At 38.0% G+C, this 206,834-nt stretch overlaps 7 protein-coding genes across 11 annotated transcripts; 3 read left to right on the forward strand and 4 right to left on the reverse strand.

Annotated features, from left to right (window-relative positions):
- Positions 1–559: 559 nt before the first annotated feature.
- On the forward strand, positions 560–16,043 carry lipia (lipase, member Ia). Its single transcript, XM_079835348.1, has 11 exons — positions 560–640; positions 2,201–2,264; positions 5,728–6,098; positions 8,511–8,619; positions 9,596–9,697; positions 9,865–9,954; positions 12,198–12,365; positions 12,452–12,541; positions 14,168–14,276; positions 14,376–14,549; positions 15,275–16,043. The coding sequence occupies exons 1-11, from the start codon at positions 617–619 to the stop codon at positions 15,357–15,359; spliced, it is 1,386 nt and encodes a 461-aa protein (XP_079691474.1). The 5' UTR covers positions 560–616; the 3' UTR covers positions 15,360–16,043.
- Positions 14,717–23,007, reverse strand: LOC307137602 (SH3 domain-containing kinase-binding protein 1). 4 transcript variants are annotated; one of them, XM_079835365.1, is made up of 8 exons: positions 22,807–23,007; positions 22,646–22,677; positions 22,273–22,348; positions 21,923–22,027; positions 20,644–20,751; positions 17,879–18,093; positions 17,727–17,790; positions 14,717–16,590 (listed from the first exon to the last, which is right to left on the reverse strand). In XM_079835365.1, exons 4-8 carry the CDS (start codon positions 21,926–21,928, stop codon positions 16,552–16,554), a joined length of 432 nt encoding a protein of 143 aa, XP_079691491.1. In that variant the 5' UTR covers positions 21,929–22,027; positions 22,273–22,348; positions 22,646–22,677; positions 22,807–23,007; the 3' UTR covers positions 14,717–16,551. The 4 variants fall into 4 exon arrangements, with proteins under 4 accessions (XP_079691491.1, XP_079691489.1, XP_079691490.1 ...); XM_079835363.1 differs by having other exon boundaries at positions 21,927–22,027; positions 22,807–22,960; XM_079835364.1 differs by lacking the exons at positions 22,646–22,677; positions 22,807–23,007 and having other exon boundaries at positions 15,109–16,590; positions 21,927–22,027; positions 22,273–22,551.
- A 14,585-nt stretch (positions 23,008–37,592) lies between these two features.
- kif20a (kinesin family member 20A) lies at positions 37,593–67,684 on the forward strand. The gene is made up of 19 exons (XM_079835368.1): positions 37,593–37,783; positions 38,083–38,266; positions 40,285–40,407; positions 40,506–40,625; positions 40,796–40,934; positions 41,048–41,223; positions 42,849–42,957; positions 44,134–44,346; positions 44,443–44,554; positions 49,114–49,188; positions 49,371–49,514; positions 49,624–49,792; positions 49,888–50,037; positions 53,712–53,851; positions 53,967–54,069; positions 54,300–54,549; positions 60,098–60,189; positions 63,094–63,231; positions 66,674–67,684. Exons 2-19 carry the CDS (start codon positions 38,093–38,095, stop codon positions 67,019–67,021), a joined length of 2,775 nt encoding a protein of 924 aa, XP_079691494.1. The 5' UTR covers positions 37,593–37,783; positions 38,083–38,092; the 3' UTR covers positions 67,022–67,684.
- On the reverse strand, positions 67,166–82,051 carry cdc23 (CDC23 (cell division cycle 23, yeast, homolog)). The gene is made up of 16 exons (XM_079835369.1): positions 81,916–82,051; positions 80,361–80,433; positions 80,080–80,217; positions 79,943–79,985; positions 79,758–79,863; positions 77,658–77,790; positions 77,368–77,545; positions 74,433–74,530; positions 73,452–73,533; positions 72,900–73,053; positions 70,293–70,412; positions 70,132–70,207; positions 69,979–70,040; positions 69,816–69,894; positions 69,606–69,725; positions 67,166–67,952 (listed from the first exon to the last, which is right to left on the reverse strand). The coding sequence occupies exons 1-16, from the start codon at positions 82,023–82,025 to the stop codon at positions 67,785–67,787; spliced, it is 1,740 nt and encodes a 579-aa protein (XP_079691495.1). The 5' UTR covers positions 82,026–82,051; the 3' UTR covers positions 67,166–67,784.
- Positions 82,052–85,689: 3,638 nt separating this feature from the next.
- On the forward strand, positions 85,690–92,457 carry LOC307137607 (15-hydroxyprostaglandin dehydrogenase [NAD(+)]). 2 transcript variants are annotated; one of them, XM_079835372.1, is made up of 8 exons: positions 85,690–85,752; positions 85,916–86,025; positions 88,518–88,641; positions 88,807–88,913; positions 90,440–90,536; positions 91,710–91,786; positions 91,868–92,031; positions 92,128–92,457. In XM_079835372.1, exons 2-8 carry the CDS (start codon positions 85,927–85,929, stop codon positions 92,276–92,278), a joined length of 819 nt encoding a protein of 272 aa, XP_079691498.1. In that variant the 5' UTR covers positions 85,690–85,752; positions 85,916–85,926; the 3' UTR covers positions 92,279–92,457. The 2 variants fall into 2 exon arrangements, with proteins under 2 accessions (XP_079691498.1, XP_079691497.1); XM_079835371.1 differs by lacking the exon at positions 85,690–85,752 and having other exon boundaries at positions 85,903–86,025.
- Positions 92,458–92,853: 396 nt separating this feature from the next.
- Positions 92,854–103,687, reverse strand: wdr55 (WD repeat domain 55). Its single transcript, XM_079835370.1, has 8 exons — positions 103,620–103,687; positions 103,298–103,440; positions 99,384–99,484; positions 98,534–98,621; positions 98,230–98,409; positions 95,296–95,395; positions 94,646–94,815; positions 92,854–93,499 (listed from the first exon to the last, which is right to left on the reverse strand). The coding sequence occupies exons 1-8, from the start codon at positions 103,662–103,664 to the stop codon at positions 93,160–93,162; spliced, it is 1,167 nt and encodes a 388-aa protein (XP_079691496.1). The 5' UTR covers positions 103,665–103,687; the 3' UTR covers positions 92,854–93,159.
- Positions 103,688–110,712: 7,025 nt separating this feature from the next.
- Positions 110,713–203,078, reverse strand: chm (CHM Rab escort protein). The gene is made up of 15 exons (XM_079835373.1): positions 203,007–203,078; positions 179,079–179,145; positions 178,810–178,882; positions 175,351–175,481; positions 173,507–173,837; positions 173,081–173,197; positions 172,277–172,397; positions 170,353–170,575; positions 153,699–153,776; positions 144,628–144,732; positions 140,946–141,009; positions 132,875–132,971; positions 126,659–126,769; positions 111,547–111,704; positions 110,713–111,442 (listed from the first exon to the last, which is right to left on the reverse strand). Exons 1-15 carry the CDS (start codon positions 203,071–203,073, stop codon positions 111,173–111,175), a joined length of 2,013 nt encoding a protein of 670 aa, XP_079691499.1. The 5' UTR covers positions 203,074–203,078; the 3' UTR covers positions 110,713–111,172.
- Between the last annotated feature and the right edge of the window lie 3,756 nt (positions 203,079–206,834).

Consider the following 206,834-nt stretch of genomic DNA (forward strand, 5'->3'; position numbering starts at 1 on the left):
ACAAAAATCACCTTGATTGAGTCATTGGGAAATAAATTTAAAAAATGTAAAAACACTTTTCTTTGGACAATAAAATGCATACATTTGTGAGAAGAAAAACAACATTTAATTCCAAATACAGATTACAATAAAACTTGCTTTTATAAAATTTTAATGTTTTAAAATGGATTAAAATTAATTAATTAATGGAATTATAGAATGAATGGTATAAATGTATTACTTATAATGTATTGAATTATATTAATTAGGCTACATTATGAATGATTAACAATTTATATATTTAATTGTTTAGTTTTCCAAAGTTATGTTGGTCAACCAGCATGTGCATACAGTCTCTCTGTGCCTCAAAACTCGTTTAATTCAGTGAAAAGTCACAGCAGTCATCTATTGTGGCTTATTTCAAGCTTCTTGTTGAGTCCTGCATTTCTTCACAACAGGTAGGACAGACAACCAGGATCAGATTTCAGGAATGTGCCACCTGTAGGTGAATGTTTGTAGGATGGTGGGTGGAGCAGTTATAGTCAAGGAGGAGTTGCTCTGTCAGTATGTGTGTCACCTTACTATTTCCTGGTGTCTTCAAATGAAGTTTCAGCAACCCTGACGTTGTCAGACATAAATGTCTGGTTACTCCTCCAACATGGTAAGGTGTCTCCTCATTTCATGTAAAATATTCCTTGTTGCAGATAGTAACAACTGCTCTTTGTTTGAATATACTATGTTTTTGTCCACTGGTGATGAGTACATGGCTACTATACGTTTGTGTGACTGTTTACATTAGTGGTTTGTCAGACTCAGTGCATATTATTTAATGTACACTTGTTTTAACTGAGAGCGCAGGTGATGTTAATGTTAATGTGATTTGTTCTGTTTGTTTGGGAAGCACATTCCTATACTCTCCTCGTGACAACAGGTTAAAACCAGTTTGTCTTCTTTTCAGCTTTATTTGAAGAGTCTCTAAAATGTGCCCAAACTCACAATGACTTTCCAAAACACACATACTGTTTGCATGAGTTTATTGTTTCATGGTGGGGTTTTCCATTGACTTCTATGGTTTAAATGCTGAACGAATTATATTTTGTATCCCTTAACCATCTAAACTTGTTCCTCACACAAACCTTTAAATATAGTACACATATTTTTATACATATACATGTGTGTGTGTGTGTGTGTGTGTGTGTGTGTGTGTGTGTGTGTGTGTGTGTGTGTGTGTGTGTGTGTGTGTGTGTGTGTGTGTACTGTGTATGATGTTTATATGTATATATATAAATACACCCACATACATGTGTGTATATATATATTTAAGAAATATGTGCATGTATATACTGTATATATGTATTTATATCATTTATATTATATATAAATATAAAATTTGTTCTTAAATATATATACATGTATGTGAGTATTTATATATACATATTATAATAATTATACACAGAACACACACACACACATGTAAACAAACTTTTCTTTTATATGTGATTAATCGTGATTAATAATTTGACAGAACTATAATCTATATATATATATATATATATATATATATATATATATATATATATATATATATATATATATATATATATATATATATATATATATATATATATATATATATATATATATATATATATTAAATAAAATAAACATCTACTGAAATAAAATATAAAAAAGTATTTTATTTCAGCTTTTATCAAGGCAACATTTCTCATTTTCATTTTAAGCTGAAGTACTAAAATAACAAAAAAAAACTTAAACTAAAACCTAATAAAACTATAGACATACTTTTTTAAATGAAAAAATGCACAAAAACATAATTGCTAAAACTTTAAAATTAAAATGGAAAAATAAAATCTAATTCAAAATATTAACAAAAACTATAATAGTTTATCAGTAATACTAAAATAATAAAAAAGAAAATGATACACACCCCTATTGCGCAGTAATGAGTTTCATTGAAACTGAATGTGAATGTGTGCTGGGGTCACTCACTGGAAACTTATGGTTTCATCATGGGGAAAATACTTGATGCGTGGCACCAAAATAAATGTGAAATAGTTGTATATGGCTATAGCAAGTAATAAGAAAGCAAAGACGTTTGCAACACTTCTGCCACTTTAAAGTGTGAGAAAAAAGCTGCTAAGATGCGAAAGGTGTGAAATCCGCCCCTATGTTTTTGACAATGCCTTTTGTCTCTTTGCAGGTCTACAGGACGTTCTTTTGGGGACTCTTATATGTGACGCTGATGTTGTTTGACACGTACAAAGGTAATGTTGTAACAAACCACATGACATTCTTCCAAATGCTCACATCACCGTGGTTAACCATGATTGATCTAAAACACCATGAGACAGTCAGCTGTGAGAAAAAAAATACAGTTTCTATATTACTCACAGTGGATGCTGCCTCATTTATGATGGGAGTTACTTTATTAGTTCTCTTGAAATGTTAAAATAGTTCCATGCGTGGGCTCCACAGATGTACCAGTATTCCCACTTTTCCTAGAAATATTGTACCAAAACACATGTGCACACATTTTCCACTGATTTCCATCTGCTTTTAAGTGTAAATGTAAAAAGAACATATGTTAGGCCATTTGTAGACTACATTGTACTACTTTCGGGTGTCTCTCTTATAAAAAAGTAGGACTGTAGAACATTGATGGTATCAGATTCCAGTGTTAATTTAATATCCAGTGGCCCTCACAAGTTCTTGCACGCATACACCAATGTCATTGCTTTAGAAAAAAAAAAAACATATCAAAGCCTAATCTCCCAAAACATAAAGCTTTTCTAAGCCACTTTTTAAAATTACTTGTAAACATCTTGTCAAGTTTTAATGGATTAATGTGAGACAGTTCTCTTCAAAAAATCTTGTTTGAAAAGTGTGCTTGTGCTAAATATGCATGGTATGACTATTAAATGACATCAATACATTTTATTCATTTATTCAGCTTGTTTCTGCCCAAAAAAAAAAGTAATTGCAGTTTTTTTTCTCACAATTCTTTTTTCCCTCAGAATTGGACTTTATAACTCTCAATTGCGAGATGTAAACTCGCAATTGTGAGACAAAAAGTCGCAATTATCTCTTAAAATGTTTTTTTCTGTGGCGGATACAAACTTCCATAGTATGTGCATTAGTGTTAAGGATTTTTCAGTGACTCCTTTTTAGCCTAGAAATCTAGACGCACCCTAGCGGCAGCAAATCTAATTTGCAGCCAGGGTGTCTAGCAACTCTCCGTTGGCTTGCGAGCTGGAAAAACCAAACTCTGGTCAGGCCAATCACATTGTGTTTAGAGTCGGTGGGCAGACTTAACATAATGACGGCAGAGTTGCTGCAGTTCCGCATGCTACTCGTAAACAAAGAAGCTGACGATCAGCGGTCTTTCGAATCGGCTTTGGCCGCGACTCTGGAAGACTTGGAGTTCAGCTTTTCTTTGAGAAAAGAATAAAGAACGGCACTGAAGTCATTCTTAAGAAAGGAAGATGTGTTCGAAGTTTTGCTGACCAGATACGGCGAAAGTTTAATCTATCAACTAGCTCCGCTTCACCTTCTTCGTTGCTCTGGTTGGCTGTAGCGCTATCCTATCGCGTGCAGAGGGAATTTGAAAGACAACCGTTTATCTCGCCCCTCGGATTGAGCCCTGCCAATGATGTGTTCCCAAACCCAACATCTTGATGTGGGTCGGTTTGTCAGGCTAATTCCTTTTAGAAGTTACATCAATATACCAAAAAGTGGCAACAAGTGATTGTTTTTATGAGTGATTATTTTTATTGTTTTATGCTTAATTACTTACCCTCATGTTGTTCGACACCGTAAGACCTCCGTTCATCTTCGGAACACAAATGAAGATATTTTAGTTTAAATCCGATGGCTCAGAAAGGCCTCCATTGGCACAATGGCACTTTACACTCTCAAGACCCATAAAAGGTACTAAAGACGTCGTTACAAAGTCCATCTCACTACAGTGGTTCTACAATAACTTTATGAAGCGACGAGAATAGTTTTTGTGCGCAAAAAAACCCTAAATAACGACTTATATAGTGATGACCGATTTCAAAACAATGCATCATGAAGCTTCAAAGCGTTATGAATCAGGTCTGGCATTGGAAAGAGCATTTTCTTGTGGTGCCCCCCTGAGCACTCGGCGCCCTACGTGCAGCACGTGATGCGCGTGGTGGGAGCGGCAGCACTGACTAAGACCGACAGAAAATGAAAAGTTGCGAAAATAGTCCCCAGCACGCTCCTTGTGCAAGCAGGTTGTCACGTTGGTTATGTTGACGGAAGTTAGCCTATTTTCAGGCGCTGCGTCATATAATTGCGCCTGCTGCACCCATGGGACGGCAGCAAAGTTCCTTGATTATTATGCAGGAATGAGAGTATATAGTTCCTAGCCATATCGATCTAGAAAATCGCAACTTTTAATTTTCTGTTGGTCTTAGTAAACGATGTAACTACAGAAGAGTCAAGTTTTAAATAGGATAAATATCGAAACTCTTTGGTAATTTTTTAAGCGAGATGCTAACGGTTTATTCAGATTCAATGATCTATGCCAAGCTATGCTAAAAGTGCTACCGCCAGACCAGGAGATCGGCTGAATGGATTCGAAAACGGTAAAACTCAAATGTTTAACTCTAGGGGAGTTGGAAAATGAGCCTATTTTCAAAATAAGTGGCATGTTCCTTTAAGAGACAAACAAGACTTATTTAACCAATCCGAGACTTTCGCCATTGCAGATGTCAGCAAGTTCTTTAGTTCTTGCATGAGTAAAAAGCACAGTATCATCTGCGTAAATTAGAACGTTAACACCTGGACATACTTGAGGGAGATCATTAATATAAATACTAAATAAAATAGGTCCTAAAATAGACCCTTGAGGGGCCCCTATAGTACAGCTGGCAAAAGAAAAACACTTATCAACCACTCTTGTACATTGTTTCCTATTAGTCCGGTATGATTTCATCCAAGTCAAGGTAGTAGCAGATAAATTAAAAATTCTGAAGGTTGGAAATTAAACAGTTATGATTAACTGTGTCAAATGCCTTTGCAAGATCTAAAAACACAGCTCCAACAACACCACTTTTGTCAAGTTGACTTCTAAATTGACTTTCCAGCATAACCAAATGTATGTTGTATTATATCTCCTGAATCAAACATGATAACACAGAAAATGTGATGTCTATCTCCATGGTCAAATATTACAATGATACCATATAAAACATAAACTGTTCAGGTAAATGGTTAATGGTGAATTCGGTGACGTGAGAAGGAAATCACAGGCTCTGTGAACCTAGGCTAAACTTTATAATAGCATGTCTGTTGAATGCATGTTGTGTAGAGTTTAAAATGCTTAATCCTTTTGTTCATTAACCATTGACAATATAGTTTCATGCTTTTATGAAAAAGTGAACATATCACCTGGACTATTAAATGAGAAACGAATTGATCACAAACTACCCTTTCTGCAATTTTCGATTCTTTTGGAAGAATACTTATCAAAATGTGTCAAAGTGTTCGGTTTATATGTAGAAATGTAAAGGTCAGCAATGGATCTTGGTCTCCTATTAAATATTTTGAATAATCAAATGATTTTAATCAAATGCATTGATTGCCATCCAAGTTGTATCTTGTATGAAATTGAATAAGACTAAAGTGGTTGTTTTTTTAAAAACAAAGCCTTGCTTTACCTAAGAAGCCAGCCTTGAAACATTATTTACTTTCTCCCTAAAGCTCAGCAATGTGAGGAAATGACAGACCTTAACTTTAAAGACTCCCTTGCTGGGACGTCTTTGGATGTTAGATTGCTGCTTTACACACGGGCCAACATCTCCTGCGGTCAGCTGCTGTCCCACCAAGAGCCCTTCAGCAATCCTCACTTCAACATCAGCTCTCCCACCACCTTCCTCATCCACGGCTACCGGCCCACCGGCTCGCCCCCAGTGTGGCTGTCAGAGTTTGTGGAGTTTCTTCTGAACCGCCGTGACATGAACGCTATTGTGGTGGATTGGAACCGTGGTGCAACCAATATGAACTACTGGAAAGTCGTGAAAAACACGCGCAAGGTGGCTTCAAATCTTACTGCGCTCATCCAGAAAATGAAGGTAAAAGAAAACATCCATAGTGCAATCTGAGATGCATAATATTTCAAATAAAAATACTATCATAGGCTTTGCATGCTCTCTGAGTAGGTACTTCTATATAGTATGAATGTGTGTAGAATGTCATGTTGTCATTATCATGTTGACCAACCAGCATCAGTTGCGTCACTGCAATTCACAAATCCTCTCCCGTGGCCTCATAGGATAGTAAATGTCCACTGGATGCGCACTTCATAATCTCAGTGGAAGTAGTAGGTCATCCTGGAACTTTTTGCCTACTCTTTTATGAGTATTGTGAATTCAGACATACTACTCTTCACTCTCAGAAATAAAGGTACAAAAGCTGTCACTGGGGCGGTACCTTTTCAGAAGGTACACTTTTGTGGTGCATATTGGTACCTTAAATGTACATATTAGTACCTAAAAGGAACAAAAGTCCGCCCCAGTGACATTACCTTTATTTTTGAGAGTGAATACTGTTTTTCGCCTACTATACAGTATGGAAATGTATGATTTCAGATGGCGACAAATTCTGAGTGGGCTTACAGGAAATTAATAAGTGGGTGAGCCTACATTGTTGATGTGCATTGTTGATGTCAACAATTATGGTATATTTTTAATTGATGGACAATGTACATATATACATTCCTGGACTCAGCTATGGATGTTATGGATGTTTTTTTTCACTCTACAAAAAAATTGCACTTCAGAGGCTCACAATAGCTACTAATGTCTAATTTATAATACTAATTATTATTAAAAAATAATACTAGTTAAATCTTCATGGATACCCCATGAAATAAAAATGGATTTTGTAGATTTTAGTTTGCGTGTTAGTTCAATATGGAAATGTACTCCTAAATGTATTGAGTGTAACAGATAATTGGGTGGGGTGGATGAGTTGGACTTGGTTCAATCCACCAGTTGTTGATTGGATCTTGAGATGTGGGTGTTGCATTCACAAATGAGCTTGCAGAGGGGATTGTGGAGGGGTGGCTTTTAAAGGGATAGTTCACCCAAAAAATTATCCCATGATTTACCCACCCTCAAGCTATCCTAAGTATATATATATCTTCTTTCAGACAAACACAATCAGAGTTATATTAAAAAATATCATTGCTTTCAAGCTTTATAATGATAGTGAATGGGGGTCCTGATTTTGAAGTCCAAAAAAGTGCATCCATCAATCATAAAAGTACTCCAGACGGCCTATGCAAGTCGACTTGCACCAAAAGAGTAATTGACCGTTTGCTAAGACCCGCCCCCTTTAGTTACTGTTGCTATGTCCGACAAGCCATGGCACTCTCACGCCACACACACGTTCTCACGTAATATCTCACCAATTGTATTCCTCTGAAAGAAGAAAGTTGTATACACCTAGGATGGCTTGTCACCAGGTCGTTTTCACCGGAAGATCGAGTTTTGATCAACATTTTGATTAAACAATACAAGGTGAAAAAAAAATGAAACCTAGACATTGTTCAAAATAAAATCTATAACATGCATTTACCAAATAGATAAGGTGAATTTTCATTTCATGGCAACTTTACAAATTTACAACTATATTGAACACAGATTTTTCAGTGACAGTGTTGGAACTGATTAGCAAGTAGCAAACGGCTGTGCTGTTCAGCTAATAAAAAAGAGACTAGCCTTTCACAATTTCAATAAATAATACATAAACACAGGACAGAAAATTCATCAAGTAATTTCATGAGGACTTTATAGGCAAAGCAAGGTTCAGGGAGAGGGTGACTGGTGGAAGGAAAAAAAAACATCCTCTGGAAAAAAAATCCCACCTGAGCCCTTTTAAGGTTCTGTGGTCATGTAGAGTCTTGCACATAGGAAGTAGGTTTGTATGTGCACAGGTGAAGCATTCAGACATTTTATAGTTGTGCGTTAATCATTAACTTGCTCAAGTTGTTATTTTAATGCAATCCTTATGTTGACATATTCATGCTGGGTAGATTACTCACAAACTGGAATCCATTACTGATCACAGTATAAAAATGTTAGTTTGTAATGTAATCTATTAAATTGCACATTATAATCTGATTACTTTTAGATTAATTTTGACCCAATTTATTCAACAGATTGATTTGAATAGAATAATCTTAGCATAATCGTAGCATAATGATAAAAAAATGCAAAGAGAGAGAAAGATTTTCATCTCAACACTTTCATCTCAAAACGCCTACCTGCCCGTCAACATATGTATTTCCATAACTTCACTTCATCTCAACACTTTTCACAACAAAGTGATGTGCATTAAACATATGTCAGCCTTTCTCAACAAAAACAAAACGCTTACTAACAATATTTTACTTGTTTTTGCAGTGTGGTCTCTCAATTTTCCATGTAACTATAGCTGCCTAACTAGTGTCTGCTCTTGTGTTTGCACGCGTGACATTACAGGACAATGGGGCCAGTCTGAGCTCCATTCACATGATTGGCGTCAGTCTAGGTGCCCACATTTCAGGTTTTACTGGGGCACACTTTAATGGAGAAATTGACAGAATAACAGGTGAGATTCATTCATTCACCTACTAAACCATTAAGCCAGGGATTCTCAGCTCTGGCCCTCAAGGTCCACTTTCCTGCAGATTTCCATGCAAACACACCTGAACAAGATAATCAAGGTCTTCGGGCCCAATGTCCATACTGTCCATCCTAAATAGTATGTGAGATTAGAACAAGTGAGCCCCGAAAGTCCCCAGATGGTCTTCTATTCCTGGTAGATTTTCAAAGTGTGGATCCGTGCACACACTCTAACGGCTAATATTGCCCACAACGCAATGCGCTTTGGAGGAGGATTCAGTTCAGAACTACAAACACAAATAAAAATCGTTAAACCAAATCAAACATGGCGGATGTGCGATTCCATTGGTTCCGTAGGGTTTGAGTGACTAATAATCAACATTTAATCTGATAATAAATATTTATTGTTATCTGTGTTATATTTCATCTGCAACAACAATGTGGACTTTTATAAAGATCTGTTTGGCTGTTAACTTTTAAATGCATCATTATGCAAAACATATGAGGAGATTTCTCCGCATGAAAGACCAACAACTGACACTATGACACAATATGGTAGAAAATTAAAGTAAATTAAATGTGGAGGATGTTAACTGTGACAAGATGATTGACAGACCAGTTTATGGTGACAGGATGAACGTAACTATGCGACAGAGCGTCCGTTAAAGACACAATTTGATTACGTGATAGTATATCCCAAAGCTTGTGTACTCTTCTGCTACACAAACAAAAGTATGTGTTTTTTCTTAACAAAAAGAGTTCATACTTTTAGGGTGTCGTATAATAAGCAGGTGAATTGGGAAGCAGCGCTACAAAGTTTTAGGAAGGTGAGTTTGATCAAGGTTGGATCTGCAGGAAAGTGGACATCAGGGGTCAGAATGGAGAACCCCTGCTTTAAACCATCATCAATTTCAGTATTATATTATCAGCTAAATAAATGAAGCATCTTCTGTTTTAATCAGCGCTGGATCCAGCAGGACCAGAGTTTAACGGTCAGCCTCCCGAAAACCGTCTAGACCCCACTGATGCCCAGCTTGTGGAAGCTCTGCACACAGACATGGATGGTGCGTTTTTCTCACACATTGAGTGTTATCTCGAAGTGGGGCTCTTGATTCGGTTCAGGAAGTGACACCTTAGCAACCACTCACAGCAGTCTTGCATTGGTGACATTTGCAAGACTGCTGCAAACATCTAGGCCTATAGTGAATTAATTGTTGCCATTGTCTTGTAGCATTGGGCTATCGCAATCTCCTGGGTCACATCGACTACTATGCAAACGGTGGAGCAGACCAGCCAGGATGCCCCAGAAGTATCTTTTCAGGTCAGCTTTTATATCATTTTAATAATGAAATGGAAAATAGTCATTAAAATTTTTTTTTTTTTTTTTTAAAGATAGGGCATAGGCAATTTCTTATAAACACTGTTATACTGGTTGAAACTCTTCACATCCTGATAGCAATAAGTAATAGAAGTGGTCTAAATATTAAAACATATAGGCCTACATGTATCTTCTGTGGAAGTCTCAGGACCAAAAAATGTTCGGTCCGAATGCAATGATACAATGTCCTACCTGCCTGTCAACATATGTATTTCCATGCACCTGCTGGCACAGACATCACACATTAACAGCGCATTCTGTAAGGCTATGCAGAGTTGTAATAGAGTAGTACAGGTAGGATGTCACTTTGTAGGCCAACCGGCAGTTAGCATCACACTGGTTCTCTCAACAAAAACCCAATAGGATTTTTCCATAGGCTTTTTGGATTTTGGCAAAAAAAAAAAAAACAAGCTCTATGATCAACAGAAGTGTATGATACTTACACATTACGTTTTGTCCATCAAAACAATTCGCCTAAATGCAGTTGCCAGAAGTAAAAAGCTAAAGGTAGGCTATAAATAAACTGCACCAGTCGCTGGTCCTCAACGTCAGCACCACTAAGCGTCTTTCAGTTTTTATCTACAAATATTTTCCCAGAATGTTTGAACTAGTTTATAACAGCTCAATTATCAGCATAATGAGGCTGTAAAAGAGGTTTTACCTGTTGACGTGATGACGTTTAATCTTCCCGACAGCTTCTGTAGTCCCGTTTAGCCACTTGTTAGCAACCGCCTTTTTCAAAACACGTAACAGCTTAAAAAAATCACGAGTGGGGTAATGCTAATGTATTTTAATGTCGTAGAATAAAACGTGAAAAGTGTCTTGAGCTTGTGTTCACCACAGACCTTATTTCAGCCATTTAACCAAAATCCCATTTAAAAAAAACATTGACTTCAGGGCAATGGAACCGTAAGTGCTAAAATGCTAACTCGCTTCCGCATATTGGCCTACAAAGTGATTTCACCACTCTATAGGCTGTTTACACGACACCATTTTCAACTAAAAACAAACTCATTTATACAACAACAGTGTTTTGGGTGCCTGGAAACACAAACTTTTGAAAACGGGTTTCAAAGTGCACGTTTTTGAAAACGGTCTCCGTGTTAAATAGCAAAAATCCGAATCTGCACATACATATTACATGTTCAGGCTATAGTGTTTCATCGCCATCTAATGGCCTAGTAGCAGAATACAATGTGTTTAGTTTTTTTTTTTGCGGATCCTAGTGAATGGGGATTGTTTTGACAATGGTGTCATCATCCGTAAGCGGAAAACTCAAAGAAAAAACTTCTCAGTTTTAAGCATAGGCTATCGTTGTCGTGTAAATGTAGCCTACTCTTAGACCCTGTCCACATGAACACGGGTATTTTCAAAACCGCAGCTATCTGAGCTATCTGTTCAACTTCGTTAAGTGGACAAGGGAAGTTTATTTGGAAAGATCCTCGACCCCTCGATTTGGACGAGGGAGCGAGTTTACTCAACATGTGCACTTCAGGCAACTCCATAGACCACACTGCATCATGATAGTGATGTCTCAGCAGATCGTGCTTAATTTACCCCCACCCAACACAAGTTATTTTGATATTTAACCACATTTAATACTTGTTGTAGCTACTTTAAGCCTACTGTTTTTAACACCGTTATAGTTTATTGTATTATCATTTTCGTTTGTGTATTTTTTTTTTTATATTTAATATAAATACATTAATATTTAATATTTGTTTATACAAAATTTTTAACAGCCCAAGCATACATACAGGCCGGCCAATAGAATTTTGCATTGCAAATTCATAAGGGGGGAAACGGCTTTGAGGGTGGGATCTTATGCTCAGAAATTGCCTATCCTACCTTTTAAAAAGCTTGTCAAAATAAAGGTAAAATAAACATCAATCACCAGTCTTATGCTTTACATTACAAAATGTTGTACAATTCATTATAAAAATAATATTCTAAATATTATAATATTTAAAAATATATATTATTGTTAACAATATAAAAATAATATCTTAATCCATCAGGCTTATATACTCAGTGTTCTCCTGTTATATATTTATTGTGTATTTTACTGGATAAGTTGCTCTATACATCCTATATTGTAATGTGTATTTATACACTGCAGAAGTATGTTGTTTTATATGTTTTATACACACACTTTTTAAAAAAAAATCGTCTATTATCTTCCTCAGGATCACAGTATTTCAAGTGTGACCATCAGAGGTCAGTGTTTCTCTACATGAGTTCTCTGAACGGCTCCTGTCCCATTACTGCCTACCCCTGTGAATCCTACGCAGACTTCCTAGATGGGAAGTGCATGGATTGTGGGAAGTTTAAGTCAGCTGGATGTCCTATTTTTGGTAAACTTCAAACACTGAGTAAACTCAGAGTTTAATTTGATTAATTGCTTATTCTGAGACATGCATAATTTCATTACATGGCCTAGGTTACGATGTTGTACACTGGAGGAAGACACTGGTCGAGCTTGGACAAACAAGGACATATTTCCAAACAAATAAAGCTGCTCCCTTCTGCAGTAAGTACATTTCAATTACATTCATTATTACTGTCAATTGTGACCAGATTTGTTAAGCAGTTCGTTTGATATGGTCATGCAATGTGACATTTTTAAAAGTATCATATAGTATATTCCATATAGTCTTACATGGTCCATGTTAATATTATTTACTGTTAATATGGTCATACAGTATGATATACACTACCAGTCAAAATGTGGAATAATTGTTTTTTTTATGTTTTGAAAAGTCTCACCAAGACTGCATTAATTTGATCCAAAATCGCGTAAAAATTTAATATTTTTAAAATAATATTACAAATAATTAAAATATTACAAATAAATAAAATAATCATTACAATAAAATAACTTTCAATTTGAATATATTTTAAAATGTATTTTTTTCCTGTGACACAAAGCTGAATTTTCAGCATCATTACTCGAGTGAAGATTTCTTATTACTATCAATTTTGAAAACAGTTGTGCTGCTTAATATTTTGACTACTTTGGAAACAGTGATACATTACCATTCAAAAGTTTAGGTAAGTAAGATTAAAAACAATAACAACAAAAATAAATTAATACTTTTATTCAGCATTAATCTGAGCAAAAGTGACAATAAAGACATTCATAATGTAACAATAAATACAGTTATAATGTCCAATTAAATACTGTTTATTTGAACTTTATATTTATTAAATAATCACAAAAAAATCAGCATAAAAAGAATGATTTCTGAAGGATCTTGTAATCCATTCTTTTAAATTGTAATAATATTAACAATATTAGTGTTTTTCTGTATTTTGATCAAATAAATGCAGCCTTGGTGAGCATAATAGACTTCTCAAAAAAAAAAAAAAAAAAAACATTAATATGTAGCAAATTAGCTCAAAAGGGATATATTATTAATTATAACTTGTTATAATTTATTATAAATATTTGTATCAGTTAATAGAATTAACTTGATTATAATATGATATAATAAATTGTCACAGTGTGCTTGCAGGCAGACAGATGAAACGTAGTTTAATCTCAGGTACTCTAAAACAAGCAGACAGGCAAAAGCACAGCACAACGAAACGTAACGTAACGTGATCGGACAGAGAATGACTGTGAGGGACCAACTGGTCCAAAAGGGTTGCACCTAGTCTCTTAATGAGCCATGGGTGTGTTTTGGGCGTAACGTGCAATAAACCAATCAGAGTCTCATCTCCCATTCCCTTTAAAAGCCCTTTAAGAGGAATTTGCGAGCGGAAAGACCGAACACTTCTCCCGAGAGGAATCCTTTTATTTTTAATACTTAAAAATGTTTGCGTGCTGCTGCGCATCCCTGTGTGTGCAGTGTACGAGCGTTGTGGACCACATTTAAATAACACAAAAAATACTATTGACTTTAGACCAGGTTTTTGTTGGTCAATGGTGCAGTCGTTTTTAGTTGCCTCAAAATAGCAATGTGCCAACAATTCGCCTGAACACTGGATTATTCAATGAATATACTGAATAATTGTGTGTCTGATTGTGTGTCTAAATGGTGATTATTTGTAGCCTTTGACTGGTAGTGTAGTATTTGTAAAAGAATTACAAAAATGCAATTTCAGTTGTTCTGTAAAAAAAAGACACTCATTATTTAATCTTTGACTCCATCAGAGTTCGGTTACAAGGTTGATATTGTCACATGGAACCAGAAATTGCACTGGGGATATTTAACAATTAAATTACACAACGGAAAGGAAGAGACACAAGTTGAGCTCAACCAGTAAGTCCATGAAAGTCTTGTATCTGACATTTATCTTTATATGCCAATATCTATATATATTTAAATGCTTATACTAATGTTTCCCGTCCTTTTTTCCAGTAAATCCTTAATGTTTGAGAAGTATGTGGAGACCAGCATTCTTGCTCAGTTTGACAGAGACATCCAGCCTGTTAAAGAGATCACACTGAAGTTCTGTCCAGAAAGAGGACTCCGGCCTCGCAAGAAACTACGGCTGCTGAGCATACGCCTCACTCCTATACAGAACAACCTCAGGTGTGTTCTCAAAGTTTGCTTTGCATTTTGTACACTCTTAAAAATGAAGGTTCTTTCCCCCGCTATATTGATGACTTTATTGCTTTTATCACATTGCCAGACGACAAATTTTGGTTAACTGTAAAAACTTCAGTGTATTTGACAGTTTAAGCGCAATAAGACGTGAATTGTGTGTTGTTGCCATGGTGGAGCTCCATTGATCGTGGCTTTTCATAGTTTGGGTGCATGTGCTTAACTCAGAGTCAGACTACTCAGAGTTGATTGAACCAACTCAATTCAGCCGTTCTGAAAACCAAAACTCAGAGTTTCCCATCTCAGGGTAAGTTAACTGAGAGTTCAAGTTCAGAGTTGGTTGAACCTCCTTATTGAAATGGGCCCCTGGGGAGACTAATCAACATGAAAAACTACAAAGAACTACAAAACCCCAAACTTTTGAATAGTAGTGTAAATGGTTCTTGCATCCCAAAATGTTCATCATTGAAGTCAAACATGGGATTGAGAAATGTCACAGGCTAAATTCAAACTTTCGTTGCCAATAAGAATGAAAACAGCAGTAGCTACTCTCAAAATAGAGCATTTTATTCACATGAATTCTTCAGACGTGAAGATTACATTCATACTTGTCAATACACGTCTCGTACAATTGACAGCCACAAAGCAAAGGATAGTCTTATGGTTTAATTCCAATAAATGTCACATTAAATTGTTGCTTTGCTTTTCAACAGGCCTCTGTGTCGCTATGATCTTCTGCTGGAGAAAAATAAAGATGTGACGTTCAGACCGATTCCTTGTGACGACTCAAACTTTTGATCCAGATTCTGCCAAACAAGGACATTCCACTGTCTCTCTTAGTCAGTTACTGACATAGCTGTCATTTGTAGAGTTAAACTTAACATCTGAAGTTGTTTTTCTTGCGCCAACATGTTGTATTTCAGGGTTTGTCCCTTCAGAATTATAATTTGCTGATTGTTGTTCATGAAGGAACAGATACACTGTTTTTCATGCGATGTAAATAAATATTTTTGTAAAAAAAAAAAATGTTTTTGTTTTTGCCTCTGTGTATCAGTCACAGTATTTATGGTATTACTTTAGTTGTCTATGTTTTAACTTAAAATCTAGTGCTGTGGTTCTTTTTTTCTTGCAGGGCCCTTTTTTACATCACATGCTACAGTTGACTTTATATAACAAATGTATCTGCACTGAGCATAATTTTATACCAATTTTTATTTAAAAAAAATAATAATTTAATTGATCAAATCAATTTTTATTTTCATTGTTACTAAAATAACTGTTTTACTGTGTAGTCATCAAAGAATCCAAAAAAAAAAAGTATGTTTCCACAAAAATATTTTTCAACGTTGATAATATGTTTCTTGAGCAGCAATCAGCATATTAGAATGATTTCTGAAGGATGATTTGACGCTGAAGACTGGAGTAATGATGCTGAATATACAGCTTTGCCATCACAGGAATAAATTACATTTGAAAATATATTACAAAATTGAGTTTTACATTATAATAATATTTCATGATAATTATTTTCCTGTATTTTTGATAAATGCAGCCTTGGTGAGCATAAGAAACTTCTTTCAAAAACATTTAAAAAATCTTACTGACTTAAAACTAATGCGCAGTATTCATAAAGCGTTAGAATCCCCTGCAAAAATTGGGAAGACTTTGTTAGATATAAAGATCATAAAGAATGAAATGAAATATCTTACATTAATCTGACATCCCAGCAAGATTAAAACTATATAGATTGATGACTTTTTTCAGTCATCTTCCAAGGTTTAAAACCCAAAACATTCTTTTATATTACCCATGTATAGTAACAGTGTAAGGCACTAACACAACATGGTTTCCCAATACAAATTCTCAAGAGTCCCTCCTCAGTTTCTGAAAGTTTTTCATTTCCATTCTTGAGTTAGCCAAGTGAGACCCACGGTGGCGTATCTGTGTAGTTTGACCGCTTTGATCAGGTGATGGATACCTCAGAGTTGGCTCACTTGGACATGTGTTTCTTAAGGCGTTCTACTTCAATCTAAAGTGAAATGGAGCACAAGTGAGAGGCTCAGTGATATATATTGTTCAATTATCACCAACCTTCATGTTAGAGGACCTATTATGCCCTTTTTCAAAGTCTTGATTTTGTTTTTGGGTACTATTAGAATAGGTTTTTTCACATATATTACTTTATTGCTAGCCTGGATGCCAGCCACAATATTTGAGGTCAGAAAGTTCGGTCTGGACCTGATCCGGCGGGCTTTATACGATGATGGACTATGATCAACAGTCACGTAACCATCCACGTTACCGAAGAACGCTTGGGCTGAATTTGTTTACTAAACGGAGAGCTTGTTCATATATGCATTCACCTTCACTTTTTCTCTCAAAAATGATGATCGTCTTGGTAAGTACTCTGTGTATCCTTAAATTCTTTTTACAACACCGGCAAAGATTGTTTACACTCATCTTCTTCTACTTCTTCCAGCGTGCGTGCAGTTGAGTTCTGTTGACAACTATGCGCCGCAACGTACGTCACTTACACCGTTGCTCTGATTAGTTGTAGGTCTATCCAATTGAGTGCAGAGGCATTTTCTTTCCTGGTTCGGTTGAAACCACGGCCCATTTTCACAGCCCAAAAAAGCAGTATCAGACTCATATTCTGACTAGAATCTGAGTATGACTACGTCAGGCTACATTATTGCAGCTCCTCTCTTCTCTTCCCAGTCTGTCCGTAACGCTCAGGTTAGTTCTCTATGAAGATCCTCCTTCCGAAAAAGCACATTGTGCTTTGGTCGGCTAGACCAGTGTGTTCCAGAAATGCCCCCCCCCCCCCCCCCCTTAACATAACCGCGAGTTTCATCAGGCCTCACCCCTTTATTTTGCATATGCCTTGGGCGGGAATTATTTAAATGAGGATTATTGTGAAATATTCGTTCCTGGAAGAAAACTCAAGACTACAATGGAAGCGTTCCAGGGAGTTCAGAAACTGCGCACTGATAACACGCTTTGGAGTGACTTTATAACTCTGCAGACTTTTTTCATTGCTCAAACAGCAACATTACACACTAAAGATTGTTGAAAATGTAAAAAAGCATAATAGGTCCACTTTAAGGCAATTAAACAAGGTAATGAATGAAATTGGGAATATAGAGTTGACATCTTCATGCTTACTTGCAGTGACAACCGCATCTTCTTTTCTTCATCCAGTTCGTTCATGAGCAGTTTGATCTCTTTTCTGAAATGCAATGCCGTTACATTTACTGAAATATAAGGATTAGAATCTCAATGTTTTTATTTAGTTTACATGCATCCATTGCACTAACTTCTGCTGAGTCTTCAGCGTATCCAGTTCATCTCGAAGATCTCGGAGGTCTGCTCTCATCTGCTCCAAGGTGGCGGGGCTCTGAAGGGCCAGTCGGGGTTTAGCTGCTAATAATGCCGAGAGATACGCAGGGAGCTGGGTCGTGCTTGTTGTGCCAGAAGATGAAGAAGAGGAAACTGACGGTGCAGGAGCAGAGGTACAGTTGCTGACAGGCTCCTAGAAAAAAATTGAAAGGGACAATCCTAATCATTTAATTTCAAGAGCAGTTTGCCCTCTAGGGGTCTCACACTGCCAGGGGCCCCAATGCTTTGAATGCTTTAGATACTGAGCCGGCGTTCTGACGTATAGGACCCAGAAGCGCAGCACTGTGTTTACAACGTGAACAGCGTAAGATACTGACATGGGAGAGAAGAAATTGTTGAATAAAAAGTATTCTCAAAAAGTATTCTCGTCACTTCATAACATTAAGGTTGAACTACTGTAGTCACATGGACTATTTTAACAATGTCTTTACTACCTTTTTGTGCCTTGAAAGTGGTAATAACGTTGCAGTCTATGGAGAGCTGATTTCTTCAAAAATATCTTAGTTTGTGTTCTGAAGATGAACGAAGGTCTTACGGGTTACAGGTTTCTTACGGATGAGTAATTAATGACATAATTTTCATTTTTGGGTGCACTAACCCTCTAACAAATCAAAGGCTGCGATTTAAAGAAGTATATAGTCAGTATGGTTGAACTACATGTTTCAGAGGGAAGAGCGGCACTGTTCATTTATATGCATGTGACTTATAATATCATGTTTTCAGAGCGGATCGGTTCACAGTAAATGCTGCTTCTCACAAACTCTGCATCTCTGCAAGCGCCCTGAGTTTAACACACATTTGAAACTAAATAAAAGCTTTAGAGATAACGCAATCTAAGATAACGTAGGTAAATTATGGAGTGCCGCAAGGATCTGTGTTAGGCCCTCTGTTATTCTCAATATTTATGCTGCCACTTGGAAATATTATAAGAAAACATGGAATTAGTTTCCACTGTTATGCCGATGATACTCCGTTATATATTTCAGCACGACCAGATGAATTCTCTAAATTATCCAAGCTAACAGAGTGTGTTAAAGATATAAAATATTGGATGACCTGTAATTTTCTCCTACTAAATTCAGATAAGACTGAGGTATTACTTATTGGACCAAAAACTGGCACACAGAATCTCTTAAATTATAACTTACAGTAGGAAGTATGTACTGTTACTTCATCTACAGTAAAAGACCTGGGTGTTATATTAGACAGCAACTTCATTTTTCAAAATCATATTTCAAATACTACAAAAACAGCCTTCTTCCACCTCAGAAACATCGCTAAACTACGAAACATGCTATCTGTCTCTGATGCAGAAAAGTTAGTTCATGCATTTATGACCTCTAGACTAGATTACTGTAATGAACTACTAGCTGGCTGTGCTGCCTCCTCAATAAACAAGCTACAATTAGTCCAAAATGCAGCTGCTAGAGTTCTTACTAGGTCAAGAAACGTATCAATTATAAAGTATTGCTACTGACCTATAAGGCCCTAAATGGTTTAGCTCCTGTGTATTTAACTGATCTTCTATCGCCTTATAACCCATCACGATCTTTAAGATTATTAAACTCTGGGCTTCTGGTAATACCGAGGATATCTAAGTCCACTAAAGGAGGTAGAACGTTTTCATATTTGGCACCTAAACTATGGAATAGCCTTCCTAATAATGTTTGGGGCTCAGACTCACTCGCAGACTCAGACGCATCTCTTTAGCCAGGCATTCAAATTATACATCTCCTAACCTTGTACTCTATAGTTATATCAATGCACATGATCGTCTTTGCCTAATGACATTTTTGACAACATAAATGACAACTTTGCTGTGACACCGGAGGTTTGTGTCAGTTGGTTCTTATAAAGAGTGAACCAAGTGTGAACACACTTAAAGGTACAGTAACTATTTCCATTAGCAATCGAGTCTTTGTTTGTGTCTGGATGTTTCAGCAGTAGCAATATGAGACATTTTCATATGAAATGAGATGTCATATCGCAGTCATGCAGCCATTGTTTACAGAACAGGGCAAATTAGCGTGAGAGCACAATTCCAAAAAAGTGCCAATATGAGTGGGTAGTTCTGTGCGTGATCTACGGACGACATGGAAATTGAAGAACACAGACGCAGCCGGATCATTTCCATAATGACCAACGCAATCTACCAGTTAGCGTCTGGTTTAAGACGTGCTTTTTTGGTGCGTTAAATAATGGTGCAAATACCAGTAAATTGGCGAGCACAAACCTTAGTAAATCACCTTGTGTGATTCATTTAAATCTCCTATCATAAATTTTGCGTCTGAAGGGAAACTCCTATGAATGCATATGCAATAAGGTCAGACGCAAAAATAACTCTGTCCACACCTTTTCAGCGCTAATTTTTCACTGTGTGTCTTTAGTAAATCCTGACAGTAGTTTTTTAATGCCAAAAAGAGGGTTTGCATTGGCGCAAGCTGTGAGTAAATCTGGCCCCATATATTTTATTTGTTTACTTGCATATCATGTGACCATTAACCAACATCAGAGGATCGTGAACATGCCAATGTGTTGCTAAATTATTGAAATATTAACTTAAATCTCAGGCCTCCTTCAAGTCGATATTGTACTTACAAGGCATTTGATTGACAGAAAACTTTGGCAGCCCCTGAGAAAAAAACAGCTGATTTTTCAGACAGATTTTTTGTAACAAACTTACTTTGGTGTCTTTGGGTTCATCTGTGTAACTATAAAGAAACTTGAGGGCCAGCAAGTCTGGTTCCTGATTCACCTCATTCATTTCCTGTCCTGCTTGTTCCTCAACAGCCTGCAAAAGGGAACACTAATAAATACAAAACACTCAATATCTTCATTACGGATGAGATTTTATTCTCTAAACTTCAGCTTTATGTTCTAAAATGTATCTTATCACATATCGATTCATTCCACAAACACAACAACACAATTTTATTACAGAAACACTGTCATTAAATGAATTACGGAATTCGTTCACACTTATTTGTACACACGTGGTTCCCAAACTGGGGCATACTCCTGGGTTGACACTAAGTCAATCTCTGAATATTAAATTCATTTCAAATCATTTTAAATGACCAGCTTATATTCATTAAGAATATAGACAAACTTTATATTACTGTAGTTGTCTAGATTAGCAATATTTTTTTTTATATACACTGAACAAAATTATAATTATATATCTATGACCCGGCCGCTATTTTGACCTTATTTGCAGGAAGTTATGGCGGTCTGGAGAGCTGATGACATTCGTCTGATAATAGGTGAAATAATAGCATAAATACTGCTTGGTTTCTCGCAGAAACCGATTGTTTTGTGTCTTAAGACATCAATGTGTCGCCACCCGGATGGCGGGTTTAATTTGAAGTTGTCTGTGCATGTTTTTTTTACTCTAATAGAATTGGACCCCATTCACATGCATTATACGACTGACAGACGGCAACGGTTGGAGTTAAAAATCTTCATTTGTGTTCTACTTAAGAAACAAAGACACCTACATCTTGGATGCATTGGGGTAAGCAGAAAAACATCAGCTTTTCGTTTTTGGGTGAACTATCCCTTTAGGGGACAAATATGGTCCCTTAAAGGAAAAGGCATGACTGCAGTGGAAGAGACGGGGGTACGCAGAAAAATGTTAAATGGGGTACGCCAAAACAGTTTGGGAACCACTGTTGTACACTGTTAGTCAATGCAATGTACTGAGCTGTACATTGCAAAGTTAAATATAACTCAAGGACATCCTGAAACAGACTCTCTGTCAAAACGTGACAAACATTCTGTCTACACATTCCCAGCTGGAGTAACAGTGTGTGAAATGATCTTATGTGGAACTCATTGGTAAATACACGCCTTTATGTAAAGGTTTCTTAATACTGATTATTTTCCCTATAATCGAAAATGTATGACAACTCAAATGCCATGGCTTGTTCATGCAATAATTTAATATCTAATAATTCACTTACTGACATGGTTAACTGAGAGTGTGTTCTCCAGTCTGTTGCGTTCAGTCAGAATACGCTGTCGCTGGTTCTCTAGAGTTGACACAATGGACTTGAAATCTTCAACATCTGCGATGACGAGATGCAAAATGTGGGAAATAACGGACACATAGTTCCGAGGGAAAGTAAAGTACCGCAGGAAAAAAATATACTAAATATCTTATGCTATAATTAATAATAAAATGAGAAACATAACATATGCAATATGAGAAATAAAATAAATGCACAATTTGGTGAAATACATGAAAGATAATCTTTTTTTAAAAGTTTGAAATGTATTTAAGGTAGATGAATGAAGATGTCTTATGTCTTACCAGCAGTAAGCGCGGCGTTGTAGTTGCCCATGGCAACATGAAAAGAAGAGGCTCATGGATCTGAGACGAAAACAAACTCCAAAAGCACAAACGAATACTAATTTAGATGTACAATATAAGACAATAAATCATTTTAGTACCCATGATAGGGGTGTCAGTAAATATCAGCATAGATCCTTAGCAAAATCTTGCTTTTGCAATTGCGATTCTTTTCAAGTTTGTTTTTGTTTATTAACCTTCTTGTCAGCACTGTGGTCACTACATGAATCTATATATAGTACTTCTCACACCAACTGTGTTGTAATTGTACACCACCCATGACAGAGACAATTGTCGAGACTAAGTTTAGCCGAGGACAGAATATCTCACTCACCAGCCTGATACAGCCCAAGAAATACAGACAATCTGGGAAAGAGAAATAAAATAAGACTTTCACATTATATTACAGTAACCAATGCATCTTCTACAGCTTATTGTAGTTCCAAAGTCCAACTCCAACACTGTGAGGTTAGAGGCTTGGCCCAACAAACTCACCTGTCTATGAATTGAAACAATGACTTTCCAGTGATCTAGAGCAATACCTCCAAAACTGTCATTTCTTCACACTCATCCTCTGTCTTTCACGATGATGTTGTTGTTCAGCTCTTCTGTATTGACACTGTGGCGTTTCTTTTCTTCCCAGGAGCCTGTTTGACTCCTAATACTCTCTCCTTTTATGGAGCCCCCCAAGACACCAATCAGACTTAGGACTGGAGTCATACACATGTCCCAAACACTTGTCTCTTGCATTTGTCCCACAGATTCTTTCTCCATGCTGTAGAGTAATAATCATTTGAATCATCATTTTAGATCAAAAAGGGCGGATTATAATTAACTTTAAGATAAAGTTATAATTAACTTTTAACTGTCTCTGATATTATCATTCACTTGCAATGCAGCAAGCATATCAAAGAAAATAAAAATCCTCACAGTCCATTGTCTCTCTTCGAATGAAGATGGGGGATTTTGGGTGTAGCTTATCATTTAATTTAGCCTATTTATTTATTAATCAGCCTATGTAACCCCTTCTGTTCAAACCGCCCGCTCCAAGCGGGACTCAAACCCGTGTCTGCCAGCATGAGAGTCGGACGCTCTAACAAGGAGGCTAAAGGCTGCAACCTTGAGCATCAGTCGCTAGAACGTCTCTTGAGATCAGAGGAGTGAGGTTTACTAGCACAACGACTACTAGCTAGCCTCCGTTACACTCACCCCCCTAAACCTCACTCCCATCCGGGTCACGGCACCAATGTTACCCCTTCTGTTTGAACCACCCGCTCCAAGCGAGACTCGAACCCGGGTCCTCCAGCATCAGAGACGGACACTCTAACAAGGAGTGAGGTTTACTCGCACAGCGACTACTAGCTAGCCTCCATTACACCTAAAGAACTGTTGATCAAACTGGACATTGACAGATTTTGTCTGATTTTGTCTCAATCAGCTCCCTAGCTTTCAAGGTCACGAATTCAGGCACTGATACGGACGGTAAGAACCCTGGCCATCTCTGTTTGAAACCTGCAATTGCAGTTATTTGTGGCATCCTCATCTTTACGTGGGTTGTGTACTGTACGCGTGCGTCCTCATCACAGATTAAAGGTGAACTATGTAAGATTTTTGCAGTAAAATATCCAAAAACCACTAGGTCAGTGTTAGATATTTTGTTCAGTTTAATACTTAGAATATCCCAAATGTTTCCAACTATTTGTAAATCATGAGAAATTGCCATTTTAACCAAGGAACCGGGACGTGTGAGCTATGCGTTTGAGGGAGTCGCCTGTCGATTGTGTCATATCTGCGTTACCCTCGGTTTCCGGTTTTATTTAGCAGAAACGCTGTACTCTCACTGCAGTGTGAACAAGTGTCATAGCAGCCGCCGAGCGAACGTCATAACTTCCTTTTCAACACACTCGGATATATCTAATACAATAAACAGAGTTGCGTTACCTCATACTCATGACTGGAAAAGAGGAAGTGCCGCCAGTGACCGTGTCATAATAAAAGTCCCGCCGGCGACTATGCCATAATAACAGTCCCGCTCTTCAATCGCTCCTGCTGCCTTGCTCAGCTCCACAACACTCGGTCCTGCTCTGCTTCATACTACAGTAATGTTAAAGGTCCCGTTTTTCCTGTTTTTTTGAAGCTTTGATTGTGTTTACAGTGTGCAATATAACATGTGTTCATGTTTCGCTTGTAAAAAAACACAGTATTTTTCACACAATTTACTTATCTGTATACTGCTGTTTTCACTGTCCTAAAAACGGCTTGAGGATTTCCCTGTTCTATGAAGTCCCTCCTACAGAAATACGTAACGAGTTCTGATTGTGCCAGCTGTTCCCGTGTTGTGATTCGACAGCAGCTTAGCGCACGTTGCCCGGAAAGGTCACGCCTCTTACCATAACGGGGAGATGCATGCGCTCAATGATCTCTAAGTACAGCGTCCCTGAAGGCCAAACAAAGGTGATTTGACTCCGGGATGAAAATAACAGCATCTCGACGACATGGCGACAAACACACTCTACGTATGCAACACTTCCTCTTCTCCATGTGGGAGAGCAACAAGACCACGCCCCCTTTTTTGCGTATTCTTGTGGGCGGAGGTTAGTCAACAAACTGTTCTACTGACGTCAGTAAAGCAGGATGTACAGGGTTGTAGTCCAAACCGGCTGTTTGCTGTAGGCTTTGAAAGGGAACTTCTGTTAAATAAAATATCTCGCTTGGCATTGAACTTTGAACTTTATAATTTTACAGGTATTATTTATGCTCTAACAGCAAAATTACACACTAACTAAAGTTTGAAAAATGGGATCACGAAGAACAGGACCTTTAATAATCGCATCTATGAACATGATTTCTGCCCGAGTCCTATCCTGACTCTTTTCCACCGGCTGTGAGGTGAAAACCACATGTCCCAAGATTCTGCGCTCAAACGTGGCATCATCAAACTACGCCTTTGTTTTGAACAGGCGACCTCTAGTGGACGGAAAAGTTACATAGTATAGCTTTAATCTAATGTTTTGAGGAGTATGTGTGGCTGTCATTCATTCACCGCACCGGTGTGGATACTTCGGAATCACAGATTCTACGTCTTGGTAGTATGACCAATAATAAGAATTTCACCCACAAAATGTCATCTGAACAAGTAAGTAACATGTCTGCCACTTTTGTTCTGACCAACTGAGAATAAAAACATTACAATAAATCATGCTACCAACGGTGATTAAATCGAACAATCGCTTAGCTCACATCAACCCATGCAAATGATTATTATTGTTATAATTTGTTCTTAAATTGTTATTGTTAACAGCCTTAGCATTGCGTGTATTTAGTGTGTATAAGCGTAACCTGTAGACTTCTGTACAGTCTAATCTTTTGCTTTTGACTACGGGTCAATCTCCAGTTCTCACTGATGATTGTCGTTTGGACCTTTCTGGAATACAATCCGCCATCAAAATGAAATGTGATGGCGAAAATGTGATCAGACACGAATTCGCTTCAAACGCGTGAATGCACAAAAGCACCACTCGCGTGTAATGCGCGTATATCATGCAAGACGCTCAATTTGCGTCCAATTCGCGTCATTCGCGCGAACTGGACGCACGAATGAGGCGGATTCACGTCCTTCGCGCCGCGTGAAACGCGTGTCAACGCGCCTTTCCATTGACTTAACATTGAAATCACTCACGCCAGACGCTCTATTCGCGTTTGGTGTGAACGCAGCATTAAAGTCCTGCGTAATGAAGAGCGTGGCCACTTTGAGTGACAGGTGGATTGTCGTTTGTCTGCTGTCTGTTAGTCATCACGTCACCTCAGCTCCACCCACGTCCCGCCTTTTTGCCCATTTTCTGTTATCCGTGAGTGACGCGCTGCCAAGATGGCAACGGCCAGCTCGACCCTACTTTACGCTTCAAAACTGCTCTTCATAATCCTATGGGTGACGTCACGGACACTACGTCCATATTTTTTTACAGTCCAATGGGGTCCTTCAGAAGCTTCTAAGGGATCCCCAGGAAATTTCAGAGAATAAAAAGACAAAGCAAACATGGATATAGTCTTCTGAATGCTTCTCTCCTTTCTTGCCGTACTTTCCAGAAGTGTGCATGTTTGCTTTGTATCTGTCTAGTGTGTTGCGTCGACACGTTGTGTTTATAATGTCACACTTACTATTGCTGGGGAAATGGGGACAACAAGTTTAATTAAGTAAGTAAGTAAGTAAGCCTTTATTTGTCCCGCAGTGGGGAAATTGCATTTAGCAACAGCAGGGGTACAATGGTAAAATAGTATCACAAACACTAAAATAAAAACAAAGAACCTAAAATAAACTAAAATAGACTCTACATAAAATAAAAAAAGAAAAGAAAAGAAAAATATGCTAACAGATATTGCATGTTTCAAGAATTGCACAGAGAAATGGCCCATTACTAAAATATTATAAAAATATTGCAACAGTAAAAAGAGTTTCATGCTAGCAGTGTTCATTGTGCAGTCTGACTGCAGCAGGAAGAAAAGACCTGCGGAATCTCTCCTTCACACACCGAGGGTGGAGCAGTCTGTGACTGAAGCTGCGGTTTAGGACCCGAGATCAGATGAGAGGAATGAAGACCAAGAGTCAGTAAGGTCCGCCCAATCGGCTTTCCGATAAGCGGGTGAAGGTTTCTGAGCGTTCGGTCTTTTCAGCGGGGGCAATAAGCAAAATATTTCTTAACTCTTCAAACCTTTGTTACCTTTGGCTTTAATTCAGTGGGGATCAGACCTTTGTACCAGTCGCACTGAGACGTTTCAAATGATTCCAAACATGTATAATACTGTACAGTACTTGTTCACAATAACCCATATAGATTTTGGGTGAATGTCAGCACGAGGAGATGAGGCTGGGGGGGATGACATGTAAATTAAAGGGATTGACTTTATGTGGCTGAGCCTCGGGTGGGGATGCCACTTTCACTTTCATCGTACCTTTTTTTTTTTTTTTTCAACCCTTATGTTTAGTTTTCGTCCACTTTGGGCTGCTGTAGAGTCTTGATTTGGCCGCAACTTTCTCTGTGTTTCTGCAAATGGAATGACTTTTAGGACACATATTTTGGGAAAATGCTTTGAAAAAATTCAAAAACTCAAAGCACTGTGGGCAAATTCACTTCCCTTTCGTTATGTTCGGGATGCAAACATCCAGTAAATTAAACTGCTGTAAAAATGTATCAGATTAAAAAAAAAAAATCCCAATTTTTTTTGCATAAATCTAATAATTAACCTCAGTCCTGATCAAAACTACTAAACGTGTTTTTTTTTCCCCCTTTAAATCCAGGATTTGTACTCTTTAATTGCCAGTGATTTGGGAAAGAAGAAAAACCCACACAAAATCACTTATTTTCAATATAAAAAGTGATTGTGGACTGGATTTTTTTTTTTTCTTTAATCACAGCCTTGGGTATGTCAAAGATTAGTAACAACATTGGCTTTGATGCATTATTAGGTTTTGTGCAGCATCAGATTTAAATTTTTTCTCCCTCATTTACTGTTTGTGGCTGTTTTTGCCCTATTGACTTCCGTTATAACGACATTTTTTGATTGCAAAGCCACGACACCATATAATCATGCATTCTGGTTGTTGGTGGTTTTCCCTATTGGGCAGAGGTCAAATTTGTCATTTTTACTGTTGATCACCAGGTGGCACCATTAACCCTTTAGATAGGTGCAACAAAAAAGAAGCTTAGTTTCTGGCTTTTACATGCCAGAATAGAACGGGGTAAATAACTGAGTTATTCAGTTACTCCAACAATACACTGACTTAACCTACTGTAAGAGAGAACTGATGATACTGAGCATGCGTGCAGCAGCGTACACGAACGAACATAGCCTACACGGCCTGTCACAGTTCTCGTTCTCGAGTCAAGGATCCGTTGCAAGCGGTTGCAGCAGTTTTCGAATCACAGTACACTAACCGAGAACGTACGCAGACCGGTCTATCACAGTTCTCGTTCTCGAGTCAAGAAATGGTTGCAGCGGTTTTCGGATCACCAGTACAGTAACCGAGAACTGTTTATTTCGGACATGTCCGATTTGAGAACCGATGAGCTGATATCTCTGGACGTGAAATAATCCATTATATGATCATTGAGGGCACTGACATCACCAGGATTAAGCAGATTGAGGCGAGCGAGATCACAAAAGCAATCAGCGATGTTCTCTTGTGCTCTGCCATCTCACGATACGTTGTATTAAATAAAAACTTTGCGTGCCGTAGTTTACATAGGACTGGAGAGAAATGTGCTTTGATACACCTTTAATCTACATGTAATGGGTTTATTTTGATGGGTGAACTGTCTTTGTGGTGTTAAGAGCGAAAACTGGCTGTTTTTTTTTTCCACCTCCGCTAGGCATGATCTAAATAAACATTAGAGAAAAACACAGTCTTTTCAGCTTGCCGCTATAAATCGCTATTTTTCTCCACTACACTAGTGATTTTTGCCAAGATATTTAAGATGTTATAGAATGATAATTTAACGAAAACCCAATTTTGACAAAAAAATGGACATTCAACATATTCTTCGACTTTGCTGAAACCGTTCCAGCGCGACATCCGACGGGTTTTCCCAGATCGCATCACAAATGTTTAATTATTCCAGCTGCTGTGAGAAAAACCTATAAATGATCTACCACCTGCAGCATCCTCGCATGCGATACTACTACTAGCCGGACTCTTTATGTATACAGACGTGACGTAATGACACAAAGACCAACAGACAACAGTTCTTTTTTATGTTATTTAAAGTACTGCGATAAATACTTTGCTTGTTATGTACACGTGCAACATTTCAGCCGTATATAAATTATAAATGTCAGCTAGATTATGTCCATTACCTGTCTAGCGATGTATGTTATAGTTAAATAATGGTTTGTATTTTAAAAAAACATGTATTTTGTGTCATTGTGTGTAGTCAATTTGCTCACGTGATTTATGTTTCACGCATCAGAACTTCCATTAAGGGAACAGAGGCTGCATCCGAAATCACATTCTTAGAACTATATAGTAGACGAAAAACAAGTAGGCCTATGTTACAGAAGTCCGAATTCATAGTACTCATAAAAGAGTAAGCAAAAAGTCCCTTCTTCTTTCGACGAGATTCTGAAGTGTGCATACGATGGACACTTTACTATCCCATGAGGCCAAGGGAGAGGATGACAGTAAAGCGATGTAACTAATGCTGGTAGGTCACATGATAATGACAACATGGTGAATGTAGTATGCTCAGATTACATTCATACTACACACACTCATTAGCCTGGATGCCAGCCGAATTTAGCCCCGCCCACAAAATGTTTTGCTCGGGCAATTCGGTCTGGACTCGCTCCATAGAGGAGGAATTATGCCCGAACAGAAACTGTTCGGACCAATGAAATCATCAGGGCGGGCTTTAGACGATGATGGACAGATGATCAACAGTAACGTAATCATCCACGTCATCGAAGGCTCTTGGGTTGAATTTGCTCTTATCCTAAACGGAGAACTTGTTCGTATATGCATTCACCTTCACTATTTCTCTCAGAAACGATGATCGTGTTGGTAAGTACTCTGTGTATCCTTAAATTATTTTATTACTGGCAAAGATCGTTTACACTCATCTTTTTCTTGTAACGTTACATAATCCAGTGTGCGTGCAGACAGGGTTGCCAAGTGTTTTTGCAATGTCGCACACAATTGCTACTCAATACTATAGCCCAAAACAATAACTTTCCGGGGGGTTCTCCGGAAAAAAATGGCGTTTGGTTGGCAAAATATGTTATTTTGGCAAGGTTGCCTGCTAAAATTCGCATTCCTGGGTTTATATAATCACATAATTGGGGTCGCTACAACCCGCGGACATGGAGAAAAACACGGGCTTGGTAACACAGTGCAGTTGAGTTCTGTTGACATTTGACAACTAACGTTACGCGTCGCTCCGTTGCTCTGATTGGTTGTGGGTCTATCCAATTGAGGTCTTTCCTGGCTCGGTTGAAACACGCCCCATAATCAAAGCTCAATGGAGCGGTACCAGACTCATATTCTGACTAGAATTGAGTATGGCCACGCCAGGCTACACACTCATACTATATGAACATACTTTTTTAGCGGTCGTGAAGTTTTTCAAAATAAGTACCTACTAAAGAGAGTATACGATTTCGCACGCAGCCATAGTGAGCATTAATGACCCCTGGTTTTCACGGTGCATTGTGGGACTTTTTAGGGAGCAAACATTTCAGTGCACTGCAGGATTTTGTGATTGAGACATCCCTTAAAATGGCCGACAACCTGATCAATGACCCTAGCTGACCGAAACGCACCCAGTAAGCAAACAACTGCTCAGTCTAAACTTTTTTTGTCTTGAGGTTTCTTGTTTTTATCTCTGACATCTGCAATCTATCTAATATTCTTTTTTCACTGGCTGAACATCTGTCTGGACCCTGCCTTTCACATCAGGGTTGGAGCTAAACTCTGCAGGATGCGTAGTGTATAGTGCAGAGGTGTCCAAAGTCAGTCCTGGAGGGTAGTGATGGCCAAATGAAGCGTTTCGAAGCATTATTGCTTTCTGATACAATTGTGTCCAAAATGGTTCATTACTCGAAGCTTCATTCACATTGAAATTGCAGCACCATCTCCTGGTGAAGTAAATGTAATGCAACAAAGCTGACAACCATAAAATGCAGGCTTGTGTGTTAATGCCCTGTTTATTACCTGTTTACCGAGGCGATCAAAGCTGAAACAGTGTTAGTGCTGTGAAACTCATTTATGTAGGTGAATTTAACAGATACTGATGAATTGCATGTGTTCACCTTGATAATAAAACATTAAAGGGATAGTTCACCCAAAAATGAAAAATTCTGTCATCATTTACTCTCCCTCAAGTTGTCCCAAACCTGTATGAGTCTTATTGTTCTGCTGAACACAAAAGAAGATATTTTGAAGAATGTTTGTAACCAAGCAGATAGGGCAACCATTGACTAACAAAGTAGGGAAAAAATACTATGGTAGTCAATGGTTGCTCTATCTGATTTGTTACAAACATTCTTCAAAATATATGTTTTTGTGTTCAGCAGAACAAAGAAACTCATACAGTTTGGGACAACTTGAGGGTGAGTAAAGGATGACAGAATTTTCATTTTTGGGTGAACTATCCCTTTAAGCATGGTGTGTGTGTAATTATTTCTTTAGACAAGGACAGAAGATCAGACCAGCTTAAAAAAGTTGGAAACATCACAGAAATTCTAATGGTTTCTATTAAAATACCAATAGGAACCATTGGCTTTCACCATTTAAACCACTACAGAATTCTTTTTTGTAGTGTGTTTGGGACATATTCCATTAGGATTTAATGCCCCCACCAATAGAACCCAACATATATCAGTAGAGATACATAGAGACCACTATAATTCCCATTACAAGCAAAAAAATTCCCATGAAAACCATTAAATCCAATAGAATTTCTGTAATGGTTTATATAGGTTTTATTTTTTAGCAGGGCAGTATCATGTGTGAAAGCTTTATCTTGTTTAGCTGTGGGAAGCAGAACTTGTTAACTGGTGGGACTGATATTTTTGTATGTTGAAAAGGATGTGCTTGTGTAACTGCTTGTACTCGTATAATGTAGCAGAGAGTTTTTGAAGTTTCTGTCTTTGATGCATGTTTTATGTAACTATGTTCATATGTTCTCTAATTAATAATAAAAATAAATAAATAAAAAAACAAATGTGGCAGAGGGTGTGCTTTGGGTACATGCAGAAGGCTTAGACAAAGTGTTCATTAAATGGTATGGTTTTTATTCAGAAATATTATTTTCTCCACAGTCTTTGGTGAAAGGCGATTTCTTTTTTTTTTTTAAACAATTTCTCCAGCTTTAGAGAATATCCTCTCGCATCCTCCTCAAACCTGTCAACACTGTCAAAGCAGTCAGGTGGTTCACTACAGGAGTGAACCAGTGTTTTCTAGACCCTATATTAGCTGGTACAGGTGTGTTTAATTGGGGTGCAATGGGGTTGGAGCTAAACTCTGCAGGACAGTGGCCCTCCAGGAGTAAGATTGGACACCCTTGGTATAGTGCATCATTAGGAGAATATGGACACAACTTGTGTCTCATCTTTTTTATATGCTTAATTCCGAACCGCACACTAGCATGCTACTCTGATTATTTCTGCCGTAGAAAAATGTGGTCAAAGTAGTATGAGTAGTAGATACTATTATGGTTCTGAATTCTTCAACAGTAGGCTATACGACAAGATTGGAGGACTTTTAAGCCTTGAACTCTCTGTAAACATGAGAACCAATGATAGATGAAAGAAATACACACTTTTGTGATGTATACCTTTAAAATGTGCTTGAAAACAACATAATTAATTTTTGCTAAAAGAGCTATGGTCAATTTTGAGCCTTTTTAAAAATTAGGCCTATTTTATTTGAAATATAGGCTATATATATTTTTTAATATAAAGCGCTTCAGGTTTCAGTGAGTTCATTCGGAGTTATGAAACAAATCATTTTAAAACCCTCATTTGTGCTTTAGGGTCTATATGACCCCAATCGACTTTTCTTTAGTTAAAAATAATGGTTCCCTTTATCTCAGTGGAATAAAATCTTGTGACTTTTTCTAAGTTATCTGTCCATACACACACACAAAAACTGGGCTTGATTCGGTTGTTCTAAAAGTTAAAAAAAGGTCACACACATGACCTTTGGGGTCAATATGACCCCACATTGAAATGAATGGAAAAATCGCAAAACATTTTTATTTTATTCTTCATTTGTCAAAAAAAAATCTATAAATCCCGAATAAATTGCTTGATTCAAGTGAAACTTTAGGTGTTTCTTTTGTGCCGATTTCTGTGGTATTTTGTAAAAACAGACATTTCAAAACGCATCAAAAACTACCAAAATTCTACTATTTGAAAGAATATTTATTTTTAATGTCTTGTATAATGTTTATACATGTATAAATTCACAAAATGTATCACAAAAAGTTATGATATGAGCAGTTGGCCACATCCAGTAAAATGAATGGATCTCTATTGCCCTCTGCTGGGTCTCTATGGACAAAACAATTTCTTTCTTAAATTGTAATTCCTTCAGGTTTGTCTTTGACCAACAGATGGCAGAATTGTACAGCTAACACCTAGATCAATATCCAGAAACAAATTATATTTAATTTAGATCATCATTTAAGTATTATTTTTTTCATAAAAAATTTATATTTCACACGCAAGCTAATGGTATTTGAGGAATTTTGTGGTAAATAGGTACAAAAGTACTTTGTATATCCAAAAACACAGCATTACTGTATAGATGAGAAGTAAACAAAAATAAAAATACATTATTTATATTATTAAAAATTTACATTTTTTTTACAATCATTGTTTAAATTTTGGGGTCATATAGACCCCAAATGCACTGAGTGTAAACAGGAAACTAAGGACATATGAGGGTTTTAATGGAGTCTTTGTGTTCTGCAGCACAACAGTGTTGTGTTTTAAACGCTTTGTTTACTTTTAAGATTTAGATTTTGGATTGTGTCAGTCTGAGATTTTAACGGAAGTGGCTGGCTAGCATTTGCGCTCCTCACGGGCTTATCTCTCGTGATTAACGATGCCAACGGTGAAAGAAAAAAACACTTCTCGCCCACCGAAATTGTCGGACTTCAACAAGAATTCCGATGATAGCAGGTACGCCATAACGGATGGGGTGGTTAAAACGGTTCAAGGGCAGCGATTGCATCGGGGGTCCTGCTGCAGAAAGAAGACGCCGGCGAAAAAAACGGCGAAAGAAATACATCCTCCGCGTCCACGGACCAAACAGCCGGACATAAAGCTGCCAAGCCGGCCGAAAATTAACTGGCCTATCGCTCCTGATGGCTTCATCCCCAACTCTGTTGTCAGGAGTTTGGCACCGTTTCCTTCACGTAGTGGCGCAGTGCCACGAGTGAAGACACAAGTAAAAGAGGAGAAAGAAGACTACTTGGCACAAAGTGTGATATATGTCGAAAGACTGATCAACAAGTACGAACATATAGCGAAGGAGGAGAAGAACCCCAGCTGGAGATGCGGAAAAAATGTGCCTCAGAGATAGAGGTTGCTGCAGAGGAAGACAGGGTGTCCCGGAAGAATATTCTTTAACGTTACATAAAAATATTATAAAGAATAAGCATAAATAGTAAAGACGTTTTTATTTTATTTTATATCCTCCTGGGACCCAGAAAAAGTTTTTTGAATTTGTATTTTTTCATGTCATTAAATTGTTTAGAGCATAAGAAAAAATTGGGAATTTTTTTTTTGTTGTTGAAAATTTATATTTTATTCATTTGTTATGATATGTCCAATGTAGTTGACACCAGGACTCAGTTGTTTAAAAAATAAAATGACATGAAATTGCATGTATATAGGCAAAAACAATGGGATTTATTTTTAATTCACCAATCAATTTTTAGGTTCCAGGGTTTTTTTAAACAAACTTTGTTTAAAGATGATTCTGAACTATGTTATGAAATATATAATGAAATGCATTGATATACCATTTTACTTTATGCAATATGGGTAAAATGGCCATACTTGGATTTTCCCATTCAATGCATCTATACACTGCATCTAATTTGCATATTAATGTGTTCTTGGTGCAACATTTAATGAAAATAGAAGCGTAATAATGGGAGTAATAATTGGCAACATTTTCATAATAATATCTAATATTTCATAGGAATATTGATATGCAATTTCTTTCCCTATTTACTTGTTATGTCTCCAAAATGCCTGATAAACATGATTTAAATCCTGGTGTCCACTACAGTGGACATGTATGAAATCAATGCCCTGTTTTGTAACAGAAAGTCATATTTTGATTAGAAACCCCATAACATTTTCCTGAGATGTTGTTTTTAACAAACAATTTGAAAAAGAATCCGATTAAAATTATAATAAAAAAATATTATCAAATTTCCATAAGAGTGCTAAACATTAATGTCAGCCGTTTTTAAAGACCAAGAAAAAGTTGTTGTCCTGGTGAAACCTCCAAACATTTGGTATCTCTGCAAAGCCCCGAATGTGCTCTTTACAGGACATCGAGACTGTGACATGTGACATATGATGTCAGAGAAATTCACTAAAATATAATGTCCACTACAGTGGACAAAAGTCTATTCCTTGGTCCCAGGAGGATATAATTTATCAATAGAAAAAATTTGGTAACATTTTACGTTACGGTTTCATTAGTTAACTCCTTTTAGTTAACATGAACTAAGAACTCCTACAGCATTTATTCATCTTAGAACTTTAATGTCAATTTCAGCATTTAGGCTACGGTACCGATACATTATTAAAATCAAAAGTTGTATTTGTTAACATTAGTTAATGCACTGTGAACTAACATGAACAAACAATGAACTGTAAAGAATAATACATTCTGTAACAAATGTATTGCTCATTGTAAGTTAATACATTAATTGATGTCAACGAATGAGACCTTATTGTAAAATGTAACCTTTTTTTATATATACCGGTAATCATTTTGTTTCACAACTTAAGTTTACTAGATTATCACAGTGTGCAAGGGTTGAAGTACACTGTAAAAAAAAAAAAAAAAGTTGAGAAAACTTAAAAGTTTAAGGCAGAACATTTTTGCGTTTTCTCAACTTAGGGTCAATTAGTTGTACAAACTGTTTTCATGTTAAATAGTTGGATAAACTTTAAAAGCTGAATTTGTCATACAAAACATAAGTAGGATTTTTTACAGTGTAGTTGAATAAACTTTAAAAGCTGAATTTGTCATACAAAACATAAGTTGGATTTTTTTTACAGTGTATAGGCTGCTTGTCCAAAGTAGTAGGCCTAGCCTAAATACAAACATTTAGTAGTAATGAAAAATGCAACAATGGAAAAAGCTATTATTTTTTTTAAAAGGCTTAATCTACCAATGGTCTCTCTCTCTCTCTCTCTCTCTCTCTCTCTCTCTCTCTCTCTCTCTCTCTCTCTCTCTCTCTCTCTCTCTCTCTATCTCTCTCTCTCTCTATATATATATATATATATATATATATATATATATATATATATATATATATATATTTTTTTTTTTTTTATTTTTTATTTTTTACGGTATATATATGGTCATGCTCAAAAGTTCACATAACTCCTGCAGAATCTGAATTGTCTCGACCTTTCACCTATGACCTATGACAGCCCTGCATGTGAGTGTTTTGAAAACATTATCCATATAAAACCATCATTTACTGACAACGCTTTATGAAATCATTTACTTAGTTGTCTGAATCATCTTTCAACAAGAGCTGTTTTTTTTAACTGATTGTTGGTATAAATAAATGTTGGTTGATTCAGCTATATTAAATCATATTTGTCATAATGTGTCCTGTGGAGATGAAGGGGAGGTGGTAGAAAGGCTCAGGACTCACAATAATGCCAGTGGAGTAGTGGGTATATTCACAGTAAAGTGCTAATAATTTAGCTTTTTTTATTACATATATTACAAATACATATATTACATTTATTACAATAACAAAACGATTAACTCAGTGCAAACTTATACAAATACTTTGTATAAGTTTGTATAAGTTTATAAGTTTTGTTAACACAAATACTTTGAGCAAAGATCTTTTCCTCCCAAAGGTCACACCACAGCAGGCTCATTACAAGACCATACCAACTGCAGGGGCCTCTAAAATGAATCTTTAAATACTTTAACACATGGGCATTTAAGATAAATTAAATGAACAGATAAATGTAATTCTCCAAATAAAACAAAATATAATCAACAACACCATACGACATCTCTTCATGTCCACATCACCAAGGGCTAGTTGCAAGTGCAACACCAGAAAAAGGGAAGCTGTTGTGCAACACACACACACACACACACACACACACACACACACACACACACACACACACACACACACACACACACACACACACACACACACACACACACACACACACACACACACACACACACACACACACACACACACACACACACCGAAGGGGTCAAGACATTCGCTAAATCTAGGGACAAAGTCGATAAATTGGCATTGGTATATTTGGCAATGGCTGGCAACACTGGACGAGAGACACCTCGCTCTAACATAAAGTCAAAAATGCACCACTGGAAGTGGCAACACCTCCACGGGTGTGGAAGCGCCGGCATGTTGACCAATCAAAAGCCAAGTATTTAATCCGGCGTGTCTGATTGGACGGCAGGAGTTGCTCTGGTGCGCTGTGATTGGTGGAGCGCACTGACCGCGGTGTTCGAAATATGTTGTTGTCTCACTAACCGTTGGTGAGCTATGCAGGTGGACAGATTCGTTTAGTTTGGTTAACGTATTAACTGTGTTCAGGATAACGTTAGATGTTCTGATTTTCTAAACTCTTATTTAGCTTAGCTTTAGGATTCAGTTATATAACTGTTAAATCACATTTGGATCGTAATTTCATCCACAGGGCATAACAAATCAAGGTAAGAATGTATACATTTTCAAATATGCGATGCTAACGTTAGCTGCAAACATATCTTCCGGTCAGTATAATAAGTGTTAATGTTACTTTCCTGTCGAAATGCTGTTTCCTACTTCTTTATTCCCGTCTTTTGTTAATCATGTCAGAATGTTTCATTGCTTAACAACCAGCACAAAACCGCGTCTTTGAACTGAAGTGCAGCTAACGTTAGCTGGCTAGCCAATTGACTAGGTTTATAAGTATTTGTCCATTCCTAAACGTGCTGACAGAGTGTAGAATTGTCCATGTTTTAATTTCAAGGTGTGTCACAATGGCTCTGGCGTCTCCATGCGGGGTTCTGTCTGATGAGGATGAGTGTGGGGCTGTCTTTGAGTCCACAGCTGCTGATATTGGAGCTCTCATGAGATCTCAGCGGTTTGTGTCTCCTCTGCCAGAGATCTCCGTCATAACCCCGGCTGCAGATTCTCAAACACCCATTAAAGAGGTAAGATAGGCAGTAGATGTATGCTCTGACTGGCAAATAGTCTTTATATTTACAGGCTCAGGTCTGGCATTGGTGATCACGTTTCTGTCGACGGTAACATTTTTGCTGAAAAATGTTCTTTTGATTGTCACATGCTGACTCTAGTGATATTTTTATCATACAAGAAATGTGGACTGTGTACATGCTTTGAAATCAGATGCACACAACATAATGATTCATGTCATGTGGCAAGCTATTTGAACACTAAGGCCTGGTTTCAAAGACAGGGTTTGGATTAATCCAGGATTAGGCATAAATTTAATTAGGGCATTTAAGTAGCTTTTATAAAGTGCATTAGAAAAAAACATTCCTAGTGTGCATCTGGAGACAAAACAATGGATTTGATTTTAAGATATGCCAGTGCAAGTTGCTTTCAGTTAAAATACCTCAAACATGCATTTTAGTCTGGGATTAGGTTTAAAGGTATATGCTTTTTTTTTTCGTAAATTGAATACGGAAAGCGGTCTGGAGGAAGCTAGATATTTTACTTAAAGTTTTAAATATGGATATTTTTCTTACACAAACCCATCGCTTCACAGAAGGCCTTTATTAACCTCCTGGAGCTGTGTGGATTACTTTTATAATGGATGCACTTTTTGGGGGCTTTAAATTTTGGGTTGCCATTGTAATGCTTGAATTGCCCGATACCAAGCTCATGTACTTGTACTCGTAAAAAATACCCCCGATACCAAAGACCGATACCTCACGTGACGTGACTGACAGAATTTTCCATGCACAGAGACACCGGCGGCGGCAGCAGCAGCAGACACAATGTCAGCTTCAGGGGTGTGGAAGTACTTCAAAATTAATGACAACAACCCACACATTGTGAACTGCATTCTTTTTTTTTCTGACAATGGTAATTCATTATGCCCTTTGAAGGTTATTGCACACTGAAATTTGTGCTTTAGGTTTGTGATAAGCACATAAAAATAATACTTTTTTTCATTTGAGTATTAATAAAGAAGCTGTCCTACATTCATTAGTCTCACTGTGTTGTGCTTTGAAAACTACCACATCACCAAAAAATAAATATAATGTATAGGTATCGGCGAGTACCAAAAAAAATATCAGTTCTCGTACTCGGTCCTTAAAAAAAGGTATCGTTGCATCCCTAATTGTAATAAGTACTAAAAAAAACATGTAAGTTTAAAAATGGAATACTTACTAATCATAGGCGTAATTTGCTGATGAGACGGGTGGTACATGTCCTCACCAATTTTGCTTGGCTTGATATATTCCCCACCACTTTTTGAAACATCTCAACATGGATTTATCAAATACAAAGGAAGCATCTCCAGTTGACTAGCAGGGACCAAAGATTGGATTATGTGTCTTCCGCATCACAGAAATCATAGGGCATGATACTGTGTTAAATGTTAAATCTGCTTGCCATACTTGCCCTGGGCTTACGCTTACTGTTTGTTCAGTCAACTCCTATGTCTCAGATTGTCACATTGCCAGAAGCATTCCCTCACAATAATTCTTTTCATTAAAGACCGCTGTAAGTCATGTGTGTTTCCTCTGGTCAACACAAACTGTTTGCTTAATGGTTAGATCACCTCACCTCAGGCTTTGTTCAAATTCAGGCTACATCTACATTATTCCAGACACGTTTGAAAACAGTGTTTTAATTTGACTTATTTCCAAGTGAAACAATATTGAATAGAGGGCGGGGTTTTATTTTAGCGCATCTCCTCTCCATCTCTCGCTCATAGCAGACTGACGGTTGGAGGGGAGTGGTTAAGGATATTCAAACCAAGTCGTCAAAATGATGTCATCAGAGAAGGAACGCCATTCTAGAGCGGAAGCAAATTTTCAGATTTTAATTAGTTTACCACGACAAATACTATTTTAAAAAAAAATGTGTGTATTAACTTGCACCGATTAATTGTTCTCCCCAAGACTAGTAATGTGTGCTAGGGCCATTTTTGATTTCATGACAACTTTAATGGATCTTTCATCTTTGTGACTGGCAGACTGTCCAGATCAAGAGTGATGTCAGCCGAAGAGGCAGCGGCGATGATGGATCAGAGAAGCTGAAGGTTTTCCTACGGATCCGTCCTCTTACCGAGGCAGAGAAGGAGCGGGGAGAGGAGCAGGTAAAGGAATTTGGCACTTTTGTGAAACACTTTTTAAAGGAAGGAAAGACTTGGTTGGCAAACAATGACATCTTTATTCTACTGTTTGTGCTGTTCAGGGATGTGTAAATGTGCAGTCTGAGGACAGTCTGCTTCTCAGAGCACCAAAAGACTCCCGCAACATGAAGAATGCCGAGAGAGGGGTCTCTCAAAGCCTGCACAAGTTTACCTTTACCAAGGTAATGTGTCCACATTAAGGAAATCATCAAATATAGCATTTCGTTGAAAAACCTAAAAAAAAAAAGTAAATCCTTCCAGTTTCTCTGACCATTACAATAATGTTCTTAGACCTTATACTGACAAGTTTCACCCTGAATGCAGCATCATGTGAAATGTTTTCTTTGTGCAGATTTTTGGACCACAAACCCCTCAGCAGGAGGTTTACGATCACACCATAAGGGAGATGGTACGAGATGTTCTGCATGGAGAAAACCGCCTCCTCTATACTTATGGTGTGACTAACTCTGGCAAAACCTACACCGTACAGGGTAAGACGGCCATAACGCACTGCTCTGGATTTCAGCTTGTTATTTATGTAAAACTGGATAAGGTTGTTACGTCCTAAAGCAATAAGAGTACTGGTGTTGTTTTGATTCAACAGGGGCAGGTGGAGAGGCTGGTCTGCTGCCACGGGCGATAGTGTCTGTATTCCTGAAGCTGTCTGGGCGGCTGTACACCGCCATGGACCTCAAGCCTATACAGAGCCAGGAGGTCCGTAAGCTGGACGCTGGTGAGGTCCGTGCTGAGGAAATACGTCGGGATGCTTTGCTGAAAGAGGTAAACAGAGAGGTAACAAAGAATTAGAATGGTTGGTTGGTTGAATAAATAATTTGCTTCATGATAATTAGTTGCGCATTTAGTAAGGCTGTCGATTTAACACGTTAATTTAATTAATCATGGAAAAAAATAAGGCTAATAAAATTATTTAAAGCACCTGTCCCGCCCCAGACCTGTATAGGTCATTGGTGACAAACATGATGCAGGGCAACAGTGTGCGTGATGTAGCCTAGTATAGAATGGCCCTAATATTCAAGATATCATGGCAAAAATGCCCCTGTTATTTTTTGTCTCATAATTATATCATTCCCCCCATTTCACAGACAAGGCTTAAAGGGCTAGTTCACCCAAAAATGAAAATTACCCCATGATTTACTCCCCCCTCAAGCCATCCTAGGTGTATATGACATTCTTCTTTCAGATGAATTCAATCAGGGTTATTTTTGGGTGAACTATCCCTTTAAGTCTAGTCCCAGACTCAAATGCATGTTTGAGCTTTTTTATCTGAAATCAATTTGCACTGGCATCTCTTAAAATATGTAAGTGCCATTGTTTTGTCTCAAGATGTACATCAGTAATGTTTTTTTCTAAGGCATGTTTATAAAAGCTACTTAAATGTCATAATTGAACTAAGGCCTAATCCTGGCTTAATCTAAACCCTGTCTGTGAAACCGGGCCATGAAAACTTTAAGCAGTATCACGAGTGCTTTTTTTGTTTTGTTCCGAAGTGCAAATGTGATATAGATTTTTATACAACAGTTCAATAAATAAGTCAATATTGTATCATATTTTAGACACAATATTGTCTGTTTTTGCTTAAAATCCTCATGAAATCAAAATTGACCCTATTTACTTTGTTAGCACACATTAAAGGTCTTAGGGTGAACAATTAATCCGTGCAAGTTAATACACAGAAAAAAATTGTCTTTCTCTCCTTTGTGGAACATAGATGTTTTGAAGATAGTTGGTAACCAAACTGTTTTGCTCTGGAAGTATATCTAAATACCAATTCAGATGCAGCTTCCGGAAGAAGAAAAAAATCATGGCTGTTGTAACCTAAAAGTATGTGTGTAACAAATGATGTTGAATCAAATAAAATATTTATTTCTAAAGCTACTTTTTTTAATGTCTATTTGATGCCTTTCTCATTTAATACAATAATGACGCTAAATTATATTTTGGGGGTAATTTCAAAGCCAAATTTGATGTGCGATTTAGTTAATTATATATTTATATATATATATATATATATATATATTTGACAGCCCTAGTATTTAGACAATGCTCAACTCTGTACAAATTAGCAGTAAAATTGCCATTCGTTTTTTTTTTTGACGTGCACACAGAAGTATATTAAATATACTACATACCTTCCAAATCAACTCAGCATCTCTTCACTTATGATAGATTTTTACAAAGATATGTTTGTATGTGATGATATTTGAAAAGTATGGCACATTGAAAAATGTGGCAACCGTGCATGAAATGTGTGATGTCATATTGATCCTTGAGTTATTGGTAATCTGGTGATTCTGTAAAAAAACAAAGTAATGGATATAATAATCCTTTTTGTCCTTCAATAGTTTCAGATCTTGACAGTCTCTAATTGTCTTCCTTTTGTTCAGGAGGAAAGCACAGGTGGACATCAGTCTAGGCTGCGTGCAGGTTTGTCCTCCTGGGACAGTGGCATCGGTGGACTCTCAGCAACCAGTCACATAGCAACACAGCTGGAGGGTGAGGAACTATCTGACATTCCACCCTGAGCTACTTCATACTGAAAAGCATTACAGAAATAATGATACTTGTCAATATTGACAAGTCTGGCCACTCAAACAAGGAGATTGCAGTTCCGTTTGAGCTACATTGTTCTCACTAACATATCAGGTGCAGTCACATTAGTGAAATCTTTCACTAATTTACCCGCCCTCAAGCCATCCTAGGTGTATATGACATTCTTCAGACAAATGCAATCGGAGTTATATTAAAAAAAATGTCCTGTCTCTTCCAATCTTTATAATGGCAGCCCAAAAAAGTGTATCCATCCATTATAAATGTAATCCACACGATTCACTTCAGAAGGCTTTTATTAACACCCGGAGCTGTGTGGACTGTGGAGTATGTTTATAATGGATGGATACACTTTTATGGGGGGCTGCCATTATAAAGCTTGGAAGAGCCAGACATTTTTTTAAATATAACTCCGATTGTATTTGTCTGAAAGAAGAATGTCATGTACACCTAGGATGACTTGAGGGTGAGTAAATCATGGGCTAATTTTCATTTTTGGGTGAACTATCCCTTTAAAGGTGCTCTAAAGCAATCCTGGGTGGAGTAACTTCTTGTTGACATTCGAAGTGTTGTCAAACAAAACAGAGGCTAGCTAGACCCTCCTCCTCCTCCCCCAACCCCTTCATGCTTCCTGATTGGAAGCCCTTCTGCCGCTGGAGTTATCAACTGATGTCCGATGTAAATTCAGGACTTTGCGCGTTCCTTCTCCTTTTCACTTTTCGTTGCAAGTTGTTCATCAGAGTCTTTTTGGTCGTGTCGGCCATATCAAAATCACATAATTCGAACTTCCCTCTTTATGCTTCTCTCTTCTACACAACCCCCTTCATGTGCACACGCACTAACCCCAAACCTCCACCCCCAAATCATTCTTGTCAGTTATTGGCTGGAGCACTTTATGTTTCGTTGTCCAGACTGCCCAAGTTTGTTTTTGTTGCCGTTTGTGGAGCTTGTGCTGACTACAGAAGCCGTATTTTGTTTTTTTACAGTGTGTTCAGGGGACAGGCAGCTAGCGGATAGTGAGATGTTTGCTGTAAAAAACATGTGACATCGCTTATAGCACCTTGTAATCAAAATATACAATTCAAGAGATTTCTTCTGAGCAGGAGTGTTTTTGTATTCCAGATTCAGATGGCATTTGTTTGGAGACAAATGGCCTGTATCTCAGTGGTGGGGAAGACCTTGAGGAGGGGGTGCATTTCTCAGTGTGGGTCTCGTTTTATGAGATCTACAACGAATTTCTTTATGATCTCTTGGACACTTTGCCTTCACTTCAGTTCCGTAAGAGAGCCACGCTACGCCTCAGCGATGACAAACATGGAAACCCGTATGTAAAGGGTAAGAATCACAGAAGAGCACAGAAATGACCACTTCCAGTTACTGATTTAAATATACATTCATAATTATATTGAATCATTCATATCCTTCCATTAGATCTGACCTGGATTCAAGTACAAAGTGCAGAAGAGGCTTGGAAAGTGCTTAAAGTTGGACAACGCAACCAAAGTTTTGCCAGTACTCACCTGAACCACAACTCCAGCCGCAGGTACCTGCTTAATGTCATACCCATTATTATGCCATCATTAAAGCATGGGGGATGCTGTTAGAACTGTGTAGAAAGTGTACTCCACTTTTGAAATGCATGTTGATCTTATTGTGAACAATGGTTCATTTCAAAAGATGTTTTGACCTTCTAATGTTTAATTTAAATGTCATAACTGGATCTTTCAGTGAAAATGGCAGTTTCAACCCAAAGTTGCGTGCAAAATTGCAATATTGCATAAAGCATTTGTGAATAAAGCAGCGTTTCCATTAGGGCTGGGTATCGATTCAGATGTTTCGATTCTTGATTCAACTCAGTGAATATAGATTTAATACAAATACTATATTTATAAAAAAGAACAGTGAACATATAAGTTTACAAGTGGGTAATTAAAAAGAAATGAAGAGCCACAAAACTGTATATTAAACTCGTTATTTTAAGTACACTTGGGTACCTAAATCCATCTCTATATTTCATATGCATATAATTATGTTCAATACAATACAATTTTGATGCAACTTTATTCAAAAAAATGCATCTGAGAAGTATTTATACAATTTTGATATATGTATTCTAAAACATAAAAAGGATATTGGATGATTTTCAGCAATTTTCAGTACACGACAACTTGGCTTTTCTTGCGATTTTGCTGCCCGTCATGTGTGCAGTTACTTTTCATACATAAGAAGCGCACTCATTCCTGGACACAAGTAGTTGCCGTGGTAACGAACTGAGAAATTGGTTCAAAATATCTATTAAAAATGCGTTGCTGCAATCGCAGGGTTCCCACTCGTCCTGGAAAACCTTGAAAACCTGGAAAATTGACAAATTTTCCAGTCCTGGAAAACACATGGAAAATGTCAAATGTCCTGGAAAATTTTGTTGTTGTCTGGGAAAATTCTTAAAAAAAAAGTTATTTCTTTAGCCGAGTATAAAGAGTTTATCGCCGGCCCAAACAATTAGCGCTAGTTGCAGAAAGCACATGTTCAGGAATGCTGAGTTTGATGCATGTGAGTAGTATTTGAATAATGATGTTTAATAGCTAATGCTATTAACTGCTCAAATGTATGCAGTGAATGTTAACTCGTAAGCTGCTACCTAATCACATCATTTTGATAAAAAGTCACATTTGTGTGTTATAAAGTAAGAATTGCATGATATAAACTCGCAATTCTGACCTTTTCTTCACAATTGACTTTTTTGCGCAGTTGCGAGTTTATATCTTGCAATTCTGACTTCTTTTCTCAGAATTGTGAGATCTAAACTGCAATTGCAAGTTATAAAGTCAAATTCTGAGGGAAAAAGAATTGCGTTTATCACAAATATGTAAACTCGCAATTGCGAGAGTCAGAATAGCGAGATAAAAAGTCACAATTACCTTTTCTTTCTATTCTGTGGTGTAAACAAGCTTCCATAGTCATAATGTATGATTAAGAGCTCATATTGAAAAAGGCTGGATTGTTAAGTAATGGCAATAAACTGTACAGCTTTTAAAGACTTAGAAAGCAATATTTGACATGATCCTTGTCTTTTATTCCCACCGTAGTAAAATTGAAAATGTCCTGGAAAAGGACTGGAAAATGGTTGCTGAAAAAGAGTGGGAACCCTGAATCGGAGAAGCCACTGTGGCTCTTTTGTTCCTACGTCATGAGATTTTTTAAAGGTCCCCTTCTTCACGATTCCATTGTTCAAACTTTAGTTAGTGTGTAATGTTGCTGTTAGAGCATAAATAATACCTGTAAAATTATAAAGCTCAAAGTTCAATGCCAAGCGAGATATTTTATTTAACAGAAGTTCCCTTTCAAAGCCTACAGCGAACGGCTGGCTTGGACTACATCCTGGTACTTCCTGCTTTAATTACGTCAGTAGAGCAGTAGAACAGACTAACCTCCGCCCACAAAGAAATGCGAAAAAGGGGGCGCGGTCTTGTTGCTGTCCCACGTGGAGAAGCGGACGGTCGCGTGGAGAAAAGGAACTGTTGCGTTGAGTGTGTTTATCGCCATGTCATCGAGACGTTGTTATTTTCATCCAGGAGTCAAATCACCTTTGTTTGGCTTTCCCAGGGACGCTGTAGAGATTATTGAACGCATACATCTCTCTGTTAAGAGGCGTGACCTTTCCAACGTGCGCTAAACTGCTGTCAAATTACAACACAGGAACCGCTTTCACGTGCGCTATTCTGTGGTCGAATCACAGCACAGGAACCGCTAGCACAATCAGAACTCGTTACGTGTTTCTGAAGGAGGGACTTCATAGCACAAGGAAATCACCAGCCGTTTTTAGGACAGTGGAAACAGCGGTACACAGATAAGTAAATTGTGTGAAAAATACTGTGTTTTTTTACACGCGAAACATGAACACATGTTATATTGCACACTGTAAACACAATCAAAGCTTCAAAAAAACACGAAGAACGGGACCTTTAATAAAGAGGTTTTTATGCAATATCCCAAAATGCGTATAGAAATAGGTGGATAGAAACATAGCTACAGTGTTAATTTTGACAGCAAATTTTGATTTAGTTTTAGTCATAGTCTTTTGACTAAAATGCCATTTAGTTTTAGTCATATTTTAGTCACCTGAATTGTTTTTAGTTTTAGTTGACTAAATCTACAGTAGATTTGGTAGACAAAAATCAAATGAGTTTAGTTAAATTGTAATACATTAAGCATTACATAACCGACTGTTACTTGAACTGACATTTTGACATTTTGTTTTTGACATAAAAAATACACGAAAGAGCTCAATTCACATTTGTTTGTTTTTTAAAAACATCTATATAGTTTTTTATAACTTTGTGTTTCTGTTCTGGTAGGCAGACCATATCAGGATAAGCTAAAGCTTCAAATAAGTTTGTTTATTTATTTATTTAATTTCTAGTAATGAAGATTGTTTTAATGGTTTTAGTGAACTATTATAACCCTGATACTTTATTGAATATGTGTCAAACACTGGTCTTTCCTCCTGACTGAATTAAATGGGAATGAAATTAAATACAGTTTATTGTGTAAGCAAAAACAAATACATAATGCGCGACTTTTAATTATAAACAAGCTGGAAATGCACATTCACTCTTATTTTGAAATGTCTGCGCCTCTATTGCAGTTGCAGGAGCTCATTCAAGTTTAGATGAGGGAGATAAATATGCATTGTTACAACCGTCTAAAACATATTACTATTTAAACATCGTAAAGTAAACATTGTCATTATTCAGCATTAGTTCATAAACAATTTCCTGGCATAAGTGTTATCGATTGATTGTGAACCGCTTTGGAGCGCTGTATTGGGGATGCGTGAGCCTGTAGAAATCAAATGTGCGCATCTGTTACACAGGACATCAGTTCTGACTGGATCTCTCCCCTAATAGTCCCTCCCTAACATTTTCGTCTCGTTTTTATTTGTTGACGAAAATGACAGTAAGTCAAAATGACAGTAAGTCAATGACTAGTTTTTATTTCGTTATTGTCTCGTTTTCTTCAGTGAAAAAAGGTCGTTGACGGAAATTGACAAATTATTCGTCAACGAAATTAACACTGCAAAGCTAATGACAGGCTTCTCTTTGCTGTTGTACGCAGGACTTCTGCAAACATTTAGTCCTCTTAAACCCTGCTCCTGCAAGCTTGCGTTCATCTGCCTCCACTTTTGAGAGCCATGCCCACATCTCAAAATCCAATTAACAACCGATAAATAGAACTATTGTATGTTGCAATATGGAGGAAAAGATCATTCATAACTTATCATTGTGACTAAGGTGCGGTCACATTTACCGTTTTGAGAATTTTCTCAAGCAAAACCCAGGGTTTTTTTATAACCGGAATCTACACAATTTAATTTCCCATAAGGGTGAGATTTCCCCACACAGATTTCGCAACAGGTTCAAGTTGGTCATGTTGGATTCATCACATTAAACCGCAGAAAGCTTCTTGGTTTGAAAGTAACTTCTGTCAGCTGTGCTTCAAACATCTCCACACTATAGACAATCAACAACGTACCCTTTTGTCGTAGAATTGCAACCGCACCTTTAAGGGGCGGCCACACTACACTATTCGTTTTATTGACTTCCATTCATACGCATGCAAATGCATCAAACCGCAAACTCAGTTTTGTATTTCACCACATTCCAAAGTTCATGTTTGGTGCAAATTCGCATCAGGTGAAGACGTGTGACCAGTAGAAGATTGATGCGTCGCGGAGTGACCTCTTGACTGAATTAAATTAGAACAATATTTTTGCAGTGAAGTCAAGTAGACTGTATGTATTTATTTTTTTTACATTTTGAATGTATTACGGTTATATCTTTTAATTCATGTTTCTAAAAAAGGTGCAGAGCATGACGTCATATTGCGACTTGCAGTGTCCGAAGAAATTTGGCATGCTCAAAGTTTAGTGTTGACAGTGGCTTTACACTGATGTCCAAGTTCTGCCCAATCAGAATGTTTTTATGAAATGTATATTTAAAGTTTACGTGTATTTAGCTATTTATGTATGCAAAAATAAATGATACAAAACGGTTCTATTAAATTGTAAATTAATTGAATGTTGTGTTTTCTTTCAATTTTTAGCCATAGTATCTTTACTATCCGTGTTCTACATGTCAAGCCACAAGCAGAGCTGGGACAGGTGACCAGAATCAGCGAGTGAGTGTTTCCACATTGCTTTGTGCTTCTTAAGTGCTGAATGTTTTTTTTCTTTTTCTTTTTCTGCCATTTTATTTTGTGTATTGGACTGAACCCTTTAGAATTACTCTGTCGATTAAACGATGGTCAGCTGGTCAGACCTCAAAAGGATTTGATTTGGAATCTTCTATTTCTTCCGGCAGGCTGTCTGTGTGTGATTTGGCGGGATCTGAGCGTTGTAAAGCCCAGCAGAATGGCGAACGAATGAAAGAGGCAAACAACATCAACACCTCTCTGCTAACACTGGGGCGCTGCATCACTGCTCTGAGACACAATCAAACCAATAAGTGAGTGTGACACGCTTCACAATTTACACAGTGTGATGGGTCATGATGGTCCACTAGTTGTCCAACAACTGTCAAAACAATTAGTGACGTCTTGCTGTCATTGCCACAGGTCTCGTCCTCCGCTGGTCGTTCCATTCAGAGACAGCAAGCTAACCAGGGTCCTCCAGAGTTTCTTCTGTGGTCACGGGCGCTCTTGCATGGTGGTCAACATCAACACCTGTGCCTCCACCTATGACGAAACGCTCCAAGCGCTCAAATTCTCTGCCATTGCCACACAGGTGAAAAGATGCTTCTTTCTCTGAAAAAGTTTATCTTTCCTCAAACCAAACGACATGTAAACAATGTCCATTTACAAATATGTTTCATATTTCAGCTGGTACATGGGCCGTGCAGCAAGACACGTGTGGCGTACATCCTGTCCCTCCTTCGTGAGCAGCCAGCTCATCCCAACGACACCACTTTACTGGAGGAGGATGAGGAGGAGAGTGATGAGGAAGGAGACATCACCATGTTTGATCCTGAGGTAAATCAAGTTTAATTTGGTTAATCATAAGATAATTAGGGCTGTAATCAACCAAAGAAAAGTCGACTAAAAATGACGTTAGGGAAAAAAAACATTAATTAGCTGCGCACTGTGTGCAGTACTTGGTAGCCTTGTTGTCTGCCTAAATGAATTATAAATAAACATAAAAAACTAGTAGGCTATTTGCAGTATATTAAATAGTTTTTGAGCTGATTATTTTGCACTGAAATGAGTCTGACACACAAATCTGTCGGCTCTGACAGCGTTGCATCACGTGCACCTGTGCAATATCATAGCCTATGATTTCCAAAAATATAGTACTATGTTGTCAACTAGTGATATCAGCACAAGAACTTTTGAGGAATATGCAACATAATTTAGACAATTGTTTTTGTCATTTGAGGAATATGCAACATAATTTAGACAATTGTTTTTGTCATATGTTGGCCTATTATAATAACAGACAGACACTATCATTTCAGCTTCTGTGAACAGAGGAGCTCAGCTCAGCTTCACGGCTGAGACACGAAAAGACTATTAACTTGAAGCTTTTACTCTTAAATGCAAAAGGCACGTCCACTTTAATAAAAAAAAGAATATTTATTAAACAAGCCAGATCAAGAGCAGAAAAAAACCCTCTCACAATTAAATAAACACAGCAAACTTTTTTGGCACGCAGCATTTGTTCAAATGCTCTGGAATGGTTTACGGGCGCGTTAAAGTTGCTTTACGTCACCGATAGGAAAAAGTGGAGTGCGGCGCGCACGGACAAGTAGATCTGCATTCTGATTAAATGAACGCGGCAAAAAATCGACCAATCAGAATTTTGGTCGAGTCAGAACGTATCGACTGGGAGATTACAGCCCTAAAGAGAATAATCATTTGTGATAACTTATAGAATAGCTCACCCAGAAATGATATCCGTCATTTACTCACCCTCATGACTTTCCAAACTAGGGCTGTCACTAACGATTATTTTGGTAATCGTTCAATTATTCTGACGATTAATTGGATGTTTTTGTGGCAATAAAACCTAAGCAAACAATAGCCATTAAACTGTCTTAATACATATTATAATAAAAAATTAGACAATAATATTAGGTTCAAATAAAGTATCAAAAGCAAGTAATCATATGGTTTTATAGAACAACACAGTTAAAATGCATAATATATATTATAAACAATCATCTTATGTACATTATGTATTATAACAAATGCCTGCAGGGGGTGCCAACGGCCTGGTGATTGTTTTTGTCCCACTTTACTGCAGATCAAATCCATGTTCAATATTGGCCAAACAATTATTTCAAATGTTTACTTAATCTTTAATATTTGGCAACTTCTTTACAATAGAATTACTACAGCCATTGTAATTTCTTCAGTAAGAATATGTGGACATCAAAACATGCAAACTCAGAGCAAGGGTTTAAACTTTCATTTTGAAATCTCTATGAACAGTTCGCATATTTAGAAACGCATTGATGTATCCTCCTGTGTAGGTGTAGTTTTATAAATATTTGACCTTACAAATGATGAAATCGTGTACGTTGCGTTCCCAGATAAAGCAACCCAAACTCTCAGCATATAATGCAGAGATAGAGTTTAAGACGCTCCACACAGGTAAATGCTGACTGTTTATATGGAGCAGAACTGAGAACGACAAGCATGTCAATAAATATTTAACCCGTTGGGTATATTTTTATTTAATTGAATCGCAGCCATTGTGAATTCACAATAGCACTATATTATAGTATGGTTTTTTAAATGTTTTTAAAGTCCCTGTAAAGTCAAAACTAAACATGTGTTCTGAGTTCCTCACACCACAGATAAATTTGTTATTAACCACCCAGCCAAATTTGAATCATAAAAAAATCCGGGAAGTACATAAAATAGCTTATCAAAAACCTGAAAAAATGAGCAGCATTCTCTGCTCTCAAACGCTGGGGGTGTGTCCGCTGTCGGCGCCGAAACCACGCCCACTCGCGGGAAAGCGGCAGTAGCACACAAGACAACACTCACTGATCACGAGCGTCTATGATCACGACGCACCAGATGTCGGCGGGACGGGAGGATGAAGGCCTGGGCGGGGTATAGTCGGTTCTGCAGCGGATTATCAGTGAATCCCAGTTGTCTCCGGTGAAAGTTTGTAAATCGATCCGGTGTAAAGTCACTGCAGAGGTAGGTGTCGGTGATGATCCTCAGCTCTCCATCAAGGTTGCTGTTCACAAAATTAATCCACCTCTTCATCGTTTTTGTTTTGTAAGCTGTTATGTAAGTTGTTGACTATAGTAACTAACAGTACTATCAGTAACTCGCGATCGAACTGATGCGAATGTGCTCTAGTTATGATCGTGTTAGGGGAGGAGCCAGGCTCAGTGGCTCCAGTGCGTCATCGAGCCACCGTTTTAGCCCCGCCCAGAAAATCCTGAACACAGCAACGGTGAAAAACTGTTTAACGGTCTAACTTCTGAATTCAGTACTTCATAGTTCACAGTCTTTGTAATGTGTTTCAGCAATACATTTCTAACATTTATAATGTGTTTAGAAACAAATCTCAGAATTGCCTTTACAGGGACTTTAATATATTGTGCGGCCTTAGAAAACGGTCTAATAATGCGGTTCAGGTATTCTTATCCATGGAATGTGCCACTTCCAGTATTTTCCGGTTACTCGACACGGTAAATTGCAGTCAAGGATTTTTTTTTTCCCGAGGAATCCTGACAGCCCTATTCCAAATTAGCCTGACGTCGTCATACTCAGATTCTAGTCAGAACATGAGTCTGATACTGCTCCATTGGGGTGTGTTTCAACCGAACCAGGAAAGAAAATGCCTCTGCACTCCATTGGATAGACCTACAACCAATCAGAGAAACGGTGTAAGTGACGTATGTTGAGTGACGCATAGTTGTCAACAGAACGCACGCTGGAAGAAGTAGATGATGATGAGTGTAAATGATCTTTGCTGGTGTTGTAAAAGAATTTAAGGATACATGGAGTACTTACCAACACGATCATCATTTTTGAGAGAAATAGTGAAGGTGAATGCATATCCAAACAAGTTCTCCGTTTAGGAAACAAACTCACGCCAAGCGCTCTTTGATGATTTGCATGATTACGTTACTGTTTATCATCTGTCCATCATCATCTAAAGCCCACCCTGACAATTTGATTGGTCCGAACAGCTCTGGTTCATGCATAGTTGCTCCACAACGGATCAAGTCCAGACCGAACTTCCCGACCTCAAATGTTGTGGGCGGGGCTAAATTCGGCTGGTATCCAGGCTAATTCCAAACCGGTATGACTTGGAAACACAAATTAAGATATTTTTATTTAAAACGGAGGTTTCTGTCCCTCCATTGAAAGTCCAGATATCAAAAATGTAAAATACTCAAAGGTTTTAAAGGCATTATAAAACGAATCCATATGAATAGAGTGGTTTAATCCAACTCCAGTGAAGAGGTACAGATTAATTTCACACACGGTAAACATGAAAGCTGGTGCATGAGGGTGAGTATGAGTAAATGATGAGAGTATTTTAATTTCTGGGCGAACTATCTCTGACTGTTGACTTGCATGACTGTTGACATAACAAGTCTTGAAATGACCAGAAAGCACAACTTTCTTAAACCCTAGAAATGTTTCATAACTCAGCTGGATTTCGTTATGTTGGGCAGGCGCTCCTAAAAGCCATCGATGTTCTGAAGCGTGAGGTGCTGCGTCAACGGCAGGAGAAAGAGGAACTCGAGGCCATGGTTCGAGAGGAGGTCTGCACTGAGATGATGGAGGTCATCAACCGCATGCAGGATGACTTCAGGTACCTAGTGCTTCTATGGATAAGGGAACGAATCTATATCGCTAGTGCATATGTACAGTAACGCAATATAAAGTTGTTGTTACAATTAGATGTTTTAAGTTCCTCCCTTGTGCAGCGAGACACTGGAGAGCGAGAGGGATCTGATGGAGAAGAGATGTGAGAACAAAATTAACAATCTGAAGAGCAGCCTGAGGAAATACTACAGCCAAGAGCTAGAGGTCAGTGATGTGAAGGGGAGTCTGACAATTCAACCAAAACCCTGTTTGCACATTTTATCGGAATAATTATTAATATTAATGACACAATTTATGAAATAAGTATTTTAAGGATTAGGGTTGTGTCAATAGACGATAGTATCGTAAAATATTTTATCAACGGTGATGTTATTACTGTATTGACACATTAAAAGATGTGATTTTGATAGTACTGATTTGATCATTTCTTGAAGGAGCGAGATGATGAGATCCGAGAGCTTTCTGCTGCTCTTAAGGAAAAGGAAGAGGGTGATATTGCCCCAGGTGCTATTTTCCCACCTCTGGATGACATCAACGGTCCCCGGCGCTCACGGCGCTTGGCTTCGACACACAAGCGAGACACGGAACATGAGAGCATGGAGCTCCTGCAGTGTAAAACCGAGCTGGAGCAGTGCAAAGCTGAGCTGGACCTGAAACAAACAGAACTGCGCCTCAAAACTCTGGGTAAGTTTTGCATGTGACATTGAAAAAGTTTAAACGGGGTATCTGTGGGGCATTAAAAGTCATTAAATAGATTTTGCGAAAATTAAGGCCTTCAATGGCATTAAAAAGCATTACATTTTATTCTTACAGGCATTACATTTTTTTTTAGATAGCCAGTTTATATTGAAAATAGCCTTCATAAGAAAGCGCAATGTGATGAATATACTTAATTACCTGATCTAGCTTCCGAAACCCCCGCTACTGCCGCACGAGCGCAAGATCTTGCTTTCCTGCCACTGCGCAGGCGCACCTCTCTCTGCGTCTGCTGTTCAGTGAGTGGCTGAGAGGAGCAGCGCATTCAGTTGAGGCTGTGCGCTCTGCCAGAGAACAAACAAAAACTAGAGCTGCGTCCGAAATCGAATAGTTCTCTACCATATAGTGTGCAAAAAACAGTACGCCAACAGAGTAGTATGTCTGAATTCATAGTATTCGAAAAACAGTCGGATTGACCTACTACTTCCGGCAAGATTCTGAAGTGCGCATACGATGGACGCTTTACTATCCCATGAGGCCATGGAAGATGATTTATGAATGGAGGTGAAGGGACGCAACTGACGCTGGTAGGTCACATGATCATGACAACATGGCGGATGTAGTACGTCCGGATTACAATCATTCATACTATACAGAACATTTTAACGGTCGCGAAGTTGGATGGATGATGGATCCATGTTCTCATTCTGTTTATGCCAAATTCTGACTCTACCATCTGAATGTCTCAACAGAAATCGAGACTCATCAGACCAGTTCAACATTTTTCCAGTCTTCAACTGTCCAATTTTGGTGAGCTCGTGCAAATTGTAGCCTCTTTTTCCTACTTGTAGTGGAGATGAGTGGTACCCGGTGGGGTCTTCTGCTGTTGTAGCCCATCCCAGGGTTCCCGCGGGGTCTTAAAAAGTCTTAAAATGTCTAAAATTAATTTTTTTAAATTTAAGGCCTTAAAACGTCTTAAAAACGGCCAGATTTTCACCCGAGGTCTTAAATTTAATTTAGTTAGGTCTTAAAAAAAGTGTTATCCTCGTTCATTTCCAGAAATGCTGGCTGCAGAAAGTTATTAACGTTACACTGTAGTAGGGATGGGCGATATCTTATCGTTTGCGATATACCGGTAAAAATTCTCCCCACGATAAGAATTTGTCTTCCCGCGATAATAACGATAAAGCCTAGTTGATAGCGCGACCCATCCGCACCGTGCCACCGCTGGCCGTCTCTTGATGCTTAAAGCGTTATTACTTTATGATGGCCGCGGTGGCTGCGTTCGTCACTTTGTAAAGCTGAACGGGGGTTGGAGAGAGAATTTTCTTGTGGTGCCTCCGCAGCACTCGGTGTCCTACGCGCAGCGCGTGATGGGACGGCACTGAATCCGCATCTCACGTGCAGAGCGAGTACAGCGAAAGCTGCGGAAGAGTTCATAGCTAAACGAGGGGCACCTGAGGGTAATCTGAACCTGTACATACAGATGTATTTTCACTCGCTGAGCACTTGGACTGCGCGCTTAAGAGATTTGCTCTGTCTCAATCGATCGGTAAAGCATTTCAGTTCATCTCAATGAATGCGCAGTGTATTTGACGCACATTAAACACTAGTGTGAGGCGCGCGACTGAGAGCGCTCAGTGTTTCACACACACTCAAAGAGAGAGCGAGAGAGTCTTATACCACACAGAATTGTCGTGCTACATGTAAACAATATCCTTTGTTGTATTTTCCTGTAAAATAATGGCGTTTATTTGGAATTATTCAGCCTTTCATGAACAGGAAGAAACAAAATGCACAAACGGGAATCTCATTGGCATCGGGAATCTATTAAGGTGCCTGTTTTGATTTCAGCAAATCAGTTAGAATGAGCGCTGACAACGTGATTAATATTCATGAACCCAGAAGCTCATTATTCCTAAGTGCAGTTTATTTTTATTAGTTGAAGAATTCGTGGTATTATCTTATCAACTCAAATTACTGAAGTTCTATCATTAAATCATTATTTTCAACTTTTTTGTAATCTGAACACATTTTTGGGATAATTACTTTTGCTGTTTCTGCTATTTTTACCACTGTTTGCACCATGAGTGTATGAATAAATACAGAATCAGTTTACATGTAAAACTTGTCATTGATTTGAATTATTATTGTTTGTATTGTGTGATGTTTTTTAGCACAGTTGCACTATTTAAACATTACCTGCACTTTTGCAGAAGACAATTATATCTGCAACTTTTCCATTTCTGAAAAGGCTGGTGTGGAATTTTACATAAAAAATAATAATTAATTATATATATATATAATATATATATATTTAATTTTTTTATTTATTCATTTTATTATGTATTATAGGAGCCTATTTGATGACATGTACGTTTTACTGTAGATCATTGTTTGTTTTTCTGAGTCTCTCAAGAATGCATACAGCTCTCACTTGTATCCAAAAACATGGGGAATGATACTACATTTATCGTCATTGATATCGTTATCGCAATAAATACTAGAAAATATCGGGATACATTTTTGGACTAAAAAAAAGTCCATATCGCCCATCCCTACACTGTAGCAAAAAAGTATCGAATCGCGAAAGCGGAGCTCAAAGCGGCGCTCTATAGTCTTTGCTGCGCCGCCCTCAGTGCGTTCGTTCTCAGTTGTGTTGTAGTTCTTTCTGGGGGTGTTGGTACACGTACTCGGTGATAAAACTACAAATCCCGTGATAAATGCAATTACCTGCCCGCAAAATACGTCTAAATTAAATAACGTTGTATTTTTTTGGACAGAATGAGGCAGACATGCATTGTTTTATATTATTCTAAACAGTGATAAAGTCTGCACTCAATCAGCACTGCATACCTTATTATTATGACAATAGTGAAGGCTTGAAGAACTCAAATACACCATAGCTTCATGCAGTCGTGTTTATTGTCTTCGTTTCATCAGTCAAAGCGTTTCTATCTTCAGTTTATCCTACATCGCTAGCTTCACCCAGAGCCCGTCTACGGAGAGCCTGCCCACTCCCTATTAAGCCCTGTTGTACAGAATTTTGGTTGTAGTACCACCAGAGTTCCACTGGGGGCGATCGCCATGAGTGCAAAATGAATGGAAGTCAATGGGGCTTGACGGCTAAATTTGTCTCTTTCACCCGATTGCCGTTGAGAAATCTCAGAAATGATTGTAGATTTTGCAAGTTCAACATGGGTTTTAGGTCGAAAGTTGAATGAACGAGTACTTATGTCCTTTTGATTTCTTACAGGTTGAGTTGTTGTTGTCCATAACACGCTAGCATTCTGCTAATGAACGCTGATTGGTCAGTGAAGGACTGATTACGACCAGAGATCCCGCTTGATGGCATCGTGTCATCTGAAGCGGGATTAGAAACAAACAAAACAAAAACTCTTCTAGCACGTGTATTTACCTGTGTCAGCTGTGTTGTCGATGCCTCGAGAGAAAAGAAAGTGCAGAGCGCGAAAGCACCAGAGCGACTGAAGGATTGCCGTTAAGCAGTATCTCTGGTCGTACATGCGTATGACGTCATTGACACTTTAAAAGACTTTTTAAAGCAAATAAGTGACTCTAAAAAATCTAACACCCAGCAATGTGTAATTTATTTGCATTTCCTTTCGAATACAACATTCAAATTACTAGATAAAAAATTATATCCTGAGAAAAGTGGATTTTTATTGGTATAGCGCCATAGACCTCCATTCATTCTGCACTCGTCCTGTGAGCGCCCTCATATGGAATCAGAGAGGAACTGCAACCAGTTCAGAAGCCGGAAGTTCAGTGAGAGTGAAACTTCTCGCCATATTAGACATTCTCTGCTTCACCTTAGGGCTAAGGATTACTTCTCTGAGGGAAATGTGGAGTTTCTGCTCGAGGGCGCCCTCTGGCTTCCATTATGAATGAAAGTTTGGGTAACAAATATGAAAAATAACTTCTTTCTAAATAAATTTATATGACAACCCATATGTTTTTCTCCAATGTACAGTTTTCCCCCCACAGTGGATGCATAAGAGGCTCATATTTCATATTAAATACATAGACTTTTTATTTTATTTTTATTTTATTTATTTTTTTATTTTATTTTTTACAATAAATCTTTAGACCTTTCTAATGATTTTTAGTCATAGGCTGTCTGCATATTAACAGGTAACCCAGCAGGTTTTTTTTGTAAAATAAGTTTTCTGTAAAATATAAATGTTATTTTATTAGTATTATTATTATATTGTTATATTTATTCTTAAATACTCTATTTTAAATTTTTTAATAATTAAAATGTTATTGTAATAGTAATATTTCAAATTTTGTTATATATTTGTATTTATTGAATATAATCATTATTATTAGTCTCGTTAATATATAAACATTCATATATAAAATGTTATATGCATACACTTTTCATTTGTTAAAAAAAAAAAAAAAAACATTGCATTTTCACCAGAATAATCGCACTTAGATATCTTCCCCAAATCGTGCATCCCTAGTTTATCCTATCTCCCTAGTGCATCCCCTGTTCAATCTCTATTAGGCTATTAAAATGCTGTTTTGTAATCTATTCTATTTGAGGGCAAGTTTGTTTTAGCCTATTTTCATTTTGGGCCTAAGGTTTTGGGCATTTGGCACGTTGTTGGCTGTGGAGGGTTACTAAGGTCATTGGTTTTTTTATTATTTCTTTGATTTAAATAATTTTGGTAATGCGTCGTATAGGTCATAAATTTCAATCTTTATGGTCTTAAAATGTCTTAAAAAGGTCTTTAAATTTGACTTTCTGAAACCTGCAAGAACCCTGCCATCCGCCTCAAGTTTGTGCGTGTTGTGGCTTCACAAATGCTTTGACTGAAATAACCACGCGTTACAACCGAGGTATGCAGCAAAGTTGCTTGAATATCAGCTTGAATCAGTCGGCCCATTCTCCTCTGACCTCTAGCATCAGCAAGGCATTTGCGCCCACAGGACTGCCACATTCTGGATGTTTTTCCCTTTTCACACCATTCTTTGTAAACCCTAGAAATGTTTGTGCGTGAAAATCCCAGTAACTGAGCAGATTGTGAAATACTCAGACCGGCCCGTCTGGCACCAACAACCATGCCACGCTCAAAATTGCTTAAATCATCTTTCTTTCCCATTCTGACATTCAGTTTGGAGTCCAGGAGATTGTCTTGACCAGGACCACACCCCTAAATGCATTGAAGCAACTGCCATGTGATTGGTTGATTAGATAATTGCATTAATGAGAAATTGAACAGGTGTTCCTAATAATCCTTTAGGTGAGTGTATAATGGGAGCATAAAGGGTAGCAGCAGAGAAGCAAACAAATCTAAAGGGCTGACATTTGGCAGAATGTAAATGCAAATATTCGAACTGCCATATGACGTCATCTATCGACATTTAGCGACATATATATGGCATTAAAAAGCATTAAATTAGATTTAATGAAACCTGCAGAAACCCTGTTAAAGACTAAATTTTAAGTTCAATAAATCTATTTACCTGACTGCACTTCTACAACAACTAAATCCACACTCTTCTATAGAACTGAAACGCTTCCAGGAGAACCTCCCACTGACGGGCATCACCAGCACCATGACAACTACAGCTGAGCGGAAACTGGAGGAGGGTCAGAGGGTCAGTGCTTTGGTTTCTTTTTGAATGTGATTGGTTCAATAGTAGTTTGTGTTTGCATGTCAAAAAGATTTAAATTCCGTTTTTCAATTGTTTTAAGTCTTTTTAATAGGAATTCGATGTGTTGACCAACAGAAAGCTGCTTGGTTGTGCACCGCTACAGTCCTTGCAAAAGTTTGCTAATGTGCCTCTCAGAATTTGCCAAATTCTTTGAGGCGCAATCAACAGCAGCTAATAAAATCATGAAATTAACTTGTTGGTACTACACCTGCTATTAAGATATGACTTGGTCGATTGGATGATAAGTGGACGACGCTAAAATACGGGTGTAAACGGGGTCTAAAACGTTTGGAGTCCATTTTCGACCACTTCAAGAGATGGCCGAAAACACATTAGACCTGATTGCTTTTGTGTGAGATGATCATGTGGTCGAATGTGTTGACCACAACTGACCTAATCCGTAAATATTATGGGAAGAGTGCTAGACAGACCGGTTTTAAACTTTGGCTGAAGACGGAAGTTTTGTTTGAAGATGCATGTTGAAGATGACCAAGTAAATGTTCTCTCACCATTCCTGATTTCTAACACACTCTTCTTCCCAAAAATGAGTTCACCCAAAAATGAAAATTCTGTCATTAATTGCTTACCCTCATGTCGTTCGACACCCGTAAGACTTCATCTTCGGAACAGAAATTAAGATATTTTAGTTGAAATCTGATGGCTCTGAAAGGCCTCCATTGGCACAATGCACGGTTCACTCTCAAGACCCTTAAAAGGTACTAAAGACGTCGTTACAAAGTCCATCTCACTACAGTGGTTCTACAATAACTTTATGAATCGGCGAGAATAGTTTTTGTGCGCAAAAAAAACCTAAATAACGACTTATATAGTGATGACAATTTCAAAACACGGCATCATGAAGCTTCGAAGCGTTATGAATCAGTGAGTCGAATCATGATTCGGATCGCGTGTCAAACTGCTGAAATTTGGCGATCCAAACTGCTGATTCGACTCACTGTTCCGAAGATGAACGGAGGTCTTACGGGTGTCGAACGACATGAGGGTAAGTAATTAATGACAGAATTTTCATTTTTGGGTGAACTAACCCTTTAATCTTTTTTTACTTCGCTCAAATAGCGCGCTTAGCCAGCTACAGAGAAACTGGTAGCCAGGCTACAGATAAGTGACAGATCCTGAGTGGCAACGTCACTACCGGCACGGTTGGCTAATTCCGGGCTGAGAACGGTTTGTAATCGTGCCGTGCCAAGTGGAAACATAACTGCAACGTTCCTTACTTTAAGAACCGTTCGGCCCAACGGTGGAAAAGCAGCTAATGAGTGGCACAGTTTTGCCTTCTGCACATATTCAAGCATGCTTGTGGGGTTTCTGCGAATACCGTGTCGCTGTCTGAGGACAGTCCACGCGAACTTCATCTCCAAATCTTGTCTTCACCAGCATATCACCATTTCATTTGATACTATTGTCAAATCCAGCACAGAAACTCAAATTTCTTCACTAAAACATGACTGAAATATATCAGCCTACTACTGTAAAGTACTTATCAAATTAATGAGTTTTAATACATTGTTTTCATTCAACGTTCCCAGCTGGTGGAACGATCTTCCCACCGCCATCCGAAACGCTGATTCGTTGACAACATTCTAAAGTCAACTAAAAACTCTTCTCTTCCATGAGCACTTAACCTCTTTAAAAAAAAAAAAACTCTTTCTTCCCTTTCCCCTCCCTACTCTAGCCTGTGCTACACTGAGAAATGTACATGGACGAAGTATTTCAGGCACTTGTTGCGCTCACTCGACTCTTCATGACCAATCGCTTATTGTACCCCCAAGTTGTAAGTCGCTTTGGATAAAAGCATCTGCTAAATGTAAATGTAATACATTTCTTTTCTGTTAAATATAGATTAATCGAAAGCAAACCACAATCGCGATTTGGCTTGAAGGCAGCAATTTTATGAAAGTGTAAAAGCGGCGATTTTAATGAAATATACATTTATTCTTAGAAGGATAAATAAGGATCATGTGCATATATGACAATCCATATGTTTTTCTCCAATGTACCAAAGTTGTTTTTTTTATTTCCACAGCGGATGCATAAGAGGCTCATATTTCATAATAAAGACATAGACTCGTTCTTGATTTTGCATACCTCCTGACAAAAATTTTAAAATCGATATTACAGATTTTTGTTATAATATAATATTTTATAATAAATCCTTAGACATTTCTAGTGATTTTTTTAACCAGAACATGTTGTACCTGCATGTTAACGGGTAACCCTGATGTTTTTTAAAAATAAGTTTTCTGTAAAATATTATTTATTATTAGCAATAATAAATCATTATTATTATTAGTCATGATATAAGCACAATGTTTTTTATACACACACTTTTCATTTGTAAAAAGTAAAAAAAAAAAAAAAAAAAAGTATTAAATATAAATATAATTATATAAAAAAATAAATTAAATACAATTATAGTGACAGATTTCATTGGCCCCTAACCATGTTAACTTTATAGGAAATGTTCACAATTGTTTAATCATGCACAGTATTCTAAAAAGATTCAGTTTGTTAACTTTAATGCATTGGGTATCATGAACTAACAACAATGAGAATTTTTACAGCATTTATTAATCTTGGCTGATGTTAATTTATAAATATAATGTAGTTGATTTTATTTCATGTTCATTCATAATACATTGGAAATGTTACCAGCTAATAAGTGTTCCTGTTGTAGACAAAGCCCCTCCAGGAGGCGCTTGATGTCCTTGATGAGGCGCACAGTCCAATCCTCTACTGATGACTTTCCTTTGCTATACATTTGAAGGGAGAAATGGAGTATCCCATATATGGCACTGTGTTAAGAGTGTGTTCGTGTTTTGTGTGTAGAACCTGAAGCAGCTGCGGATGGAGCTTCAGATGTTGGGCATCAAGCTGCAGTCGGGAGAAAGGGCATGCTGCCGCAACACAGACGGAGAGAAACTCCGCCACGCGCTCTCCTCAGCAGACAGCAAACTCGCCAAACAGGTAATGAACACCCACTTTGTTCAGTCACATCATGTTAACATAAATTCACCAAGCATTTGGTTTGAATATTACATTTAAAGGGGACCTATAATGTATAGCTGTTTGTGCTCTGTAACACTGCAGATGGTTTTAATTCACAAAGTCATCGCCATAGGGAGTTCAACTCCTGCCTGAACCGCCTCGTTTGCAGTGCCTAGCTTATGTCACCATAGCCGCGTTTCCACCGCAGGAACTAGGAACTTTGGGCTGTTACTCTGTGTGTTTCGACCGCAGGAACCAGGGTCTAAAGTCCCTGCCGGGGTTCGGGAATCCATGAAATGCACACTTGCTCCGATTTTGAGCACTACGCGGAGACCTAAAGCACGATCAATGTAGAATTCAACAGCTTAGACACGCGCGTCTTCCTCTGCTTGTAAACAAATCGATTGTGGGTCATGAGTCCGAACGCCGGATCTGCGTAATATTCTTGCGCATGCGTCGTGGAGGCACATACGAAAGACAAGAACAAGTTGGATAAAGTTGTTGGTGTTATTTTGATTTTTTTTTTTTGCGCACAAAGACTATTGTCGTCGCATCATAAAATTATTGTAGAGTCACTGTGGACTTTGTAACGACGTTTTAAGAGCCTTTTATGGGTCTTGGGAGTGTAAATGTACTGAATGCCAATGGAGGCCCATCTGAAGCCTTTCTCAGCCATCAGCTTTCAACAAAAATATCTTCATTTGTGTTCCGAAGATGAACAGAGGTCTTACTGGTGTCGAACGACATGAGAATGAGTAATTAATTACATAATTTTCATTTTTGGGTGAACTAACCCTTTAAGAAACGCTTTATAAGTGCAGTTCATTATTAGTTAATGTTAACTAATGTAGTTAACTAATATTAACTAATGACCATTATTCTAAAGTGTTACCAAATAAAAATTATCATCCTATAGGCTACAGAACTGATTGCATTTCATTTCAAAAGTGCATGCATGTTCTTCTTTAGGCTACAAAAAGAAGCTTGTGCAGGGCGCGGAGAGGTAAGCTCGCGCAACATCAACTCGCGCAGGAAAGCGGCTCTTCATTCCCTTCAGCGTATCTCGTCTCTTCCCTCCGTTCTCCAGTTTCCGTTTATAACACACAAGTGACATGTTCGCGAATGATTTGCAATATAGCCGTATGTGCGCGGGCGCACTTCCGGATAAATCGGCAGAAAAATACAAAGAAAACCGTCCGGTTGCCGATTGCGCGATAGAAGCAAAAACCGTCCGGTTCCGTTTTTTGGCCGGTCAACCGGTGCATCCCTAGTTTGAGGGTGGGACTTGGGCACTGAACATAATGATTGGTTGAGCTCACGCAGCATTTTATTTCAACCGGCATTTTTAAAAGTCTTGCGAGGTTCGTTCTGCGTTCAGTAAATATCAGTCTTGCTCTTTCTGTCTGATGGCGCACGTTGTCTGGGCCATCTCACAATCAATGTCTGTAATGGCTGATTATAACACAAGTTTTCTTATTTTAAATCTAGCTTTCAGAATACGCTTTAGTATCAGTGCTCGTCTCTTTTCTGCCGTTTTGTTAATGACCTCTTTAGTAAACCAATACATAACTAGCAAAAGCAGCACTGCTTGAATCTCCTCCATACTTGTTATTGTTGCAGACAGTATTGCACAAAAATGATTACTGTCCGTCGCTGACTGGGAGGAACGCAGTCGCGCAGTCCTACATCACCGGACTAATTTGCCTAATCTTCACGGTACTTTAGACCGCAGTGGAAACGCAGACAGTAGCCGGTCTGGGGGGAAAAAAGTTCCTGGTACAAATTGTTCCCGGTAATTTCGGTGGAAACGAGGCTCATGTGACATTTTCATAATGCCCGCCTACTGGCTATACGACAGAACTGATGCTATAGTTACAGGAGTATTTTCAGCGCCTCAGGAGCTGATACTCCCCTGACATGTGCTCCTAAGCAATAAACCAATCACAGCCTGAGGCCGGCTGACCAATCAGAGCAAAATGTTATTTTCGGAAGGCAGGTATTAATGAAACGAAACACCGTTCAGACAGAGGATGGAAACAGGAGCTACAACAATGTAAATTTATGAGTTTTTTTTTAACATTTAAATCAAGTAAACTGATTCTAGTAGACCCAATGAACAGCTGTAAATTGTAAATGAGCATAATAAGGGCCCTTTAATCTGAGCTGTGATTTGAGTTCTTACATTAGTTGTAATAAGGAAACATTGTTTTTTTTTTTTAGCTATTAATGAGGGTATTCAATAGGGCTGGGTATTGACAAAAACGTCATGTTTTGATTTAGATTCAGAAGTTTGCAACTTGATTCTGTTTTCGATTCTACTCGATTCATTATTGATTAATTTGGATATGTATCAGATGCAGTACATGGCAAAAAACTTTATAATTACATAATGTTTCTACTCCAATTTGTTTTTTGGAAATTGAAATATTTAAATGGTGGCTGTCATAACTTGGCTGATCTATTCAAACATGCATTAATATATTATATTAATTTAAAAAAAATTATATATAATATAATGAATATTTACTGCATATATTTAGCAAAAGTAATTCTAAAGTAATTTCCTAGCTAACAAGTTTATATATGGCTTCCCTGAGGTAAATGTTACATTACATGACATTGTTTACAAGCTGTTTTATTAATCCCTTTCCTAGTGATTTACATGTGCCATGATTTCAGTAAGTTATCCCGTATCTTTCAACATACCTTCTGATGTTCATTAATGTTTATTTGGTGCTGGAACTGATGATTAGTTCACGTGCGCTGCTGCTTCTCTTAAACTGAGGAACTACAGCAATCTGTCACGCCACATTAAAGAGCGGCAAAAAAAAGTATTTGTTTGAATTTCATAATAAAATGGACAATTTAAAATCTGAGACAGTTTCATATCAAAATAAACGGCACAAAGCGCCTTTCCCAAAGGCACGCTACAATGTTCTGTTCATTCATCAAATGAAGACCGCATTGACTAAAAGATTTGGGATTTAAGAGTCAATATCGGTTTATAAAAATGCATTGTTTTTTAATGCCCAGCCCTAGTATTCAACACAAATTGAAAAGTTAGTCTGTACCACATCAACACTTTCCCTCTTTGTTTCTTCCTATATTCTCTCTTTAACCCCTTTCACTCTAATTCAGGTCCTATTTACTAAGAACAAAATTCAAACAATGACATGAGAATGATGCAAAAGATTTACACGCATCCCTTGCTCATAACTAGTTCCTCTTAATTCCTTTCCTAACCTGCTGTTTCTTCTCTAAACCCTCTTTTGAATGTTCCTGACTTTAATTCTTTTCAAATCAGACCAATTCGATAAACTCTGGTTAATCACAAATAATTCCAGTTTCCACCCCACCTTCTGCCCTCTGGCCTCTCTAACCCTGTCCGCTGCCCTCTCCTCCCTGTGTTCTTCGTCTGTAGGACCAAATGCTGGTGGAGCTGCACACCAGCCTGCAGCTGGTCAAAGCAGACCTGCGTAAGAAAGACGAGATGCTTGCACAGTATCAGAGCACGCAGCCGCCTCAGCCCCACACGCAACCCGGCTCCTGCAAGAAGAGGGGCTGCGGGGTAGCGGTGGCTTATGTGGAAAACCAGCCTCCTGAAAAACGACCCTTCTTCCGCTCGCTGTTCCCCTCCCGCACACCCTCGAAGACCCCCTCGCGGCAGACCCGGCAGCGACCCGACGTCAACACGCCCTACGCCCGCGTGCTGCGCTCACGGCAGCCCTCTCCTCCGTCCACTCCCATCCAGCTCAGAGTCAAATATTAAGAGCTGTACACTGCAAGATATAAAAGCTTCTTGGTTTTTCATTTTTAAATGTTTTTAGATAAGCTTTTTAATATAATCAGGTGGCCTTGTTGACACGTTAATGGGCCTTATTTTGATGACAATGATTCTTTTCTCTTTTTTCTTACTCTGAATACATTTTATAGGTATTCAGGCATTTAATGTGCTCAAGGTTTTTTCCATTGTAAAAGCAGAAAAACATGGCCCTTGACTACTGTCATTTACTGTTTCTACATGTTTTTATTTTAACATATGTACAAGTATTATGCAAACCAAATCAAACTGTAAATACAAGATACAAAGATAAAAGTAGTGCTACCAAATTATAACCTGCATTCCATGTGTTTTCCAAATGTATTATATACATAAATCTGAGCATGACTCCAGTCCATTCTGTGCTCTTCAGTTCATTTTAAAATACTTCATTGTTGCTGCTGCATCTTTTTCAAAGTTTGAGTGTTTTTTTCCCCCCCTTTGTAAGTGGTCAAATGCACAAGCACTACATTCTTGCATTGGCTGCTCTTTTGCACATTTTGCATGCGTTTAAGAAGGTTGGTTGTGTTTGTCACTTTTGAATGTCTTTTCTCTCTCCACTGTATAATTAAAACCAAATGGGTGAGTTTTGTAATAAAACATTCAACCATCAATGTTTTAGCATTTTATTTCACACAATGGCCATCTTTGTCTGTACAGGCAGTTATTTACATCTCTGCATGGATATTTAATGTTCTAAGTGAAGGGTGTGTTAGGGCGTGACGGATGACAGATCGAGTGGAGATACTCTCCTAACTGGAGTGGTGTTGTTGGACAAAGGGTTGAAGACGCAGGGTAAAGACAAGTCTGTAGATGAAGGCTCTCCCTGCTCCCGCACCGCAGAGATTTGTCTTAACAAAGCCTTGCCTTCCTCTCGAGCCTGAAAGGCAACAATTAGCAAACAAGTTTGACTAGAAGTGCAAGTTGATGCAGTGATGAGTGAGAAAGCAAGCTCCAGAAATTATATAATGCCTATATTGAGCAGCTACGAAGAGGAAATAATGACCAGAAATTGACATTTATTAGACTAAAGTGAATTTTCCCTGAAAAGTGAAGCCAAAACATTGATCGCCCCCTGGTGGCTGGCTTAATATAGGTCATAAAACACACCCTTTCTATGTAACTGGACAGGATGTGAGCCAAGCGAAAAATCCAATTGCACTCCTAATTTTTCTTAATATATTTTTCAAGTGTTCGTTTTTCAGACTCGGGCTCCGAATGATGTACTGTATTGTTCCGAATAGAAGACGACCCCCCTTGTTCCAAGATGTATCTTTTGGAAAAAGGCTTTTTGAAGACCAAATCTTTTTTTATATTGCATATTTTTCATCTTTAAATTTTTGAAATTGAAAGTATGGTAGATACTGGTAAAAATGTACCAACGCTCACATTTAAAAACAACCACTTCTTGGCACACCATAAAAATAACCTGTAGCCAATCTGAATTATATAACAATTAGGCTATCCATCTTCTTATTGAAAACCATGTAACCTACCAAAATTTCATAACAGTAGAAGTGAAATCTGGGTGCCGTCTTGCATTTTAAAATCACATACAGGGGGAAGTTTGGCCCCGTCAGCGAGGTACGCAAACATGACAGTCATGCGGCTCTTAGTCTGTAAGCTTTTCTTTGACTGTTAGTGTTCTTTAATAAGACTGTTTTTGCACCCGCAATCTTCTAACATTACGCTCTGACACACTGTAGTTCTTGGCACACTCGTTTTACGCGTACTTGGCGCCACCTGTATTATTGACATGTAAATGTCTAGACCCTGAATATGAGACAAACCCGTTTTTTGTCTAGTATTCGGAACAATCTGGTAATCGTCACACAATGTCAACCCCCATTTCTGGGATATTTTGGCTTCATTTTTCTAGAGTGGAAGGAAGTGGAGACACACTAAAGCATCGTTCAGACTGTCAGTCCAAATCCGATTTTTGTGTATATCCAAATGAAATCCAATGACGTTTACATTTTACGTGGCGTGAGAAAGTGACAAACCACACAAAATCATTTAGAGACTGAAACAGATTTCATGTGATTTTTTTTGCTGTTCACACTATGATCAGACTCCAATCGGATTTGGACAGTCTGAACGTGACTTTAGTGGGCTGTATCTTTTCTAACTGATCAGACTTAAGGTGTTTCTAGCAAAGCCTAACAACTAGCCAAAGACATGCCAGCAAAATGTTAAAACATGCTAACATTGTGCTAAAACATTCAAACCAATTGAAGAACATGACAGAAATGGCAAACCATGTTAGCAACTAACAACATGCTAGTAACACTGCTACCTGCAAGAACATGCAATGAATGTCCATCTGTCTGTCTTACAGATTGCATGGCTTTAAGATCTTCAAACTCCAAGCTTTTAAAACTACTTCAAAGCTTTTTAAATGACTTTCTGGCTAGGCTTTCTCGAGTCAACATCAAAGTCTGCAAACTTTATTATCTAGAGTTAATTCATCTGAAATGTTATAATGAACTGTGATGACCGGAAATTCTGAGTGGATTGGTCAAAAGAAACTCACGTCATTGTAGTCGCAGCAGCGCTGAGCGCAGAGAGACGCCTCATCGTACAGTTTGTTCTTGAAGTAGTACTGGCCTAGATAACGCAGAGCAGTGCTCACCTCAGCATGCTCCAGCTGCTCCTGAGATCACAGAAACACACATCTGATCAGTCTAAAAGCTGTAAACATCCGTGCCACTTTAACATCAAATCAGATCCAGTTACAACTTACACCACACGAGAAAATATCCTGGATGTAGATAATGTAGCACTGTGCAGCATCGTCAGATTCGTTCAGCTGCTCGTGAAGCCTAGAAGCAAACACAGTTTCACCAAAACACGATGACCATTATCAGCACTCGCACAAACACAATCCTGAACAAAACCTCACTCACTTTGCCAGCTTTAGAAGAGCCATTCTCTCCACATCCCCAACCGAATAAGCCCTCCAGTAACACTGAACCCACAAAAACAAAGATAACAGATCATTTTCTCTCAGAATGTGTCCAATGATTCTATTCCAGTGCTGAATAATCATAACCGTTCACCTTTTTGGCCTCAACTTGCTGAGACAGTTTCTCGTAGCATTCACCAAGAGCTACAAGCATGCGCGAGTCATTAGGCCTGATACAAACACAGCATTAGTGCTCTTTCTCGGGTCAGTATTGCATTAAACAGACTAAATGATTCATGTACGTGATGCACTCACCTGAGTTGATGGGCCTTCCTGTAGTAGTAGAGCGAGTAGAAAGGCATTTTGAGGATCTCGTAGGTCTGTCCGAGTCCGTACCAGGCCCGGTAGTCCCTTTTGTTCACTTCAATTGCATGTCTAAGCAACAAGAGAGGCAAAAAAATGTAGCACTTATTTTACTTCTTAACATGAATACAACACTTCAGTATGACTTCCTGGTCCAAAATAAAATAAAAAATATAATGCTGCCTTCACGTGCTATCGGAATTATCGTAAATACGAGTTTCCTAGGTAAAAATTGCACATGAACGCCCTCTGATGTCGTGTTTACCACTGGGAAGTTCGGAAAAAATTTTGATACCCCAATTCCCGAGATGGGCGTGTCATAAGCTTTAAACATGGTGGCGGGGAGAAGACTGCTGTGTCCAGTGCAGGACCAAAACAGCTTGGTCGTCTTGTCTTGACATTAACGTAGTACATATTTACATGTGTAATCATATGAAGTGTATTGTATGTTTGGTACACAGCGAAAATAGCCTGCATTTGACTGAAATTACAGAATCAGCAGAAAGCGGACTATGTGGAATGTTTATGGTTGTCGGTGCATGGAGACTACAAATGATGATGGTTTTAATAAGATTTTCCCAATAAATAGGCAAGAATAACCTGGTGTCCACCATGATTCCTGTTCACTCCGACAACAAAGCACTTGAATGCAACAAGCTCGTAATCACGACTTCTAAAGTGGGAATTAGGAAACTTCCGATAGCACGTGAAGGCAGCATCAGACTTGACAAATAAGGTCAAGTCATGGGGTGAATGTCACAAAGAATTTTTTTTAAAATAATTAAATAATTATATATATATATCATTACTCCAGTCTTCAGAGTCACATGATCCTTCAGAAATCATTCTAATATGATTTGCTGCTCAAGAAACATTTCTTATTATTATCAATGTTGAAAACAGTTGTGCTGCTTAATATTTAAAACCATGACAAGATTATTAAATGAATATGAGAATATATATATATATATATATTTAAAATATATATACACGTGTATATATATATTTTATTTTAAATGTAATCATATCAGGTGATTTGTATTTGTGTAATGAGGGAGGGTGTGGCCTAAGGAAATCAACACCCTACATTCAAGGTTAAGGTTAGAGTCAGTTAAATCTCTTTTTTTGCCTGAGGAAAAGAAGCTGCCTAATAATTATGCATAAATTATTAGGCAGCTTCTTTTCCTCAGGCAAAATGGGCAAAAAAAAAAGATTTAACTGACTCTGAAAAGTAAAACATTGTAACAAAGTCTTTCAGAGGGATGCTGCACTTTTAAAAATTGCTAAGATATTGGGGCGTGATCACAGAACCATCAAACGTTTTGTTGCAAATAGTCAACAGGGTCGCAAGAAACGTGTTAAGAGAAAAAAACACACAAATTAACTGTCAGAGATTTGAGAAGAATCAAACGTGAAGCTACCAGGAACCCATTATCCTCCAGTGCTGTCTTATTCCACAACTGCAATCTACCTGGAGTGCCCAGAAGTACAAGGTGTTCAGTGCCCAGAGACATGGCCAGGGCAAGGAAGGCTGTAACACAACCACCACTGAACAAGACACATAAGTTGAAACGTCAAGACTGGGCCAAGAAATATCTGAAGGCACATTTTTTAAAGGTTTTATGGACTGATGAGACGAGAGTGACTCTTGTCGGACCAGATGGATGGGCCCGTGGCTGGATCAGTAACGGCCACAGAGCTTCACTTCGACTCAGATGCCAGCAAGGTGGAGGTGGGGTACTGGTATGGGCTGGTATTATTAAAGATGAGCTAGTTGGACCTTTTTGGGTTGAAGATGGACTCAAAATCAGTTTTTAGAAGACACTTTCTCCAAGCAATGGTACAGGAAAAAGTCTGCATCTTTCAAGAAGACCATGATTTTTATGCAGGACAATGCTCCATCGCATGCATCGAAGTACTCTGCATGGCTAGCCAGTAAAGGCCTTAAAGGATTAGTTCACTTTTAAATAAACTTTTGCTGATAATTTACTCAGCCCCATGTCATCCAAGATGTCCATGTCTTTCTTTCTGCAGTCGAAAAGAAATTAAGGTTTTGGATGAAAACATTCCAGGGGTTTTCTCCATATAATGGACTTCAGTGGCAAACGGTTCAAGGTCCAAATGACAGTTTCAGTGCAGCTTCAAAGGGCTTTAAACAATACCAGACGATGAATAAGGGTCTTATCTAGCGAAACGATCAGTTTCTGCGAGAAACCGAGCAGTATTTATGCTATTATTTTACCTCTTAACAGAGGAACACGATCGTCTCTGAGCTCCGTCATCACTTCCGGGGAGTGAGGTCAAATTCGATCCCAAACTTTTGCAGACACCATTTTTTTGTTTTCTGTTATTTTTAAAGTGTAAATGATGGAAATTAAATCTAACTTTTTTGACATATTATAAATGTCTAATCTGTAATTTGACGCCTTTTCTTGGCTTCTTTATGCACATTAATACAAATTTTTACCTGGGGTGCAAAAACTTTCGATCCCCGCTGTACATTTCAGGTTGGAAAATATGGAAATCCATATAAATATGGAAAAATCACATCCCTGGTACCTGTAGGCCTGAATGGCAGCTGATGTGTTTTTCATCTCCATGTACTCATGACCCATGAGGGTCCAGGCCCCCAGACAGCGTGGATTCAGCTTCAGAGCACGCTGAAAATACAGGGCGGCTTTCTCATGCTGAGACCGCAGACTGTAGTAGTTTCCTGTGAGCGGACAACAAAACAAACAGTTTCAGAAGTGACTTTATGGCAAATGTTGCAATTTCAAGGATATATTATTGCAGGCTACTTCCTCCACAGACGGTTTTGCCTTGTTTTGCAAGCTTGTTTGTTTATTTCTTACATCCCTGTTCAAGAAATTCAAAACTTGCTTAACTGGAAGGCACTGTTTGATTATACACACACACACACCCTTGGAAAATTAAATTCAATAGTATCTTCTTATCACCTGTCCAGATAACTGATACTGATAATAGTGTCACTTACACATCCCCCCTAAGAATCACACACTTTGAGTCTAAGTGACATGTACAGTGACTATCAATACTTCATTTATAAATCCCATATATATAACTCCATACCCTGTTCTTTCTCATCCTCACCTATGACGCAGCATGTCTCCACTCTGTACTTATCTATCTCCACCAGATTATGGGCCAGGTAACTGAGCTCCGGCTTCATGCTCTGAAAATTAAGGCAAACAAACAGAGGATCTTAACACAATATTATCCATCTACTAAAACTGGCATTCATTTCTGTTTGCATTTTCGTTTTATCCTAGATCTTCCATAGTTTAATATAATATCAGCAGATAATCCATCATTAATATTTTACTGGAATATTGTAATCGGACCCAAAAACCCATATGGTTCTGATATCCTGCAAAATCCCCCAGCACAGTCCAGTCCCCCTTGGACCCAAAAGCAATTCCATTGGCTGAGACAACTGTATGGGCACTCTATCCTTGGCCTGATTAGAAATGATAGAAAATCACTTTATGGTGTATTTAGTGTTAAAGTCGGCATAAAATAGAAGTTGTAATCGTCTTTTCTTCCCTATTGTGATGTATATTAGAGTGAAACAAAATGTAGGGCGGGACTTAATTTTGTCCATGGGGAATTGATCGGATAGTTGTGGTTTCCTATTGCTGTGATGTCATGTGAGTGACAGGTTGTCCCGCCCTCGCGCCAGTGAACACATCATCAGAGAGATGTCGTTGCAAGAGGGATGGGGCGTTATTTTGATTCAAGATTTAAAGGGCACATGAATAAAAATAAAAGAACTGCACATTTTGATTTCATGGTGACTTTAATCACTCAATGAAATATGACAATAATATCTTTTAAATTATGCATCACATGACCAAAGCTAATAATTGTCAAATCAAACATTTCATAAGAAAGGGGTGGGGTTTAAGATGATTAAATAATTGGAGAAGACTAAGTCTGTTGTTTTCACTGGAAGATCAAGCTATTGTGGCCATTTAAAAAAATTAATTCACAATAAGATCTATAACATACATTTAGAAAGGGATAAATTCTAATATCAGGCTGACTTTAAACCCCTGATCAGCAGCTTCTTACCCGGACATAAAGCAGGTTGGAGAAGGTGTCCATGTTTTCGATGCGAAAAGGATCCTGTTCCCGGAGTTCATTAAACAGATATAAGGCTTGATCAATATCTGGGGAAAGAAAATGTGGCAACACTTTACAATAAGGTCCCATTAGTTATTATTGTAAAGTGTTATCATTATAGAACAAATATTAAGACAATCCCCATTTCTTCATCTTTTTTTTTTAAACACTTAAATTCATTTTAAAAGGTACACCATATCACTTTCTTTTTTTTTCTTCAAAATTTACAAAATTTGCATAGTCCAGGATGACAAATATCAAGATTCATCAGGCTAAAATTGTGGAAGAATGATTGGGAGGGAGCATGAAGAATCATTTTCTCATGAATCTTGAAAATTGATGCACCCCTTGATGGAAATAACATCACAACATTTATTTCCACCAAGAGGTGCATTCATTTTTGGTCGAGATCTTGTATTGACAATGCAAGAGTCAAGCACTCTGTAAAGACTACTCCAGCACATCCCAAAGACTTCCAATGAATTTAACGTCTGAAATGATTCTTCATGCTCCTCCCAATCATTCTATCACAATTTGAGCCTGATGAATTTTGACATTGTCATCCTGGAATATGGCCATGATGTGTCTCCACACTCCATCAAATAGGGTCAGAAGAACTGTTGCCAAACACATAACATGCTTGCCTGGATGCCAGCCGAACTTAGCCCCGCCCACAACATTTTACTCAGGCAGTTCGGTCTGGACTTGATCCGTAGAGGAGTAATTATGCCCGAACAGAAACTGTTCGGACCAATGAAATTGTCAGGGCGGGCTTTAGACGATGATCAACAGTAACGTAATCATCCACGTCATCAAAGGTGCTTAGGTTGAATTTGTTCTAATCCTAAACGGAGAACTTGTTCATATGCATTCACCTTTACTATTTCTCTCAGAAATGATGATCGTGTTTGTAAGTACTCTGTGTATCCTTAAAATCTTTTTTTACAACACCGACAAAGATCGTTTACACTAGGGGTGTAACGATTCATCTACTACATCGATGTATCGATTTATTTTCCTATGATCTAACTACATCGATCTGTGCTCGGCAAGTTGGCCTTCCGGACGACAAATATCGATCTAACATCATTTTAAAAGGTAATCAATCGATTGTATCGATCATAGGAAATAACGCATTGGATTTAAGCACGTCAGACTTTATATGGATGTTTTTTCTTAGCACTTTTAATGATAAAGGCGTTAAACGTTACTCGATTCAGTCTGCCTATCTGTGACATCATCGCAACGCACCAGCAGCAGCGCTCATTGAAATGAATGGGATTGTGTCGCTTTGTCGCTGCGTGTCGCTGCGGTGTGAACGGGGCTTGAGAAAACAAAACATAGCATGGCGCATGGCAGAGGAGAAGCCAACGAGCGAGAAATTATCAAGCCACCAAGAGAAAGAGCTACCTGTACTTTCAACCCTTGCTTGTTACCTGTGCATACCTGACACCAGTGTGCCAGCAGAGCGAGTTTTTAGTACAGCTGGCGACATAGTGAACGCACAGAGAAGTGTTCTGCGGTCAGATCATGTTGATATTTTTGAAAAAGAAATCTGTAGAGTCATTGAAGAGTAGTTGGTTACATTTTATCTTTGTTAAATATTGTTTGTTTATTAAACTGAGAGTAGTAGCAGGTTCAGCCAGTTTATTCAACCTGAAGAAATGTTGGTTGCACTTTATTTTTGATATTAATATTGTATTTGTATTATTTTAATGTTGAAAAACAACAGCAAAAGTAGCAGGTAAACCTACTATTAATTAAACCTGAAGAGAAGTTAGTTGCACTTTATTTTTGATATTAATATTGTAATATTATTATGTTGGATAACAAAAGCAGAAGTAGCAGGTTAACCTACTGTTGAAATGGTGGTTGCACTTACTGTGCTTTTATTGAAAATGTATTGAATATTGAAAATGAGAGCAGAAAAGGTCAACTTCCTGTTAATTCAACCTAAACTGTTGGTTGCACTTTATTCAAATAAAATTTGAATGCATTTGCCATTAATTGTTGTTTACTTGTTTGTTTATATCCATAATTAATTGATATACCGGATTCCCTTACAAGAAACAACAGGAATCTTGGAAACTTCACCTGCACTGACCAGTATCCAGATATTTATTTCAGTCACACAATTTTTGGCTAAAAAGTTACTGAATCGATTTCAAGTCACTGAATCGTTTCGGATCGTATCGTTCTAAATGAACCAATATCGTCCTTGAATCGTATCGACAACCTCAAATCGTGATATGAATCGTATCGTTGTTAAAACGAATCGTTACACCCCTAGTTTACACTCATCTTTTTCTTCTAACGTAAGGCTACTTATTCCAGCGTGCGTGCAGACAGGGTTGCCGAGTTTTTACAACAAAACCCGCCCAATTGCTAACGTTATTTAAAACTAGCCAAAAACAAGCCCAAAATCTTTCCGCCGGGGTTCTCCGGGGGGAAAAAGGCATTTGGGGGGTAAAATGTTATTTTGGCAGGGCTGCCTGCTAAAATTCGCATTTCTGGGTCTGTATATCACATAATTGGGTCGCTTCAACCCGCGGACTTGGCAACACTGTGTGCAGTTGAGTTCTCTTGACATTTGATAACTAACGTTATGCGTCGCTCGGTCGCTCTGATTGGTTGTAGGTCTATCCAATTGAGGTCTTTCCTGGTTCGGTTGAAACACGCCCCATAATCACAGCCCAACGGAGCAGTATCAGACTCATATTCTGACTAGAATTGAGTATGACGACGTCAGGCTAATAACATGCTAGAAACATCATAATCACTGCAATAATGATCCAGTCATAGACTCTTAAGCATTTGCAAATCCATGCCGATTTTTTTTGGCCGGACAGTGTATAATTTGCTGTTTGCTGCAAATAACGGTCACCTCGTATGTTATGGTAAGCCACTGCGATCTGGGAGATGATGTAGGTGCTCTTGGCAAACCCTGCTTCCATTAGGCTCTGATATTTCTGCAGCGCCTCTTTGATCATCTGCAGTTCAGTGTACATGTGCGCCATGAAGAAATCCCTTACCCAGCAGTCTGGCAGAGACAAGGACTTCAGCTGAGAAAGACAAAACAGAGAAGCTATTATCAGTATGTCTGAGTGTCTACTTCAATGTTCCTGCAATGAGCTAAAGCATGACAGAGCACAGCTGGTTGGGAAAAAGATGTACCATTTCAATGTTGGTGATGAGATTGCAGAGCTCCAGCCATGATCCCCAGTGCAGAGGGAGAGCATGTGTCGCAGCGACAAAGATCTCTACCGCCTCCTTCAGCAAATCCAGTTTCCGAAGAACCACCCCATAACTGGTGAAAAACAAGATTATATTAACAAAAAAATAACAAGCAGTTCCAGAAGATCACTGTTTTTTAAACTAGTGGTTCTCAAAAATGTTCCTACTATATACAAATCAGACCTTCGACCCATTTTTTGGGTCACAACTCCGTGTTGGGGAAAGTTACTTTTACAAGTAATGCGTTACACATTAAACAAAGTAACTAATTGTGTTACTTTATTGAAGGAAATACAAATTCACGCCTACAGTAGAGCGCGCAGCTCAAACAAACCTTTCAGCTGCCGTTCTGAATTACAGAAGAATACGACGCAGGAGAAGGAAGTTCAACAGGCTTACTTCAGCAATAAAAACTAAAAAATTAAGCACAAATGTGCTGTTTATCTAAAGTAATTTTTGCTTAGTATGGTAAATTGGATCAAAGGTCAGCAGCAAAAGCATTGCTTAATAAAGTCAGATTAAATACATTACGTATATTTGTGTATTTTATATGCAGGTTTGCATAATAAAAAGGTTACAAAGTTTTTATTCATTTTGAGGAATACTGAATTTGTGAAAAGTGAGATAGAACTACAATAACCATCATGTACACACACAACGCCTCAGCTTCATACTCCTGATTTCTCTCAACATGGGGACAGGAGAGCGGTCAGTCAATAAATGGGAAAAATAAGCAACTTGAGTTACTTATTTGAAAAAGTAACTACAATGTTTTGTTGTAAATTTAAAAGTAATGCGATACTTTACTAGTTTTTATTTTATTTGATTACATAACTCAAATTACTTGTAATGCTTTTACACCCAACCAGTTTTGGCAGTAACCAGCTACTAGTTACAGTAATAATATTAGTTATCCTGGTAACTAGTTGTGTAACTAATTACTAATCAAATGTAAGTAATAATATTACAGTTACCATCCCAAAAAAATGGCTAGTTACTAGTTACTTTTTTTGTCACAACCACTAATGATTTGAAATTCAAAAATTCAATCATCCCTATAAGTTTTCATATTCGTTTTTGTGCGTGTACGCACGTGACGTCACCAACAGACTGTCCGATAAAGGGTTTGAAAAGCTAGGTAAAATAGTGGTGAGCAAGCGGCTAAAAAAAACAAGTTTAAAATTAAACATGAATGCAAATAGTATATTACTTATTGTAAATGAATGTATCTTAAAAGTGGAGTGTGTAATATTTATGAGGATCTATTGACAGAAATGCAATATAATACACATAACTATGTTTTCAGTGGAGTATAAAGCCCTTACATAATGAACCGTTATGTTTTTATTCCCTTAGAATGAGGCATTTCTATCTACATACACCGCGGGTCCCCTTACAGTGAAGTCGCCATTTTGCTTTTCTACAGTAGCCCTAAACGGACAAACTGCTCTACAGAGCACTAGCTACTCTCTACTGTCTCAGACTGTGTTGTGTCTGTGTTGGCCACCGTAGCTTCTCTATGTGCTCCGAAAGGGAGGGGTGAGCAGTGGACGGTTGCAATTCGAAACCTCACCACTAGATGCCGCTAAAATTTACACAGTGCACCTTTAATTGTTGTTGTGTGCCTACTGTTTTATTTGTCTACTGTAATATTTTAGGTCATTATTTAAGTGAAACATTCAAAGACCACATTCCATTAGTTGTTTTTACCAGATATATACATATCATCCTACTGTATAAACTTATTTCATCATCAGATTAAATGTGCTGATGCTTGTTGGTGTCCTTTTGTTCTGCCAACATGTTTTGGTTGTAGATTTTACTATGTTGCTGCTTTATTAAATAACAGAAAAAAGTAGTTTGGCTTGTCATTAGTTTGAGCCGGTACTCTTCATTTATCTGTAACATGATTCACACGCTGCAAAAATGATACAATTACCAATTTTTTGGGGTGCAATGGAAAAGTAATGTAACTATTTACTGTTGGTCGGGAGTTATGAGTAACTTTGAAAAGGATATAATATTACTTTTGATACATACAGATAGAGCGCAAATCCATCCAGCTCTCCTGTGCTATGCTTTTTGCTCAATTCCACCCGAAGTTCTCGCAGGGCTTCGTTTCGGACCTGACCCTTTTCCAATGGACCTGCAACCAAATACATGCTTATGATGGGAGCAGTGGAGACGTCTGTGCTGGAGACGCTGTTTAAAACCCTTTCTCTTACCAAGGCTGTCGACTGTCTCGTCATCTTTCTTCTTTTCCCCTGACTGAGAGAATGAAAAACAAAATATGTTCTGGCACATTTCGTCTCCAAAGAGAAGGGATAGAAAACATTTACAAAACAATAGTGAAACATCTTACTAGGTAGCGTGAATACATATACAGGAAATATGCTTTCGGACTCCTGCAGCCACGGAGAAAATATGCAGCTCGATCATATTCCTTTAAGTCAAAATATGATTTGGCAAGACAAAGAGCATCCAAATCTTGGGCGTCCTCCTGGAAGAAAGGGCAAGACTGTCAATGTTTACACCTGCATGTCTTCAGGCAAAACAGATTATCTACACCTGTTATTAACATCTGAAAATATCCTATAGCCAGCTCTCAACTGTTGTATACCGGAATTAAGACTCCAGACTGACCTCAGTTAGCTCCGGTGGTGGAGGGATCTCTTTCAGAGGAAGGGGATCCAAAGAAAAAGCCAGTTCAGAGGCCCTAAAACACATGACAGGTATATAGTCAACTTTTTAAACACTGCAGAGCAATACAAAAAAACTCATTTATATATAAGGGAGTTTATTTACAAAAAGACTACCAGTCAAAAGTTTTTGGACGGTAAGATTTTTTAATGTTTTTAAAAGAAGTCTCTTCTGCTCACCAAGGCTTCGTTTATTTTATTAAAAAATACAACAAAAAACTAATATTGTGAAATATTATTAAAATGTACAATTACTTTTCTATTTGAATATATTTTAAAATTTAATTTATTCCTGTGATGCAAAGCTGTGTTTTCAGCATCATTACTCCAGTCTTCAGTGTCACATGATCCTTCAGAAATCATTCTAATAGTATGCTTTGCTGCTCAAGAATCGTTTATGATTATTATCAATGTTGAAAACAGTTGTGTAATTTTGTTTTATGTATTTTTTATGATGAATAGAAAGCTCAAAAGAACAGCATTTATTTGAAATAGAAAGCTTTTGCAACAATGTACTACCGTTCAAAAGTTTGGGTCAGAATTATTATTTTTTTTGGGGGGGGGGCTTGGCTTAAAGAAATGAATACATTTATTCAGCAAGGATACATTCAATTGATCAAGTGACAGTATAGACATTTATAATGTTGCAAAAGCTTTATATTTCAGATCAATTCTGTTCTTTTGAACTTTCTATTTATCAAATAATCCTGAAAAAAATATGTACACAACTGTTTTCAACATTGATAATAGTAAATCTTTCTTGAGCAGCAAATCATCATATTAGATTTCTGAAGGATCATGTGACACTGAAGACTGCAGCAATGATACTGAATATTCAGCTTTGCATCAAAGGAATAAATTACATTTTAAAATATATTCAAATGGAAAACAGTCATTTTAAATTGTAAAAATATTTCACAATATTACTGTATTTTGGATCAAATAATTAAGCTGTGGTGAGCAGAAGATACTTCTTATAAAAACATTTTAAAAATCTTACCGTCCAAAAACTTGTGTATGTATATATACACACACACACACACACACACACACACACAATATAAAACATACAGCACAGTGTTAAACGGAGCAGAACAATATGTTCAGTCAATTTTGTTATCTTCTTGTCCTGGACCACAGTAATACTACAGTATGTATTTACTATGGTGCTGAATGATTGTCATATTTATTCTATAAGTTATATGGCACAACAAGTTCTTTTAAATAATATAATTGTAAATAGGTAACGTTACCACTGAGTTACAACGGTACGTCAAACATCATAGTATTACCATGAAATCCTATGTTACAGACGCCCCTAAACCACGTGCATAAACGCTGTCTATGTAAGCAGATCACTAGGTATTGAGATACAGCCATATTTTCATACAATTTCATTGTGTTAGCTGTCATGCTAACTGTCACACATTATTACAGTGAAATTTAATTACTGGCTGCATTTTTTATATGTGTTACGTTATAAATATAACTGCATTTACCATTTCACGCTGTGGACGAGTCCTCTTTCCTTACACTGCGCTATAATAGAAATAAGTTGCTTTTTAATTTGAACCAAGTCACCAAACTCACTGCTGCGGGTAGCCGCCATTTTTCATAAATACGTCATGCCGACGCAACCATCGCAGCGCAAGAGCTGATTGGTCAAACCGACGGATCAAAGAAGACCGTAACAGAAATAAATTCACCCGCGTACACATTTTTCGTACTTTTAGTTTAAAATCTAAAGGAAATGTTTTCTTGTTGACTGGCATGTAATGAAACCTCTGTGAGACTTCATTAAGGATAATTTCTCTTATGCCTCTTATTCAGATGTTTACACGATGGAATTTCATGTGAGAATCGGTAAAATGAAAATGAATTATGTCTGACGTAACTTATTTTAAATGACTTATTGCAATTATATTTTAAATAAGTGATGTAATACTTAATGTGACACGTTTCTTCAGTGAATATTTATCAGGGTAGGTAGGTTGATGATTTAGGCCTATGGCTACATCAAAATATAGGCCACGGTTTTATTATAAACCATAAAAAATTAAGAGACCACTGCAAAATTAGCCGTTTCTCTGGATTTATTATTTATATTTATATGTTTGAGTAGCCTAATATGAGCATTTTTTATTTATTTATTTATTTTATTTATCTACTGGCAACATTTCTTCCCAATTTCGAATAAAAATGTTGTCATTTAGAGCATTTATTTGCAGAAAATTACAACTGGTCCAAAAAAAAAAAAAAAATACAACAAAATACTATTAAACAACACAATACTAACTTAGGAAGAGCTCAGAAATCAATATTTGGTGGAATAACCCTGATTTCCAATCACAGCTTTCATGTGTCTTTGCATGCTCCTATCAGTCGCTCACATTGCTGTTGGGCGACTTTATGCCACTCCTGGTGAAAAAAAGCTTTATTTTACAGCTTGGCTTTATTTAATGGCTGGTGACCCTCTTGCTTACATTCCAGAGGTTTTCAGTGGGGTTCAGGTCTGGAGATTGACATAAATTACAATATTTTTATTTGAAATTTGGCAGAAACGTTGCCAGTAGTTTGTAGAACAAATCAAAAATGTTAAATAATAAATAATAAATCCAGATAAATTTTTCCAGAGCTGTATATAAAATACATTTATAGATGTATATATATGCTAATGTCACATTTAGATGTTGACGTGTGAACAAATATTTAAGCATTTATTTCCATAAAACATTAGACAGATGGTTTACCCAAAGCAGCCTCTCCTCTTTAATTTACCAAAATGAATGTACTCTGCCTTTGAAGTTCTGTCTGGTGTTCATTATGTTTACCAAGCCCCTTGTTTGCCCCTTCCAGGAATTGGAACATAATCACGCACAGCTGCGGTTGGTCAGGTTCTGTGGTTGCAGTTCACATAAAGGTATAGTTCACCCCAAAATAAAACTTCTGTCATAATTCACTCACCCTCGAGTTGTTCCAAATCTGTATGAGTTTCTTTGTTCTGTTGAACACAAAAGAAGATATTTTGAAGAATATGGGTCACCAAACAATTGATGGGCTCCAGTGACTTCCATAGTATGAAAAAAAAATACTATGGAAGTCAACAGGGACCAGTAACTGTTTGGTTACCCACAATCTTTGAAATATCTTCTTTTGTGTTCAACAGAAGAACAAAACTGGAACAACATGAGGGTGAGTAAATGATGAAAGAATTTTTATTTTGGGGTGAACTATCCCTTTAAATGATTACATTTCTCTGTCATCATAACCCTTGGATCTATTGGTTTGTAAATATAGACAGTGTGTATTTACATACAGGACACATCCCTGAACTCCAATATTTAAAGTCGACTTTAAAAAAACAACAACCTGTTAGTCATCAAACAGCTTCCTCCTCAATAGCTTGAATCAGATGTTGGAGCTTACGGGCTGAATTGAATGCAACCATGTGTCATCGTTGGATGAGGATTAAGTCATGGAAAACATGATTTCGTCAAGGATATGATTATATAACACGTGGTTCACCAGATTGTGAAAGCACCATTACAGGCGGTGTATAAGAAAAGAAAAATGTATGTTTATAATCACTATGATTGATCTTTTCATGGTTATTTCTTTGATTAATCCTTTCAAACTTATTCTTGTATGAATGCATTTATGAATGATCTTTTTGTCTATTGTATCTTTTAATATCATATACTCATATTCATATGTTCTATTCAAACCAGACCTTTGGTTCATCTCTCCTTTGAAAATATACGTCTTAATTCTGCTGTCACTTCTCTGAAAAAAAGTGAGACATGTTCTCACGCAGAGTATCCGGCTTAATATTAAATGGCACGTGAGTTTAGCATAAAAGTCCAGATGGTGAAAATACTTGTTTGGCTCTTGCTGCTTTAGTGTTAAAACCTCAATGTTTTGCTACACTTAATGTAACACAAAGTGGCCAGAGTTGATTCATATTGGCGCTTATACCTCACACAATATCTCACACCATTGCTCGGCTCTTGCATCTCGCTCAGGGCCCTTCTTCTGCTCCTTTATTGGCAATATTATTTTACACAGAGATATTTGGTTAAGGCCTTGTTTATTGTTACTTTACTTTTTAAAAAACCTTGACTATTAATTACAAATTAAATGTACTGTTTTTATTATCCATTTTATTCTTTACTTTTAAATAAAATCATTTTTGATTCATCACTTCAGGTTGACTGGATCTCGCTGCATCAACAGGACAAATGCATTACACATGGGCAAAACAAAAATCTGGTGGGCAGTGTGTGTGTTTTGGGGTGGGTGGCCTTGTAAACCTTACATTATGGGGAAAAATGTCCCCACAAAGATGGCAATATCCAAAATCTTTGTCCTTGTGGGGACATTTTGGTCCCTCAATGAGGAAAACAGCTTATAAATGTGATGTTTTCTGAACATGTAAAAATACTGAAAGTTTCAAACTTTCAAAAAGAGGGGGAAATAGAGTGAGATTGATAACGGCAGTGAAGAAGGAGTGAGAGAAAGATGTCAATTATTACCATCACTCCCATAGACACTGTATTAGAAACAACCTCACAGCAGCGGTACCTTGTTTTTTTGTAATTTTATGCAAAAGTAGTAACACTTTAGAATAATGGTCATTAGTTAACATTAGTTAACAACATTTGTTAACATTAACTAATAATGATCTACACTTATAACGCGTTTATTAATCTTTGTTAATGTTAATTTCAACGTTTACTAATGCATTATTAAAATCTTATTAACATTAGTTAATGCACTGTGAACTAACATGAACAAACCATGAACAGCTGGATTTATATTAACTAATGTTAACAAAGATGAACAAATACAGTAACAAATGTACTGCTCATGGTTGGTTCATGTTAGTTAATACATTAACTAATGTTAACTAATGACCATTATTCTAAAGTGTTACCGCAAAAGTAATAAAATACAAAGTAGCCTATTAGTGTTATAAATGTACATACATTTAAAAAAGAAAATGAAAATACAAGACTTTGCTGGATTTACGCATCCAGTTAAAACGCATCATCACAGTGAAAAGGCCCATTGTGTTGCTTCAACTCATTAATTAAGCAATTTGAAAAAAAAAAAGGTTTCTTTATTCAGAGTGTTTTCATAAGAACATCTGATAGTTGAACAAGACACCTCATTTTACATTTAGCCTATACCACCAAAAACAATGCGTAGTTCACAGGCACGATGAACACCCGCTATGTTTGAGTTTTTGTGGTTAACTCCACCCATTCACCCTTGCCTCTCGTTAAATCGTAGTTAGTCACACTAGTCATTATTGATAGACGCTGCCGGACGCACAGGTAAAAAAAACAATGCAATTTTTTTCTGGTTTCCTGAGTCTAGAAAAAAGTGTAGCAGCATATTTCATGGAAAACATCAAAGGAACTGACGGTCGCGTGTCGGAGGCGTTCTGTCGCTTCACTCATTTACCCCATTCAGTTGAACGCTTTGTTTCTTTCTCAGGTGTGTGGGTGATGATGATGGATTTAAAGGATAAAGTTGCTGTTGTGACCGGAGCAGCTCAGGGTTTGGGCAGAAGCTTTGTCGAAATACTCCTGAAAAATGGGTCAAAGGTAAAATCTTTTTTTTGTTTTAATGATCAAAAACGTTTTTTTTTGTTTGTATTTGTATCAAACGCAATCACCCGAAATCAACCATCTTAAAAAACAATCCAGTGCTGTAAAGACTCACCGTCGAAGGTCTATGAGTTCCGCGTAAAAGCGTTCCAGATACGAATGCGCGTCACAGAATGACAAATATACGAGAAACAAATCGGAATGTCTTCTGAGGAGATATTAAAAACACTGGACCTTAAAAAAGAAAAACGTTTTTTTTAATACATCGCAGAAAAAAGCCAACACCAGCCTCATCCTGGATAGCAGGCAGGCTGTATAAGTTGAAGAAGTGATAATTAAAATAGGCTAAATTATTGAAAATAAATAAATATGATTCGATATGTCCATTCGTAACGTTTGACCTTTTAAAAATCTCTTTGCTTTTGTAATATAGCTATAGGCTAGGCCTATATTAACAAATAGAGAAACCGACAAAATCTAAAAAACGTTGGACCTAACATTGCTAACACAGATATTGCACAATCCTTGCTTATTGTCTGGCAATAACTGTAGTGTGTGTGATAAGATTGGCTTCAAATGGGACAAAGTTGAAAAACCATGGTGACAGGTGCTACAAGGTTCTTATCTTATTTCTTCAGAATTTCCTGTTTTTAAAAGTAAGGTTGAACCATACATAGCCGATACTGGGGACACAATTTTTAAATCTTTAAAAAAAAAAAAATTATATCCATTAAAATCTAAAAATATACATTTTAAGAATAAATACAAAACATTAGCTTTTATTTTAACAAAAAAATCCGATCAGGCATAACATTATGACAGGTGAAGTGAATAACACGGCACCTGTTAGTAGGTTAGAAGCAGGAAAAATGGGCAAGCGTAAGGATTTGAGTGAGTTTGACAAGGGACAAATTGTGATGGCTAGACGACTGGGTCAGAGCATCTCCAAAACTGCAGCTCTTGTGGGGTGTTCCCGGTCTGCAGTGGTCAGTATCTATCAAAAGTGCTCTAAGGAAGGAACAGTGGTGAACCAGTGACAGGGTCATGACTCCAAGGCTCATTGATACACGTGGGGAGCGAAGGCTGGCCCGTGTGGTCCAATCAAACAGACGAGCTACTGTAGCTCAAATTTCTCTAGAAGTTAATGCTGGTTCTGATAGAAAGGTGTCAGAATACACAGTGCATCGCAGTTTATGGGGCTGCATAGCCGCAGACCAGTCAGGGTGCCCATGCTGACCCCTGTCCACCACCGAAAGCGCCAACAGTGGGCATCAGAACTGGACCACAAAGCAATGGAAGAAGGTGGCCTGGTCTGATGAATCACGTTTTCTTTTACATCACGTGGATGGCCAGGTGCGTGTGCGTCTCTTACCTGGGGAACACATGGCACCAGGATGCACTATGGGAAGAAGCTGAGGCTTTGGGTATTGTTCTGCCGGAAAACCTTGAGTCCTGCCATCCATGTGGATGTTATTTTGCCATGTACCACCAACCTAAGCATTGTTGCAGACCATGTACACCCTTTCATGGAAACGGTATTCCCTGGTGGCTGTGTCCTCTTTCAGCAGATAATGTTCAACGAGTTTGAGGTGTTGACTTGGCCTCCAAATTCCCCAGATCTCAATCCAATCCAGCATCTGTGGGATGTGCTGAACAAACAAGTCCGAGGAACTCAATCTCATTCATGATAATAATCAAGGAACGTTGCTGCCATACCATGGGTGCAGCAGGCGCAATGATATTACACAGCGCTTGAATATAGGCTAACTTCCGCCAAACAACATGACAACCTGCTTGCACAGGGAGCGTGCTGGGGACTATTTTCAGGCACTGTGTAATATCATTGCGCCGCTGCACCCATGGGACGGCAGGAATTACGCAGGAATGAGAGTATAGTTCCTAGCCATATCGGCCTAGAAAATTGCAACTTTTCATTTTCCGTTGGTCTTCGTACACGATGTAACTACAGAAGAGTCAAGCTTTAAATAGGAAAAATATAGAAACTCTTCTGTCATTTATGAGCGAGATGCTAATGGTCTAATCAGATTCAATGATCTATGCTAAGCTATGCTAAAAATGCTACCGCCAGACCCGGAGATCGGCTAAATGGATTCGAAAACGGTAAAACTCAACTGTTTAACTCTCGGGGAGTTGGAAAATGAGCCAAAAATAATGACAAAATAGTGGAGGGTTCCTTTAAAGGATCTGCTGCTAACATCTGCCATAACATGCACACCTTCAGCTGGGTCTAGTGGAGTCCATGCCTCAACAGGTCAGGGCTGTTTTGGCAGCAAAAGGGGGACGAACACAATATTAGGTCATAATGTTATGCCTGATTAGTGTATATTAGTAGGCTATATTATACGGCCAACAACAAGTCATCCTCATTAAGAAAAAAGATGACATTAAAATGGCACCTACTTGACTCTAGGCTACTCTTCTGTGTTGTACTGTACTATAATAGCTAACACTGACTCATTTGATTCCAGGTGGCTTTAATTGATGTGAATAAATCAGTGGGAAATGAACTGAAGACCAAACTTGATGAGGAGTATGGACGTGACAGAGCTGAATTTTATGCTGCTGATGTCTCATCAGAGGAAGATTTTAAAGGTCTTTCAAGATGTTTTATTATCTGGAAATTATTACACGACCCTGTGACTGATATGACTTACAATATCAGTTGTCAGTTACAGGACAAACAACTTCACAGCAGATAATAAGAACAGTGATAGAAAGTGAGGATATCTTATGAATGCTACACATTTTTCTTTACAGGAGTTTTGGAAAAAATTGTAGAAAAGTTTGGCCGCATAGACATTATGGTCAACAACGCAGGGATCATCAATGAAAAACACTGGGAAAAAACTATTGCAATAAACCTGGTAGGAGTCTGTCTGTCTGTCTCTCTCTGTCTGTCTGTCTGTCTGTCTGTCGTCTGTCTGTTATCTATCTTTTGTCTGTCTGTCTGTCTGTCTGTCTCTGTCTGTCTGTCTGCCGTCTGTCTGTTATCTATCTTTTGTCTATCTATCTATCTATCTATCTATCTATCTATCTATCTATCTATCTATCTATCTATCTATCTATCTATCTATCTATCTATCTATCTATCTATCTATCTATCTATCTATCTATCTATCTATCTATCTATCTATCTATCTGTCTATCTGTCTGTCTGTCTGTCTGTCTGTCTGTCTGTCTGTCTGTCATCTATCTATCTATCTATCTATCTATCTATCTATCTATCTATCTATCTATCTATCTATCTATCTATCTATCTATCTATCTATCTATCTATCTATCTATCTATCTATCTATCTATCTATCTATCTATCTGTCTGTCTGTCTGTCTGTCTGTCTGTCTGTCTATCTATCGTCTGTCTGTTATCTATCTATCTGTCTGTCTATCTATCTGTCTGTCTGTCTGTCTGTCTGTCTGTCTGTCTGTCTGTCTGTCTATCTATCTATCTATCTGTCTGTCTGTCTCTCTCTCTGTCTGTCTGTTATCTATCTATCTATCTGTCTGTCTATCTATCTATCTATCTATCTATCTATCTATCTATCTATCTATCTATCTATCTATCTATCTATCTATCTATCTATCTATCTATCTATCTATCTATCTATCTATCTATCTATCTATCTATCTATCTATCTATCTATCTATCTATCTATCTATCTATCTATCTATCTATCTGTCTGTCTGTCTGTCTGTCTGTCATCTATATATCTGTCTGTCTGTCTCTCTCTCTGTCTGTCTGTTATCTATCTATCTGTCTGTCTGTCTGTCATCTATCTATCTGTCTGTCTGTCTCTCTCTCTGTCTGTCTGTTATCTATCTGTCTGTCTGTCTGTCTATCTATCGTCTGTTTGTTATCTATCTATCTATCTATCTATCTATCTATCTATCTATCTATCTATCTATCTATCTATCTATCTATCTATCTATCTATCTATCTATCTATCTATCTATCTATCTATCTATCTATCTATCTATCTATCTATGTATCTATCTATCTATGTATCTATCTATCTATCTATCTATCTATCTATCTATCTATCAATCTATCTATCTATCTATCTATCTATCTATCTATCTATCTATCTATCTATCTATCTATCTATCTATCTATCTATCTATCTATCTATCTATCTATCTATCTATCTATCTATCTATCTATCTATCTATCTATCTGTCTGTCTGTCTGTCTGTCTGTCTGTCTGTCTGTCTGTCTGTCTGTCTGTCTGTCTGTCTGTCTGTCTGTGTCATCTCTGTTTATCTATCTGTCTGTCTATCTGTCTGTCTGTATCATCTGTCTGTCTCTGTCTGTATAATGTGTCTGTCTGTCGTCTGTAGTTTGATCTATATTTGCTTCGGCTCATCATTTTGTTGTTCATGTTGTCATTTCAGGGTGGAGTGGTCAGGGGTACTTATCTTGCTCTAGAGCATATGAAGAAGGAAAATGGTGGTAATGGAGGAGTCATTGTCAACATTGCATCTATGGCAGGTTTGATACTGTCTCTATAAATACATAGACATGATGAAGTTCCAAACAAAGGTTCGGGAAGAGCCTGATCATTCAGTCCTGCAAATCATCATTACAAGAGTGTATAAGCAGCAGTCATAGCACCATCCCAGCAACAATTCTTCTGGCATATGGCCCCGTCCTGTCCCGGGAACCACGTCCCAACCCATTGAACTCCAGATCTCAGACTAAACCCTATCTCTCACTGGCACAGCAGTGATTTTTTCCTCCGCTCCAAAGGGAGACCTCTCGTTTGTCAGCCGACCTGCATTATATTTCCCCAACGACGCAACAGTGAAACGTATTCTGCATGGGGGGAGGGAATAAATCCATTAAAGTCTTCTCTCCTTATATCACCCAAGTATTCACAGTTGATCGCCCAGCTTGCTGTCTTTGGTAAACACTTTTTGGGTGGTTGAGCTCAGAGCTCGAGCCGAGCCTCGGGTTCGACCCTCCGTTGAGGACAGCAAGCCATGTTTGTTTACCATTAACTATTCAGACTGGATGGGAAGGTGACCTTGTCAAATAAAAATTAAAACATAGAAAGCGTTTTAATGAATTTATTCTAAGACCTAAAAACACGTTATGTAAAGTTAAATGAATAGTTCTAAAAATGGAAATTGTGTCATCATTTACTCTTTTGAACAAGTGATGTTTATTCACGATGACTTTCAAAGTCGCTCTTCAAAACCTTTACCCTCTCCGGTGGAATGAGCTGCAGTGCAAACCTCCACTCGAAGTGTTGAGAACCGCACATCTTTCACAAGAGGCAGCTCAAACACACCTCTTCCTCAAGCACTTAACCACTTCACACCCTTAAACCACACACACACACACACGTCTCCTCTCTAGCTTGCTTCATGATCTTGACTGCGAATATTGTTGGCTATTTGACAAATTGCTTTTGTTCTTCTGTTGTATGTCACTTTGTTTAAAAGTTTAAATGTAAAATTACCTCATGTTATTTGAACCTGTATGACTTTTTTCTTCTTCTGTGGAACACAAATCAAGATACTTTGAAGAATGTTTCCACTGTTTTTGTTCATACAACGAAAGTCCGTGGGGTCCAATGTTGCTTCAGACCCCAATGGACCTCAAAAATACACTGTCGCTTTAAGGACATGCCTTGACTGAATCTTTGCATATCGGCTGCAGGTCTGGGCCCTTTACCAATGACGCCCATCTACACGGCAACTAAACATGGCGTGGTGGGATTTAGCCGTGCCATGGCAGTATGTATTTCGAAAAATAACGCATAAATCATTCAAATCTTTTTGTGGAAGAGAAAGTCTTTGATTGCATGCGTCAAACAGGCCGCTTCCCAGATGGTTGACTATGGGGTGAGAATCAACATCCTCTGTCCGTGGTTTGTGAAGACCAGTCTTCTGTCCTTCTTGAATTCAGAAGAGCATACTGGAAGTTTCTTTCCACTGAAAGGCTTTACAGAGAAGATGATAGAGAACCACGGCTGTCTGGAGTGAGTTTACACATTTATCCTTCCTCCCAGGAGAGAGATGCATAACACATTTAAATTTGAGTGCTGTACAGTCATGTGATTGTAATTTCATTACAGGGTTGATGCTGTTGCCAAGGCCTTCCTTATTCTGGTGAAAGATGAGAGCAAGAATGGAGAAGTTCTGATGATTGAGCCTGAGGGTGCAGCTTTTATTTCCTTTCCTCAACGGGGCAAAGACTTTCCATGTACTCCAGTCAGCCTAGAGTAGCCAATCAGCTTCTTCCTCTGACCCTGGTGTACCTGTCCCAAGCCCCTGCGCAAATGGATGGACTTTAATTTGGGATTAAATCTTTTGGCAGAGCTTGTATACTTTAATCTGGCTTGCCAATCAAGGCATTTGAAGAAAACACACCCAATTCAAGTCGAGACAAAATGTAAACCTGAAAACCTTCTGCCAAGAATGGCCTTATAAAAAACATTTTGACGAAATCAGCCAGTGTAAAGATTAGCTGAGACTAGCTAAAAATTAAAAGATTTCTGAATTATTCTTTGGTACTTCTTTTTGATTGTTACAATCACAAATTTCTTAATTTCCTTTGGTGTATATTTGCTTTTATGGCAGCATACACTTAAGCTAGCATGAATTGATGGTCATATCTATAATCACACACTTTGTTAAAATATACCTCAATCCCCAAATTTGTAGTTCTTTAAAAATGTGCATATGTTCAATAAATAAGCTACTTCATTTAATATCATGGTTGTGTTGAATGTTCATTGGGTTTCCTCAGGTGAAAGTTAGAGTCCTCAGTCACTTACTAAAGTTAATAACATACACCCTTAACTGTTCAGTTAAATGCTGTTTAATAATTAAATGACCAGTTAAGGAAACCATAATCAGTATTAAATAAAATTAAATACTGAAGTAAACTTGTCTTTTGCTACACTCTTTGGCCAATAAATGTTTTTGTGTTGATTTATTAAGGAGCCGTAACTCAAACAAGAACATGACAGCATTGCATATATTTGGAAATTGAGGCTCCCCTAATATTATACAAATATAAATGTGAAACAGATTCAGATGTAAATCTGAAAATATACATTAATTATACAACAAATTGCAACACAATACTACAAAATAAATTATATTCAGTCACTTCCACTGTCACTGTCATCGTCGTCATCCTCCTCCTCTTCTTCTTGTTTACCGTTTTCCTCAGTTGTGTCTAAAAGGCCGGAGAAGAAATTCTGTCCCGTATCAAAAGCTTTATTGCTCAGAGCTTTGAGGCGTCTGTCTTTTTTCTTTCTACGTCGATAATCGTTTACTTTCATATCGGGTATGCTGGAGATGTCCCAGAATTTGATCAGCTCATCATGAGCGCAGCTCGCCAGGAAACGTGCGTCTCTAGATCGTGCAATCTCCTCTATGGCTTCACCGACATGCTGTCCGATACTGCCCACCACACGGTTGGGCAAGATACTGATGGCTCTGCAAAATGTAATCATTAGTTTTACTCATTTTATTGGATGTTATACACACACATGCATATGCACTGATCAGGCGTAACATTATATCCTAATATCACACCTGCAAACTTGTCGCTTTTCGGCGACAATCGCCGTTTTCTTGGTCAATTGAGTCATTTACGGGAGTTTAAAAAAACGGCGGAAAGACGTCAATATAACTGCTTGTAAACTAAACAATGTCATGTAACATTAGCATCACATTTACCTCAGGTAGTCATTCAGTGTCCACAGAATTTTATTCACTAGAGAAATCAACTCTTTCACTAAATATATGCTCTATATTAGCCTATATATTCATTATATTCTACTTAACTTGTTAGTGATGTCTTGATTATTCAATGCATGTTAAATAAACCTGTCATGAAAATGACAGACACTGTGTATAAATTATTATATTTCAACAACGAATTGGAGAAAAAAAACTATTTTATAATTAGATTTAGAAGTTAATGCAAAAACGCCTTATGTGAAAGTTTACATGTTTGCATACAATGTGTTATTTGAGTGTTGATTATTAGACCTAAAAATAAATAGCAACTGAATTTAGGCTAATAGTTTGGGCTCTGTTGTTAACATTTAATATTAATGTGCAAGTAAGGGCTCCCTATATAATTTACAGAAATATCTTCAATAAACTTTTATATATAATTTAATTAATTCAAGGACAGACACTTTTTTTCTTCAATTTTGTAAAACTGCTGTACCGAACTCGTACCGAACCGTGATTTCAAAACCGAGGTACGTACCGAACCGTCAGTTTTGTGTACCGTTACACCCCTACTGTCAGTCTTTTATTTTTTTTGTGTCATGCTTCACAACACTTCCTTGAGTTCCAGGCGTTTCCATGTTGTAAATAAAATCATTTTTAAGATATTAAATGTGTCATTCTCTTTAAGTCACGCTCAGAAATGTGTCATTTGCATATTAAATGCTTCCAACATATCAACTTTGAGGACAATGTTAATTTGCTGCCTAATATATCCCACCCACTAACAGGTGCCGTAATGAAGAGATAATCAGTGTTATTCACTTTACCTGTCATAATGTTATGCCTGATCATGAACAAAGAATGTAATGTCACAAGATATCTGTTCCAAACGTGCCTCACCTGATCACTCCATCAGTAGAGGCAGCACACAGTATGCTGTCTGTAATGGGGACGATACAGTCCAAAGACTCGGCCTGAACGGCGAAACGGTCACTGGTGGCACCAAAACCATTCCAGTTGAAAATGTATATTGTGCCCTCACTGGATCCACAAACAACTTTACGGCCTCTCTGCGGGAAAAAAAAAAGAAGTTATATCGTGATTAAAACTACATTACCCACCTTATTTGTAACCTAACCGTGGCCACATCCATTTTTACCTTGAATGTGCGAGACTTCCAGTGTCAGCTGCTTCCAGTTATTTTTACAGTACAAAAACAGTCTATTATGTAAACTGGTATATAAAAGTGCAAATAGCTTTAGTGTTTACTGCATTTCATTATTCTTTTAGTTATATACTAATAGCAGCTAATGAATCGATAGCCTCACACATTCAGGGGAAACGGTTTACTCAGCGATGAAAATCAAGGTGGATACAATAGTTAATTCAATTCGACAAGCAACACTCCAAGTGCTGATATTAGTTTCTTATGACCGTGTTTGTTCAATTCTGTAGATCACAACACTGTAAACAAGGCAAAAACAAAGAAAAAAGCAGAAGACATGGCGTCTAAAATGTTAATTAGCAATACTGATATTGTTTAGACTTACTTTCATAATAGAAACAGAGGTAAGATCTCCATTTTGGAATTCAGAAAGAAGTTCAAATCTTCGTCTTTTGATATTGAATACACCCATAGTACCATCGCCACTGGAAGAAAAAGAGTTATAGATATACAGCCATGAAAAAACATCAGATTTGATCAAATTTATACATCAGATGATTAAGCAATTGCACATCTATTGTAGAAAGAACACTGCAATACATAAAATATGTTTAAGCAAAGAGAGCATAAACGCATCTTTCAAGCCAAAAAAGCAGTAAGACGGGTTGGAGATATGGATGAGCCCGAAGCCTAATTCTGAATTCAGAAAGGCACAGGACTCAGGAGCTCCTAAAGGGACATGGTAAGGCTTGCTGCGCTAGTCAGTTATATTACAGTACATACGATTTCTGACAGGACGATGGCGGAACGCCATTGACAAATATCTTATTTAGTAAAATCAGTACCGCTGCTCCCTATACACAGAGTATGTGTGATTGCGTATTGGAAAGCGAGAGAAAATAGGGAGTGTGCATTCAAAAGTGATTTCAATACTCTGCATATTGATAGCGGCTCTCTTATGCCCGCAAATTTTATACTATATAACTACTATATAATTGCGAGAGAACGCAAAAGCATCAACATTTTTCCTCCCATCTCACAATTTTTTCAATCATGTCCCTTCATGGGTGCCGTAGAATGTGTTATTTCCTTTACAAGCACAGGCACATCACATTCCACCTTTAGGCACATCACTAGTTGGAGACATTTTAAAGAGGAAATACTATGCTTTTTTACATTTTACATTAAGGTTTAGTGTGTAATGTTGCTGTTTGAGCATAAAAAATGTCTGCATAGTTATAAAGCACAAAGGAAGTTATTCTCTATAATCAGTAAGCACTGTTTCTGAAAGTTCTGAAGTTTCACCTCCATTGCAGCCTTGAGTAACAATATCCCTCATTTAAATAAGGCCGTATGGCTTTCCTACATAGAGACAGAGCGACACGCGTCATAATCTGAAGGCCACGCCCACCGGGGGGGGGGAAACAATCGAACGCTCTCCATTGACTTGCATTGCGTGAAGCGGCCTCCTTGTCATTTCGGACTTATAACAAAAAGCAGAACAATGTCTAAAAGTGGATATGTGACAAAGTGTACAGCAAACAAGCTAAACAAAACCCACAACCAAAAACCCAGAAGTTTTTATAAGCTGTTGACCCAAAAAACGAGCGTTTAAGGACAAAAAAGTTGATACAGGCCATTGAGACCGAGCTCGACACGTTATATTACACTGAGAACTACACCCACTACAGGGGAACGTAATCAGCGACAGGAAATATTATATATAAACCTGACATTTGGATATTTGACTTAACAGTGACAAAATGTTTACTGCACACATAGGCATACTGAGTGTCAGGATCCCAAAATTTACCCATTCTTCCTCCTGAAGCGTCCTGTTTTACTGCCTTTACCCGCTTTTGTCTCCTTAAAATCTCGTTTTTTGGGTCGACACCTTATAAAAACTTATTTCTGTGTTTTTAAGCTTGTTTGCTGTACACTTTGTCACATATCAGCTTTTAGACATTGTTCTGTTTTTTGTTATAAGTCCAAAATGACAAGGATGCAGCCTCACGCAATGCAAAGTCAATGGAGAGCGTTGGATTGTTTTCCCCCCCGGTGTGGGCGTGGCCTAAATATGCTCTGTCTCTATGGTTGTTTATGAAATGAAAAGCTACACACTCCATCAATTAGGGTTAGAAGAACTGTTGACAAACAAATAACATGCTAGAAACATAATCACTGTAATAATGATTCAATCAGACTATTTAAATCCAAAGCACATCAGCTGACCACAGGGGTTCCTCAGGGCTCAGTGCTTGGACCTCTCCTCTTCTCCATTTACACTACATCATTGGGACCCATCACACAGGCACATGGCTTCTCATACCACTGCATTGCTGATGACACTCAGCTCTACCTTTCATTCCAACCAGACGACCCCACAGTAGCTGCAAGAATCTCCAGCTGTCTGGCGGACATCTCGGCATGGATGAAAAAACATCACCTGCAGCTCAACCTGGCAAAGACTGAACTGCTTGTCTTCCCTGCCAATCCGACAATACAACATGACTTCACCATCCAGCTAGGTTCATCTCGGATCACTTCCTCAGGGTCGGTCAGAAACCTTGGCGTAATCTTTGACGACCAGTTGTCCTTCAAAGACCACTCGGTCATGCAGGTTTGCGCTCCACAACATCAGGAAGATCAGACCTTTCCTAACAGAGCATGCAATCCAGCTTCCATCGTCCAGGCCCTGGTCATTTCTAGGCTTGACTACTGCAATGCGCTTCTGGCTGGACTTCAATCATGTGCGATCAAAACGCTCCAAACTATCCAGAATGCAGCAGCACATCTGATCTCCAACAAACCCCAAAGGGCCCACATCACACCACTCTTCATCTCTCTGCACTGGCTACCACTCGCTGCTCGCATCAAGTTCAATGCGCTTACGCCCGCTTACAGATCATACTTTGACTCGCTCCTACAAGTCTACTCCCCCAACAGAAGCCTTTGCTCAGCTAAGGAGCAATGGCTTGTGGTACCATCACAGAGAGGCAGAAAATCCCACTCTAGAACATTTACATTCACCCTTCCCTGCTGGTGGAATGATCTTCCCACCTCCATCCAAATTGCAGAATCACTGACAACATTCAAACGACAGCTGAAAACTCACCTCTTCCGCGAGCACAAAAAAAACAACTTTTCCTTATTTTCCTTCTATTTTCCTCTACTTCTTCCCTGCCCTAGTGTGTGATGCTTCCTGTACTCCTCAGTTGTAAGTCGCTTTGGATAAAAAGCGTCTGCTAAATGGATAAATGTAAATCTAAACAGCAACTTTATTTTTGGCTTGGTATGTGTAGATCCCCTTTAACAGTACCTGGAAGTAAGTAGTGTCCTTTTAGCCTGGTCAATGGCGATATCACTAATATAATCCTCATGGTGCTTCAGATCCATAAATGATGTTCCTTTCCTCATGTCCCAAACCTTTAGCGTTCCCTCATCATCTCCTGTCGCAAATATATTCTCATCAACCAGGAGCATGGCATTGATGGGGACACTTAAAAACACATCAAAAACAGACATTAATTTGCTGTTCAAACTCCTAACATTTCAACAGTTTTACAACCAGAATATTTTTTTTTAAGAATGGCTTTATAAAAATAAAGAGGAATATCAGATACTTGTGAGCTTTCGGGATGCGGGTCACTAGTTTTCCAGCCTCCACATCCATGATGTGAACAGCCTTGTCTTTAGACACGCTGAACAATTCTGAAGAACAGAGAGGAGAGAAATCACTGGTAATTGCTGTATAGATGCTGCAGGGATAACATTTTTCCAGGAAACGAGTTAGCATTTCCGGTTTCAATTGTCTCAAAGTCAAACGTTTTTTTTAATGGGTTTTTGGTTAAACGGCTGAAATAACGTCTGTGGTTAACAAGCTCAAGATATTTTTACATTTTATTTTACGGCATAAAATGCATCAGTAATACCCCATATGCTTATTTTTTTTTTAAGCTTTTACATGCCATTAAGCGGTTTCTAACAAGTGGCTAAATGGGACTACAGAGGTTGTGTGGGACATTTAACATCAGCCGAACAGATAAAATCATCTACTCACGAGGCAGCTTTCAGGGTAAAACAGCTCAAACATGCATTTTAGTCTGGGACTAAACTTGAGCCATGTCTGTGAAACCAACCATTAGTGTTTAAAATCACACTCTTAAACTCTTCTAACTCAAACTTTCAAGAAAAATGTTTTTTTTTTGTGTGTGTTTCTTTTTAAGAATGGAAGCTTAACTGGTGACATTGAAGTCATGTGACCGTAATGTAGTTCGTTTATAGCCTTTTTTTACATCCATCAACTAACAATAATCTAAAAGCCAATGAAAATTGTCGAGGGATCAGGGTGATTCTGACTTCCAGGTTGGCCTGTAAAACAAAAAAAGCATCATCCCCGTAACACTCTATTGTCAGTGCTGGGGAAACACTGTAATAAACATTGTAATGAATGTAGAAGAAATAGATGCTCACTCTGTCCATCACTGGAGAAGAGCACTTTCCTGCAGGACTTGAGATGATGCCCTGATGACCACAGCTCTTTGTTTGCTCCTTCCGTGCAGGAGTATGAATATCTGCCAACCAGAGAGAGATGAATTTACACTGAACTGCACCAGTAATTGTCAATTTAGATTTGATCTACTGTATTTCAACAACATATTAGCTAGAATTTTGCTCATTTTGATCAGTGAATTTCCATTTGTTGACAGGCAACTTTATTTTCCTTTTCTTTTTACAGAGGGGATTTTGGAAATCTCTTTTTATCACTCAATAAATCAGAAAATACTGTCAACAGCCAGACAAAAAATAACATAAAATACACCATGTTTTAGGAATAAAATGTTATGTAAATCAGTTAAAGGATTTATCGGAGAGTTTAGTTAACACGGAGTACAAATAGCCCCACCTTGTTGGCAGAGGCTATTTACACTAACTCCGCCCACTGATGTCTGGTTGAGCCAAACAAAACTTACCAAAGACGCTGCATTGCCATCAATAGGGTAGGGGTAAGGCACATGGCAGAAAATTGACGCAAATCGACTGGTGTTCGAATCTGGCTTTTGCCGACCTCGCACTACTCCACTTTCCCATCACATATCAGATCAAAAAATGCATTTATTTTTTGTCTGGCTATCACCAGACCAAGCTCAATCTTTTAAGATTCAACATTAGTCTGGGGAGTCTGCTCTGAATTTTCTACTGCACAAGAGGCATGATAAACATGCATAGTTCAAATGACTCTGTACGCAATTGGATAGTCCTTCAACCAATCAGACCGACGATCCGTCGCTTCTCTATCCGTCATCGTGTTAAACCCGCCAATAGCGCGCAAGGTGGATAAGCCGGTTTGTGATTGGTCCCTGCAGATTTGTAACGGAAGTAGGATAGAAAAATTTAAAGGTTTCCAGCCTGAGATGCAGGGCGAAATCAAATCAGTGGCAGATCAGGCTGGGTTTACCCAGTCTAATTTATTTTCAATAAAAATGAAGAAAATATTCGCAAATTGGAAATATAGTGTCTAATGTGTGCTCAATAATAAAGTGTTTAGGGTTAGATGGGGGTTAGGGTTAGCATCCATTTAATAATTTTAATTAAACTAATGTAATGTACAACAACACTGAGGTGCAAATAGTATTCGTCCCTATTTAGAAGTATAAACAGCACAACTTTTTTTTTTAGTTTTCTATTTAACTTCAGTTATTTATTGCCTTTTGTCTGTACTGTTAGTACTTGAATGTTACACTGCCACTTTCCATCTCACACCGGTTGTATTGCACTACAGGAGCAACTTTTTTTTTTAGTTTTCCATTTAGCTTCCGTTATTTATTGCCTTTTGTCTGTACTGTTAGTACTTGAATGTTACACTGTCACTTTCCATCTCACACCTGATGTATTTGCACTACAGGAACACTGAACTTTTAAGTCAAACAGGTTTTTGTTTTTTTGACTTGTTAATTATTTACCTTTTTATGCATCGTCAGTATTTAAAGGCGAAACTGGCATTTTATCTCTTTTTTTAACATGTTGTATCCGTTACTTTGAACTGTACACATTTACCTAATCATGTTATGATAAATAAAGAGATACAGAATTTAAAGAGTTAGTTCACCCAAAAACGCCGGCGCTACGTCATATTCTCGCGCATGCGTCGTGGAGGCACACACGGAAGACAAGAAGAGGTTGAATAAAGTTGTTATTTTGATTTTTTTGCGCACAAAAACTATTGTCATCGCTTCGTAAAATTATTGTAGAGTCACTGTGGTGAGATAGACTTTGTAACGACGTTATAAGTGCCTTTTATGGGTCTTGGGAGTGTAAATGTACTGAATGCCAATGGAGGCCTTTCTGAAGCCTTTCTCAGCCATCAGCTTTCAACAAAAATATCTTCATTTGTGTTCCGAAGATGAACGGAGGTCTTACGGGTGTCGAACGACATGATGGTGAGTAATTAATGACAGAATTTTAATTTCTGGGTGAACTAACCCTTTAAGTACTTTTTGTCATTTATTATGGTAACAGGTGGTATGCAACACGAATAACGCTGATTGATCAAATCTTACATAGTTAACGTTTATGCCATGGTTTGCGGTTTCATAACAACGCTGGGGCACATATTAGTCAAGGCACAGCAATCTTGTCCAGGAATGTCTTGACCTCGCCTTGACATGGGAGTACCATGCCCACAGGTACCATTCCATTTAGTATGATGTACTTTGTGCGTACGCATCCAATCAGCCTCTTCACGTGGACTCTGAGATGTGCTATCTGGCGTGTCTCCTCCACATCTTCTGCATCCAACCTGGTAGGTCCTCTTGCTCTAACCTCTGCACACATTAGTCCACCGACACCGTCCCTGATGTCAAATTCATGGTCTGCCAACACCAAGTCCCCAGGCAACAGTTTGTTAAGAAGGCCACTATTCTCAGTCACATGCTTGTCACTGACAGGACCTCCCCCAGCCTTGAGAAATGAAAGAGATGGCTCCCCGTGGTGTAATGCCAATGAGGTACTTGAGGGTGTGCTTGTTTGTGTCGTGGGAAAATGTCTGTGCTCTAGCTTTGAGATTTGATGCTCTTCCAATGTTCATTTCAAAGCAGTCCGCAATAACCGCTACACGATTGCCAAAAGCCTCTACAAACTGATGTGACATGGTGGCTTGCAAGCAATGTCTCTCTGGCCAGTGCACCAAAGGGTTGAGATGCTTAAACATTACATATATGGTATCTCCGAACGTGCCGGACACGGTCTTTTGATCTACGGAGAAGAGGTATGCAATGTGCTGGATTGGAAGATTCAGCCTCAGGCGCATCAGAGTTAAGAGGAGCATCTGAAACGGTGAGAGTTTTCGGCTGGTCTGTGGCAGGCAGGGAAGAAGTTGTGTCAGCACACCCATCAGAACAGCAAAACATGGAATTCCAGTGTAGTACGTGACCTTCACGTCGTCGTCTTTCAAAAATCCTCCTCCATCTTCTTTTGAGAGAGCTCTTCCTTCAGTTTCCTTTTCTCCTCCAACAGGCGGTTCATTTCGGCACGCCTACAGCTACAAAAACTACATTCCTGCTGTTCTACAGTGTTGTCTTTTGGGCCAGCTTCATCTATCTGTGAAGCGTCATCGGGTGGTTCAGCCTTAACCATCTCTGATCTCTGATCTGCAGGTTCTTTGTTTTTGCACCCAAAAAGTGTTCTCGCTGCTTCATAACATTAAGGTTGAACCACTGTGGTCATATGGACTATTTTAATGATGTCTTTACTACCTTTCTAGGCCTTGAAAGTGGTCATTAAATTGCTGTCTATTGAGAGGTCAGAAAGCTCTCAGATTTCATCAAAAAGATCTTCATTTGAGTTCCGAAGATGAACGAAGGCCTTACGGGTTCGGAACGACATGAGGATGAGTAATTAATGACAGAATTTTCATTTTTGGGTGAACTAACCCTTTAAGCCCACTCAATACAGCTGAGGGGGCGTGTTCCGGTGGGAAAGTGACATCCATGCATATCCTCCTAAAGTCTTAACATGCACTGCGCATCTGACATTTCATCCAATGCAAACCTGCTGAATTTGGAACTGCACACTAGTGTACTTCTCTTACTACTTCCACCATACATGCGGTTCAGAATTCAGGTTTTGCCTGTACGGTTTTGAACTACTACTAACCTAACCCTAACTAGAAAAGTTTCATAACTGTGGTAACACTGTAGAATGAATACCAGTCACATTACATGGGTTCTTTTTGTTATTAGACGCCTTAAAGTTTCAATGATATCTGTAAAATAAGTTTTGATCAGATTAATATCGTCCAATTTAAAGGGCTTCAGTTTGTAATTGCAACATTAGCATTTGTGGAACCCCATATATAAACACATGCCTGAGAAAAAAAACAAACGTACAGGTATATATCTCCATCAATGTCTCCAGCCGCGAGGATGTCTTGGTTGGGATGGAATGCGATTGTGTTGCCAATCGCCTCTAGTTTGATGTCCTCTGGTGTCTCGCGGATCTTTGGTGCTTTGGGCTCTTCTGCGGTCTCCTCCTGTAAACACAGCGACACAGACAGCAGGCAGGACTGCGTTTAGCGCAGTTTATTGGTTTAAAGTGCCTTTTACGACTTAATTATTAGGCAAGTCGGTTGATTTTAATTGTATATTCAAATATATTCCGATAAATGACGGCACTGAAACGCTTTATATTGTACAACACAGAAAAACGTACTTCATCAAATGAATCCTCGTGCTCTATGGGAGTCGCCATCTTCATTATATGCTAAATATGTCACTTCCGCCCCCTGCTGCACTGGAGTGGCCAGCAGTTTACATATTCCTGCCTCACGTGCTGACATGTACAATTGTTTTGCACACTACAGTGTGTACAACTTCAGTGTTTTGTATATTTTGCATCAAACCCTCTACTTTATTCTAGTTTCACTACTACTACTGTATTTACATAATATATTGTATTTTGTTGAAATCACATCGCATTTATTGATAGTCTATATAATATTTTTATAATGTTTGTGTCCTTACTTGTTTTGTTTTTTTTTGCACTGTCGGACAAGGGAAATCATTTGACTACATTACATCACATGTGTGATATGTATGTGACAAATAAAAGATTTTCAACCTGAAAATGTAGGGTAACACTTTGTTTTACAGTGTCATTGTTACATTGTTACATGTACTTACTATAGTAATAACTATAAATTATACATAATTACATCCACATGATGAACCAAACTAAACCCTAATCTTAGTGTAGTTAATATTACTCATGTATAATTACAGTGTAACCAAATCCAACAATACATGATAAATTGATAATAAATACATTTTGTAATACATTTTAAATAGACATTTAATAGTTACAATAGACATACCGTATTATTGTTATTTCATTTATTTATTTTCCTTTCAACATGTTTGTGTATGGACAGGAGCACAGCTAAAGAAAGCCTCTTTTATGAATAATAATCAAGGGTTTGTGATAAATGCATGCAAAAAACGAATTCCGTTGAGCTCATGTAAGGACATAATGTAGCCACTAGATGTCAGTACAAACACATTAAAGCTTCAAATCAGAAGTGGCGCACATTATTAAGACATAAATTGGTGTTTGTTCAGCGGTTTGACCCTTTAGACTGAATTTTTTTTTTTAACTTTTAAATAAATAAATGATCGATGAATTATGTTTAACAGTGTTCTGTGATGAAAATAAAGATGGTGTAAATGTAATTTTCGAAAATTCTGGAATAAAATCTCCTTTGTATGCTAATTTCATGACTAGCATTTTATGTAGGCTATCCTAAATGTTTACAATTAAATAGTATTTCCTCTTTTTTGGATAACCTGACAAAATTAGAGCTTGACTGGAAATATTTATACAAAAAACTCTGTTCAGAAGTGAATTTAGGCCTGCCTTGATTTAAACGTGGCATCAGCTGTCATACCGCCAATGTTTTCCAATACACCATTGAACTTGATTGAAAATGATTAAACATCTTCATTATGCTTGCATTATTTGCTCTTTGTGTATTTGTATAGAGCATATGGGTCATGTCTAAGCATCCTTTTTGGTGTCCTAGATGCATTCCTTCTCTTCCACCTTTAGACAGCACCTTTCTTGAAGATAAAATCAGACGTAGCCAGAGGCATCTGCTCGGTAGAAAAAAAATGTTTGTGTCTCAATCCTTAATTTGTTGAGAAACATTTTACAACTCCTCAGAGTAAGTCCCTAAAGATTCCTCACTGAATGCACCCCATAGTGCCGGAGAAGCACGGCCCCCGCTAGGTGTCTTGCCTGTGGCACATTCTACCCTTTTGCGTTTGAATGTCAAGACTCTCCAAGCAGAAAATTGATTCCCAATGATGCTATTGAGCAGGCAGGTCACTCAAGAGAGAAGAAAATAATCTCATGCCCCCAAAACAATGAGATGAAACCAAAATGCTGGAGATAAAGGATTGTCATGAAATTACGAAAATTGAGGAAATCGATCACAGAGCATGAAGCAGATATATGGACACTCATAGGTTCAAACCTAAATAAGGGCATGTTTGAGATCTCAGGTTCTCATGTCTCAGCTGGGGGAAATTATCAGTAGGTCACTCTCAGGAAATGATGAATTAACAGTAGCCTATATTGAACTTACATTATTTGAGAGATTCGAGCAAAGGCAAAACAAATAATGAAATCATGTTTTTTAATCGGAAGAAATTCCCTTTATTAGAGTTATATAGATTTTGTAAAATTTTAGTTAATTTTTTTTTTTTTTTTTTCATATTTTAGGGAAAATGCGGCACTCATCTTGTCCCCATGCATGTTCTGTTCAACTCCGTTAAAATGGTTTGATCCGAAGGAATGGCAATATTTTTTTTTGGCTCTGTGGTTCAAACAGAAGTACGTTTCTTTTAAAAAAAATTTTTTTTTTATAATTTCATTATGTTTACATTCACATTGGCTTCATAAAGCTTAATAGTTCAACTCTGTTATGGGATAAACACCACTTTTTAATCTCCAGAACACAGCCTGTGAATAATACGGTGTGGTGCAATGATACCTGCTGTGAGGCCATTATTGGACATTCAATTTTGAATTCTAAAATGACAGTAACGGGGTTGAAATAAAGCAGTGCTTTATCACAGGACAGTGATAAAGTAGTGCATCATCACAAGGACTCGCAGTGGAGCTTCAAAATAATGCTGTAAGGCCATTATTGGACCCTTTTGCTAGCCTAGAAATCTAGACGCACCCTAGCGGCAGCAAATCGAATTCGCAGCCAGGATAGTCTAGCAACTCTCCGTTGGTTTGCGAGCTGGAAAATCAATCACATCGTGTATAGAGTCGGTGGGCGGGCTTAACATAATGACGGCCAGTGTAGGGGGTAACGTATTACAAGTAACTTCAGCTACGTAATCAGATTACTTTTTCAAGTAACTAGTAAAGTAATGGATTACTTTTCAAATTTACAACAAAATATCTGAGTTACCTTTTCACATTTATTTGACAAACAGCTCTCCTGTCCCCATGTTGAGGAAAATCGAGAGAGGTGATTGTAGTTCTCGACTAAATGTGAGCATTTACTAATCTCACTTGTACAAAAAAGATTCAGTATTCCTCAAAATTAGTCAAAGGCAAAATCAGAATACTATGCAAACCTCCAATAATTAAATATTAATAAAACAAATATTTGTATGCATTTAATTTCACTTTATTGAGCAATGTCTTGCTGCTGACCTTCGATGATTCAATTAAACCATTAGCAAAAATGACTTTAGATTTTTTGTAAGTAAATGTTCGACTTTTTTTCTCCTGCGTCCTATTCTTCGATCTTTTATCCTATAATGTGTCCTATTCTTATTATTTTATCCAGAATGGCAGCACAGCTGAAAAGTTTGTTTGAGCTGCGCCCTCTACTGTACACGTGTGAATTAGCATTTTTACCTCAGCCTGAGGCTTATTATTTAAATTTTGGTGTGAAAGGGTCTTTACATTTGCACAAAAATAGAATTTTTTTCTTATAAAAAACAGAAAAAGTAACGCAAAAGTAATGTAATGTAACAGATTACTTTTCTTAAAAAGTAACTAAGTGACGCTTTTTAAGGGAGTAACGCAATATTGTAATGCATTACTTTTCAAAGTAACTTTCCCCCAACATTGATGTGGTCTATCGAATCAGCTTTGGCCGCGCGACTCTGGAAGACTTGGAGTTCAGCTTTTCTTTGAGAAAGAACAAAGAACGGCACTGAAGTCATTCTTAAGAAAGGAAGATGTGTTCGGAGTTTTAAAAGTTGAATCTATCAACTAGCTCGGCTTCACCTTCTTCGTTGCTCTGGTTGGCTGTAGCGCTGTCCTATTGCGTGCAGAGGGAATTTGAAAGACAACCGTTTATCCCGCCCCTGGGATTGAGCCCTGCCAATGGTGTGTTCCCAGACCCAACATCTTGATGTGGGTCTGGCTTGTCAGGCTACGTTTTTGCGCTAATCTTCAACCCTAGAACATTTGGATTGAAACAGGGTTGACACAAAGCACATTTTTAAAAGAGAAATGGCATGAGTTATTTATATTTATTTAAATAAATAATAATGTGTGATTTATTACAAGGGCACAAAAAACTCAAGTTACCTTTTCAAATGACATGAATTTCAAACTTACAGTAACAGGGTTGAAAGGAAGTAATGCTAATACAGTGTGGCGCAATAACCGCTGAGGCCATTATTAAACATTTTTGCACTGATCTTTAACTCTGAAACATTTAGTAAAACAAATATTTATTTACATATAATGTATGCTTTATTACCAGGCACAAATATCAAATTTACGTATGAATTCCAAAATAAAGTAGTGCTTTAGTATCAGGGCTTTGGGTTCCTAATGATAAATAAATTCATCAAGATTGATAGTTCAGCTCTGTTATGATAGAAACACCATTATTAATCAGCAGCAGAACAGCCTGAATCATACTGTGGTGCAATGGCCATTATTAGACATTTTTGCACTGATCTTCAAACCTTGAATATTTTGTATGTAACAGGGTTGACACAAAACATATTTTTCAAAGAAAAATTGCATGAGTTATTAATAATTATTTCAATTTGATGTATGATTTATTACCAGCCACGATAAACTCAGTCATCTATTCAAATTTATGTATATGAATTCCAAAATTACAGTCAGAGGGTTGAAATACATGATAGTGATAAAGTAGCAGCTGCAGCTTGAAAATACGTAGCGTTTTGCATTCCAAGCCTACACGACTTGTGCAACCATGCATCCTACAAAATGAGTAAATTAAACCTAAGACTGGTTTATATGTGACACACATCACTCTTGACTCGACTCTAAACACTCGTCAGTGCTGTCAGGGGTGTGCTTACTCCCAGCCGCCTAAAAGAATCAGCACACTTCCTCTGGTCTGGGACTAACCTGGGCCATGTGTTCAGCAGTAATTCTTCCCCTCCAGAATGGGTAAATACCCTCAGCAGAGCTCATATCAAATTCCACGGAAACAAAGACAGCAAGCGCTGAGAGGGACGACTGCGCACTCGCAGCCATAATGAGCCATCTGTTCAGCCATGGCAGTGCAAACCAAATGTCATCAAACTGTGCTCCTTCTCTCCCGCCCTCACCTCGCCTTCATAGCAGGTGAACCCACCGCACTCAGAGAGCATCACTAATGCTCGGCGTCACAGTTAACAGTGGAGTTTCGCAGTGAAATCTGTTTGTATCGGTGACAGACGAAGTCAAGTTCAATACTGATCACTTTAAATGCATCTCAGGGAAAATCTATGGGAGTTAAATGTATACTATACTCAATGAAAATAACCAATTAACATGCAAATGCGTAGAATTTGTATATAACATTATGACCTAATATTGTGTTGGTCCCTCTTTTGCTGCCAAAACAGCCCTGACCCGTCGAGGCATGGACTCCACTAGACCCCTGAAGGTGTGCTGTGGTTTCTGGCACCAAGATGTTAGCAACATATCCTTTAAGTTCTGTAAGTTGCGAGGTGGGGCCTCCATGGATCGGACTTGTTTGTTCAGCACATCCCACAGATGCTCGATTGGATTGAGATCTGGGGAATTTGGAAGCCAAGTCAACACCTCAAACTCTTTGTGCTCCTCAAAACCATTCCTGAACCATTTTTGCTTTGTGGCAGGGCGCATTATCTGCTGAAAGAGGACCAGGGAATACCGTTTCCATGAAAGGGTGTACATGGTCTGCAACATTGCTTAAGTAGGTGGTACATGTCAAAATAACATCCACATGGATGGCAGGACCCAAGGTTTCCCAGCAGAACATTGCACAAAGCATCACACTGCCTCCGCCGGCTTGCCTTCTTCCCATAGTGCATCCTGGTGCATGTGTTCCTCAGGTAAAATGACGTAAAAGAGAACGTGATTCATCAGGCCACCTTCTTCCATTGCTCCGTGGTCCAGTTCGCGCTTTCAGCGGTGGACAGGGGTCAGCATGGGCACCCTGACTGATATTTGGCTATGCCGCCCCATACACAACAAACTGCGATGCACTGTGTATCCTGACCAGTGTTGGGGAAAGTTACTTTGAAAAGTAATGCATCACAATATTGCATTACTCCCTTAAAAAGTAACTAATTGAGTAAGAAAAGTAATGCGTTACGTTACTTTTGCGTTACTTTTTCTCACCTGGGCTGGGCTTGTTTTTGGGGGTTTTTTATAACAAAAAAGTTATATTTTTGTAAAGACCTCTTCATACCAAAATTGAAATAAGCCCCAGGCTGAGGTAAAAATGCGAATTCACGCATGAACAGTAAAAGGCGCAGCTCTGCTGTGCTGCCATTCTGGATAATGTTTTAAGTTTTAAGATAAAGTTTTACCAATCTCAACAAAAAATCTAGTAATTTTCAGCAGCAAGACATTGGTAAATTAAATATAAAGGTAGATTAAATGCATAAAAATAGTTGTTTTATTTAACATTTAATTATTGGAGGTTTGCATAGTATTCTGATTTTGCATTTGACTGATTTTATTCATTTTGAGGAGTACAGAATCTTTATTGTGCAAGTGAGATAAATAAATGCTCACATTTAGTCTAGAACTACAATAACCATCATGTTTACACACAACGCCTCTGCACTTATTTTTCTCAACATGGGGACAGGAGAGCTGTCAGTCAAATTAATGTGAAAAAGTAACTTGCGTTACTTTTTTGGAAAAAGTAACTCCGATATTTTGTTGTAAATTTGAAAAGTAATGCGTTACTTTACTAGTTACTTGGGAAAAGTAATATTATTACGTAACTCAAGTTACTTGTAATGCGTTACCCCCAACACTGATCCTGACACCTTTCTATCAGAACCAGCATTAACTTCTATGAGCAATTTGAGCTACAGTAGCACGTCTGTTTGATCGGACCACACAGCCCAGCCTTCGCTCCCCATGTGTATCAATGAGCCTTCAACTTGTCGCCAGTTCACCACTGTTCCTTCCTTGGATCACTACAAGAGCTGCAGTTTTGGAGATGTTCTGACCCAGTCGTCTAGCCATCACAATTTGGCCCTTGTCAAACTCGCTCAAATCCTTACGCTTGCCCACTTTTCCTGCTTCTAAAACATCAACTTTGTGGACAAAATGTTCACTTGCTGCCAAATATATCCCACACACTAACAGGTGCCGTAATGAAGAGATAATCAGTGTTATTCACTTCACCTGTCATAATGTTATGCCTGATCGGTGTGAGATATATATATAATATATCTCACACCGATCAGGCATAACATAATGACAGGTGAAGCGAATATATATATATAAATAATGCAGACATACTAAAATACATCTTCAATTAAATATTTAATGCCAACAACCATTTCTGCAACATACATTTATAGCCATTAGAAATACATATGGATGCGATGACGCAAAACAGTAACAATACAAGTTCTTGGCAAATGAGTCTTGACGCAGCAGTTCCTCACCAAAATCAGCGTTTTTGTCCTCCATTCAAATAACCATAGAATATATAATAGGCACCTTGCTTTAATCCATGCAAAATAGTGAATACTTATGAATACATTCTGAAGAGAATTTTGGTTTTTAAAAAGTAAGTTCATAAACCGCTTACAGTAACCGGTCAGAACCAAATATTGTAAAGGGTATTGAGTGTGAAAATGCAAAAGAAAGGCACATAAAATATATAAAAAAGGGTCGATGAGAACTTGAGACACATTGGTGCAGAACATGATGGATTTCGGATATGCTCAGTGAAATGGTGATTGTAGAGGAAATGAACGGCGTTATTCTTCAGAGGGTGGGGTTGTGTCCAGCGGTGTCTCCTGGGTAACACTGTCCATCTCTGCAGGTTCAGAGCTCTCAGTCGATGGACTCTTCTCATGGGCGGCACCTTCTTCCTCGGCCTGGCTTTTATCCGCTTCTGTCTTACTACTCTCGTCAAACCCTGGCCCTTCGGCCTGCGGGCCGTCGCCATCGTAGATGATGTCCTCTGGGTTGGGTGCAGGCGGACAGAAGTCTTCATCAGGGAGGAGATGATGAAACACTGATTCAGCCTGGAAATAAACACAGAAACAATCACATTTTTGTCTAAATCGACAGCCTGCAGGGAATATCTGATCCGTAGAACGTAGTGTCTGCCTCCCTCTGCTGGACTCACCAGTTTAATGGAGTAGTCGCTGCCCAGGCTGCTATCGGGACCAGTGCACACGTGGGCGTTGCTCGGCAGGCTGTAGCTGCTGCTGTCCAGGGCTGACGTGTCCCTCATGTTGAAGTACACGACCCACAGCACTGCAGGCTTGCTTCTCTCCTCGGCACCTGCACATGATTTTAAGCAATCATTTTGTCTGTCTTGTAAGACATTGACTTTGCATTTTAGATGTCTTGCCCTTGACGATGCCAACAAATTTTAAGCCAGACCTGGGTCAGTCTACATTAGGGGTGATGACAAGGCCTAGATCAGGGGTGTCCAAACTCTGTCCTGGAGGGCCACTGTCTGCACAATTTAGCTCCAACTTGCAACACACCTGCCAGCAAGTTCTAGTAATGCTGTGCTCTTGAAATTTGGATTTTTCCCACCTCGTTCTTGGAAATAACGTCTGGAACACCACTCAAAGTCTGACATTCGACATGTGAACTCGTGGTACATCGATCAACCCCAACCTCAGCAAGACTCACTTCCAAGAAGTTCTGCTTCCAATGAGCATAAGCGTAAAACAAACTTAAACATTAGACATTACGTTTATGTAATAATCCCTTCGTTTTTGCTTTTCGTCAGCGATTTTGTTGTTTTTATTAGCCAAAAAAACCGCAATATGCTCTCATTGTGTCATGGCGACATTATGTGGTCAACATGTGAACGTGGCTCTGATTGCCTGGAACTCACTGAGGTCTGAAGCGGGACATTTCATTTGGGACATTCCCACATCCAACCTCGTCTGGAACGCAGCATCAGACCTTGATTAGCTGGTTCAGGTGTGTTTAATAAGGGTTGGAGCTGGACTTTGCAGGACGGTGGCCCTCCAGGAGCAGGATTGGACACCCCTGACCTAGATGGAATCTTTGCACTTTTCCCAAATGTTCTGCACTGGTTTTGAGGGGAAATCTATTGGAATTTTATATCCGGAATGGATTTAAATGTGGTCAAATGTTTAGGAGCCCGAAAGTACTACACTCAATAATCAAATTAGCAAAATTGTTTAATAAATTGACATGTAAATGCAAGATATTGTAGAAATGTATTAATTTTGGGCGTTAGGATTATATTGGTGCAGATTCTGTTCTTAGTTTGAATGGCGTTATTGTGTCATTTATGTGAGAGAAATCAAATGCTGTTGTGGTGATAAAGGAAATCAACACCAATTAATTTAAAAGAAAGATCATTAATATCATATATTGATATTAAATATTATAAAATAATATAATATATTAATGGACTATTAATAACTATCATTATATAATAATAATTTGTTTATATATATATATTTAACCCTCTGGTGCTCTTCGGTAATTTCTGACCGGAAAATTTTCTGTTTTGAAATTTTAAAAATCACTGCTTCATCGGAATGATATGAAACTTGGTGACTTTTCTAGCATTAGGTATGTAAACACCAAAAAATTGGAGTCATGATTCGAGCATGCTAATTGGTCGTTAAAAAAAGTAGCGTTCATGGTCTTTGGTCATAAATGACCGACCATAGGAAATGAATGGGAAATCGGCAAAAACACAAAAATTCTCAGAATATTTGTGTGTACAATCTACAAATCGGCCACAATGCTGAAAAAAAGTACACAGCAGTAAAGGGTTGACACTCTAAAACATCAAGAGTGTGATATTGACACATCCACTCACACACACACACACACACCTATGAAAATTTGAACCTATGAACCACATTTTGAATTTTTTAAAATCACAGCTTCATCAGAATGATATGAAACTTGGTGGCTTTTCTAGGATTAGGTATGTAAACACACACAAAAATTGAGGGCATGATTCGAGCATGCTAAGTGGTTGTAAAAAAAAAAAAATACTCCCACTTGTGCTCTTCGGTCAAAAATGACCACCATAGGAAATGAATGGGAAATCTGCAAAAACACAAATTCACAGAAAAAAAATCTATATTTCGAACAAAAAAAAATATCTAAAACTTTAAAATAAATAGTCTTTGAGATTTTTTAAATATATATTCAAATCCATCAAAAGAAAAATCATTAAATGTGTTCAAAACAGAACTAGGGAATTCTCAAGCCTCTCCATAGAGACCTCTAGTGATTACACCCATGGTTGCATGATTTCTTAAATAATTCCAAAAGAGGGCGCTAATCTGCCTTCAAAAAAACAATCTATTTTGAAGGCCTAGTCTCCATTTTAACCTGAAATACTGCAATAATATAATTTTCAAATGACAAAAATAGACCATAATTATTGCATAAATGTAAAAAAATACCATCAAATCATCTCAAAATACAAAATTAAAAAGAAAAAATATTATTGAAGAAAAATAAATTGCATTGTTTTACTGGGGTGGAGGAAGTTTTTAGGTGTGCGGTCACTTATGACCGGGAAGACAACCAATGCAACCCCTAAACGAAGAGCACCAGAGGGTTAAACATAACTAACTATAAAGAATGTATTATTTATTGATTGAATATAAATATATTAAAAATTATAACAAAATAAAATAAAGTGAAACAATAAAAAACAAGGCTGTGGAAAGATTTTGAAAGTGCTACAGAGGGAGTTTGCGTCCTTGCATAAATGTGAGGTGCTTCCATACACAATATGTATGAACACAGTATGTTTGTAACAAAACAAATGACGTAAGATTGTAAGTAAGTAAGATGACATGTCGGTGCTGTTTTTTTTTAAGGAACAGTGAGAACTTCAGCACCAAGGACAGCGGGATTCATTTGATGAGTTGATGGAAAGACTGCAGACAGACTTTTGACACAAGCACTGCGAAGGTACTACATTTGAATTTGAATTTACTTTGCGACCATTAAACACCTATGCTCTATATAGAATGAACATAGTTAGTATGAATGAAATGCAGATGTACTAACCAGAGATTGCCTTGCCATTCTAGGGAGATGAGAGGGTCTGTGGCTCTTACCATTGGAACTTAGATCACGTGCGGCACCTCAGCCTATCATATAATGGCAGTCGCATCAATGGCCAGCATTCAGTTTTATGACCGTCAGTTACAGTTTATGTCACAGTTTCTTGTGGATTAGCACGTTTGTCTTGTGAATAATGTTCTATATTTGGGGTTATATAAACATACAGTAGGAATGCAATGGAATGTGCTTTACATAGTGGAAAAGAGTGTGAATATAATACAATTCATAATTGAATTATTCATTTCCTTTTTATTCATTAAAATGCATTATATCAGCATCACAGTGCATGGCAGTCATAGTCATTCTAGTCTTATTATAACTGGTAAAACCTGAAAGTTAAAGAAAGAAAAAAACACCAAGTACACAACGCCTATTATTAAATACTACTACACATTTGTTGGTGGTGGTAACATTCCCTGCTCTGCCTTCCCTTTAAAATAATGACATTTTATCAAGGTAAAATCTACATAAAGTTCCCAACGAAACTATTGTTTAGTGTAAAACATGTTGAAGATTAGCGAACAGGCTGTCGCTTTATTAAACGATAAACTGTTTCCTCACAAAAGCGGTTTATTTAGCGTAGTGAAGCCTCTCCTCCATTGATATCCATTGACAAAAACAGCCTCTGGTCTCATTCCCTGCGTACCACCACAGAGTTAGCATTAGCCGTTACGCCTTTTTGGTTAAAGGTTGCAGGCTTGCCTTCCAGTGGCTTTGGTACTACATCCGCCATGTTGTTACCGTCACGTGACCTATGACGTCAGTTGCGTCGCTTCACTTCCATTCATAAATCTTCTCTAGTGGCCTCATGAGATGTCCATCAAATGTGCACTTCAGAATCTCAGCAGAAGTAGTAGGTCATCCGGGTACTTTTCGCCTACTGTTTTTCGAATACTATGTATTCGGACATACTACTCTTTGCATACTATATAGTAGAGAAATATTCAATTTCAGACGCAGCTACAGTAGTGTCTACTTTTCAGATTCTTCTGGTCAAGAAACACAGACAGGAATAGATCAACACTTGTAAAGCAACAAATCCAACTGTGTTTTGTTTCACATGGCTCTCTAGACTGGTGTAAGACCACAGACTGCTTTAGTTAGGCCACTGAGACAAAAGTGGGAATAATATTGACAAAAAACTGCGCTTTTCTCATATACACCACTGCCAGTTTTAAAAGACTTGACGTTGATTTATCACGAGATGAGTCATTGTTAATATTTCGCTAGCGGCTGCATGGCGTAGGTCATCTAATCTCTTTTTCTCCTTCTCCTTTGATGACATCTTAGGCGAGACGGGCTCTATGGTCCAACAGAAGAGCAGAGAATCTCAAGAGTGTGTGTGCGTGTGTGTCGCTGGTCCGTTTAAAGCGTAAAGCTGTCAGTCTGTATCATTACCCTTTAAATACACGAGCCTCTGCCGCAAAAAGGTGGGAAAAGAAAGGCTAGAAAAAGCGAGAGGGAGAAGGTGTCAGTCTGAAATGTCAGAACGGTCATTACCCAAATGTCACACAATTATGACGCGTGTTCCTTTTCCTGCCCGGAGTGGCCCGGTGATTTGCTTAATTTGGCGAGGGGGAGAGGTGTGGCGGCATCAATGTTTAACGCCGCTTCAAATACACCACCCATCCTTCCCTCTGAAAGCTGCCGGGTCACTGATTCACAAAACGCTGAAGCCTTTAACTGAACACACACAGCCAAACAATCTCTTCCATTATTGAGTCCATGAACATACAACTAGATATTACAGTATATGGACACAGAGAAACAGAGTTTGGGAGGGAAAAAGAATAACCAAGTGTTGAACAAATACTGTTATTATTAATAATATAATACAATACCAATGTTTGATTTTGATTGCTTGACCAACATTCCAAGGTGTGCCATTATTTTCAGGGAAACACGTGGCTAAAGGGGTTCCAGGCAGGTGTTGACCGCATTACAGTTCCATATCACTTCACTAAATGATTTCAATTATTAAGTTCCTTACAGCCTATAACAAACGTCTTTAAATACAACATCTGAACAATGTCTTGAGGTCTGGTAACTAGTATAAGTGGAAAAATTGACTACAGGCCATTGAATTATTAGAAAATTCTTCACGCTTTGCATCATGGCTGCAGAACCACCTGGGGTGTGCATTATTTTCTAATAATTCAACGGCCCGTCATCAATTATTCCTTACATATACACTCCTTTTGATTTTTTTTTTTTGAAAGATAAGTTCAAAGTGACAGTAAAGACACTTCTGAAGGATCATGTGACACTAAAAACTAGAGTAATGATGCTGATAATTTACAAATAAATTTCATTTTTAAAATAATATAGATAATTAAAAAAAATTAAATCATATTAAATTTCACAATTTATTTTTTTAAATAAATATAATACATATAAACTATGAATAAAAATGATATAATAATCATATAAATAAATAATACATATTAATTAGTGCTGCCAAATTGAATTGCGATTAATCACATCTAAATGCATCTAACATAAAAGTTTGTCAATATATATATATATACACACACACACACTGTGCATGCGTGTGTTTGTGTGTGTGTGTGTGTGTGTGTATGTATATGTGTGTGTGTATGTGTATGTGTATATGTATATATATATGCATATCAACTCGGGCTGCACTTCAACATCACCGACCGCCAGTACTGCATCTGGCCCACAGCGGAGGCCCAAACGAACCAAATCAGTTCACCAAATCAGACTGAACCGTTCTAAACGGTTTGCGTCTCCAGTCAGCGCTGATCCAGAATTTACTAGAGTTACTAACTTTCTGACATGAGTGACAACCCCTCCGACTAGAAATAAACGAATAACCTTTAGTATATGCTAGTAACGACAACAGTTCACTGAACTGAGACGTGCTGAGAACTGATGAGAAGTGAACTCTGGTCCATCCGTCTCTCTGGCAGGCTCGTGCCTGGTAGACCTCGTTAAACCACGCCCCCTCCGCTACAAGATGCAAAGATGTCAGCCAATCACAACAGTGGGCGTTTTTACTGAAGTCTCACAGCAGACACGCCTCTTGAAACAGGGCATTCAGCCACAGGGCAAACATCAGTATAGAAAAAAATGCCTTTTATTTCTAAATTACGACATTTTATGATGTAAAAATCATACTAACAATATAAGTACACCTCAGGAAACATTATAAAATAATAGAGAAATGCCATGCCATGGGACCTTTAAGCGCTAAATTTCCACGCTGCACAAACCATACGCCGAAACCTGGCAAGTCTGGTATCGTTAGACTCGGCAAGGATTCAGGAGACAAAAAAAATTACTCCCATGAAAATAAGTCAACCACACCCAAAGTTATAAGCATTTGAAAAAAAATGTCCACTAGGTGGCGCCGTTTCGAAACTTCTTGGGCTCCTTCAGGGCATCGTGCTGACGACCCATACAAGTTTCGTAACAATCCGTTCATGTGTTCATAAAATACCGCATTATAGCACATAATTCAAAATGGCCAACAGCCAAAATGGCCGATATGGTAATATTCGATATCAGTCGACTCTGCATGATGTCCTGAATCTAAGGAGACTTTTATGATTTTTGGACAAACGATTCAGAAGTTATAAGCAAAAATAGCAATTTTTCATATCTCCGGACCAGAAGGTGGTGCTGTACCGAAACGCTGCATGTTGCCTCAGGTCATGCTTGTGATGACATGGACCAAGTTTGGTTTGAATACGATAAAACATTGCACAGATATAACCTTAAGTGTATTTTCGCAACCGCTACGTAAAATTTGTTTGCGGGTTTATCGAAAACAATTTGAGAAATCAACTTGAATTCCATAACTTTTTGTCAGCATGGTCTGAAGATGATCTGGTTAATTTTTCGCAAAAGGTTCGCAAAAGTAGGTTTTTCATCATAGGGTTTTTCGTCAAAAATGCAATCGAATCGGCTTGAGCCAAGGAATCATAATTTTGTTTCTAGCACGTATGGTTCAAAAGGTATAAGCATAAACATGAGTGCAAATTTGGACAGGTGGTGGCGCTAGAGGGATTGCGTTAGAGACTCCAAATTTGCTATAGTGACAGTTGGGACAATCCTCTATCAGTGTGCCAAATTTCATAACTTTCCCGCAAACGGTTCTATGGGCTGCCAAAGACTCCAATGGCGGAATAATAATAATAATAAGAAGAAGAAGAACGCTAACGATTTCAATAGGTGCCTTCGTACCTTCAGTGCTTGGCCCCTAATGAGGTGAAAGCAGAAGCAAGGGTTGCGCGTCTCTGAGCAACACACACTGCAGTGGGGTTTCATTCCTCGCTTGAACCAATGATTCAATGTCTCACTCGAAGGAAGTGAGTGAAGTTCGAAGATTAACTTTTGTATAAAACATACCATTTTATATAAATGTATATTTGTTTAGAATGTATCATCTTATATCTTGAGTGTAAAAAGTATACTGAAGTATCTGTAAGTATGCAAGTGTTTGGGCCGACAGCCAGACGACGCAGTGGCTCTCTTTCGGTCATACACACGCACACATGTTCCCAGATGTGACAAATGTCAGATTAGCATACAGCAGCACTCCTGATGGCGGCTAACACATGCCTACAGCTGCAAACCTCCCAAACCACTGCCACCTTCTTACACACACTGGCACACTGCCTCAGAACACACACACACACACAAAACCTAAACCAACACTGGCCTCTACAACCCTTTAAAATAAACGATCTGCTCACAACATCTTAGATTAAGAAAATACATTTGTAGCAAAATGTGTGTGTTTGCCCATGCAAATCTCACCATCATAGGCCCTGTTTACAGCTGGTATTAAGATGCGTTTTGGTGGATCGGATCACAAGTGGACGACGCTAAATACAGGTGTAAACGGGGTCTTAAACATATTGAGCTTGCCCACTTTCAACCATTTCCAGAGGTAGTCGAAAACGCATGCGACCGGATTGCTTTCCTAGTGTAAACGCTCATGTGGACAAATGTGTTCAAACTGCCACAAACCCAAGTTTGGTTTGAAGATGAAAAACCAAGCACAATGTTCACTCACCATTACTGATTTCTAACACACACTCAACTGTGTTCGGCGTGAACTTGCGGCTGTCAGAGCAGAAATAAAAGCTGCTGCTATCAGTATGTTTTTCCGTCGTCTCCGATCTTGTTCGTATGTAAATTGCATGAGCTTATTTCGTCCATTAGATCGAAAGATCAGAAAAAGCCCATACATTTACCCACCCATAGACCCTCCCCTCAAAGTAATCAGGACAGAAATGGATGAAATTGGACAAAAGAGACAGATTAAAATACCGGGTGTAAACAGGAATTTGTCTCCCTCGTCTACTTGTGATCCAATCGACCAAAACGCATCTTAATACCAGGTGTAAACAGGGCCATGATGAAAGGGTGTTGTAGGTGGTTACCAGGGCGTTGCTATGCAGTTGATAATGTGTTTGGAGTGGTTTTTATCTAGTCTACTTGTGGACATATATTAGCCCTGGTCTTTCCGATGGGTTCAAAACCTCCAAGGAAATCTGTTGATTTGTTCCATTTGGCTCCATCATGATCTAAACAGACTCTCTTTCTCTCTCTCTCACACACACACACACACACACACACACACACACACACACATACACACAGCACTTTGACCATGGGGATGAATGAAGATCTACCCAGGTGACTTTGTCTCTCTGACCTGTTCTGGCCCACTGCTCTTCTTATCTAGCGATTCATCCTCAAGACCTCTGCCAGTATTTGTTCTGACATTTTAATTAAAATAGTACTAGCTCATTCCTGTGATAAAAAGGCTGTGTGTCGCCCAGCGGGGCCCCGCGTCTCGCACCCTCCGCTGTGCTGGCCACGCACCTGAGCACACATGCTTACACACACACAAAGAAACAATTATAACAGTTCTATTTTGTCGAGCCACAGAAGTACTTAAATCCACAACAAGAATCAATATAAAAAGGCAATGCGTGAAAGCAGAGTATGTGCATGATGGCAGAGTGATAAAGATTAAAGGTGTGGTGAGATGATGGCTGATAAAGAGAGATTGAGTTTGTTAGATGGAGTGAGGAAGGTTGAAGATGCTGTGGACTCGACCTTGATCTTACGGCCATCTTACTGTCACACTTATTCTGGAGTCAAGACACTGTTATTACACAAATTTGGATAAATTGGCACATTTTAGGAATTGTCAACTATGACATGAAGCTATAGGAAAGGATCAGTGTCAAGAAATTATATCAAGTCCAGCTACAAACCAGTCTAGTAGCTAAACTAAATTGTAATATGGCTTAGTGGGATTATCAAATTGCAAAGGCTGCGATATAATGAAATTAATTTATGCACTGCGTGTTTCAGAGTGAAGGGCTGCACTGTGTTCTTTTACACACAAGCAGCTCATGATCTGGTGTTTTCAGCTTCTCAGATGCTGCGCCACACAAACTCATTTCTGCATGTGCTCTAAGTATGGATCGCTTATAAATTGCATTTGGGAATGCAAAGTACGAAAAAAAGTAATGGAAGTTTAAATTTACTGTAAATCAAATATACATTTCACAAAATAATTTTCACTCTAAAATTATTATAAAATACAAATCCATATGTCTTACCAAGTTGTGTTTCAAATTTGAAGTTGATATCACAAAAATGGAAGTTCCTGAGATTTTGTTCAGGTGCTGTACCAAAAATAGCCAACAGATGTCACCCACATTCCATTGATTTAAAAAAAAAAAAAAAAAACATTTCTGTCCAAATATCACTTCTATCACAAAATATGGAACCTTGAGACTTCACGTGCTATCGGAAATGTCCTACTTCCCACTTCATTTAAGTGCTTTGTTGTCGGAATGAACAGTAATCATGGAGGACACCAGGTTTATTCTTGCCTATTTATTGGGAAAATCTTATTAAAACCAAAATTATACAGGGAGTGCAGAATTATTAGGCACGTTGATTTTCTGATCATATTTTTTTTCCAGGCACATTTGACCAATTCCAAACCACAGTAATCCTAATAACTATTATTGATTTAGTATTTAATAATGTATAAGTGATATATAATTGTTCATGAAGGCTGGAAATGAAAATCACCTTATATTCAGGTGTGCAGAATTATTAGGCATGTTTTCTTTTACAGATAAATTGAGCCAAAAAAGAGATTTAACTCAGACTGAAAAGTCAAAAAGTATTAAATGCCCATGAGAAGGATGCAATACTAATGCAATACTAGACATTGCAGTTAAGGCATGACCATTGGACAGTGAAATGCTCGTTGGGTCAGCAGGGTCAGACAAAAACATGTGGCGGAGAAAAGACACCTGTTAACTGCAAAAGAATTAAGAATTAAGGTGAAGAATTAAGGGTGAAACCATCAGGAACCCTTTAGTCTCCAGCGCCACCATTTTCCAAAGCTGCAATCTACCTGGAGTCTCCAGAAGTGCAAGGTGTCAGGATCTCAGAGACTTCAGTTAGGTAAAGAATCCTAAAATATGACCCCCACTAGATAAGAATCATAAGCTGAAGTGTTGTAAAATACATGAAGGTTTTTTTATAGGCTTTATGGACAGATAGGTTGAGAGTGACTCTTGAAGGACCAGCACCACATCCTCTAGTACCACTGTTTGAAGAATTCATCTTCCAGAATCTGGCAGTACGTTTTGGGAGTTTTTTAGTCCATCTCTGCAAAACGGACTTCAGGATGGACTAAAATGAACTTAGTGTTCTTCTTGATTTGTTATCAAGAGAGAAACTCGTAACTTAAAGCGTAAATGGAAACAAACTAATTTAGAGGTCTTTAGAATCGCGTGGAAAGATAGTATGTCACGTTATAAAAAGGCCCTAAAAGCAGCCAGGGCTGAGCATCTCCGCAAACTAATAGAAAATAACCAAAATAATCCAAGGTTTTTATTTAACACTGTGGCTAGACTAACAAATAAACAAGCATCGCCTGAACAAAATATTCCGTTACAGTTTAGTAGTAATGATTTTATGAATTTCTTCACTGAGAAAATAGAGAGCATCAGAAACAAAATTGTAAATGTACAATCTTTAATGATGTCTTATGATTCAACCGCAATTATCGCCCCTCAAGAACTACTACACCACTTTACAACTATAGGACAGGAAGAGCTAAATAAACTTATCATTGCATCTAAACCAACAACATGTTTATTAGATCCAATACCCACTAAACTACTGAAAGAGTTGTTACCTGTAGTGGAAGAGCCTCTTCTCAATATCATTAACTCGTCTTTATCTTTAGGTCATGTTCCAAGAATATTCAAGTTGGCAGTCATAAAACCTCTCATTAAGAAGCCACAATTAGATCATAATAACCTAGCAAATTACAGACCAATTTAAAATCTTCCATTCATGTCTAAAATACTAGAAAAAGTTGTGTCCGCTCAATTGTGCTCTTTCATGCAAGAAAATTATATCTATGAAAAATTTCAATCAGGATTCAGGCCGCATCATAGCACAGAAACCACGCTCGTTAAAATCACAAATGATTTACTTCTAGCTTCTGACCAAGGCTGTATCTCAATACTAGTTCTACTCGATCTTAGTGCTGCGTTCGATACTATAGATCATAAAATACTATTAGATCGACTTCAAAATTACACTGGTGTTCAGGGACAGGCATTAAACTGGTTTAGATCGTACTTATCAGACCGCTAACATTTTGTCTGTCTAAATGGGGAAAAATCTAAGATAACGTCAGTAGACTATGGGGTGCTGCAAGGATCCGTGTTAGGCCCTCTGCTATTCTCAATATATATGCTGCCACTTGGTAATATTATAAGAAAACATGGAATTAATTTCCACTATTATGCTGATGACACTCAATTATATATTTCATCACGACCAGATGAAAACGCTAAATTATCTAAACTGACAGCGTGTGTTGAAGATATTAAATACTGGATGACGTGTAATTTTCTGCTATTAAATTCAGATAAAACGGAGGTATTACTTATTGGTCCAAAAAACTGCCCACAAAACCTCTCACAATACAACTTTAACTTGGAAGGATGTCCTGTCACTTTATCCACTACAGTAAAAGACCTGGGTGTTATATTAGACCGCAACTTGTCTTTCGAAAATCATATTTCATATGTTACAAGAATGGCATTTTTCCACCTTAGAAACATTGCTAAGCTACGTAACATGCTATCTATTTCTGATGCAGAAAAGTTAGTTCATGCATTCATGACCTCGAGACTAGATTACTGTAATGCTTTATTAGCTGGTTGTCCTGCATCATCAATAAACAAGCTACAGTTAGTCCAAAACGCAGCTGCTAGAGTTCTTACTAGGTCAAGAAAATACGATCATATAACATCAATTTTATCATCTCTACACTGGTTACCTATTAAGTTCCGAATCAATTACAAAGTATTGCTACTGACCTATAAAGCCCTAAATGGTTTAGCTCCAGTGTATTTAACGGATCTTCTATCGCCCTACAATCCATCGCGCTCTTTAAGATCACTAAACTCGAGGCTTCTGGTCATTCCTAGGATATCTAAGTCCACTAAAGGAGGAAGGAGGGCATTTTCGCATTTAGCTCCTAAACTCTGGAAGTCTTCCTGATATTGTTCGAGGTTCAGACTTGCTGTCCCAGTTTAAAACTAGATTAAAGACGCATCTCTTTAGCCAAGCATTCATTATAATTACCTTTTATACTACAGTTAAATCGGATCAAAAGCATTACTATTCTGAACAGCAGCTATGCTAATTATTTCCCATCTGCTTATCTGTTGTTATCTTGGGACACTAGTCCCGAGGTAACTAGTTTGTCAGCTCCAGTTTGTATCCAGCCTCTCATGGAGAATTCAGATGCCCCAACACCTGTGATGAGACGACTCGACGCCTGTGAAGAGACGACTCAACGCCAGCGTTGTTATGGCCTAAATTAATACATGATTGATTAACTTATTCTAAAATTTTTCTTTAACATTCTCTTTCTAACATTTTTCAATGTACATTTATGAAATGCACTTTCTGTAAAGCTGCTTTGAAACAATGTGTATTGTGAAAAGCGCTATACAAATAAATTTGAATTGAATTGAATTGAATTTTCTTAAATAATATTTTTTTTATTTTACAGTGAAATATTACAATAGTAATACTTCCTAATTGGTTTAATATTTTGATTTAGTCATAATAATTAACATTAAAAAATATATATATGATATAGAATCACAACATTTATTTTTATAAGAAAAATCGTGATTCGCTTTTCCCCCCCAAATCATGCAACCCTTTGCGGAAGATAAATTAGTTCTGCTTCTCCGTTTGAACACTTTTCCATTCCAAAGTTCTTTTCTTAGATGCGATTAATTGAACACATTTTATTTAAAGGGCTGATGAATTGAGAAATCAACTTTCCTTTGAGCCTTTTGATATATAAAAGTTCATCGTGATATAAGAACACTCTGTAAGATTCAGAGCTGAAAACATCCTTGTTAGTCAAAGAAAAGCTTTTATAGACACCAGGCCCAGAAAACAAGAGACCTCAGAATATGTCTCCCACTGACGTAATAGAATGCAGAAGCACCGCCTCAAGCCCGCCCACCGACTCGTGGTGCTAAACGGGTCGCGCTACAGAGCAATAAACATGCTGATTCCAGCTCACATGGGTAAGACATTGCATGTTCGTTCACTTCATTTCACCACAGAATCGATTGTAAACAAGATAGAGGTCGAGACTGGATTTGCAGACATACTGAGATTAAAACACAATGCTGTGCCTTCTATATTGGATCCGACAGGAACGGTGCAACACACAAAACATGTTTTTTTATATGTGTTAGTATTGCATTGTTACAGATCGTTTGATATCTATTCATTACACACCTTAGCACGCTGTCACAGGCTGGAGAAGGTGTTATTGGTTCATTCGTGATCAGACTCGGACTTGTAACGCCAGCTCGCAAAGGCCAACGTCCCGGGGCTATGTGCTTTTCAGACGGGCTACCAAAATGTATCGGGCTATCTAAAATAGTGAAATAACTATTTGTGTGCGTGTACAGTTCGCGGATATATTCACTGATCGGGCCGGCCAATTAATACAAAAATAACATTCCAATCAATCGCGGGTGGATGAGAGATCATTGTGTTTGTTTGATAAAGACATTTTTCGATCCCTGTGAGCGTTTCTCCAGATGCTTTCAAAACAATTTCCACATGTACTGAGGGGAGCTGAAGCTCATTAAATATGCAAATCGTATCCAATCCTAGCCGTGGGCGTTTACTTCCAAGTCTTCAGTGCGGCACGCCCATCAAAACCGAGCGTTTTTCAGAGAGCCTCAAAACCATGGCAGAAAATAGCCTATTACTTATTCATTATGATGTTTTTGAATGTAAAAACCACACAAATGTCATAAGTTGACCTCAAACAACAGTATAAAAATGTTTAAAAAGCCAGTTCATGACCCCTTTAAACGTGCCTGATGTGCATCTTGAGACAAAACAATGGCACTGACATATTTTAAGATATGCCAGTGCAAGTTGCTTTCAGTTAAAACAGCTCAAACATACATTTTAGTCTGGGACTACCTTAAGCCTCGTCTGTGAAACCGGGGGTGAATGTGCAATGTAATGGATTATGTTACTAACTAAAATTTTTGCCATGTAACGGACTACAATTTATATGTAATCTACCCAGCACTGTGTACAACCAACATAAACTAATCTTTTTATTTTTATCGAATCTTTCCAAACTCACAATGTGATTCCACCCTTATGATCTGAAGGTAGATTGTGAGGTCGTATGTGACAGGTCGTGCTCAGATTCACTCTGAAGGAGCCAAGCAGACCCTGACAGAGCATAATGGGAATCAATGGGAGCAGCGCCTGGACCCTGCCTGCCACACCACCATCAATATCAATCACTGTTATCGCCAATAACGTCTCCATGTAAGCCCTTCGCTGAATGTCACAGCAATACCAGATCTTTCTTCTTTAAAGAGAGAGGAAGAGATGATCTCTCTTTGACACGGGCGGCAAGGTTAGTTAAATACTGTTAGCAGGACGTATAGCGGATCTGTGTGCAATCGGAGGTCGATGCGCAAAAGGACTGAAGATGTTAATGGGTTTAAATGATGGGGAGTTTTAATTGGAAGTGAAAGAGCTGGGTCAGGTCTTACCTCCTGAAGGTTCCTCTCCAGGAATGGCGGGAACGTGAAACAATTGAGATACAACTGGAGCAAGATCTTCTTGGGCCGTACCAGAGGATGAACAGGTCAAGTGGACCAAATCTGTTAAAAGAGATCATAACAGACCGTTTAGGACAATTAAGGTGGGCATATTCTGGACATTTGGTTCCACATTGTTCAGAAAAACGTTTCTTGGAAAAAGCCATTGCCATTTCTAGACATGAAACACATACATTGGTACGCCCATCATTATGAGGACATTCCATAGCCCCTAACCCTAAACCTACCCATCACAGAAGTTTATTTAGCTTTTTGAATTACAAGGACATTTTCATGTCCTCATATAAGCTGCATTAGGCAAAATGTCAGAGCATGCTTACTTTAATGGCAAAAACTTAAAATTGTTCAAAGCGCCCCTATTATGCCATTTTTAAGGTTCCTACTTTCGTTTAGGAGGTCTCCTACAAAAGGTTTACATGCATCCAAGGTCAAAAACACTTTAATTTTCTCATAATATCACCTAATTTCTCAAAGATTCTCAAATGAATCGTTCGAAGCAGTTCGAAGATTCAGTCTCTCTAAACTCCTCCTTTCCATTAGCCTACTGTGCTCTGATTGGTCTGTTGTGATTAGTCTACGGTTTACAAGTGTTAGACTGACGGCAGAAGGCCTGGACTCCATAGCAGCTTTCATTTGGTCAAGAGGCCATCTGACTGACATGTAAAGCAACCAATCACAGTTTGTTTTGTTCCGTGTCATGTTTAGGGGCGTGAAAATGTAACGTCGATGTCCCTACAATAACAGTCCGGTGTGTAAAACTCTTGGACGTATTTTAAAGAGTCTATGCCATAAACTTTACATACTTTTGAAAATCCAGTGTTTAGTTGATGCTGATAAGCGGTTATCCTCACAGTTGTAAACACGACAGTGTTCTTCTTCCTAAAGGGAGTTTGGCGTCGCGGCATTTGTTTCCAGGCTGACCGTTAAAGAACGCGACACACACGTCTCGCGGACATCCTGTACAATTCAACCAATCAGATGACGACTTTGAAAATCCTGAAGTGTTTCCAGTTAAGCATGCCATATGCAGCCAGCGGTCTGTGGGCGTGACGTCTGAGGCTGAGACTAGCTGATAAAACATTACAGTTTGTAAACCAAATTCTTGCGCCATCCTTTATCATTGCTCCAAGTAATAAGAACTGCCGGATTATACTACCGTGGTATCATTGTAAAAATGAATGTAACCACTGATTCTTAACACAAATCTGCTGTCACAGCGCAGAACACCGCGTCTTCTAGACATGATTTAAACCACACAAACCAACTACAGTGTTTGAGGGCGGCTAAAAGTAGGCTTTGTTCGCGGGCAGCCAATGAAGACCATTGGCAGGCATTATGCAAATTTGTTACCACGTTACGTATAGGGATGCACCGAAATGAAAATTCTAGGCCGAAGCCGAATAATAATAAAACACTTGGCCGAGGGCCGAAGCCGAATACAGAATGCGTTTTTTTTTCTCTTTTTTTTCACCATTGCATAAATTTGCTTTTTTACTTTTTGTCTTGCTTTTAAAATAAATAAATAATTTTTTTTTTACTAAACTACAATTAAAAAATATTTATTTAACACTGAACATTTTTAGCATTCCAGCAGACATACAAATAAAGCACAATATAACTTAGAAAAATATTTTTATTTGGCCATCTTATCTTATCTTTGGCCTTTCTCGGACACTTTAAAGCCTTCTTTAAGCCTTGTTTATACTCGACGCGTCCGCAAGAGCGCAAGGGTGTACGCGGTAAAAATGACGTCATCACAGAGTGCCAAGCAGACAAGGCGCGCGCAGTCAGCGGAGGCTCACGCTGCGGAGCCAGACGAAAGTATAAACAAGGCTTAAAAGCCCAATTTATACTTCTGCGTCGAGTGTTCGACGTACCCTACGACATACCCTGACGTGCAATGTAACAACGCATCAATTCTACGCGAACCGCAAGCGCTGTGATTGGTCTACCAGAACTCCTCCCTCAGGTCAATAAATATATAAAAAAATCTGCGATAGGAGTGTGTGTGTGTCCGGAAATGGGATGATAGTTTTATCCATACATCTGCTATTTAACACAATATTTTGTAGTCCAGAGATTCTTTATGTTAGTGAATAAATACATAGATCCGCTATGAGTGTGTGAGCTCTTGATGGTCTAGTAGTGGAAGAATATTTTATTTATTTTCTCTTATTAAAACCAAAGATGTTAACTGACAATGGAAGGCGACAAGCCTTACACTATAAGCTGATCAGCTAATGGATCAGCTAATGTATGAGTTTTAAAATGCTCCCGTTCATAGAGATTTTTAGATTGGGTAGAATCTGTGATCTCTGACCCAGTTCATTTGCTGGCTTCAATGGCTGCACTACGCTGTGTTTTCCACCAACTTGCGACCCGGGGTGCCGAAATACTATTGGGTAAATTGGTAGAGGGTGGGATTACACAGACCAAAACAAAAACAGACATTCCGACACGGAACGCACATTTCAAAGTAGAATAACTGACTGTAGCTTTTTCTTTCGGAGAAACAAGTATGTGAACTTAGTCTCCTAAATCTCTGCAAACATATGGTATTTTTATGCTTTACTACAGTACATACAGCACCTTTAAATAAGTGTGACAAACTGGGCTAACATCTTAATCTTAGAACTACAGTAAGACTCCATGAAAGTAGCCCTGAAAGTGATCCAGAGGGGAAAAGAGGAAACAGGCACCAAAATTCAAAACAACTAAATCTCAATCCTCATAAAGGTCTGAGAAGTTATACTAGTGGGATGTGTGGAAATGTCCTGGGTAATCCCAAGAGTTCAGACACACCACTTCCAGGCTTATCATTACTTTTCCGTAGTTACGGTACTTCCTGTGGTCTGTGGTGCGTGGGAGTTTGTGTGCGTGAGGATCAAAGAGAACAATTCCAGTGCAGGCAGCTCAGGGCGGCTCCGTGTCACACAGTGGAGAAGTGCACAGATGTAGGCATCTCCAGTGGGACAGGAGGAGCAGCTTCACTCAAGGCTCTAAAAACACACGGGACATTGCTGAGTTTTGAAAAAGATTCTCGCCACAGCTAAAGACATTCCGGGGGCTGATTTGAAAAGTCTTGGATAGTTTAAAGTGAACACTTGAATTCATAATGTATCCAGTAATAGAGCTGCACGATTAATCGTTAAAAGATCCCAATCTCGATTCAATCCCACATGCAACCTTATTCCTAAATGACAATGATCCTCCTGTGTCTATTAAACCTTTGACAAAATCACATTTAGATCTGTGTTAGCGTTGCCGCAGAGCCAGAGAGAGCAGATGTCATGTTAAGGTATTAAACGGCTTCACAAACGCAAAACGCTGTGAGTGTCGATTATAAATCAGAAATGGTGAGAGAACATTGTGCTTGGTATGTTTTTCCTCTTCCAACCAAATTTTTCTCCATATAATGGACTTCAATGGGCTCCAAACGGTTAAAGGTCCAAATGACAATTTCAGTACAGCTTCAAAGGGCTTTAAACGATACCAGATGATGAATAAGTGTCTTATCTAGCGATACGATCAGTTTCTGCGAGAAACCGAGCAGTATTTATGCTATTATTTTACCTCTTATCAGACGAACGTGATCATCTCTGAGCTCCGCCATAACTTCCGCTAAGTGAGGTCAAAATATGAGCGTGGTCATAGACGTATACGTAGATGCCTCATTTGCGCCTGCACGGATCATTAGAATGAGGTATCTACGATCGATATATCTATGACCACGCTCATATTTTGACCTCACTTAGCGGAAGTTATGGCAGAGCTCAGAGATGATCACGTTCGACTGATAAGAGGTAAAATAATAGCATAAATACTGCTCGGTTTCTCGCAGAAACTGATCGTTTCGCTAGATAAGACCCTTATTTATCGTCTGGTATTGTTTAGTATCGTTTTAAAGCCCTTTGAAACTGTACTGAAACTGTCATTTGGATCTTGAACCGTTTGGAGCCCATTGAAGTCCATTATATGGAGAAAAATCCTGGAATGTTTTCCTCAAAAACCTTAATTTCTTTTTGATTGCAGAAAGAAAGACATGGACATCTTGGATTACATGGGGGTGAGTAAATTATCAGCAAAAGTTTATTTAAAAGTGAACTAATCCTTTAACTCCTCTATTCACTAATATCCTCTGATTTAAACTTACATGGCCTTAGTAACTTCAGGCAAAATGTTGTATGAAGAATGTACAAAGAAAGCAAATGGGGCCTAATCTGATTTTAAAGGTAAAGTATGTCATTTTTTTATGTTAAAATACAAATACGTTAAATACTTAAAGGAGTCCTATTATGCTTTTTTTTTTTACATTTGATTTTTCTTTATTGTGTAATGTTGCTGTTTGAGCATGAAAAAGGTCTGCAAAGTTATAAAGCACAAAGTCACTCCAAAGGAAGCTATTCTCTAAATCAGTGCACAAAGTTTCTGAACATCCTGAAATGCCTCTATTGTAGTCCTGAGTTTTCTTCTGGGAACAAACATGTCACAATATTCCTCATTTAAATAATTCCCGCCCAAGGCACATGCAAAATAAAGAGATGAGGTCTGGTTGAAACTTGCGGTTAAGGTAAGGGGGGGGGGGGGGGGGGGGGTGACATTTCTGAAACACGCTTGAAGTGGTTGACCAATCACAACACACTGGTCCAGCCGACCAATCAGAGCACATTGCAGAAGGAGGATATTCATAGAGAAAGGAACTAAACTGAGCGTTACAGACAGACTGGGAAGAGAGGTGCTGCAACATGTACTTCCGCTTATGTCTAGTGTGACCTTTCCGACGTGATTGCGCAATCCTTGGTACGTCGCAGATCAGCGCAAGATGAGCAATTTAGGTTAAAAAGGATATTCAAATTTTAATACGATTTCTATTTTAAGACCCTATTCCTCGTCTGGGATCGCGTAGATCCTCTGAAGCCCTTCGAAGCACAAACATCCTGGAATGTTTTCCTCAAAAAACCTAATTTCTTTTCGACTGAAGAAAGAAAGACATGAACATCTTGGATGAGATAGGGGTGAGTAAAATATCAGGAAATTTTCATTTTGAAGTGAACTAATCCTTTAACATTCAAGCATGAAAACCTATTCTAGTAGATCTCAAAAACAAAATCAAGACTTTGAAAGAGGTCCCCTTTAAAACATACCCCCAATGTAATGTGAAGAGGCTGAATCTGGGGTCGAGTTTGGAACAGGACTATCAGGAAAATATCTGCTTGTTCAACCATATTTTTTTTGCATCTGGGTTTGGTGCCGCAAATGGCTTAAAATTACACACTTCACCTTCAAAGTCTACAATCAGTGGTCTTGGTGTTGCTTGGAGCCCTTGAAAGCACATCCAACATACCCAGCAGCGTAAGTAAAACAGTCTTGTCATAAGTGGTTAACGATAAATAAAGACCACCTTCTCCTGTGAACGCATGTCTGTCACGGTCATCATCATCCGCTGATTGCGAAGGATGCTTTCGGGTAGAAGTGCATTACTTAAAGAGGAACGACTATGATCCATCTCCCGGTGGGATCGGGCTATAGCAAAGCAAACGATAGCTCTGATCCAGCTTCCTATCATTTCCCCTGAACTCAATTCCCAGAGAGAGGAAGTGGAGTTCCGCTGATTAAGCTTTTCATTCCCCCATGAGGACGGAGTCAGTCACTGAGGCCTGCGCCAAGACCGCTCCACCATCTCCACCTGATCTACCCCTTCACGATGATTGATAGCAAAATGGGGGCCAGTGTAACAAACACAATAACTTTCATAAATAACAATGGAGTTAATGATGGAGTCATCGCTGAGGTGGGCGGTGAACTGAGTGTTTTGAAGGACAGTTTTGACATTTGGCTGTTTTCAAAGACCATCAATGTGCATCACTGTGAAGATCTTGGAAGATCACTGATACCGGTTTTGTAAAACAATGCAAAACAGAAGCATTTATTTACAGTGCCAGTCAAAAGAAGAATTTATCTATTTTATTTTTTTGAATAAATCAAAATAAAATTGAATACATTTTTTAAATAGATCTTATGCTCACCAAGGGTGCATTTAATTGATCAAATTTATTTATTATTATTATTATTATCAATGCTGTTTTTTTGGGAAACCATGAAAATATTTTAAGAGTGTTGTATGATTGTGGTGGATGTTTAACTCACAGGTTCCAAGCATGCAGGTCATGGAGGAGGAACAGAGCTCCACCATCCTCACAGCTGGTGCAGAAGACTCCAGAGGAGGAATCGTCACCAATGAGATCTGCCATTAAAACAGGAAACACATACTTACATTAGGGGTGTCCAATTCTGCTCCTGGAGGGTTTAGATCCAACCCCAATTAAACACACCTGAACCAGCTAATCAAAGTCTTAAAGAGCCCCTATTATGGATTTTTTTTAAATTACCATTCGTGTAGTAGTGTGTAACAGTTCTAAGTGAAGTAAAACATTCTGCAAAGTTTTAAATTTGAAAGTGCACCGTATATAAAGTTATTGTCTCTCAAAAGTAAGAGTCGACTCGGAGTCAATTAAACAAATCGTTTTTCAAACGAATCGCAAGCCTTTTCGTTGTGACGTCAAGACGAAACATTAGCATATTGCCCGTCCACTTATTGTGCGCGCAGACATCAGGGAAAACTTGAACCACCTCAAACACTCTACAATGTGTTTATTGGGTTTTATATTGTGTAAGTATCTGTCTAACCAGCTAACACACGTTATTACAGTCTTACTGCTGTAAATCAGCTGTGGGCTGCACTATTACCTAAAACTGTGTCTAGTAATCATTTGTAATTATAATTTGCTACATTTATATAGCGCTTTTCTAGGCACTCAAAGCGCTTTACATATAGAAGGGGGAATCTCCTCAACCACCACCAATGTGCAGCATCCACCTGGATGATGCGACGGCAGCCATATTGCGCCAGAACGCCCACCACACACCAGCTGATTGGTGGAGAGGAGACAGAGTGATGAAGCCAATCTGTATATGGGGATGATGCCTGATTGTAATGCAGATTGCCTGTAATTCTTACTACTTTGAGTAAAGATAAAGGAGCAAGATTTGTGTAATTACAAACTTTAATGTTACATCAGTCATTCATGTAGTGCTCGGCTAGCATATGTGCTGTTATTGATACTAGTTCTTCCAATGTTTCATCATCGATTTGGACTCTGGGATTGATGTAAAATCGATATCATCGATACTGTCTTTACAGCGTATACTAATCGCTGAGCATTAGGAAGCCTCTGGACAGAGATGGAGTTCAGTTATGGTAATGGGCGCGTTTGTTTCTTCTACGTGGTAGACCAATCACAATAGACTGGGCCATCTGACCAATCAGAGCAGAGTAGGCTTGGGGAACGGAGGGATTTTGAGAGACTGATTCATCTATCAAGTCGATTAAGAAAAATCATCGAACATCGCGGTGATGTGCAATGTATATTATGAGAAAATTAAATCGTTTCTTGACCTTTGATGCATGTAAACCTGTTGTTGGAGACCTCCAAAACTAATAAATAAGGAAACTTTAAAATAGCATAATAGGGGCACTTTAATAGGCTTACTAGAAACTTGCAGGCAGTTGTGTTGAGGCAAGTTGGAGCTAAACTCTACAGGACAGTGGCCCTCCAGGACCAAGTTCAGACACTGCTCACTTACATCTTACAGTTTACATAAAATATACTCTATATTGCCAAAGGTATTTGGACACCCCTCCAAATAATTGAATTCAGGTGTTCCAATGCCTCCCATGGCCACAGGTGTATAAAATCAAGCACCTAGGCATGCAGACTGCTTCTACAAACATTTGTAAAATAATAGGTCGCTCAGTGGATTCAAGTGTGGTACCGTGATAAGTCTCTGTCTGGCAATCCGATGGACAAGTCTGGGTTTGGCGGTTGTCAGGAGAATGGTACTTGCCTGACTCCATTGTGCCAAGTGTAAAGTTTGGTGGAGGGGGGGATTACTGTGTGAGCTTGTTTTTCAGGGGTTGGGCTTGGCCTCTTAGCTCGAGTGAAAGGAACTCTTTCGAAAGGAACATTTTGGACAATTTCATGCTTCCAACTTTGTGTGAACTTTCCTGTTCCAACATGACTGCACACCAGTGCACAAAGCAAGGTTCATAAAGACATTGGTGAGCGAGTTTGGTGTGGAGGAACTTGACTGGCCTGCACAGAGTCCTGACCTCAACCCGATAAAACACCTTTGGGATGAATTAAAAAGGAGACTGCTAGACAGGACTTCTCGCCTAACATCAGTACCTGATCTCACAAATACGCTTCTAGAAGAATGGTAAAGGACACACTTTGTGGAAAGCATTCCCAGAAGAGCTGAAGCTGTTATAGCTGCAATGGGTGGGCCAACTCCATATTAAACCCTACGGATTAAGAATGGGATGTCATTAAAGTTCATGTGTATGTAAAGGCAGCCGTCCAAAAACGTTTGGCAATACAATGTATATGACTGACATATTGTTTACCAATTCACCCTTGCACTACAATCATGGTGCATAATCAACAGCAAATGAAATGAAGAAATGTCAGCAGAAATAAAAATAAATTGGTATCTTACCCAAGTTGTGAGCTTGTCATGTAAATAATGGCAAAGTATGTAAACTTAGAGGATAATGCAGACAAAAACCTATTAGCTATCCTGTGTAACAGGATCTAAATAATCCTGTTATTTCAATCCAGACAATATTTTCATACAGTCCTTGGGTTAAACTATCTTAAAACTGCTTTTTAGTCTAAGTGCAACAAGACAACTGTGCCGACAAAAAAAATTGTTAAAGAGGAAGACAATGCTCGTTTGGCGACTGTCATTCCAAAGGACGAGCGGCTAATTAAAACCAGCCTGAATATTTAATTACGTTTTGTCACACACAGTCATGTAATATTCCATTTCCACACCGTGTCAAGACGCTGATATTAATTTCTGTTCGCCGAGGCTAATGAGCATAAATTACACCCACTTTTCCTTCCTCTCCTGATCTGCTTTGAATATTCAAGCATGAATTCCTGATGGAGAGCAAATTGGGCCGAGATTCAGAAGGTATGCTGACCACTCTGTTTCCTTTACCTGTACTCTGGTGGACAGCACTCAAATTAGCCTAAGAGGGACGCTTGCACGTCACCGTCCACTCTCGCATCGGAAAAATTTATTTATCCAATTCTAAACCAGGAACAGCAAACAGAATTACTGTCCTTTCATTGAACTGGTTATTTTTTCCTCTCATAATTCACTTTAGAATGTTACGCTCAAGAACGGGATGTCAAAACTATTGTAACGATCCCACAAATCGGCTCTGATGTTTTGTTGCTTCTATGCCTGCTGAATCTTGGACGTGTCCCAAGAATCCATCCAAATGTGATATGCGGCATAAAAAAGATGTAATGCAATACAAGTTGAAAAGCAAAAGTGCAAGGCTGGCAAGAAATGTGCCACAGACACAAACACACACAGCAGAGATGGGTCAATGCCCTTTTAAATGTGCATGTGGATACGCAAGAGGAAAAGAATGAAAAAGGAAGAAAGAAAGGAAGATTGAAAGAAAAAAGGAAGGAAGAAACAGTAAGGAAGTAAAGAAGGGAGGGAAGGAAGGAAGGAGAGAGGAAGGAATGAAGGAAGGGAGAGAGGAAGGAAGGGAGAAAAGGAGGGATGAAGATTGAAAGAAAAAAGAAAGAAAGGAAGAAAGAAAGAAAGAAAGAAAGAAAGAAAGAAAGAATGAATGAAAAAGGAAGATAGGAAGGAAGGGAGGAAGGGAGGGAGGGAGGGAAGGAGGAACACAGTAAGGAAGGGAGGGAAGGAGGAAGGAACACAGTAAGGAAGGGAGGGAAGGAGGGAGGAAGTGAGGAATATTGAAAGAAAGAAAGATTTTGGTACAAAACCAAAATAATGAACAAACAAATGAAAGAAAAAGAAAAGAAAGAACAAATTAATATACAAAACAAAACAAAAAGAAACCAAACAAATGAACAAATACAAGAACAAAGATAAAAAATATACTATATATATATATATACTATATATATATATATATATATATATATATATATATATATATATATATATATATATATATATATATATATATATATATATATATATATATATATATATATATATATATATATATATATATATATATATATATATATATACATACAGTGAGGAAGTATTTGAACACCCTGCTATTTTGCAAGTTCTCCCACTTAGAAATCATGGAGGGGTCTGAAATTGTCATCGTAGGTGCATGTCCACTGTGAGAGACATAATCTAAAAAAAAAAAATCCAGAAATCACAATGTATGATTTTTTTAACTATTTATTTGTATGATACATAGACCGCAAAAAAATATGGACGACGCGACTTCATTGACTTCCGCTGACCAAAGTTGAAGCTTTCATAGGCCCGCTCACGGCGCTGACATCTTGAGACCGAGTCTGCGCAGTAGCGATCTCGGGACCGGAGTTGCGCAGTAGAGAACAGGAAGTAGAGGCGCGATTATCAAAAGCCCGCCCACACTCTCGCAGATGCAGAACAATTAATTATGTTGGTGTGAAATAAACAGTTATGGAAGTGTAGAAATTAAAGCTAAAGCTCCAATCTCCTCCCAAAAATCCAGAAAAAAGTCTGTTAGTGCCTCAGTGACAAGTTCACTCAGAGAAGCCGTCAATCTCAGCTGTCAATCATGACGTCACACCCCCCGTTTTTATAGCATCAAATAACTCACTAAAACTAAACTTATTTAAAAAACGAACACTTGAAATGAAATTATTGTAATAAAAACTGCCTAAAATGACAGAAACCATCTTTAGGAAACAATTATTTGAAGTGTAATTAAATTGTTTAGTGTGTCTCGTGCCCATTCAAATACATGGAGAGGCGGGGTTTAGGAGCTATACTGGGACCAGCCACCGGGGGGCGATCGAGGCGCGAAAGCTTCAATTTCTGACTGGAGCACTACAGGCTTGGTATGATACAGCTGCAAATAAGTATTTGAACACCTGTCTATCAGTTAGAATTCTGACCCTCAAAGACCTGTTAGTCTGCCTTTAAAATGTCCACCTCCACTCCATTTATTATCCTAAATTAGATGCACCTGTTTGAGGTCGTTAGCTGCATAAAGACACCTGTCCACCCCATGCAATCAGTAAGAATCCAACTACTAACATGGCCAAGACCAAAGAGCTGTCCAAAGACACTAGAGATAAAATTGTACACCTCCACAAGGCTGGAAAAATTGCCAAGCAGCTTGGTGAAAAAAGGTCCACTGTTGGAGCAATCATTAGAAAATGGAAGAAGCTAAACATGACTGTCAATCTCCCTCGGACTGGGGCTCCATGCAAGATCTCACCTCGTGGGGTCTCAATGATCCTAAGAAAGGTGAGAAATCAGCCCAGAACAACACTGGAGGAGCTGGTCAATGACCTGAAAAGAGCTGGGACCACCGTTTCCAAGGTTACTTTTGGTAATACACTAAGACGTCATGGTTTGAAATCATGCATGGCACGGAAGGTTCCCCTGCTTAAACCAGCACATGTCCAGGCCCGTCTTAAGTTTGCCAATGACCATTTGGATGATCCAGAGGAGTCATGGAAGAAAGTCATGTGGTCAGATGAGACCAAAATAGAACTTTTTGGTCATAATTCCACTAAACGTGTTTGGAGGAAGAAGAATGATGAGTACCATCCCAAGTACACCATCCCTACTGTGAAGCATGGGGGTGGTAGCATCATGCTTTGGGGGTGTTTTTCTGCACATGGGACAGGGCGACTGCACTGTTTAAGGAGAAGATGACCGGGGCCATGTATTGCGAGATTTTGGGGAACAACCTCCTTCCCTCAGTTAGAGCATTGAAGATGGGTCGAGGCTGGGTCTTCCAACATGACAATGACCCGAAGCACACAGCCAGGAGAACCAAGGAGTGGCTCTGTAAGAAGCATATCAAGGTTCTGGCGTGGCCTAGCCAGTCTCCAGACCTAAACCCAATAGAGAATCTTTGGAGGGAGCTCCACTCCGTGTTCTCAGCGACAGGCCAGAAACCTGACTGATCTAGAGAAGATCTGTGTGGAGGAGTGGGCCAAAATCCCTCCTGCAGTGTGTGCAAACCTGGTGAAAAACTACAGGAAACGTTTGACCTCTGTAAATGCAAACAAAGGCTACTGTACCAAATATTAACATTGATTTTCTCAGGTGTTCAAATACGTATTTGCAGCTGTATCATACAAATAAATAGTTAAAAAATCATACATTGTGATTTCTTGATTTTTTTTTTTAGATTATGTCTCTCACAGTGGACATGCACCTACGATGACAATTTCAGTCCCCTCCATGATTTCTAAGTGGGAGAACTTGCAAAATAGCAGGGTGTTCAAATACTTATTTTCCTCACTGTATATACATTCTTTTTTTTTTTTTTTTTTTAAGGTGACCTGGTGATAAGTACCAAGAAATATTAAAGAACTACATGTACTTACTGTAGGGTTAGGGTTTGTTTTAGGGTTAGTTACTTGTAATTATGCATAATTTACTGTATTACTATAGACCAATTTGGAGGAGACGTCACAGTTACGTTGCTTGCAGTTGCAGCTGCGCGCATAGTGGCTGCAGGAAAATAGCGTAATGAGTGGAGGAAAATGGGAAAAATCCACAGAATAAGAGAAAAATGTTTTGTTGTGCCTTTGTATGTCAAAATTTGAAAGTCTTCATTCTTATAGAATTCCATATTGGAGACACCCTTTGAAGCTAAATGCAGACGTTTATGTTGCTAGACACAGACTGGACAGATGAAACCTGCAATGATTAGTCGAATATTAAAGCATGATTTTGATGTAAACAGTAAGTCTACCAGTGGCGGCTGGTGATAATTATTTCTGGGGGAAAGGAAAAACAAAAGAATAAAAAAGCATGTTGACTACTTGAACATACATTTTGCTCTCCTTTCTTTCTGGCCAGCAAATTTCTCAATGACACTGATTAAAGTCAGTCATCTCAATAGTGTCATGACGTTTGCATTGTTCAGTTAGATATTTGAGGTCTCTTACCAGTGAGTCTCTTACTCTTTTCGTCCTGTCACTGGCCTGCTGCTGGATTTGTAAATCGCGTTGGTCCGGTTCGGGATCCTTTATCATTTTTTTTCTTCCAACGAACGCCTACTGAAAGAATTTGGTTTAACTGCTGCCATCTCTACTCAAGTGATCATCCTAATAAGGTTTTGGCGGAGTCGGAGTGACTGTGTCGCCCACGCACTTTCGCTTTAGTGGCCAAGAGTGTAAAGTTGAATGACAGGTGACGAGAACCAATCAGATTGGATAAAATAATACGCATCCAATTCTGATTCGCCAGGGACGCAAGACCTGCGTCCGGAGGAGGATCTTTAAGAACCAATTAGAGACCAGCTTCAGGTCACATGCTGACCATCAATTTTTAGACATCCATTTGTCCGGCGTCCCTCACGCATGAAACCGCATGAAACATATTGAAGAACATATAAAATAGTTAACCCATCAAAACCAGTTTTTATTAAATGCTGAGGCTCTTACTAACAGCCAGCACATCGTATGAGTAAACTATTTTATTTTTATTTCACTTTTATATCATTTTTGTATATATGTATATTTCTGGAATTTTGATGAGGCGGCGTCCCAGCGCCCTCTATTGACCAGCCGCCACTGAAGTCTACATAATATTAGGGGACATCCATACATAGCAGTTACAGCATGAAATTATATTTTAACCTATAACATTTTACATAGATAACCTTTAATCACAGCCTATAACATTTTTATCTCACAGTTCTTGACTCTTTTTCTTGCATGTACATGTTTTTATCTCCCATTTTGGACTTTATAACTCGCAATTGTGAGTTTATATCAATTCTGCGGGGAAAAGAGTCAGAATTGTGGGATATAAACTCGCAATTCTGAGGAAAAAATACAGAAGGATAAACAGAATTGTGATATATACTCGCTATTCAAAGAATTGTGAGATATAAACTTGGATTCGTGAGAAAAAACGTCAGAATTGTGAGATATAAACTCGAAATTAACTTTTTTTTTTTTTTGGTTTTGGCTTTCCACAGATTTTCTCTCTGCCCACACAAACGTCATCGCTGTTTGCAAACACAAAATAGGTCTATAGTAACTACATGTAGTAACAGGTAACTACGACGCCTTAAAATAGTGTTACTGAACACAAATCACTGTAGAAAAGAAAGCAAGCAAGAACGCACCTGCTGATCAGACTCTGAAGGCAGCACAGATCTGTCCGTGATGAGCACTGCTCGAGATATCTGCCTGTGAGAGTTGAGAAACAGAATCACAGTTCAAATCCTTAAAAAAGAAGAATCATAACAGACAGAGAACATACATAATGAAGGAGATTATATGAAAAGGAAAATACAAAATGACCCTAAAAATCCCACTTTCAACTTACAGTTATTGCACCCAAAAATTACAATTTTGACATCATTCACTCATTTCCAAACCTGTAAGACATTTTTTTTCCCATTTTGTGGCTGCTCTTTCCAATATAGTAAAAACACACAATGACCAAATGTCATTTTTGCTTCAGTATATACAAACAATACAACAAAGTCTTTGGTTTGAGAAACTCACAACACACTGGGGCTTTGGCATCACTGTTGACAAACTTGGCACAAGTTTGAATATGTGAAATATGTGGAACATATCAAAGGTTTTATGGCATGGATTTTTTATTTTATTTTATAATGTATTCTGAAGTGTGCTTATATTGTTAGTATAATTTTTACATCAAAAAATGTCAAAATTTAGAAATAAAAGGCATTTTTTCTATACTGATGTTTGCCCTGTGGCTGAATGCCCTGTTTCAAGGGGCGTGTCTGCTGCAAGACTTCAGTAAAAACGCCCACTGTTGTGATTGGCTGACATCTTTGCATTTTAAATGAGCGGAGGGGGCATGATTTAACAAGGTCTACGAGGCACAAGGCTGTGCCAGAGAGACGGATGTCACTTCTCATCAGTTCTCTCAGCACATCTCAGTTCAGTGAACTGTTGTAGTTACAGCATATACTTCAGGTTATTAGTTTATTTCTAGTTGGAAGGACTGTCACTCATGTCAGAAAGTTAGTAACTTTAGTAAATTATGGATCAGCGCTGACTCGAGATGCAAACCGTTTAGAACGATTCAGTCCGATTTGGTGAACTGGTTCGACCGGTTCACTAAAAAGAACCGGTTCAAAAGAATGATTAGTTCGCGAACCGACATCAATGGAAAAAAGACGGAGAGATTGCTAACAAAGATATATTGTATCTACTGATTTGTGAGAGCGCTGTCAGCGCGAGTTTACTTTGTTTGTATCTGAGAGCTCTGAATAAACACGAGTCCCAGTCACGCTGAGACCATGTACCATTACAGGAGATGAACGAGTTACGAGTAAGTGTTGATTATGGCATTATTTTTAGATATTTTCCTATCATATGAAAAGCGTCAGTGAGTACACAGCGCAAACAAAGACACAACAGCAGTAATCAAATGTAATCCAGTTTATTGTGGGGATAGCTGGCTAGCCTAGCCCGGAGACCCTCACGCTTACCCCCCTTCTGCTTAATCTCGCACCGCGTTTGGTGCCTCCGCTGTGGGCCAGATGCAGTACTGGGGGTCGGTGATGTTGAAGGCCGACCGGTCAGTACAGCCCGAGCTTCGGCATGTGCGTGAGGTTTATCTCTAAAGATGTAACTCTGCCGATGTTGAGCAGAAACTCATGACTGTATGCACATTTTAGAACAGATAGACGCGACGAGGACTGCAAAAAACACTGACTCACAAGATAGAAAACACCGTTCTGTCGGGAGAGAGAGAAGCCGCAGCACGAATAATAAAGTTCTGTGTGGACTTGAATAATAAGCTACACATCAGAAATCACTGATCACAGATAAGAAGGAACTGAAAAAAGACTTCCGTTTTCATTTGTACATCCAAACACTGAGAAACTGCCAGCATTCACTCGTTCACAAGCCATGATCTCTCGAGGACAAACAAATATGGCGCTCGCATGGGCGTGCCAAATTCTCTGGGCGGAGGAAAGGGAAGTAACCGTTCCTGTTATGACGTCATAACAGGAAAATTCAAGATCAGCTCGTCTGGGCTGTCATTTTCTCAAAGGCAGAGAAAGACACCCAGGACTCGATTTACACCGATCAAAATTTCTAGCCACTTGGGGACAATATTCAGGCTAGGAGAACTCATATTAATGTTGAAAAACCTCATAAAATGAAAATTTCATGCCATGGGGCCTTTAAAAGCTTGAAGGTGTGTAAAGCACTGTATGCTTTCATTGCATGGGAAAGAGTAGCTACATGGGTCCCACTTTATATTAGGTGGCCTTAACTACAATGTGCTTACATAAAAAAATAAGTACAAGGTACTTATTGTGTTCATATTGTATTGCTGTACACTTTTGCTGATATTGAGGTGGGATACAGGTAAAGTTAGGGACAGTTGTGGTGGTATGGGTAAGTTTAAGGGTAGGGTTAGGTGTAAAGGAAGTGTCAACAGCGTAATTATAAATCTAACTACAGAAATTAATTACAGATTACTTATACATAATTACATGCAGGGAATTTTGAAAATGTAAGTACAATGTAAAAACATGTATGTACACAATAAGTGCATTGTATCAAATGATTAATAGTAGTTAGTAGTTAAGGCCACCAAATATATAAAGTGGGTCCGCTACATGATTCTTGCAAACATCTTCTGTTGAGTTCCACACAAAGTCCCACAGGTTTGGAACAACATAAGAATTGAAAAGGCAAAATGTGACTTAGGGTCGTTACACAAAGCTAACTTAGAATATAGTGCACTAGCCATAATGGACCACTTTTATAATGGCTTTATGAGTAGACAGCTTTATTCACCAGGGCTTGATGTTAACACCCGCCAACCCGCCGAATGCGGGTGGATTTCAGCAGTGGCGTTTAATGCAGTCACTGCTACCAGTCACTTTGGCGGATTACATTTTTTATTTAATATATACATTTTTCAAAAGCCATCTGAAATAATAAACTAAGTTCAATGTAGTAATGATGTTTCGATACATATCTATAGTGAAATATCTGAAACGCATCCAATACTCATTTTCCAGATGACACACAAAACCGCCTCCCCTCACTCACTCATTTAATTTGCTCCGGAATAATATTGTCGGTGTTACAGGGCTTGAATTATGGCATGGGATTGCCCATAATTTTACTTATTCCCACAGATTTTGTGCTCAAACCCAAGTGCGCGCACATAAAGTCCACTCATTCTAAATTGAGTTCTTGTTCGCTGGTTATTGCGCTTAAACAGTCAAATACACACAAAATAATGATAAAATGCTGGTCTTGGCGAGTATTCACATGAACACAGTCAGTTATGTTGTGGTGAACGTAAACAGCTGAGAAAGAAAACGCATGTGTAACAGTATAATTGATCCGTGCATCAGGTCTTAAAGTGACAGCAGCCTAATGCATCTGCTGCCAAATTATGAAATAATATAAAAAAATATCTATATGGCAGTTTAAGTTAAAATTAATGTCAAGATCTGGTTTCATTACATGGAAATGTGCAGGATAACTTTTTTTTTAAACATGTAATTTTGCAAATAAGTTGTTGTACGTTTAGTCAATATAAAGACCTTTTTTAACCTATAAAAACAACAACTAAAGTGATGTCCAGAAATGTGTTATGTATAAACTGGGGAAACCAGCCAATCACAGTGTGAAAATACAATTTGGTTAATTGGTATAATGAGTTTTTATTGTGAAAGATACAAGTTCATGAGTTCTGATTGGGTTCAATGAATATCTGATTCAATCAATATCTTTTTGGTTTCTCATTATTACAGTAATGAATACTAATGTCACTTTTGTGGCGTATTGTGTGCTTACCTGTAAGCTGTGCTCTGCCTTTGTTCATCTCTGATGTACGAATCTTCAACCACAAAATGACTGCAGCTGATCTTCTGACCACGTGTATCAATCACAGCTTTAACTCTGTGAAGTATGAATACAGAAGATGCATCAGATCAAGAAAAAGTCCGTAACCCAAACCAGCTTTCTTTACCACAAAACCTGCTTTAAATCACAAAAGGGTCAGGAGATGGTCAGATTATGATTTGAAGATAAAATATTAAACACTAGAACATCATATATTAGCGGTCTCATTCTTCATGGGTCAGGTGGTTACTTCTAAAAGCTCTTTTTATAATGAGAAGTGGCCTGTCCTTTCATACATGTCACTATAGGAAAACGTGGTGCTTTGGCATTTTTGCATAAGGTCAGTGTCATGTTAATAATTTTGCATAGTGTTGGACCTACGTGTTTCATGACAATATATATATCAATGTTAAATTAATCAATTTTCGTTCATGTTTAAACATTAAACAATTTTTGGTACTTTGTCGGTTCTTCACATGATATCAAAGTGTAAAATCTGGGTCCTGAAGAAAAAACAGTTGTGAACCAGTGGCCTAAGGCACAAGTTTGACCTTTCCTCCTTTAATCTCTGAAAGCGAGAAGGAAAAAGAGCGAGTGAGAGAGAAAAAGGAGGAACAGAGGAGAATCTGTTGGCTTGTTATGTCAAGAGTTATAAATGTGCTTTATAGGGCTCATTATCCAAACTAATGGGCTGGGGGTGACATCCTTGAAATGGACTTTCACAACACAATAAAGGGGCAAGAGAGCGCTTCCCTCCCCTGACGAAAAGTCAGGCCTGGGAATAATCCTCCCCCAACGCCCAGATTGACTCCAGGACAGATCTGTTTATGTAAATGAAGATTTATTTACTCGGAGGAACTAGCAGAGGATGCGGAGGGTTTCCAATCAATCGTCAGCCAATGGGGTGGAAGAAAGCAATATGGGATACATTTCACAAACCTAACACACCTGAGGGCAACCGTAGCAGGTCGCTCTTGCTCACAGGAAGCTGCTTCTGAATCAAGAGAACAAACTACGCATATTTACGCAAATTACTGCAAGGCTCAATGATGAGTTTGGCTGGTCTAAGAGAGTCAGGTCAATTGACAAAACTTGTCAGGCCAAACTTACATTCCATGATCATATACTGTACATTGTTTTTATGCTTTAAAATTCAAACATTTGTTTTAGTGCGTGATGAAAATTGATATGGTTAATTTCAATTTCAATTGTATAATTTATTATGGCAAATAAAAAACCTAGTTTTATATAAACTGTAGAATATATACAGTATATATTGTGAGAATTGTTTATAAAGAAAATATGACATTTTTTTATGATGAGGTCAGTGAAAACTACTCCAAACTATTTTTTTTGTTTGTCAATCGAAATAAAAATAAAAAATATTACTTTCAAAGAGGTTTCTTCAATTCATTGTCTTTTCACAGCGCTCACCATGTAAAGAGTTTTCTATACAAGTGCATAAGTTTCTTCTGTCAGTGTGCATAAAACAATGAAATAGTGCTAATGATTCCGTTTCACTTGCAACCAAGGCCAGTGTTGGCTTTGTAGATCATCATAAGCGTTCGTAAATCGCCTTCATAAACCACGTCAGTGGCCTCTGAACCAATCAGCGTGATAACCTTGCACCCAACGATGCATGCGTTTAAACTCATTTGCATTTTATATACTTCTCTGCAAATGTGGTTTTGTGTAGGCTAAACAGATCATATGCTGAATGACACCATGACGGATATTACAAGCAAGAAGCTAATTTGTCTTGGTAAATATTGCATAAAATAGTACACCATTGTTTTAAATCAATGAAAGAATCTGTGTATACCAGTGTTGTTACTGTTAAGAAAAACTATTAAATTGAAATTAAACTATGAAATAAAATTAAAAATAAATATTAGATGAAAAACTTGAACTTAAAAAAACAATAAAAATGACCTAATACAAATGACAAAAGCACATCAAATTACTAAAACTTAGGGTACATTTACATGACAAGATATACTAAAAACGGAAATTAAACTAACATTAAAAGGACAACTGAAAATATAAAAATAAAAGCTTATTTAAAATACTAATAAATATTATAATGGCATATAAATACAATAAAATAACACGGTTAAACAACAAATTCATGTACAGGCAAAAAAATATAAATACAAATATTAAGGAACAGAGTTTTTTTTTAGACTTTGAAAATAAAATGTTAGTAGTGCTTTGCCCATGCAACACCCACCCAGCATTATACTAGGGTGTTTTGGGTGGTTGTTAGTGCATTATTATATGATTGTTAGGGTCTTCTGGGTGGTTGTTTAGGGCCATCTTTGTCTCTATAACCAGGTTGTGTCAATTGGCCTGCCTCTCTCTTAGACCGTCCAAAATGGTCAACGTCCAAGCGTAAAAGGTGAACTATGTAGGATTTTTGCAGTAAAATATCCAGAAACCACTAGGCCAGTGTTATATATTTTGTTCAGTTGAGTACTTAGAATATCCCAAATGTTTCCAACTATTTGTAAATCGTGAGAAATTGCTATTTTAACAAAGGAACCGGGACGTGTGAGCTATGCGTGTGAGGGAGTCGCCTGTCGATTGTGTCATATCTGCGTTACCCTCGGTTTCTGGTTTTATTCAGTGAAACACTTTACTCTCACTGCAGTGTGAACAAGTGTCATAGCAGCCGCCGAGCGAACGTCATAACTTCCTTTTCAACACACTCAGATATATCTAATATGATAAACAGAGCTGCGTTACCTCATATACTCATGACTGGAAAAGAGGAAGTGGCGCCGGCAACCGTGTCATAATAAAAGTCCCGCCGGCGATTATGCCATAATAACCGTCTCGCACTTCAATCGCTCCTGCGGCCTTGCTCAGCTCCACAACACTCGGTCCTGCTCTGCTTCACTACAGTAATGTTAATGATCGCATCCATGAACATGATTTCTGCCCGAGTCCTATCCTGACTGTTTTCCACCGGCTGTGAGGAGAAGACCACATGTCCCGAGATTCTGCGCTCAAACGTGGCGTCATCAAACTACGCCTTTGTTTTGAACAGGCGACCTCTAGTGGATGGAAAAGTTACATAGTGTAGCTTTAAGGCTTGCAGTAATTTGCGTAAATACGTAGTTTGTTCTCTTGATTCGGAAGCAGCTTCTGGTGAACAAGAGCGACCTGATATGGTTGCCCCTCAGGTGTGTTAGGTTTGTAAATGTGGAATCTAAATGTGGAATAATCGCATTAAAAATGCTGGATGGAAACACCAAGATGTCTTTGAGAATTTCCAAAATGCTGCTTTATTCGCAAATAGTTTTTCCGATATTTAGATGTTGTGCATGAATTGAATTCTCAACTTGGATAGTCAACATAGCGCATGCTTGGGTTTCTCCTCCAAGGTAACTAATCACAATAATAGTGATGCTTGTCTTAGCAGGCACCTCCAAAAAGGAATTTCATCACTAGTTGAGTTTTGTTGACGTGTGAAATTAATTTGGACAAATTAATTTGGACAAGTGATTGAGTTGCCTGTCGTGGCGGTAACAAACCGGACAGTGCTGGACCGTCCTCCGCATGGAGTGGCAGGTGGGATTTGAGGGTCTGTAATCCTCTGATGCATTATTAATCTGGCTCTACCCTTTTCAGCTTTATGTCTGTAATAAGAGCAGACATAGGGCGGTAATTTATGATGCCAGGGAAATTAAAATCATTGTTCAGCCTGCCAGACACCTTGCCAGCTTTTTTTTCACCTTCATGAAACTTTTTCCATGGATGATGTATGGCGCTAACCTCCAACGCAGGGCTGACTCCACACGGGGCGCCACTGGAGGAGGGCATGGACCGTCCACGCTACACTCAAGGCAATGCTTTATAGACTGAGCTCAGGGTCTGACGGACACCTCGGTTTGAATCCTGACCAGCCCCGGTCAGGTGAGTCTGGCTTCAATCCAATAGGGATGAAAGAATTCGCCTTGAATCTTCTTAGTGCTCCAGTTATATGGGGGTTAATGGCATTGGTGGCGATCATGAAGAACTTGTAGTAAATTATCAATTAAGGTCATCTTGGTTGTTTTTCCTATGCTACGTTAAGTTTTGAGGAACACCTCCTGCTGGGCCACTCAAGTAGAACTGACGTTAGGGACGACTGACCGCATCCAGGGACAGACGTCACATATCAAAACTAAACTGACCTCCGTCAAATGACCTACTGAAGGAGCAAATAAACAATCTGAAAGATTTGTTGGGAGAACAAATTATAAAAGTTTTCCCTTGGTTATAAGAATAAATATGTTCACCCAGGCCAAGCAGTCCTACTTGATTTGCTGAAGATCTTGCAAAGCAGAACAACGAACACATATAACAGCTAGTCAAGACGTTTCATTTTCTGCAGTCAGCTACTTTTTGCATTGCAGCAAAGCAAAAAACACCTCTTAAAATATAATTTATTATTTTTCAAAACGTTGGTGGGGTTTACAAAATGGGTAACATTACACATTTCCTGATTAGATTTTACTCTGATTCACAAGCTTTTCTATGGATTCAATTCTGTTTTCTATTTGATTTGATTTCTATTCAATTCTGATTTAAAAGGAAGGCTCATTTTCCAACTCCCCTAGTTAAACAGTTGAGTTTTACAGTTTTCGAATCCATTCAGGGGATCTCCGGGTCTGGCGGTAGCACTTTTAGCATAGCTTAGCATAAATCATTGAATCTGATTAGACCGTTAGCATCTCGCTCCAAAATGACTAAAGAGTTTTCGATATCTTTCCTATTTAAAACTTGACTCTTCTGTAGTTACACCGTGTACTAAGACCGCCGGAAAATGAAATGTTGCAATTTTCTAGGCCGATATGGCTAGGAACTATACTCTCATTCCCGTGTAATAATCAAGGAACTTTGCTGCTCTACCATGGGTGCAGCAGATGCAATGATATTACGCAGCGCCTGAAAATAGTCCCCCAGCACGCTCCCTGTGCAAGCAGGTTATCATGTTGGTTATGTTGACGGAAGTTAGCCTATTTTCAAGCACTGCGTAATATCATTGTGCCTGCTGCACCCATGGTACGCCAGCAAAGTTCCTTGATGACCAATCAGAGGAATTACCAGTAGTGAGAATCCACTCAGTTTAGCAAAAATGCTAAATGAGTTTTACACACTCACATATACTCTCATTATAACAAAGTGGACACGATGTAAATAAAAGATTCATTGTGAAATTTAGTCAGATTCATTGTTTAAAACAGGAGTTTTCGAACTGACTGACAGCTTCAGTGATTAGAAACGAAGAGCTCTTAACTCGCTGCCTGTCTGTGTAATTTCATTCGCAATTTGAAAAGTTTTTGTTTTTCATGAGGCTTTGTGACCTTTTCTACACATATATACCTCACACTTCAGTACACACTTAATCTGTGCTTCACCCCAGAGTCCTGCACGGGTGCGGGTACCCGCGGGTACCTGACGGTTGACCCGCGAATATTGCTGAAACGGGTGAAAAACATCCTACTGTGTCGGATACGGGTGCGGGTCGGACAAGGAAGAACACGGGTCTAAACACGGGTTTTAAACAGTCACGTACAAACGAATATAGGCCTATATATAAAAATATATTTATGTGTTTTGTAGATGTGCTCCTAAAAATATGCATATACAAAAATATGCCTTGCCTGTATTTCAAGCTGATAAAATAATTTCAAATCCATATCAACTTATTTGTGGCCGCGCGGTGCGCGCCCTCCCAGAATAATCACAACAGTGCGAGCGCGATCTGCCTGCACTGCAATCGTCAAGATGGATCATGGGGAGTTGAAGAAAAGATAGCCACAAATGTGGAACTTCATCACTGAGGAAGCACGCAGATAACTGTGGTAACAAAACCAAGCACAAGCAGTTCTATCGAACAGTATTTTTGTTATGTTTCCTGAGTTTGGTCTCTTAATAACACTCTTAGTAGCCTACATTAAGCCATGTTAAGCGTTTTCTTATAATGGTTTTCTATGGGAGGACAACGCTTAACGTGTAATTAAACGCGTTGCGTTCATATTCTGGGCTCATCTGATTTTTTTGTACATAGTATACATTATTAGTATTATGTTTACGGAGTTTGGTCTCTTAATAACAGTGTCTTACCAACATTAAGCCACGTTAAGCGTTTTTCACGTTAAGCGTTTAGAATGTCCCTGCTGAAGTTGTCCTTGTGTTAATGGTCGTGTAATAACTTCTGTATGCTGGCAATAAATTTGTAAGTGTGTCTATAATGTGATATGCTAAACGGATTTTATTGCGGGTGTGGGTCGGGTGTCGGTTCTATTTTAAGCGGGTCGGGTCGGGTGCAGATTTTATTTAGTGCTGTCATCGGAAAACGGGTCGGATGCGGTTTTAAGCACTGCGGGTACGGGTTTATAAAATCGGACCCGTGCAGAACGTGCTTCACCCTTCAAATAAACAAAAAAGACTAAAACTGTTTTTTTATGTTATAATAGTGATTTGAACATCTCAAAAAAAAAAAATGTTATGTAGTGGAAATGGCTAATGAGCAATTAAGTGCTCCTCTGCCTCCATCTACTGGTTATAGTGGTCATTTTGTGTCTTTTTTAATTGTAAAATAAAAATGTTTGTATTTCAGCAAGTGTCAGTTTTCCTACACCGTGAAACTTTTAGTTTTACAAATTCGGACAATCTTTAAAGGATGAACAAAAAATATTTTTGGTCATCACATTAAAAATGTAGAAAACATTTAAAATTGCATAATTGCATAATATTCAGACTTTTGGGCTTTAAGTGCTGGAAAAGGTTGCCTGAAGTATTTGAAAGTCCTTAATTCTTATAACAGAGGTCTATAACTGTCTAATTTGCTGGTCTATGATAGAAAAACTACATTTGTAGTCACGTCGAGGGAGCAAGATTTTATGACGTCATCAGAGTTCGCCATATCTTGGCTTTTGACGAATTGACGCCACTGAACTTCTGCTGTAAATTGCACAGGGAACCTTCCAGCCAGGTATATTATGAAAATATTATAGGTTTAATATTAATTATAATATAGAATTAATACTAGATTTTAATTATATTTTATAAAACATTTATTTATACGCATGTTGTTGCATTTATTTATATATATTTTTTATGTACTGTTATTATAACAATGTTAAAATTATTATACATTGTCATTTGTTCATAAATTGGACTACACTGGTTGCACTGTATGTTTTTGATTCACGCAAAAGTAGGGATGCATCAAAATTATCAGCCGAAAATGGCCTTTTTGGCCGAAAGAGAATAAGAAACAAAGGTAACAGAGGAAATTGTAGCTTTAATAAGGAGTTATTCTATATTGAATTTATTATTTATGCAGTGCAGACAGTTTGATAACTTTATTCAATTTCTGTATATTTCCTACCTGTTAAAGAGGTAGGAAGGCCACAGGTTATATTTATATGACATTTATTATAATGGGTTTACTGTATGTGAAGATTGTTTTAAGTTTACTTAAAATTGTTGAATGTCTATCATTAATGTTTTTTTTAATTTTTTATTTCAAAGACATCAGTAGCAGTTTTAGTATCAGTGATACTAGCCTTCATAAAAAAATATTTTAAATATACTGTCTTTAAGTTGTTTCAAAATTAATTTAGAGAGTAACTGTGTAATTATTACAATATAAAAATATTAAAAACACAGATGTTTTTTCGATTAATTACAGAAAAAAAATGTATGATTAATTAGCTAATTTTTTTTAATCGATTGACAGCATTAGTTACTTTCAATAAAAGTGTGTTTTTTTGGAGTGTGGTATTATAAAAAATAATAATTCAGTATCATTAAAATTATTTAATTTATTTTTTTAATTAAAAAAGTCTAATATTAACACAATTATACAAAAAAAGGTCATTTGAAATAATAAATAAATAATTTTTAAAAAACATTTTCGGTTTCGGTTTTCAGCCAAGTGCATTCAGAATTTTGTTTCGGCCCAGAATTTTCATTGCGGTGCATCCCTGGCGATAATGTCACAGAGAAACCATTGGAATAACTTTCACAATGATTTTTTCACCCCAGCTAATGAGCATGGTTAAACATGGCTTGAGCATTTACTGCAGCAGCAAAGGACAAAAATTGCAGTGCATGCTTATAAACTATATATGTCTGCTGGTGTGGATGCTAATATAGTTATCGTTCTTGGTGTGAACGGGGCCTTTAATCAGAAAATCTTTTTTGAATTTTTTTTTTAATACACATCCCTAGTCGGGATGATATGCCCGATAAACAACAGGGAAATGCATCTAATTTGAGCACTGCTGCACAGGCAAGGAACGCAATAGCCTTAACACTAGTAAGCTAATGCTATCACATGTGTAAGTGTCGTGCGCTACATCCAGAGGAATCCATGCCCCCTGGGTCATTCACCAGCAAGATGAAAGAAACTCAATATAATCGCCAAAGAGAGGGCCAAAGAATGAGAGAGGAATAAAGAGAGAGGGAAAAAAAACCCAGATCTAACCTAGTTTATGACAACAATCCACCTTTGAAACTCATTAAAGGCCTTTCTGGTGGGGCCTGACGCACATTATCAGCACAGATTAATCAAGGGAGACGGGAGATGAACTCTCATTTTTTAAGAGGCAGCAACAGAGGGCTTTTTTGTCTTCAGATGAAAATCAATTAGTGGAGGTAAGGCCACGAGGAAAAAGCGGCATCACTCATCGCCGGCCCAAGTGGCAGAGTCTGTGATTTGTCTTCCGAGCTCGGCTGCTTAAGGGGGGCTGGTACTGCTGTCTCCCTGAAAATTAATTTCATATCTATATTCCGAATATCCCCCCCATTCACTCATGTGCGCCATCTCTTGGCCTTGTTTTTGAGTACCCTGTACACAAATGAGCTCTGATCAGCCTTGGGATACTAGAGTGGTGTGAATCAACCAGAGGAGGAAGTAAATCTACTTCTTATCTAATTGAATTTCTGAGTGTTAGGAGTTGTTGTTTTTCGTTTAAATGCGTGTTATCAAAGTGTAAGAACAGAATCAACGGTGAGCTACTTACTTGTTGGATGCCTTGTCCACAACCAGGCACTGCACTGAGTGTCGCAGACAATAAATTCCTCCAAATACAGCACACATTCTGCAAGGAGAAAAAAAGTAACACCTTACATACGCTGGAGTTTATTTATATGACATTCAATCTGAATGGAACTGCTAAACACATAATTACAGCTGATGGCATGACATTAAAAGGGCTGATCACACCTTGTCCACGCAAAAAGGACAAAATCCAATTCATTTGACAAGGCAAAAATGTCACCAAGATCTTAAAATGTGTTACCCTCACGTTACCTTTCTTGTGATTTTGTGGTGATAAAGAATAGCAGCTTAATTAAACTAGAAAACACAAAGACAAAGTGATTCAAATATTCTTGAAAAGCCTGGAGACAAACCTAAATAGACAGAGAGAGAATCACTATTAAGATGATTGACAGACAGAAGCTGTGATAAAGTAGCCAACCTACTTTGCGTGATTGCACACAGTAACTATTTATACATTGCTGTCTTTTATCTTATTACCATTTCTGCAGTTTTACAGAAGCTGTTAGTGACACTTTACATGATTACACCCTTAACCATAAAATAAAAAAAAAAGATTTATTAATTTTTAAGAAAAGCCATTAGATCTTTCAACAAGAAGTCTCTAATCTAATTCTCATTAAGGCTGAATCAAAATAGATTATTTGATCAAAATACAGTAAAACATTCAATAAAAGCATTGTCAAATATTATTATAATTACATTTTTTGTTTTGTTTTAATATTTTAAAATTGATGGCAAAGCTGATGTGTGTGTGTTAATAAGGGATAAAACAATTTTTTAATTTCTTTAAAAGTATATATATATAAATGTATGAATGGACAGACAGTGTACTGTTTATATACACTATATTACCACAAGTATTTGGACACCCCTCCAAATCATTGAATTCAGGTGTTTAAATCACTTCCATGGCCACAGGTGTATAAAATCCAGCACCGAGGCATGCAGACGCTTTTACAAACATTTGTGAAAGAATAGGTCGCTCTCAGGAGCTCAGTGAATTCAAGCGTGGAACTGTGATAGGTTGCCACCTGTGCAATAAATTAATGCGTGAAATTTCCTCACTACTAAATATTCCACAGTCAACCGTTAGTGGTATTATAACAAAGTGGAAGCAATTGGGAACAACAGCAACTCAGCCACGAAGTGGTAGGCCACGTCAAATTACAGAGTGGGGTCAGCGCATGCTGAGGCGCACAGTGCGCAGAAGTCGCCAACTTTCTGCCGACTCGATAACTACAGACCTCCAAACTTCGTGTGGCCTTCAGATTAGCTCAAGAACACTGCATAGGGACCTTTCAGGAATGGGTTTCCATGGCCAAGCAGCTGCATCGAAGCCTTACATCACCAAGTGCAATGCAAAGCATTGGATGCAGTGGTGTAAAGCAGGACGCCACTGGACTCTAGATCAGTGGAGACGTGTTCTCTGGAGTGACGAATCACGCTTCTCTGTCTGGCAATCCAATGGACGAGTTTGGGTTTGGCAGTTGCCAGGAGAACGGTACTTGCCTGACTCCATTGTGCCAAGTGTAAAGTTTGGTGGAGGGGGGATTATGGTGTTTGGGTTTGTTTTTCAGGGGTTGGGCTTGGCCCCTTAGTTCCAGTGAAATGAACTCTTAATGCTTCAGCATACCAAGACATTTTGGACAATTTCATGCTCCCAACTTTGTGGCAACAGTTTGGGGATGACCCCTTCCTGTTCCAACATGAATGGGATGTCATTAAAGTTCATGTGCATGTAAAGGCAGGCGTCCCAAAACTTTTGGCAATATAGAATATATATATATATATATATTAACATATTCTTTCATTAGTGCATAAATATACACTGAAAGAAATCCGTCAGCCATCCTCTTGTATGTAACACGAAGGGCAAAGGTTGGGTATTAGGCCACATAAATATGTCTGAAGACACAGATGGAGAGATGGTAAAGGACATTTTGCTGTTCACTCGAAGCTTAAACAAGGGAGGGAAAAAAAAACTTCTGGCCTTGTCTGCCCAGATTAATATAGAGACATGGCATCTTAATAAAGTGCAAAGATAAAAAAAAAAAAGAGAGGCTAAATCTGCCAGCAATCATCTGGGCCCATCTCCTGTCCTCCACAGAAGCCCATAGAGGCAGCAGGGAAGCCCTTTGATGTCATTAACCCTAACTGACAGACGTTTAAGCTGATATTACTCTAATTAACTGCCCGCTGTCGGCCGCAATGATGCAGTCGGGCGGAGTGCGTGGGCACTGCCTTTCCCTCTCCAGGCCCCAGCACTCGCCCTGGCGACATCACTCGCCATCACGGCTAAATTAACAGTTGTGAAAATCCAGTACCCCCACAAGCCCCTGCTCTTTATAGCCTCTAAATGGCATTTCAGTTCCTATCAAGACGGGAATCAGGGGACGTGATTTTTTAATACGGTAGCAAAACAATGGAGGCCATTAATAGCCCAACGCCATGACAGCGCGCTCACCGATGATTTATGAGTTTGTGTATAATTTGATTATGCTATTAATTCCACTGATTACAGCTGCAGCGAGTGTGGAGAAGGTCACATCCAAAATAAATCTTCGACAACTCCCTCTTTCTCGTCACCTAACACCCTCCCCCTCCCCCTTTACCCCACCGACATCCCCACAAAACAACTGCCTCCAACTAGTTATTTCTGTAATTAAAAAGTAATGTAACAAGAAGCACAAACAAGCTTCAGGCTCTAATGGCAACATCACGGCAGAGCTTCAAATAAATTGAACAGAGCCCTGTAAGGACGGAAGCTTTTTCACGCCGCAGGAAATGCAATGGTATGATATCCTTGCGTTAAGATACACAGATAACAGGTTGAGATTGCTACAGGCTGCAATCCATAACGAATTTCACTTTGCAAGCTATGATGTTCTACTTTGTGTTATTTATATTGATCTAGAAAAGGGATATTAAGGTACATTTAAAAAGGACATTCCTAAAAGCTACTTGGTGCTACTTTACCAGCACTACCGTTCAAAAGTTTAGTCTTTCTTATGCAGTAATATTGTCAAATATTATTACAGTGTAAAATAACTGTTTTTAATTTATTCCTGTGATCAAAGCTGAATTTTCAGCATCATTACTCCAGTCTTCAGTGTCACATGATCCTTCAGAAATCATTCTAATATGCTGATTTGCTGCTCAAGAAACATTTATTATCAATGTTGAAAACAGTTGTGCTGCTTAATATTTTTGTGGAAACACGATCATGTTTTTTTCCGGATTCTTTGACGAATGGAAAGTTTATTTTAATAGAAATCTTTTGTAACATTATTAATGTCTTTACTTTTACTTTCGATCAATTTAATGCAACCCTGTTGAATAGAAGTAATAATTTATTAAAAAAAAAAGTATAGAACAAATTATAAAATTATGAATTAAATATAAATTAAAGCTGCTGTTCGTAACTTTTTTTGTGTTCAAGATTGACAAAAGTTATATAATGAGAATGTACAACATGAATCCATTTTCCAAACCGTGTTTTTGTCTTTCCCTGAATCATTATGGTATACTTATAATAAGTGTTTATATTGGGACTATATCAGACCAGACTGGTAGGAACCGCTGCGGAGGAGCACAGGCCCTGCGTGACTCACCACAGACATAAACAGAGAGAAGTAGCTCCGGCTGCAATGTTCTTCCGCAAGACGCATGCAGTTATGTTTATTAACCGCTAGAGTCCAAAAAGTTACGGACTGCAGCTTTAAGAATTTTATAATGTTCATTAAAAAAAGGTTGTACTTTTATTTTTGATGAACTTAAAAGTAAGTTCACCCAAAAATGAAATTATTTCATTAATTACTCATCCTCATGTCGTTCCAAACCCGTAAGACCTTCGTTCATCTTCAGAACACAAATTAAGATATTTAATTTTTTATTATATTTTTTAAAATATATTTTATATTATTTTATGTAATAAAAATATTTTTTTTATATTACATATACACGTTTTTTTTTCTATGGTATGTTTTTTATATATATATGTATCATCATTATTAATATATATATATATTAATACAATTCAACAATGCCGCTGTTCACGTGCCAATATTGAGCCGGCAGAACCCGGAAGCACTGCACTGTTTACAATGTGACCAGTATCATTTATTTCTGTTGGGTTTTTTTGCACACAAAAAGTATTCTCGTCACTTCATAACATTTAAGGTTGAACCATTGTAGTCACATGTAGTCACTATTTCAACGATGTCTTTACCTTTCTGAGCCTTGAAAGTGGCAATTACATTGCAGTCTATGGAGGGTCAGAAAGAACATCTTCATTTGTGTTCCGAAGATGAACGAAGGTATTACAGGTTTGGAAAGACGTGAGGGTGAGTAATTAATGACAGATTTTTTTTTTTTTTTTTCATTTTTGGGTGAACTAGCCCTTTAACCCAACTGAATCCTTTGTGCGCTCTTCAAGAGATAGTATTAATTAAAGAGTTAATAAAGGCTATCCATTTAAATTTGTACTAGACATCTAAATATTAAAACAGGCTGTAACAATTAGACATTCCATATTGATAATCTTAAAAAAAAAAATACAATTTAAAAAAAAGTTATAAAAAAGGCCTTTTGACAATTTAGTTTGTTTGATGAGAATCAAAAAAGCTCACCTCTTTAAACAAAAGAGCAAAACATTCTGCACAATCTCCCAGCAGATAGTCAATAATGGGCCGGAATTGAAGCCATTAATCTAAAAGATCTTGAATGCATCCCTAGTGACCTGTTAGATCTCAGTCTATTAAACAAAGGCAAGAAAAGCTTGACTCACTTGATTAAAGCAACACAACACAACAACAACAAAAAACCTGATGCCACATTTGGACACACTCCTCCTCCTCAAAAGCCAAACCAGGTTTGGGGAAAACATCTGAGCGCCCCTGGGAGGCCCCCGGAAAAAACGAGAGAGAACGTTTTATTAGCGTTCTGCGTGCATCGACAATAAATCCCCTTGCCGTGCAGGAGATGCTAAACAAACAAAATTACCACACGCAGCAAAGACCACTTACCTGTCAGGTTCATTGCCGGCAAATTCACTTGTAATCTAGGGTGCTGGAAGCCGAGTGGGGGGCTAATGGTTGGCCAATAATTAAAAGAAAACAAAGCGCCATGCTGGCTGGCAGGCCTTTCTCTGCGAAAATTAAATCCTGTTTGGATCTGAATAAATTAAATGTTTATTGCTCCCCGAGAACACACGGTAAAGGGGGAGGAAAACGAATGACAGAGAGGAAACGCGGCGTGTGAGGGAATGCTGGGAAGACAATCATCGCCTCTAATTAATGCATTTCCCCGTCCTCTCAATCTGTTTCTGTTTGACTGTTGTCTGATTGGAGCGCCGTGATCGCAGGTGCAAATCATAACCTGTCACGGCCAAATGTGTTTACCAGGCTGAATGGATCACGCCGGCTCCAAAAAACATCCCAGCGACGGAGACGGAGGAACCGGAACGGGGTGCAGAAGACGGAGGATGGCAGTCAGAGTGCCAAAGGTTATTTAGAAATTAAAAAGTCTCCGCTGTCAAAACTTGAGGGATAATGCGGCCGAGGACGGTAAAGCATTTCATCACTATATTAGCGGAGCTGCTCGCTGATCTGTGAATAACTGAGAGAGTGAGCATTATTGAGTTTGCACCTCCATCTATCCATCTATCACCTGCAAGCAGGTATCAGTGTGATGAATGAACCCGCCTTCCTCCAGCTCGTTCTCTCCTTCTGACTTTTGTCTCTCAATCCCTCGCTTTTGTCCCCTCTGAGGTCCATCTCTTTCCATTTCTCCCCAACTTTTTGAACTCTTTTTCCTCTGTCATCTCTTTCTGTAGTACTTCATTTCATCCTTTTAAATCTCCAAGTAGACTCACCTGTCTGCTGTGACATTCTACGACTGCATAACTCGCGTTCGCAAATGGCACATGGTGCAAACTTTAAAGTTAGATGAAATTAAAAACCTATTTATTTTCTAAATGTATGTCATAGGCACTTTTACCACCTGATATTAAGATGTGTTTTGGTCGATCGGATCTCGAGTAGAAGAGGGAGACACATTCCCATTTACACCTGGTGTTTTAATCCGTCTCTTTTGTCCACGTTCAACCACTTCTGTCCTGAATTCTTTGAGGGGAGGGTCTATGGGCAGGTAAATGTATGGGCTTTTTCAGATCTTTCAATCTAAAGCCTTGTGCACACGGAAATGATTATCGCACTCGCTTATCGCAGAAGTTTAACGTCTCGTGACTAAACAAAGGGCGCCAATGTTAGTGTGCACACTCACCAGGCGTAAAAGCGTCATTAACTCTTTCCCCGCCAAACACGGAATTTTCCGGGTTTCTGTGTTTTTTCAATGTTATAAGCGCTATTAAGCATCTTCTGAATGAGTACAGAATCTCCTGATCAAAACACAGACGAAGAAGACGCAAAAAAAACCACGCGATCGTAAGTAAAATAACGTGATCATCAACATTAAACATCATATAAATCAAAATGTCACTGAATGAAATGTCGAGCCAGGACGAGATATAGGACTGTGCAAGCATTAGGGGTGTTGATGGACTTCTACTCCATCTGTGTTTGATCAACGCTCTGAATCTGATCTGGATGTAGTCTTTGATAAAAATTTGATTTTCTCAGCTTTTTGTACAAAATGTTGTTTAAAAAAATAAAAATAAAAACTTACCCATATGTAAATGTTGATAAAAAAGGAATGCATGAAGCTAGAGTTAAGCTAGCTAAGGTTTACTGTGCCACGTTAAAAACTGGCCGACCAATGAAATTGGTGCTTTTGCTCACGTGCCTGGAGCTTCTGTAGTTACAGTAAAACAAGACTTGGTGGTGTTCAAGCACAATACGGTCTTACCGAAAATACATTGATACCTAAGAAGACGACGAAGAGGAAGTAAGTAGACGAAGAAGAAGATGTTTCAAGGCAAGATGAATGTAGAGCTGCTGATCTCTTTGGTATCTGAACAAAAAACTTCATGACAAACGCCACAGCGACTACAAAAATCTCGATAAGAGGAAGTTGTTATGGAGAGTGTCATGTATCAGTGTCATGTTCTTTTTGCCAGTTAGCAAAAGCACGTAAATACTGGCTCTTTTCTTCTGTGTGACAAGCGAGTGTCAGAAGCGTAAAGTTGCATGGCGCCACCTTGTGTACCTTGGATATTTCTGTTTTTCAATAAGTGCCATCTACTGTCAGGGAGTGAATTTGCGCTGCACATCGCCAGTGAAAATCGCTTGGGTATGAACACAAAGAGGCGTCAAAAAACGCTGGCGATAAGCGCATGATAATCGCCCCGGTGTGCAGAAGGCTTAATGGACGAAATAAACTCACGCAATTTACATATGAACGCAAAAGGAGATGACGGAAAAACACACAGAGAGCAGCAGCTTTCGTTTCTGCTCTGATAGCCACAAGACCATGCCGAACGCTGTGAGTGTGTTAGAAATCAGGAATGTTTGTTTTGTCTTCAGCCGACAAAGTTTAAATCCCGTCTGGCTAGAATGTGTCCTATAATGTTTACGCATTAGGTCAGTAGGTGGAGAGCAGGCGGCCTTTTGTGGCTGATCGAAAACGTTTGACCATCATTCGACAACCTCTGGAAGTGGTCGAATATGGACAAGCTCAAAATATTTAAGACCCAGTTTACACCTGTATTTAATGTTGCCAACTTGTGATCCGATCGACCAAAACACATCTTAATACCAGGTGTTTTGACCTCTGTAAAAACCCCAGACTTCTCTCAGGTGATGTATGCAGGACTCCTCCAATCAAGTCTGCTTAAAGCCACCACTGCAAGCTTAGGTTCATCTGTCTCTATTTTTAAATGCAACAGCCACATTTCAAAATGCAATCAACAACCGATGCATAGAAGTCCCCAACCTACATTTTTTTTCTTTTCCGATAATCTGTTACACTTGGAAGTACGTCACAATATGGAAGAAAAGAGTCGCTACTTTAGTTTCATCAAGCATTTAAGTGAATAGTTAATGAAAAAATGCTAATTCTATCATCGTTTACTCACCATCTTTCTATAACTGTTGACTTTCTTCAAAGTATCAATTTTTGTTCCACGAAAGAAAGAATGTCCAAGCTACTCTTTTCCATTTAATAAAACTGAATTGTCAAGCTCTTAAAAAAAAATATATATATATATATATATATATATATATATATATATATATATATATATATATATATATATATATATATATATATATATATATATATATATATATATATATATATATATATATATATATATTTACAGGGTATCTGCAGAGTTTTTAAAATCCAATTTAAGACTTAAGACCTTTTTATAGACCTGCATAATCTCAAAATAAACCATTTAAATTGTCCTGCTATCAGCAAAGCAGGGTACCTGTATATAAAATAAATACTCAAGAAATTTTATATTCAATATGTATTAAAAAGTGTTTTGTGTACTAAGGGTCCATATATGGTCTCACTTTATATTAGGTGTTCTTAACTACTATGTACTTACATAAAAAAACAAGTACAAGGTACTTATTGTGTTCATATTTCTTTGCAAAACACTTTTGCTGATATTGAGGTGGGATACGGGTAGAGTTAGGGACAGGTGTGGTGGTATGGGTAAGTTTAAGGGTAGGGTTCGGTTTAAGGGAAATGACAACAGTGTAATTATAAATGTAAATACAGAAATTAATTACAGGTGTAATAACAAGCAGGTTTTTTTTGTTTTAAATGTATGTAAAATGTAAAAACATATGTACACAATAAATGCGTTGTATCAAATGAGTAATATAAATGTTAGCACATAGTAGTTAAAGCCACCTAATTTAAAGTGGGTCCTAATATATCAATACATTTGAATTAGAAAGAAAGAATTTTGTGAATAATACGGGCCGTTTAATTCATCGGAAATCTTATTTTAAAATGTCCAAGTTTTACTTCCAGCTGCTCATTAAAAAAATTAAGGAAATAAAATATGCACTCTTACAACCATTTACAACATTTTACAATTAAACACCATAACGGAATTACTGTCATAATTGATAATAAGTCATAAGCAATCACTTGGCAGTTTGCTTGGATTGCGAAATACTCTGAAAGCACGAGCCTGTAGAACGCACAACAGCCCTGCATTTTGACTTAGAAAATGTTTTTCATTTAATTGAATTCATTTTAATAAATCACATTAGACCACATTGTGTTTCCTGTTTTTCCCATCCACAAATTTAAGTAAGGGATAATGTACATTCAGCCGGTTGTTATCGCAGAATAAAACTTAGTGTTAAGAGTCTTGCATCAGCCTGAAGGGGTTTATTCTGCGATAACAGTCGGCTGGATGTACATTATCCCGCTTATTACATGGCGACTTGCCACATAAGTAAACAATTAGACGTGAAATATTGATCGGAGTCAAAATATTTTATTAGCTCTTTAAACGCAAAGCTTCCGCGGAGAAAGCAGTTGCTAGCAAGCTACGAGTTCAATCCAGACGGACATTTAAGCAATACGATACACTCATACCACTTAATACATGGTATTTCACCACATAAATAATTATGGGGATAAGAGATATTGATTTGAGATGAAACCGTTTTAAAATCGTCCCTGTTTGTACTCATCGACAATAAAGGCCAATGTCATGTATACCTGTGGTTGTGTGGAGTATTTTACAAAGGTTTAGAGAAAATGAAAAAAAGTTAAGTTATGAGTTAATATTACTCATAAACAGGGCCTGAAATTAACTTTTTTGACCACCTGCCACAATGACTTTTTACCGGACACTTTTTTTTTCTCCTCGATATTAAGCCTGTCCATGTGCTTGTCCGGATTTTTTGTTGTGGATATAATTTATTCTGAAGAAATATTCTCAACAGTGTTCAGTCAGCTTTGACATATTTAAATCTGCATATCTTTGATATTTTTACCTTTTATAAAGGGCTTTTTTTTTCTCCATAATCTTATTAAATATAGGCTATGCTTCAGCTTTCAGTTTATATTCTTAAATTTGATCTATAAATATAAGAAGACACTGTAGGGCTGTTACCAATCAAATTAAATAAGTTACACTGAAAAATTACAACTGCATTAAAAAAATTTATGAGATTGTTTTAAATATTTTTGAATATACAAATAAGAAAAGTTGGAAAGAATGTTTAAACATGAAAGTAAACCACCAGTAGGTGGCAGCAGGTGACCGTTTTAATGAGTGAGTCATTGAGTCGATTCGTTCAAACAGCTGATTCATTCAAGAACGAGGCAGTCGTTTATGAACAGGTCATTGAATCTTTGATACAAACGACTCTTTCAAACACTGAATCATTCAGTAACACGGATTTCTCCTCGAGAGGCTGAGTGATCGTCAACAGTGCAACATTGTTACCGTCAGTTTATTATACATTAGGCTATATATTATTATCCACTGTCGATCGCCACTTACGCTAAATTAATGCAGAATCATTCTTGCATTTTGTTGATTCCCTAGTTTTTTGTTATTGATGTTTGAATCTGTCTAGTAAAATTATCTTTCACTTGCCCCTTCAAAAATCCACTTGTCCCACAAACATTGTTCTTTAACTTGCTGTCAAGTTATTAACGAAATCAATATAAGTAATTCATGCTAAATTTGACGTGTGGTCGGGTGTTAATTTCAGGCCCTTCTCATAAATAAAAACAGTTCATATTACTCATAAATATTGTTTTTTTAAATGTGTTTCCCCAATTATTTCTACTCAATTTTATTTGTTAATGTACTCATCTACTTTTTTTACTTACATGTACTCATTTCATACAGTGTATGTAATTGATTTCACTGTAAATGTAATACTTTTTTTAGTGTAAAATGTTTCACCAAAAAAAAAAGAAGAGTAAATCATAGTAAAAGTTTTTAGAGTGTGGGTCCATATCACTTCTTAAGCCATTCAAATAGCATTGTTTTTATTTACTATGTTTTCTAGACTACTTTTAAAGGGGTCATGAACTGGCTTTTTAATTTTTTTTATACTGTTGTCTGAGGTCAACTTATGACGTTAGCATAGTTTTTACATTCAAAAACATCGTAATGAATAAGTAATAGTTTATTTTCTACCCTGGTTTTGAGCCTCTCTCATGGAAAGCTCTGCTTTTATGGGTGTGCCGCACTGAAGACTTGGAAGTAAACACCCACTGCTATGATTGGATAAGATTTGCATATTATAATGAGCTTCAGCTCCCCCGTCAGTACATGTGGGAATTGTTTTGAAAGCGTGTGGGAAAACGGCAACCGGAATGATTCGTCCCACAGAGCTCGCAAAATGTCTTTATCAAACACAATAATTTATCTTTCATTCACCCGCGATTGATTGGAATGTTATTTTTTATTACTTGGCCCGCCCAATTGGTGGATATAACCGCGAACCATGCATTACTAACACACACACATAATCAAAACTTCCGTGATAGTATTTTTCCTTCAAATATCAAGTCAAGAGAATGAACAAAGCACATCAAGAAAGGAATGTTATTTCACTATTTAAGATAGCCCGGTGATAAATTTTGGTAGCCCGTCTGAAAAACACATAGCCCCAGGACGTTGGGCTTTGCAAGCCCTGGCCCATAGTCTGATCACGAATCGCAATGAACCAACAACACCTCAAATAAAGGATTCTCCAGCCTGTGACAGCGTGCTAAGTTATGTTCAGTTAGACACGTACACATAATCAGTAGATATGAAATTATCTGTAACAATGCAATACTATCACATATAAAAAAAAAAACGTTTTCATTCGTTTTTGTGCTTCATTCATTCATGTAATCTCATTCTGTCTGCAAACCCAGTATCTTGTTTACAAACGAATCCGTGGTGAAATGAAGGAACAAACGCAATGTCTTCCCCACGTGAGCTGGATATTCATTAAAAATAAAGTTCATCCATGCATTCATAATATTGGAATCCAAATGAAGCTTATGCAGCATGTTTATTGCTTGGAAGTTCGATCTGTTTAGCTCTACGTAGGCCTATGTTACTTATCTATAACTTGTCAGATACGCGTCGGTGGGTGGGGCTACAGAATCAGGCGTTCTTCTTCTTCTGCTGAGGCGGTGTTTCACCACACTCTGACGTCACATCTAGACACATTCTGCGATCTCTCGTTTGCTGGGCCTGGTGTCAATAAAAGCTTTTCTTTGACTAACAAGGAAGTTTTCAGCTCCGAAACTGACCTGTTATATATATATATCAAAAACTCAAGGGAAAGTTGATTTCTCAATTCATGACCCCTTTAAAGTGTTTTTTGTAATTTTGGATCTTGAAGACCTGGATTATCATTCACTTTCTTTTTATGGAAAAGAGCAGCCAGGAAGCTCTTCAAAATATCTTATTTTGCGTTCGACGCAATAAAGAAACTCATACAGGTTTGTAATGACACGAAGGTGGTTACTTTGTGATTTGTAGCCAAACTATTCCGTTATTTACCAAGCAAATATTGTCTTTCCTTTTCTTATAAGATGCATTTTACAACTTCCATTTTGTAAATCACCATTGACGATTGAAAAGAAATAGTGCTCGATTTTAAAATGAACTCATGGTTAAAAAAAAAGTCAGCGGCGACAACTGTTTCTTGCGTTCCCTCCACAGATGATGGACAGCTTGCAGGTGGGTTCATGCCTCAGTGCACTAGCATGCTTATCTGAATGTCAGCAAGGGTGATTAGTGGAAAACTATGGAAATCAAAAATGCTAATTAATCTGCCTTACAGACGAGGAGGCACATTAAAATTCGCAGATAACTCAGACGAGACACGTCAAGCTTAAATTGTGAGGTGGCGGGTTAAGTTGCCTTTACGCGGAATTAGGATAAAATCGTATTCCCAGAACACGATTACATAACAGCAAAAACTGTTCAAATCCAATCCGAAACTTCAGGCGACAATGAAATGATGATTTAATTGACTAAAAATGAAATATTGATATCTATCTGATGTGTTTACATTGGAGAGACATTTGGCAATTAATTGCTCTGTCTCTCAATAATCCATATCAATGGATCTATTTTGGCACATTAGCTTTATAGCCTTATTGACGTAATGTGTACACAGACAGACTTATTTCTCAGAGCAGAGCTCGAACCAGAGATTGGAGTCATATGTGCATTTTAGATAAACATTCGACTGTTCTGCTTGTCTTTGGGGAGATGTTCTCTGTAACCTGGCCTGACGCCAGCTCATGGTTTCTGTGATGATGATTCCTCTCAGCGGCACGGGCTGAAGACTGCTCGTCTCTAAGTGCCACCGTTTCACAGCACTGCTCCCAACAGACTCAAAGTGCTAAAAGCAAACAGTCAGGGTCCTGCAGAGCTCTGACCCTCCTTCTAACTGCCAACTTCCTTCCTTCCACCTCAGAGCTGAGTGTGTGAGCTAAAACTGAGTTGTAAAGACTCTAGAGTTGAATATTAAAGTTGGCATGAAATGGAAGTCAGGGCTCCAGACTGCAACCTTTTTTCCTGCTGGTGCAACTACATTTTGTTAGAGGTCGCACAGGTGACCACCACGTTGTCCAAATGATAAGAGCTGCCATTTCTGTTACATATGAGAAACGGCAAATGGAATGGACCTGCGCTGCTCATTTGAACTGCGCAGACAGCGCAACGCGAGCTCATCCACGCGCCAATCTCGATCATGCGACATCGCTACTACACAGTGCTGGGAGATCCAGTGAGAAAGCGTTTGAATTTGCCGCAAGATCTAGTGGAAGCATTCAGAGCAGATTTCTCAGATTAAACAGCACTGTGCTGTTTTGTTGCATGAACAAAGGGGTTTCAGTTCACAAATCATAAACATTCACCATGGATTTAATGTAGTAACACCCCATGGTATTGTGGAAGAAATAGTCAAGTTTTTTTTTTTTTTACATTATTCATCTCAGGGTTCGTACAACCTTTTGAGAGTGAAATTCAAGCACTTTTCAAGTGCTTCACACTTTTCCCAGCACTTAAAAGCTCGAAATATTATTCAATTTTAATGTGATTATTTGTAAACCTAAAAGTTTAAAGATGTAGACCACTTTGTGGCAAACAAGCACTTTTATAAATAAAAAAAATACATGAAATTACCATTATAACCAGTAGGAGGCAGCATAGGAGCACTTATTTGACTTATTAGCCATTTCCACTCCCTAACATATGGGGGAAAAAAGTAGGAATCCACAAAGTCTCATGAAAAAACAAAAACTTCACATTGTGACTGAATTAAACAGAAAACAAGTAAAGTTCCTTTTATAATCACTGATGCTGCCGGTTAGTTCAGTGTGATACTATAAAAGAACAATGGTACATTTAATAAGAGTAGAATTTGTTCAATAAAATACCTTACTGAACTGTTGATTAATAAAAAGGCCATCCCCGCTTTGCTTTTACAACATTTCGAATTTCTCAGTTCTCGCCATCTCTAAAAAGCCACACCAATGTTGATTCTTGTTTTATTACGAGCTCGGTCACATTCTCTTTTTGCCAACAGACTCTCCTCTGTCTACCGTTTTTTTAAATCAGGTGATTCCCCAGTGTTTCGAGACTTAGCTGCTCCATGTCAACATTTCTTACTCGCTGTGTAGTCGGAGCAACTTTTCTCTATTTACGGATATGACGAGACACACACAGGCGAGTGACATATGTACGTACATTTCCACGAAAACCATCCCGTTAGGTCAAAAATATAAACACTTATAATAGGCTTACCATAGTGAATCAGAGTAAGACAAAAATATAATTAATGACGCAATTTTGAAAAGTTATTTCAACAAAAATATTTTTATGCATTTAGTTTTAGTTAACTATAATAACCCTAATGCCTGGCTCACACTACAGGAGTTTTAAGCCGATTTATTGCCGATTTTCCCCTCCCGAGATTCTGAGAAAAAATCTTGTCCACGACCTCGATCGGTTCCGATGTTCGGCGCAGATTATCTGGTAATGTGAGACGTTCACAGATAAAATCTTGCCCCTCCCGATCTGCTCTCACACAAATCGGGCTCGCCCCGATCATATCAAACATGTTTGATATTTATCGGGATGAGCAAGATTGTAATAACGTCAGTACTGTCACAATAGCCAATAGGAAACAAGTCTACGACTATGTATGTGCGCGCGCGCTGTGTGTGTCTATGTGCGCGCGCGCGCTGTGTGTGAGAGAGAGAAAGCTGCAAACCATTGTTTCTTATAAGTAGACACATTTCATAATACATAGCCTACTATACTAGCACCAATTGTATTTTCATATTACAGCACAAATCTACACTGTAAAAGGTGTCGCTTTTGAACTAGGCAGGCAATATTATAACGGTAAACATTCTAGCACACTATAGCCCTATTCGCACGGGATTAGTAGGCTATTATCTGGGGACATCTGGTGATTTGTATTAATTGCAGAGAATGTCTGTGATCTGAATCCCGTCCGAATCGGCCATGTCTGTAATATGTAAAGTAAATATTCCCCCGCAAATGACCTACCATATTTCGCCAAACACCGAGGCCCTGTGATAATATTAGTCCCGTGCGAATCGGCATCTCTGTGATTTGGCCGGGTTTAGGCGGATCGTATATCATTTTTGCAAGGTTTTTGTTTCCTGTGTGCATTTTTATCTTTATCTTTAACGAAGAATGGCACTAGGCTGCATAAAATGCGCACCGTTATGAATTCCCGTGCGGCCGCGCGGATTATACTTTCACTTTAGAATGAGCATCAATTTGGGAGAAAATTGCTTGAATGGTGTGTTTAATATTCTTAATGAAAAACACAAAAACAGAAAATGACAATGACAAACTCGCTTAAATGGGCGCTTTTACATTTAGGTTTGAAACTGAATCTTCCACCGTATATATTATATTGCTCAGTTCAGTTTTTAATTGTAGCGTCTGTTCTCTAACTTAACTAAATTATTATTTTTATTACTATAAAACAATCAAAATGATATTGATACGACTGTTTATAATTTCATACAGCTATATCTATAACGAAAAAAACATTAAGTCTTGACATCATATCCGGGAGATAAGTCAGTAAATTCGAGTAAAATCACAGGCTTTGCTTATCCCGTGCGAATGCGCCACGCAAAATTCAGATGTGGGGAGTAATTTCTAAATCACACGAGGTCCCCAGATAATACTAATCCCGTGCGAATACTAGGGTTTATGATAGTAATATAAGGTAAATTTGACCTCCATTTCTCGCTGAAGAACTGACAGTCCATGTTGATCCCGTCTCCCCAACCATTTTCTCATCCACACTCGTTTATTCTTACGCTTTTGTTTTTTTTTTCACAACAAGCGATCATTATTGATAGAGCAAGTTTTCGGTTTACAGTATCCATTTTCCCCGATTCCGATCTGCTGCGTAGATCACGTGACGCGCTTCCTCTGGCACGATAATCTTAATAACATTTTGTAGTGTGTGATGCTTCACGAATTTCAAATCTTGTAGTGTGAGCATGTTTAAGATTTGAGGGAAGAAAATCTGCAAAGATTCTCCTGAAGTGTGTGCTGCAACCAGATTTTACAATCGGATAGGATTTTAAAACTCCTGTAGTGTGAGCCAGGCATAAGTCTTTTTCTGCTCTATTCTGTAACAGCATCCTGTAGTGTTTACCTGCAAAAGCATTGTGGGATTTCTCCCAGGCCGTAGAGGGGGAACAAGAAGGGAGTGTTGCCATAGCGACCCAAGCATCGCAGGAAGTGCTGAGTGGCCTTTAGTCCTTCCTCTGTGTGGGTCTGCTGCGTCACCATAGCGATGGAGTGCAGGACGAAGTGTTGCAGATTCTCAGTGAGCTTCTTGTTCTTCAGGAACTCGCTAAATGGCTTCTCGGAGTAGTCTAAAATAAGGATCATTTTAAATCTGTTACAGTGTATAAGGACAATATGACCTCCCACCAAGCCTGCCAGGAATTAAAGATAGACTTGACTGAATTAATGATTTTCAAAGAGGTTATTATAGCATGTTGCCTAACACTCTAATAAAAGGAGCACTTTACCTTGTGTCAGTGAGACTTAAATTAACTATAGCTACAGCTTTAAAGACAACATGAAACAGCATTCGATTTGGTAGGGGGAGATAAAGACTGAAAAAATAGATTTTGTCAACTGGGCTAAATTTGTGTACTGTTTCTATTGTGGCTGTGAAAAAGCATGATAGGAATTTGGCGTATTTATATTTAGTAATTTTTATATCGTTTTTAAAATGTTTTTCATGGCTTTGCCATGGCAGGCCATCCAAAACAAAAAAGCACATGAATCGAAAAAAGTGATTATCACAACTTACCACAAATTATTGCTAGTATAATACAAAAAATGCAGTTCAATATATATTTTAAATTATTATGCATTTTCTTTTTTAATTATTTGAATTTATTTTATTGTAATTCACGCTTCGTTTACATGCATTTTTAAATAAGATTTTTAAAAAGTCTACTTTTCTAAAAATGTATAATAAAAATTTACGTAATCACGAAATTGTATATTTGTTAATTTATGTGGCATTGTGATAATTGAAATAATGTAGGGAGGGGGGGGGGGGGGGGGGGGCTTAATTATTTAATGCACTGACATTTGATTGTAAGTGCATGTTAAGCCAGGCATACACAGCGCGATTTTTGCTGTCGTACGAGCTCGCAGACGATTTGTTTCTCTCGGGAGAAATCGCGTGGACATTGTGGATGCTCGTATGGTCACGGCTTGGAGCGTGTGCAAGGAATTACGAGACGAGCATGTTACGAGCACCTCCCGGCCAATTTGAAACATGTTTAAAAAATTTGGGGAGTCGGCCCGATTTTCATCCGTGTATGGCTGTCCCATATTGCCAAATCATGCACAACCACGTCACATAGGCTAGATCGATGAGTATTATTAGGCTATAGCTCAGTGGCTGCAACCATACAGCGTGCATACACTCACACACTCACGCACGCATGCATTAGCGCCCTCTCTCTCTCTCTCTCCCTCTCTTTGGTTGTTTCTGTTGAATGGAATGGCTGCTGTTCTCTGCTTTTCAACAAATCATTTGCACACAAATAATTTTTCTTTCATTTTTCTATCAGAAGCTGTAGCAGCAACATTGAAAACTCCAGTCTCTGTGTTTAGAAACCTTGTGTGATTGCCGCCGGCTCGCCGTTAAATACAGTCGTGCCGTGAACCAGCTGCTTTGATGCGATTATCGAGTTAACGGACTCGTAGCGTGAGCAATATCTCACGACCTCCCGAGTGTCCGAATTCGCAGTGTACGCCCGCCTTTAGGCTATGATATTATTGATTACTAATATTTCCCACGCCCACACAGACTTGTGTCTGAATTTTCAGAGGCAGAGAATCTGAAAATGAATCTGAAAAACTAAAAATAAATGATGAATTGTGAAAGAGTAAAATTAAGAAAAATCATTAGGAAAGTAAAAAAAGGTGCATTTTGAATTCTCACAGAGACTTCTAATATGACCTGAAATCTATAGTACTTGTCTGTGATAGATCTTTGTTGTTCCATGTGAATCACAGAGCTGAAGGGAAACAAACACTAGGGGTCATACCCTGGTACTCCTCTGGGTGTTGCTCAAAGTCCAGACAGAAGGTAAGAAACTTCATCAGCATGCGTTTCTCCACCACAGTCAGCTGCTTACTGGCAAACACATCAGCCCGTGAACACGGGACCTTCAGACGAGGAAGAGACAGGACAGAGCAGGTTAAAGTAGTGACGTGTGTATGTATTCATGCAAGTTTGCATGTACAAGTAAACATATTACACACATTACATACAGAGGGGGACGTAACAATTGTGGGAAAAACAGCTTACCTTTAGCCCTAAATTACTCACACAGATGGATTTTGCATTACAATGCTGCATTTAGTGAAATGAGAAACACCTTTTGCGTCAATACTCTTATCAGGTACATTAGTAAATGGAAATGGATGAATCAAGCAGCAAATCAATTTAATCATTTTATCTTACAGCAATTGCGCCAATAATTTGAAGCAGGATGTCTTATATTAGACCTCAAATACAATTCACATGAGAAAAACATGAAGGAGACAGACAGACAGACAGACAGACAGACAGACAGACAGACAGACAGACAGACAGACAGACAGACAGACAGACAGACAGACAGACAGACAGACAGACAGACAGACAGACAGACAGACAGACAGACAGACAGACAGACAGACAGACAGACAGACAGACAGACAGACAGACAGACAGACAGATAGATAGATAGATAGATAGATAGATAGATAGATAGATAGATAGATAGATAGATAGATAGATAGATAGATAGATAGATAGATAGATAGATAGATAGATAGATAGATAGATAGATAGATCTGCTTCATACCTGCTCCACGTTTCCATTTCTACAGGTGAGGATGCGGCTGATGTTCTTGAACTCTGCGTAGCGGCTCACATTAGATTTGATGAGCAGATCCACCAATGCACCGCGAGAATACATCAACTTTGAAGAGGGTCAAAAAGAACACTATAAATTTCATTTCACTGCCTTCTAAGTTCATTTAAAGCTAGATGTCAGACTCCAGTCACTACTTCATGGTGTTTTATTAGGTCACTTTAATAGTTCGAAGCATCTATTCACACATGTAGGAGTAAACGTGAAGACAATGACAGAGCAGTTACCTATTTCAACATTCTTGAATATCAGATTTAATTTCAGTTGATGTCATGGTAAATAAAGCAGGTCTTGATTTCCTATTATTTGCTCTTTGTTATATAGTATTCTGATTATCATTTTGAAAGCATTACAAACCTTGGAGACAAGGTCGATGTTGAATCTGCGTCCTTCTTTTAACAGCTTTTGATATGTTATCTTCTTATCCACCTCTACAGGTGGATCTGCTGGGCAGCTGATTGGCTGCGGCTCTTTCTCTTCCTGTGATTGGCTGGTTTCTGAAATCTCAGATGTATGCTGCTCCTCAACCTCCTCGTTCTGTGTCTCAGCATTGGATTCTGTGGCGTCCTCGTCACCTGTAACCGTGTCTTGAGCCTCTGTAGAGCTGGTCTCTTCAGATTCGGTCTCAGCATTCACTGGCTGACAGCTTGTTAACGGGGTCTTTGTTTCTTCCACCTCTTCTTCCTCACTATAGAGGACAGGGAAATGAGTTACACCATCAGAAAAAAATTATAAAATAATTATAACAAGATTTTTAAAATTGAATGATTTTACATTAAGGTAAAAATGCATTTTCTTCTTGATCTAGGTCCAGGCAGTAATTTTAAAACATTTCTCTGACCTTGTACACTATGTGGAGTGTACACTGTGTTTATACACTATGTACTTACTATGTGTTTTGATCCGGAGGTTGACCCCCAGAAAAGCATTTTTATTTTTCAGTCACCAAAAACATAATTCACAATTGTTAGTGAGTAACCTTGTTTCAATTTGATGAGGAATTGCATAGATGTACAGCAACATAGTGGAACTTTTTTATAGTTATTTATTATTAATAGTATTTATACATTATTATTATTGCTATTCAATATAAATAATAATTATCTACCATTTTAGTACTTTTTACAGAAAAAAAAGGATTTCATTTGAAACTATTTTCAATCAGAAATTGCTAGTAAATTTCACAAATAATTACAAATTAAAGGTGAAATATTCATTAGAAAGACTGAAATAGCATTTTCTTGTAAAACATACTCCAATAATCTTTTTTTAGAACTTTGAAAAATATTTTTAACATTTTCATTTAATATTTTTATTTTTATTTTTTTAACAGAATACTTTAATTACTTTTACTTTAATTAGAATTAACCTAGAATAGATTCAAATAGTTCCTGTCATGCTCCATGTTTATTATTATTCATCTGATTATCAGGCATAACATTATGACAGGTGAAGTGAATAGCACTGATTATCTCTTCATCACGGCCCCTGTTAGTGTGTGGGATATATTAGGCAGCAAGTAAACATTTTGTCCTCAAAGTTGATGTGTTAGAAGCAGGAAAATGGGCAAGCGTAAGGATTTGAGCGAGTTTGACAAGGGCCAAATTGTGATGGCTAGACGACTGGGTCAGAGCATCTCCAAAACTGCAGACCAACACAATATTAGGAAGGTGGTCATAATGTAATGCCTGATGGACTGGCCCCCTCAAAGTCTGGACCTTAACCCCGTCAAGCACATTTGGGGCGAAATGGAAAATAAACTGGACAAATCTATTGTACATTCAAAGGATAGGCTTCAGAAGGCATGGGATAACATTAGTGTTGAAGCTCTCAGAGGAAATATATTGACACTATGCCAGAGAGATGTGCTGCTGTAATTGCTGCAAAGGGTGGACATAGAAAATATTAAAGTTAAAAGTGGATAAAAACAGTACGACTATCTTCATCTGATATTTGATAGTCAGAGCAACCATCTGCATGTTTCATGAACATTATGAAATGAAATCATGTTTTGGAGGCAAAAAAGGTCAATATATTCTGATCTGTCAGGTGTTTTAAATTTTAAAAATTTTGGCCACCACTGAAATTTTTGTAAATAAGCGAAATTCAAAGAAAATGCGCATTTAAGAGACAATCTGCCATCATATATTTGACCAATTTTGGACTGTGTGAGCTGTAAGTGAAGCACAATTATTGCTAACCTGGCATAGCAGAAAACTTCTAAGTTGGAAATGGAGGAGTCCACAGAGCTGAGAGGCACCACATCCTCTCCCTCATCAATCAAGCTTCTCCATACTTGCTCCGACTCTGCGATCGGTGCCTCCTGCTGATTCTGAGAACACACATTATAAACTAAAATCAACCGCTGGCTAAAAACCACAAGGTGACCTACAGCTTAGAAGTTATTCAATTGGTACAATTCTCGGTTACACTTTATTTTCAGGTGTCTGTTTTACCGTGTAATTATACATTTAATACACTCAAAAAAAAAAAGGTTCTATATGCACCAAAAATGGTTCTTGGCTCGTAATCATAGGGGAACCTTTTTTAGTGCTATATAGCACCAATTTTGGTGCTTCAGTGGTTCTTCACCGGTTCTTTGACTAAGGTGCTATATAGCACCTCTGAAGAACCGCTGAAGAACCACTAAAGCACCAAAATTCCATAGGTTCCCCTATGATTACGAGCCAAGAACCATTTATGGTGCCATATAGAACCTTTTTATTTTTAGAGTGTAGGGCCCTACGAAATCCGTTAAATGTTTTCCCAAATTCCAGTATTTTTTTTTTCCAAAATCTGTTTTTTCGTAAAAAAAAAAAAACAAACCGTTGGACTCCATTTTAATGGTTAATTATATTTTAGTAAAAAAAAGTATGTCTAATTAATTTAAATCATGAAACTTATACAATTTATAAAACAATTTATTAAAAATGTTGGGCCCTATGAAATATGTTTAATGTTTTTTTTCCCAAGTTCTGTGTTTTCGGTTTTAAGTTTTCTGGATTCCATTTTAATGGTTTAATAATCAAAAAGCTAATGTCTAATTAATCAAATTCATAAAATTATTATTTATTTATTTTTACATTTCTATAGAAATTCTGTTGTGTATTTAATTTTTTCTGGCAATAAAATGAAGGCATAAAACATTAATTGAATTAATATTTTAATCATACGAAATTAAACAAACTTTTTTGTCAAACAAATTACTGCACAACAGAGCTTTACTATTAAAAGGGTCATGAACTGGCTTTTTAAAAAAAAAATTATACTGTTGTCTGATGACAACTTATGACGTTCACGTGGTTTTTACATTCAAAAACATCATAATGAATAAGTAATAGGCTATTTTCTGCCCTGGTTTTGAGGCTCTCTCAAGACACGCTCAGTTTTGATGGGCGTACCGCATTGAAGACTTGGAAGTAAACGCCCACTGCTATGATTGGATAAGATTAGCATATGTAATGAGCTTCTGCTCCCCCTGTCAATGAAAGCGTGTGGAAAACCGCAACCGGAATGAATCGCCCAGCCCACAGCTAGGGTTCGCAAAATATATTTATCAAACAAACACGATTCATCTCTCATTCACCCGCGATTGATTGGAATGTCATTTTTTTATTAACGTTACTTGGCCCGCCCGATCTATGAATATAACCACGAACCGTACACACACACACACACACACACACAAGAGGGCGCGCACGCCCTTCAAATATCAAGACGAGAGTGATCAACGCACATCAAGACAGTAATGAACCAGGAACACCACAAATAAAGTATTCTCCAGCCTTTGACAGCGTGCTAAGGTATGTTCAGTTAGACATGTACACATAATCAACACTATCTGTAACAATGCATGCTATCATATATAAAAAAAACATGTTTTACTCACATTAGTGTGTTGCACCATTCGTTTATGTAATCTCATCCTGTCTGCAAATCCAGTCTCTTGTTTACAAACGAATCCGTGTTTAAATGAACATACGTGCAATGTCTTCCCCACGTGAGCTGGATATTAAAAATACAGTTCATCCATGCATTCATAATATTGGAATCCGAATGAAATTTATGTGGTATGTTTACTGCTTAGAAATTTGATGCGGTTTAGCTCTATGCTGCTCTAAGCTGTCATGTTAGTGGCACGAGTCGGTGGGCGGGGCTACAAAATCAGGATTCTTCTGTTGAGGCGGTGCTTCACCACACGATGACGTCAAGGTGTGGCATATTCTGAGATCTCTCGTTTTCTGGGCCTGGTGTCAATAAAAGCTTTTCTTTGACTAACAAGGAAGTATTCAGCTCTGAAACATACAGGATATTCTTATATTACCATGACCCTTTATAAATCAAAATCTCAAGGGAAAGCTGATTTCTCAATTCATGACCCCTTTAAAAACATGGAAGAAAAATGTTGATGATTCCTTATAGGCTTGCTACGATAGTCGGTGTTGCCGGTGTTACCGGTGTCCAGACTCAACACCGGTTACATCACTTGCCCACCGTGGGACCGCCTACCGTCTTTTTGATTTTTTTTATAGTAATAAAATAATTTAGTTCAGTTAGAGAACAGACAATACAAATAAAAACTGAACGTATCTGCTTAATAAAGCAGGATCCGACCGTGAGTCTCGGCAGCGGCAGGAGTCATTCATCAGATTTAAGAGCGAGGAGCTGACTGAGATGATCGCTGAAGATTTGGTTTCAAAGCGAAACATAAAAGCGCCTATTTAAGGGAGTTTGTCATTTGTTTTGTTGTTGTGTTTTTCATTAAAAATAATAGGCTAATGAACCCACAATTCAAGCAACCCGCAGCCGAATTGGCGCTAATTCAAAACCGAAAGTAAAATGTGCACGGCCGCACAGAACGCGCATTGTTTACTTTCGCCTGGCTCCGCAGTGCGAGCCTCCGCGCTACGCTGACTGCGCGCATTTATTTTTGCCGCGCACCGAGTATAAACAAGGCTTTACGGACGAACTGTTATTCATTCATGGCGTGCATCTCAATCATAGACTGATCAATGCTTGATCAGTGCCCTGACTGAACTAGGGAACTGATTGAGACGCACCCATGGCCTCACAGAGCGCGCATTTACAGACGAGCTGTCATTCACGGTGTGTGCGCACTGGTGCGTTTTCAGTTCAGAGCGGTCGTCTGCATGTTACTTTCGGTTAGATAGAATTAGTGATTTAAAAGCCTCCGCCGGTGATACCGGTATTACCGGTGTTGTCACAAATCAATTAACCGGTGGGGAAATTTCCTCACCGTCATATCCCTAATTCCTTATAAATAATTAGATTTGAATAATTTTTTATTATTTATTACATTGAGATGCAGCTAAATTCTACTGTACAACAGTTATATATTTCGGTCTCTTTTTATTTATTCATCAAAAATGTGTCAAATTCCGTGACATTCCGCGTAAATATACAGTCAATTCCGTTTTTATGACTAGGCGTTTTCTGCGTTTTCACCTCACGGAAATCATAGGGCCCTAATTTAATTACTGAGAAATAATAATTGACTACACGCAATTAGGGTTAGGATTAGTTGCATGTAATTATGCATAATTATATTTATTACTAGAGTAACTACATCTAACGTGTAACAAGGACGCCAAATCCTCATTAACTTTACTGAACTTGAGTGAAAAAGCTAAAATAATGACCTTATATTCCTCGATCCACGAGAGCAGGCCATTGAATGTGAAGCTTGCCCAGTTTCCAGCATAGTAGTTCCTCCTGCAAACGAAAAAAGTGTCATTAATTTAACATCGTTTGTTAACAAGTGTTTGTATGCATCTGTTTACGTAAATCTCATTTCATAGACACTGAGCATCCAATTCTACTTCACTTGCAAAGCATAAATAAGAAAATAGCCAAGCAATACTCCTGAATTTCTAGGAATCTTCCAGTCTAAAAGTGTCTTTAGTGGTACCTGTCCAAATGCAGAACACTCTGTCCGACTCTGGAGCAGGCCGCCGCAATGACAGACTCGGTGAGGCCTGGGAAATGAACACAGACAGAAAGCATTGTCACTGACCACCATTGCCCGACCTCTCTCTGAGTCTGAATTGAATGTTGTTTCACTCAATTTGCTAAATGCGTGCTGTTTCAAGCACACATCACTGAAATAGTGAAGCAGTGCGACTGCTTTTACAATTACACTGAGGCAAACATAAAAGCATTAAGGCTCGCTTCAGGCATATTCACTGTAACTGCTGCGGATACATCCAGTTAGAAACAACAACTCAGCATGAGGACAACGACACGGCTAACAATAATGTATTTCATTCAAGCTTTCATCTCCTATTCCTAAGTAATGTCAGTCACTAGGTTTAGCGTTCGTTCACACAGTAGGGTTTGAACTATCTTGTCAATTCGTTCTGTGACCCAGCAGGTTGACTAATATAATTTTTTTTAACTTATGGGTGATACTGGTGGTTCAGGTGTGCAGTAATTTGTACAGGGACACAAATCTGAAACTCAAAAATCATTTGAGAAATAAGTAAATCAACCGAGAAATTGGCAAATGAAATATAAAATGGATCAATGATCAATGGATAATTGAATTAAAGAACAAATTATTTACATAAATTATCAAATTGCATCTGTTTGTCCACATTTATATATTTATCCACAATTAGAGCTTGGTTTTATTGATTTTTCAACGACTTGATCGATTTCTCAGCAGGGCAGTAACTAAAGTAACAAAATAAAAATATAAAAAATATTTGTGTTCATTGAAATAAAGCAGAAATAAATTCAGATAATTACTAAAGTACTACTAAAATTACTAACTGCAAATAAAAAAACTAACTGCAAATTTAAAAAAAAAAACAACTAAGTAAATGTTACTAAAACAAATAAAACCTAAATAAATATAATTATATAGTAAAAAAATAAAATGAAAAATGAAAATAAAAATAAAAATATTAATAAAAAGGGCTTGGTTTTTATCTATTTTTCAATTAATTGATCAATTTCTCAGCAGGGCACCAACTAAAGCAACTCAGCAACTACAAATATTTTCGTAAATTGAAATAAAGCTGAAAAAATATAAGATAATTATTAGATAAAAACGTATAACTAAAATTACTAACTGCAAAGAAAAAAACGAAGTAAATGTTACTAAAACTGAAATATATATGTATATATATATGTACATGTATATATATATATATATGTATATATATGTATATATATGTATATATATATATATATATATATATATATATATATATATATATATATATATATATATATATATATATATATATATATATATATATATATATATATATATATATATATATATATATATATATATATATATATATAGTAAAAATTATATTTAATTATAGCATATAAATAATACTAAAAAAAAACTATAGCAAATAAATCTGCTGAGAAATTGGCAAATTAATTGAAAAATTGATAAATCAATGGATAATTGAATTAAAGAATTCATTATCTGCATTAATGATCAAATTGCATCCATTTATCCACATTTATTTATTTATCCACAATGAGCGCTTGATTTTTATCGATTTAACAATTAATTGATCGATTTTTCAGCAGGGCAGCCACTAAAGTAACTCAACAACTAAAAATAAAAATATGAAAAATATTTTTGTTAATAGAAATAAAATAAGATAATTATTAGATAACATTGTATGACTAACTGTAAACAAAACTAAATGTAACAAACTGAAATACAAACAAATTAAACCTTAATAATAGATAATTATATAATAAAAATGAAAACTGATAATAAAACATTCATAAAAACTATAGCATACAAATACTACTAAAATAACACGGTTCCTCATTCTCAGTGGATTTAATGATTTCTTAGTTGTTTTATCAATTTCTCATTCTTATATCTAGAGCCTTTACATACAAACCAAAAATCTACTACTATAAAACTATAGAAGAACGTATACAGCAACTAGCACGTGTCATATGATTGTATCATTTATGAAATTGCAGCATGAATCTGGCAATGACAAAGGCCGCTGATGCTGCACAGCGTTTGGACAGTCATTTACACAGTGTAAACATTTCCCGGATAACTCACTGACTATTAAAAATAAGTACTAGTACAAGCTCTAGCTCACACACTCCAATGGATTCAATTGGTGTATTTACATAATGTTTGAGCTGAAGTTTACATAGTTTGAAAAGCTGCACTAAAAAAGGCAGAAGAAATGCGTGGGGTCCCTGAGAGCAAGATTGAGCAGCACCAGGGCAGAAAACAACTCCATTAAGGCACTGAAGCGTCCCTGTCCCTCCATCTTTCTTCTTCTTCATCTGGCCTTGCACAGCCCCATCTCACACACACAATGGAAAAGTGATTTATTCCGAGCAGGCCCGTCGTATCTTCCCGAGCACTGGCTATTTCACTGATGGAGAATCCTGGGATTCTAGACACCCACATGCTCGCCTACAGTGAGACCAAAAACCCTCGTCCAAATTGAATGGTATGATATCAGAATTCACCCTGTTGACTATCATAATGCACGTTCCTGTTTTTATTGTTTAATTCATAGTTATATGTTTGTGTGTGTGTGTGTGTGTGTGTGTTTAATTTTGGATATTAATATGGATTCGTACAATGAATTGATTTTCACAATCCTATAAATTCCTGATGGATAAAATCAAGTCCCACAAATCCTGTTACGATGATATGCACCAAATTACAGCAGTACAATGATTTGCCTACAGCTTGAAACATTTACTATGAAATTACTTGTGCAAGCGCCTCTAATAATCTTTATGGGGATTACAGTGACATCATTTCAAAAAGTCACCTAAACTGAGGAAACCTAATTTTATTTATGGAAAAGTATCACATTGACTCACTTGGCCTGTTTAAACAGATGCATCTCAATTACGCACCTAGCAGAACAGCAACGGTCCGAGGTGCCTCAATATATCTGTCCAGATAATACTGAAGATGTTTTTAAAAAGTGTAAATAACCTCTCGCCGCCATCTTTTAATGCCATTTATCCTATCCGGTATTGATTTTTCCACATCATGTTTGCTAAAGACAAACATTACCTGCCATAAAGTTCTGATGCCACATAGACATACTGGGCGATAAATAATAGATTTGAGCTGGCAGGACTTTGATGACCGGGCAAAGCCCCGGAATGCTTTCAGCAGGAATTGTATGAAATCATAAATCACTCTTCATTTTAGAGAACATTCCAAATGGATTCTATCTCTGCACCTTGAAAGTCATTTTTCGGTTATTTATAGTCGAGGCTGAGGGAGCGAGGGAGGGATTGTGTGTGTGTGTGTGTGTGTGTGTGTGTGTGTGAGAGACAGAGAGAGAGAGAGAGAGAGAGAGAGAAAGAGAGAGAGAGAGAGGGGCAGGTCACTTCTCTTACACTCCACCCATTTATGTCACCCATCCCTTATATCCATCTATCTCTCTCTCTCTCTCTCTCTCACACACACACACACCATGCTGTTGTTGTATCCTTTCCTTCACATCTTCGGAAAATGTAAAGGGAAAGTTCAACCTTAAATGAAAATTGTTATCATTTAATTATACTCCTAAAAATAAAGGGTCCAAAAGTTGTTGTTTTTTTAAAGCTACACTGTGTAACTTTTTTAGCTTATTCTTAGCTAAAAACACTTAGTTCTTTCAAAAATATATGTGCTCATTAATGTATATTTATCTTTCAAGTAATAAAGTATTCTCGTAAGTTTATAATATGCCATTGAAAGTACATACGGGTGAGGGGTTTGAATGCGGGTCGCCATGTTGCCCCTCCATCTTGAAAGTACATTAGCCAAAGAGGGACATACCCGTGAATTCAAGCTTCGCCTTTCGCGTTTTAACACTCGATGGCACCGTGTCGAATGTGGACGAGGTGGAACTGGAAGCCATGTTAATCTTGGACTAAATCGGCCACCGTAGGAGTTAAAACAAAATCGGAATTTAGAAGAACAAAAACTAATATTCACTGGATGGTCATATACATTTTCACCGCTAGATGGGGGAAAATATCACACAGTGTAGCTTTAAGTGATGCCATAGAACAATTTTGATTCCCCAAAGGTTCTTCATAGAACCATAGATGTCAAAAAACAACCTTTCTTTGTAAGAGTGTACCCTCCTCGTTCTGAACCTGAATGACTTTTTTTCTTCGGCAAGAAAGTGGCAAAAAAAATATGAGCTGCTCTTTTTGTGTTCAAAATAAAGCACCATAAAAGTGGTCCATACATATTTTGTTCTATATTTCAAGTCTTTGTTTTGACATAATATGATGCTCTTTTTGAGGAACAATACAACATTTAAAAGGTCACTAACTGAAAATCAGTTTTCTCTATGCCACAGCTCTCAAATCTTATTCACATTTCAGCATTCTCAAACTCGGTACAAAGTGACTGGTTATAAAACTCACAGCCAACCAATAGTGTTTGTCTTCACTGATGTTCAACATAGAGTGATGCATCCTGACTACCAAGAGATTATAATGGATCTACCAGCGGTCCAGCTTCTCTGCCTCATACAAGAGGATTATTCCCTCAAGGACCATACCCATGAGTTTTTAGATCTGGCTCACCTGACCCACTACCCAGACAATTGCCAATGCACTTTTTATTATGTCGGACTCAACACCTCGACTAAGGCCAAGCTGTCTGGGGATGGTCCTTGAGGGAATTTTGCAGATTATGTGGAGAGGGTGCTTGTGCAATGCGACTCACCTCTCACAGTGTGCATTGCTGAGGAGAACACCAGCCCCAAGCTCACATTGGACCCAGAGCCCAGCCAGCCTTCAGCCACACCCACTACGTGTACATGTCAGGGCCCACCACAGACTCAGAGCCCGCACACACCCCGAAGCCAGAGACCGAGCTAACAGCTGAGGTAATTTGTATCCTGGAGCCAGAGCCAATAATGAAGTCTGACCGGGTGCTTGAGCCTGCACAACGTCCATCAAAAAAAAAGTCCCTATAAAATGGTATGACGAATTGTCATCTCAAGATCTCCCGTCTCTGCTGGTCCCGCCCAGCTCCAACTCCTCCTCGTCCCCGGCTCCACCATGGCATCTTGATGTTTGACTGAATCTGCATGCTTTATTTCGGGTTATTGTTAATAAAAATCACGGCTTATACAGTAAATTCCATTTTTTTATGACTGGATACCACAAAAGTCCATGTTTTCCACACGCGTAAATCATAGGGCCCTACAGACTCGAATGTGTAGTTTAAGACGACTTGTTTGAATGAAAACGGTTTTCTCTTAAACATCCACCGATGCTCCCCTCTGGGCTCCTGTAGTTTCAAATGGACTCAGACTCCCCCCCGCGCGTTTGCCATAGAGATACACAAACAACAAGGACAATGCGGCCGATCTCGTGACACCGGGAGAGAGTTTGAATTCACCAAAGAATTAATAACATCGCTACTGTGAGATCTAGAGGAAGCTGAATTCTCTGTTATAAACCACAGATATCAGATCAAACAGTGCTGACGTGGAGACCCGGAGAAACATTGAGTCGTGAGCGAAGATCAGGGGTTTCAGTCCACAAATCATAAACATTCACCATGGATTTAATGTAGTAACACCACATGGTATTGTGGAAGAAATAGTCTAATGTTTTTTTTGTTTTTTTTTAAATGTTGTCATTATTCATCTCAGGGTTCGTACAACCTTTTGAGAGTGAAATTCAAGCACTTTTCAAGGGGTGTCAAGTGCTTCACACTTTTCCCAGCACTTCAAAGCTTCAAATATTATCCAATTTTAAAGGTCCCGTTTTTCGTGTTTTTTTGAAGCTTTGATTGTGTTTACAGTGTGCAATATAACATGTGTTCATGTTTCATGTGTAAAAAAACAGTATTTTTCACACAATTTACTTATCTGTATACCGCTGTTTTCACTGTCCTCAAAACGTCTTCAGGATTTCCCTGTTCTATGAAGTCCCTCCTTCAGAAATACGTATCGAGTTCTGATTGTGCCAGCGGTTCGACAGCAGCTTAGCTCACGTTGCCCGGAAAGGTCACGCCTCTCACCATAACGGGGAGATGAACGCGCTCAAACTACAGCCCCTGAAGGCCAAACAAAGGTGATTTGACTCCGGGAGGAAAATAACAGCGTCTGAACGACATGGCGACAAACGCAACCGAACCGAAACGAATGCAACACTTCCTCTTCTCCACGAGGGAGCAACAAGACCCCCTTTTTCGCGTATTCTTGTGGGCGGAGGTTAGTCAACAAGCTGTTCAATTGACGTCATTAAAGCAGGATGTACAGGGATGTAGTCCAAACCGGCCATTTGCTGTAGGCTTTGAAGGGGAACTTCTGTTAAATAAAATATCTTGCTTGGCATTGAACTTTGAGCATTATAATTTTACAGGTGTTATTTATGCTCTAACAGCAACATTACACACTAAAGTTTGAAAAATGGGATCACGAAGAACAGGACCTTTAATGTTATTTTTAATGTGATGATTTGTAAAACTAAAAGTTTAAAGGTGTAGAGCACTTTGTGGCAAACAAGCACTTTTATTTTAAAAAGACATGAAATTACCACTATAACTAGTAGATGGCTAGCCTGGTTAAAACCAGACCATTCTCAGTAGTAACTGAGTTATGGTCTGGCAAAGCTTCATAGACAAATCATTTCCAAAGGGGCGTCACCAACGGGCGTCGCTCAAATGCCTCTCGGCGCAATTGGATGGACCTCAAACCAATCAGAGCGATGAGGGAGATGACGTATGCAGAGCGACGGAGAAACAGCTGAGACTCTGGCCGTTTCTCAATATGCGTTCTTGTCTGTACTTGTGTTCTCAAATAGGAAATGTCCCCGGTTTCCATTTCAGAAATCTGGTCACCTTACCTAAACCACATATTAATGTTTAATATATTATTTTTAAAATGTAAACGAAAAGAGGCAGGGTGTTTTATACTTCGTTTTATTATAAATATATAAGATAATCAATGTAGGCCTAGCTACGCGTTGCCTGAACCACATTCGTGTGACTATTATTATTATTATGTTTAATTTTTTAAGCAGCGTTCTTGACAGTATCACTCAGTATGTAGTGCAGGCAATGCATATTATCTTTAATGCATGTTTATAACAAAACGAAATATAAAAAACCCAGCCTCTTTTCGTTTACATTTAAAAAAACACACACACAAAATATAGGCATAATATAGGCTATGATTATCACTGTAATAAATTAAATATGACACAAAACACAACCCAGTCTCTTTTTGTTAAATGTCAGTTTATGTGTGATCATCAATAGCAATTATAAAAGTATAAGTAAAAGGTATAAGAAGCTATACAATAAATAAAGCAATTCAGTCAAAGTCAGCGCTAGGAGACTACAACGGTAAAGTTTAATATCTTAAAAATATAAAGTAATGAAACTTCACTTTGCCCTCAGACAAAACGATCTGTCAAGGAACAAATTATAGATTAATGAGAGCAAAGATCAGCCGTTAGATCTACACAAGACGAGACGGTTTAACCACTACAGAGACATCAGAGCCAGCGGCAGACGGCAGAAGGACTGGCCGAGGAAAGGCGCCTCTCGTGGGGTTAATGATCGATTGAGCGCCACTGGAGCTCACAACTCCGAAGACGGCAGATCAAATTTTAAAAAAGGCGCTCTCTTTATAAATAAACCACATATTTGAGCTTTAAACAACTACATTCACGCCTGAAAAGGACTTAAAACTATATTTTGTAAAACATTAACACTACAAGAGGGCTCTCGCTAAGACCCATTCGTTTAGCCACCAAAGGGCCAAGCTGGTATCAGACTTTTGCCGAATCCAGTCGGTAAGACAGCGATAACATCTTTTTTAGATATGAAGGCTTCGAGTGTTGTTCTTTGCTCGGGTTTTAACAAAAAGGAAAAGTTTAAATCGCTTAAAACAGACACGATAGCTGATTCGAACGAGTGATGCTCCACGTACAAATCTGCTTCAATGTCGCTGCGCTGTCGTCATCGTGTAAAGCCCGCCCCAACGTTTCTAATTGGTGCCGCGATTTCTGGGGTTTAGAAATGGGCTTGAATGAGCTCTTTGCCAGACTACTTGCAGAGCAAACCTAAATTTGCCGGAAGTTGTCTGGGTTTTCCCAGGCTAGTAGATGGCGGCATAGGAGCATTTATTGACTTATTTGCCATTTCCACTCCCTAACATATGGACAAAAAGAGGAAGTCACAAAGTCTAATGAAAAAAAATATATTTTCTTTAAATTGTGGCTAAATTACCCAGAAACCAAGTAAAGAGCACTCCTTTAATAGTCACTGAAGCTGCCGTTCAGTGTACTATAGAAGAACAATGTTAACCTATATAATAAGAGCAGAATATTTAATAAAAGTTGTTAATAAAAGTTAATTTTATCTGCATATCAATTCATAAACCTTTGACTAGTTTATTCCAAGCGGCAACCTCCCGCAGTTTCTCTTGAAGCCAATACGGAAGTGACTTAAACTGCAATTCATCGAATGGCCACTATACACTGTTATCCCTGAAATTGTTTTAATTCAAATTATTTAGGTACAATAAACATAAACTCCAACAGATTTGTTCAATGACTAAATGTTTTTCGTTTGTTGTACGATTTGCATGATTTTTTTCATTCTATTTAATTGTTTAGATTAAATGTACTTAAAGAAGCCTATTTTAGTCGGTTGTCAATACAACGCAATACAAGGAAGATGCTGATTGGCTCGAACTGAAGTCAGGCATGGATGCAGCTGCACGCATTTTTATCAACGTTTGCTTCAGTATAGGCCTTGTAACTTTACATTTTGGTCTCAAACAGCTAATACATTATTAATCCCTAATAAATTAGATGTATAACAGTTAGCCAGTAAAACAAAATGTAAGTTTAGGCTGTGTTTACACTCAAAAAATTATTTTACGATACTGTTGACTTTATTTAAACAATTTATTTTGTTTAAGGTTTTCATTTTGAAATAACTAAATAAATCAACAGAAGATAAAAGAAGACATTAAATCTCTGAAGATCTCAGCAGAGGAGGATTAAACAACTCCACCAACAGCATTACCAGCTTCACACATCACTAACCAAACTGGCTTTATTTCTGTCTGACCATGATGGAGATAAGTGTTTGTTTTAGTTGACCCTTGGCTCTTTAACATTAGTTTTTTCTTTTCTTTGGCTGCTTTAACTGTGTGTTTAAAAAAACACTTTAGTTATGCCAAGACAAGCCAAAGAGAAAATGTGATCAGGTGACTTTGACTTACTGTATTGATGATGATGACATCATCATGTAGAAGCCGAATCACTAATCTCAATCACACTAAAATGTTCTGTTTATAGAGGTAATGTGTTATCAATTTTGTGTTTACGTGATGTTATTAATGTTCTGTTCTATAACACGAGATCCAGCACTGTTATGGTAATTGAATAATATTCAAGATTTTAAAACCATGTAGTGCTCAAAAGGTTTAAATCTACGGCATTACTTAAACACATGCAGACATCAAGAATCTGCGTATGAATCTCAACAATGGTGACAATGAAAAGCTTCATGCTGCAGTGCATGCTGGGTACCACCAATCAAAACTCCCCCATGGGTCCCAGCATGCATTGCGGCAAGAGCCCAACTAAAACGAACACTCATCTGCATCATGGTGACCTAAAATTTAAGTTAGTTTGTTAGTTCAATTAACTAAAAGTTTTTAATTAAATGCTGTTGAAATCTTAAAGTACATTAAACTGGAAATGTTTTGTTTTTTCAACAAGACAAAATTAACTTTTTTAGGGCAACGAGTTTCCATAAATTGTTTAAGTTCAATCAACCTGTATAAGCTTACAGTGTAGGGACAGGCTCCAAAAGAGAGCAGAATCTCATTGAGCCCCATGTTAAAATGCCTAACATGTTTACAGCCTGGTACAAATTGTGTTTTTTGTCTATATATCTAATTTTGCTCTTCATGACAACTGCGAGGGGGGTGAATTTTTGTATAACTCATTCGTTTACATTATATAAAGTCCTGCATAATGAAGGGCGTGGCCACTTTGAGTGACAGGTGGATAGCAGTTTGTCTGCTGTCTGTTAGTCATCACGTCACCTCAGCTCCACCCACGTCCCGTGTCTTTACCCATTTTCTGTTATCCGGGAGTGGCACCAAGATGGCAACTACAAGCTTGACCCTATACTTTACACTTAAAAACTGCTCTTCAGAATCCTATGGGTGACGTCACGGACGCTAAGTCCATATTTTTTTACAGTCTATGGTTTATTCACATGCTGAAAGTTTTGGACCACAGGTATGTGCTACCAAGCTGCGAATATAGAAAAATAAAGTTTTGTTTTTGTAAAACTCATTTTGAACAATTTCTTTGTCATCTGCAGATTGATTTTAAGTAGGAGGGGGGGGGAAACTATTTAAATAGTAAATCTGATTTTTTTAGGCCATAGCTGGGCGATACTACAGACATACTAATTTAATTAAATCACAGTCTTTTTTATGTTTTATCATTTCAATTTCTTTTACTTTTACATTTGATTTAATTAATTACTAGCTTTTCATCAACCCCGGAACCCCACTGCATTTCCCTCACAAACCTTCAGTCTGCTACGATCAAGAGAGTATGTGCTGTAAAATAAAACCCTGCCTTCTTTTCAATATTCCATTTCACTTGGAAACAAGTCACAACACAGTAGTATACAGTAGCACACAAGTATAGTCGGTTGCAACCTCCAGTTCACGCGGACTTTATCGTTCTCATCATCATTATTTTCAGAAACATTTTTAAATATATTTTTAAAGGTAATAAGTATTTTTTGTACAGATATCATTAACAATTAACAGATATCATTGTTTTTTAAAAGGTTGTCCCATTTAAATTGTTACAATCGATTAATGTTGCCAAACTAATGAGGCTTTTTTCTACATTATATCATCGAAATATTTTATTTTATGCCTCCCCCCAACAAATATCAAAATAGATTTTAACTTAGAAATGATGCTCATCAATGATGTATATTCAAGTCACTGCATGCATGAATTGAATTTCTAATGTTTTTTTTTTTTTTTAATAAATCAGTGTGTGTCATGTCAATGACCGACAAACCACCCTGCAATATTATTATATTATATTATTATTATATTATATTATGTAGCAGAATAAAATAAATACATTTATGTTCATTTAAATTTAGGTCAATGTCAACATTGGCCTAAATGAAATCTAGACGCAGATTTCGAACAGACAATCATCACGTTTCAAAGACATAAACCATGTTACAACGATCGCTGACAATCTGCAAGCAGTCTGTGACTATGACGCCCATTGGAGGTCCAACTAACAATCAATTCCACACTAATGCTCAAGGGCCGTGAGAAATCAATCACCTGAAAAGAGCACAGGGATATCTGTGAAGGTGTTCTATAATCACATGACTGCTAATAGAGGCTATTCAAGCTAAAGGCACATGGGGTCCAAACATGATGAATAGTTACATTAACCCAGGCTCAAAGAACAGGCCAGTGAAATGGCTGGCTTGTTTTCTTCATTGCTGCTCTATTAGCGGCAGGTGAGGGCACAGCTCTGATATGAGATGAACTAAACGTGCATCTCAGTCAGGCCTGTCAGCCAATGATTGCTTAGCCTCTAATGACGCTCCTAAAGAGTCTTGTACCTTCACAATCACACTGTCTGCATCCTTTAACCTCTACAGCTGCTGTGCGCGATCGCGCTCTCATCAGCGAACAGTCATCATGAAATACTGCTAAATACAGTTACCATTTGGACTTTTACCAGTTGGCAAAATACCTTTCTGTGCATTAGCACATCCAAATGTGTGTGTAAGTGTAGCGGGTGACAGCTTCACACTGTAAAAAATAAAAACGGAAAATGTACAGGTAATTTTCTGCCAGGATATTATCCAGTAATTTTACGGAAATTTTTCTTAACCCTTATAACACAAACTAATGCAACATGTGTTATTCAAAATACAATGCGCAAAATTCCTTCATATTTATACAGTTTTTTTTACAGTGCAGAAAAGAGATTAGATTATTGGTAGATGAGTGTTTAAATGCCGCATGAAGAAAAAACGGTTTGAAAAGTTTAGACCGCTGTGTAAATAGCTTCATAGGAATCACATAAAACAAATATTGCTTGCATGGAATATTCATGCTTGAATATGCCTTGACCTTCATCTGGTGTATGTGAACTAAATCAAAGAGATACTAGGTTGAACTTGAAAAATGCCCAGGTCACATTTTAGGATTCATTATTATACATTATCATATACATAAAAATAATGAATTCTATATTTAGGACCATTGATTTTAAGCACATTTTCAACCTACAATCTCATTGCCATCTGGATAATTTAGTTTCTTGTGTTATTCTTGAGAATTCTTCTTAGATTTTCATTACTGGCATAATGTACTGTTTTCTAGGGCTCTTAAGCGATTCAAATGTTTAAACTAATTAATTACATGACGTGCTGATTAATCAATCTAATTAATCACACATTAAATTTGGCTGTGAAATTACCCCCAAAAGATCATTTAAAGTCTTTATTGTGTTAAATGAGAAAAGCACCAAATAGACATTACAAAAAGTAGTTTTAGAAATACAAATTTTATTTGATTCAACATAGAATTTATTACACATAAACTTTTAGGCTACAGCGTTCATGATTTTTTTCAGAAGCTGCATTTGAATTGGTATTTGGGTGTAACGACATCATTATAACAAGATATTGTGATGTAAAAATGCAATGATATGTATTGTTGATCGAAGCGATATGATTCGCGATATAGAGTTAGTTTTATCCAAGGCTAAGCTTACTGTATTAATAAGGAATAATTCACCCAAAAATGTAAATTCTGTCATCATGCACTCACCCTCATGTTGTTTCAAACCTAGGGCTGGGCGATATGGCCCAAAAAAATGATCACAGTATAATTTTCCATATCAGTCGATATCGATAATTAGCACGATAAATGTAAATTATTAAGTTTAAAGGCATTTTTTTTTCTCCTGAGAGAAAGATGTAGAAAACAGACAGTTAATTGTGGTTTTAAACTATCCTTTATTGTCAAAACATGACAAACACTTTCCCAAACAGGTGAACAATTTATCAAAACTGCGATAGATTTATTTATTACTAATAAAATCAATAGAGTAGAATATTATTAATATAAATAGAATAGATAAAATAAATATCTATAGTAAAATCTAGAACTGTAATGATATAACATTTGGCTCTGCTGACTGCAAATGCAAATTTAAAGTGCTTTAAAGATAATGTTTGTCAATAAACAAAAAAATCTTTCTGGTCAGCATGCCAAACCTTTAAATAAATGACATTGACAATATAAATAAAGTAAATAAATAAAAGAAAAATCTTAACTGTGGTCAGCATTTTTTTTACTCTACACTCTATATATCAATAATATAGTTATATAAACTTAATTAAAATAATTGTGTAAGTAATAAAACAATAAAAACGCAAAACGGGCAAAAAATGCGTTTTAAGTTTAGAAACATTGAGTCCCCCGTCTCTTGCCTTACAGTGGATTGGTCACTTCGGATTAAATTATTTTATTTCTCTTTTAATACAGGCGATGCAGAGTTATTAATAAATCACCAAAGACAAAAAATTATGATACCGATGTATTTTTCCATAAGTCCGATGTTTTAGTGATTATAGTTAGGAAACGTTAGCTAGTAAGTCACCCACTACAACTAACAAGGCGATAAGCCTATGCGTGAACTGATATTAGGCTAATGTAGATTTACCGTTGTGTTGGGCTCAATGCTATATGGAAGAACTTCGAAGAAACAAGATAATTGAATAATTATATTACCGTGAGGTGAACCTATGTGTAGTGCACGTCACTACTTTATGTCCGATTGCAAATAGCCAAAATATCTCCAAACCACTGAAGTTGAGTGACCTTTCTTGTCAACGATATCGGTGTCCTCCGAGCTGGTCGTGAGCGCTGAACTTTCTTTACTATCGCTCATTTTTCTTGCTCCACTCCACTCTAATCCTCCAAGCCTGTCGGCGACTGTGACTGTCAACAATACCGCTTGCGGCACCCAGAAGCCCGGTCTGCAAAACGCATGCGCAGCATTACGCATAGCGCATAAGCATTATTTCGAGCATTTATCGAACTGTTGTTATCGTTTTATCGAGGAAAATTATTTCGCGATAATTATCGTTTTATCGCCCAGCCCTATTCAAACCTATACAATTTTCTGCTCGCCGTTCTGACATAGAACCTGGAAGCACTGCACTGTGTTTACAACATTAGCGACTGACAGAAGAGAAGAAATTGTTGAATAAAGTCGTTATTTCAGTTTTTTTGCGCAAAAAAAAAAGTATTCTTGTCGCTTCATAAAATTAAGGTTAAACCACTGGAGTCACATGGACCATTTTAATGATGTCTTTACTACCTTTCTGGGCCCTGAAAGTGGTAATAATGTCTATGTGGGGTCAGAAAGCTCTTAATATCTTAATTTGAGTCTTAATTTTTGTTCCGAAGATGAACGAAGGTCTTACGGGTTTGAAACAACATGAGGGTGAGTAATTAATGACAGAATTTTCAGTTTTGGATGAACTAACCCTTTAATAACGGTAACATTTGTTGTCCAACTGAAATAAATTGATTTTATCCGACAGATCCGATTCTCTGAACTGCGTTGCAAACGAACATGACGGCGCCCATCATGCATTATAGATCAACTAACATGATCATTATAAAGTTTTCAACAACAAAACACATACACTTTTATGCATTTAATTTGAGAATCGGAATATCAGGTAGTTGATCACACAGCCAACAAGTTTGTGAATATTTTGAATAAAAAAGGAAAACTAAATAAAAGCCATAAATCTGCCATACAGCGCTATTGTGACTGAGGTGCGTCACGTGACAAGCATGACGTGTCGCCATGGAAATACTTTAATAAAATAGCAATAATACTTTTGTTATATAATATATGGTCATATTTTAGTAATGTTTTCTTTTAAATTTATGCTTGTTTGAAACAATGTTTAGATTAAAATATTTTGCAAGCTTTCAGTCACTGTCAATCTTTATTCTTACATCAATGCAAAACAAGCATATACAATTACAAATTAAGAGAACGATTCATCAACATGCAAGGTCTTTTTGATTAATATTAGAGGTGTGCGAGGAATATTTGATTATTCGATCTGTAATAAATATTAGAAAAATAAAAATTATATTCGAATTTTACTATATTGCTTTGCTGTCCGTAAATGCAGTGAATCCATGATAAAATCAAACTAAAACTCGCAGTTATAACTAAATCCACTGGGTGGTGCTGTGGAGCGTGTTAATAAGTTAAAGGTCGTGGTGTTTCGTGAGTTCACATCGGAGGCCTAGACGGAAGACAAGCACTTGTTGAATAAAGTCGTTCTTTTGGGGGGGGGTTGAGGGGGTTCGCACAAAAACTATTCTCGTAGCTTCATAAAATTAGTGTAGAACCACTGTAGTGAGATGGACTTTGTAACGACATCTCTTGAGAGAGGAAATGTCATTGCTGCCAATGGAGGCCTTTCTGAGCCATTGGATTTCAACAAAAATATCTTCATTTGTGTTCCGAAGATGAACAAAGGTCTTACGGTGTCGAACGACATGAGGGTAAGTAATTATCTTTTAATAAAATATAAATTTTTGGGTGAACTAACCCTTTAAGTGTATTTGATCACATAATGTCGTCGACTGCCTCGTGATGTTTGGAATTACTTAGATGAACATTGAAAAGGATCTTACAAAATGGAGTAGGCCTGTCGCGATTGGTCGATACAATCGACTGCGTCGACGCTGTTAATTAGTCAACGTCAATATTTTTAGTCGACTGGGTAAGTTGGGTACGATATGAAATTGTTTTAGTACCGGTTAGCGCTGCCACCCGTCCTGGTTTTCCAGGGATTGTTCTCTTTTTTGAATGAATTGTCAAATTTTTTTGTGAAAATGTACTTCTAAAGTAGAATTTCCTGGCTTCAAATTAAACCGTTTCCATATACTGTTACTGTGTTTTCTTCATGGTTGTGTACATCCAATCCTGTGTCCGTAAAAGTGTAAAAACGGGTAAACAAACAGTGGATTGGTCAATGCCAGGCGTTTACTTTTATTTGATTGGAAGCTCAACTTATCGCCTAGCAACTGCCTGTGCTGTCGGTCGGTCGCACGCATCCATCCACACACATGCAGGATAAAACAGTGTTCAGTTGCTAGCTAGCTTTTTTAAAACTTTATATTAACTCAGTTTTGTGAAATCGGGGGAGAGACAAGGAGGATAACACAACAAAATCGGATGAGCCACCACCAGTGTCAAAGAAAAAACGATTTACAACCTACAACTCAGACTGGGCAAAAAGAGAAAACTTTTCTGAATAGGTAAGGCCCACCCAAGGAGACCCGTTCTCCGCTACCTGTGTTTTGTGTCCTGCCAAAATTTCAGTTAAATATGAAGGAAAAACAGGGCTGGAAAATCATGCAAAAACAAAGAGAGGCAATTGGGAGTCCTACAACTGTTAACATAGTATATTTGCAAATATGGGTTAGATTAATCGATAAATTAGTCGATAGATTAATCGATATAAAAATAGTCGTAAGTGGCAGCCCTAAAATGGAGTTACTTTTGATAAAATGAATTAATGAAACCGAGTCTGAGAAATCACATCAAATCCAAACACCAGTCGAATGAGGACAGCTGTCCATCACTGCATTCACGAGTGCAGGTAAACACAGATGTTCACCCAGTGAGAGCGAGATAACGTACATGATAGCAAAATGATCTTGAGACAAATTTTTCCTTTAAGTTTTGTCGAGGGTTTAAGAACAGAAAACACAAAGTGCTGTTAGAAACATCACTTAACACCGTTATCTATGCGTCTCTGCAACGTCTGTCAGCGAGGCTTGTTTTTTCACCCGAGAATATCATCAGCCACATGATATTATTGTTTTTCTCAACATTATAATGTGAAACAATATAAACACGATAACCATATTCTGACTCGAGTGAATATGTACGTTCTGCACGATAACTGGCGCGCTCTGCTTTATTAGTGTTTTTTTCCTCTCGCGCTGGCCTATATTTTTTGTTTACACATATTGTTTAATGAACATATTGTTTTGAACTGAATGAAAACCTTAAGATATAACGTAAGCTTGTTGTGTACCGTATATTACCTAATCATACGTTTGTTTAGAAATGGTGACAACTTGATGAATACAAAAAATAATGTTTTTCTAATTTTCTCAAAATAACGTCATTTAAATAAACGGATATTCGAATATTAATTTTTTAATGAGCCCAAATATTCGAATACAATATTTTGGAAAAATGCCCATGCCTAATTAATATAACCAAATTGTAAGTCGGTGCAACCAACTGAGAACTCTAGACAACTCGACTCTAGAGCCCAGCGAGCGTGTCAATCTATCACTTAATGCTGTTGCGAAGACTCTATTCTTTCCAGCGAAATCACAAAACAAATGCACACAAACGTGTCCCTGTTCTTGATATACAATCATTGATGAACATCCCAGAACCTGTGACACGCTTAAAGAAATAGTTTACCCAAAATTGAAAATTACCCCATGATTTACTCACACTAAAGTATGGTTGGGCGATGTCTACCAAATTGGCATCAGACGATTGGTGCGTTCAAGTCATGTCGCAAAGATCGTAATTTGGTTGAACGCACATGAACGCCACCATAAAGTTGTAAATACCAGTGGGAAGCTCGGGATTTTCTTTAAGCCCCGATCTTTACGAGTCGGGGTCGTGTCAGTGAGAAACATGGCGGAATACCACAATACTTAAAAGTATTTAGCAGTGATATTGTCAGGTTTTTCTATTTGCAGTGATAGTTTACGATAAATATGAAAGCATTATAATAACAATATAATATGTAAGAATAAAGTTTACAGTGGCTTCATAAATTTATTAAAAACATAAAAAAGCAAAACACACCTGATGCACATTCCTTCTTCATTTTCTGGAAGTAGATTTTAAGAACCGTGAAGTATTTTTGCATTATTTATTAAGAAAAAAGTACTCCGCCATCTTTGACTCTGACGAAAGTGACTTGAGCGCATATGACGTCAAATACGACTTCCTACCTCGTAAATACGAACTTCCCAGGAGGACTTGAACGCACAAGAGACAGTGCAACATAGCGATGGACTATGACATCGGGGGTTGCGTTTGAGCGTTAAAGGGGTACTTCAACGCTGGAAAGATGAATGTGTATTTTAAATTGGTCATTTCTAGACTGAGAAAAGCCAGAAAATTTATTTTTGGCTCATATGGATGAAAGACTCCCACCGGTTACATCTCTTGCCCACCACGGCTCCACCCCACCATCGTTTTGATTTTTATAGAAATAAAATAATTTAGTTCAGTTAGAGAACAGACACTGCAATTCAAAACTGGACGAGCGCAATACAGCGCTAGCCGAATGAGTGTTGCAGCACAAACAGCAGGAGTCAGATTTCATTCATCAGAGATTGAGGAGCTGACAGACCAGATGATCGCAGAAGATTTGGTTTCAAAGCGAAATGCTTTAAGTGAGTTTGTCATTGTACCGTTTTGTTGTTGTGTTTTCATGAACCTGCCCCCGAATTGGCGGCAATTTTAAACCGAAACTAAAATGAGCATTGTCGTTCATTCATTCACGGTAGTGAATGTCCAGTCTGGCGCGTTTTCAGTTCATGCCTATGGAAGCTTAACTTTCATAGGAACTCATTGAGAACACTCGCTTTGCTCCGCATCACTACGTTATGAATGTCCGTACAGCCGTCTGTGTCTTACATTCTGTGAGTGAGATCCCACCCCTGTGGGCAGGTTGAAAACATGCGGAACTAGCTCCTTCTACTGACTGTAGAAGTCTCTAGAGTAGGTTTGCTACGATAGTTGACTTCAGACTCAACACCGGTTACATCACTTGCCCACTTTTTATAGCAATAAAATAATTTAGTTCAGTTAGAGAACAGACAATACAAATAAAAGCTGAACGTGTCTGCTTATTAAATCATGATCTGACCATGAGTCTCAGCGGGAGTCATTCATCAGGAGCTGAGATGATCGCAGAAGATTTGGTTTCAAAGCTAAACGTAAAAGTGCCTATTTAAGGGAGTATGTCATTTGTTTTGTTGTTGTGTTTTTCATAAAAAATAATAGGCTAATGAACTCATGATTCAAGCAACCCGCCACCGAATTGGCGCTAATTCAAAACCGAAAGTAAAATGTGCACGGCCACACAGCGCGCATAGTTTACTTTCGTCTGGCTCCACAGCGCGAGCCTCTGCTCAGCTGACTGCGCGCGCACCTCGTCTGCTTGGCACTCTGCGATTACGTCATTTTTGCCGCGCGCACCCTCGCGCTCGTGCGGACGCGTCGAGTATAAACAAGGGTTTACGGACGAACTGTCATTCATTCATGCCGTGCGTCTCAAACATAGATCATCAGTGCCCTGACTACTGAACTACGGAGCTGATTGAGATGCAGCCATGGCCTCACAGAGCGCTCATTTACAGACGAGCTGTCATTCACGGTGTGTGCGCACTGGCGCATTTTCAGTTCAGTTTTCAGTTGCGTTATGAAAGCCGGAGAGGTCGTGTGCATGTTACTTTCGGTTAGATAGAATTAATGATTTAAAAGCCCCTGCCGGTGATACCGGTATTGTCACACGTCGATTAACCGGTGGGAAAATTTCCTCACCGTCACATCCCTACTCTACAGTCTCTAGCCTCTGGCCAAAAAAAGCCTCCAATGACGCAAAATGACTATATTTGCGTTAGGGCTGTGCGATATTGATGAAAAATGCGATATGCGATATCCTTGTTAAATAATGCGATACGATGTGCGATACGATATTGCTTTAAGTGTGTAAAATCTATTTAAATCATATATTTTTTAAAATATTTAAAAACAGAATGATATCATTTGTGTGTTGTTTCACATTCTTTCTGGGAAAACCTTCACATTAAACATGAGTTCTCAATGTACTACTGAAATTGATTTCTGGGCATCGCAATGTTATTTTTTCTACAATTGTCATTGTACATACACCGATCAGGCATAACATTATGACCACCATGGGCACCCTGACTGGTCTACGGCTATGCAGCCCCATACGCAACATACTGCGATGCACTGTGTATTCTGACACCTTTCTATCAGAACCAGCATTAACTTCTTGAGCAATTTGAGCTACAGTAGCTTGTCTGTTTGATTGGACCACACGGGCCAGCCTTCGCTCCCCACGTGCATCAATGAGCCTTGGAGCCATGACCCTGTCGCCGGTTCACCACTGTTCCTTCCTTGGACCACTTTTGATAGATACTGACCGCTGCAGACCAGGAACACCCCACAAGAGCTGCAGATTTGGAGATGCTCTAACACAGTAGTCTAGCCTTCACAATTTGGCCCTTGTCAAACTCGCTCAAATCCTTACGCTTGCCCATTTTTCCTGCTTCTAACACATCAACTTTGAAGACAAAATGTTCACTTGCTTCCTAAGATATCCCACCCACTAACAGATGCCATAATGAAGAGAGATCAGTGTTATTCACTTCACCTGTCATAATGTTGTGCCTGATAAGTGTATCAAGCTTAACACACACACACACACACACACACACACACACACACACACACCTGACCCACCCACTTAGTAATACAAAGTTACACTGATTCTGTAGATACATAAAAGTTTCTGTAATACAAGAACAGATTTTTGGAGGCATCCATTGAACCTGATCTTCTCCATACACTTCACTACACCAACTACAGCAAAATGACCTGAAGCCAGGGGGAATTTCAGTTTGCTGTTTTGTTCTTGATTATTCTATTTCACTGTGGGCCTTTGAGCCAAACAATATATAAAAAAAAATGAAAAGGTCCACAGGCATCTGCTCCTACCGCACCAGACCCTGAGCGTCGAGTCTCTGGGGACAGCCGGGTCAGGTGCGAGTTCACCAGCTGACGGGGCGCGACCGACGGGAACGCAGTCCTTCACACAGTCAGAGGGTCTAGCAGGCATCATTATGAGGGCCGCGGTATTCATTAACAACTGCTCCCTGTCCATATCCTCATTTGTGCCTGTATCCAGCAGCAAAAAACGGGGGTAACTAGGGAGTCTGGGACAAGCACGCTTGTCTGAGCAACCTTGACACGGAAGTCTGAGCAGAAATAGTCCAAGCTGTGAGTGTCCCCGTGTCACCGGTTGCTTTGGGACCAACTGGCTCTGGTGGTTTTGCATGAGCGGAACCAGAAGTGGGCCAGATATATTCATTTGCACACCATCAATCACAGCACAGGAACGTTGCTCTTAGCAATCGCACTAACCCCTCTTTTCTTTTTTTTCATCCCTTTTTTACCCATCTACCTCTCCTCCCTGCTGTGAAGAACAATGCCCTGCACCGGGGACTCGGAGTAACTTCATCTCCCGCTGGCTTCAGCACTGTCCTGAGGATTTGGCCTGCATATAAACACTTCTGCGCTTTGAATCAGGACACTGGAGAGAACGAGGACAGTATCATTCCAGGGGACTCGATCTGCACCTCACAGTCCAATAAAGTATCCGCCCTCCAGAGCGTCCGCAGCACGAACCTACCATTCAACGTTGGGTTTTAAGCGGGTCACAGGGTCAGGGTCAGCTCCAAGTTCGGTTAAACCACAAACTGGTTTATGTGCACTAATTTAGAGCACTGCTGCACTCAACAAAGTAGGGCTAAACTCTGGACCAGAAGGGGGAATGTTAAACTAGGACTGACCGCTGTGAAACTCGCTGTTCATTCTGGGTCGGTAGCATTCGGTTCTGGTTTGATCCCTGTAAGTTCAAGCCATCACAGATTTTACTGAAAGAGGATGACTCTGAAATAACTGTATTGCAAATAGCTTTGAATAAAAAGTGTCTGATAAATTACTTATTAAAATACTTAATACAAAAACGGACTAAACAGAAATTTAAACAGAAAACAAAAACTGGAATTATTAGATCTGTATTTACAGCTTGAAGCAATATTGTATTAAATTATCAAATTATTATTAATAACACTTAATTATAATTATAATTATAATAATAACAATATTTGCCTTTTGCATGAGATTTGGAGAATTTCAGGTGTTTTTATATTGACAATAGACAATTTGTTATTATTAAAATGATTAAATATTATTATTAAATATTATTAGAATTTCCCATTCAATAGACAAAAAAAATATAGACAAGTTAGTAATATTATTAATATTTTTAAATAATAATTTAAATGATAACTGTCGGAAATAACAATAATTCATAATAATTATAACAACAATAATAATAATATTATTATTATTTTCCATTTGCATCAGATTTGGAGAAATTCAGATGTTTTATACATTCAATAGACAAAAACAATATAGACAAAGTTAGCCAAATTTATATTTTAATAATAATTGTTGATAACTGTCAGAAATAAGAGTTCATAATAATAAAAATAATTTTAATAATAATAATTATTATTATTATTATTTGTTATATTGTTTTGTCTATTGACTATAAATTTCAGATGTTTTATACAGGCAATAGACAAAAATAATATAAACAAAGTTAGTAATATTATTAATATTCAATTGTTGATAGGAAATAACAAGAGTTCATTGTAATTATTATAATTATTATTAATATTGTTTGCATCAGGTTAGGAGATTTCTGATGTTTTAATATTGACAATACACAATAAAGCTGTTTTTAAAATTATGGTCACACTTTAGATTAGGGTCCAATTCTCACTAACTATGACTTTTGCCTCAAACTCCTAATTACTGCTTATTAATAGTTAGTACGGTATTTGTTAAGTTAATATATTGGATAAAGGATGTAGAATAAGGTCATGCAGAATAAGGCATTAATATGTGCTGTATGAGTACTAATAAACAGCCAATACCATAATAATATGCATACTAATAAACAACTAATTAATAGTGAGCATTGAACCATAAACTAAAGTCTTACCAAAAGTATGGATAAGATGAATAATAATTATTATTAATAATAATATGCCTGATGTGTCAGATTTGAAAAATTAAGTTCAGTCACATTTTAAATGTTGTAAATTTTGTGGACAAAAATGCACAAAACAGACAATCCTACAGTCTCATAACAAACACAAGTGCTGCTGACTCAAAGGGTTCCAGGTACGAATCAAGCTTGCATCATATCCTGATTCCATTTTCCTCTCTCTCCCTCACTCAACATTGCTGTCATATTCACTGCCCAGTAACTAAAAGACTAAAAAGCTCATGTATGAAATGTATAATAATCAAAGCCGAACACATTCAGTCATGCTGTACAGCTATACTAGTACTTCAGAAAGTTTCTCTTAAGCAACGAATCAAAACAGGATGTCAGTCGAGTATTATGATCCACAGTTATGTAGTAAATAGACTCAGGAATGACAGTGACAAGCAGAATGAACACAGTGAAGAGACACAGTAAAGTCAGTGTTCCTCCATCACCGTCTCCAGCTCATCTGTGATTCAGCATCTCTCCTTCATGACCAGCCTGTCACGCGGTATTCTGGGACTTAATTTCCTCTTTCTTACGGTTTCCATTCTATCACACATTTTAACAGTGAAATGACATTCAAAAGAAATATATAAATGCCGTTCCTCATCACATATGTCAAAAACAAAACCCCCATTAGCTTTAGCGTTCATTTGTCGCTGTGTCTGTTTCACGTGCCTGTAGCAAAACACAGAGACTGTCATCGTACGCTCATTTATCATAGCGAACCCGGCCACAAAATACACGTCTGGAGAGCAAACCATTTAAAATGATCATATCAACGCAGGTATTTCGTACCTGTTCCGAGAATGACAACATCAAATTGAGATGGGAGATCCTCCGCAGCCATCTTGAAACTACACATTGTCACGTGACACATTATAGCGTGACGTTCACTTCATGTTTTTATAACCTAAGCGTACAATTTAAACACACAGCAGTTTTTTTTAGTTTTTTACTTATGAATAATGAATACGAATACGACGAAGACACTGCTCATGAATATTAAGTAGTTAAAGTGTGTAACAAAACAGCTATAGGCTACTGCTCAAGTAAATATCTATAAAATAAGCAAATATAAAATAGTGAAGACATTTAAGTCTTTACAATTTAATTCACACAATGGGAGCCAATTAAATATTCCATTATCTTTTCGAAAAACAAGTTCAGAATGTTTAGGATACAGAAACAATCTTGAATTTATTTTTCAGTTGTAATCATGCCAAATTATTTTGATCCCAAGTTTCTGTTTCTTTTGACTCTGTATTACCCTATTGTTATTTCAATAAAAAAAGTAGGCTTATTAAAATTCATGAAACACGCCGAGGTACGGCTATTGAAAAGGAATCAGGATACTTTAGATGTGAGGGAAACTAAACTTTTTTTTTTAAATTCGCCAATGGCTTATGTTCCCAGCTGCTGTCAACAACAGAATATTGTTTCTTCAAATAGCAGTAGTTGGGAAGAGGTGTTAATGATGAGCTGTCAAAATACCCTTCTGGCTCTCACAGCCCCTGACAGCCAGCTATCAAGATGGTTTTTAAACACACACACACACACACACACACACACACACACACACACACACACACACACACACACACACGCGCACACACACACACACACTCACACACGCACACACACACAATATCTAAAGATATCTAACTGTTCTTTATTAGAGATATTAAAAACATATGACTGCAAGAATACAAGTAGGCCTAATGATGAAGAAATGAAAAAGAAACAATCTAATGCAAATGTATTTAAGTTAAGTTATTAAAGTAGACTATAACGCTGCCTTCGCATGCTTTTGAAATTATCGTAAATAGGAGTTTCCTATTTAAACATTTGACATGAACGCTCTCTCAAGTCATATTCACTGGGAAGTTCAGGATCATTTCTGATGGGCGCCCGCCCGCCCACTATGATATTACGCAGCGCCTGAAAATAGGCTAACTTCCGTCAACATAACCAACGTCACAACCTGCTTGCACAGGGAGCGTGCTGGGGACTATTTTCAGGCGCTGCGTAATATCATTGCGCCGCTGCACCCATGGTACCGCAGCAAAGTTCCTCGATTATTACGCAGAAATGAGAGTATAGTTCCTAGCCATATCGGTCTAGAAAATCGCAACTTTTCATTTTCCATCAGTCTTAGTACACGGTGTAACTACAGAAGAGTCAAGTTTTAAATTGGAAAAATATCGAAACTCTTTGGTCATTTTTGAGCGAGATGCTAACGGTCTAATCAGATTCAATGATCTATGCTAAGCTATGCTAAAGGTGCTACCGCCAGACCCAGAGATCGGCTGAATGGATTCGAAAACTGTAAAACTCACCTGTTTAACTCTCGGAGAGTAGGAAAATGAGCCTATTTTCAAAAATAGCTGAGTGTTCCTTTAAAGGGATAGTTCACTAGCCTGGATGCCAGCCGAACTTAGCCCCACCCACAACATTTTAGTTCGGGAAGTTCGGTCTGGACTTGATCCGTTGTGGAGCAACTATGATCGAACCAGAGCTGTTCGGACCAATAAAATTGTCAGGGCGGGCTTTAGATGATGATGGACAGATGATAAACAGTAACGTAAGCATCCACGTCACCAAAGAGCGCTTGGGTTGAATTTGTTCTAATCCTAAACGGAGAACTTGTTCGTATATGCATTCACCTTATTTCTCTCAGAAATAATGATCGTGTTGTTAAGTACTCTGTTTATCCTTAAATTATTTTTTACAATACCGGCAAACATTGTTTACACTCACTTCTTCCAGCGTGCGTGCACAGGGTTGCCAAGTTTTCAAAACAAAACCCGCCCAATTACTAAAAACTAGCCCAAAACAAGCCCAATAGCTTTCCGTGGGGAAAAAATGGCGTTTGGGGGGTAAAATATGTGTTTTTTTGGCAGGGTTGCCTGGGTTCCTGGGTCTAAATATCACATAATTGGGGTCGCTTCAACCCGCGGACATGGAAAAACATCCCGCGGCAAAACCGGGGACTTGGCAACACTGTGTGCAGTTGAGTTCTGTTGATATTGACAACTAACGGTATGCGTCGCTCCGTTGCTCTGATTGGTTGTAGGTCTATCCAATTGAGATCTTTCCTGGTTCGGTTGAAACACGCCCCATATTCACAGCCCAACGGAGCAGTATCAGACTCACACTCATATTCTGACTAGAATTGAGTATGACAACGTCAGGCTAATAGTTCACCCAAAAAAGAAAATTATCCCATGATTAACTCACCCTCAAGTCATCCTAGGTATCTTCTTTCAGAGAGAACACAATTGGAGTTATATAAAAAAAATATCACTGCTCTTCCAAGCTTTATAAAGGCAATGAATGGGGTTCCTGATTTTGAAGTCTAAAAAAGTGCATCTATCCATCATAAAAGTAATCCATACGACTCCAGGGGGTTAATAAAGGCCTTCTGAAGCAAAGCGATGGGTTTTTATAAGAAAAATATCCATATTTAAAACTTTATAGACTAAAATAACTAGCTTCCGGCAGATGGCCTACGCAAGTCGACCTAGGTCTGGACTCTTTCGCAGCTTTCATTGGTCGAGGACCGTCCAAGAGGATGTTTGACTGACATGTAACACAACCAATCACAATTAGTTTTATTCTGCGTCATGTTTAGTGGCGTGAAAATGTAAAGTCGATGTCCCTGCAAAACAGACCGGCCTGCATGTATTCATTCAAGAAGTTTACAGCCACAATGGAGCCGCGAACCACATACTTTTGAAAATCCTGCGTTTAGTTGATCCTGGTAAGCGCTCATTGTCACAGTTGTAAACACGACTGTGTTTTTCTTCAATGAGGGGCTTTGGCACCAGGAGGACCGGTAAAGAACGCGACACACGTCTTGCGGACATCCTGTAGAATTCAACCAATCAGATGACGACTTAGAAACTCCTGAATTGTTTCTAGAAAGGTGTACCATATGCATCAGACGTTCAGCCAACGGTCCATCTGAGGCTGAGACTAGGTCAGAGGTCACTCTTTTGCCGCAAATCTATGCGTGCAGCCGTCAGTCGGAAGCTAGTTATTTTAGTTTATAAAGTTTTAAATATCGATATTTTTCTTCCGCAAACGCATCACTTTGCTTCAGAAGGCCTTTATTAACCCCCCAGAGCCGTGTGGAGTACTTTTATGAGGGATGGATGCACTTTTTTGGGTTCTTTTACCCCATTCACTACCATTATAATGCTTTGGAAGAGCCAAGACATTTTTTAATACATCTCAGATTAGATTCGTCTGAAAGAAGAAAGTCATATATACCTAGGGTGGCATGAGGGTGAGTAAATCACGGGGTAATTTTCATTTTTGGATGAACTTTCCCTTTAAGTAGTATTTGAACACGAAACATGTGGACAGGAATAGGCATCTGAAACAAACTGTTGTTTTTAAAAGAACATTGTAAAAGAATGTTGGTTGATGTTATAAGTTCACAGAACGTTTGCCAGTTTTTTCCCCCGATTACACTGCACATATCTCCAAAGTAAGCGTCTGAACCATTTGCTCCTGAAACAAAACAACGGGCCTTTTTAGAAGCTTAAAGGGTTGCCCACTTATAATTCATATATTTCAAGAACATTCTCCTTATCTCCAGATATGCCAGAATGCACCGGA

Source organism: Gobio gobio (assembly GCF_949357685.1).
Source record: "Gobio gobio genome assembly, chromosome: 14".
In the NCBI taxonomy this organism is placed as follows: Eukaryota; Metazoa; Chordata; class Actinopteri; order Cypriniformes; family Gobionidae; genus Gobio; species Gobio gobio.

Coding starts and splice junctions, on each gene's coding strand:
- lipia (XM_079835348.1), top strand. CDS start 617: ATGTCTGGTTACTCCTCCAACATG. Junction 9,698..9,864: donor TCTGCACACAGACATGGATG/GTGCGTTTTTCT, acceptor ATTGTCTTGTAG/CATTGGGCTATCGCAATCTC. Junction 9,955..12,197: donor CCCCAGAAGTATCTTTTCAG/GTCAGCTTTTAT, acceptor TATCTTCCTCAG/GATCACAGTATTTCAAGTGT.
- LOC307137602 (XM_079835363.1), bottom strand. CDS start 22,303: ATGGGCAACTACAACGCCGCGCTTACTGCTG. Junction 20,752..21,926: donor ACACACTCTCAGTTAACCAT/GTCAGTAAGTGA, acceptor TCCCTTTTGCAG/GCTGTTGAGGAACAAGCAGG. Junction 17,791..17,878: donor ACGCTGAAGACTCAGCAGAA/GTTAGTGCAATG, acceptor ATTGCATTTCAG/AAAAGAGATCAAACTGCTCA.
- kif20a (XM_079835368.1), top strand. CDS start 38,093: ATGGCTCTGGCGTCTCCATGCGGGGTTCTGTCTGATGAGGATGAGTGT. Junction 44,347..44,442: donor TGGAAACCCGTATGTAAAGG/GTAAGAATCACA, acceptor TCCTTCCATTAG/ATCTGACCTGGATTCAAGTA. Junction 49,793..49,887: donor TCTCTGCCATTGCCACACAG/GTGAAAAGATGC, acceptor TTCATATTTCAG/CTGGTACATGGGCCGTGCAG.
- cdc23 (XM_079835369.1), bottom strand. CDS start 82,025: ATGGCGGCTACCCGCAGCAGTGAGTTTGGTGACTTGGTTCAAATTAAA. Junction 80,218..80,360: donor CACCACCGGAGCTAACTGAG/GTCAGTCTGGAG, acceptor CCTTTCTTCCAG/GAGGACGCCCAAGATTTGGA. Junction 67,953..69,605: donor GCTGCTGCGACTACAATGAC/GTGAGTTTCTTT, acceptor GTTGCCTTTCAG/GCTCGAGAGGAAGGCAAGGC.
- LOC307137607 (XM_079835372.1), top strand. CDS start 85,927: ATGATGATGGATTTAAAGGATAAAGTTGCTGTTGTGACCGGAGCAGCT. Junction 88,914..90,439: donor AAACTATTGCAATAAACCTG/GTAGGAGTCTGT, acceptor TTGTCATTTCAG/GGTGGAGTGGTCAGGGGTAC. Junction 92,032..92,127: donor GAGAACCACGGCTGTCTGGA/GTGAGTTTACAC, acceptor ATTTCATTACAG/GGTTGATGCTGTTGCCAAGG.
- wdr55 (XM_079835370.1), bottom strand. CDS start 103,664: ATGAAGATGGCGACTCCCATAGAGCACGAGGATTCATTTGATGAA. Junction 98,410..98,533: donor CGCATCCCGAAAGCTCACAA/GTATCTGATATT, acceptor TGTGTTTTTAAG/TGTCCCCATCAATGCCATGC. Junction 94,816..95,295: donor CCTCTGTTTCTATTATGAAA/GTAAGTCTAAAC, acceptor TTTTTCCCGCAG/AGAGGCCGTAAAGTTGTTTG.
- chm (XM_079835373.1), bottom strand. CDS start 203,073: ATGTGTAGTTTCAAGATGGCTGCGGAGGATCTCCCATCTCAATTTGAT. Junction 175,482..178,809: donor CGTGGATCGAGGAATATAAG/GTCATTATTTTA, acceptor GTGTGTTCTCAG/AATCAGCAGGAGGCACCGAT. Junction 111,443..111,546: donor GCGACTACTCCATTAAACTG/GTGAGTCCAGCA, acceptor GTTTATTTCCAG/GCTGAATCAGTGTTTCATCA.